Source organism: Ochotona curzoniae, unplaced genomic scaffold (genome assembly GCF_017591425.1).
Source record: "Ochotona curzoniae isolate NIBS_2020 unplaced genomic scaffold, NIBS_Ocur_1.0 contig_78, whole genome shotgun sequence".
Lineage (NCBI taxonomy): Eukaryota > Metazoa > Chordata > Mammalia > Lagomorpha > Ochotonidae > Ochotona > Ochotona curzoniae.
The window spans coordinates 2,856,850-3,145,207 of NW_024466559.1; positions in this window are offsets into that span (position 1 = coordinate 2,856,850).

The following is a 288,358-nucleotide window of genomic DNA, read 5'->3' on the forward strand; positions in this document are numbered from 1 at the left end:
GACAAGGCAAGTCTGGTGCTGGACTTTGAAAGCAAAAACAAAAACAAAAAAAAAAATCTGTAATGGGCAATCGTATTCATATACATATTCTGTGTATTTAATTATATATAATTGCTTTAAGAATTTATAGGACTTTCTGAAACAGGCCAGACTTGCCCATGTGGAACGGAGGGGAGGGGAAGGGGCAGGATAGATTCTGGTTTGAGACCTGGCTGAGAAGGCCAAGGCTGCTGGGTCTTGGTTTTCTTGACAAGGCTTAGTGGCTCCTTGAACATCTCTGTGCTATGCAGGGCCAGTGTTATGGGCTGAGCCAAGCCCACATGAGTCTCGGCTGCTCCATTTCTGATCCAGTTCTCTGCCAATGCATCTGGGAAGGCAACAGAAGATGGGCCCAAGTGCTTAGATCCCTGCAGGTGTCCTAGAGGAAGATCCTGGCAGCTACATGGGGAGCGAACCAGCGGATTGAAGGTCTGTCTCTCTGTCTTTTCCTCTCTGAGACTTTCTGCCTTTCCAATGAATAAAAATAAACCCTTTAACAATAGGAAAAATACACATCTATAGCCTTGCCGTGTGTGTGGACTTGCCTGGGATGCTCTATCAATGTGAGAGCATGCCTGGTGGTTCAAGTGCTGGTCCCACTCCCAGTGCCAGCTTCCCACAAATGCCTTGGGAGGCAGCAGGTGATGGCTCAGGTACTTGATCCCATGTGAGAGCCCAGAGCTCTGGGCCGTTACAGGAATTCGGGGCGCAATCAAGCAGATGAGTGGTGGAAGGAGTTATCTTTCTCTCTCAAGTAAATAAATGTATTTTTAAAGGGGTGAATTTTTTTAGTTGTAAAACATGTATCCCTGCTACACTATTCAAAATGGTACCCATGAATAAACTGCAGTAAACAGATAAATGATGGCTAAGCCAGTCCCTTGACAGCTCACCTCAGAGTCTACCATTGTGTCATGGGTCCCAGTCCTTATGACCCTGGGCTGGGCTCTGATCAGGAATAATCCTGAAGGCTGAAGACTCACTATGTCCATTACTTCCTTGTTTCTTCTCTTTCCAGGGCAAATACTAGAAATGGTCTGGGATTTGGAGGACCCCTAGAGGGAGTATTTAGTGGGATTCTAAAGAGAGTAGAACAGGGGGCCTGCTGGAAGGGAGGAAAGAGGCCTGAAGGGACTGGCAGAAGTGATGGGAGCTGCTGGACCTGCAAGGCCCATCCTGTGAATGCCTCTATTTTGGGGAGCATGGGTCCTGGCTGTGGAGCTGCACAGACATTAACTGGAGGGCTGAGCCCCAGGGTCTTCCACAGACCAGGTCCCTCACTTCTCAGGGGCAGGACATGGAGGATGCACTCTGATGTGGGCAGACTTCCCAGTCCTGTGGTTCAGTCCCACAGCAGTCATTGCCTGTTGGTGAACTCCCAGAAGGAGGCTTGTGAGGAAAAGCAAGCATGTGGCAGGGGTCCCAGGTCCCTCAAGACACCTCCACAGGTCTGTGTACACTACCCATCAGACACAGCCCTCAGACCTGTTCTCCTGGGGCTTGAAGGCCCACGTGGGAATGTCCAGGACACTCAAGAGCTATAAGCACTTACTGTCCAGCACTTAGGTGACAAAGCCTGAACGGACCAGGGCAGGGAGGCGGACTGTGTGAGATGAGTTCTCATCTTCTCAGCCATGGTAGCACACATGTGATGATCCTGGTGGCACATGCGTGGTGATCATGGTAACACCCACACGATGACCCTAGGGACACATGCACCAATGATCATGGAAAATATTGTGATAACCATAGGGAGCACAAGTCTGTTGACTATGGTGACACTCAGTAAAAATAATAAACATGTGGGATGAACCTGGTAACATACGATGACCACGGCCGTATATGTGATGGCCATGGTGATACACACAAGGCGATCATGGTACATACACACGCTGACCATGGTAGCACATGTGGTGTCCATGGGAACACACGTCTGGTGACAACTGTGACACATGCATGATGACCAGGGTGACACATACAGGATGATAACATGCGTGTGATTATCATAGCAACATATGTGACAAACACACGTTGAAAACTCTGCTGCAGAATGGAAGCTTCTCACACACATACAATGTAGGGAACCTAAAAAATATATGATGATTTTCCTCTTTGCATTGTTCACAGAGCTGCCATATAAATGACTCTCAGTAAGGGTCTGACATTTGCCTCAGGTGTGAATTCATTAGTTTTAAATTAGAATTAATGTTTGACATCAAGCAGTAAGTCACAAATTAATGTCTCAGGAAAATACAAAGTGGTGACATAAACACGTGTGTGCCACACTGTGCGCCCTGGGTGCTGTAGGAAGTAGTGCATGTACGCTTCATGCAGGAACACGTGTGTGCCACACTGTGTGCTCTCCAGAGTAGTGAGCGCATGCGTGCCACACACTGCACACAGATGTTTAAGGCTGTGGTTTCTATGAAAGGCATGAGGCATCCGAGCCATGCTGCTGCTGCCTGCCAGCCTTGCGAGCTACTGACTGTGCTGGACTCATTCAGGCCTGCTCAGGAGACATGTGGTTGCTTACACATTTCTAATTGCTTCCACTTTTTTTAAAAAAATCAAAAACCAAATCAAAGCTATTTGCAATGTAAAAGTCACCTCGGTATTTACACCCACTGGAATCAGCAAAGCAACATTTCATCAGAAAGTCACTTACCCAACTCAGAGCATGGCCTGGAGTAAATCATGGGTGTGGTGGGTGCGTGCATGGGCTGTAAGCATGAATTGGCACTTTGGAAAGAAGCTGAGTTCCAGGATTGCCTTAGCCAGTGTGTTCTCCACCAGGAGAGTGGTCACTTCCTCCACATTACTGCCCGTGTGTATTATCTAAAAGAATAAACGCTACTTTGGAAAACATTCAGGGTCACTTTGCAAGGAAGAGGAGTACCTTCTCAGGGCCCATGGCCACCAATGCCTGCCTGGCTTTATGACTATGGCCCCTGAGCCATTCACTGTGTGCGGTTTGATCAGGTGGTTCAGTGAGCAGAGAACAATCAGGAAGATCCTGGTGAACCTAAAACAGGTACACCTGAGGTCCTTGGGATAAAGGTGGCCTCGTTGTCATGTAGACGTTTACCATTATTACTTACGTCCACCTGAATCCCATTGTTCTATCACCTCTGTGGCCACACCATCATCACTCTAACTAATTTCTCTCTGTGGTCTCCTTGTCTACAGTCCCGCTCAGCACCATGCAACCTATATGTCCTTTCCTGTTGCAGTAGAAAGAAGAAGCAAACCTGAGCTTGGGATAGGCGTCACCCTTATGAGGACAAAACACTGGCCCTTGGCCTGTGCACTCTCAAGCATAGCTGGGAACAGAGCGATGGGGCCCAAGGTTGGCCCAAAGAGGAGTCCGTCACCATCATGCTCAGTGGCCATACACTCAGGGAGCATGTAGGAGGTGTGGCCTCAGCTCTGTGAGGCAGCAGGCTCCAAAACCCAGCCTCAGGGGTCCAGTCTCACACGCCCTGTGGTGGGGAGTCTGCAAGACACATTACCTGACTGCCATGTAGACTCTGCCCATCCAATCAGAATCCCAGCAAGGTCTGATGATTCTTGCAGATGGATAAGTTGAAGATCTGGCACTGTAGCATGGCATCCCAGCTTCTCCACTTTTTTTTTTTAAGATTTATTTTATTATTTTTTATTGGAAAGACGGATATACAGAGAGGAGAGACAGAGAGGAAGATCTTCCATCCGATGATTCACTCCCCAGGCAGCCGCAATGGCCGGAGCTAAGCCAATCTGAAGCCAGGAGCCTCTTCCGGGTCTCCCACGCGGGTGCAGGGTCCCAAAGCTTTGGGCCGTCCTCGACTGCTTTCCTGGGCCACAGGCAGGGAGCTAGATGGGAAGCGGGGCTGCTGGGATTAGAACCGGCGCCCATATGGGATCCCGGGCATGCAAGGCGAGGACCTTAACCACTGCGCCATTGCGCCGGGCCCAGCTTCTCCACTTCTAACCCAGCTCATTGTTGACACACTTGAGAAGCTAAGTGAAAGATGGCCCAAGTCCTTAGGCTTCTGCACCCATGTGGGAGATTCAAAAGAAGCTCCTGGCTTCCAGCTTTGATATGACCGGAAAAAAAAGTCGGAAGGCTCACATAAACTTACTTTAAGGCTACACCAATATCTCTCTCTCTTTCACACACACACACACACGTGCACTAATGAAAGCAATATAGCATGAGAATCCAGAAATAAACCATGTGTATTATGTATTGTGTATTAATTTTTTAAAGGGTATAAGGATTTCTCAATGCAAAGAGGGTATGAATCTGAACAATTGACATGATATGACCAGACAGGGATGTGCAGAAAATAAACTTGACCCTCATGTCACCCCACATACAGAAGATGACTCACAGTAGACCACATACCTAAGTGAGATATTATGAAGCTTGATGTTGTCCTTGGTTTCTGAAAGATCTCTTAGGATGTAGGAATTGTGAACTGGAAGGGCTATTTATCCAGAGCTTAAGAAACTGTGTCACATAATGCAATGTAATTAATAAACAATATCTATATTTTTTAAAAAAAGAAATTACTGGAATGGAGAATCGCCTGAAAATAGGCTTACCATCAATAGCTGTTAGGAAACAGAAATTTGAATCACAACATACTACGTTATGTACACCAGAATATCTAAAATGCATAAAGATTGATAAAACCAAGTACTGCCAAGGATAGAATGCTGATATGTTGCTGGGGAATGTAACATGGCACAACCAGTTTGGAAAACAACTGGGTGGCTTCTTATAAAGCTAAACACGTGCCGACCATCTCACCAGCAATCCCACCCCTAGGTATTTACTCAAGGCACGGGAAAATAGATGTTCACACAAAGACTTGTAATGTCTGTAACAGCTTATGGATAGGAGCTACAGATGAAAATCCATCAAAGTCTTGACATACTATAGACTCACACAATGAAATGACTACTGGTCTACCCAACACATAAAAAAGTCTCCAAAGGGTTAGCCCAGGTGGGAGGCCAGGCATAAAACACAGCATGGTTCCATCTCCATAAGTTTCTAGAAAGGCCAGAACTCCTACAGCGGCTCAGTGGTTCCCAGTGGCTCAGTGGTTCCCATCCATGGGAGGAGAGGAGTGGAGACACACAGCATTAAGGAGGGAATCTTCCGCATGTCCTAAGAGTGCAGGGGCAGCACAACTGGACAGATGTGTCAGAACTCACTGAAGATTCTGCTTGAAGCTGGTCGCTTTTCACTGTGCATTGTCAGACCTCAATAGACTGATTCTTAGAAATAACTGAAAATAAAATAGAAAGCGGGACATAAGGCGGGGCCAAGCCAAAATAAATACATTTATAAAAAAAAAAAAACGGGTTTTGGTTTAATGGGTCATGTGTGTGGTGTGCCAGGTAGGCATCACTTCACGTTGGCCTTCATTAGCCACTGGACACTGCTATCAGAGCAGGCTCACCGGAGCCTGTGCCCTGCTCTCCCTCCTGTTGACTCACTCCTAGTTAATTCAGTGAAGCAAATTTGGGGTCAGCCATGAAATGGGACATAAGGAAGCTCATCAGGGGAAAACATGTACCACAGTCCCAGAAGTCCATGGTTAGATCTTAGAACACACGAGGAGGTATCATATAGTTTTCACCTTCAATTCTTTCTTTCCTAGAAACCTCTGGCAATGCAACCCAGTTTGCACTTCTTACTAGTCTGTCATCCAAGATGTTTGGTGGAGCAAAAGACCCCATGCTGGCTGCTTCTAAGGAACACCTTCTTTTCACATTTAGCAGAATATTTTCTGGCCTCTCAGCGATTGGGGGCGGGGCTGGGCCTAGGCTTCCCAGAAGCTCAGTTGGGGGCGGGGCTTAGGCTTCCTGGAAGCTCAGGTAGGGGTGAGACAGGGCCCTATTAAATGCCATGGCTTGTATGGCTCTATTTGCTCCAATTTGACAAAACACAACTGCTCTTGAGTTGCCAATGCAGCTTGCAAAGTGACTGCTCGGTGTTGAGAATGCAGCTGCTAAGTAAATCCTCACACTGTGCATGTCTTGGAAACTTCCAGTTGATTGTATCCTAACCTAAGGGGATGCACAATAGAGCTACAAGTGTTACCCAACTCAGCACAGTGCCAGGGAAGCACATTGAAAATGAACACAGCCACAGGACCTGGCAGGAAGTTTCAATGGCTAAATTCTTGCCTTGTAAGTGCCAGGATCCCGCTGGGTGTTGGTTCATGTCTCTGCTGCTCTATGTCCCATCCAGTTCCCTGCTGAAGGCCTGGGAAAGCAGCTGAGGATGGCCCAAAGTTTTGGGACCCTGCACGTGTGTGGGAGACCCAGGAGAAACTCCTGGCTTTGGATCAGCTCTGCTATGGCTATTGTGGCCATTTGGGGAGTGAACCAGCAGATGGAAGATCTTGCTTTCTGTGCCTCCTTTTCTATATTAATCTGATCTGCCTTTCCAATAAAAATGCCAAAAACAGCCATAATCACTGCTTATGGAGACAGAGTAAAAAAGGCCATACATTACGACATCGGTGATGTAAAATGTGAGCAGAGGGGAAAGCAGGAGGATTTGTGTAATCACCAAGAAATAGGTCACTCTAACAGATTCACCAAAGAGGAAGAGGCAGGAATCAAAGTATGAGAAGTACGAACAATTAAGTCACCCAGAAGGCAAGAAGACAGGAAGAAAGGATGAACACAACATCCAGAAACCAAAAAGAGCAAGGGTTAAGTTCTTCCCTAGCCACAGGTAGAAATCCTGTGTTGGCTAAAGCACACACTCGGAGGAAAAAAAATAAATACCAGCAATTACTCTAAATGTAAGCAGATGAAACGATGCAAGCGAAGGACAGATGGCTGAGTAGATTTGTAACAATCCAACAGCATGCTTCCTACAAGATTCCCTTCAGGTTCATAGACAAGCACAGGAAGTTCCAATAAACTGTACCCAGGAAAGGATGGGCGGCCATGCGTAAGGCAAACAGGATTGGCGTGGAGTCAACAATTCCGGAAAGAGGCAGACTGACAAAGGGGAAGACACCACAGGCACAGCCCAAAAGACTTACGTGTGCTTAACTTCCGGGACCCAGGTCTTCAGAGCAAGTAGCAGCAGAGTTGTGGAGAGGAACAGGACAAAAGCCCAGTCACGGGGACTTCAGCTCCCCTCCTCCCCACTGGGAAATCAGTAAGGAGACAGCAGCCATGGCAGCTCAGGAACCGAACACCCGTAAGGATGCCATGGAAGCTTCTGGTCCACAGTGTCTCTCAAGGGGATCCCTCCCCAGGACAAACCCACCCATGAGCCTCCCAAACAATCCCTCTAAACTTGAAGTACTAGGAATGGCTTGAGTGTTTTCCCCAACTCTGGTGAGAAGAAGCTAAGAATCAGAAGCAGGAGGAAAATCGGGAGATTCACAGATATGTGGAAATTAAATGACACGTGTCTGAATACACAATCTGACACAACATAAACCAACCGGGAAGCCGAAAATATCACCAGGCAAGTAAAAATAGAAATGCAATATAGCAAACCCTGTGGGATGCAGGAAAAGCAGTTTTAAGAGGGGAAATGGTAGCAATAAATGTCTATGTTAAGAGAAAAGAAATAGTTCAAATAAACAGGCTAGCTTTACAAGGAAGTAACAAAAGGAAAAAATAAAAGAGAACAAAACCAGTGATCTAAGCCCAATGTTAACCAAAGAATGAAACAATAAAGATCAGAGCAGAAGCCAATAAAATAGAGGTTACAACAAATACAAAAGAGGAACAAAATTGAGTTTTTTGAATGCAACAAAACTGACAAACTCATAGGTAAGTTTGAAAAAGAAAGACAAATAAAATTATTAATGAAATAGAAGACTGTTGGTACCACCAAAACCCACAAATGATCCCAACAGACCATATGAACAGAAATAAGACAACAAAATGGGTAAAGTAAAAGAAGGTGATAAATTCCTGGAAATATACATGCTACCAAAACTGAATCATGAAGAAATTGCAAAGCTGAACAGCCCGAGAACCAGGAAAATCACTGAGTCAGTACAGCGTTTGGTGTAGTAGTTAAGATGCCGATCGGGACAGCAGCATCCTACCCAGAGTGCCTGGATTCAAATACTGCTGCATGCGCATGCCAGTTTCCTTGCAATGCCCATCCTGGAAGGCAGCAGAAGATGGCTCAGGCAACTGGGTCTCTGTCACTGATGTACCAAACCAAAATCGAGTTCCGAGGTTCTTGGCTACTGACTTCAGGCCGGCCTGTTCCTGGCTATTTGCAGACATTTGGGTAGTAGGCCAACAGAAGGGAGATTTCTTTCTTTCTCTCCGCCTAACAATTAAATATAATTAAATTATTCATTTATAATTAATTCCTTTATATAATTAACAAGGGAAGATTGATTCGGTAGTCAAAAGTCTTGCAACAAAGACCCCAAGGCCAGATGTCTTCCTTGGTGAATTCTAGTCAACATTGAAAGAAGAATTAACATCAATCCTCATAAAACACTTTTAAAAATGAAGACAGGGACAACCCTCTGTAGATTGAAAAGTTACTAAGTAGAACTTGTGTTCAGTGCACACACCACTCACCTACACTCACACAATTAACAGGGATGCATAGGGCATTTGCTCAGCCTTGATGGTGTGAGAGTTAATGGGAAATGCTTATTTTCAGGATTCCTCCAGTTGTACAATGTTCTTGTAATAAATCAACTTCAGTTCCTCAAATATCCCCTTCAGTATATGTTAATCTGTTCTGCCATTTTCTTTAGGATTTTTTGCATCTTGGTGCATGAGGCAAACTGGGCTCTAATCTGTCAGTCATTCTCTCCCTCCCTTCCTCCATGCTTCTTCTCCCCATCAACCACTCTGTTTCTTTTTTGCAAAGTTTCAAATATCAAGATTATTCTAGCCTGCTTCAGCACCCATGAGCTGCAGCACCCAAGAGCAGGAGCTGGAACTGGGGGCAGGTTGGGCCAAGTCAGGTCGAAGTACCCGCTGGTGGTACTTCGAAGGTGAGGCAAGCCATTGCCAGTCTGGGTGTGGTGGGCACTGGGTCCGTGAATCCTGGGAGTGGGGGCTTCGACAAGGCTGAGTTGTCTAGCCTGATCCTTGGGCCCACCTGTACACTGGATGCCAGGTCCCTGAGCCCTGGCCTCGGGTCAGGGGTTTTGGTGGGACCCAGGGTTGCCTGGACCGGGGTTTTGAGCCCACCTGTGAGAACCAGTCTTTCTCTGGAAAAGTCACAGAGAAGATATGGCAGCCTTCTGGGGCCAGCAGAGGACATCTGGTACCATAACAGAGGAAGGAGAACAGAACAAATTGGACAACTACCCCCGCCAAATGATGACAACAAGTAACTGGGTGAATGAAGACTCTGAGATCAACTGTGTCAGCCCATGGACACGGGAAAGCTTTCCTCATGCATGGATCGGTGAGATGGACAGCGTCAGAACTGCCACAACCACCTGGGCAGAACCCTTGGAGCATACGCCACATCGGGACCCTGGGTTGACACTGGGTGGCCGTTCCCCATCCCTAGGTACTGGGGCCTCTGGGAGGCTGGGTATGGTGTCTCCCCTTACCTTCCCCCTCCTCCCAGAAACAGGAAGAAGAAATAAAATAAAGATTTGGAAACAATGATCATATTCACTTCTTCCCACTCTGAGCAACTATCATCTAAAATAAAAAAGATTATTTTCACCTTTTGCTATTGTCTGAAAACGTGTGTTTAAGTTTGGTATTGGAGAAGGGGACATTTGGCAGAGGAGTTAAGCTGCTGGAGGGATGTGCCTGGTTCCATACGCACCCCTGGCTCCCAATTTCAAGTTCTAACATGGGAAACCTGAATGGCTTCCCTGGTCCAGCCCCAGCTATTGCAGCATTTGGGGAGTGAAGAGAAGATGGGAGATCATTTTGCTGTTTTTCTTCTCAAATAAATCAATTTGATGTCTGTTGGTTCTTTCTTTACTATTTGGAAGAACTTCTCAGTTAAACACTTTCACTTTGGAGTTCTGCTTGTGTGAAAGTTTTTGAAACACAGACTCAATTAATATGAGGCTATTCAAGTTTAGAAATTTCTTCTTGCATCACTTTTGATGTGTTTTATCTGCTGTTTAGAGTTTTGCCATGAAACTTATAATCCTCTGTGTTTAATGCCTGTAGAAAATTAATTTTGTCTGTCCTTCCTCCTGTCTGCAGCTTACTAATTTGTATGCTTTTCCTAATATCTTTTAAGTCAATCTTGCCAACAATTTGTCAATTTTAGTAACCCTTTTAAAGAACCATTTGATAACATTTCTGCTCTCATCTGTTATTTTCTCTTATTTAGATATGCCCCTCTCTAGTAGGTTGTCATGGAAATTCCTCAAACTTTCTTCACTCTTAATGACTAATTTTTAAAAAAAAAAATATTTGAAAGAGTTACTCATATACACACACTCACACACATATACGCAGAGGGAGGAAGGGAGATAGGTAGGGAAGAGGGAGAGAGACATATCTTTCATGTGCTGATTCACTCTCCAGCTAGGGCCAGGGCCAGGCTGAAGCAAGGAACCAGAAGCCTCGTTGGGTCTCCCCCATGGGTAGCAGGGACCGAAGCACTTGGACCATCTTCAGCTGCTTTCCCCAGGCCATTAGCAGGGAGATGGATTGCAAGTGGGACTGAGATGCAAACCACCACAAGTATGGGATGTCAACGATGCAGGCAGTAGGGCTTGATCTGCTATGCTACAACACTGACCCCAGGCCTAACAATTTCAAAACCCATGTCTGGTATCCTGGAGTCTCCTTCCAAGGCTTTGTGCTTTCTTGAGAACAGAGTTGTGCTTGCACACCCGTGTGCCTTCAGTACTCTAGCAAGTGTCGGTCATTTACTGGATCGTATCTAAGACACACTCTAAGGGCTGCGGATGGTGTTTTCAGCGGTAACCATTTTGTCTTACTTTTTTTCCATTAAGTAGATGCATTATAACCTCACTGCATCCATAGGTTGGGCTGACACAGGTTGTAAGTAATCTTCAACCCAACTAACTTCCCTTTTTAACCAACGTTTGTGTTTTGGAGGGCAGGATAAGTATCGTTTCTGCTTTTCATTTGAGAAGTTGGCAGACTTCTGCAGGCAGGCAGCTTTCGCACTTTGGAAGCCTTGGGTGCTGTTCTTATGACTCTTACTTCCCCTACAATAACCTCTTCCCTTCCCTATCCTCTTCAGCAGCTGTGAAATACAGTACACTATTAAGTTTATTTTTTTAAAAATTTTTAAAAGTTTATTGTCATCTATCTTTGAAAGGAAAAGAGAAAGATCTCCAATCCCTGAGCTCATTCTTCATATGAGCAGCCATGGCAGCCAGGGCTGGGCCAATCCAGGTCTGCCTCATGGGTGGAACGGGGATCCCAGTCAAATATTTGAGCCACCACTGCTGTTTCCCAGGGTGCACATTAGCAGGGAACTGGATCTACAATTGGAGCAGTGATTGGGACCCAGGCAATCTAATACGGGATGCAGCCACATCCCCAAGTAATGGCGTATCAGCCACACCAAATATATACCCCATGTTTTTAAATTTCTCGAGGAGGAGACAAACTGAGTACCTGAGCACACTATGTCCTCTCAGCAGAACTCTCTCCCCTGAGGCTCCTACGATCATGGACATTCAATCTTCAAGAAGCATTTGGTGTGGATTTTATAGCCACTTTTCTGGCCTAGTCATCTAGTGCTGTCCATTGAGCTTCTGCCAAATGTAGTTGTCCAGAACAACACCATTGGCGTATTTTTATGCTAGCCTGCAGTTTGGGAGGGGTAGATGAGGAATCCAGCTAGGCAAGGCTGGGTGGAGTAGGGAAGGACCCAGTTCTGCGTCCACTCACCGTTATGTGTATAAGGAAGGGCTGACCTTGGCTTCGTGCCAGTTAGCACTGTTGCTGGGGTCTGCTTCTTCATGTCACGGTGGGATGTCCTCACAGCCTCTAAGAGACTGGAAGTGACCAAGCTCCGAAAGCCCGAGTTTAAATTCCCCGTTGTCAGCACTTCGCTAGATTCTATTTTTCCAAAGCAGCCACTGAGCATGCCCAGACCCAAGGGAAAGGAATCTGGACCCCAACTAATGTAGGGGAGATGGCAGGACTTACAATCACCTTCATTTTACCACAAATGTGCCAGCACCAAACTCAGAGTGTGTCCCCACCGTACTGTCAGCCTCTCAGAGACGTGTGGGTTTCACCTGCCCTCATTGCAGAACCTCAAGGAGCCCTGCTCAGCATAGCCCCCTGTGGCACCATCTCCAAGAAACTCAGCACTCACTCTGCGACGCCTCCAGCCCGAGAGTCAGATCTGTCCACACTGCTGTCCGATGGCTGGGCCAGAAGGAATCTCTGCAGGTGAAAGAAACAGACAAAGGGTCAGAGCCAAAGATAAGAGGTCAGGATGTGGGGCAGCTGTGATGCTGGGGAAACCAGGAACACAGAGGGCTCCGAGGGTAGCATGGAGAGCTGCGGAGCAGGTGTGCTCAAGAGTGCCCAGCGTCTGAGAGAGGCTGGGAGACAAGACATGACAGACAGGAAGATGAGGAGCAGGAGGTGAAAGGTTGGCATCAGTGGTGAGGGGGTGGGGAGAGTCAGCAGGCTGCGGACCGCAGGTGCAGACAAGAGTGAACAGTTCCTTCAGCGGACCCTGCTGTGAAGAGAAGGAGAAAAAAAGGACAAAAGGCCTTGAAACCGAAGCAGTCTTTTATTGAACCATGACATAATCTTGAATGTATGTGAGTGCTGATGCCAGTAGGTCAATGGCCCCAACCTGGCCCAAGCTGCAGAAAATCAAGGAATGGATGGAAAACAAGGCCCCTGAGAGGCAGCAAGAGATTTGGTATACAACAAGGAGAAATCAGACCTGGATTGGGATCAGCATGGTGGGGCTGAGGAGCACATGGGTCCAATCCTCTTTACTGTTGAACTTGGAAGTAAGAACAGATGTCGAGATTTCAGTGGCCAAGGTCATGTGGGTTCAGCACAGCCAACTGGGGCCCAAGCAACTCTGGGTGTCAGGAGGCTACAGGGCAGAAAGGAATGCACCTGTCAGCTGCTGGGCTCACTGGGTAGAGGCTTCTCTGTCTGTAACAGAGAATGGCAGGGCTTAGAGGACCTGAGAACACTGGCACCACAACGACAAGGCTTTGGGGTCACAGCAGGGCAGAGGGAGGGGGAAGAAGCACCTGCATCTCCCAAGCATCTTCAGTTTCTCCTCCTGCATCCAAGTACCCTATGTCTGTCCAGATGGTCCTGACATCGAGGAGCTGGAAAACCATCACCTGTGATGTTAATGCAAAGCCTAGCTTTACTTTCTTCCCTGGGGAAGAACAGTGGGTGGCCCAGGGGCTCTGAGGGACACTCTCCTGAGGCTCTGGACACAGACACACAGGGAATCGAAGAGGCCACTCAGGAAACCGGAAAGACATCCCTCATCAGAGCCCTCAGGCCTCACTCATTTGTAGGGACTATGGTTCACAAACCAACCTCTCAATGCAAGAGGTGATCAGAGGAGCCCCCCAGCTCAGCTCAGTGGCTGAACATGTATGTGCAATGTGCAGGCCACAAGCTGTGTTCAGTGACACATGGCAAGCAATGTCTAAAGCCACATGCTCACTACACTCTGTGTTGCAACTCACAAAGCCCAGGTAAAGCTCAGAATGTGGCTGTAATCAGGGGCAGGCCCCATTCCCTGCCACCTGCCCATTCGTGGTTCTCAGCACTGCTATGTGCAGTTGGCCAAACTGACCCAGAAATAAAGAAGAAAGTGAGAGTGAGATCCAGGGTGTGTTGGAAGGATACATGGCACTAAGAGAGGGCTGGGGTACACCTTTGCTTAGGAGGGTCACTGAGCCTCTATTTTGTGGGGACAGGAGCAGAGGGTGCAGCAAGCAGAGGAGGCCTTTATGGGGAGGCTGAATACTGGGGCTTTAACCCATGTCCACCCCAACATCCCCAGGCCGACGCCACTTCCTGTCTCCTCGGAGCTGGCGATGGGATCCCAGCCCACGCTTAGTCAGCAACACTGGGGAGCAGGGCCAGCACTCCGCTGGCCTCTGCACCTCCTTCACCCTCCCTGTGCTGCTTCTCCTCTTTGCTGTTTGTCTTCCCTCAACTCTGACCCCTGGGCGACCGTGACATCTGACAAGTGTGTTGGCAGGAAGGGGAGACGGGATGCCGAGCCGGTCTGGAATGTTTGTACTGCTGAAAAGAGCCTGCTGGGGAGCATAGAGAGCAGTTTGCTGACATGGAGGTTTCAAGAATCCATCAAGGAGACACGGAGGGAGGACGGGTCTACCGCCACCCTCACGGCGGGGCAACCGGCCAACCAGCAGTGCCCGGCCCAGGCTGCCGGGTCATGGGCACTGAATCGATCCAGAAGTTGCTAGTTCTGCTCTGTGGGGAATCGAGACAGAGAGAGAGAGAGAGAGAGAGAGAGAGAGAGAGAGAGAGATGGGGAGATAGTAAAGACCATGAGAGTCCAAATTCACCTTGAGTCACTTTTGTCATTTCATTGCTGTTCTGAGAGAAGCTCTTGTTTTACCAGCTGGCCACTGTGTTTTCACCTTTGGCCATGTGAAGAGTCACTCCAGACCAAGGGGGTTTGCCCGGATGCCCATTCCCTGAGCTGACTGCCATGCTAGGCAGATCTTGCCAGGGCCCTGCTGGTGTTGGTTGGGTGTGTTTCTTGGCTTTGAATTTGCCATGTGCGCTGAAGCCACGTTGTGGCTGGTTGTCGGCTGGCTAGAGAAAGGAGTGACAGGCGATATGGGCTAGGCTGGGCTCCATGGTGGGGCAGGTGCAAGTCCTAGGGCCAGCAAGAGAGGAAAGAAAAAAAAAACCCAATAATAGGAGTCTGGGTTCCTGACACTGTCCAGCTTTGCCAACAATGTTTAGAAGGAAATAAGGAAAGTGGGGGAAAGATCACCGCATGTGATCGCTATCATTTTCATGGAAAAAAAAAAGATTTTAAAACCAAAGTAAGATAACACACCCTAGTTTTTCACATAGCATTGACGTCAGGTTGACCACAAGGTTCTCATTCCTCTTCTCGCTGATATCAATGGCCTGAGACAGGAGACCTCAGTGCCTGCACCTGCAGCAGCAGCAGCATCCCAAGGAGTTTGGCAGCACGCATTGGGGAGATGGAAGATCTTTCTCCTTGCCTCTGTAGAGAAGCCAGGGAGAGAAGCTTCAGGGCGAAGGGGACAACGATTTAGAAAACACAGCTTCTGACTTGGAACAGGAAAGAACTTGGATACACTTGAGGAAGCCTGCTGGCCTCACAGGGAGGGAGGCCGCTTCCTTCCCGGGGCTGTCCTCTGTCTCATCAGCTGACAGCCTTGCTCTCAACGCCACTGCAGCCTCTGGGCCCCATGCCCCAATATGGGCATTCTGTTCATGCTGCACAGAGTGAGAAAGTGGAGTTTCCAGCACTTTCTAAGATTCCTGGAGTCCATTTGGACAGAGGTGCCCTTGGAAACAAAACGTGAGTGCTAGGGGCTTGCCGCTGAGCCTTGCCTAAGCCATGCAGCTTTCTCCTCTGGCCACCAAGTCACGAGAGCAAAGCAACATCCCTGAGTTGGATGGGAGCTTGCCTGTGTCTCTGTAACTCCGCACAGCACACCCAGACCTGTCTCACTCGTCCCCCTTCAGAACAGGGCACCATGGATGTGTGGGCTGAGAAGGACCTAACATATTCCAGAATGATTCTTTTTTGACCAGAACTCGCCTGAGCTCTCTAACCTCTCCAGAGGATGGGGACATGAGACTCAGAACTGGCATGAGGATGCTTGTGCCGGTGTCCCCAGGGTCACCCCCCCGACACAGAGACTGCCTGAGGATGAGGCAGAGAATGCTTGCTATGAACTCCTCCCCCGAAGGAGCTCATCAGCCAGAGGCCATAGACTGTTGCCCCTCTGTCTCCATTCATTACCCCAGTGCTCCAGCAGGAAGAGAATCACAGATCTGACCAAGACATGCCCCGAGTCATGCCATTGCCATGTTCTGTTTCCAGATGTGCAGAGAACACTCACAGCTGGAGGCATGAACTAAAAGTCAAGTTCAGTCCCTGTCCGCTTCGAAAGAAAATAGAGCCAGTCCAGGACCACCTGTGGCTGCATCTCTATCCATGGAGTTTGTTGGGAAGACAGACTGATTGCACCTGTTCAGCCTCCTAGATGCTGACACACTCGGCAAAAGGGGTGCCCTCAGTCAGCCGCTCTCAGGAATGGAGGTACAGAGAGAGGAAGGGACCGCTTGTGCAGCCACAAGAACAGAACTGAAACCTGGCTAGGGAGAGTATGCTTTGGGTTATGAACCACAGGACAGAGATGGACGGAGCTGCCTCCTAAAAGATGCATCTGCCCATTTGCTGCCCAGTGCACCTAGGGAGATCAGGACAAAACAGTGGGATGGTTTTCTCATCAAGGGGTCAACAGGGTCACAGCTCACGTGCTGTAAACAAGGGGGTGGGCAGGGCAAGAGGAGGGCCTGGCACACTCAGGTGACCTGGAGTCTGGAGCGATGAAGGCCCAAGTTTCAAGGGAAGTTCTCCACCTCCATGCCTGCACCGGATGAGAAGGGACAGCCGGCCGCACAGATGGCACTGTGCCACAGCGTGTGCTCCAGTGCTCGGAGACTGGGGCAACAGTGAAGATGCGCCTGAGACACCTGCAGGCCACATCAGAGCAGCTTAGTTCACTTTGTAATTCTACGCTGCAACCCCAGCTGCCTGCTGCTGTGCACACTGGAAGGCAGCAGAAGATGGTCCAAGCACGTGGGCCCCTGTCACCCATGTGGGAAGCCTGTGTAAAACTCCTGGGTCCTGGCTTCAGCTTGGTTTAGTTCTGGCTCTTGTGGGCATTTGGAGAGTGAACCAGAAGATGAAAGATTTATTTCCTCTCTCTGCCTGTTTGTGTCTTTCTGCCTTTCAAATCAAATGAAAAGGATTTTAAAAACATTCCTGTGCAGCGGTCCTTCTCCCAGGTGTAGGGAGCACCCTCTGGGATGAGGGTCTGTGAGCTGTCCATCATGCTGACAGGCTCTTTGCTCTGTGACTGCCCCTGTACAGCCAGGCCAGCAGGGGGAAGAGGATTGGGTGGTCTCCTGTTTCCTTCATTTTCCCTGGGAAGAGACAATTGCAGCTTCCACAAGTCACTCTGGGGGAGAGGCAGGACTAGGGGATGTGGGAGAGTGATTTTCCAAGGTCCCAGAGTAAATTCCTGTTGCGGGAGTGTAGACGCTTGAGCCCCAAGGGGGCCGTGAGTGCCACCACAGTTCGATCCAGTGCACTTGCTGGACAGCTCCCCTGGGGTCAGGGCTCGTGTCCAGGGGCTCCTGGCCTTGGCCTGAGCTGGTTTCTTTCCTGCTGGTTGCATTTCCCTCCATCTCACGGCATGAGATTTGGAGTCTGCCCTGTGGAGGGCACCAACACTGTGGTTCCTCCCTGATTTCCATAAAAAAACAAAAAACTAATAACAAAACCCCAGCATTCTCTGTCCCCATGATGTCAAACTAAGAAATAGGAAACCCAACCACCCCCAGGAATGGATCCAAACAAATGCTTGCATTCCCAGATATATATATATAATTTATATTATAATATATATATATATATATATATATCTGGGAATATATATATATTAAAGATTTATTTATTTATTTATTTATTTATTTATTTATTTATTTATTATTTTTATTGGAAAGTCAGATATACAGAGAAGAGGAGGAACAGAGAGGAAGATCATCTGCTGAATCACTCCCCAAGCGACTGCAACAGCCAGTGCTGAGCCGATCCGAAGCCAGGAGACTAGAGCCTATGCTGGGTCTCCCACGCAGGTGCAGGGTCCCAAGGCTTTGGGCCGTCCTCGACTGCTTTCCCAGGCCACAAGCAGGGAGTTGGATGGGAAGTGGGGCTGCTGGGACACCAACCAACACCCATATGGGATCCTAGCAAGTACAAAGAGAGGGCTTTACCTGCTAGGCTACTGTGCCGGGCCCGATGCATTTTTGATCAGACAAGGGCCCTCATATGCTCTGCTCCTGCTGCTGGTGGCTTGGGATGGGTGGCAGGGATCACGAGCCTGGCTGAGATGGGCCTACAGAGTCACCTGCAGCTGTTTAGCTCAGGAGGACACAGATGCTGGGTTCCAGACATGCAGGTCATAGATGACCATCTGGACAGACCTTTGCTGTCTGCTCACAGCCTCACTGCTATCCAGGAAATTTCACTCTCCCATAGAGTAGGAATCCACCTAGAAGCATTTTTTTCCCTTTCTCTGTTTCTCTGAAGTCAGTGGCATGCTTTAAGCAAGGGAGTGCCACAGTGCTCAGAAGTGGAGCTTTCTAAACAAATTGCTATGTTGCATGTGGAGCAGTCCCAATCTAGGCATCTACTTGAAGCCCCCACAGGGCAGTTATTCCAGCTAGCCAGGACTGGTCTCTTGTGTGGCATCCAGCGTCCAGAACCGGTGAAGCACTTAAATGATGTCAGCGATGAGGGAGGGGCATTCTGATGGAAAGATACCAAATTCAAGTCACCATCAAAATGTGCCTTGTCTTACTGGCCCCTTCCAGGCATGTCCAGGGGCAGGGCCAGGATGCCAGGAGTCCTTTCAACACAAGTGGAGAGAAACTGGGTGTCAAGCCCCCTTGCTGTCGGTCCAGGCTTATATCTGCCAACTCCAACTGGGCACCGAAAGCTGTTATCAGGAAGACAGAGGCAGGGTTGTTCCTCTCCCCATCATGTTGTCAGCTGCTGGTAGCCACAACTGCAGATGTAACCAGAATGACAGCATGCACTCCCCAAGGGGGCAAGGCCTTCCATTACTATCGGGAAGATGGCTTTAATTAAGAAAAATCAATACATTGTTCCCAATCACTAGACTCCCATGTTAGGGGCAAAAAATCAATGCTGTTCTTAGGAAAGTGCCTGCACTCACCCCAGCTGTTGCACTGCAGATGTGTCATCATCATTGAGAGATGAAGGAAAGGGTCTGCCTGGGACACACTGGGCTTTTGGAGGATGCTATCCAGTGGTCATGCCCAGATCCAACAGAGGCTGTCCTCACTTCTCCCAGTCCTCCTTTGAGCAAGACCAGAAAGAAAAGATAAGCTGGGGGACCTGGGATCACAGAGACCCAGGGGCACGTGGGACCTGTACCACATGAGGCTTCTCCATGCACCAGGCCGTAGAGTGCAGAGACCAAGAATCAGGGAATGAAAGAGTTAAAGCAGGACTGCACTTTTTCAGAGGTTGTTTCTTTATTCCTCAGGAGCAAACGCTCTTGATTTGTATCAGAGGTTGAGTGGGTGTCAGGACATAGCCTTGGCAGCAAAGACAGGGCAACTGTGAAACTGGCAAGAGTTTTGCAAAGCGTCCATTCCCAAAGCTGTGTTCAGCAACAGCGGGTTGTCCAAGGGAGTGGTCAAATAACAATGGGTTGAACAATGGCATGCAGTAAGTGTGGTGAGATGTTAGGTAGGTGATGTTAAGAACTGGCCCAAAGATAATGGTTCCAGGCTACGCATGGGGAAACATCAAAGCAGGAGACGACTGACTAGGTAAAACGGAGCAGGTGGCCTGAAAGCTTAGCAGGTGGAGTGTACCTGCAGTGCAACTGAGGGTGACAAACCAAGAGCCAGGAGGACAAATCTGGACTGGGAAGAGGGCTGCTGGCACATGAGAGTTAAGGGGGGACAATGGTTTATCAATGCTGTGGATGAAGACAGAGGAGTGAGGGGTGGACTCTGAAAAACTATATGGGGAGAAGCAGCACAGGGCTGCCACCTGACAATCCAGGCACCAGCCTCAGGCCCCTCATCCTTAGAGATTCTCTCCTGAGACCCCAGAGAGGATTACCCTGGCTAGGACAGGTGGGCTGCTTTGGGGCAGGGAACCTGCTGCTCAGAATACAGAGCCAGGCCAGAGAGCCAGGGGGAGGCCTGGGACGAGGCTGTTCTGAGGAGCGTCGAGGAAGATCCCTGCAGAATGCTGGGACTTCAGCCAGGGGAGGCTCCAAGGCAACCTGCAGGTGACACACATGTGAAACCGATGTTGCGGAGCCCAGGCAAGGCAGGGACTTGCTCCGGCTCCAGTCTGAGCCTCGACGTGGGTGGTGCTGCCACTAGCCCTTCAGGCTGCCCTGGAGATCTCAGAAATCTCTTCACAGCCTCAGTGTGCCTTCCACCCGCAACAAATGCCAAAATGACATCTGCACGACACCTGGGGTGGAATGGGACCGACTCTCCACCCTGAGTTGCAGAGAATTTAATTCAGAGTAGAAGATGCTGCCACTGATGCTCAAGTTTCTTTTTTTCTAGTGAGAGTTTATTGGGGGGGGAAGTAATCAAAACATTTCTTTAATTAGAAGAGCTCCAAATAAAGGGAAGGATCAAGATTTAATTGGTATGTATTTTTTTTTTCATCTTGCAAAATGTGCACTCAATTAAAAGCAGTTGGGCAGTTCTGAAAAGAAATTAATAAACATTGGGAGAGAATGCGAGTGCAGAGGGAGTGCTTCTAGGCTGTAATTTTATTTGCCAAGTTTCCACAGAGAGCAGAGCCAGGCTCAGAAGGAAGAGCACCCGAGAGACGGTTTAGAACAGGGAAGCGAAGCACAGCCCTGCGAGGGCTAAGCTCAGGTGAGTCAATACTGTTTGCCCTGTCACAAGTGCCAGCGACTCCTGCAAAGAGAGACCTCTGGCGATTGCAAGCTTCTTACCCTATAGTCCACATTGCATTACACTGATACACAGGCACAGCCTTCCTTCTCCCCAGAGGTGCAGGAAGACATAATACGCTTTTAAGCTCACTTCTCTGCTCATTGCCTACGATAATTAAAAGTAAAAACAAAACTGCTTCTACCACTGCATATTCCCAAGGCAATGCAGAAAACTCTAGACCTGCAGCTATAGTTGGGGTGACCCGTCAGAAGGAGCCCCAGGAGCCTAGGAGACGTCTGTGGGTTCAAATAAACGGTAAAACTTGTTTTTATTCAGTGTTCTTAAGAGAATGCAAACACCCACATTTATGACATTAGGTCACATTTCCCTTACTCATTCATTGGTTCTACCAAAATGAATACAAATAAGTACTACAGGAGCAACACAGAAGTACAGAAAAACAGACCGTAAGAACTCAAGCAAGGGCCATGTCGCTCAAGTTCTGGGGTCCACGACAAAGGGGGTGGGACCTGGATGGTCTCCTGTATTTGCATCTGCTGCACCTGCCTGACTTTGACTTTCTGCTACTTGTCCACTCATCAACAGCATGGCCCTCAACCGCTAAGCACCAGGAAATACTTAGCATGGACAATGCAGAGAGGAGCTGTCTCTCCTTCCAAGGGGCACAGGAGCTCAGCCTCGCTCCGCACACGCTGTTACAGCCCAGGACAGTGTTGGGGAATGGTTGCAGGCCTGAACTGGCATCAGAAGCAGGCATATACAGTAGAGTAGAGAAGGGAGTCATGGGGCCTGAGGCCCAGCCGCCTGAAGAGATCACCATGTGCTTGGGACATATCTGTCAAGTGACTGGGCCAGGAAATGCAGGAGGATTGCACGTGTTTGGGGTGAAGGAGGTCCCTTCATCACTTTGGGGACATTGGGGATTGTGCAGGGAGGGGCAGCTATTGGAAGTGGGCATGGTGGAAAGTGATAGTCCCAGCCCTTGGAAGGCCTTTCCTCCTGCCCAGCTGTAAGCCTCATCTATTCATGACATCTTAAAGCTTTAGACAATATTGTGGGTTACAGCACCAGGGAAGATCTCAGTGGCAATGGCGAGGCTGGTATTTAAAGCAATTTTATACCTGATTAGTGGGATGTATTGAAACACTTCAATAACTTGCTAAAATAAAGCCCCTAAAGTTATCAACTAGTTAACATTTTTTTTTCTGCAAAATAAATGTTTTTGGGGGTAATTTATCATAAATTTTAAAAAAAATTAATTGCCCAGTAAGTCATGTAGAAAGTGTGAGTTTTTATTTTTTGGAATTTTGTAATAAAGGGTGCCAATCAAAGTAGACACAAGAACAAACTTGAAGAACTGGAAGTAAGTCAAGCATCTCCAGGAGAGACTGTGTGTGTGTGTGTGTGTGTGTGTGTGTGTGTGTGTGTGTGTGTGTGTACGCGCCTGCATAATATTCATATCCTTTAGTTCCTGGGACTGAGTCCTGGCCTCATTCTACCACCCAGCTTTCTGCTAACGTGCACCTGGGAGGCAGCAAGCGGGCTCCTGCCTCTCAGGTGGGAGATGTGGCAGTAGTCCCCTGCTTCTGGTTACAGCTTGACCTGGCCCCGGATGTCGTGGGCATTTGCAGAGTGAACCAGGGCATAGAAGATCTATCCGTCTCTCTGCCTTCCAAATCAATAAAATAAATAAAAACAAAATTTGCAAAGAATAAATTCATACTACTAAAGCTGAGAACACTCAAACTTTTGTCCTACAAGCCCTTGTTGACAACACGAGGGAAGAGGAGCAGAGGTCTCCCCTCCATACTGTGTGTGTGTGTGTGTGTGTGTGTGTGTGTGTGTGAGGAGACACAGCCACATGTCAGTCTGCTGTCACCTGGGCTTGACCTACAAGCACATGTGTCACAGTATGACTGGGAACAACCACTCAGAGTCTCCCGCCATTCCTTTCCTTACGGTTTCCTGTTTGAGTCACCCTAAAGGGAGGCTGGACTCGCCTCACACCAGCACCTGTCACGCGTGGGACACGTACTCCGCCATCACATTGTATGTCTTTGTCAGTGTGTATTCCCTATCTTTGCTCAGATGGCGAGCTCTCAGCGCGGATCCAGTCCTGCATCTCGGGCTCGTGCCTGTCTGTGACCATCGCTGCCCATGAGCTCCACGGCCCCTGACTCCAGGCTGGAAGCAGTGAGCACACAGCATAACTGCGGCAGTGTCTCTACTGAACAGGGCCTGCTACTTGTGGCTGGCTGTCCCTGTGTGGTGAGGAGCTCTCTGCAGTGCAGGATGTGGGGTTAGCTTAGGTGAGCTCTAGACCAGACACCTGAAGGGAAAGGCTCTCCCTGTTCATCAGAGAAGTCAAAAGCTGGAGACAATGCCCTCTAAACTTCCTAAGTTACATCACATCAGTGGCTGTGGGGGTTGGGGGTGCAGGGAAAGGAAAAGAAAAAGAAAATGCAAATCTCCAGCTCCAGTCCTAAGCTGCTGGGAGTGGGGCCCAGGGATCTGGATTAGCGGTTTCCCAGGAGGCTCTGCCTGCACATTGATTTAGGGAGGGCTGACACACACAGGTGCTTCAGAAAGTCTCTAAGGAAAATGACACTTTTATTTTGGTATAAGAAAGTTTTGAAATTCATGCCTAGATTTTTTAAAATTAATAATATGCAGTCACCACAAACTTTTTTTGAAGAACTCCAAGTATGCAGGGGTTTCAGAACTTTTTGCATGAAAATTAATTTATCCTCTAAAAAATACTTGTTTATTGAAGAAACAGACGTAGAGGTAGAAAAATAGGCACAGAGAGAGAGATTTCTAGCTGCTGGTTCATTCTCCACATGTCCATTAATAGCCGGACCTGGGCAGGCTAGAGTTCAGAGCCAGGATGTCTATCCAGGTCATCCACACGGGTGGCAGGAATCCAAGCACTTGGGCCGTCTTCTGCTGCTTTTCCAGGTACATTAGCAGGGAGATAGACCAGACACTGAGTAGCCAGCGAGGACTCAAACCCAGGCACTTTGCTATAAGACGTGGGCATTGCAAGAGTAAATTCAGTATGATGCGACAAGCCCATCCCATAAACTTATCTTCCAACTGCATTTTCCACAAAAGTTTAAACACATGTTGACATGGTCTCCAGAGGATGTTGTTGTTGACTTGTCCTGAGGGTAGGAATAGAGGGTCTCTAGGTCCCACAAAGGTTCCTTCTGACCACTGCACTGGGTCTAAGGCCTCAGATCCATCAGCATTGATCCTTAGAGGAGAATTCACCTGCCTGCTGTGGGGCAGCAGTTTGAGCATCCCTGCTGGCCTCAAAGCCTTACATTTCTGGTTGCAGTAAGGGTTGATGGAACTGGGTGGAGACCTGCTCTAATTATAATACCCAGCAGGTGGTAGTGGGAGGTGCCTGGAATGTTGGGGGCTTCTCTAATAGGTGGCTCTGCCAACTTGTGCTTGTCTCTCCTGAATCCCACCCCAAGCTCTGGCCTCATCGGACAGACACCACACCCATATGGCTGCCTGTTCTTAGGCTGGGAACTTCCTCAACTGTCAGTGGAAAGAAAGTATCTCCACCCCTAAAACCTCCTCTGGTGTTTACATTCAGGTTGCAATGGCTTACACCTGCTTTGCTAAGTGCATTCCACTCAGGGAGTACACCTGCACTTATCAGGGGTTCCTGGTCACCAGGACAATGGTGCTGGACCGGGGAGGCCACTCACCAGGGGCTATGGTCTGTGCTTGTATCCTTCTGGATTCCTGTGTTGCCACCAAAGATGTCAGGAAGTAGGAGGCAAACTACTACTACTGGAGCCCACTGGAGCACAGCTGTGCCTCTCACCTCATGTCCACTCTGCAGGCACCATGAACCTGAACTTCTGAGTTGCCATAGCTGTAGGGCGCAGGTGTTTGGCCCAGTGGATGTCTGTAGGGAGACCCACATTCCGCATCAGAGGGCCCGGCCCAAGTCCCAGATGAGCTCTCTACTTTAGCTCCTGGCTAGTGTGCTCATCTGTACCCAGGAGACAGCAGTGATGGCTCAAGTGCTTGGGTCCCTGCCACCCCAGTGGGAGACTGGGATTGGGGTCAGGGCTCAGCAGGTGTCATGGGTATGTGGCTGACTGAGTTGAAGCAAGCTCATGACTCCAGATCCCAACTCTGAATTTCCTGACTGCAGAGCTGAGTTCTGGCTGGGATTCATTCCTGACAACACCAGGGACAGTGAGCCTGAAGTGTTTTTGAAGAATAATAAAAAATGGATTAAAGGGAAGTGAAATAATTCATCACGAACAGATGTGTAGAGAGAGAAGGTGACGGCTTGCAGCCTACACACGGCGAAGGAGTGAGAGATGGTGGATGTGGGGGCCTCAACATGAACACTCAGGGAAGTTGCCAGGTTAGAGACCAGGCAGGGGCGCCCCTCGCTAATGGAGGTGGGGGGAGGACAGGAGGGCCCTGGGAGGGGTTCAAGGCTTCCAAATGCCTGGAGGTGTGCGAGCCAAGTTCCACTCCAGGGAAGAATGAAGAGGAAAACCTGAGCACACAGGGATGTGACAGCTACACCTAGAGCTCACCATTTCCAGATCTCTCTAAGGAGGGAAATGTGTCTGAATCCTGAGTACTTTCTTTTCATTTGTTTTGAAGACTTACTTATTTTTATTGAAAAGGCAGATATACTGAGAGGAGGACAGAGAGACAGAGAGGAAGATTTCCTATCTGCTGATTCATTCCCCAAGTGGCCACGATGGCTGGAGCTGAGCCTATCTGAAGCTAGGAGTCCAGAGCCTCCTCTGGGTCTTCCGTGTGGGTGCAGGGCCCCAAGGCTTTGGGCCATCGCCAAATTCTTTCCCAGCTGGGTGGGAAAGGAGGCTGCTGGGATTAGAACTAGTTACCATATGGGATTCTTGTGCCTGCAAGGCAAGGACTTTAGCCACTAGGCTACTATGCTGGACTCCTGAGCACTTTCTTGTACGTGAAAAGTAAATGGCTTCCCAATGAGTGCCTGGCAACTTGGACTCAATTGTTTCATCCCGACCTTTACTCTGAGAAGTCCCGGAGGTGTGCTTGGAATTTTTTGGAAGATCTATGGTCAACATCAGGGTCATTTGCTGCCCTTTTGTGACTTGTTCTTCATTTCTGATGGGGTCTAGTTTCTTCTCTTCTTTATAGTTAGTCCTTTGTTGTCCCATTTAACAAATAATTGCCAACTTTGAGGTCATGAAATTAGGTGTTTTCCTGGGTTGTCTGTCCTCTGAAACCTCTGCTGTTTGGAAAGCTACAAGAGGTCACTTCCCTCCCCTTTGGGTTGGCTTCCCCAGGAGGGACCCACGTCTCTCCCTCATCCAGCCAGCTGAGGACGGAGCGGGATCTTTCCTGCCAGCTTAGCAGGGCCACACTGTTCGGGAACACCGCTTGTGCACCTGCACTGACACCACGTGGGTCTTGGCATCTGGTGGAACAGAGATGCACTTCGTCTTTGCATGCACTTCCTCTTTGTCCTCCAGTTCCTGTTCTTTCACCTCTTCCTCTACTTCTTCTGCTTACAGTTCCTCCACTTCTTCTTCCTCTGTTCTTTCCTTCTCTTCCTCCAAGGTCTTGGCCTTTGTCCAATTGCTGTTCCTTGTAAGGTTGACATTGCGTCTGCCCGACTCTATACACACGTATATGGACATGAACACACACACAGACTTAATCGAGAATTGTGCTGCATCTGTGCAACAGTGGAGGGAGGATGGAACCTTGGCAACATTGCTCCTCCAGTATGTGAGCACCCATCTACTTACATGGCCCATTTTTGACTCTTCTTGGTTGTGTGTTGTGATTAAACCTGTATGTGTAAATATCTTGCCTTCCAGCCTCAGAACAGCTCAGCTGCAGCTGTTGTAGCCATTTGGGACGTGAACCTGTGAATGGAAGATCTTTCTGTTTCTCCTCCTCCCCATAAATCTGATCGATCTTTCCAATAAAAAGAAATAAATCTTGAATAAAAAAGAGAAAAGCATACAGGAGATATGGACTATGTATTCAGAGCATGTTGTTAAACACAAAAAATAAAGATGTGGAGAGTGACCCTTGATGGTTACTCAGGAGTCTAAGCACAACAACTGTCACCTCACTTTTGAGATAAACTCTGAACCAAGAGGGTCTTTGGCCAGTGGGGAAGGATGAGCAGACAGACCTGGTGGTCCCCAATCAGGCCACAGACACCTGAGGTGTCGACCCCTGGAGAGCACAGGGCCCCAGCAGACCCCGAACTCAGTGTGAGAAGCTCCACCATCAGCATAACCCTGTAGCGTCCTAAAGCCCAGCTTGTGGAACCTGCCCCAGCAAGGCTCGTGCTTCAGCACCCACATGATGGTCATGTAATACAGCTGTCCCCACAACATTATGTTTTCTGTCCTAGGATCTGGCCAAGAGGTCCTCCCAGTCCCTCTGCATCCTGAAGAAAGCAGGCACAGCTTACCCTGGACACCATGGTCACAAACATTCCCCAAAAGACAGCTGGACAGCCCTAAAACCAGCAAGATATCCTCTTCCTTCCATTGTTGTCCCCAGGGAGCAGCCAGGCAGTCAGAGACTCCAAGGAAACTGATAAGCAGCTTTCAACACTTGGGATGTATCCAGGCTGCAGTTTATCTGAGTGGCCCAGCCCCAGTCAGGGTCCTACGGACAGCTAAGTGGCCTCACCCACCATGCTGTGGCTCTAAAGCAGTCCAGCATCCCATTTTCAGATGCTTGGAGCACACACATAACCCTGCCCACCCAAGACAACTGACCTTTGAAAGACCCAGAAAGCTGCCTTTGCAGGTCCAACACCAACAGGTGCCCTTTAAGTCCTGTGATCCCTTATGTTAACAGGCACCCCACCAGGCAGACCACTTCACACCTGCCCAGCCTGATAGGTGTCCCTGCTATCATCAACACACGGGGATTGATGGACACATGCACCTGCAATGGGGGCTCCCCTGCCCAGAGCTGCCTGCACACCACACCTCAGGAGGCTGCATCTGAGCCAGAGCAGGGGTCCCACAAATCCTGCAGGGCAGACACTGCCAACACTGGAGGCACCTGGAGAAGCTTCATGAACCCTGTGCTAAAGTGCCCTCCTGGACTCAAAGCCCCATCACCCAACAAGCCACACCCTGAGACACATCATCCAAGGAAGCTCTTTGCTACAGAAGCCACCCAACAATACTGAAAGCCACAGCTGCCCATTAGCTACACAGAAACTGATGTGTGGACAGAAGCAGTACAGAAAAGCAGAGGAAAACGACACCTCCAAAGGAACGTGGGAACTGTCCAACAACAGGATGGAAGCTAATGGATTGCCCAATACGGAAGCCAGATGGACACTTTACAGGAAATATAGTGGGACACAAGAGAGTACAGAGGAACTTCTCAACGAATCAGGAAGACGATTCCTGATACGAATGAGAAACAGCAATGAGCCAAAGAGAAATCCTTGAGCTGAAGAACTCAAAAACTGAAACGAAAAATACAGTCGACTCCGCAGCAGATGTGAGCGAGCAGGAGAAATAACAGAAATAACTCAGATCAAAAGAAAAAGAAACCATAAAGGAATGGAAGCAGCTTCCAAGACGCACAGGACACCCCTGAGGGAACACTAACAGCATGGTTTTCCCAGAAGGAGAAGAGACAAAGGGAAATCACAGAAGAGCTATTTGAGAAAGCAGACAAGGACTTCCAGTTACAGGAAGCCTGATGGGATCCAGATCTGTTCAGCTAAAGTAGATCCCCTCCTTGTTGTCCTGTGGTCAAGCACTTGAATACATGACAAAGATAGAAGTCCAAGAACGTCAGAAAAGGGCCCATCGTGTCAGCCTAGCAGCTAAAGACCTAGCCTCAAACGCACCAGAATCTCATATGGGCACTACTTCTAATCCCAGTGATCCTGCTTCCCAATCCAGCTCCCTGCTTGTGTCCTGGGAAAGCAGTCGAAGATGGTCCAAAATCTTGGGACCCTGCACCTGCATGGGAGACCTGGATGATGCTCCTAGCTTCAGATAGGGTCAGCTCCGGCCACTGTGGCCACTTGGAGAGTGAATCAATGGACAGAAGATCTTCTTTGTATATGTAACTTTTCAATAAAAATAAATTTAAAAAATCTAAAAAAAAAAGAATGTCAGAGAAAATTGTCCAGTCGTTTAATAGGAGAACGCCCATTGAATTTGAGACACACTTTACAGGTCAGGAGAAAAGGGAATAAAATGTTTCAAGTCCTGAGAGGAAAAAATTCTTGGATTCCAGCCAAGAATACTATACCCAGCCAAAATATCTTAGACTTTCTGTGACAAGCAAAACTTAAACAAATGCATCCCCACCAGTCCCACAGGAAATGCTTCAAGCGGTCTACATTAGGGGTAGAGGGAGCATGAATTCACACAAAAGTGAAAATATCAACTGTAGATCAAATACATAAAAGAGAAAGGAGAATCAAACCAGAAAACATCCAAGTCACAAGGATGAAAGGCCAAGAGTGGGAGAAAGGAGTAGCGGACACAGGAAGACAGGCTACATTTCTGCTCAATGATCACCTGGGATGTAAATGGATCAGACACTCCAGGTGAAAGACACAGATTGTTCCAATGGAAACTGTTTAGGAACTGTTTAGAAACAAGACTCCCTTCGTATCGACTCAGCTCCAAGCCATTTGGGGAGTGAAACAGCAGATAAAGACCTCTCTCTCTTTCTCCATCGCTATCTGTAAATCTGCCTTAAAAAAATAAACCTTTAAGAAAAAATAAGTTGCCATTGCAAACACTTTAGTACTCAGTACTATAGCATTCAACAGCATAAACAAACACTGCTTGCACTCAGAACAGAGAGACTCCGATATTAAAAGAGCTGGGAACTTCGACATACCACTTTCCTCAATGGAAACACCACCCAGACAGAAAAATCCACAAAGCAACACTAGAGCTAAACCATCCGGCAGAGCGAATGGACTCACAGACATTTCCTTCTTAAAAAAAAAAGGATTTGTTTATTTTTTCCAGGAAAGGCAGATCAGATTTATAGGAAGACAATAAAAAAGGTGAGACAATAAAAAAGATTTTTCCATCAGCTAGTTCACTCCACAAATGGTCACAAGGCTGGAGCTGAGCCAATCCTAAGCCTAAGCCAGGAGCTTCTTCCAGTTTTCCCACACAGGTGTAAGGGCTCAAGGCTTTGAGTCATCCCCTATAGCTTTTCTAGGACATAAACAGGGAACTGGCTGGGACATGGAGTAGCCAGGACATGAACTGACAGTCATGTGAGAGAGACCTGGCTCAAGGTGAGGATCTAGTGACTGAGCCTTTGCATTGGGCCCAGTTTGAGTGCATTTCATCTGACAGCTGCAGGGTGTAAGCTTTCTTCACAAAGCAGCATGTTTTTCAGGGAAGGGTCCAGAAGAAGTTTTAGCAAAGCACGCACGAGAGAGAGAGATAGAGAGAGAGATAGAGAGAAGGCGAGAGGAGAGAAAAGGAGAGAGAGAATGGAAGAAAGAAACATAGCACAGCACACTTCCTCTCTTTGATGGAAGAAAATTAGAACCCAGAAGCAAAATGAGCTTTAAAAGTTGTGCAAACACCTGGGAAAAGATCAGTCTCTCCAAGGACCAATGGACCAAAGAAGAAATCGAAAAGGAACTTTAAGATAAATGAAAGGACAAATACTGCCTGCCAAAGCATGCGCGGTAAAGCGAAGGCTGTTCTACAAGCAAGGTTCATAGCAGGAAGTGTCTACACACACATACACACAAAATAGACTGCAAAGAAACAACCACACAGTGCACTTCCAGAGATGGGCAACAACAAACTGAACCCAAAAATTAGGAGGAGTAAAACTAAAAGATCAAAGTTCACGAGGCAAAGACTGAGGAACAAAACACAGAAGACAGATGAGAGAAGGCTGTATATTTTTTTTAAAAGGATAAACAAAATTGACAAAGCTTTCATAGACCAACCAAGGAAAAGAGAAAAGAGTTAAGCAGATGGGATCAGAGATGCCAGAGGGCATGTCGCAGCATCACTGAAGCAGCATAAAGGATCTGGAGGAATTGTCACAGTTACACACCCACAGACTAGAAAGCCCGAGGCCTGGGTACATTTCTAGGCTCACAAACTCTGCTAAAGCTGAGCCGCGTGTACATGGCAAACCTGAACGCAATAACAAGACCGGGGACTGAATCAGTGCTGAAACCTCTCTGTTCTTCTAATAAGATGCTGGGACCGAGCGGTTTCACTGTTGAAGTTCACCACGCTTTTGAAGAACCAGTGTCACTTGTGCTCATGTTGAAAGCGAGGACAGGGCAGCTGCTTGCGCCTAGTGGTTGAGTGAGTATGTCTGGGCGGTATGCTTTTAGGTGCTCTCTCTTTTTGGAGTCTAGCTCTTAACTGAAGAACCTAAAAATTAAGGTCGATCCTAAAACCAAAGACACACACACACACACACACACACAACCACACAAACACCGCAATTACAGACCAAGCTCATTGATGAGCATGGATGCTGAAGTCCTCAATACAAGATGAGTAACTTAAATCCACCTCAGAAAGACTGAATACAGGACCAAAGGGAGATCTATGCCAAGGACAAATGGAATCGACCACACCAGCAGAACGGACGGTAAGAACGGGATCACCTCAAAACTGAGGGAGCCCGGGACTAAGGGCAGGCCAGGTTAACACCATCCTACAGCTCCTTGCCTGCATGTATGTACTAACCAAAAGAGGATGGAGGCCCCCTGCAGCAGTGGGCAATAGATCACAAAATGTAGGTTTTGACCGAAAAAAATATATATTTTTTTTAAGCTTAGAAAGGACTCCATTAAGACTGCCCTTGTGTTCACAGTAAGCAATGTGTAACCACCACACTTGCTCTTTGCGTGTAATGTGCTGAAGTCGTACAAACACGCTCATCTGTGAAACCCCAGTGGCTTGGTCTTCCTTGCTAAGACCGAGTTTGTTTGGAGTCTCACTTTATCTTTCTTAAATCAAATGTCACTTCTACTCTGCCCAAGTTGCCACTGACACCAGAACATGAATCTGGACTCAACATCACTTTGCTGCACGAAACTTTAAAAATTTAGGTATAGAAGGAATGTAACTTGTGCAGCAGGGGCCACACATGACAAACCCACTGTGAGCAGGGAGGCACAGGAAGTGATACCACCACCTCACCACCTCTCCCTGTAACACAGAAGTAGAAGCTGGATCAGAGAAACACAGCAAGAGAAAGAGTCAAACAGCCCGTAAGCCAGGAAACAGAGCACAGATCACTCTTGTTTGGAGGTGACATGATTTACACTTGGAAAACCATAAGAACTCCATCCAGAAAGCAGAACAGATAAACACATTCGGAGAGTTGTAAAATATGCAGCCAACAGATAAAAAATCAATAGCACTGTAGCATACCAGAGGCAAACGACGGAGAATAAAACCAAGAAAGCGATCACATTCATAATAACTACAGAAAAATAATACTCAGGAGTAAGTGTAATTAAGGGTGTGAAGGGTCCTACAATGAAAACTGGAAAAACACTGGTAAAAGAAGTACACACGCAAAAAAAAAAAAATGGAAAATCCACCTGTGTCCACGGGTTGAAAGAATTCTTATCGCTACATGGTCCATACATACATTCAATGCAATCCCTGTCAAAATTACAACACCATTTGTACAGAACCACAAACATCCCCAAGCCAAAGTAATATTGAGCAAAAACAAGAAGCCTAAAGTCATTGTCATATCTTACTTCAAATAGCACAGCTCTAGTCTCCAAAACAGCATGTTGTTGGCATAGAAACCAACACACACACACACACACACACACACACACACACACACACACACAGAAATCCATGTGTCAAAAGCCCACTGATTTTTCAAATTCTTATATTTTTCAAATTGTAATATTTTATTTATACATTTAGTTGTGAGGCACAGTGGCAGCAGGGAGAGAAAAAGAGGGGCCTCTATCTACTGGTTCACTTCCCAACTGTACTTAACAGTTAGGGTTAGTCCAGGCCAACACCAAGAGCCAACAACTCCATCTGGCCTTCCCCGTGGATGGTAGAGCTCCCAGTGCTTGGGACATCACCTACTGCCTCCCAGGATCCATATCACCATGGGATATAGGCATCCCAAGCAGTGGTTTAACCCACTGGGCTACAACACTGACATATGCCTATATTTATTTGTACTTATTTTGAAAAGCAGAGACACAAAGGAAGAGACAGAGATGCTGGTTCACTCCTGTTATGCTAGCTTGGGCCGTGCTGAAGCCAGACACCAGGAATTCCATCCACGTTTCACACGTGGGTGACAGGGATTCGGCTACTTGAGCCATGAGGGCGTGTGCTAGAGGAACACTGGGTTAGAAGTAGAGCCAGGATTCAAAACCAGGCACTCTGGTGTGAGATATGAGCCTCCCGAGGGGGTGTCTTAACTGCTGTGTTGATGTCCACTTCCAGCCAACTCATTTTTAACGAAGGAAGCAAACACATACATTGGAGAAGGAATGGTACCTTGAATAGTTGGTGCTGGGAAACCTGGTAATCCACGCTCAGAAGAGGAAACTAGAAAACTGAAGCGTAAGATCTCAGACACCGAAACTGATGGAAGAAGACGTGTGGGGAAATGCTTCAGGACTTTTCTCTGAGTAAAGATAATTTTTGGAAACAATCTCAAATTCACAGACAACAAAAGAAAAAGTTGGCAGAATAGATTATATCGAACTAAAAAGACGTGTTCATGAAAAGAAACAGTCCACAGAGGAAAAAGATTGCTTACAGGATGGGAGAGGATACCAGCAGACTGTCCTTCCTACCAGCAGTCAATTTGCAGAATGTTCACGAAACAGAAACAAACAAATGGTCTCATTTAAGAATGGGTGAATAACCGAAAGATATGTCTCCAAAGATGACACACGCCTGGCCGACAGACATATGAAGCGTGTTCAATCCGGGTAGCCGTCAGGGATACACAAATCACAATCACAATGCCACATTACCTCCCCCCAGTTAGAGTGGTTATTATCAAGGAGATAAAAAATAACAGATGACAAGGATTCTGGAAAAAGGCATCCTTCATCCACTGTGAGTGGGAATGTAGATTAGTGTAGCTATTGTGGAAAATACCACGAAGGTTTCCCCCGCCCCAAACCTAGAAATAGATCCCTCATAATATCCAGCAGCCCCAATACTGGGTCTGTAGAGAAGGAATGGAAATTGGTATGCCAAAGTGATGTATGCCTTCCAGGGTGAACTGGAGTATCACTCACAACAGATAACAGGTGAAATCCAACTAGGTGCTCATCAGCAGGAACCGACAAAGACAGCGTGGTGTGGGTACAACAGAGGATTCAACAGAGCCTCGAGAGTCCGTCACTTACGGCAACCCAGACATAACTGGTGAAAACTGCGTTAAAAGAAATAAAGTGAAATAAGGCAGCAAGAGAGAAAATACTGCACGCTCTTGCTTACACGTGCAAGTCAAAAACTGATATCAAAGAAGTGCAGAAGAATAGAGTGGGGTTTCCTAGTGCCTTGGAAGGCTGGGGATTGGGGAGTGGTGGAGAGAGGATGTTTACTGGTTCAAGGCTACCTTGGACAGGAGCAGCGACTACTAGTGAGCCACAGCACAGGGCTTGTCAGCAATCAACTGAATATTGCAAAACCGCTAGCACAGATGATTTTGAATACACCCCGTACAATTTTTTTTTAAAAAAATCCATGATAAATGAGGGGATAAATATGCCAATTACCCTGATTGGATCATTGCACTCTGTACACAGGTATTGAAATGCCACACTGTATTCCATGAATATGCATAACTGCAGTGTGTTAATTTCAGTATATGTGTGTGTGTGTTTTATGAAAGAAAAGCTCTAATCAAATAGTGAATATTGGCAAGGGTATGAAGCCATGGGTTAGCTCTTGTGCTAAGGGTGAGTACAACTTATTTGGAGAAGTTTGGTGCAAGCTGTTGAAACTTTGAACCTATGACCCAGCATCTCCAGGCTACCAGGCAGAAGTGTTCACAGGAATGTCCCTTACAGTGACCAGATTCTGGGAAATTCCAGTACATATAGGAGAAGGGGCATGCACATTGGCTTAAATGCCTACAGAGGAATATCATGTGCTAATTGAAATGAACAACGTAGGCATGTACAGAAAAACCAGATCAATCTCACAAGCATATGCAATCTGAGTTTAGAGGCCGAAAAGAAAGGGCTGGCACGATGGTGCAGCAGACTAATTCTCCACTTTTGGCACTGGTATGCCGTATGGGTGGAGGTTCATGTCCTGGCTGCTCCACTTCCCATCCAGTTTCCTCCTTATGGAATGGGAAAGCAGCAGAGGATATAGTCTATAAGTCCCTGAACCCATTTGGGACACCCAGAAAGAGCTCTCAGCTTTGGATCAACCCCTCTCCAGCCATTGCAGCATCTGTAGAGTGAACCAGCAGATGAAAGACCTTCTTTCTCTTCTCTCTCTGTTAAACCTGCCTATTAAGTAAAAGTAACTAAATCTTGGAGAAGAAGAAGGGGAGGAGAAGGAGAACAGAAGGAAGAGGAGGAGAAACAAAGAAAGGCAGGTAGACCAGTAGGCCACTGTAGCCAGTGTGTGTCTGACAGCAGGAGGGTCCCCGGGTGAAAGGCAGTCTTCTGTAATAGTTGGCTAAGAGGAGAATGGGTTTGTGCTGTCTAGTTTTCTGTGCACATAATAGGGAATGGGTGCACTGCCTAGCAGTTAAGATCCCCACATCCCATAGCAGAGTGCAGGCATTTGGGAAGTGAACAAGAGGTTTTGCAAACTATTTCTCTCTGTCTCTCCAATAAATAGAAAAATTTAAAGCACAAGCAAATTTGGGGCTGGCGCAGTGGCTCAACTGGCTAATCCCCCACCTACAAGCGCCTGCATCCCATTTGCGTACCGGTTCATGTCCTTGCTGTTCCACTTGCTATCCAGCTCCCTGCTTATGGCCTGGTAAAGCAATGGAGGATGACCCAAAGACTTGGGCCCTTGTGCCCATGTGAGAAACCTGGAGGAGGTTCCTGACTCCTGGTTCCTGGCTTCAGATCGGCTGAACTCCCAAGTGGCCATTACTGCCATTTGGGGAGTAAATGTCCCCTGTGTTTTTCCTTTTCTCTATAAATATGACTTTCCAATAAAAAAGAAATCTTTTTTAAAAAGAAAGATGTGCACTGTTTGAATTCCATTTTCCATGAGTTCTAAAAACTCTGTTGCATTACAATGTATTTATGATAGGTTAGATATGTTTACAACCTCCATTTAAAAAGCTTAGGGGATAGCATCATTTCATAGCAGGTAAACCTCCACCTTTGTTATTAGAATCTGTCTCTAGTTCTGGTTGCTGCACTTCTAGATCCAGCTCCCTGTTAATGGCATTGGGAGGCAGCAAAAGATGACCCAACTGCTTGGGTCCCTGCCATCCATATGTGAGAACTGGATGGAGATCCTGGCTCCTGCCTTCAGCCTGGCCTAGCCCTGGGAGGTTATCACATTTATCACTGATTCAAATGAGTCTTCTGGATCCTTCATGGAAAATAGACACCGATTGAACAAAGCGTGTCTCTGTCAGAATATCACAGTGCTACCTGGATGTGGAGTACAATTCCCTGCTACAGGGGAGGGCCACATGGTCTATGCCCCTGCCTGTGACCCCAGAACTGCCCTCTGATTCTCAGGAGGGGTGAGGCAGGGCTCAGAAGGCGTCACCCAATGGCTGCCCCTCGAACTTGGGCTTCTTCGTGTTCTTGGCCTCTCACCTTTCATCCTGCACTGGGGTATGCTTCAGCAGCTCCTGTGGGTCTCCAGGGAAGCTGGCAGAGGCTGTGGGACTGCTTAGCCTCTGGAATCACGGGAGTTAAGGACACCTTACTCATCTCGCTCTGAGAAGGATATCTGAGTGGTCTCCAGGATGTTTGCGGGAAATACGTATTTTGAAAGCGTTATGCATGCATTTCAAATCTGTTCATATACAATACTTAATAGGTGTAGGTAAACATGTAGAGGATGTAGTCACAGACATAGTTATACCTGCAGGTATAAATGTAGATGGTGATACAGATGTAGGTGTGGTTACAGATGTAAGTGAAGATGAACAGTTATAGATAAATGCAGATAGAGACAGGTGCGGTTATAGATGCCGCTGATCTTACACGGCTGTAGTTACAGGTACAGGTGCAGGTGAGGATCATAATGATACAGACAGTAGGTAAGTTACAGGCTGCAGGTGAAGAGGTAGACAGCGCATGGTATAGTTGTAGATGTAGGTATGGTTGTAGATTATACAGTAGTCATAGCTGTGGGTATAGGTGAAGACATGTGCTATGGATACAGACGTAGGTATGATTTAGAGGCGGATGTCAATGTTGATTCTGTACGTTGTGGATGAGGATGCAGTTGATACAGATGAAGATAAAGGCATAGTTACAGATGGAGGTGTAGTTATACACAATATAGAAAGACCATTTGGCAAAGTTATAGGTATGGGTGAATATGTCGATAACATAGACACAGGTATTGGTATAGAGATGTACATACGATAATACAGACGCAGACATTAGGTAAAGTACAGATGTAGGTGTGGGTAATATTCAGATGTATGTACAGCTGGTGGGGTAGCTGCAGGTGGAAAAGGTGTTCCTATGCTGTGTTTCTCTGACAGCTCCAAGCTCACTGACTTGTCCCTCCAGAGCCGCCAAAATCAGATGTGAGATGACCGGGTTATAAGTCACACACTAGAGGCCTCGCTTCCCGTAACTCAAATTGATTTCGTCTAGGAAAGGCTTAGAGGGAAGTGGAAACACCTCGGGGAATGAAAGATGACTCGGCATACATTCCCTCCAGAGACCCCTCCTGCTGTCCTCCCAGCTCACTGTGGTGCCCCTCTGTAGATTCATTGGGGTGGCAGCCGACCAGAATCCCACAGCACCTTCCCATTGCCCTGGCATGCCCAACCAACTCCACAGATTGGCATGCTCACTGCCTTCCACAGCCCTCTCTTGAGATGCCCCTTTGCTCTCTCTGGGCTCAGAGCTTTCCGTTGTTCCTCTGTCTGCAGCATTTTTTCCCTGTCTCCCTCCCCCCACAGTGTGAGCTGCTCATCTCCGGGGAGTGTGCCACACCATGCACCCTGCTGCCCTGGTGCTCAGCCTTCTTGGGGCTACTGTGAGAGATCACCAGGAGAAGCACAGCTTGCAGCAACAGAAACCTTGTCCCTCAAGGACCTGGGAACCTGGAACCAAAGATCTGATGGGCTGACTTCCCCCACGGGCTCCAGGCTTACCAGACTTGACCGTGATCTTGGTTTACGCCCAGGACCGCATCTTGAAGAAGTGTGTTCGGCCATCTGAGCGAGGGTGCGGCTGCTTCCATAATGGCTACAAGATGTAACCTCTGGGCAGAGGAGCCAGGGCCCTCATCCCCTAACACAAACACACATGTCTAAATGTCATTCCATGGAGGTATGGTTAGCAACAAGCCACTGGGAGAGAGGGATAAGATTTAGTAGGGACTGGAAAACACACGGTCAGCCTCTGAATCTGAGGCTAAGGAGAGCGGCTTTTGGCAGGACGTAATTGAAGTCAATGTATTGCAAACATTGATTCATTAATTTGAGAACCAGATAGGGAGAGGGAGTGAGAGATCTCCCACTTGCTGGTTCGCTCCCCAAATGAATTCTGTGATGCTGGGCCTGGCCAAGCTACACTGGAATCTAGGAACTCAGTCCAGGCACCACCCCCCAACAGGTGGTAGGGACACAATGAAATTTTTTTTTAAAGATTTATTTATTTTTATTGGAAAGCCAGATATACAGAGAGGAGGAGAGACAGAGAAGAAGATCTTGCATCCTATGATTCACTCCCAAGTGGTCGCAATGGCTGGAGCTGCGCCAATCTGAAGCCAGGAGCCAGGAACTTCCTCCAGGTCTCCCAGGCAGGTGCAGGGTCCCAAGGCTTTGGGCCATCCTCGACTACTTTCCCAGGCCACAAGCAGGGAGCTGGATGGGAAGTGGGACTGCCGGGATTAGAACCGGCGCCCATATGGGATCCCGGGCGTGCAAGGCAAGGACTTTAGCCACTACGCTATCGCGCCGGGTCCCACAACGACTTTTGAGTCATCAGTTCTGCCTCCTGGTACACACTAGCAGGGAATGGGAGTCAGGATCCAGAGCTGGGAAGAGAACTTACACAATGTGGTGTAGGACTTCAACCTAAACACCAGTCCACAGTATCTGCCCAGAGTCCCCACCGCATTTAAATGACAAAAATCCCTGTCCAGCCCTACATTATTAAAGGGTCACACACAGCTGGGAAGTGGGTACAGAGTGACACCACTCCTTCCTGACTTAGCCTGCACCCCTTATCTTAAAGCACTCCTTGGTCTTCATTCCAATGAAATCAGTTGCCTAAGGACCAGAAAGAGAGAGCAAGGACACTGTCCATCCCTACTCATGACAATGAAGAGATGGAAGTGGAGCTGTGACCTAACATAAGACATCTGCAGAAATGCAGTGCCTGGGTTCAAGTCAGGTTGCAGCTTCCTGCTAACACACACCAGGGGAGGCAACAGGATGGCTCGCATCCTTGGGTCCCTACCATCCAGACCAGATACAGCAGGTAGATCCAGACCAGGTAGATCCAGATGGAGCTCTCAGCTCCTGGTTTCAGCCTGGTCCAATCCCTAGTTTTGGGGGGGTTACATCTGGGGTTCTCTTGCTTTTTTCCTTCTTTCTGTCTCTGTCCCTGCCTCTCAAATTGGAGGAAAAACAAACAAGCAAGCATACAAATAAAAAAATTGAGCAGGCTCAGCAGGCAGGCAGGCTGGGTAGCGCTGGCTGCCACAGCTGCACCATGCAGCTCTCCAGTGCCCTGTGGACTGGGGCCTGCACAGCAGCACTAGCCTTTTATGAGTTGCATTCATCACCTTCGCATGCCCATGCAAATTGCAAAACCACATTTTCCAATTGAGTTAATGAAGCCAGCTGAGTACGGTCTATTTCAGACAATCGGCTCCCGCATTGTTTGTGGAGGGCAGGAGCCGGTGGACAGTTGTCCCGAGGTGAGCTCGGCAATTCCTCCAGGGAGGCCTGCATGAACATGATCTGCCTTGCTCTAGCCAGGTAGGGCACAGTTACATGTTCCCAAAGTGCTTGCTCCTGCACTGGGGAGCTGCAAACCCAGTCTCGAAGTCTCAGCACTGTGAGCGTTGCTGTCCCCTTTGCCACTGGTGTGACCTGCCAATAGCTCTGCTTCCTTGCCCCACTGCAGATGGATGGAGCTCTATGAGGATAAGGCAGCTATCTGTAAAACCCTGGCCTCCACACCCCAGGTATAACCTAGCACTCGCGAGCCTTTCTGGGGTTGCAGGGAGGGCAGCTGCAATTAGCTCTCTAGCCCTGTCCCTGGGAGTGCCTTGTCCTATGTCCCACCTGTCCACTGGAGGCTTGTGGAAGACGTGAGTCCCACTCCTGTGGCCTTTCCCACAGGTCACTAAAGGAAGGGAGATGAAGTTTCCGGGTTCCCTGTACTCTGCTCCATGTCTTTGGGGCCCAAGCTCTGGGTGGACAGAAGCCAACAGAACACTGCCTTTGTCGGAGAGCCATACCCACCACAGCTTCCCTGTGGACAATGGGGCTTCTGGAATGTATGCTCTTGAAGAATCCCTATCCCAGATCAATCACACGCTTCACGGTCGCACTTCCTCCTTCTCAGGGAGTCCATTCATCTTGAAATGGAATGATAACAAATTTCACGGCCCAGCTCCTCTGGGATCTTCTCGCTGGATGTCAGCAGACGGTGACACGTGAGTGTTGAGCAGCACTGAACGAGCCACAAACACCAAGGCACACGTGGAGGGAGGTAGCAACCTGAATGACATCTGGACTCTAGCCATGGTGCCTTTCCTGCGCCTCCCCTACTGTGTAGCTAGCATACAGGAAACAGAGTCCGGCTGGCAGGGTATCCTCACCGCTTTACTGCATCCACAAACAGGACCTGAAGTGGGGCTCTTCCCCGGGGCTACATTTGGTTGATACCTTCATTGTGTTCATTGAATGAAGCTGCCTCTGGCCCAGCTGGGTGCATTTTGATTAACGATCTCTGTAGGAATGTGGGACACTGAGCCGGTTGCACACGCCTGGCAATTTTGCAGGCGTACAAGCTGCACACTCGGCGCAGGGCTGTCAAGAAGCTGGAGGACAGGGGCCCTGTCTTGTGCCTGCCGTGGAAGGTTTACTGCAGTCTCCACTGAGATAAACGTGGTGGGAACAGAAGCAGAAACGAGCACAAGCGAGGAGCTGTTGGGACTCTGTGCCGAAGGAAGGAGTCCGAGATTCTGTTTAGCTGGAGGATCTGTTGCATCTAAAGAGTGTGGCACTCAATCCCCAAAAAGTTGCTGGAAAAGTATCTCCAGAAATGATTAAAAGCAAAGAAAAAAGGGCAAATCCAGCCGGAATTCGCAGTGTGACGCATCCCCTCCCCTGTGTGTGTTTAATAAAGGACTCACTTTAAACACAGGCTGGTCATAAAAACGAAGAATGCGGAGAGATGCCAGAAACATCCCAGACCTCTGCAAAGAGGCCCCACACTGCCGACCCACTACAGTAGAACTCAGTGGGCTATGCTGGTGGCAGGGAGAGGGGAGTCCTCAGAGAGCAAACCCTGGGTCATGGCTGATGTAAAGGCCTGAGAAGCATTGGAAACCGCAGCCTCTTGGGATGGGAAGGAAAGAGACTGGACAGAGGATTCTCCTTCTTGTCTACCAGATGAGCAATAGCAGGTGCTCCTTGCCTAGTGTTGCTTCCACCCTTGCTTCCCTACGGTCTCGACATATTTGAGTGCCTAACACCTTGCCACCTTCCTGCGGTTCTCTCCACCCCTCACCCTGTTTACACCAGGCCAGCCCTGGCCACTGGGCTCCCATTCCACTGCCCCCAGATGCCGTTTCCTCATCCAGGTTGGCCCAGGTATCCCTTCCTGTCTAAACTGGACATACAGTAGCTATCACATACCAGCCCTGCCCTGTGTCACTCAAGCACTGTCATGGCACATGCCATACTTCGTGCATTCACCTCCCTATTCTGTGGTTTTTTTGGCCATATTGCAGGTGCCCAGGTTGTCCCAGCACACTGGAAACGTGTAACAGGTGGATGGAATCTAAACAGCATATCCTGGGCTCATCCCCCTGGCCAGGGCAGTGGGGAGAGACAGAGATGGGGGCACCAGCAAGATGGGAGACAGTCTGGCCCTGTCCTGGAAGGCCTCTGAGGCAGTTGCATCCCATGACTCAGCTCCCACAGTCGGGCACTTAAGCTGGTGATGCAATCGGAGGTTGGAATGGAGAACCCACTGAAAATTCCTGCTTACAACAGTGAGAGATGAAAGGGCATGGAAGAACATTAATACAGTAAGGATGGGTACTGTGGCATAGCAGGGAAAGCCAACACGCCTGAGGAAAGAAATGGAACATTGGCCAAATATTTGGCCCCCTTCCTTCCATGTGGAAAACCAGGATGAAGTTCCTGGCTCCTGGCTTTGATCTTGCTGACCATGGAGATTGAACCAACAGATGGAAGAGCTTTCTCTATCTCCCCCTCCCTCTCTGTAACTTTGACTTTCAAATACATAAATCCTTGAAGAAAAAATGTTAAAAGTAGCAGTTGTTCCTCAAGGTTCAAGAGCAGTTGCTTCTGGGATCCAGGAACCCTACCCTCGTGGATGGTCAAGTCCATTCTACAGAATCTACACACTCTTCCTGTCCCCTTTCAGTCATTATGCAAATGCCGTAGAAGTAGCTGGCTGAGCCGGTGAGGGAGTGAGGACGAGGAATAGCCTGCATATCTGCAGTGCAGATAACACTCTGTGCTCCGGCTAAGGAGTGGCAGCTGCAAGGTGCTAACAGCTACACAGAGGGGCTGATGCTCACTCAGCAGCTACCTAGTGCTGGGTGGAGGCCCAGAACTTCCATGCCTTATGAACTCATTGTTTCTGATTAACAATGAGGACACACCCAAGGCACCATCCATCGTGTGTCAAGACTGGAGGTGCTGGCATAGTAAGGCTAGCTGAATGAATCATAGAGCAATGCCAGGTGGCCATGCTACACAACAGACCCACAGACCCTTGGCCGCCTGCACTACTAAGTGAGTAGCCAACCAGCCGACTTTTGTAAACCAGAGCAGCAGCCATGGTCCTTTCCCCAGCCACACCCTCTCTCTGTGCCCTTGTTGCCAGGCTCCATAGTTTCCTCTTGGATTCCTGAACTATTCTTTGTGCAGTCTCACTCATTTCCTGTCCAGGGAGCTTTGGCCCCATCTCAGGCCAGTGGTGGGGGTGGGAGGGAGCCAGCCGCCCCAGGGTCTGTTTCTCCTCATTGTCTTGGGGGTGGAGAGGAGAAGGAAGGAGGTTGGTAGGGCTGGTCTGCCCCCCCTTCTGCTCCAGGGTCAATGTCCTAAGAACTGAGGCCCTGCTAGGAGGGAGGCCAGCTGGCCCTGCAGCAGCCCTGGCGGGGCTTGCCTCCTCCCCTTCTTCCTGCCCCTGGCTGCTCAGGCTCTGGACTCGCTTCCAAACGCCTCTGCCTCTTCCCCTTATTCCTTGTGGGCTCATCTGCAGACTATGCCATGGCCATGCTTTCCCCTGCTACGCGGTAGATGGCTCTAATTTGAACCTGATGCTGATCAGCTAGTTCACCAAACTTCTGCCAGCCAGATGCAGAGTCTATCCCGTTTGTGTGTGTGTGTGTGTGTGTGTGTGTGTGTGTGTACGCACAGGTATACATGTGCATGTGTGTGCATGTATACATGTAAATGTGGGTGTGCATGTGTGTACGCAAGCACATGCATTGAAAGGAAAATTCCTTTCACATGGCCTCTTGTCCCCAGAAACCCGACCATTTCTTTGTCTTGGCAGCAGTCCCAGCAACACCACCGCATGCCCTTTCCTGTGGCCGACTCTTAGAGTGTTTTGAAAAGAGCCCAAGGGTTCCAGCAGTGCTGACTCTCACAACAGTCACGAGAACCAAGGCCCAGTCAGGAGGTCCAAACCGGCCCCAGGGAGGCCTCACCTGAAGCTAGAATGATCCTTCCCTTGTGTCCCTGGAACTCCTCTCCCTCCGACCCCCCCTCCCTGCCACATCGCTCCTGTGGCAAGCTGCAAAGGTGGCACACATTTCATCTATCGCTGGCCTCCAAGGCCAACTCTTAGGAAACTTTCAGGGGCAGGAGTTGGGGACTGCATGCTGAGTTAGCTCCACAAGCATTCCTGGTGGATGGCAGCCTGGAACCGGTACTCCACAATTTAACCTTGTGTTGTAACACCAACAATTCCTTAACCCAAAGGCATCTTTAACAAGAGTTAGAAGCTGAGATAGCCGAAAATGACTTTGAATTCATCCCTTGACTTCTCTCTCTCTCGGGATGCGAGGTTTCCTGTGGGGTTGGCCAGGACCTGGCCTACTTGGGCAGGACCTGTCCTTGAAGCTGGGGCCATGGCAGACTCAAAGCTGCTGCGTTCAGCCTCAGTCTGGCTCCTACGACACCAGGGTCCGAAGGAGCTGTCTGAAACATCAAATGGGGACCTCAATATGGATTCAATTTCAAGGAGGGAGACTCACACATGAATTTCCTCTCTGCTCTTTGATTTCAATCGGGGTTTTCCTTTTCTCTTTGTTTTTCGCCAAGCAGGATGCAGAGGCAGGGCTCCTCCCAGGACCATTGTTACTGATGGCCTCGCACACTGGGCTGTGTTTTTAAGATTGCGTGTGCTGCACACATTGCCCTGCCTTCTTCTCTAGAAACCAGCTGGGGGACTGAAAACAAAAAGCCAAGTGTTTCCAAGGAGGAAGTCTGGGGGAGGAGTCAAGACGGCTGCATCTTCCCAATTGAGGACAATGATGGTCATGGAGCTACAGAGGCCTTGTGCTGAGTTGCATTTGTGCTCTGTGCTGGAGCAAGCCCTCTCTAAGGAGCGTACCCAGTGAGTGCAAATCCAGGAGGCTGTGTGTGGGCAGAAGGCTCCCAGGGCCGTGTGATTGCTGTGCTGGAACAGCTGTTTCACTGGGCAGAAAACAAGCCAGTGGCACAGCCATCTCCAGGTACCTGGGCTGAGAGCACCTGCTGGTGTACATGGAATCCAAGTTGGGGAGGGAGGAGCTGGGTAGCCTGGATACAAGTTCAGCTCTGCCTCTGGCTGCCTGCAGGTCACTAAGCAGATCTGTGTTTTGTGTGTGTGTGTGTGTGTGTGTGTGTGTGTGTGTGTGTGTGAGAGAGAGAGAGAGAGAGAGAGAGAGAGAGAGAGGGAGAGAGAAGAAGAGGAGAGAAGAGAGAAGACTTCTTTTTTTTTTAAAGATTTATTGATTTTTATTACAAACTCAGATATATAGAGAAGAGAAACAGAGAGGAAGATCTTCCGCCCAATGATTCATGCCCCAAATGAGCACAACGGCTGGTGCTGCGCCTATCCAAAACCAGGAGCCAGGAACTCTTCAAGTCTCCCAGGCAGGTGTAGGGTCCCAAGGGTTTGGACCGTTCTCGACTGCTTTCCCAGGCCACAAGCAGGGAGCTGGATGGGAAGTGGGACTGCCGGGATTAGAACTGGCACCCATATGGGATCCTGGCACGTTCAAGGTGAGGACTTTAGCCACAGTGCCGGGCCACTAGGCCACAGTGTCAGGCCTGATGAGAGAAATTCTAATCAGCTGGTACACCCCTCAAAATCTGCGATCTCCAGTGTTGACCCCACACAGAATTCAGGAGCCAGGAGATTCGTTCTAGTCTCTCATTTGAATGACAGGGTTCCAAGTACTTGGGCCATCTTCCGTGGATTTCCCAGGCATATTAGAAGACAGCTGGATAAGAAGCAGAGTAGCTGGTACTCAAACTGGGGCTCCGCTGGTGTGCTGGCCTGGCAGGTGGTGGCTTCACTAGTGATGTCAGAGAGCTGGCTCCTTGAAGTACATCTGTAAGGACTATAGGCTCAGATCTTTCATTAGTGGAGCAGCACAGGGCTGTCTCACACCAGTGCCATCAACATGGCCAGATCCTGCACAGTGCAGACCTTCACTGTGGGCAGGAAGGACCCAGAACCAGCCCTCTGTGTGGGCCCCAGGGTCATCTTCCCTGACCCCAGTGTCCTGCCTCCAAGAGGGCAGGCATCTTGTGCAATGCTGAGTGGGAGGAATATTGAGATCAACAATCCTACATGACAGAGCTGGGAGGCCCTGTCTAACATGAGGGGAAATCACACATTTCTGCAGGGTTTTCTATACTCTTGGGTCCCGTTCAGGCTGCAGACTTCTCCCAAGCTCTGACTCTGAACATAGGACATGACCTGTAGGCTGGTCCTCCATGGCTGGGAGGAGGAGGGGGATGCCCGTGGTTTATGGCTGGGAGGAGTGTGACTCTTCTGATGGCAAAGCAGGAAAAGCTCTTGGAACTGCCAAGAACCTCAGACACCCTTGACTTAGCTCCTGGGGAGAGCTCGCTCTGCATACACAACCAAGTGGCCCCGGCTACAACCAGCGCCAGACACACCTGGTACATCTGGAGAAAGAGAGCGCCGGTCTTCTGTAGCTGAGTCCTTTGATGTTTTTCTTGCTCCCAAACACTCCTTTGAAACTCAAGGTTTTGATAAATTCTACCCTGCAGGGAAATCAATACAAACTTTAATCACAAAATTAAATAAAATCCAAAGCTGCCGACATTATAACAGCAGCGGTTGCTGGAGCCGCTTGAGCCTGCAGTTTTGTGGTTCTCCTCGACTGACCTATTTGTAGGAAAATCAATATCATCTTTAGAATGATTTGGGATGCACCTTGTCATTACAGGAAACAAGTTCCCGGTGGGCTTTATGACAAAGGTGACCACGGCAGCTCCCAGAAAGTGATAGGCACGGGTGGCAGAAAGGGCGCCTACAGGGGAACTCCGACGAATGTCCTCTACAACTGCATACCTGCTCCTCTGACTCCTCAGCAGTCGGCTGCAGGTAGAAACATTCCCAGAACATACAGGAACAGCCCCCCTTATCATAGGATCCAGGAGCGTCTGGGATCCAGGGGCCCTGCTCCACACTGGGCATGGTTTCTTGGCCTCATCCATCCCTTCCTACTCCTGGAAGCCAAGGAAGAAGCCATGACCCCTCGACGCTCACGCTTTCAGCTCTGGCCCTCCAAACTAGAACCATGTGACTGCCCACAGCCTTCCTGACCACCTGTTCTCCCAGAGTTGCCAGGCTAGCAGCCTGCTCTCCCCGTTGAGAGCAGTATCTAGCTAGGAGGTCACGGGCAGCAGCCGGGCAGCCACAGCGGGAGGAACATGCTTCTGCTGATAGTTGGGAGACTATGAGCTGCTCAGGGCCAAGGAGGTTGCCAGACTAATTCAACCTGCCTTGGTCCCATCTTCCTGTCCTACACCTTCAGGGTGAGTTTTTTCTGGTTGTCCAAGTGCCTCTTGGCAGACACAAGGAATGGGACCTGGGGATCAGGAACCAGCTGGATCAGGAGTGCAAGAAGTGAGAGCAAAAGATTTTATGAGGATGAAGCCACCGAAAATCCCAGCCACGGCCGGGGCCTGGAGCCTGCATCCATAGAGCAGGGTTTAGAACCCAGACTCTGCATCAGAGCCATGCACCTGACACCTTGATGCCAACCTTCCTGACAACGACTCTCTGCTGAACTTGAGGAGCCAAGGTGCTGAGGGCCGACCAAGGCTGCTCCGCCGTGCTAGGTAACTATGGGCCTCTACTCTTAACACGGAGCTGCCATAAGCCCATCTGGGCTCAGCAACTGCCAAGAGCCCAGAGGTTCCTCAACAGGGCTATCTGTACTCCTACAGATGTGTCCATCACAGACATAGAAATATTGGAAGCATGCGTGGTGAGACAGCTAAGGGGCCAGGTAGACTCTGACATGCCACTGCAGTAGAATGCCCGAGAGGCTGCCTGCTGAAAAGGGTCAGATCCTGTGGCTCCAGTTGTGCAGGTTCAGAGTCCAGAGGGTACAGTCCACCAAGGGGCCTCGACAGATAACAGAACCAATGGATTGGGGGCGGAAAGGGACACATGGTGAACAAGGGCTCACTCTCAAGTTCAAGGACGCCGTCTTGGGTGTAGCTCCCCCACAGTGTCCACACCCAGTAATGTAGTGACTGCCCCTTCAGGCCTCATCAGCCACCCCAGGAGCACTGCTCAGGAAGCCAAGGTTAGCCATTCTCTGCTCTGTGCAAGGACAGAGGGTTCCTAGCCTAGTAACTCTGGGAGAGACCAGGCGGTCAGGAAGGCTGTGTGCTGTCACGTGGGTCTGGATTGGAGGCCTGGATGGGGACATTCGACACCTAAACCACAGCAATCGTTTAAATTATATCAAGAAAATAAACTTTCTCTTCTCTACACACACACACAGCGTGACCTGCCCACACACTCTGAGGGGTCACTCCGAGTCCCCGGGACACCAGAGGCAGATGTCAGTGATGTCACGGGCAGAGCAAGGAAAGGCTGTCCCCGCTCAGAATACCCAAGAAACAGAGACAGGGTGAGCGGTGGCATGGGGTTGGGTTCTCAAATGTAGACAACTTATGGTCTTTGATTTCAGTCCTCAGGGAGCGTGTTTTAATGAACAGATAAGAATGATTTGTGAGTCAGGCATTAATTGCTTATATGTAAATAGCTGATTGTGAAATGCTTAAGGGTCCATTTGAAACAAGTTTTTTTTCTCTCTTTAAACCTTGGCCCGCAGATTAATTTGCATTCACAATTTACTCCAAAACCCCTGATCTTGTAGATCATACAAAGGTAAATTTCAACTAATGAGACCCGAGTTTCTGTATTTTTTTTTCCCCCCCGAATTGCTGACGCTGCCTCCTGGCTAGCTGCAGTTTTACAATGATGAATGTTCAATTCTAAGGCACATTTAAAATATACCACTTGCGGTCCTTGCCTCCTGATGCTAATTTTAGCCAAGGCTGCAGTGATAAAAATCTACATAAACAAAAGCATAAATAAATAAAATCTACATGGCTTCCTGGAATTACCAGGAAACAATAGTTTCCAGAAATGCCTCTAATTAGTGAGTGTTCCATGGCTGGCAGCAGACAGTTTTATAGATGGTTCCCATTTGCAGCGACTTGTTCACAACACACATCCGCTTTCGTAAACACACACAGACACACGTGTGCATGCTTTTGGTTAGCATTTTGGCTTCAGGATTTGCCATCCGCATTTGGAATTATCCTGAAGCCACGAAGTAAACGTGGGCTCCTTAAGGTCCAGCTGACATCCGAGGTATTTGACATGATGAAAGCAACAGGACACGTCTCAAGAGATCTGATCCCCAAGAAGTTCATAATCCTTTCTATAACATTTCTTTGCCTTGAGAAATAGAGATCCAAGACCCCAGACATGCTCTTCATGGAAATCCCAATGGCAAGGAAGGGGGATATTTTGCAGGTGGCCCCTTCCGTCTTGGGAAGGAGCCGACTTCCCATGCAGCCTTTCCAAACAGCTGGAGAAATTCGACCCCAGCATCCGCCAGGTCCCAAGGAGAGGACCAGCCCAGCATCTGGCCAGCCCATCCCGCATACTCCACTCCTCCCTGCACGTGCACACTTCAGGAAAAATTCTATGTATTCTACCACCTACCAAACAGTACAGCCCAGGCATGTGACCCACCAGGTAGCAGACAGGTTCATTTTGGGCTCATGGAGTGATCCTTAATGCTCTAAAGTGAGTAAGGAGGTTTCTGAAATCCGGGCTTGTTATCCCGCATGGCCTGAGAGCCATGGCCACCTTCCTCACTTCACCCCAGAACTCTTATCGCTCCTGGAGACTCTAGCATGAGACATCTTCACTTTAACACCAACATTAATGTTTTAGGCATGTGCCATGGGAATTATAAACACGTTCATTCTGGTTGACAGCTTTGCTGAGCCAGGAAAAATAACTCACCTTTGTCTTTCTAATAACAAGACAATCTGATGCCATTTCCCAGTTCAAGACTTTTCCTTCATCGCCTGGCAGAGATGAAGTTCTTCATCAGAGATGGGTTCTTCTTCCCACCGACACCCCAGGGTCTCCCTGTCCAGCCTCTCAGATTGCACAACTGGGAAACTGCCACTTACCTCCAAGAGACCACGGTGGCATCTTCTGGAATTGTGTACAGCTTCCTCACACCTTTCTTTGTGATCACAAAGTCATAGTCATTGCTTTTTTTTTTTTCCTCTGTGTTGTCGCCTCTGAAATATCAGCATTGTTCACATCAAAGTGAGAATGTCAGCCTCTCCTCAACTATGAATCAGGTACGCTACCCTTGCACCTCATTCACAGCACAGGGAAATGCACTTTGCAAAGTGCTACATCCTGCAGTGCTTTGTCCAGTCTGTGTGCTTCAGAAGTACAGATGATGAAAAACGGTAAAGTGAGCATTAAAATTTAAGTTACAGGGGCTGGTGCTGTGGTGCGCAGGTGAAGCCACCACCTGTGCTGTCAACATCTCTTATGGATGCTAGCTCAAATCTCAGCTGCTCCACTTCCAATTCAGTTCCTTGCTGAACTGCCTGGGAAAACAGTTGATGACCCAAGTACTTGGGCCCCTGCACCCATGTCAGCGACCAGTCTGACCAAGGCTAGGCATGGTGGCCATTTGGGGAGCGAGCCAGCAGATGGAATATTTTTCTGTCTCCTCCTCTGCATGCCGGCCTTTTAAATAAGTGAAATAAATCCCAAAGAAAAAAAAATTAAACTTAAATGCAAGGAAAACCAAGTGCTGTACAAATGCAAGCGTAAGCATATTGTGGAAATTTATGTTGAAAACTCTGATGGGCCACTGGGCTCGGCCACACACCTGTCTGATTCTGTCTTTCTGACTCACCCCCAAACCCAAAACTCTCAGAAAGACCCAAAGCTTCTTAAGTAAGCTTCTACATTCCAGCTGCTTCCGCCTTCTACCGCCATACATGCTCCCATTCCTGAGTACCTTGAAGGACACCAAGCATGCATAAATGAAGGCCCACAAAACTCTAAGATTGGGATCCGGGGACCAGACACACGTGGGAAGTGGGAAGCAAGGACACAGGGCATCATGAGCAGTGGGAAGTGAGAAGAGCCTCCGGGACACATGGGGCAGCGTGGAACCTGTGCTTGTCTCGGCTCAGCTCCCAGCTCTGTCAGCAGCTTCACTTCTATGTGCCTCTGAGGTCTGTCTCTCCAGCGGCAGAGCCAGAGCTGCTCTGGAGTTTACTGTGCTTGACTGCAGGAGGAGTCACCACGAACACTGAGCTACCCAATGCTGCACCCCGGCTCCCACGGGGGAGGAGAGACACATTGGCATGCTATGGCTCAGTCAGGCAACACGAAGCCCGTTTTGTGCATTTGTCACTCTTGTTACAGCTGATCTCACCACCCACGAGTTCTCATGCAGTCCTGCCATGAGCTCCGTGAGCAGTACCACTCAAAGTCAGGACTTTGTCACAATGTTGGCGTACCCTCAGATACAATGCACTGAGGACAAGATAGGAGGAGAAGCCACTGTTGAAGCAGAAGGTCACCGGCAACAACGTGGTTAACTTTTACAAACCAACTGCCAGTAAGGCAGGGCCATGGTGGGGCCAGTCCCAGCTTTCCAAGTCCTTGAAGGCAACACAGAGGTTTTCTAGGGAAGAGAACCTACCTCCGGCTGGTTCCTGACCCCAGTCTGCCCAGCCTGTCCACATGCCCTGCAGACTCAGACCCACCAGGCCCCTTGCTCTAGCGGTCAGCTCCATGTAACACATCCCACTGCACGCGCGCGCACACACACACACACACACACACACGCACGCACATGCGCTTGCATTCATATGCATCTCATTCGGAGAGCACTGGCACACTTCCTTTCTATTGCTGCCCCTCTCTTGGAACCATAGCAAGATGGGAAGGACACAAAAGCAGGAAGCAGCAGGGCCCAGCCTCATCTGTTGCTTTATCTGTGTTTTGCCAACCACGTAGTTAGACTGGCCATTTGCTGGACATTGTAATGCCACTATTCACTCTGCAAGGAAGCTATGTGAGCCATAGGGGGTGGGGCAAGTAGGTGCTGCGTGGGACAGATGCCTCCCATCGCAGAGTGCCTGAGTTTGAATTCCAGATCTTCTGTTTCTGATCCAGTTCTGTGCGATGCACCTTGTAAAGCAGCAGGTGTTGACTCAAGCACATGAGCCCATACCACCCTGGTGGGAGACCCAGATGGAGCTCCTGGTTTCCGGCTTTGATCTGGTCCAGCACCAGCTTTTGCAGGAATTTGAGGAGAAAAACCAGAGGATGGAAAAACCTGTCTCTAGCTATCTCTCAGATAAAGTGAACATAAATGAATTGCTTTGATAAATTTCAAATAAGGAATCCTTGAGGGGAAGAGTGGGATAGAACCGCAGGGTTGTAGCTTCCCAGGATTCTGTTTCTTTATTTCTTCAGGTATAGAAGTAAAGTTTCAGCTCCCGGTCCCCCAACCTCCCCAGCTCCGTTCAGAAGTGAATGAGTATGAATACTCAGAAGACACAGCTCATCTGCTGCAGGCTCTGTGCCTTGGGATAGGCAATCTCCATGCACAGCCGAAGAGAGCTGGGCTGGGGGCTGGGAGTGGGCAGATGGGGCCCCTTTGAAGGCCCTGAAGTGCCAGCAGGGAGCAGATCAAAGCCTCCATTAGGATGGTGGCCTTATCAGGACAATTTGTCACATTCGTCCCTGGGTGGACTTCGATACAGTTTCACCACTGTGTCTGCTACATGGTTGCTATGCCCACCATTGAAGACAGCTGTCCTGAGAGTGAGACCATCCCAGGAAAGGAGCCCTTTGTCAACTCACCCCATGCTGAGAGCCCACAGTTTTCCTTCCGTGAGGCCGAGTCCTCCTGGGCAGAGTGATGGCCTGTGACCTGGGCAGGCCCAAGTCCAGCCCCGGGGTGCAAGCCTTACCCAGGGACCCCATCCATCAAATGGGATGCCAGTCCTGACTGAAGTGGCTCTCTCTGGCACACAGTTGTCAGCACAGAGCCTCACAGAGCAGCCATTCTTCCTCCTGACAAAGCATCTGCTATGCCCTAGACTCGAAATCCCAGGAGCAGGGGGCTTTGGGGGCGGACGTCCAGGCTGCGTTAAAGGCCGGGCTTCCCTGGCTGTGTTCTGGAGAGAACAGAAAAGACACCACTTTCCCATGTCTCTCCCTGCTCTGTCAATGGGCCGAGATTATACTGAGCTCTTTTCTAGTGAGACTTCTAACCCATCCCTACGCTTGCGTGTGTGCTCACACACAGCCTGCCACCAGCCGAGGGTTTCCCACAGCATCTCTTTATGTGCCAGACAGTGGCCCCCACTCCAGGATGCTAACCTGGGGGGCCTCTTCAATACCAGCTGGCCAGCCAAACCCACAGCTTATGAGTGAAATTAATGTAGACCTTGACAACTCATACAATGTGGGCATGGCACAGCTTTGTTCATCAGACACTCTCAAAGCCCAGGGTTTCCCATGTTGCTACAGTAATGGTTTCATGAGTGCTAAGAGGGAAGGAACACAGGCCCAGCACAGTAGTATAGTGGCTAAAGCTCTCACCTTGCATAAGCGGGGATCCTGTGTGGGTACCAGTTCTAATACCAGCAGGCCCACTTTCCATCCAGCTCTATGCTTGTGGCCTGGAAAAGCAGTTGAGAATGGCCCAAAGCCTCGGGATACTGCACCCGTGCAGGAGGCCCAGAGGAAGCTCCTAGCTTTGGATCAGCTTGGCTCAAGCTGCTGTAGCCACTTGGGCAGTGGATCAGCAGATGGAGGCTATTCCTCTCTGTCTCTCCTCCTCTTTGTGCGTCTGACTTTCCAATAGAAGTAAATGATAAAAATAAACCTTAAAAAAAAAGGGGGGGGGTGGTGGGGAAGGAACGTGCAATCGGGCAATGCTCAAAAAGTCAGGTTCTCTGGGCTTGAAAATAGAGACTGACCATCAGGAGGGTACAGAAGGTAAGTCCTAGCCAGAGACGGGTCTAGGATTAAGGTAGGGGTAGATGAAACCAAGGAGTTACAGCAGAGAGAAAGGTAAGCCAGGATAGGGGAGGAATGGGCCTGGGAGAGCACCCTTCAGGCAGGAAGCTGCTCTAATATAAACTGCTGATGGGTGCACAGCCTTGATATTGACCTCCTCTCAGTCACCAGTGCAGGCATCATCTGTCCACAAGGGTTTCCTTTGTCTGGGACATGAGGTTGTGCAGGGAGCAGGAGATACCCAGTCACAAAGGGTGAAGAGGAGGTAGGTGCAGGCAAGGAACAAGATACACAAGTCCAGCGTCCTTGTCTGATAACGGTACCTACAGGGAAGCCACAGGTCATGAACAGCAAAGATGCCCACAGTGGCCCTATCCACCACCTGCTGCAGCTCCTCATTCCCCCTCCACTGTCGTCACCCAGGTCCAGGGGCCTTTTCTCACCCTGAACTCCACATAAGCAGGGAAGAGAGAGGTTGCTTTGAGCATCTCCTGCAGCAGACGTGGGAAGGGGTTCCCACCCTGTTCCTTCCAAGGTGTCTCGGATCCACCTTGTGAGATGACTCTGGATGCTGGACATCTGTCAGGGGTCAGGGTTGGAAGAGACCATTTCCCACACCCTGCACTTCCAAGTGACCAGAGGCCTGCAGTGCTCAGGGCTGGACCTTGGCCACTGCAAGTCTCTCGCCTGGTCATCTTCCCCCTACAAGGGTAGCTAGGAAGGGTCTCCTCCTTGCTCCCAGGGCTGGGGGCTGGGTTTTTTCCTGTCTTTGTCAGCCCATACAGGAGCCAGGTTCTCAGCTGCTGAGTAGACTCCAAACTCAGAGCATGGCCCAAGATGCGGCACTCAACAAACGTTGCCTGCTGTAGGAGCCATCACTGCTGCTCTATCTTCATCGTCACCGTCTTCAACCTCCTCTGCCTTCTCCTTATCACCAACAGCATCATTCCCAACATCACCTGCTAGTGGTCTGCCTCCTAAGGCCTCTCCAGAAATAAATGAATATATGAATGAATGGGTGTGTGCTAAGTCCAGTTACAGTCCTTCAAGTACTTCTGGGGTCTCAGTTAAGGAAAGTGAATGATTTCAGGGAGTGGTTTCATGTTTTCCCAGCTCTTTTCTTTTTGTCTATGAGAAAGCTCCCAAAAATCTGTGCAAATGCAATTGAAGGATAAGCTTATTTTGGTGCAAAATCTGTTAAAACATTGCATAGTTCTTTGATGATTTACATTTCCATGAACTGTTTTGAAGCTGTATTTTTCTCTCCCCTTTCCATGTAATTCATCTGACACATTGGAAGTTCCTGAATATTCTAAGTTCACATATTACTACATGGAATCACTCACTATTAATAATATTTATCCTGGTGATACCTATGTTTGAAAAAAATTAATGGCTTATCTTTGCAGATAAGCACTTGTGCGTCCTTTGTCCATTACAACATTGTAATGTCATGCAAGCAAAGCACAGTGCATCGATCACTGCTTTTTCTGTTCCTTTCTTTGGAAAATATCTTTCAGAAGATCTTGGGAATGGTTAAACTTCCCATGCTTCATCCTGAAAATGCGTATTTTTAAATCCCATTCCAAGGATGATAGTTTAGCAAAGTATAGAACTGTAAGTCTTGTGAGTCAGTTCCTGGGTCCAGGTGGTCAAAGCTGACACTGAGGCAGAGTACGAAGCTTATACAACAGAGCCTGACTTTGTGTTACAAGAAGATGAAGGTGGGAAGCCTCAGGGATGAGTTGCTGCTCAGGGAAGCCGTTAAATCCTCCGCCTACCCCTGTAGGATGCAAACCTTACTGTGTGAGCTCAAACCATCACAGAATGGCTCACATTGCAGGCAAAAAGAAAGCCAGATGAGGAAGAGGGGGAGAAAAAATCCAGATCAGCTTTTCCGTTTTTTATTTAGAAACACAGGGTTGGTCTGTGGCCCCTGTTGCTCACTTCCTGTGTGAAGTGCTTGCTGCTTCGACCCACAATGATTTCTTGTTCCTGAGATCACTCTATACATTCGTCTCCAGCACTGAAGATAGGTAGTCTGAGCTGTCCTGTTCTGGTCCTCCTATTAATCCCACCATCCTTGTGCAAGCTTTCCTCCCCTGATGCTGTTCCTTCCTCACCACATGGGCCACCATCTATGTGCGGGGGGTTCCTCCTCTCCTGCCCTAATCTGCAGCTGAGACCCCAGAGCCACCTGCTTCAATGCAAGTGTAACACAAAAAACCTCAGCTTCTGTCCTCCAACGCTGTGGACTCTGTACCTTCTGGGGGCGGGCAGGCAACCCAAGCTCTGTCAATTCTCCTTGTTGAGATTTCACAGTTCCCTCTCTTGCTTCTGTGCAAGAGAACCCTCTTGGGGACCCACCAGCTCTGTGGTTCTTGTTCACGCACTGTTCCTGCTTCTCCCACCTCCAGGCTGGGAATTCACCCAGGGCATCAATGGCCTAGGTTGCTACTTTCTCCTGCACTTGACCTGACCTTCAGCCTCTCTCCCTGGCTGGTGTTCCCTCTGCAGTTTTATGTGTGGTTCCCACTGGCATTTCTCAATTTTTGACTCCTGAAATTCTTTTCTCTCCTTTCCAATCAACATCACATGCATTTACTCCCAGGGACCTGGCGTGAGGAGGGTACATCCGCAATCGAGGTTAGAGGGCCCCTCATCAAAGGTGCACATATGCATCCATTCTTTCTTGGCATTACCTCTGCCCTAGTCTGTTCTGTACCAGGAAAGCCATGCTCACAGACTACACCATCTGTCCTGGGTTCCTTTTCTTTCTTCCAGCTGCACCAGGAAAGCGTGCAGCCTTTGTGCAGGAGCCTGCAGTGCCCGGGATCTCGGTGTGCCCCTGGCATCCTGAACTGCAGAGAAAGAAAGTGGGAACAGAGGTGACATATGTGGCAGAGCACACAACGCTCTCCCAGCTCGCCGCCAAAGTCCTGGCTGTGAGCCATGGATGCCTGCTTGCTTATTTCTTCAGTTGATTCTTTTACAGGGTAGAGAGCAGTGTAGCCAGCTTCCTTTTCTCTGGAGCTTCCTAATGAGTAACCCCACTTTCTCTGTGGGTTCCAGAGAAAAGAGCCTGGGAGAATTAGGGCAATGGTTCCAGGATAATCACTGACAGGGAGTGGCCCTGTCTGGAGCTTACTTAAATTCCATCTCCTTCACACAGATGCCCTTGACTCCTGATGGAAGGCATTTTCCTAGTTCCCTGAGCTCCTCCCACGGTTAGAATATACAGCATGCCCTGGCTTTTGATGCATATCCTTACACACTGTCTTGTGACTAGCCTGTCTTTCTGCCCAAAGGTCAGCTGCAATCCTTGGGTTGGATCCCAGGCCAGGAACAGAGGGGGTAAACAGAGAGCAGGCAGTGGCTTCACAAATGCTGGTTTCCCAGCCCTGACAGAAACACCCTAATTATTGTCCTCATGCCCACAAGAGCCTGTTTGGAAGAAACAGGCAAACAGGGCCACTTCCACATCCTGAAAGTGTCAGGCCAAGGGGATCTGGCATGGAGATTTCCTCAGTTAGACACAGAAAACAGGCCACAGAGTCCTGCATTCCTCGACAGTGTAAGAAGGGACTGTCCGTAGCACAGGAGCTGAGTGCCCGTTGGCCAGGAGTGAGGCTGACTTGGGACTTGGCCTACATCACTGGGTGTGGCTATGAAGCCATTAGTATAACAGTTACAAAACAAACCCAATGCAAGGAAACTTTCAAAGAGGGATTATGAAGTTTGTTTGCCAGAAGGAGGTCACATAGTAAATAAGATGAGTATAATTTAGCACACTTGGACAATACCCATGCGTATAACTCCCCATCTAAGCCCATATAAGCCATTTCCTGTTTACAGCCTGTCTTCAGGTGACCACTGTCATGCTGTCCCATTGATCGGTCACCTTTGAGAAGAAGCCCAGCCACACAGTCATGCCGGGGTGTGTGTAAGTGCTGGGCTCATCTCTTCGCTATAATGTTTCTGGAAATCATCCAGCCTGCTGTGCATTTTTCGTTTTTTAAACGACAGATAGCGTGATCTTCCACTTTCTGATTCACTCTTCAAATGGCTCCTATAGCCAGAGATGGTTCGATTCAGGAGCCTGGAACTCCATCTGGTTCTCCCACATGGGTGGCAGGAAGTCAAGCACTTTCACCGTCACTGCTGCCTCCCAGGGTGTGCACTGATTGGCAAGAAGTTCTGGAATTGGGAGCAAAGCTTGGATTCAGAACCCAAATTATTCAACCATTTTATGCTTAAAAATTTATTTATTTGAGAGCCCAGCATAGTGGCTCAATGTCTAGATCCTTACCTTGCAAGTGTCGGAATCCCATATGGATGCCAGTTTGTGTCCCAATTGTGCCATTTCCCATCCAGCTCCCTGCTTGTAGCCTGGGAAAGCAGTAGAGAATGGCCCAAAGCCTTGGGACCCTGCACCTGCTTGGGAGATGCAGAAGAAACTCCTGGCTCCTGGCTTCAGATTGGCTCAGCTCTGGCTGTTCTGTCAATTTGGGGAGTGAATCAGCAGATGAAAGATGTTTTTGTTTCCCCTTCTTTCTGTAAATCTAATTTGCCCTTCTGATAATACTAAACAAATCTCTAAAGAGAGAGAGAGAGAGAATTTTTTGAAAGGCAAACCAATATACATAGAGACAGAGAGAGATCTTTCATTTCTGATTCACTCCACAAAAGGCCACAATGACTATAGTTGGACTAAGTAGAAATCAGAAGCCCAGGAACTCCATCCGGACCTCCCATGTGGGTGACAAGGGCTCAAGCACTTGGGCCATCAGCTACTGTCTTCCTGAGCAAAATATCAGGAAACTAGACGGAAAGAGGAGCAGAAGGGACTCAAACCAACACCCAGACATGGGATCCTCGCAGGCAAGTTTAACCTACTGTGCATGAAGCCATCCCCTCACCCTCTTAGTTCCCCACCATCAGTGTATGCCCATTCCCACTGCTGCGTATCCCCGACAACATTTGGAACTGTCCATTTTAACTGTAGCTGTCCTGGCAGGTTTGTAGTTCTGTCACACTGTGCTTTTAACTGTCACTCACCGGTGACCCCTTCTGTGATGAATCATGGGCCATTTATCTCTTTCATTTTATGAGTCATGTGTCCAACGTTTTGCCCGTTTTAAAATCTGAGTGTGCATCCTGTTGCTATTGCATTGAACAAGCACCACACATCCTGGGCACAAGCTCTCTTTCACTTTTCCCCAGCCATACCCTTATCTGTTCATTTCTTAAAGGTATCTCTTAAACGACATATTTTTAAAATTCAATGAAATCCAAGAACATATTTGCTTTTTTTTTTCTATTGTCAAGAACCGTTTATGTGCTAAGAAAGTCTTCTATGAGTCCTGGTCAGCAGCCTGTTGTGGTTATGATCTGTGGACACTTCTGCCCTTTTGAGCCATGTGGTCATAATTAAGATACTCAGCTATGTCCTCGGAACATGAAGACATCCTCTCGTGGTTGGTGCCGTGGCTCAACAAGCTAATTCTCTACCTGCAAGTGCTAGCATCCCTTTTGGGTGCCAGTTCATGTCCTGGCTGCTCCACTTGCAATGTAGCTCCCAGGTAGGGCCTGAAAAAGCAGCAGAGAATGGCCCAAGTCCTTGTGGGATACCCAGACGCTCTTGATTCCCAACTTTGGAACAGTTCAACTCCAACCATTGTGGCCATTGTGGCCACTGGGGACTGAATCAGCAGATGGAAGACTTTCCTCTCTGTCTCTCCTTATTTCTGTAAGTCTGCCTTTCCAATAATAATAATAATAATAATAATAATAATAATAATAATAAAAGATGTCCCCTGGAAATACACAAATACGTGGGCCAGAGGGCCCAGTTGGCACTGTGCAGGTGTATTTATGTGTGTCAGTGTGACTCTTACTTTTGATGACTGTCTTCTTAGTACTATTAAATCTTTGAATTCGTGATGTGTATATTTCCATTTATCTAGCTGTTTTTGTTGTTGTTGTTTTTGCTTTATCTTTTCTTTCAGGTCCATTTATGATGTGTAATGTTTACATGTTAAATGTATTTTGTTTCCTTTGTCTCAATGTCGCATGTCTTGGTTATTACTTTAATAGTACTTTGTAATTTCCATTTTGTTATATATAACTGCTACTACATTGAAACAAAAATTTTATTGTAGAATTTGTGTTCTATGAACATGCTTAAAACATCTTCTCATTCTAGGATGTTCTTAGTACATTCTTTAGACTTCAATCCAAGTCCTCCCCATGGTGGTCACAATCAAATTGTTCTAACCATCATCACTCCTTCCAAGGGTCCACATTTTGGGGGGGCCGGAGACAAGAGCTGCAGCTGGGCATGGAATGCAGGCCCTCTGATGTGGAGCACACGTTTCAGCTGGCATCCCAGGCACTAGGTTATAGGGCAACTCCTATTAACAGCTTTCAGGAATGTCTGCATCTACAGTTACGAGGGATACTGACCCACTTTTTTGAGATTTTTCAGAGACGGAGAGGAAGAGGGGAGGGGGAGAGAGAGAGAGAGAGAGAGAGAGAGAGAGAGAGAGAGAGATCTTCCATCCCTGGCTCATATCTCAGATTGCCACAATGGCAAGAGTTAGGCCAAGCTGAACCAGGAGCCAGGAGCTTCTTCTGGGTCTCCTATGTGGGTAGCAAGGGCCCAGGCACTTAAGCTGCCTTCTGCTGTATTGCCCAGGTCATTCACAGGGAGGTGCTTTGGAACCGGAGCATCTGGATCACAAACCTGCATCTGTATGGCGTGCTGGTGGCATAGGTGAAGGCTTTACCCACTGTGCTACAACACTAGCCTCTTGTTCTCTTGTGATTGTGGCTGATATGAAGGGCAATTCTGAACACACACAAATAGTGTTGAAAGGGTCCATTCTCCTCTGGTTTCTGGATGATTTCATGAAAGATTAGTGTTATTTTCTGCTTTAAATATTTCACAAATGCTACCAGCAGAGTCATCGCCGCATGGACTTTATTTTGCGAAACTTTTAAGTATGATTTTAAATCAATTTATTGAGTAGGTATCAGAATATTCACACTTTCCCATTTCTTTTTCATCAGTGTTGGTCATTTGTATTTTTCAAGGAATTTTCTTATTTTATCTTGGTTGTGAGTTGGCAATTTTTCCCTGTAAAGGGACAGCTATTAAGCATTTCAGGGTTCCTGTTGCAATTAATCAAGCCTGATATCATGACACAGAAGCAGGCCAACACAGCAACAGTGGTAACTGCTGTGCTCCAATACAACTTTATGCAAACAGGTGCTACCAGGTTTGGGCTGTTGTCATGGTTTCCCTGACCAGATCAGTATTTGGCCACATTCGTGTGTAAAATCACCTCATTTCTCTTTAAACTCCTGTAATATCTAAAATGACATCTGTTTTTTTTCTCACACAGTACTGTTAATTTTCCTCTTATCTCAATGAGACAAGATAGCAGTTTATCACTCTTATTGATTTTTTTTATAAAGAACTATCTTCGAGTGTCATTTATTTTTTTCATTGGCATCTTCTCTTTATCATCTGATTTCTTCTGTTTGCCTTAGGTTCAATTTACTCTCATTGTCAAGAATCTAATCCTGGAAGCTTCTATCATTGATCTGTGGTCTTCCTTTCTTTCTAGATCAGTATCGAAAGCTTTAAATCTTCTCTAAACACGGACTCAGTTGCATCCATAATTTTCTTATGGTTTGTTTTTATTTCAGTTTAATTTAAAATATGGTCTATCGAGGCTAATGTTGTGGTGCAGCAAATTGGGCTTCCACCTGTGATGCTGGCATCCTCTGAGTAACAATGCAAGACCTAGCTGGTCTGCTTATAACCCAGCTCCTTGATAACATGCCTGGGAAAGTAGCAGATGCCCAGGTCCTTGGGCCCCTGTACCCATGTGGAAGATCTGGAAGAAATTTCCAGCCTCTGGCTCTGTCCTGGCCCAACCCCAGCCGTGGTGGCCACTGAAGAGTAAACCTACAGATGGAAGATTCTCTCTCTCACTCTTTTCCACTTTCCAAATATATATATATACATATATATATATATATTTACAAAATGTCTTATTTCTTGACTCACAATTATGTACAAGCCTGTTGCTTAATTTCTAAACATTTTACATATCCTTGTGATATAGGATCGTGATTGATTTCTATGTGATCAACTGGGATTCATTTCAACACTTCCAAACGGATTGGGATATTTTGTTGTCCAGCATTCAGTCCCTCACATTAAGTGGTGCTGGAGCACTTCGGAAGATATAGATTCTGTCGTCAATGGGTAGAACTTTATATGAATTTCAATTAGGCCAAGTTGGCTGGCAAACCTAGTTAAGTTTTCTATCTTCTATCTGACTTTCTCTGTCTTGTTACCAAACAAAAAATGCTAAAATCCCAAGATGCAGTTGCCAATGTGTCTGCATTCCTATTTAGTTCTGTTGGTATCTGCCTCTCTATCTCACGACCCTGTCATTGGGTACACACAGTCAGGATGCTGTAGTACTCGGAACTGCTGCGCTCTATCCCTGCTTTGGGGCTGGTGTAATAGCACTACAGGTTAACCTGCCTATGACTTGGCAGCTCAGACGTTCTACCTCTGATACAGCTCCCTGCTAATGGCCTGGGCAAGCAACAGAAGAGAAATCAACTACATGGACTGTACAATGGTATACCTGGATGGAGCTCCAAGCTCCTGGCTTCACCCTGGCTCAACCTTGGCCATTGTGGTCATCTGAAGAGTGAGCCAATACATGGTAGATCTCATCATATCTGTGTGTGTGTGTGTGCGCGCGCGTGTCTCTCTCTCTGTAACTCTGCCTTTCAAATAAATAAATCCTTAAAAAGTCACTTCTTAAATACACATCATCTGCATCAATATTTTCATCCCAGCCTTCTATTGATTGCTGTCTGAATGGTCTACCACTTTCTGTGATTTTACACCTATCCAATTTTAATGTGGGTTTCTTGCAGAGAACACATATTTGTGTTTTGCCTAATTTATTCATGTTCAGTTTATTTGAAACGAAGAGTGAGAGCAAGACTGAGAGAAAGAGACAAGAAAGATTCCATCCACTAGTTTATTCTCCAAATACCTGCAGCAGCCAGGGCTGGACCAAAGCAAAGCCAGGATCCTAGAACTCCACATGGACAGGAACCCAACCTCTTAACCCATCACACGCCACCTCCAAGGGTGTGTTGGAATCAGAAGCACAGGGACTCAAACCCAGGCTCTCAGATGGCCCCTTGTTTCCCCTTGCTTGATCAGGAGCCTCAAATCAATTCCTCCAGACTGGAATTCCCAAAGGGAACATTCAGAGCCATGATTAACAGGCAATTTGGAACCTTGAGTGGAGGGGCTGGCTCAACTTGCTAAGCCTAAACCTACAAGTCCCAGCTTCCCACACGAACAGTTTGTGTTCTTGTTGCCTCACTTCCCTTCCAGCTCCCTGCTTATATCCTGGGAAAGCAGCAGAGGATGACCCAAAGCCTTAGAACCCTGTACTCGCATGGCACAACTGCAAGAGGCTCCTGGTTTCAGATCAGATCAGCTCTGGCCATTGTCACCATTTGGGGAGTGAACCAGCAGATCGTCTCGCATTCTCTTTGTAAATTTGCCTTTCCAATAAAAATAAATACATCTTTTTAAAAAGAAAAGAAGGAAGAAAGAAAGAATCAAAGAGAAAGAAAGGGAGAAAGAAACCGTGAGTAAATGCTCCTGGGGTGAGAACAGTTCTTTCCCACCCTGACCTCAAGAGTCCTTGCTTAGGCCCCCCACGCCCTGTTGCCCTCAGAGATGCTCTGCAGTGTAGGCCTGGATGCTGCTCCCGGCCACAGGCTCCCACATTCCTCCGTGGGACCCTGCCCTGCACCCTGGGCAAAGCTGCTCCCCTCAGCTCAGCTGTGAGACTCACTTGTTCAGCCTGGCGTGTCCTTAATTCAGCCACAAGAACAGGATGCTAAAATCAACAGGCCTGGCAAAGACACAGTTACCACCCGCATTTCCTGCTCCAGCGCCCATCCACCAGAGGCTTTCAATTGCTCAACAATTAAGAAGATATTTATTAAAGAGGTCTGCACCGCTGAGATGCAAGAAAGCAGCTGTGCCTGCTTGAATCTGACGGTTCCACACATACTTCCTGTCCTGGTCCTCAGGGGTGAATGGCGGATCCAATGACTACAGCCTACTCTGGCAGGCCCTACTGAGAGGGAAGGAAGCTGACAGCGGCCTTGAGAGGGAGGCCACAGAGAAAGCTCCAGGGCCACACTTCCACCTCCAGTACCTGCTCTGCTTTCCAGTGTTGGTCTCTGTCAGGTGAGCCACACTAGCTGTGTGTGACCTCCAGGTCTGCAGGTCGGTGGGCGGGGGGAGTGAGGACAAGAAAGCCTTCAAGTCCAAGATGCTCTATCCAAAGCCCGCCCCCACCCCCCGGAAAGACAGCTGAAGAGCAGAGTATACTGCCTGACCCGACTCCGTGACTCAGTGGAGGGCAAGTCGGCAACAACCCAGCTTGGACAGAAAAACAGACGCTGACATCAGAACACCCCAAAGAAGCCAAGTCAAGGACACGTCCTCACTGCCCAAAGAGGATGAGGCTAGGCTGCAGGAGGCACCCAGCCTCCGCTTCCCACACAGACCAGGGTCTCCACCGCTGGCCCAGGCTGCCCACTCACTGCCTGCTCAGCAGCCTCTCCTACAGCCAGGCACCAGGCTGCTGCTCAGGCCTGGAGCCCTTCCGGTAGCTCTTGTGCTGTGCACCTGCTGTAGCTCCCAGGGACAGCTGGGAGAAGAGCTCAGTAGAACTTGAAGGGCTTGGCAGAGGTGTCCCTGCGAGGGAGGGGGCCTTTGTTTCCTTTGTACCGACCCAGGCTTTCATCTGCGCCTGTGCTCTGTGCTCAAGAGACAAGGAGAGAGGAGAACAAGCTGGTGGTGTTTTTTTTTTTCCTAATGCATTTTTCCAGCACTTAGAGGAAGTGTCTCTCCAGAGGGGAGCAGGGTGATTGTTAATGGGAAGAAAGAGGTAATGTGGGAGCAAGTCCAGACACGTCCTGCAGGAACCTGGCTCAGTCCCGTCCCTTTTTGCTCCAACGAAAAGAAAATGCCAGAGGTGAGCTCAAGGCCAGCGACAGCATCCCCTTCCTCTTCTCTGAAGGAGATTTTTGCAACTCCTCTAGGATTCTGGATCACAGCAAAAGGAAAGCTAACATATTAAGTTGACATGAAAGGAATAAGGATGTTAGTTTAAGGAATTAAGATATAAACAGCAAGAGGATGCTGTCCAAAAGTAACAACCATGTTTATATGAATAATTATTGTTAAAGAGGCTACTATGTATTAGGTACTCAGCTTTGTCGAATATTTACTCCTCATAAAACCTACTCATGTGAAGGACCCTGCCCGATGGTGTAGTGGCTAAATTCTAGCACTGCACTTGCCAGGATCCCATCCGGGTGCCTGTATGTGTTCCGGCTGTTTTACTTCCCATCCAGCTCCCTGCTTGTGGCCTGGGAAAGCAGAGGAGGACAACCCAAAGCCCTGGGACCCTGCACTCATATGGGAAACTCAGAGGAAGCTTCTGGCTCCTGGCTTCAGGTCATCTCAGCTCTGGCCATTTTGGTTGCTTGGGGAGTGAATCAGCAGATGCAAGATCTTTCTGTTTCTGCTTCTCTCTGTAAATGTCTTTTCAATAAAAATAGATAAATCATTTTTAAAAGTATAGATATGAATATTCCACTCACATATGTGTTCATATACATATATATTATTTGAAAGGTCAAGCAATGGAGACAGGCAGATATCTTTCATCTGCTGGTTCACTCTCCAGATGGCTGCAGCAGTCTGGCTGAGTCAAGCCAAAGCCAGGACCAAGAATTCCATCCTAGTCTCCTGTGAGAGTGGAAGGAATTCAAGTCATGAAGCTGCCATCACCTGTCTGTAGCAAGATGGATACGGAGCAGAGGAAGGACTCTAAACCCAGGCACTCTGAGATGGGATGTGGATGGACCCACGACACCACAGAACCCAACCCAGAGATCCTTTTTTGCAGATTAAAGTCATCAGCTCAGCACAGAAAAATGAGCCGTCTGAGACCAAAGTGTACGTGCATCATAACTGGAGTTGGGGACTAAGTCTATCTGACCCCCCCCCCTCACTTTAGCAGACTAGCTTCCCTTTCCAACCATATTTAAATCACTGTCTTAGGAAGAGTCACTTGAGGTGGAGGTAAGCAGGACTGGGACAAACGTGCCAGGTGAAGCCAAAGTGGTGCATGCTGGAGTTGGGATCATGGGGTCAGAGTCAGAGGACAGACATTGATGTTAACAGCTCTGCAGGTGACCAGTCCACCTGCTGGGCCAGTTGGGTTACCTCCATGGGGGAGAGAAAGAGGAATCAAAAGTCACAGTGAAAAGTGAGTTCCTCTTAGGGGAGACACTGATTACTTTATGAGGTGAGTTTACACTTGAACACAGGGGCTCTGAAGTTCCCTAAGTCCAAAAGCAGGTTTTAATTTAGCACCAACAATTGTAGCATTAATTAGGATGTAAGTATTTGTTTAGAGTTTCCAGCTGTGCTGGAAGTCCACAGGGCAATGGGACATGGGATTTGCCAAGGGCAGCCATCATGACAGCGGTGTTTCTGGCTCCCAAGGAATACCCCATCCGGCTGTGCAGGACCTGTGATCTCATCCCTTGAACTTGAGCTCAGGCATCCTGATCCAGGAGTCAGGCATCCCAACCAGTGTTTTAACCACTACCGCTAAGTGCCACCTCTCAGAAGCCATTGCTTTATCCTTAAGTCTCCCAAGGATACAATAATCTCCCAGATTGTTTTGAATTAAGGGCAATTGTGTGCCCATGTCTGCATCCTCTTTTCCCATCTCAACAACATAGTCAGTTCTTGGCAAATGGACCTTCTGCTCCATCCATCCCTGTCCTAACGTAGCTGACAGCACTCTAGCCACTTGTCTATCCACTTGTCACACAGCAAACAATACAAAGTTTAGTGCCAGATTCTTCTCCAACTTTTAAGTAGGGTGTTGAATAACATAAGAAAAAAAGTATATGAAAATCACCATGATGGATGTTTGATCAGAGCAAAAATATGAATCTCCTAGTAGACATGGCATTGGCAGTGTTAGCATGTGAGTCTGTGGTCCAGGTGAACGTCAACCTACAAACTTTTTTTAAAAACATATACATGGGGCCCGGCGCGGTGGCGCAAGTGGTTAAAGGTCCTCGCCTTGCACGCCCGGGATCCCATATGGGCGCCGGTTCTAATCCCGGCAGCCCCGCTTCCCTTCCAGCTCCCTGCCTGTGGCCTGGGAGGGCGGTCGAGGACGGCCCAAGGCTTTGGGAACCTGCACCCGCGTGGGAGACCCGGGGGAGGCTCCTGGCTTCGGATCGGCATAGCATCGGCTGTTGCGCTCACTTGGGGAGTGAATCATCGGACGGAGGATCTTCCTCTCTGTCTCTCCTCTCTGTATATCTGCCTTTCCAATGAAAAAATAATAAAAATAAATCTTAAAAAAACCAAACATATACATGTATATGTTTTCATATATGTATATGAAAGACAGCATGGTGAAGGGAGATCTTCTATCCACTGGTTCAGGACAGTGCCAGGTTGAAACCAGGAGCCAGAGCTTCTCTGAGTCTTCCATTTGGGTGGCAGGGTCCCCAACGTTTGAGCCATCTTCCATTGTTTTCTTAGGTATGTTAGCAGGGAGTTGGATAGGAATTGGAGCAGTTGGGACTTGAACTGACTCTAATGAGATGCTGTTATTTCAGCCAGTGGCTTAGCCATTGGGCCTCATTACCAGTCCCAACCTACAAACTCTGCCCCCATATCTAGGCAGGCCTTTGCTATGGTGGTCTGGGTTCCCTGTGTAACATGAGTCTTCATCACACTGCCCCCTCTCTGAACACCCCAAGGATGAAAAAGAGAGAGGACAGCAGACAGCAGTCCCCTGGAGGCTGATCCACCAAGAGGCCTGGGCCAGGTTGCCGCCCTTCTGCAGGATGAGCCGTCACAAAGACTCCAGGTCCTGAGCAAGACAAGGATTCAGCAGGAACCTGTCTCATGGTGCCCAGCTCAAAGATGGTAACAATGTGGAATATGGGGACTACCTTCAATGCCAGCTCATGGAGTTCATGGAAAATCAGGTCTGAAGAAATCAAGTTGCTGTACACTAAAACCCTATGTGCCCATGTTGCATTGGGAAAATGTTGGCACTAATGGTCTGATTAAGACTAGTGTCCAAGATGAGCAGGCTCAAAGCCATCACAGACACCACCCACGGAGTCTTACGCACCCTCCCATCACACACCCACCAGCAGCATGCACAAACTGTAAGGCTTCTGGTGGTTGCCAGCAGTTTCAAGGGTGTGTGAGAATTTAAATTAACTGGGACCACTTCACTCAATTTTACTTCTCAATGCTTTTGTGCCACATTCCCTTCAAGCTCTGTTAATTTTCCTGATTGAAAGCTCAAACGTGTACTCATTCACTCATTTCAAAGGAACAGATAATCATTTTGACTTCTTTTTGAGAAAATGATGTCAGAACTTTCTAATTCCTTTGCTTCTCTAGCCCACTCGGTTCCCGTCCTCACAGCCCACCTCTCTTTGTCTCCCTACTGTCTTTGTTCCCCTGCTCCAGCGGGGAGCTCCTGGATGTCCAATCTTTAAAAAGGAACCCCTCTGATCAGGGAGCTTCATGTAGAGAATCAGCTCCTGAAAGTCTGAATGAGATTCCTGGTATAGAACACGATCTCAAACTCCTAGGACACACACTTGGCACAGCTGTTAAGATGCCCCTTGGGATGTTCACGTTCCATGTGGAGGTAAGCAGGACTGGGACAAACGTGCCAGGTGAAGCCAAAATGATGCATGCAGGAGTTGGGATCATGGGGTCGGAGTCAGAGGACAGACACTGATGTTAACAGCTCTGAGTTGAAGTCCTGGCTCTTAATTTTAACTTTCTGTGTACCCTGGGAGGTAGTTGGTAATGGCTCAAGTACTTGGGTTCCTGCCATCACAAGGGAGACCTGGAGAAAAATCCCACCTTCTGGCTTTATTCTGGCCCAGCCCTGGCTGCTGTGGGCTTTTGCAGAGTGAACCAGTAGGTGGGAGGGACCTCCCTTGTTTTTTCTCTCTCCGTTTTCAAATAAATGGAAACCAGTAAATAAAACTTCTTAGAAACCCACAATAGTAGCATGTCATCGGAACTAGTAGCAAACAGGAAATAAATGCAGCTTGCAACTCAGTGAGCCTTGTGTGTATATCTGTGTGCGTACATGTCTCTGTGTGCAACTGTATGTTTCTCTGTGTTTGCGTGTTGTGTATGCATTTATCTGTGTGTATGCTTGAATGCACTAAGAGCTCTCAAACAACAGATTTTGTCATCGTAAGTAAAAGACCGCACTGAAGCCCAGGCAGCCGTATCAGACGCCATGGGGATACACACCTGGGTTCTGTGCTCTGAGTGACAGCACAGGGCCCACCCCACCTGGGGTACGTCAGAAGCACCTAGCTTGGAGGGTCTCCATGCCCCAGAGATGCTGTCCGCTTCCCTTGGAATCCATCTCAAAACCAGAGTCACCAGCACATGCTGCTCCCCAGTCAGCATATAGCTTAGCTGCCATGACATGAACATTCACCTGCTCAGTACACACAGGAGCTGCTGCCTGTAAGCACATTGAGAGCCACTGGGTCTCATGGGTGCATTGCATACCAGTGTGATCTTTTTAATTTCATCTGTCAGTGGCTCAAGCCTTGCTTGTGGGTTAAATACTGGTTGGTTTGCTGAACCCATGCCACGCCAAGCAACCCCCGTGTGGGCTTCCTTTCCCTGCTGGGTACACAGTCGTGTTTCCCAACTCCTGTCTGAAACATGATAATTGAAAATGGTCTGCTGAAGCTTGGCTCTGTGAAGGGAAGCACCTGGAGTGCCAGCCTGCATGCTAGTCACACTGCCTCCCAGAGCACACACCTTCCCAGCAAATGCTGCATCTAGGCCTGGATACAGTGACTTTGCTGAGGGAAATGACCACAGTTTGTCTGTTGGCTGGCTCTTACCACCAGGCAATTATTCAGGCACATTTCTGGAGCCTGCCCAGGGCTCCATTCCCTCTGATCTCAGAGAAGGGGTGAGGAGGCGGCAACACTGTTTGTTCTCTACAGCAAGAGATGGCTCCAGAGGCAGCCGTCCAAGCTTCAGTCAGCCATGGGACATGTTATTCAGCTGCCAGCTCGGACCGTGGAGGGAGAAATTTGGCTATGTCTGTTTCATCAGTCACATCACCTTGCAATGCACATGAGGGTACTGGGTGGACACCTGCCCTCGAGCTTTCAGGATGATGATTTTTTTAAAAAAAATTGAAAGGCTGAATTTACACAGAGAAGGAGAAGCAGAGGAAGAGAGAAAGAAACAGGGAGACCTTTTTGCTGGTTCACTCCCCACCTGGTCACAATGGCCAGAGTTGAGCCCATCTGACACCAGGAACCGGGAGCTTCTTCCGGTTCTCCAATGTGGGAGCAGGGACCCAAGGACTTCAGCCATCTTCCATTGCTTTCCCATGCCGTAAGCAGGAGCTGGACCAGAAGTGGAGCAGTTGGGACACAAATCAACATCCAAATGGAATGCCAGCACTGCCAGGACAGAGAATTAGCTTTGACCACTGTGCTGACCTCATATTTTGTAAGCTGTTGTGCTCACGTCCTGTCTCCCACAGCAGTCCTAAGAGTGGAGGTTCGACAGAGGCCCAGAGAGTAGGAACCCTCAGCTCCTTCCTGCACTTCTCTGCCCTGCACCTGTAGCTTCTTCAGCCTCACCAAGGCCTCAGAGTGAAGAGGAGCTGAGTGACGGTGTTCACCATCAAGGCTTGCATGACACTCAAGAAGGCAGCAATGATAAGGCACAGCAATGCCATATACAGTTGAGAAGGGTGGGCATGTTCACATGGAACCATGATGTACTTAGTGCTGCCCGAGACATTCCACTCTTCTCTGCATACACCTGCAGGTGTGGGGGCTTGGCCTGCTGGATAAGACAGCTCCATCTCTGACCCCTGCTTCCTTCTTGAGAGGCAGCAGGTGATGGGACCACGGAACCCACAGGAGAAATGAGATTGAGTTCCCAGCTTCTGACTTCCATTTGTTGCAGTGCCAGCCATTATAGACATTTAGGGCGTAAGTAGGAGTTCTCACTCAAATAAATACATAATCTTTATTTTAAAAGGTTGTTTAAAAGATTTATTTATTTTTATTGGAAAGGCAGATTTACAGAGAGAAGGAAAGACAGAAAGATCTTCCATCCACTGGTTATTCCCTGAATGGCTGCAATGACCGTAGCTGAGTTGATCTGGAGTCAGAAGCTTCCTGCAGGTCTCCCATGAAGCTGCAAGGAACCATCCTCTACTACTTTCCCAGGTCATAAGCAGGGAGCTTGAAGGGAAGTGGAGCATTAAGAACATGAACTGGTGCCCGTATGGGATTCTGGAGGAGGAGGACTAGACAATTGAGACATTGTGCCAGCCCCCCAACAATTGATTTAAAATATCTTCTCAAAACTGACACTAAAGAATCTCTGTGATCCAGCAGAGGTTCTCTGTGTGTTTACAGTAGCTCACTCCCAAAGAAAATGAGTGAAAATCCTATGTTCTGAGACGGCAAATTTCTGAAAGGTTCCCAGGCACTTGTCAATACAATGTGGCTTCACAAAGATAAGAGGAGCTTAAGCTCTTTCACTCTACCTCCAGTGAGACACAAAGGCTGGGAAGCCCCCTGCTGTGTGTGCCAGCCTGGTGGTCATGTCAACTACAGAATAAAGCAGCATGATGACGCCTTAGGATGGGCCAGGAAAAGCTACAAAACCTTCCTGGCTGCTCTGGGATCACTCTTCATGGGCCTAGTGGATGCTGGGAGAAGCCAGAGGCGTGGGAGATACCATGTTGTCAGTGCTCGGGTGGGCAGCCTTGGAGGGGACCCAGGGCAGCAACAGATGACAAGCTTGTCTTAGCTTTCGAGTCACCCTCAGGGGTTGCTGCCCTTCCAGCTGAGGCTTCAGACAGAGAGGAGCAGAGAGCAGCCACCCTACTGGGCCCTGTCCGAATGCCTGAGCCGTCATCACTGAACGTAAGTGAAGCAGCTGTCATTGCAAGTCATCGAGTTGACATGTAGCTGCAAGATCAGAAATAAAGAAGGAAGAGCACAGCATGCATAACACGAATGAGGATGTGAAATCTTCCAACAGCGCTAAAGTAAAGCCAGTAGCATATTCTGGAAGCACAACACAAGGAAGTACCGCTGAACAAATGACATCTCTGTGATGGCATCAACAAAGAGCAACCAGGGCAAGGCAATAAGGGTGGCACAGATAGTGCTCTCCTGTCTCCAGGGTCTGAGACCAGCCCACATGTGCCTATTGTTGGTACAGTGAGGGTACAAGTGACAATCCATCCTCTAGGTGCTTCTTCAGAGAACCTGGAGAAGAGAAGGCACAGGAGCTTCCTAGTAACCATCTTCCATGTTGTGGTGACAGTTACCGAGGCAGAGGATGTCAGCCCGTCTGGTCTCATGGGCAGGACCCTGAGTGTTTTGAGTGGACAGCTGGGGAGCAGTACTGCACCAACACAAGGCAGAACTCCATTAGCCAAAAGCAAGCCCTGGACTAAGAGCATCCCCAAATCACAAATACTCAGCAGAGATGGCAAAAGGGGAACCGAACATCTCCAACAGTCACTGAATCACTGAGCTCTTTTAGAAAGAGTTTTATACACAGAGAGACAAAGAGAAATGGAGAGAGGGAGAGAGAGAGATCATCCGTCTTGTGGTTCACCACCCAAATGATCCTAAGAGGATCAATGGCCAGGACCGCACACCAGACTCAAGCAAGGAGCTGGAACTCCATCCAGACCTCCTACATGTGTGATAGGGACCCAAACACTTGGGCCATCTTTCATTGCTTTCCCAAGTGCATTAGCCAGGAGCTGGATCAGAAGCAGAGCATCCAGGACTCAACCCACTATTCATAAGGGATGCTGGTGTGACAGGCAGCAGCCTAACTTGCGTGTTACAACATTGGTCTCACTGCTGAGTTCTTGAGATCATTTTTAGTTCAGCAGTTTCAACCAAATTTGATTTATTAAGCCATTTGTCTATTAATTCAACAAAACTATTGAGGGCTTCAAGGTAGTATAGCCCTAGGCTATGTAAGGCCTAGAAGAATGACTAAAATCTCAACCCTAACTTCCAGACTCTTGTAGCAGAGTAAATGGCTTGCAGGCAAATACTAGAATTATAGGTAGAGCAGAGAAGTCTGCCCAGGAAGGAGAGGAGCTTGCTGCTGGTTGCAGGTGGGAACAGATCAGCTATTACAGATTCTCTGCTGCATTTTAATGGGCTGCTAGGCCTGACACATGCTATAAATACCCATCTCACATCACTATCTTATTTGCATCTTCTTCAAGCTCAGTGTTTGGGTTCTGTTTGAGAAAGATATGAAATCTACGTTGACATTTTGTTTGAGAAACTCTCACTCACAATTCCCCAATTCCCGCATTTTCCGACTCTGACACCAGGAATGGGAGATGCTAGCCATGGGAGATGTAATAAGTGTGGAAGCTTCTCCGTGTGGCTAAGGAGAGACAAAGAGAAGTAGGCCAGCCTCTGGAGTTCAAAGGAAACTGCGTGATTATGATCTTTAACATGACGCTATAATAATGTGCCATCAACGTATCTATCCCTTCCATGGTTAATTAGGTGGTTCTGCCCAAGCGAATGCCCAGTGTCCTACAAATCTGGAGAACTTATGTAAGGCTTGCCTACAAACATGCTGTGTGTCTTCCAGCTGCCATGGAATCTCATGACTCCCGGGGAACGGCGAAGACGACCTCAGGCCCTTTCCGGGCCAGCTGTCAGAGTTGTCTCTCGCCCACGGGGCAACATACCACGTAGAAGGGACACAGATGTTTGCTGCTCCCAGCACAGCAGCCGGGGCGGGCTGAGCTGCCAGTCAGCAGTCCTGGCTTCCTCAACCACCAGCTGTGCTCTAAGTGCCCTAGTTCAGTGAGCAAGGAGGCCAACCGCAGAGGAGTCTGGGACCATCATGGCTGCCTTGAGAGAGCTGGGAGAAACAGCTTTCCCAGCACTCACACAGTGGACAGCCCCCACTAGACAGTGCGGGCCAGACAGCTGAGATCAGAGGTAAAGGCCTGTAAGGAGCATGTCATTGTCACCGATGTAGATGCTCTCGGCATCTTGGCACACACAGAACGTGCGTCACTGCTCACTGACGCAGACGCCAAGCCCACCTCAGCACGCAGTGTACCTTACCGATTGCTTGCCTCGGTGCTGCCCGCAGCTCACCTGGTTGCCCACCATCCGGACTTCCACTGGAAGTTCTTCTGGCTCCCTCAGGACACAGGTGGCTCTTTTCTTCCCTGGCTCTCCTTTTTCCAGTCACAGACTCTACTCCAGTAGGATTTTGTAAAAACGCTCAGCGGCAGCCTCCTCTCTGGTTGCCTTTTGTTTAATTCATGCCAAGTGATAAATTCATTCTATGAGTAAGGCAGGAAAAAAAAGAAACAACTGAATCATTCAACAAAAAAGATAAATTAATAGGTCTCTTAGAGCCACAGGGAAAAAAAGTCAATGAAGAGAACAGAATTTCACTTTCAAAAGACTCAGAAAGTAATAGTATCATAGTCTTTTAATGTTTCAATAAGGATATAAAGAAATGTATTAGGTATGACAAGGGTAAGAAAATGTCTTATTGGAGCCACAGCTTTCAAATTTTCACTTCCTGCAGGCACCAGAAACAATTTCAGGCTTTGAAACACAGAAGGAGAATGCCCTGACCTGGGCAGCTGGAAGATTTACATTTTTAACCAGTTCTAGGGAAGCTGTTGCCGCAGTCTGGGGACCACACTTGGAGAACCTCACATTTGGCTGGGAGGAGTGCTGGGAGGACGGTTAACACGTGACCCCAGAGGTCAGGAGCCGCAGGAGGAAACAGAATCTTCGTGAGGCCCCCAAATCATTGAACTGCACACACATAGCGGATCCAGGGCAATTTAGAGTCATCAGCCATCATTTCAAAGAGTTCTTGACTGTAAGCCCTGTGAACGCTACAGTACTGTAACAGCATGGGCTCTTCTGTACGTGGAAAAATGAGTGACCCTTGAAATCCTGGGCTTCTAAGTTTAACTTTAAACAAGAAATCGTGGTAAAGAGGAAGGAGGACACCCTAAAATGCAAGGTCAAGCACCTTGACAGCATAGAGTATTGAGTAATAGCAACCTTAGTTTTCAAAAACCAAGCCCTTTCCTATAGTTTTAGATTTGGGAGGCTCTTGCCATCATGTGGCTCAGCAGTTTATTTTAAAGATAAGGAAACGGATCGACAAAGAGCTCAGTGCCCAAGGTCAGAGTTGATCTGGGCATGATAATAGCATAGATCCCAGTTCCCTGCTGTCACTTTGCTGGGGACCCTGGGTTCTGATGCCCCAGGTCTCAAGGAGACCTGGCCAGGACACACTACAGGGCACACCTGGGCTATGTCATAGCCACATCACCCAAGGCACAGCATCTGCGACCTCTGTCTGAGTCCTGTTCCAATGCCACTGAAACACTCCAAAACCCGGGCCGAACTCTCCTATTGTCCAGGGCAGAGGGACAGAGATCTGGCTGTTCCCAAGAAGTCCTGTAGCTGCTGTGGTGTCAGCATAGCTACTCTGGCAGTCTGTGTGATGGGCTCTGCAGTGGCCTGGGCTTAGCTAGCAACACTGAGTCCAGCTCTGCATGGACTCCGCGGAGCAGGAAGGGGGACAGCCCCAAGACTCCCCTAGCCCTAGGTGTGCAACAAATGATGGCTCGGAGATGACAGTTCCTAAATGGAACACGGTGTTCAGCATAGCATAGGAACTGGGAGTCCTCAGCTCCCAGGGAACAATGCAGAGGAAGCCGGAGCCCTTGACACTTAGGGAGGGTTACTGATGAGGAAATGAAGGTGTGGAGAAGGGCAGAGGCTGCCAGGTGACAGTGGTTTGGTGAAGATATTGCCATAGACTGTGACATCTGGTTCTACATCTCCATCTCTTCCTACTGCACTCCACTGCTCTCAAAACGTAACATCAAGTCCCTCTTGGAATCACCAAGGAGAGAAAGGGGAGAGAGAACTGCAGTTCTGAGCCACCCATCAGGATCCCTGATGCCTGGAATCTTGCCTAGAGATTTGTTCTCAGTCATGTTGGGGTATGATCTGAGCACAGGGTGCTTGAAAAGATTCCAGATGCTTCCGTCATGCAATCGGGAACTGTCGCTTCACAGGTACAAGCCCGTGTCGCTTCACAGAGGTCATGCAAGGAGGTTTCTAACACCCACAACATTTCTAACTTGGATCCTTTGGGCTCTGCTCTAGAACAAGAGCTTCGCTCTCAGGACAGGTGAGGGCGGGTCCTCTATTCCTCCCATCTTACCCCTCTGCCTCTGTGGACATCTCTGATGACACTGTGACTATGACGCTAAACATTCGCATCCAACTGTGGCTCCGAGTCTGTCCCACACTTCCTGCAAGGCCCAGCACAGGCTCTGATTTCCTAACGGGCCTTGAGAGACAGAGGTAGAGCAGGAGAGAGGACATGGTAGGTCCAGTGCAATTTTCTAGTAGCTAAATCCTCACCTTGCATGTGCCAGGAGCCCATGTGGATTACAGTTTGTGTCCCGGCTGCTCTGCTTTCCATCCAGTTCTTTGTTTATGGCCTGGGAAAGCAGTAGAGGATGGCCCATGACCTTGGAACTCTGCATCCACATTGGGAGACCCAGAAGAAGCTCCTGATTTCTGGCTTCAGATCAGTTCAGCTTTGGTTGTGGTGACCACTTGGGGAATGAGCCAGCAAACAGGAGATCTTTCTCTCTGTCTCCTTCTCTCTATAAATCTGCCTTTTCCAACAAAAGTAAATAAATAAATCTTCTAAAAAGAAAGACAAAGAGAGAGAGAGGACATGGTGCTTGTCCCATGTCCCAGAGTATGGTGCCCAGCACTCACCACAGCCACCTGGCTCCCTGGGCTGCACCAAGGCCAAACATTATACGAGTTAGTTCAGATAAGTTACCCTGTCGAGGGAAGACATAGCTCTACCTGCACCCACTATGCAAAAGTTCTTCTAGAGATGGGAAGTTGGTACAGCATATTAAGATGCTGCTTCAGTACCTCCATCATGTAAGAGAATGTTACGTCTTAACACCAGATCAGCTTTCAATGTCAGCTGCTCACTGATGCACCCTTGGAGGAAGCCGATGGTGGCTCATGTGGCCCAGCCCCACCACCCAGGCTGGCTTTGGCTGGCCTCAGTTTTGGCTGTTGCAGGCACTTAGAGATTAAACCAGCAGATGGAAGATCTGTCTCTCTTTCAAATAAAGTACATTTTGATTCTAATATATATTTATAGGGTGCAGTGTGACATTTCAGTACAGAAATACAATGTCTTATGATTAGGTCAGAGTAATTGGTGTGGATTGCTTACACATTCGTCATATTATTTGGAGAATAATAATTAAAAAAAAAAGCCAACCTTCTGAAGTGCATCTTTTAAGATACTGAAGTATTATTGTCAGCCATAATCATTTCACCATTCTACAGAACACCAGAAGTTATTGCTTGTTCACTTGCACCCCTGGACCCAGGAATCATCCTCTCCATCACTCACTTCACAGCTTTCCCAGACTCTGGTCACCATTTTTTTTTTATTCTCTACTACTTTAAAGTCAATTTTAGCTTCCACACAAACTCATGAGTGAGACTGTGCTGTATTTATCTTTCTGTGTCTGACTCATTTGGCTTAACATAACAGCCTCCAGATGAACCCGTGTTGCATGAATGATGGAATTCCCTTCATTTTTTATGGCCAAACCATATTGCATGGCGAATGAATTTCAGGTTTTCTTTTTACATCCATCTAATGATGGGCGTCTAGGTCAATCCCACATCTTGGCTGTCAAAAGCAATTCTTCAGTAAACAAGCAAATGCAGGTGTCTTCTTAGCAAATTAATTCTACTTCCTTTGGCTCTCTACCTAGTGTTGGAATTAAAGGAGTGTATGGTAACACTGCTTCTAGTTTGTGGGGAGGGTGGACTTTCACAGCTTCACACAGTGGCTGCACTAAATAACATCCCCACTAACACCAACAAGATGTGAGAGTCCTTCCTCTGCCTCCTCCCAGCTGGTTGCTTTTTGATAAGAGCCATTTTAACTGGGATGAGATAATATGTCACTGTGGCTTTCATTTACATTTCCCTGACCATTAGTGATGTGGAGCATTTGTTTAAATACCTTATGAATCACTTGTATGCTTGAGAAACATCTCTTCGGGTCATTTGTCCACTAACTGGAATATTTGTGAAGTTTTAGTTTTGTCATTGAGTTGTTCTCATTCCTCATTGTCTCTTCACTCTGTTGACTGCTTGCTTTGGCCCACAAAACATGCTAATTTCCTGTGATGCCATCTTTCACTTCTTCAATGAAACGCTTTTTTCCCAGGCCAATGTCCTGAAGTATTTCTTTTGTTATCTTCTGGGAGTTTCATAGTTTCAGGTCATCCATTGACAATTGGTCTGTCTTCATTTGACTTTTTTTTAAATGTAGATATTCGTTTTTCCCAGAGCCATTTTATTGAAGAGAACTTTATTTTTTCCAATATATGCTCTTGCAGGCTTTGTTCAAAATCAGTTGGCTGCAAAGATGATCTATGGGCACTCTCTCTCCTGTTCCACTGGTCTGCATGTCCTTTCTGTGCCAGAACCACGCTGATGCTGTAGCTTTGTAGATTGCTTTGAAGCAAGGTGTTGTGATGCCTCCAGCTTTGTACTTTTTGCTCAGGGTTTCTGGCTTTGGGGAATCTTGTTGTGCTTTTTGTACACACGTAAGGGCATTTTTTATCTCTTGATGTGAAGAATGTCATTGATGTCTTGATAGGAATTGAATTGAATCTGCGGTCACTTGAAGTAGATGGACATTTTGACAATCTCAGTTCTTCCAATGAATAAACATGAGATACTTTTCCCTTTTTTTTTTTTTCTTGGCAGAGGACATTCACTTCCTTCATTAAATTTATTTCTAACTTTTGAATATGTAAGCATTGTAGATGGGATTTCTCTTTTTTTCTTCTAGGTTTAATTTTGGTATACAAAATGGCTACTGACAAAGATGTTGATTCTGTGTCTTGCAATCTTTATTATTATTATTATTTTACTGGAAAGACTTACAGAGAGAGGTACCCTACACCTGCCAGCTCACTTCCTCAAATGGAATGGCTGTAACAGTTGAAACTGAGATGGTCTTCAGCTGGGAGCCAGGAGCCTCTCTGGGGTCTCCTAGTGGGTGCCCCAAGTGTTGTGATTTTCTCTGCCTTCCTGGGACCTGGATCAGAAGTGGGGCAGCTGGGACATGAATGCCGGCACTGTATGCAGAAGACAGTCTAGCTATGCCACCATACTGAACTTTATTTTGCTATCTGATTGAATGCATTTACCACTTCTAACAGCAGTTTGTTGGAGTTTTTGGTATTTTTCTCCGTATGAAATCAAGTTGTCTGCAGATCTGATGTCCCTCTCTGCTACTGGATGGCCTTTAAGTCTTCCTCATGTCTTATTGCTGTAAGATTTCCAATGCCATACCCAGTAAGAATGGGGAAAGTTGGCATTTTTGTCTTGTTGTTGGCCTTAGAGGAAATAAATTCAGCTTTTCCTCATTCACTGTGATGTAATCTATGCCTTTGTTGTGATAGTCTTTCTCATGCACCTCACTATTTTGGGGAGTGGGAAGAGTTTATCCTGAAACAATCATCTTATGGTGCTATCGCATTCAGTTTGCTTAGGATCTTTTGAGAATTTCTCCTGTGTGTGATCCTCTTGTAATCTTTTTTTTTTTTTGTTATATATTTGCCTAATTCTGGCCTCAGGGTACTATTGATCTTGCAGAGTGAATTTGGGAAGCATTGCTTCTTTTTCTTATGTTGGAATAGTTTGAAAATAATTAGTGTTTGCTCTAATTTAAAAAGGTTAAAAGTAAGCAACAATGTCATTCAGTCCTGGGCTTTCTTTAATGGATTCATGTTTTTATTTCCTATGGTATATTCAAATTTTCTAGGTCATTTTGGTTGAATTCTGGTGCATTTTATGTCTCCAGAAATTCAGTCCCATCTTCCGAGTTTTCTAATTTAACGACAGATAGTTCATTGTGGCAGTTGGGATGATCAGTATTTCTGTGACATTAGCTGTCCTATCTCCTTTTCCATCTCTTATTGCAGGCTTCTGTTTCTTGTTAGCCTTGATAGAGGTTTGTTAGCCTTATCTTGGTAATGAGTCAGCTTTGTTCCACTTATCTTTTGCAGCATTCTAAGTCTCCATGTCATTTACTTCTGCACAGATCTTCATTCTTGGTTCCATTCTACTAATTTGGGGTTGTTTGTTCCTCCTGGTTTTCTACTTCCTTAGATTGCATCATTAGGTTGTTTATTTGACATATTTCTTCTTTTCTAATGTGGGAACTCATTGCCATAAATTTCCCTTTAGCATTTTTGCTGTCTACACGGGGTTTTGCATGCCGTGGTTTTGTTTTCAATTGTTTCGATTTTTATAAATATCTCTTTTGGTGCCTTCCTTGGCCCATTGATCATTCAAGAGAATGTTATTTAACTTCCATGTGTTGTATGGCTCCGAAAGTTCCTCTTCCTGACTTCTAGCTCTGTTCCATTATGATCGGAGAAGACACAGGATATGTTTCCAAGATTTTGAAAAAATTTGTAGCGTCTTGTTTTGTGCACCAGCATATGGTTGCTACTGGAGAATGTTCCATGTGCTGGTAATAAGAATGTATATTCTGCAACTCTTGAATAACATGCTCTGAAAATGTTTATTAGGTCAATTCTGTCTGTAGCGTAATTTAACTTCAGTGTTTTGTTGATATTTTTGGCTGAATGGTCTGTTTATGGACTACAGTGGAGTGTCTGAGTCTCTCACTGTTATTGAAGCAGTGCTTGCCACTGACTGCTTTTAGATCTAGTAAAACTAGCTTTATACAATTAATGTACAGATATATTTATGATTGCAATTTCTCCTTATTGAATTGATTCCTTTAAGTGACCTCTTTCTGTTTCATTTGGTACAAATGTAGCTACTCTTGCTTGCTTTTGGTGTCTGTTTGCGTGGTATATATTTTCCCATTCTTTTGCTCCAAGTCTGTCTGCGCTTTTACTGCTCAAGTGTGTCTCTTTTAAGCAGCGTGTTCCTGGAGCTTGTTTTATCCATTCATCCAGCCTATATCTTCCAACTGATGCATTTAGTCTTTTCCTATCAACTAATAATAAGCGACAACTTATCTCTATCCTTGTGTAGAGTTTCCTCTGATTCTTTATGTCTGTGTTCCTTTTCTTAACTCCTGCGGTTCATCTCTGTAGTTTGATCATTTTCTGTATTGATAAGGTTTAAGGTTCCTGTTTTGTGTGTCTACTCTATTGAGTTTTACGTTTTTGTCTGGCAGGATCAGTCCAGTAGTGACAAATCCCCTCAGATTTGTCCACCTTTGAAAGAGAATCTCCTGTTTACAGGCTCACTGCTTAAATGCCTGCCAAATTCAGGAGCAAAGGACTCCGTCTAGGTCTCCCATAGAAACAGCAAGGCCCAAGCACTTGAGGCAGCATCTACTGCCTTCCAAGATGCATTGCCAGGACTATGGTTTGGAAGCAGTGTAGCTGGGGCTTAACTGGTACTGTAACACAGAATTCAGGCATCACAAGTTGTGGCTTAGCCCACTGCATCACAATGCCCGCCCTATGCTGCATTTCTAACAGTTGGACTTAGGTTTTCCAAGGGATCTTGTTCAGTCAGTTCTACTCAGGGCACTTTAAACTTCCTGGGCCTGGATGCCCACATTTTCCCCCCCAAACTGAACATTTTAACAATCATTTCCTTGAATAGGTTTTTCTCTCTCTTCTCCTTTCTGTTCTCTAGCTGGGATACCCATGTGTTTGTTCACTTAATAGTGTCCCATAAAACATTTCTTCATTATTTTCCATTTTTAAAAAAAAATTGGTTATTTCAAAAGCTCTGTCATCAAGATTCAAATTTTTTTTCTGTTTGATTTATTTATTGGCTCTCCACTGTATTTTTTTTTAATTAAGCCTGATATTTCCAACATTCCTGTTTACTTTTTCTGATCTCTTTGCTGCGTTCATTCATATCAGGAATTATCTCTTTAATGTGGCAAAACTGATTACACTTGATCATATCCCACTAGGTTCCTTTAAAATCATTATTTTGAGTTCTTGGAAGCAATTAATCAGCTTTCCTTCTGTTTGGAGTCTATTGCTAGAGAGTTCTGTGTTCCTTTGATGTGCTGCGTTCTTTGTTCATGCTTCCTGTCTCAACACTGCTAACTGCATCTGATATTTTTGTTGTTGTTACAGACTTTGTAGGGTAGACTGGATGTTGGTTGGATGTAGGGTAGATTCTGTTGGCTTAGGTTCAAGGTGCAGTGCCCATGTCAACTTGATCCAAGTTGGCAACATCTGCAGGTGCCCCATGGTCTAGGCAGTAAAGGGTGTGGGATTGCACTGTCAGCTGACATGTGTGCTCTTAGACGGGGTAGATTTGTTGGCAGCTCTGAGTTGTTGTGCACATGGATACGGATGCGGGGGCACTTGTCATTTTCATTGGTCCATAGAGAGGTAGGGCTACCGCAGGAAGTTCAGCTGGGCATAGCTCAGAATGTTTTGGGATAGTCTGATGCGCTTGCTGGGGTCTGAGGGCCACGCAGGCCTAACCATAACAAGGGCCACCTATCAGTGACCTGCAAGGGCAGGCTGGCAGCTGTTTCCTGGGGGTAGAGGGGGCACGAGGCACTTCCATCTCAGTGCTGCTGTCTCTTTTCCCCACTGAGTCTGGACTCCATACATGGGTCTCTAAGAGAACTTCCTTTGTTGACAGAAATAGCTTACAGCTGCCCAGTCCAATGCAGCGGTCTTTTACCCATGCCAGCCACATGTGGTCTGCTTATCGATTCTTTGAAATGTGACTGGTACAACCAACGAACTGAAGTTTTACTCGATTCCAATTGCATGCAAACAGGCATGTGCAGCTGGTGACCAACGTGTTAGACAGCACAATATGCGCATACTGCATGAGGCCTGTCTCCTAGGAGCTCTTGCACACAAATAAGTTCACACCAAAGGAAAGAGAAATAGCACTTGGCAACAGTGCAGTTTTATCAGATAGAAGAGGAATGGAAGCCCAGCAGTGGCCTCAGCATTAGACAGATCTCTAGCTATAGACCAGACAGAAGTTAAGAGGCAATGCTAGTTTCATCACTGGCAGCACAGGCTCACAAAAACAGCACTTAAATGGGACCAAAGGGAGGGAACGGTCAAGCAGAAGTGTTGCAACAGCCTTCTTTTTTCCAGCAGTTCCCAGGACTTCCTGATGGCTTTTGTATCAGATTACTCTGACCATCACATTCCTGTTATATTAGCACTTCCTGGTTCCATAAATACTAGGAATAGACATTTGGCATCCCCAAAAACAAACAAAGCAAAACAGTGAGGTTTTGTTTTTAGTGACTTCACCTTTTGAACCTCCGGCAGTGTTCACTCCAGTGCTGGTGAAGGAGAAAATAATCTGAGAGACGAGGAAAGCAGGATTTGACACAGTTGAAAAGCAAGAGATAGGATCTGGAGCAATGCCTCAGTAGCTAAATACTTGCCTTGCAAGCACCTAAATCCCATATGGGAGTCAGTTTGTGTCCGAGCTGCTCCACTTCCTGTCTATCTCCCTGCTTGTGACCAGAAAAGCAGTAGAGATCAAAGCCTTGGGACCCTGAGACTGTGTGGGAGAACTGGAAGAAGCTCCTGGGCCCTGGCTTCTGATTGGCTCTGTTCTGGCTGTTGCGGCCAAGAACCAGCCGATGGATGGATCTTTCTCTCTGTATCTCCTTCTCTCTGTATAACTGTCTTTTCAATAAAAATAAATAAATCTGGGAGACAGCAGGTGGTAGGCCAAGTACTTGGATCCCTGTCACCCAGGTGGGAAATGCATATAGGAGTTCTTAGCTCCTGGGTCAAGCCTGACCCAGTCTTGACTGTTGATGAAACCATCCAAGCTGCTAAAATCTTGGTCACACCTTCAAGTGGGCGGCACAAGAATTGCCCAGCCATTTCCTAACTCACTGAGAGTCCACCAATGAGGAAAATCTTCTCCACATGTTCCCACCCAGACAAGGAGGCTTTAGGGAATGTTCAAAATCCTAAGACTCTTCTGAACATCTTTGGTGTCTCTCCCTCTCTGCTTTCAAGAGAGACCCATCTCCCAGCCCTCTCCTGGGAGGTGCTTTCCCTTCCCTCTTCTTTCTACATTCGCTTGGTCACTCTGCAAATAAAACTTCTCTATCTGAATCCAATTGCTGGCTTCTTATTTCTGGACCAAGCTGGGGAAAGAACCCACCAATTTTTTCTGATAAAGGTTGAGGGTGTGTGAGGAGTAAATGGGTGGAGAGAAGAGTCTACATCTCCCCTGTCTGCCCTTTTAAACACCATGAAAGCACATAAGCCGATTTTAAAAGAATATTAAAAAGAATCCTGTTCATAAAGAATACGTGAGTCCATTTTTCTAAGTATTACACTTATTTCTACATCATGTGAGCCACTCCTACTAGTGACATTCAAGTTTGCAGTCCCAGGGAGTCTTCTATACAACCCAGTTGTTCTGTGAGCTCACTCTAGTTCCATAGTCTGTGGCTTATGTCCACTGAAAGAGGAGAAGACAACCACCATTTCCAGAGCAATGCAGACTGGATCCTCCAGAGTATTTTTGGAAATGACACTGCTGTGGTCCCTAACTCTGACAACATTTTGCTCAGCTTCAGGGATGAGAATGTTGTCAGCAAGTCTGAATGACCTGGGTCGTCGGCGTAGGATGTGCAGGCTGCCAGTTCACCCCAAGGACACATCCTTGACCCAGAGTCCCAAGTAGAGTAGCACAGGTGGAGAACCCATATGCAGTGCCCCCAGCATGCCTACGCTCACTTCACAGTGTTTTCATGAATTCCTGATTCATCCTTTTTGAAACTAGAAAGTTCACTGAAGCCCTTCCCTTGCATTTTCCCGTGGAAGAACATACGCCTTGCCCTTTATAAGCCATTGGCTGAAGACATCAGAGAGCACCCCCTGCAGGAGTTCTGCTTCCTTGTGTCCCACTTGGTGGCTTTCAAGGGAGCAGAGGAGGGGCAGGTGACCCGTGGGGGAGCTGGGACATGTGAACATGTGGAGCATGGAGGCAGCAGCATCATGTAGAGCGCAGTGCATTCAGTAATCAGAGCTGTCAGAAGTAACACTCTTCCTGGATATCTTCTCTATACGCATGGCTATTGTGTGTGCACATTTATGTGTACACCACATGCAGATCCATACGAGGGTACTTCCAAGGTGCATGGAAATTAGGAACAGGAAAGAACGCACTTTCCCGGGTACTTTTTGAAGACCCTTCCTGTGTATCTACACGCACCTGTGACAGACTGATGCATGTGATGGCTGCATGTGTAGACATACTTACATCCATCTCCGTTCACACGTGAACTTGGTTCACATTGGCTGAGCTCGCTGTAACCAGTCTTGGTCATAGATTTCTCTTGGCGGATGTTAGAACCTTAACGTTTCAGTGTCTGTGACAGGCACCTTCAGATGGTGAGGGGAGAGGAATAGGACTCATCAAAGCAGTGTTCCTGGTGTTAGTTAACTTAGGAAAGTTAGCAGAGCTGTTTCTTCAACTTGCTCCCAGGGTAAAAAGGATTGAGGACAATGTCAGGAACCAGAAGTTCAGGCAGCACAGCTGGATGTGTGTCCACCAAAGCCATGCCATGTGACTGATTTATTTTAAAATTTCGCATGGAAGAATTTTAATGCATTTATTTGTTATTGAAGATGTCAAAAACGAATATTTTCCCCTTTAATAGTGTTTTGTGTTTGAAGGATGTCAAGTTTAACAGGTCAGCTCTCTGGGCCCAATGTGGTAGCCTAGTGGCTAAAATCCTTGCCTTGCACACATCACAATCCCATATGCAGGTTCTAATCCTGGTGGCCCTGCTTCCCATCCAGTTTCCTGCTTGTTTCCTGGGAAAGCAGTCGAGGACAGGCAAAAGCCTTGGGACCCTGCACAGTGGGAGACCCAGAAAAGGCTCCTGGCTTCTGATCAGCACAGCTCCGGCCATTGAGGCCATTGAGGCCATTTGGGGAGTGAATCAACAGATGGAAGATCATCCTTTCTGTCTCTACTCCTCTCTATATATCTGACTTTCCAACAACAACAACAACAAAAGATGAGATCTCTCTGTATAAGTATGTTCTACTCACAGTCTAGGAGACCAACCAGATCCAGAGCCAACATCGGCCATCAGAGAAGGGAGCCTCTTCTATCTTTCAGCCCCAGGAGTGGGGCAGAAAGATGGCTCCCAACTCAGAGAAGACATCTAGTTCATTGTTCATTAATGGGACATGCAGCTCCTCAGAAAACAGGTAGGGTCAGGGTGGTGCCATGGCTTAAGCCATGCCTGAGACTCCTGCAGTCCATACAGCACATCGATTCAAGCCCTGTTCTACTTCTCAGCCAACTTCCTGCTAATGCACCTGGGAGGCAATAAGTGATGGCTCAAGTCCTTGGTCCCTGCCACCTTCGTGCAAGACCAGGATGGAGTTCCTGGCTCCTGGCTTCTGCTTGGTCCAGCCCTTACCATTGTGACTACTTGAGGAATGTGCTAGCTTATGGAAGCTCTCTTCATGTGGGAACACTCTTTTCCCTATTGCTTTCAAGTAAACAAAATAAAGTTTTTCAAAAGCATTAGAGAAAGACAAGAGGAATTCATCATAAAGGGGGCTGGCCGTCCCTGAGCAGGGGAGTCTGAAGGAACCAAGTTGGACAAAAGCAGCATCTTGGGAGGTCCAGGGAGGCCAGAAGCTGCTTCAGAAGCTGCCAGTATTATTGGACTCTCTCTCCTCTCAATGAGGGTCCCCCCCCCCCTTGTCCCATGACAACAGCTTTCCCTCAAAATCCAAGGCAGGAAATGTGAAGGGCCAAGTTAGGGCCACAAGCCACAGCAAAGCCTTGGTGAGGGGGTTGGGAGAAGACCATGTCTCCAGAGGACGTTCTCACATGGGCAACATGGCTGGAAACAACCAGAACATTGAATCCACTCAATTTCCTCCAGGAAGCACCGTGCTCAGTCTATCCACACCCCACCCCACCCTCGCCCGAGACTTGAGGTGACTTGTGATCTCATCACCCACTCCCACGCTCCAATTTATTCTATGAAGCCAGCATCATGGGTTTCGTGGAGTGCCAAACAGAACAAATGATATTGGGATCAGGGTGGCACACGGGGGCCACCTGAGCTCTTGGGTGTTTGACAGCCTTGTGGAAGTAGCAGCCTGTTCTCGTCAGAGCAGTTTGTAACCTTGGGCATGGATGTCTACCCACTTGCAAGACCACGCTGAAATTAACATGAAAGCACAAAACAAAGTCAGTTGCTGCCTTGTGCAATTGGGATGCAAACGTCAGGTGGCACCTGGAGCCTGAGACCACTGGCAAATCAGACAGGAGGTTGACTCCCTGGGTCCCCAGCTCATGCTGTCAGTTATGTCTCCCACCGAAAACTCCACCCTCTTTTCTCTGTGGGTTGAGGGAAGGCCAGCTCTAGTGACCTTAAAACACTATAAAGAGATGACCTTAAAACTGTGGGGGGCAAGCAAAGACACAAGTAGGGTGTCAGCAAGTAGATGTTTTGCATCCTGGGCTGGCAGTAGAGGACCTCCATGCCTGTGGGTACTTTGGAGCATGAAAATGGAAGCACACATGGCCTGTAGGTTGTACTTGGCCTCACAGATCCCTGACAGGGCCTACACAAGACTGTGTGAACCTCTGTCCATCCTCCCACCACATCCCACCTCCCACCTGCTGACTCTGAGATTTCGGGAGCTCACACGCATCAATGTTAATGTGGGAACTCAAGAACGTTTGCAGATGATGGAACTGAAGCACACATTTATCTTGGGCCAAAGAAGTTTGAACTGTATGCATGGTTTTCTCATAATGTTCACATTCTTCCAACTCGTGGGAGACGGTTCATCTGTGTGGATTTCAGAATATTTTGCACCAAAATAAACCTCTCTTTTCATTCCAGTTTTACATGAACATTTTGCAGGCCCCTTGTACATATTTTCATGTATATTTATTATGCAGCTGCTGGAATGTTCTATGTGCAAGGTATATGGGCAAAGTTCCCCTCTGTTTGAGGAGTTTTCAGACTGAGACTTGGATATGTTAATACACTGAGTTGTCAGGGGCCTGTTCTCTAAGGCCAGCTCCCTGGTACCCATCCACACTGCAGCTGGCATTCTTCTGCACCCCAGGAAGTGTGAGTCAGAAAACAGATTGCTGTGGAGCAAAGGAAATGTATCCTCTGGTACAGGGAAGGCCCTCATGGTGCAGCCTTAGCGTGGTGGCTTACCCTGCACTGCCATGGAGCCAGTGCCTGCTGGAGATGACCCCAGCGTGATGGCCTTGCGCTGTGCACAGAGGCTGCTTCCAGCCCTCATGCTTCGCTGGGCCACTAAGCCCCTCACCCCATAGACCTGTCAGAAATCAGCAAGGATGACTTCTTGTGTTGGTGACCCCACCTTCATCTTCACTTGGGGCTGTTGTTAATCTCGTAAGCCAGTCACCAAGTGCAGTTTCGGCTGCCGATGCTCAACACTCAGTGTTGTCTCTAATGGGTTTCACAGAGCTGAGATCCGATGAGCATCACATGTAACAAAAACACATCCTCCTACCTTTTCTCCCCCCTTAAACACATTTTCCTTGTGCAAGCTGGCAAAAAGATCCTTACAGAGTGAGTTCTTTGGCTGTTTATATTTGTCCTGGCAGAGCTCCAGGGAGTGCTTAGCAAGGGATTCAGCAGCCTGAACATGAGCCCCACAGACTGTGTCTTTTCTGGTTGCACCTGAGAACCGGGACGAATGCTCAGTGGCTTGCCAGCAGCCAGAAATGCATTTCCAATGGGTGTCGAAGCTGTGGCTGCATGAGGTCACGTTCCTTTTCCGGGTGTAGCCTGAGGTTGAAAATAGGATCTCCCGGCCCGAGAGGGTGGCAAACGAGGAGCCACTGTGCCTCTGAAGACACAGGAGAGAAGGCAGGGAGTTGTTTTTCTGTTTTATCTGAAAGGCAGAATTACAGAGAGAGGAGAGACAGAGAGAGGTCTTCCATCTGCTGGTTCACTACCAGATGGCTGCAATGCTAGAATTGGGCCCGTCTGAAGCCAGGAGCCTCTCCTGGGTTTCCCAAGCAATCAGGCAAATCTCCACTGCCTCTGCAGGCACAGTAGCTGAAACTGGATGGAAGGCGGAGCAGCTAGGATTAGAATGGATGCCCATTTGGGATGCAGGCAGTGGCATAACCAGCACCCAGTGAGTTCACTCTTAAGTTGTCAATCAGCACAGCTGATTGATTTGCAAAATGAGTGATGTTGAGGGCACAGGTGATGGTCTCTCACACTTGTGGTAGGGGGGCACACTAGTCTTGAAGGCCTGAGCTGGCAAACTTAATGCAAAAATAGAAGAGGCAGGGATGCCCGCATCCCATATTGGAGTGTTTGTGGTTTGGGGTCCTAGATCTGTTTCTGGTCTCAGCTTCCTGCTTATGTGCACCCAAGGAGAAAATAGATGATGACTCAAGTACTGATGTCCTTGCTACCCCACATGGGAGACCCAGATGGAGTTCTGAAGCCGGGAACTCTCTCTCTCTCTCTCTCTTCCCTCTGCCTCTCTCTGCCAACATGGGATCAAAGAGTGAACGGACTTTGCGTACTTTGTATAAGAAAATTCCATCAACATGCCATCCTCTGGTAGATTCTAAGTGGATGCAGGAGGTTTGTGTCACGCAGCAGCCTCCGGTACCACTGACATGTTACGTCTCACGTCTCCTGAGCTTTGCTTCCCTCGCTACCTCCTACCCCCCACCACCCTCACATTTCTGAGCAGGCAGCTCTCTCAGAGCTAAACTTTGTGCACAGTGAGTGCTCTTCCCTCTGACTCCGTTTACTCCATTTACACTGAGGACATGCTCCAGGACCCAAGCTTCAGGTGAGGATGCCCCGGGTTCACCTGTGGGCCCCAATGCCTCATTCTGAGATGGAGCAGTGTCTGCACTGAACTCACCAGCTGTCACTCATGTTTTCTCAGATCCAAGTCCTTCAGTACAAACACTGGGTCAGTACAGAGCCAGGCTCCTGATCACGGCCAGGGTACACAGACCCCTCCTGGGACCTGCATGTTGGGGGTCTCTGTCCCTGCTGTCCCAATTTGATACTGAGGCCACCAAACTGATGTTCCCATAAATGACTAGAGCAGATCTCGTCTCAGCAGCAGCATCACGGCTTGTGCAGCAATGACACAGCTGGAGACTGGGCTGCTGGAGTTTCACTTTGCTGGACTGGACCCAAAGAATACTCACTCTCCTGGCCTGTGCGATGATTCCTGCTTGGAAGCCAAGGCACACAAACCATCCATCATTCCCACTTTTTTTCCAATTCCCTGGAGCTAATTCACCCAAGGAACTGTAGCACGTTTTGTGTGCTGGATTCTGAGGGGCACAAGGGTGGCTCACCTTCCTGAAGGCTTCATGTTTGCTGAGGGACGCAAGGTCACTGGGCATCCCCCAAACCCCACGACCACCCAAGTGTGCAGTCCTCTTTGAGACAGACTCCATGCCTTGTACCACCTACTTATACGAACACTAACACATGTCTCAGGAGAAAAGGTCATCTATCTGAGGCTGCTAAGTCCAGGCTTGGTGACCAAGCCAATGGGAAAGGCAGCCTCCTTGAAACCTGGAGGTTGGGAGGTCAAAGCTGCCTGCCCAAGTATACGTGGTCATGCAAACTTCTCAGTCTTTTGAATGGCTTTCTGTCAAGGACAGCCTATTTTCCTCTGAGCATGGCAGCTGGGGTGAGATGAGCCTGTTTATCCACGGGAAAAAACACCATGAAAGCACTTGATCTATAGGGTCTCTGGGGGTGCACCTTTCCTGGCTGCAGGTGCAGCACTTGGCTGTGTGTAAGGCAAACCCAGATGGCCTTCCCTTAGAAAATTCGGCAAGTGGGTATTGAATGACAGGTGAGTGAAGGCAACACAGAGATCCCACAGAAGGCAGGAAAAGAATTATTTGTCAACAGGGAGGCTGACGCTGCCTTAAGTCTTGATGGAACACTCCACCTTTTGTTCACAGAGGAAGCGGGGAGAGGCCCCTGCTGGGAATTTCCCAAACATCCTGGTCTCAGAGACAGCCGTGGAACTGGAATTCTTGAGAGAACCTCCAGTGCAATGGTCCTGTGCTGCTGACTCCAGATTTTGGATTGGAAAAAAAAAAAAAGGAAGAAATGAAAATAGTTCATTCAGATTAGCTTTCACGTGCAGCTATCAGAGGGCAGAGGGTGTCTTGTGGAGTGAGTGCAGGAAGGAAGAAGCCAAGCCAGCTGGCTGCACTGGACTGGCCGTGGTCAGGCCCAAGAGTCCTGGGCATTGCCTGCATGTCTGCTGCCACCATGCCTACATCCAACCCCACAAAGCAGTCAAGGTTTGAGTCTGCTCCTGGGTTCCTGTGGTCCTGAGAATTGCAACAAACTAAAAGCATCAGAAACATTGCTGCAAACATTTCATTCTCACTGCTCAGCTCCTTCTATTTCTATTCATTAGCACGCACTTGGGGGGACAGGGTAGAGGTGCGTGGGTGGGGAATAGTGATGGCTATTGAGATAACTTCAGGATGTCATGGGGAGGTGCAACAGCAAAAAAAAAAAAAAAAAAAACCTAGAGAAGAACTCAGAAAAGAGAGGAGTGGGGAGGCTAATTCAACATCAGGGTAGGCTTCAGAGAGTCCACCAAAGATGCAAGTCAGAGAAGGATGAGGACGCCGCAGGGAGGACCAGGAGGAATGTGTTCCAGAGAGAGGAGACGTGAAAAGGGCATGGAAGGAGGTAGTGTTCCTTCATGTTCCTGAAGCTTCTCATGGTTTGAAGCAAGTGGGTATTTCTCTCTTGCGTGCATGAGGTGGGGAGATGAGCCTGTCCAGGACAGATCGAGTGACTTAAATAGGTCTCCAAATAGTAAGGAAGAATCCATGCAAAGTTACTAATAGGGGAGAATTGGAGTCTTCTTTGCCTTCCAGAAAGCACAGTCCAAGCATAGATGCAGGACCAGAGCATGAGTGATGGCCATGTTCCCGATGAGAAAGCCAAGCTCACAATCAACAGGCTACCTGAGGTGTGGACACAGCCAGTAGATACAAAGCTGCTGCTGCCCGGGGTAGGCACTGCCTTGCTTCATGGGCAGAGATGTTACTCTCAGGGCCCCCAAGGTGGAAAGGCAGTGGCCAAATGTGGTCTCAAAAGCTGCTATTGCAAGTGACACATGTAGTCTGAGACAACGGCTTTTACCACATATTCTACAAGGACACGGTCTCAGCAACCCAAGCTCAGGGCTATACACCCAATATTCATGCTTTAGGGCCACAGTAACAAACTCAATGCCTTGAGCATCAGGCTATTTAAATTCTTAATTTATCTAAAAGTGGCACTAAAGAATGTCCTGGAAATTCTCTCAATGTTATTTTACCCAGGTTTCAGAATCTCCCTGCCTGATAACACAAAGTCAGCACCTAAAATGATATCAAAGCTTCCATTTTCTTGATGGTTTAGACAATGTTGTTCCCCTATCACCCCCATCTCTCCTCATCTAGATTCATGACCACCAAGTCAGTTACCACACAGGCATGGCTCCTGGGTCAGTGAAGGTTCAGCTGTAGAGTATGAAGGCCAGATTTAAAAGGGCCCTGCAGGTATCATCTCACGTAAGAAGTCTAGAGATGGGGTGGTTCTGAAGAATCAAGAGCAACTGAATGATGCTGTGACGACACAACTCCACTCCCTCTCACTCAGACATTACCGGAGGATTAGTCGGTACTCTTGAGCTGGTCCTTGTGATACCAGGATGGCGGCACAGAGCCAGACATCACATTGCTGTTTCTGCGAGTGAGGAAAATGCTTGTAAAAACCTAGAATATGCTCATTTCTAAACCAGTCATTGGCAATGAAAGCGGGAAGCCCTAGAGTAGACTCGGAGGAGTTTTGATGTACACACTGGACTATAATGGGGGCTATGGCCGGGCCCAGTCTTCTGAGTTGTGTGGTTAGATACCAGATATAGCCAGGGTGCGTTGGCATGGGTAGTGATCAACAGGTAAGGAATCAGCAATGTCTTCCAGCCCCATTGCTTCAGTCCCAGGGATGCAACAACTCAACAGCCCTCAGAAATGTGGCTCTCACCAAGATGGCATTCTAGTCGTGGGGTACAGAGAACACAGGAGACAGGAACTCAGTCACAGTGCAGTCTGGCTTCCAGAATCCAGTAAGGTTGCGTGCACCTGTCTCTGCAAGTGAGTTCAAGCATCCTCATATGCCTATGGAGTACAATAGAACCAGCTGAATTAACTTGGCAATGCTCTGTGAGAAACAGACATTCTAGAAGGAGGTGTGTGATGACCAGACAGGGTAGGCATGACTCAAGACCCACTCATGCCTGAACATGTACTGTATGGAAAGCATCGTGCACATCTTGGAGGAGGTGCAAGGCACAGACCATGGCCCCAAGGATGTCAACACAGTTGGAGGATGATGTTAACACAATGGACATGAATTAGGGGCCAAGGTAACTGGGGCCAATGCCTGGGATAAATTGACAAACTTCATGTATCAAATAATAATTTAGAAGAGAAGAATATAGATAGTTTAAAAAAAAAAAAGAAGCTATTGCGGTTGGTATTGTAGTGTAGCAGGTAAAGCTGCACCTGACACCAGCATCCCGTATTGGTGTCAGTCTGTGTCCTGGCTGCTGCATTTCCAATGCAGCTCCCTGGTAATGGCCTAGGAAAAAAAGCAGCAGAAATTGGCTCAATTTCTCGGGGCCCTTGTCAGTAATGTGGGAGACTTGGATGAAGCTCCTGACTTTGGCATGGCCCATTACTGGGTATTGTAGCCATCTGGGACGTGAACCTAGCAGATGGAAGACCTCTGTCTGTCTGTCTCTCCATAACTCTTTCAAAACAAATTAGTCAAAAAAAAATTTTAATATAGTGGCAGCTAAGAAGGAAGAAAAGAAAAATAGACTGAGAGGAACAGAACAAACCGAGAACCGATTTCTCTGCAGGCACAATGGATTCATGGGTGACAAAGGCATGAAGGATAACAGTAGAGAAAGTTCAGCCTCTTCAATAAACCCCACAGAAATTGCACATTGGGAGGAAAGCATGCACGGATTCCAATGCTTTGTGCCCAAATGAGCTTAACTTGTCTTTTTATTTCCCCTGACCTTGGGCAGTATTGTCATGTTTGCCCTGTGTTTGTGTGAAGGTTGACCGGATTCAACCTTCAAAAGAGAAGGAAATCCTGTCAAAGGCAAGAACCTGGAGAAACCTTGAAGCTGAAATACCTAGTGAGAGCCGGGCACTGGCAGTGGCAGCTCCACCTAAGTCATTCCTGGAACATGGGCAAGTGGTGCTCACGGAAACGCAGAGGGGAGCTGGCATCACCAAGGGCTGCAGGGCATGGGAGTCGGGAGGTGGCAGACATAGACTGTCAGTGACGCAGAGGGAGTAGGTTCCAGAGAGTCCTTGTGCATCGTGACCACTGCAGTTCATACCAACACACCACAGGCTTGAGCATGAGAGCATGGTGAGTGTTCTTAACACATACACACACAGGTGCCTACACAGACATGAGCAAACACAGACATACACAGGCACACAGGCACACACAAACACACACAGGCACACACAGACATGTACACACACAAACACACAGACACACACAAAACATAAACACAGAGACACATGCATACACAGGTACACACACAGACACACACAGAAACACACAGGCACACACAGACACAGGCACACACAGACACACATAGACAGACAAAACATAAACACACAGACACGTACATACACAGACACACACAGGCATACACACAGATACACAGGCACACAAGCACATTCAGACACATACACACACCTAGACATGTACAAACATGGACACATAAATACACAAATACACAAATACAAATGAGGGAGCTCCCAAAAGTTCATTGAAAATGGAACGAAAAGGTAAAGTTGGGTGCAAGTTTTTCAAAGTCATTGACAAGTTTTGATAATAAGTTTTCCTACAAACTGTAGAAGAAATTTGCTGTCATGTGCGTTTGTTACAAAGCTTGATTTAGTCACTCCACAAAACATGTGTGGAAGATGAGATTAAAAATTACATTTTGGCACAAACCATTTGAAATTCACGCATAACCTTTTTTATAATAATGCATTTCTGTAAACTTTCCAAAGATCTTTGCATGCATAGGTTTGGAAAGTTTTTATAACTATTTTGAACTATTTTGTTTTTTAACTCCATTTTCATGAACTTTTTGAAGCACTTTCATATATATCCAATCACCATATTGTATACCACAAATATTTATGATTTTACCTGTCCATTATAGAAGCAAAAGAAAGAAAAGAACTATCTCTAATGCTTTTTTTTAAACTAGTAACTTCTCAAGGAAAACTGATCATATAAAAACAGTTATACACAGCAGCAAGAATCAACTCTAGGTAAGTGATACTGAGAACAGTTGATACTTAGCATACACCAAGCACCAAGCTCCTTATATCTTAGCTGATGAAACCCTTAAATCAACCCTAGAAGAGACAATACTTTTTCAATAACTTTTTCTAAAATTCACTTTCAATTTTGACTTAAATGACATAGAAATAACGATCTTCTATCTGCTGATTCATTCCCCCGACATGCTCACTACCGCAAGGCTAAAGCCTGGAGTTAGGAAATTCATCCAGGCCTCCCACACAGGTGGCAAAAACACAAGTGCTTGGGATGATACCTGCTGCCTCCCATGATGCATTTCAGCAGGAAGCTGGACCAGAAGCAGAGGAGCTGAAACTCGAACCCAGGATGCAGGCATCACTGGGAAAGTCTGCAATGCTGCATAGAGGCTGCTGCCAAGGGGCAATTTCAACCTGTTGTGCAGATGAGGGAGTTTGGGATGCGGAAGGGAGGGCATGTAACGGTGTTCCCGTTGACAATGGTATGAAGACTTCTGTTGTCAGCTCCTGGCTCTATCACCAGCAACTGGCAAAGGCAGCAGCCAAGTTCCTGAGTCTGTGATCTCAGACACTGCGCAGGGCAGGACGGAAATGGCATGGACAGGCATGATTGTGGAGAGAACCAGCTATCTGGCCATGCATGGGTAAAGCCTCAGGGAACCAGCCAAATCAAGAATGTAGCCAGTTCAGAACCAGGATTCCATGTTCTTTGCAAACCAGGAGGGCCATCAGGGCACCTTTTATCATCTTAAACTCTGTAGTCTGACCAGAGCTGTCAGTACCTGCTGTATGGATACTAAAGCTGCTATATGCACAGCCCTGATAAAGTCCTGGTGTAGGGAAGACTTGAGCCCCACTAATGCTTCAAGGAACGTGACAATCTCCTTGGACCCTTCACCTGTTGGCGCCAACGGGGCTGAGAGCAAGTGGCCGAGAGCGGAGGCCAGAGATAGAGCTCCAGGAGTACGTAGGGCCCTCTCGGCATGGCTCTGTCCCTAGAGCAGGTGCCTGCAGGTGCGGTGGCCTCATTAGCATCTGGCACTGCGGTCAGAGGGCACAGGGAGAGGCCTGCTTGGAAGTCTGACTTGGAGACATGGAAGAAAATCAGCTTCTGAGCTCGTTCGCAGAGAACTGCACCTGATGGAATTCCCAGGGAAAACACTCCAGTGAGATCCACGCCCGCAATCTCTGAACAAGTTCCGCTTTATTTCAACAACACATTTTTTCCCCGAGCCCTGAAATAAGTGTGAACCGAACTGTGAAAAACAAACCTTGACCATATTGCTGTCATTCCAACTCACAGCAACAGTCTTCAGCTTTGAATTTTCACCCTCAGTTTCTCTTTTGCATTGAAGGATTTGAAGTTTTTTTTTTTTCCTTTTAAATTAAAAAAAAAAAAATCTCTAGCCAAGATGACTCAAGATATTTCCACTTTTACAATCTCGAGAGCTCTTGCTCCAGCCTATGGGACTGCAACCCATGGGAGTAGGCTCATGGCTGCACTCAGGGATACACCTCAAGAGGGGGACCGACTGCCCCCAGATTCCTCCAGAGATCTCAGCCTCATCTCAGCCCTGCACTGGGAGAGAGCGTCAGCTGGGGAGTTCAGTCTGTTGCCGATCTGGAGCCCACACCAGGCCTGCTCCCTTCCATCATGTTCTGAGTCAATCTGAGTGCATTAGAAACCACAGAGTCGCAAATTGCACTTCATTATTTATAACCATAGAATAAATGGAATAATGTAGGGCCTGTGAATTTTTTTCAATGACGGATAAAGCAAGGAACAGAAAACTCCCTCGTGGGGCTGAATGATTAATGCGTGTTGAATTCATAACTTTCTTGCATTTGACAGCTCCCCCTTGAAGGAGCTGAAGCCAGTTTCCAGAGCACAATACCTTCAGTTTCCCCAAACTTTCAAGTTCCCTGGTTCTGAGCTCCTATATACACCACTGCAGTTCAGAGAAATGCATATTTTTTTTAAAGAAAAATATGCATTTCTCTCTCTGGGAAGCTCAGCTTCTGCAGGCAAAAGCCGCATGACACCATTCTTTCAGCTGCCTCTAATTTGCTATAAAGGCAAAATAATATGCTGGTATTTACTTCTCAAATCCTGCTGCCACGAGAATACTTTGAGATGAAAGAGCCTCGCGAGTTCCTCTCCAGCACTGGCTCCCCGTGATTAAAGCAAGGACCTGTGCACAGGGCCAACAGCATCAAAGACTTCCTCGGGCCGGCAGGTGCAGTGTGGAGCCTGAGCACAGTGGTTTTCTGAAGTCAATGTGCTCTCATTTGATTCAAGTCCACGCTCCTGACAAAACGGCAGCATGAAAGCAGCCGTGCTGTCCACCATGTCTTTTACTCTGGGCATCTCTCTCCTTGCTCAAGTTTCTGGCCTGGAGAGCTTTTGCTGTGTGCCTGCTTTGGACCTGGCAGAAGGTCTGTGCCTTGAGATGGTTCTGAACCAGGGTGGTGCTGTGGACATCTCCCAGCAAGAATGTGGGCACTCCTCCCTTGAGCCAGGCAGCCGCTGCTCTCTCCTCCTTTTGTGCATGTTAGTAAGGGAGGAAAGCCGTCACACACCAGTTAGGCTCCTGAGTCCACCCAAGTCTACAGCCTGAGAGGCCCCCTTCCCAGCACAGGAAACACACAAGACACGCTGACTTGAGAGAAGCCAGATGGCAGGGGCAAGTCTGAGGCAAAACACGAGTGATTTGCTGCTTTCTGCTTCTGCACCTCCACATCCTTATGGTCCAGTCCACATGAGCACAAGCCCCATTCTGCAACCCCAAAGCATCCATGATCCTACATTATTCCCCCGTAGCTTGTGAAGCAGACATTCAGGCTATAAGCTCGGCCGATACTCACATCCAACAGGTACACGTGTGTCCCTATGAGAGAATGCAGTTCCATCAGCTACCCCAGTATTCCGGGCACCCCTGTATAATTTCTTGCCTCGCAGGTATGGTAGCGACCATCCTCACATGGAAGACAAGAGTTCTAGGGGCAGAATCCTCCCCGACCCTGGGTCCCACCCAGCGGCTGCAGCCTCAACTCTGACAGCAAGGTGACACAGCTGTACTCACTGCAGAGAGCACCGTGTCTGAGTGACAGTGTCACCATCATCTGTCATTTTGGAGTGGCTGGACCTGGGCCGGGGTAGACTGCCTACATCTTGGCCATGATTCCAGGCACTTTGTTTTTTTAGAGCTGAGCAAGCTGAGGTCACTTTCGCCTGACATAAAATGAAATGAGCAGGTACCAAAGCACACGGCACTTCCCCTCAAGGACGTTTCATGCAGCAGAAACAGAGGGGCATGTAAAGGGGCAGTCGGGACCGCCTGCTTGCTGATGTCTCCGAAACTTGGGTGTGTTTTTTTTTTTCCTCCTTTTATTGCTAACTTTCAGGAGTAATTAGGGCACTCATTTCTAAGCGAATGCCTTCTAATGGTCACTTAATTCTGGACAAACTGCAGAGTAGAAGGCTTTTGAAACTGGAATTAATTGTTTAAAAGACATTATTGGGATTAGTCTGGTAAATGTAGAGAGAAAAAAAGATCTTTCCCCAAGACATTAAAAATAATGAAGTCTCCTCCAGTCTCAGACCTAATCCATTTTCTGGGTTTCTGTTCTCTTTGTCTTTCTTTGCTTCTTTTTTTTTTTTTCCCTCCCTGAGGGTAATTGTCCAAGAAAAAAACAACCCCAGAAAACTTCCCTCCTGCTTATGCTGGTCAGCAATGCCAGCGCCTGTTACATAGGCCGCATGTGGCTGAGAAAGGGCGGCACTCCCCACTTCCTCTCGACACCGGCCAGGATGCCCCTGCTGCTTCCTGCTTCTCACTCTCACTTCAGACCACACCCATCCCAGGAAGCTGGCATCTGCGGAACATGTTTCTCTCCTCAGAGGCTCACAGTCTGAGACAGTGGAGGATCAGGAGGTGGCTGTGGGACGCAAGGATGAGGTCATGATGTGATGTGGGGAGACTGAGAATGGGAGAAGTCGGACGCTCCATGCGTCTGGGTGTAAGTGGCCCTCCGTGGTTGAGTAAGGAAGGGGACTGGGGTCAGGTATGTAGAGCCACTGGAGTGGAGGCAAGGAAGACGGGCCCAGGGACTGAGAGATCAGATGGTGGCCACTGCAAGAGACACCTCACACTGAGCCAGTGAGTGTGTAGATGGTTGTGTACTATCAATGGATTTCACTAGAAAACTACCCTGTACAAACTCTTGAGTTCCAGTTGACATATGGAATTGCTTAGTCCATCATGGGACAGAGAAATCAGCCGTAATGGAAGCTGAGTGCAGAGACAGGCTGTACCAGGTTTAGTGCTGGTGATATCTGCATCCTATGTGGAAGTGCCCAGTTCCAGCCTTCATGGTTCCATTTCTGATCCAGCTCCCTGGTGCTATGTCTGGGAAGCAGATCATTCATGGATATCTCACATCCTTGGCTCCCTGCCACTCACAAGGAAGACCAGGATGGAGTTCCAGACTCCAGGAGTGGCTCAACACACACATACTATGTGGAATACCTCCCAAACCTGCGGAGTAGGCAGGAAGCACAGGAAACCAGGTTTTGTCAGAGGCCCCAAGCTCGCGCCACAGGAGATGTACCCCACACTTTCAGGTTTGTCTTAGAGCCCCTGGTTGCACCCTTCTCATCATATGCTTTCACTGCAGCAAAAACACTGTCATTGATTAGGCTAGCACGCTTCTCTGGGGTCCAGAGTCAAAAGCTTAACATTGTGGCAAATGTACATAGCAGTATTACAGTCCCTTCCAAAGAAAGAAAACTATCTGCTGTTCTTTGATCAAAAACCTTTTTTCCCCCCAAACACTTAGTATCCTATATTAAGCATTGGAGATACACTAATTTGCTTCAGTAAGAGATGTCTATCTGAAATAGCAACAAAAGCTGAGTCCTCCACTTGATTAATCTAATGAAAGACCACTCCTGTCCATGAGATATCAACAAATTAGAGTGGAATTGGAAGATTGTAATATCTTCCGAGTCTCTAATGCCCTGAGATCACTTTTAGGATATTCTGTTGGTGAGGAAGGGGAGATCTAGGGGCAGTCACTCAATCCACCCTCTGCACACCAGATCCTGTGTGTGCAGTTAGCTGTTGCCAGCTACTTGAACTCTGAGACTGCAGCCTGGGGGAATGTGATGGGAGAAGGGTAGTGCCTACTGAATCCTAACAGACGTTAGACAAGACTCAACGCATCACTTGACCCGTTGCCTCTGGCCCTAGAATGATGCTGCCTTTCCTTCAGACTTCTGACTTGCTGTGGTGCCGAGGGCTCAGCACCCATCTCATCTTCCTCCATGCTTACGTTCTCTTTGGGTCTCTAGCCAAGACTCTCAATATTATGTGCACAGAGCATGCCCACATGTGTGTGAGTATGTCAGAAAGTCCTTGGGAAATGGATTCAAATGGATGTGGTCATTAAGTACAAAAAGATGACTCAAAACACATGCTTCGTTTCTTCATAGTACACATTCTCCAAGATACCCTGAAAAAGAAAAACCGCCACCAAAAAGACTGCACCGAAATAAACTCATGTTTTAATTCCCATTTGCCATGGCCTTTCTGAAATTACTTCAACATACATGTATGAACGTGGATGGATGGACCAAGAGATACAGTGAGTGCATAGATGGTAGCTAGATGGATGAGAGGATGGAGTTGCAAAGAAGGACAAATGTGCCCAGACGTCCCCATTGAGCTCACGTATTTTCCTGGCTTCTCCTGTGTCCTCAACTAATACAAGAGAATTGTTGGTTCATTTCTGTTCCCCACTCAGCCAACTTGCCCTTTGCCAAGCAAAGTTCCCAACACCTGTCCCTCAGACTATAAATCTTGTTATTTTTTCTGCATTCCCCTCCCAGGTCCACAGCTAACACACCTGTAAATTCCACGGGTGCCACCTACACACATAGCCACCGGGGATTACATTCTGTGGTGCCTACCCCCTTGGCACCGTCCACACCACCATCCTCATCTCTCCTTTGCCTTCTGAACAGCCTTCACGTCACCACCCTTGTCTGTCATAGTCTACCCAGAATCGAGGATGATTTTTCTGAATGTGAGTAAAATCATTCCACACATGCCTGCAATTCTCACAGGACGTGGAACCAAGTTCGCATTCTCAGGGTCCTGCCTTGCGTTCTCCCACCACAGTCAGAGCCGGTCTCCTTTCTGGGAACTGAGCTATGCTTGTCCCATACCTCTGCCTTGCCCTGTCCCAGGCTGATTCCTTTGTCTTGACAACACTTCCCTGTCTCTTCCTCACTACTCAGGCAATTGAGGCCAGACCCTGGCAGCCGCCCCTGAATCACGCTGCATCTCTTCTTTCCTTTATCCTTCTCAGAGTGTCTGTCAGATCCTGAAATCAACTTACGTTTGTGTTTATTTATTTAGTACCTCTTTACACTACTAGCATAAGCTTCAAGAGGCCTCTGCCTCCCCTGTCTTCTGCATCCCATGCATTTACAATGGTGCTTATCAGGAAGTCGTTGGTCAATAAATATTTATTCCACTGAATCCCTGACCCCTCCAATTCCACTCTTCGCTTGATGAACTGCAGTCCTGTCTCAGGCTCCAGAGATCAAAGCTAGCTCAGGCCAGGGCCCAGATGACCTCTCGGAAGGACTGGTGTTTGCTTGGCCTCAGGACATAGTCACCCTGGCTAACAGCCCGCACTTCCTCAAGGAAAGAGGGGAGGATGCCTCATTTCCACCTGCAGTCTCACTGCAGGATTCTCACAGCTCTTTCCCCTTCATTTAAAGGTCTCTAGAACTAGCTCGGCCCTGGCAAAGGGGTGATGAGCATCCAACCTCTCCCTGGAGCTCTACTCAGGCCCATTCTCAGGGACTCTGGGGCTCCATTTCCCACTTCACATAATGTGGAGGGCCTTAAAGGAATCTATTTATGAACTATGACCTTAAAGGAATGTATCTCTATCCATCTGTTGATCCACCCCCAACCCCTGTAGGTTAAATCATCTCTTCCTCTGCGTTCATTCCATTATTCTTTGGTTTCTGTCCTGGCAGATTCCTTCCAACCTTGTTGAAACAGGGGAAGATTTTAGCTGTAGGGCTCAAAAAAAAAAGTCATGCACCTGTATTTCCAAGACGTGGCTGCCCTTCTACCACTAGCTTTCGCCAGGCTTTCTAGATGCTCTCAAAGGAAACGTACGAGACAACTTACACGAAGAAACTTACTGTAATATTTAAATTTGGACAATTTGAATTCCTCACTCGTGACTTCACCAAAGCAAAGCCCGTTGCAACTTGCTTTCACATGGTTGACTGCTGAATGTGTGTTAAGTCAGCTAACCGCGATAGCAGTTAAACCACCACTGGAGTTCAAGATTGACTCATTGGAGAAGGCATAGTCCTGCCTCTCACTAAGACTTGCACGATGTTAACTTCTTTCCCAGATAAAAAAGGGATTCCGAATCTAGGAAGCTAAAAAGTGTCATACAGGAACTGAGCAACTTGAGGATTCTTGTATGATTGAAATGATGACAAGACATTGATGTGTTTGAAGCACGCTCTGTGAGAGATTGAGAGAAAGCAATGAAAACAGGAAGCCAGTTGGGAGTACGGGCAGCAAGGAAGCTAAGGGAGGCTGGCAATTTGGTCTAGGTTATAGGCCTGGGCCATGAAGAGGGTGGACAGAGATGGGCTAGACACATTCTTGGAGCCAATTGAGCGCAAGCACATAATGAAAAGGAAGAAAAGGTTAGGCTTTGACGGGCTGGGTGCAGAAGAGCCCCCAGTACCAGGGAGTACGGGTCCCTGAGGCTGCTGTTGTCCACTGCAAATTGTACAACCCAACCTAAGCCGCATCCAGTCCAGACCTACACTAGCATGGTGCTGGAAGGTGAAGAAACCACACCGAAGTATGGAGCCAAGGTAGGCTGAGGAGAAGGTAGGGAGGCCAAAGACTCCAACTAGCCACTGCTCAACTCATTTCCTATGTGAATCATCTTGACCTAGCAGGCATGGGTAATTCCAGTGGACCTTCCTGGCTTCCTGTGGAGCCCTCCATTGCATGTCCAGTATCAGCAGACCCTGGTGTCAGCAACTGAGGGCCATCAGCTCCTGACGAGAAGCTTCTTTCCAGTCCCTCCAGCCTCTAACTTTGCTGGTCCATCTTCTGAAAAAATGCTGGAACTGTGGAGACCAGATTCAATTTTATCAGTAAGGGAGCTATCAGCATTGATGCATCCTCCCCATTCCCAAGCATAATGCGGCCACGTGGAATCATGTAGGTCCCGTCTTTTCCAAAGGGGACTGTCAGGAGTATCCGCTTGGGCTGTCTCTAGGTTGTCACTGAGTGAAGTCTGCCTACATCATGATGAGTGTCATTCCAGGGCTTTCTCGACCCATTCTCAGAGGCCTTAGACAGTTTTAGATATTTCTCACAGATGATCTCGTTTTTATCAACCCTTCCTTGTAGCTCTGAAAGATGAGCACTTCAAAGAGTGTACAGGAGTTACTTGATTTCAAGGTCAGACGCTGCCTTCCCGGGTACAAGATCCATCAAATGTTGATCAAATATCTGTTTAGCTGCTGAGAGGAAGGAACTCAAGGAGTCGGCATGAAAACAGAGTCTCAAATGTCTTGGGACGAACTCCAGGCTGCTATCCTTGGGAATCAAGATGGTCTGGGGCCCTCATGAGCAGAGGCTGAGGGGGCCCCATGCCAGAGCTACAGGAGAGCCAAGGTACACCAAGGTATCCCTAGAATGATTTGGGGCACAGGGATTGAGTCAAAAGAAAAGGCTGTCATCATACAAAGCACTCTGGGGTGCAGCAACAGCGAGAGGACAGGGACAGGGCAGACGCACACAAGGTGCCCCAGCCTGAACCCAGTTCAGCTTCCCATGCCTCCACCCTACTTCTTGAAAATTAAGGAGAAAATTCTAGGGCTTTCTTCTCCATTCATACTGGTCCTGACACTGGTCCACATGTCTTCAGAACATACCCTGTGTCTGACGAAAACAGTAGGAGGTAGGAGTCCTGGCTGCTCTACTGCCAATCCAGCTCTCTGCTGATGCATCTTGGGAAAACAGTAGCAGATGGTCCAAGTCCCTGAGCCCTTGCCACCTACGTCGGAGACCCAGATGAAATCTGTGGTTCCTGACCCCAGCCTGGCCCATTCCCAGGCATTGATACCATTTGCAGCTGAGGACTAAGCCAGCAAAAGGATGTTATCTTTTTTCCTCTCTCTCTCTCTCTTTCTCTCTCTCTCTCCCTCCTCCTTCCCACCCTCCCCCTCTTCCTCTGCCTTTCAAATAAAACAAAGCAAGCACGAGATGGGAAAGTTGATCTGCCTGTGTCATTTCTGAGTTTCACAAGGTTCCAAGTAGGTTCAGCTATCTCTGTAGGGAGCTGCTCCAGGGTCTCTGACTTGCTTTCTTACAACCAGGCAGCACACATCAAACAGTGTCAGCCATATGACTTTTCCGCCAACTTCAGCTCTGCATCAAGTTTGTATCCACAGATTCATAAGGTCACAGAGACCTTCTGCTTCGGTGGCATAGCTTGGCTGTACAAATTAAAATTCCATTTCCTGTATCCCCCCATTCATAAGACGCAATTAAACTAGGGCATCTGATATACTCCATGGCGCTGGCAAGGGCATCCGTCTGCATTCTCCTCTGTGGGCCGTGCCAAAATACCTCTTTGCTTTATTAAAGCTTTTTGTGATGGCCACCAACCCAGAGCTGAATGGCATCCCAAGGCCAAATTTGTTCATTCATCCACTTGTTTAAAAAAAACTGAATAAAGCAATTGGAGGAGCCATTGATTGATTAACCTGCAGCAGCTCCTTGCATTAAGCATCTTCCCGTGATGCTGCAGTAAAATGCCCCAGGAAGACAGTGCAGAGAACACACCACCGCCACCACAGCACGTACAGAGTTTGACTCCGGGGCCAGGCAACCACCAGAACCATAATACCACATCAAACTCAGTTGTCATTGGAGGACCAGACAGTCATAACATTTCTAAGCAATGGTGAGAGGCAGCCTGGGGAAAAAGGCCCATGAGGCATGACAGCCAGACAGGTCTCCCTGCCACATACATTGCCTGTCTCATGCGTTGCCTCATTTACCTCTCAGGATAACTGTGCAAAATGGATATTCCTGCCTCCTAACTTGTCAAATTCATAGCAAGAAGTTATCCAGCCAGATTTTCACTCAAGCCTAGCGTACCCAATGTCTTCCTGCTGAGTTGTAGAAGTGTGCCTATGCATGAGCACAAACACACACAGCAATGCTAAAACAGCACAGAATAAGCCCAGTCTGCAAAGTGTTTACAAACTGGAAAAGTAGATGCCATTTCCGGAGTCCTCTGAGAACGTTGGGAAGAATCACAACCGTGTGAAGCTCCATGTATTTAGTTGCGAGAAGGAGCCCTGGAGTTGGTACGGTGCTAGCAGCAGTGGCTATCTGGCCTCTTTGGAAATCCCATTTCCTAAGCAGGATGAGAGAGAGAACACATAGCCTCCTTACCAAGCGAGAGCTGAGGAAGAAAGGACACATTCTGAACAAGAAGTAGATGCCAGGGAAATGTGGCTGAGCTCTGCATGCCATGGTCTTCTGACCCACTGAGACGCCTCCTTCATGGATGTCACCATGATACCAACTAGCTCTGTGGCAACTAGAAGTACTCAGCAGGTCTCTTAAGGAGTAGGTGGGCTCCTCGGAGCTGAGGCTCCTCAGGGACTTGTGAGTGGCAAAGCCCTAGAAAGCTCCTCTGCGGTCGTCTCATTGCCAAGGTCGCTGGGTCCTCATTCTTTCTCTTCTTCTGAATTTCTATGTGTTCAGCTCCTCCTGGAGTTCTCTGATGCATCCTACTGACCTCTGAGAAGTTCTCAGTTTCTCTTACATGCAACCAAACTATGTGCAAATGAGTCGCGAGCATGGACAGAATCAGTGCAGCCAGCACCAAGCAAGTGCAACTCGAAGAGGAAGATGTTAAGATGCCAGGTCAGCCAGCAGGCTCCACTGAGCACCTTCTGATTTCTGTCTGGGCTTTAAAATATGACTTTCTATTTATCCAGGTGGTCACTGCTGTGGCTCCTATGAGCCTTTCCCATACTTCACGCCTCCTAGAATTCCCAGACCCTGGAATGGGCTGGGGATGGAACGGGGCAGCAACTGTTTACCCCAAACCTACTCCAAGACAACAGAAGGTGGCAGTCATACAAACAGAACTGAGAACTATCGCTACATTTTTAGTCTTCCTGGAAAAGATGAGGTGCCCTAGGCACTCTGCTTGCCCTGGGTGATGATGGAACCAAGCAGGATGGGAAGTGGCATACACCGCTGTGGGCACTGTGGCTTTGCCACTGTCAGCCTCTTGTTTCAACCGTGGCTGCTGCTTCCAGGTCAGCTCTCTAGAGCTGTCAGTGGGGAGAAGAGCATGAGGACATGATGGATCCTACTGTGAACTGCAGTTGAAGCAACGGCAGACACATATCCTAAGAAACCAGTGAGCATTGTGGAGGAAGTCAGTGCTTGCCACAGACCAGTGGCTCTCACGCTCTTTCTTCTGTTCAATGCAACCTTCCAGTGCCTCCCTGGACCAGCCCTGTCAAACGTCTTCACCCAAGGACCTGGGGTAGGAGGTCACTGTGAATGTGGTGGCTGCATTTGGCCAGGTGGGTATTATGTCACTAAAAGTTGAAGTTACTTTCTGCTAATGTACATGCTAGGAGGCAGCACTGACAGCTCCAGCACTTGGGCCCCACGACCTCAGGGGAGACTTGGATGCAGCTCCTGGCATCAGCCTGGCCTGGCCTGGATGTGGTGATCTTTGGGAAATGGACCAGTTAGATGGGAGTGTTCTTTCTATTCTTTTCTGTCTTTGTCTCATGCACCGTCCTTTCTGTGAATTTCCAGGCTTGTAATTTTTAAAGGAGAGGTTTTAAAGAAAGATTATTTGAAAGGGAGAGAGAGAGAGAGAATCTTTCATCTGCTATTTTCTTTCTAAATGCCCACAAAAGCTAGGTCTCAGCCAGGCCCGGACCAAGGGCCGCACACCCATCCGGATCTCCCATGTGGGTCTCACTAGTACTTAATCCATCACTAGCTGCCTCCCAGGGTGCTTCCTGGCAGGAAGCTGAATGGAAAGTGAAAAAGCTGGAACTCCGTGTGGCACTCTGATGGTAGATGCTGGCACCACAAGAGGTGGCTAACCTGATGTGGCAAAATACCAGTCCCTCATTAAAGGTTTAATTGGTTTCATTTGAAAAAAAAAATCTTTCACCTGATGGTTTTCTCCCCTCTGCCCACCCTAATAAAAAGCTCATGATAATCAGGACTAGATCTGGTCAAATCTGGGAGCTCCTTCTGGGTCTTACACAGGAGCAGCAGGGACCCACGCAGTTAAGCCATCTGTGTTGCCCCCCCTGGGGGTCAGGGGGAGTCAGAGCTGGAATTCAACCCCATCCCTGCAACCTGGGGTGGGATGCCCTCATCCCCACGCAGCGCTTTAACTGATGGTTGCACCAAACACCAACCACTTCCAACGAAGACTGAAGCTCTGTTGTGTGAATCTCAGTGCTGTGGCAAAGACATGCCCCAAATGCAGGTCCAGGAGCTGGCAGACCTTGAGGGGATCTGGTTGACAGCTTCCCAGCTCTGATCCCCTCTCCTTCCTTTTGGTCAGTTGGAATGTGGCACAGGAACAGCCCCAGCAGATCTGGAATCTTGCTGTCTGGAGGTAGCAGGAGGCCAGATCTCACCCCGTCAGGGGTCAGATAAGCCCCGGTGGGAATTTCCAGTGGGATAGTTATCCCAACTCTATTTTGTGGCAAAGATTCGTCTCTTCCTAGTCTCAGTTTCCCACTGGGGCATCTTTGTTGACCACAGAAAGGTGGCAATAACATTGCAGGAGTTTCTGAGAAAGGACCCGCCCTCCTGAGGTGGGATCACAAATGACAGCTTCTTCCCACTTCCACGTTCCCAAACCACTTACAGCCAGAAGTCATGTCTTAGTGCTGCTGCTCTGAGAAGCAACAAGTGTCTGAGTCCCCTTGCAGGATTTATTAGAATGGACTCATTGTGGAAGCGCAGACAAGACCAGAATTCCTCTCCTATAAATGCTTGTCATGACAGCGTCTTCCATAATGTCGCTGTGCCTTCTCTCTATAGTTCTTTAAATATTAAACAAACAAGGGTAAGCATGCTCTTAGCGAGGACACAGACAGTCCAGGTCCATGTCCTACGGCTGACACAATGGATCTCCTTACAGCAGGCAAGGGTAGCCCTGGAAAGAGAAGTCACAGCAGGACTATCAGTGAAACTGATCGATACCAAAGGCCAACATTCTGGAAACCCACGATTGCCAGATCGTGGTGGGTAGAACAAAGGGAGTACTCCATTGAGGGGTAGCTGGGGAACGAGAGCCATGCCATGCAAACACAAGCTCTGAAGCACCTGTCACCTCTTAGGTTTCCTGAGGTGGGAAAGGTAGGAAAGAGCCCAGGGGAGGAGAGAGCCAGAACTTCACACCTGAATTTTATGTGGAAAACTGGTGAGATGAGACCATTCAAGAGGTTGCTTAGCAGGGAGGGAACATAGTGGATTCAGGTTTTCAACCACTGCAGGAACATTCTTCCTTCAGTAGTTGAGCCATGCACACAGAGGTGATGGCCGAGTGGGCATTTGGCACAGCAGTGTGACGTGCCCTATTCCAGATTCCTGACAATGCATACCCTGGAAAGCACCAAGTGACAGTTCAAGTATTTGGGTCCCCACCACCCATGTTGGAAACCAGAATGGAGCTCTGGCTCCTGGCTTCATCCTGGCTTAGCCCTGGCTGTTGCAAACATTTCTTTGTGAACCAGGATGAAAGACCAAATAGCTTATAGAGGCACAGAGACCCAGCCCAGGCTCCAGGAGAGGACAAGAAAGGGGAGGAGGAGGAAGGTTGCCCAGGGTAAGGGACCCATTCCGAGAAGGCACACAGGAGATCAAGGTAGCAGTCAGGTCCCATGGGTCACAACCAGTACCAATGCAAGGGTCAAATGGGAGAAAAGAGCCAGTTCCAATCACAAATGTCTTGTGTCCACACAGAGGACACAGAAGTTTTATTGCAGGCTATGAGAATGATGGAGAAACTATAGGAAAAAAATAGGGTGTGGCTGGTTACAAGGTATGGGTGTGGAGCGTGGTACTAACTGGCTTGAATAGGAAGATAATGAGTTCAGGTTAAGAGAAGGGATGGGGGTAACTGCCACACCTCAGTGGAGTGGACACTTCGGGGTGTCTGGCCTGGAGATGCAAGCAGGGCAGATGGAGGTTTGGGTAATGCACTAAAGCTGTGCCCCTGATCATCCAGGGAGCTGAGGCAGAGGATGGCTGAGAAAGGTACTAGCCAAGAGTAAGGGCCCAGAAGGGATGTGGTGTGTGAGAGACAGGCTGGAGAGAGGAGCTGGAAGCCATGAGAGCTGGAAGAGGACACTGCTACAGAAAGGGCCAGCAACCATGAGGTTCCAAAGGCAAGACATGACCTGGGGTGTGGGGTCTCAGAAACAGCCCCATCTATCTCCTTGTGTGTCTTTCTAAGACAAGGAGAAGGCAAGGTGCTTATAGGTGGTCACAGAGGCTGAGGGCAGATGCACCTTGATAGAAACTAGATGTTGTCACAGAGAACAGCAAGGCTGTGACCTTAGGAAGGAAGCCAGGGCTACTGTGCAGAGATCTTAAACCAGGGCCTGAGCAACATTCTGGAGAAAGGGCTCACCAGCGAATCCTGAGTAGGGCAGGCACCAAAGTCATGGGTGTGTTTGGGGTGTTTGCTCCGAAGTCATGGGTGTGTTTGGGGTGTTTGCTCCGAAGTCATGGGTGTGTTTGCTCTTCCTGTGTCACTGATTAGGCAACATGAGAAACCCCATCCCCAAACATTTGTGATTGATGTATAATAAAAGTTGTTAATAATAGCAGACTTCAATAACCAATACATTCAAGAAATCCCAATTACAAATCAAGATACCCATGGCTTAAGGCCCACCAGATCATCTGCAAATACAACAGAATGTCCTGTGAGATCCAGCCTCTGTGCCAGGCATCCACCTTGCCGGCACCCAAGATTTGATTCATGTAGAGATCGCAGATGAGCTCTGTTAGGAAGACAAATTCATGTGATCTCTTCCTTTTCTTCTTTCTCTTATTATTTTAAAACAGATCTATGTATTTGTTTGCATTTGAAAGACAGAGTTTTAGAGAGATACAGAGAGAGACAGAGTGTGTGCGATCCTTCCAACCTCTGATTCACTCTCCAAATAGCTGCAACAGCCAGGGCTTGGCCGCACCAAAGTCAAGATCCAGGAATTCTATCCAAATCTTCCCCTTTGACTGCAGAAGCACCAGCTTCCACTGTCTGTCAAGTGCATTAGCAGGGAGCTGGATGTGAAGTGGAGCAACCAGGACATGAACCACTGCCCAATGGGATACTAGGGTTACAGGCAGTGTCTTTACCTCATGTGCCACAATTCTGAACTCTCCTCCTTTCTTCACAGATATATCTGTTAGGAAGATGGAGAAAAAGCTACCCCTATACCTTTAGGAGCACACTTTGGAAGACACTCATTACACACAGGCTTCCTAACAGGGACTTGCAGTGGTCTGAGCTAGAGGTTGCCGGGTCCCACTGTAGTCTGGACATGAACCATTCCAGGCCTTGCTCCACAGCACCTCTGGGACTTCATCCTCTCCCCCATTCCCACCAGAGAAGAAGCAGGACTCCCTGGGAGATGATACTAAGCCAGGAGCAGAAACTGACCCGATACAATTGAGACCCCAAGGGCCTGAGGTCCCCAAAGTCATTGGGTGGCACATTGGCACAGCAACAGCAAGTGATGGGACACACTTAAATGCCACCAACAGTACTGGAGGCTGACTATAGGGTTGCAACAGCCTGACCTCTGACCCTGAGTTTGAACCTCCCTACCTCTTCCTTGTCATCTGTGTTGTGACTGCCATTGTGCATACCCAGTGCAGTGCGAGGAACACAGCTCCGCTTCACGCACACCCGGGCAGAATACCACAGCGGGCTGTTGCCAGGCAACCACAGCTAGAACACTTTGTTTGGGGAGCATTTTGAGGATGATTACACTTGCAGGGTTGTTTTTTTTCCCCATGTGCCTATTCCTGGAGGCTGTAAATATTCATTGGAGTTTTGCATAGATGAGGGAAACGCTATTTAAATGAGCAGAGAGGGGATTTGGGGGGCATATCATCACCCTCCGTTCTATCCCGTGAGATTCTTGCTACAGAGGGTGGAGAACAGACGACGTTGCCACGCTGGCTGACTTTGATGACATAGAACAATGGGAGATGATGCGGTTTCCAAAGGCGGTGAGTGGATTGCTGGCAAGTGAGGAGACACGACATGAAGCCCGCCCCCACCCAAGTCACCAGGCACATTCTCCCACCCAGTCCCATTGTCGCTCCTGCAGGCCCACTTTGCTCTGGCTCAGTGGAAGCAAGAGACGGTGAAACCTCTAGAGCTACCTTGCAAAGGCAATGCAAAGGATCAGAAGGCAGGGTGGGCAGGGGGAGGCACCCAAGCTGCAACACACACCCACCCAGGCCCTGGGGACATGGTTAGCCACCACCAACACATGGTGTGGAAGTCTCTTCTGGATTTTTCCTTGGAGACCTAGGGAGCCAGCATGGAATTTACAACTCTTCTAAAAGCTTTCTCTTGTGCCTAAGCGTCCCAGTGAAGTCCCCTTTTAGTCCAGGCGTGCTGTATCTCGGTGACCACCTCTGTAGAGACAACCTCCCCTTAGAGTTGCCACCTCCCGTCATGGTTGTGGACAGGACAGCGCCTTTTGGTGCATGATTCCCTTGAGGTCCTGATTTTACCTGGGGACATGAGTCAGATCCAAGGGTCACCAGAAAGGAGGTGCAGGAGATGACTCACGTGTCTAGGAATGAAGACACATGAAAAGTTGGACAGGGAGTACAGACACAGCAACAGGGGTGCAGAGCGAGATGAGGGGGTAAGGTCAGTGGAGACACAGGGATGGGGTGACGAGGGACCTCGGCCACCAGGCTAGAACAAGACAGTCTAGCCCTTAAGTTTTACCTTCCTGTCACCATAGCTTGGAGGCCCATGGGGTCTGTTTTGCTACAGATCAGCCATGAATCCCTGAGGGACAGACTAGTGGGGCTAGTCAGACAGGACCTGCATGGACTATTGTGAGGACTAATGCAGGTCCTTCCCATCACACTGCAGCACAGGGCTGAGGGGGGGAGGGCACTGGCTTGGACAGCTATGCTTTCACCCATCTCCTCTGGGACAGCAGCCACCGTGAGAGTCCCTGCACTCGGAGAGCTGACCACCTCCTCTGCAAACCCCCAACCCCCTTTACTCCTGGGTCTTCTGATTCAGCATTTGCCTCCAGAGCAGCCCCTTCTTGCTTTGGCTCTCACAAAGGAACACATGCCACCAAAGCCATTGCCATCCTGGGGCGCTGTCTATGGCTCAGCCTCCGTGAGCCTGCTGCCAAGATACCTTTCCAAGGCAATTTCTCAGGAAATCCGGACTCCCCTGCAAGATGGTATATGGGGTTGTTCCACTTACCAGTTAACTGTCCACCTGTTCTGACCAGATTCACACTACTCCCAGGAGCCTTTAGGGAGGTGGAGAAGTGTGCAACTCCTTTTTGTAGAGAGTAATCAGTGGGTGAAACGGTTGACCAGAAGCAACAAGCAAGACAGGCAACTGTGCGTGTAGCCAAAGAAGAGCCAGACGAGGAGGGGGAAAAATTGCACGGTACAAACATTAGACAGACAGGTGGAAGGGTTGGGTAGACCATATGGCCGCCTTCTGTCCCCAAATGTACTGCAAGATTCTGATTTGCAGCATCCTTTCAAGAAACAAGTTGATTTCTAAGCAATAAATTGTGACGAAGAAAATGCTTGTGAAGCCTATGCTGAGTACATGGAGGCAAAAGTGGCTCTGTGTTTCTGACTTGCACACTTGTCAGTGCGATGGCGGAGGGAGCTGGGGGCAGGGAAGAAGACTTCACTCCCATTTTCTTAAAAAGTCACGGATTCATGCCTCCCAAACTCACCGCGGAGGACTCACTGGTACCCAACGCAGCCCCCGGAAACCACGACTGCGATGGAAACCCAGCGCGACGAGTGGGACGCGGAACGCAGCAGATAATGAAAAACAGCGACATTTCTGGAAAGCGTTGGAGAATACTTTGCTCTCCCTCAGGAAGGCCGAGCATATGATTCCCATTCTCACCTCGTGACAAAGACGTTGCCTGTGCGCTCAGTCAGGGAACGGCTGCCTGCGGGCTCCAACAGCCCAGGCTGCCTGGGACTTTGGAACCTGCATCTCCTAGCGGGGCTGAACTGGCACCCTGGGTGACGATATAGCACGCTGTTAACGGCAAGTGCGCACTAAGTTTCCAAGAAGTTAGGAGACAAGACCCTGCAGCACTTCAGGATGCATTGAAGTATGGTCCCTGTCCCAGGACTCCACAGAGCTTGGGAACATGAGATGGGATGCTCTGACAGTGACAAAAACGCATCCTCTGCCTCTGTGCTCTTCTACCCATAGGGGCCAATCCCTGGAAGGTCCCTAGGAGCACCTGAGGTCATTTCCCATAAGTCTATGTGGTCCCTGGCATTGCCCCATGCTGTCCCTTTGATTGAGATGCTGCAGGCTGCCACAGATGCAAAAGTGACCAATGCCATGTTAATGACTCTTCCATCGCTCTTTATGCTGCTTTTGAGCAGGAGGAACCCAGGAGTGGCCAGCAGCGTGCACCTCAACGGAAGCACCTGCTACAGGAGGCAGCAAAGGACTACAAAGGCTCTTAGCTGGCACTGTTCTCACTCCATCGAAATACTCAGAGTGAGGAAGTGCCCACTGCACCATGCTGAGGGTGTGCCCTGAGCCAGCTCTGGGCGCAGCTCCTGGTGTGTGATACAGGGGTCTGATGAAGTGGTTCTCTCTCATGTAACTCCATTCTTCACAATCTTTCTTGTTCTAAGGCTGCTGCTTGGCCTGGGGGGCTCGCTGAGTGACATTACAGTGGTAGATTTCTTTCTTTTTGTTTTTTTCATCTTTTATGAGAGTGGCAGATTTCAGGATGTGCTTTGCCATGCTCCTCTCTGAGGTCAGTGCAAACTTTGAGCTTGCAGGGAGCCTGGCCCTGCCTATGAGGACCTTTAGGAGCTCTTGAAATGTGCTCACCTGGGCCACAGGTAGGATCCCAGATCCCAGCTGTAAGAACTAAACAGAATCATGTTTCTATATCCACTCAAACCCCAGTCTCATGCCAGCCAATTTTGCACAGCTAGCGAGGGACAGGTGTTGTGGCATAGTGCGTTAAGCTGCCATTTGGGACACTTACCCCATGTCCAAGTGCCTGGGCTCCACTCCTCACTCCAATTCTGCTCCTAGCTCCCTGCTAATCTGTACCCTGGAGAGCAGCAGCTGAAGACTCAAGTGCCTGGATCCCTGACATGCTTGTAGGAGTCCTGGATGAAGTTCTGGGCTCCTGACTTCAGGACCAGCTAGTGTAGACATCTGTCAATCCAGAGATGAAAAGCTCCGTGTGTGTGTGTGTGTGTGTGTGTGTGTGTGTGTGTGTGTGTGTCTGTATATCTCTGCTCATCTTTCATTATGAAAAGAAACAATCTTAAAATGAGCAAAAGCATACAGTGAGAAACTTCAGCACCTAGACAACAATACTACAAGCAGACAGACTTCAATGGGTCTACAAAGCAGGGATTTTTCACTCTTTAGGAGTAAATACATTTGTTTACTTTGTGAAGCAGAAGGCGAGAGAGAGTCAGAGACAGGGTTCGAGAGAATTAGAGGTAGAGGTAAAAAGACACAGACAGAAAAGAGAGAAACCGTGCGTCTATCTGCTGGCTCACCTTCCAGATGTCTGAAATGATCAAGGCCGGACTGGGCTGGAGCCAGGAAACGGAAACTCAATCTGGAATCCCAGTGCGGGTGACAGGGACCCTAGTATTTAAACAGTTGTTGCTGCCTCCTGTGCCTGCATTGACAGGAGCAGAACCACAGCCGGAACCCAGGCTCTGCAGGATGGGCTATGGGCACCAAGAGGTACTGCAACCACTGTGTAACATACCCACCTCTCTTTCACTCTTTCTCACTCTCATCCAGATGTGAGTGAGACTGTAGGAGACAGCCAGGGAGGACCTCTAACCCCTGAGGACATCAAGCAAAATCATACCAAAGCTCCAACCAACCAAGGGGCTCATCAGACTTCGCAACCCTCCCCCGGTACTGTCCCCCACACTGTTCTGGACCGTGTTGTGACAACTGTGGGCCAGTGCAAAGTAGATCACTCAACCACTGTCAGTTTGCGAGGGCCAGGCCTGTCCTGCTTTCCCCCACTGATTCCACTGATTGGCGTTTGACAAACACACACCAACACACGGCTCCAGGAGGCACTCATCACTGGTCCAGTTCTGAAACATTCTCTTTCCTCTGTAAGGCAGCGCTAGTTTTGTAGTTACGGCCACATGCTTTCCCAGCTTATTTGATCTTACATCCCACATAGCTCGGGGAATGCTAAGGGTGTTTATAACCTTTCAATGCAACCAAGATCCTGCTAAGCTTATAAACAGTAATGAGTGAAAATCTGGGTGAAATACAGTGCTTTTAAGCCATTTCCCCTTATGAACATGCTAACAGTAGAAACCTCATTTTATTTTATAGCTTCAAGGTCCTGAAGGTACCCAAGATGATGGCAATCAATATTTGTGCAAACACAACATAAGAAATCCATCTTCCCAGCCCTGAGAACTAGAAAAAGGTGTGGTACCTCCCACCCGCAAAGCCAGAAGCCTTGCCCAACTGGGTGGGTCTTGAGGTTGGAACTCCGCCAGACACCAGAGAATCAGCCACTCTTTACAGCAAGTATTTACAGACTTTCCAAAACTCCATTGCATCACTTCACAAAAATACCATGAACTGATACACTCCTGGACGATTACCAACACACAATTCACTTAGCTTCTTGTGAATGTGGGGCCATGAAAGGCATAAATAAGGGATCAGCATTGCAGTCATAGCTGGTTAAGCTGGTGCTTAAGTTGACGGCGTCCCATAGGGGTGCCAGTTTGTGTCCTGGCTATGCCGTTTATAATCCCTCTTCATGCTAATGGCCTGGGAAAGCAGCAGAAGGTGGTCCAAGTACTTGAGGTCCAGTCACCCCTGTAGCAAATCCAGATGCAGCTCCTGGCTCCTGGCTCCTGGCTCCTGGCTCCTGACTCCTGGCTTCAGACTGACCCAGCCCCCAGCCATTGGAGCCATTTGGAGAGTACCCAGCAGATGGGAGATCTTTCTGTTTTTTGTTTTTTTTTTACCCCTTCTTTTTCTTAAAGATTTATTTATTTTTATTGGAAAGTCAGATATATGGAGAGGAGGAGAGTTGGAGAGGAAGATCTTCCATCCAATAAATCACTCCCCAAGAGACCGCAACAGCCAGTGCTATGCCGATCCAGAGCCAGGAGCCAGGAACTTCCTCCAGGTCTCCTACACAGGTACAGGATGCCAAAGCATTTGGACGTCCTCGACTGCTTTCCCAGGCCACAAGCAGGGAGCTGGATGGGAAGTGGAGCTGCCGGGATTAGAACCAGTGCCCATATGGGATCCCGACACATTCAAGGCAAGAACCCCAGCTGCTAGGCCACGCCGCCAGGCCTGTTTTTTCTTCTGCCTGTGTAAGTCTGCCTTTCAAATAATTAAGTAAATCTTAAAAAGAGACACAGAGAGACCCCATGGATGACAACCCAACCTGAGACAGCTTCAGTCTACAGTGGTTACAAGTGCTCTTGTTTCACTCAGTGCATTAAGTGGCCACTGCCTGTTATTGGGGGACCCCATTATGGCGTGGGTACAAGAGGCCCCTGGATAATATAATCCCCCATTTTACAGAGAGGTGGCTCCTCCCCACAAGGCAGAGAGATGACAGATCAATGACACTAGCCTCTAACGGCAGGACACAGAAAACCTGCCCACTCACATAAACAAATCCAAGAGATAACAGTGATTTTAATTCCCTTGACAGTCTAGCGCATGAGCCTAAAACGTAAGCCTTCAGGAGACAAGGAGAGCCGAGACCAGCACAAACCCGGATACAGAATGTGGTGAGAACCAGCCATGATTGGAAACCTCCCAGGGTTAACCCACTCATCAGAAGGTGCCCCAACAGCAACTTCTCACACGGTCCATTATTCCAGATTTCAGTGGAGATGTGAGCTGTGGTAGATCAGGGGATCAAGGCTGGCCATGTTCACCAGGTTTCTGGTAAGGTGCCAAGGTCATGGGAGGTGTTTGTGCTGGGCAGACCCAAGCGTGCCTGGTCATCCTCACCCTCAACACGCCCCAAGTAGCAAGCACGAATGCTCTCTTCATGCTGAAGTGTGTGATCGGCACTCAATTCGAGAAGCCTTTAAATGTGCGTGACAGCACGGCTGGCACGCGTCCATTATTGGTGCAATCTTTCATTTCTCAGCTACTCTCGGATGCCTACGTGTGAAAAAGTCAGTATGCTGGGCTGCCTTTTCTAATCGCTGTACATCAACGCACATTTTGTTTGTTTTCGAAGCCAACACCACAAATGCAATACTAAACACTGTTGGCGGCTCCAGGGCGGGGCCCTGCCCGTGTGCAGGCAGCCGCAGGACTGAGCCAGTGGAGGATGCTCAAGGGAAGGATACCAGGCTTCAGCACCTGCCCTGTAGTTGTTGCCACTGCCCAACAGCCCCTGACTGGGCCTGAACCTATGTGGGCAGACACAGCCCCAGAGCCCAACCTCAGGAAGGCTGGTGCAGAGGCCGCATTTTTCTCTACATCCATGGGGACCAGACCAAACTGCAACCCACTGGCTGGCTCTGATGTTGATATGAAGTGGCAGCTTGTCATGTGCACAGACTGGATAAAAAAGCTCCCATCTTTCTCGGGCGAAAAAAAAAAAAAAAAACACCACTGCAAGGGAGAAGAAGATTGATAGCTTTGAATGCCATAAATGTGATCCTCAGCTAGGTCTCAGGGATACATCTTGGAATTAAACAAAAACCCAAAAGTGCAAATGCATAATTCTGTTAAGGAATACAAAATACTGCATGATTTTCTTCCTTTAAAACAAGTATTGCTTTGAAAGCAAAGAGACAGAAGTCTCTCATTCACTGGCTCGCTTGTAATTGCCCACAACAACTGAGGCCGGGTCAAGCTGACACCCACAAGGAGCCAGGAACTCTAGTCAGGTCTCCAAAAAGAGGACAGTGACCCTGGGGCCAGCACAGTGGCTTAGCAGGCTAATGGCGCTGGCATCTAACATGCGCGCCGGTTCATGTCCCAGCTGCTCCACTTCCCATCCAGCTCCCTGTGTACTGCCTGAGAAAAAAGTGAAAAAGGCTCAAAGCCTCGGAATCCTGCACCCATGTGGGAGATCTAGAAGAAGCTCCTGGCTCCTGGCCATGGATCAGCTCAGTTTCAGCCATTGTGGACACTTGAGGGGTGAACCAGCGGACAGACGATCTTCCTCTCTCCCCCTCTATGTATGTGTATCTCTCTCCTCTGTCCATGTAACTTTTCCTTACAGATAAAAACAAATACATTAGGGCCCGGCGCGGTGGCGCAAGTGGTTAAAGGTCCTCGCCTTGCACGCCCGGGATCCCATATGGGCGCCGGTTCTAATCCCGGCAGCCCCGCTTCCCTTCCAGCTCCCTGCCTGTGGCCTGGGAAAGCAGTCGAGGATGGCCCAAAGCTTTGGGAACCTGCACCCGCGTGGGAGACCCTGAAGAGGCTCCTGGCTTCGGATCGGCATAGTATCGGCCCGTTGCGCTCACTTGGGGAGTGAATCATGGGACGGAAGATCTTCCTCTCTGTCTCTCCTCTCTGTATATCCGCCTTTCCAATGAAAAAATAATAAAAATAAATCTTAAAAAAAAAAAAACCAAAAAACAAATACATTAAAAAGATGTCAGGGGCCAAAGTCCGTGAGTCATCACTTGCTGTCTCCCAGTGTGTGTATCAGAGGAAGCCTGAACAGAAGCAAAGTACGTGGAACTGGACTGGGAACTCCAACACGGGATATGAATATCCCAGGGAAGTTTCACCTGCTATACCACGATGCCCTCTCTACCTCCTGTGACTTCTCAGGAGAATTTCATACTAGTCCAACAAAAAGAAAAAATACACACCTGCTTATCTCCCTAAGACCCCAAGAGCACCACCTGCAAAGTGCCTTCCCTTCCCGACAGGTCCAGAAGTACCACCGAGCCCACGTGGAATCCCGAATGCCTTCACTCACTCATTACCTCCTTCATTCACTCAGCTCTTTGGCTCCATGCCTGGCTGCAGGTGCATCCCAAGCGCTGTTATCTCTACTCAAGTGAGAGGAATCACTTCAGAAAGCTCACAGGGTCTCCTCGAACTGAAGGCAGGCAGAGTTCGAACCTCCACATAGTGGAAGGGAAAAGCTGAACATAGCAAGGGTGACACATTTCAGCTTCCTCTGACTCCATAAAAAGCTGAAGCCTCAACGTCTTGACCATGGACTCCATGAGAGTCCACAGCATCAGAACAATGGGCAGTGTCCCCATGGCCTGGAAGCACAAGGTCCGCTTGATGGTGGGGTAGAGGCTGACTTCTGAAACCAATGACCCCTAACTTGGCCATCTACTGAAGCTGCTGAACCTTGTGGGAAGGTTCACCTATGTGCCCAATGTCTGTGTCATGACCACGAAGGGAGTCCCTGCTCTCCCCGGGTTTTGTTGGCTGCCTCCACTCACACGCCATCACCCCGAGTTCACTGCTGATGGGTTCCTGTCTGACTTGGGTTGGCACAGCTTTTGCGGGACCCTGGAACCTCCACAGTGGACCATAAGCACCATCTTATGTGTGCACCATCTTATGACAGCATTTTGTATTTGAGAGGCAAAAAGGGAGAGACAGATTTTTCCATCCACACAATGAGGACTGGTCTGGGGGTGAGGCCAGAAGCCAGAGGCATAATTTAGGTCTGCCATGCGGATGACAGAAAAACAACCTTCTTGAGCCATCACCATTGCTTTCTAGCATCTGCACTGGCAGGCATGACCTGCAGCAGCACTGTGACGTGGGAGCCAGCCATCTCCATCCCCTGCCCCCACAGTCTCCGCCGTGACTGGCTCACACACCTGTTCCTGTCACCCCTCTTACAGAAAGATTTTGCTCAGTGACTTTTGTTGCTTTGCAGCAACAAAGAGCTATTTGCAGTCATCAAATTATTCCTCTTTCCCATCACCTCCCTGGGTTTGGAATTTACTTTCCCTATCAGGAACGTGGAGTAGAGAAAATTCCTCAGATGTGTCCAGTGAAGATAAACAGGCCAGAGCAGGAGCTTCGCACGCCAGCAGTCATGCTAACACCTCCATCCTGCCAGGGCAAAGGCATGTTCTGACCTTCAGCACCGGGCGCCCGCTCGTCATAAAACAGCCAAGGACGCCCACCTGCAAGGAGCACAGGCGAGAATCAGTAAAAGACCCACTGCCGAAGACGCCCCTGCGTTGATGCAAATAAAGCAAATCAAATGGAATCAAAAAACCAAGCATGTTCCTGCTAAATTAGACTTTTAAATATGCCGCCGATATCAGAGGAGTTTTAGTGCAATTGTCTCCTTAAATTTGTCAGGGAAATCATTAATCATTTGATGTTAAATTTATACAGATTGTTGAATATTTGAGTGGCACGGAGGTTATGTGGCAATGAAGCAGAAGAGAGAGAGAAAGAAAGAAAGAAAGAAAGAAAGAAAGAAAGAAAGAAAGAAAGAAAGAAAGAAAGAAAGAGTGAGAAAGGGTGAGAAAGGTGAGCAGTGGTCCTCAAATCCTTTGCTAGACACTTGTCATAATGCATGAGGTTGTCCTGCTGAGTCTAGCCTGCTTTTGGTACTGTCACCTATCTTGGTCACAGGTAAGAGCTAAAATCATCTTGCCAGGCACCAAGATAGAAAGTGACTCAAGTCTCAGGCAGTGTCCCATGGCCGCCAGCCCTGGGTAGACAACATGGTTATGTGACTGCAGATGTGGCTGATGGTGGAGGCGACCACTTGCCCCACATCATGGGACTCTGGTAAGCATAGTCCCAACACAGCAGAACATTCTGGAAACCAGGAGATCCAGCTCTGAAAAGGCTGCGGGAGTGCCACATGATCACCCCAGGCTATGAGTGCAACCTCTCTTCTGATGTGGCCATGTGATCCAGTACAGTAGCCAAGTTCGGCCCTGTTCTGCCCTGCTGACAGGCCCACCAGAAGCACCAGGCCCAGGAAGCGAGATAAAACAGAAAACTCTAGAGAAAAGCACCCCCTGGGACATGCTCACGTTACTCCCCCTCTTTTGCATTGATCATCCGGTGCTGTCAGATTGATCCTATGTAAACTTCAGGATGAGAAGCTACCTGGCACCCTGGTGACTTGGCTTTGCCATCCCATTGCCCAAGCATCCTGGTGTCAGTCATCCGTACGATTCTCAGCAGGAGTTTGTGGCATACCATGGAAGACACAACATCCCAGGCCTGGTCCCTGCCATCTAGCCCATCTAACCCCATGTCAGGCTTGGTCCCTCTCATCTAACCCCATGCCAGGCCTAGTCCCTCCCATCTAACCCCATGCCAGGCCTGGTCCCTCTCATTTAACCCCATGCCAGGCCTGGTCCCTGCCATCTAGCCCCATCTAACCCCATGCCAGGCCTGGTCCCTCCCATCTAACCCCATGCCAGGCCTGGTCCCTGCCATCTAGCCCCATCTAACCCCATGCCAGGCCTGGTCCCTCCCATCTAACCCCATGCCAGGCCTGGTCCCTGTCATCTAGCCCCATCTAACCCCGTGCCAGGCCTGGTCCCTCCCATCTAACTCCATGCCAGGCCTGGTCCCTGCCGTCTAACCCCGTGCCAGGCCTGGTCCCTCCCATCTAACCCCATGCCAGGCCTGGTCCCTGCCATCTAGCCCCATCTAACCCCGTGCCAGGCCTGGTCCCTCCCATCTAACCCCATGCCAGGCCTGGTCCCTGCCATCTAGCCCCATCTAACCCCATGCCAGGCTTGGTCCCTCCCATCTAACCCCATGCCAGGCCTGGTCCCTGCCATCTAAACCTGTGCCAGGCCTGGTCCCTACCGTCTAACCCCAATGTTCCCCCACATCATCCCCTCTATAACTGGCGCCACTGTGCTCAATCTTTGGTGATGTGAGAGACTGACGGATGTCCCTATGACCTGAATGGAAGCCATCCTGTGAGAGGGGCAAATCCCTACACCCACCCCAACCACACATGGTTCCCCCCCTCACTCCAGCCTTCACTCAACTCCAAAACCACAGGCGCCACCATGACTGCCCCTGTTGCCTGTAGCCCTGAAGTCCACTGATGACTCATTCAGTACAGAACTCATCCCCATAGCACCCAGGGCATCCAATCTGAACCTCTGGGGTAGGCATTTGATGCCAATGTGACTCCTCCCTCCAGCCCCTGACTTCAATTCCCTGCTAATATACACCCTGGGAGGCACCATAACAGAACTAGAGGACTTGGGTCTAGCTACTTGTGTGGGAGACCTGGGTTGAGTCGCTGACTCCTGGCTTTTGCCTGGCCCAGCCCCTGCTATTGTGGACATTTGGAGAGTAAACCAGCAGATAGGAGCTCTGTCTCTCTTACACTTGAGAAAAGGTATCTATGTCATTCCCTGAGCACACAGATTGTGGTGACACCGAGAGTTAAGGCAGTGCTGTATCAATCCAGCCTAGGGAGCTCCCATCAGCTCTGAATCCATTAAGTGGACGGGCCCCACCTGCAGGCTCTGAGTGCCGCCTATCCTTATGCATGCAAATAGGGTAATTACCCTAGAAAATTGGAATCTTTGTGAGCACAATGAACACCTGTGAATAACAGGAGGCCAGAGGGAAGCATGCTAGAGGCTTTGGGCCTGCAGATTTGAAAATAGCACATTGCAGAGAGGCTCGGAAGAAATCTCACAGAAGAGGGGAGGGGAGGAGAAAATCCCAGTGTCATTTTCTATAAAAAGATGAGCATGTAGTACACAAACATTGAAACACAAAAGTTACATTTTTGGTTTTCTCATCCAGGGCTTCCAACAGAGTAAACAATTGTCACAAAATCACCGTCATTTTCCCAAGCTTAATTTGTTAGATGATCCCCAGGCCAGTGTTGTGGCACCCACCAACTGCAATGCTGGCATGCCCTACAGGCACTGGTTTGAGTCCAAGCTGCCCCACTTCTAATCCGGCTCTCTGTTAATGGCCTGGGAAAGCCGTAGAAGATGGCCCAAGGACCTATGCCTCAACCATCCACATGCGAGACCTGTGTTGTGGAGTTCCAGTCTCCCAGCTTCAGCCTAGCTCATCACAGGCCATTACAGTCATTCGAGGAGTAAACCAGCAGAGCAAGATCACTCTGTCTGTGTGTCTCCCTCCCCATCTGTAAATCTGCCTTTCAAATAATTTTTAAAAAGAGAAGAGGGAGAAGAAAGAGGAGGAGAAAGGGCAGGGAAGGCGGAGGAGGAAGAAAAGAAGAAGGAAGAGGAAGGAGAAGAGGAAGAAGAAGGGGAAGGAATAGTGAATGACTGGAAAGCTCCTATCTACCCAGTGCTGGGGAGAGCCTGTCCTAGAGGGATCAGGTCTTCTTTTGGGCAGGTACGTGGATAGCAAATGGACCTTGTCAATGATGAAATCTGCCTTGACATGTGCCGTGTCACCCACACCCAACCTGCATAGTAAGACACACGTGTACTGCCTTGACGTGTAACATGCTATCCACTGTTGCATGGAGGCGGTGGGTGTTCATCTGGACTGAATCACTTGGCCTCCCAGGCCCCATTTCAGCCAATGAGGGGATTGACTGTGTATATAAATCCATGCCCACAAGAACTCCCACCGCTACCACCACTTAGCAACAAAGGGGATTAGACTTCTTAGTCTGAGGGTTATAGATCAGGCAACTGAGAGAGTTTCAGCAATGGGTCCAAACCCTTTGGCGAGGAAGGGCACCCCTGAGACCCAGTGCCGGTTGCTCCAGGCAGGTGCTTCTTGGCACCAAGGGTTGGAGGGGCAGAAGGAAGCTTCTCGTTTCTTCCAGTGGTTCCTTCAGACTGAATGGCTAGATTGGGAAGGGACACACAAGCAGTACCACCTTCCTTGGTGAAATTAACACCCAACCCAGGCCCAGCTTCTATACCCTGGCAGTATTTCACTGTCTCTCAGCATCTCCCTTTTTAAAACTGGACACAGGGTGATTGTCCACATGCAGGGTGCAGTGTGGCATTTCAACACATGTGTGCAATGTGCAGCAGTCGGGGCAGGCTTCACATAGACACCGCTGCAGACACCGGTCACGTGTTTACCTTGGCATCTCCTGGACATCTGTGAGTTCTTTTCCAACGGGCAAATTGCTACTTTTTAAACATTTATTTAGTTTTATTGGAAAGGTAGATATACAGAGAAGAGATACAAAGAGGAAGATCTTCCGTCCACTGGTTCCCTCTCCAGCTGTCCTCACTGACTGGAGCTAGGCCAGTCCGAAGCAAGGAGCTAGGAACTCTTCCAGGTCTTCTACGTGGGTACAGGGTCCCAAGGCTTTAGACGGTCCTCGACTGCCTTCCAGGGCCACAGGCAGGGAGCTGGATGGGAAGTGGGACATCCGGGACACAAACTGGCACCCAAATGGGATCCCAGCACATGCAAGACAATAACTTTAGCAACTAGGCCATTGCACTGGGCCCAATATTGCAAAATTATTTTTTTTAAAAAAAGAAATATTTATTTGAGAGGCAGAAACAGAGAAACAGTTTCTACCCTTGGCCACACCCTCCTCTGACCCTCTGATGAAATGCTAAGATTGACTGGGGCCAGGCTCAGCTGGAGCTGGGAGATAGGAGCTTAACCCAGGTCTTCCACGTGAGCGGCAGGGGTGCCTATGCTTGAGCCATCACCACTGCCTCCCAGAGTGCACAAGAGCAGAGTCAGAACCGGAACTCAGCTGCCCCAGTGTGGGCTGCAGATGTCCCAAGGAGCAACTGAAGCACTAGACCAGACGGGGGTCCCACGTAGAGGCTGTTTAATCGATAGTCGTGAAGATTAAGCCCATCAGGACTTTCAGGCTTGGTGTCTGGAACATTCAGTCTCACATTGATTCCAGCTCCTGCAGGATCTCACCCAGCCACAGGGGCGTCTCAGGACCCAAGAGGTGTACAAGCACAAGCTTGCCCCGCTGGTCCCGACTCTTTCTTTTATGAGAAGGCATTGTGAACATTTGCTAGGACGCAAATTAAATCTGGGAGCGTAACAGGCTTAACCATTCGCTTTCTGCGATTGCTGCCCTTTTATTTCTTTCTCCATTACACACACACACACACACACACACACACACACACACACCATGTCCACAGCAGCTAGATTCTGTTTATCAGATTACCCCTGACAGAGAGCAGACTAGACAGTCAGTTGGTTTCAATGGAAAAATGAGATCAGGGTACATGCTGAGCCCTGGGGACATTTAGGGGGCAGGTGCCAAGCAGTGACCACAAGGGAAGAGATGGGGTTAGGGCCAGGGTCCCTGACCTCTCAGCTAGCCCTAAAGACATACTACCATTCAACCTCTGATGGGACCCTCTGATGCCACAGCCGAAGCAAATGAACTGCTTCTGTAGCCTTTGAGGTCATAACTGGTTTGGGCACATGCTTTTCCACGGAAAGCAGAGGGAGCAGTCCGTCTAGAGCAGTCCTCAATAGTCTAGTGGTGCCACGACAGATGCCATGAGGATAATCGGTGGCCAAGAGATACTGAAATCATTATAGTGGTGGCAATAGGCTTGACCGCAAGTACTTTGCATTGAGTATGTGTTCTCCTGGCTCCTCCCAACACTCACAGCAGATACAAAACATGCTCACCTTACCCCACCTTTCTTTATAAAGATTTATCTTCTTATTTATTTGAAAGGCAGAGTTATAAGCAGAGGAGGTGAGCCACACACAAAGAGAGAAGAGAGAGAGAATCTTTCCTCTATTGATTCGCTCCGTAAATGGACGCAACAGCCAGGGGAGGCCCAAGCTGAAGCCAGGAGCCCAGAGTTTCTTCTGGATCTCTTACATCAGTACACGGGGTCCAAACACTTGAGTCACCTTCTACTGTTTTCCAAGGAGCACTGGCAGGAAGCTGGGGCAGAAGTGGGGCAGCTGAGATTTAAACTGGCACGCACATGGGATGCCAGCAGCACATGCAGAGACTTACCTGGCTTAGCCAGCTATGGCACAATGCAAGCCCCCAACCTTAGCCTATCTTGTGGGTGGAGAGGCTCTGTTTCAGAGGGACCCCTACCCACCTGTGGGGAGTGGGTCTCTGCTCAGCCCTCCTGCTACATCGCGTATTATCCAACTCATTGGAAACAGATACCTGGACCTCACATCAGAAGATAATGCAAGGCCAAGAACTGTGAGATCTCTCTACTGTGCTTCTCAGTGGCTGAGCATGTGACAGTGAAAGACTCTTCAAAAACTGTGGATTTACACATGCTGGAAGATCTGAGCTTCCTAAATAGCTTGAAGAAATAGCAAGATTCCCTCCACCCCCGAAAAGGCAGGCATAAACAAAAGGAATAGCACCAAGACTGTTCTCTGGGAATGAAATGTGATGTGCGCAGGATTCCATATCCTGTGGCAGAGCTTTGTAATGTCACCAGGAGTCTTCTCACTGGAAAGCTACTGAGGACGGGACACACTCAGGGAAGGGCTCTCCTGTCCAGTAGAAACGAACATGCCATCACCACAAAGAAGTCATGCCCTGTCCCTTCCTTGGGTGTGGTCACTTTTTCCAGTGTCCATGATTTACATCAAAAATGGAAGGCAAGACTTGGGGAAGATGGAAGAAAGGCAGCTACTCAGGGCAGCAGAGCAGTGGGCTAAGCTGCCTGAGACACCAGCACCACCTGTGAACACCAGTTATCTCCACTTCCCATCCAGCTCCCTGCTAATGCTCCTGGGAAACAGTGGAAGATGGCCCAATGTGGGAAACCTGGAAGGAGTTCCAGGTTCCTGGCTTCAGTGTGGCCCAGCCTTAAGTGCTACTGATATTTGCAGAGTGAACCAGCAGACAGAAGGTATTTGTGTGTGTGTGTGTGTGTGTGTGTATCTGCCTTTCAAATAAAGAAAATAAATCACAAAAAAAGAAAGCTATATGAAGAGAGAGGCCTCAAGAGATACCTAAAATTTATAACAGTAATAACATCTACCTTTATATCATTATGCGGTACTGTTTCTTTTTTATTAATTAATTAATTTATTTTTATGATACAAACCCATGGGTTCTGGGATCCCTCTCCCCCAAACACACACACACACACACAAATCCCCTCTCTCCACTGTTTCCTTTATATTATTGCAACAGTAGAGTCTTTCAAAAATAGTTAGTTGGGAATCATGAGCTTTTCATGTGATGCCTGCATTTAGAAGTTGGTGCTCAGAAATAACCATAGCATTCAGTTACTCTTTCCACTGAATTGAATACAGTTTTGACAATGGCCATTACCAGTCCAGAAGCCTTTCTGGAAACCATCACACTGCCCTGGGCTTCTGTGATCCCAAAGGGATAGTCTGCTTTTCCAAGTGTGGGAGCGACTGGTGCCATTTCAAATCCTTCCGCAGACACCACACACGCACATGCGTACACACACACACACACACACACACACACACACACACACACACGTCTCTGCCGGTGACAGCTTCCTGCGTCCTCCCCATAGCCCCACATGGATGTGTACGCCATCTTTTCATCTGCGGTCACTTGACCTCCCAGGTAGTGTGAGCTCTTGGGCTCCCATATATGGCTTCCCATTCTTAGGGCTCCGCATGAGCTTTCCAGCCCTCTCAGGGAGAAAGGGCTGCATGCATGCACGTGTGTGCACATGTATGCACATGTGCCTGTATGTTTTACCTAAAGCCTGATTCTCACATCACCCTGGGTCCTTGTATTCCCCAGGCGCCAGCAGCCTTGGGGCGTGTTTCCTATTCAAGATGAGTTTTTTCCTACAAGATGTGATCTTCCTGGCCCCTGAAAGGGATTCTATACCCCATTAAGTGTCTGTGAGAAGCTCCCTAAGGTTGGATAAAGCAGGTGCTCTCCAAACAGAGGTTGTGAAGCACATGGTGCATACAGGAAATCAGACCAAGGCTGAACAAACCCAGCATTTGAGGGAGGTGAGAAACAGTTATATTGTCACTCTCGCTTGACCCTGGGCAATGCACTTTGTGCCTGCAGCGCCCCGGATAACGGGAGTGCACTCACAGCCCTTCTCTCCTCATTAGAGTCTTCTGTGGACAACTGCATGAAGCTCTCAGAGATCTCCTCTGCACTCACCGGGAATGATCAGAGCTTGACACTTTCCGACGGTCATGTGTGAACGGGCGCTGTCTGGCTGATGCACCGGCAACAGCCTGTCCAATTTGCTTCAGTTACGCTGAGTCCCAGCCTGCTCCTACACAGAAACCCAGACTCACCCGCAGGCTGGCCTCAAGCAAGCCGCAGATTCTGCCTCCGGTTTTCACTTGTCCAGTCCTGCTGAAATGTGGTACCAAGTGCCAACCTCGAGTGTTCACTTGCACACCAAAGCTCGGGCTAGGAGGCAGAGCAAGCTGGGCACACTGAACTGGGTTGATTAGTAACGGAGGTGCTATATCCCATAACCATGCACACCCACAAGCCGCTGCTGCTCCTGGGTCTTGGTGGGCCCAGCAGCTGCCAGAAGGAACATCAGAAGGACTGAATTCTCTGTTCCTCCTCAAAATCACCCAGCCCCATCCGCTCAGTAGAGGCTATTCCTGACAATGGCACTTTCTTAGCAAGAGTCTCAGTTTGGCATCTCTTCCTTCCTGCACCGTCCAGCTCCTAGCCTGGGCACTCGGTTGCCATCCCATCCAAGCCCTGCTCCTGAGTTCCAAGGCCTGCTTGCTGATGATTCTGGCTGTGACAACCACAGCCTTAGCAGAGTCTTCAGGTCCCAGGCTCCTGAGCCAGCAGCTCGCCCCTCTCTCCCAGCCCTTCCCACACCTAAGTACTTTCCCTCATGCTCTAGTCGCTTCACCTGTTCTCTGCCTCTCTGTGTCTCTGGCAGCCCCTAGTCGGCAGGACACATCCCTTTGGCCTAGTACACAGCAGCCACGGGTAATTTTAGCACCCTGCAAATGACAAGGCGTCCTGCTAACCACATCAAAGCACCCAGCTCTGTGTGCCTGCCAGGCAGCACAGCAAACAACTTGCAAGGTCCTTATGAGCCGGCTGAAGAGCATCCAGGAATGTGAAATTATGAGGCACGCTCAACTCTGAAGGTAACGAGTCAGGTGAGGTCATGTTCTAAGAGGGGCTGCCTCCTCTCTGACTGCCATCCTGTGCAGCAAGGGGTAGAATTTTCCAGAAAGGCATTTTCAGAGTTCAGTACCATGGAAAATGACATTAACAGGTAAGTTTACTTTGGTGCAAGAAAGAATCTTCAAATCTGTGCATATGGAAGTTCATGAAAATATGTCTTATGACTACATCGCACATGGATTTCAGAATTTTGGGAATCAAAATAAACTCTTTTAATTACACTTTTTTTTTCCCCAGAAGTATTTGAAGTCCAAAGTATCTGGAAAGAGCATCCACACAATGCCATAAGCAGTCCGATAAAATTTCTTCCTCCGAGGGGGTCATCTACACAGTACCCTCATGTACACCCATCCGGGCAAATGTGGCCTTCACAGTATCGGTCAGCTTGAGGTCGCTTTGATAAACAAGCCAGATCCCAGGCGCTGCTAAGTCAGGAATGCCTGGTCGGTCAGTCCTGGCACCTGTTCCAACAACAATTTCCTCCTCAAGTTTTCGATTGAAGAAGAGTCAGTGGCATTTCCCCATGCCCATGGGAACTCAGGGATTTCTCCTCAGTGAGCATGTCCACTGAACCCTGCAGAAGGAAATGACCCTACATTTACATCCTCTCCGTTTTGGCCATTTTGTTGTTGTAGCACAGCAGGCGGCAAGCAAGCCCTCCCTTCCCTTCCCTGCCTCCTCCCAGTGGGCACTGCGCCTCCCTCTCCTCTCCAGGACTCTTCTCTGGCATCCCAGGAATTTAAATGTTAGGGCCGCTGACAGGAGGGCTAACATTTCCCAGCTGCAGCCTGGAAGGAGATCAGTGCTGCAAGGAGGACAAGCCGCTCTTGACACAAAGTCCCTGGGACAGTGAGCACCAGTCAGGGGCTGGCAAGTATCAGGTGGCAGGGGTGACCGGAGGTCCTGCCGTGGACTCTGGAAGAATCCACACAGATCACGCCAGCCCTTTGGTTTCACACACCCTTGCTTGCTGGGAAGAGAAGCAGAAAGATAACCACATCAGCTCCTTCCTTTCTTCTTATCCCTATGCATCTTCCTACCTGTTTTTCTTTTAAGACAAAGATCTTCTGTCTATGGGTTCACACTCCAGATGATTGCAACAACTGGGACAAGGCTGGTCCTAAGGCAGGAGCCAAGCACTCCATCTGAGTCCTAAGCAGGGATCCAAGCAAGTGCATCAACAGAGAACTGGACCACCACAAGAGAAGTTGGAATCAAATCAGGTACTCCAATATGAGCTGTGGGCATGACTCAACTGCTGACCAAACGCCTGGCCCTCATGTCTTCTTGTATATTAATTTTCTTATAGAAATATTTCAATGCTTTAAATTCAATTGAACACATAGGAATGACGAAATATAGAAGGCTGAGAGGTAAAAAAATATATATATATAAGGGCCTTTGAGCTCTCAGCTGCACAATCAAATTCATTCTACTTCCTTTTCCACTTTCTCTATCTCAGGCCACCAGTCTGTTTTCTGAGAGCAAGTAAGGGAAGCCCTGTTCATCACCTCCCCAATCCAGCAACACCCAGGCCAGCAGGCAAGACCCACAACACCCATGAGGAGACTCTGACCTCAAGATCCAAGGTGGCCTCCATGGACCTGCTCTGCATCCTGTGTGGGTAGAGCCAACCCTTGCCTAGCTGGCCATGGCGGATCCTGGGGCCTTCTCTCCTGAGTGTTCTAGACAGAAGCCCAAAGCAGGATCCTGCTGTCGTTAAGCTGAGCAAAAACAATGATTAGGCCCAGATTTCATTATTCTCTTAAAATAGATACATTTATAAAACCTATCTGAGAGTCAGAGGAAAAAAAGATCTTCTACCTAGGAGCTCGTTCTCCAAACGGCTAGGGTGTGGCCAGGCTGAAACCAAGAACAAGGAATTCAAACTGGGTGTCCAACGTAAGTGAGAGGCACCTAACCACTGGAACTGGATTAACAAGAAGCTGGAGTCGGGAGCCAGAGCTGGCAAAGGAACACAGATCTTCCCCATGTGGAGTGCCGGCAGGTGTCTTAATAGCATTTTAGCCACCAGATGAATGCCTGTCTCATCCCATACATTTTATTTTATCTCTACAACAGCATCTTCCTGAGATGTTCCAAGAATTTCAAGGTGTCGTGTCCTAAAGACATGGTAAATTCAGACCCTTTGAGCCCTTCCCGTTTTTAAAAACCCTTAATTTTTAAGGTTTGCACATTAACCTTTAAAAGTGCCAGTGGGTATATGTGCCCTTGCGTATATGTATGTGTGCATGGGTATATATTTCTTTATAGTGTTGCACACGTGTGTACGTGTGATCCATGCACACATGCGTGCAACTTACATGCGTGCATCTGCACTTACACAATCCGTACGTGCAACACGCACATGTATAGTGCGCACACATGTATGTTGTGCAGATTGCGTAAGTGCAGATGTGTGCACGTCTGTGTACAGACACATTTGTGCATGTGTATGTATAGACATGTAAGTGTGCATGTGTGTGTGCGTACAGGCATGCGAGTGTATGAATATTTGTGCATGTCTGTTTGCTTATGCTTACATATACAGGCATGTAAGGATTATATGCCTGTGCATGTGTGTGGTATATACGTGTTGTATGTGTATATGTGCATTTGTGTATATGCACGTGTGTGAACACGCATGGAAGCATATGTGTATATGTGCGTGCATGGGTATCTAAGTATACATGTGTATACATATATATATATATATATATATATGTTCACGTGTGTGTGCTTCATTCCTCATCTGAGGCATTTTATCATCTGATCATCCGTCATGTATGAATGCTATCTGACTGAAGGAAACACATTGAGATCCTTAGAATAGTTCCTACAAAATATTCACTTCATTCAACTAAAATGAGAAGACTAAATGTAAGTTTATTCAAGTCAGTTTGTCAAGCTTTCTGCCCTTTCCAGCTGTTTCTACTCTTTTGCCCAATGGGCTACAAATCCAAGGGTCCCCAAGAACCCCCAGGTTCGATCCTTCACTGGGGTGGCTCTCGGGACCCAGAACCACACAGCAGGTGTAATTACAGTTTCATTATGAGATCTGAGTCAGGGAAAGCGGGATAAACAGACACAAATGATGGGGGACATGGCAGAGACCTTCAAGTCCTCTCACCGTTCTCTTCGGCTGTATTACCCTCCTGTCCACTGACTGGCTTAACAAACAGAGGTTTAACACAGACATGATTGATAACTCAATGTTCTGCCCCTGCTCCCTCCCTGGAGGTGGGGCAGCCTCCAAACTCCACCCTCTAACCGTGAGCTGTCCTTGTGACAGGGCGGCCCTGAGCCATCTCAGGATTCAGCACGGTGAAGGTTCTCCCTCCCACTGATGGCATTTCCAGGGCATTAGGAGCTCCAGGCCCAGACCCTGGATGAGAAAGTTCTCTACTATGTACATGAGGCTGACAGCATACACACCACAGACATCCAAGACTATCCCGCAGATGGTCAGACTGCCGCTGCCCAGCCAAAGGGTCTGGGTTCAATCGGGGGCTAACATGAGAACGGCATGATGTATTTATTTTTATTGGAAAGGTAGATCAAATTTACAGAGAGAAGGGGAGACAGAGAGAAGGATCTTCTGAGCCAGTCTGAAGCCTCCTGTGGGTCTCTCACGTGGATGCAGTGTCTCAAGGCTTTGGGCCATCTGCTACTGTTTTCCCATGCCACAAGCAGGGCGCTGGATGAGAAGTGGAGCTGCCGGGTCATAAGCCAGCGATCATATGGATTCTCTGCCTATACAAGGTGAAGATTTCGCTATTCAGCCGTTGTGTTGGGTTCAAGATTCTGAACTGTGAATTGTCCCATGAACACCTCTTGAAAGCCGCAGTGAGAAGAGACCTGGCAGTGTTATCATAACCAGGAATCCAAGCTAATCCAAGAATGGAAAAAGAGTCACCAGGATTCACTAGGCATCTTCTTATGTGATGCCCTCCTGAGGACACAGTAGGGTTTTTTTTAAGATTTATTTTATTGTTATTGGAAAGTCATATATACAAAGTGGAGGAGAGACAAAGAGAAAGATCTTCTATCCGCTGATTCACTCCCCAAGCTGCTGCAACAGCCGGAGCTGAGCCAATCTGAAGCCAGAAGCCCAAAGTCTCCTCTGGGTCTCCCACGCAGGTGCAGGGTCCCAAGGCTTTGAGCCGTCCTTGACTGCTTTCCCAGCCCACAAGCAGGGAGCTGCATGGGAAGCGGCACCACTAGGATTAGAACTGGTGCCCATGTGGGTTCCTGGCGCATGCAAGGTGAGTACTTTAGTTGCTAGGCTACCGTGCCGGGACCAAGGACACAGTGTTGTTTTTTGTGTTGTCACTACCTGGATTCACAAAGCTGAGGAATGATGTTAAAAGGCAGCTAGCCTGCAAGGAAACCAAAACGGACTGGAGAAGGAGCAAGCTAAAGAGACTCTACCCTCAGCCGCACCTGGGACAGGAAAAAACAAATCTATAAAGAACTTCACTGAACCAACTGACACAATTAGAACCTGGACCGTGCATCTAAATGCATCATGCTGATGTTATCTTTCCCGACTTGACCACTGCATATGTAAATATGGGGTGGGCAAATGTCAGAGATTTCCTGGTTCTGAGAGATGCACCCTTCTGTATTTAAGGGTGCCTGGGATCCCCCCACCCTTGCAGGAGATGGAAACAATGTGGTATTAACGGGTTAAGACGATTGGCTGAGATCTAAGTGGCATTGTTGGCAAAAGGTCTGCAAAATGTTTTGGAGCCTTGTTCGCAACCTTCTGCTGAGGCTAAATTTAATCCCCAATAAACTGTTGTTAATGAAGGCAGTGAAATGTGTGGAATGGTGGAGAAGCCTCATACCAGCCCAAAAGCACAGAGGCGCTGTGGTTCTCCTCCCCGCCTCTGCGTTGTGGCTCTCATTGACTCTTCCTTTCTGAGGGTTTTTTTCCTCCCAGCTTGATGTTGCCTCCCTGACCGCTGTGAACAGAAGGCTCAACACTGAACAGAGCCGTGATTCTGCAGCTTTGCAGGGTGGACGGGGTCCTCCCCACACTCACCTGTCTGTACAATGAGAAGCATAACTGAACACTTCATATCCTGCTATTTCAACAGCAGAGAAGGCAGAAAACCCAGGTTTTCACGGCCCCATGGACAGGGGTGCCAGCCTTCCCCGCAGGTCACCACCTTGGAACATCCTTCAGAGCCATACGCCGACACAGGAAGCCAGACAGAAGTCTCCCCATCTTTTTCTTCTCCTCTTTTCTCCTTCTCTTCTCCTCCTGTGACTCCTGTCTCTACCTTCAGGGCCTCTGCAGGGTGCATCCAGTCCACATGCAGCAGCCAGGAACCGGGCTTTAGCTTTCAATTCTGATGAATACGGGTTTCAGTTTAGTCACTCACTTTAGTAGACCTTAGCATAAGCAGATGTGGGATGCAATTCATGGCCTTTGGATGGGACTGGAGAGGCTGTTCTTGACTGGTGTACTGGGAGCAATGTGTGCTCACAAAACATGAGCACTGGTTGGTATCCTTCTTGTGAGTCCAAACAGATGCCTCGGGTGAGCTGAGAACTCCATAGTCAGATTGAGTCTTACTGCCTCAGTCTCAATGCTTCCTATTGTATCTGTGCCTCTAATAAAGCCTGGGGTACACGATACTCTTGGAATAACTGCTGATGCATCAGTGACAATGCTAGAAAGATCTGAGCCAAACAGAAACATTGTATTGGTTATACCACCTTTAGGGTTACACATCTATGCCAGTCCAAAGGCTTTTCCCTTGCACAAGTTGCTAACACCTATGACTTCCAGGGACCTCGTTCATCCAGTTCTAGAAACCTGAGGGCTCATTTTTTTAAGTTTATTTATTTTCATTTTTATGAAAGCTAGAGCAACAGAAAATTGAGTGAGGTGGGACAACTTGAGCATTTACATTCACTGGTACACTTCCTGCATGCCTACATAGCCAGGGCTGGGCCAGGCTGCAGGCAGGACCCAAGAGATCCATCCTGGTCTCCCAAGCATGTGGGAGGGACTCAAATGTCTGAACCATCTTCCACTGCCTCCCAGGAAGCGCATGTAAGCAGAGGAACAGGAACAGGGACTCTAGTCAGCACTCCAGGGTGGGATGTGAGCCCACAGTGCTCCAAGGGGCAGCCTGATTTGCCACACCGCAATACTCACTCACATACACTTTCCAGCGGTATCTTGTGTGGCTTTTCCTTACCAACTGAGATAGCTGGGACTACAGTGGTAGATTGCTTCAGACCCAGGAAGAAAGAACCTCTAGCCAAGATGAGTGAGAGCTCCTTCCTACTTTAGAACCATCAGAGCACAATGGGACAAATCTAGCTTTACCACTCAGCAGAATCATCTGTATCTGGGAAGCCTCCTCCCGTCTCTTGGGCAAGGACATTTGGCATTATTAACACAAGCACCACTGCTGGCTCTTTCTTGGCCAGGATTCTTGACTAGGCCATGGGTCTAGCCCAATGCATGAGGAAAAGCAAAACATTTTGGTTTAATATTACATATGTGTGTGTGTGCATGTGTAAGAGAAAGTTTTGTAGCGTAACACATGCATTTTGAATTTTCCATGCCCATCACTAGTCTGCCATTGTTGTCTCAGTAATTTAAGATGGCAATTTCTCATCATGCCCATGTGCTCATCCCCACGTGGCTCAGGGCATGTGTCACCACCAGAAGTTGACCTCAGAGGGCACTCTCCATGGCAGAGTAGTGTTGGCTAAGAGGGAAGGAAGCTGGGTAACCACTAGGAGCAAATTCCCAAGCTCCTTCCAAGATGAGGCAGATTCAATGCCAGATGTTGGAGAGATAAGACCAGCTCATCATATACCGAAAAAGCATTTTGTTTCCGGATGGCTTCAAAGCACATTCATGACCTGCACCCTAGTGGGCTGCCCTTGACTGGTCTTCATGCCATCCCTCCCATTCAAAGTCACACTGAAAAAGCAAGCTAGAGAAAGCAAGACCCAATCTAGAGCATGGGCGCCTCAAGATGAGAAAGAAATTACCAAGCAACACACGGTATTTCCGAAGAAAGCAGGATAGCCAGTGCCAGCTTTCCCCTTGAGAATCCCCACATGGTATCAACTGCCCACCACCTCTAACATTGAAAAACTGCCCGCTGTCTCACTGTGGACACCGTACATCGCAGCCTGGTACAGAGACCCCGTCCCCATCATAGGCATAGCCTGAGGAGCCTTTCTCATTACCCCAGCCATTATCCACTGATTTATTCCGACCATATTTCACCCCTGTGTTAAGTGTTCTCTCTGTCTCCCTTTTTGTTTTTCTCACCTCTTAATGCTTGACCTCTTGGAGACCCCGTTATAAAAAGACATATGAGGATCACCCCTAACACTTGATCTTTGGCCTACTCACCAGCACGTCTCAGCTTTCCTTTCTGGCCCTGTTCACCTGGCTTTGGCTGTAATTAGCTACATAGCTGTCCTTGCTAGGCACCTGCTTCCCATTCCCTTTGTTCTTATCTGTTGTGACTTTTCATTGTGTCATTACCTTGAACTACGTGTAAGTACCTTGGAAACCAGGCTGCATTTGGGAGATATAAGGGACACACAAGGAAAATGCACCCCGCCCCCGCAAGGACTGTGAGTTCTTCAGCTCCTGTTGTTGGCTGCTCCCACTGAGCTTTCTTGGGAGAGTCATCTCATCTTTACCATTTTCCCCCATCAATTCATCTATTGTCAGTTGCAAACCACAGGGTAGGTCAGGACATAACAGAGAGAGAGGAATTGTAGAACTTATTAAAATAGAAAAAGACTTGTACACTTTACAGTTTTCTTTGTTTTTAATTAGAAATTAGTGAAAAGTGTGAATGTGACTATCGTAAGCCTAGGAAAAATAACCTTGAGGGGCCAGTGTTGAGGTGTGGCCCGTAAAGCTACCACCTCCAGCTCCCTGCTCATGGTCTGGGAAAGCAGAAGATAGCCCAAGTGTTTGGATCCCTGAACCCACATGGGAGACCTGGCAGAAGCTCCTGGCTCTGGCCCGGCCCTGGACATTGCAGCCACCTAGAAAGCAAGCCAACTAATGGAAGATCTCTTTCTATGTGTGTGTGTGACCCTTTCAAACATGCAAATACATGTTTGTTTTTAAGTGGCCTTGGTAAATAGGTACACTGGTACTTAATAAAACTGCACATTAAAGTCTAGCCTTCATGGCACTATGATCAGACAAACAGAGAAGAAATTTCTTTTTTCTCACTCAGCCCTAAGATCACATTTTTGTTAGAGGAACTTGTTGCAAGCCACTGCCAAAGGGATAAACTTTTTGGAACTCTGTCATGGTAAATCAACATGTTTGTCATGGGCTCAAGAGCGCCCAAGATACATGAAAACCCAATGCTGATTGCTCAGTTACAAATGACTTGCAGATGTGAAAATGTGTTTCCCAATAAAAAAGTAAGACAGAATGCCAGGCTGCCAACAAGAAGGGGCCAAGCACCTGCCTGCAGACAATAAGACTGAAAACAAGCAGCAACAGCCCAGAGATTCAGGAAACTTCCTTCCTAAAGGCACACAATAGCCTATTCTCTGTCCCTGTTTCACACAAAATGCAAAATCCTAGAGCAAGGACATAAAGGAATCACTTGTAATTTCCTTCCCGGCCTTCACTTCTGCAATGGCTGTGACTTTGTGTTTTCTAAGGACCTGGTTGTAATGTTCTCTCTTCTGGAAGGACCAGAGAGCAGACCTCCAGAGCTACTTTTCAAAGCCAGGAATTGGGTGCCAAATGACTAGCAATTGCCTGCTTGCTCTTCAGGGTTCTTGCAGAGATGCAAGCAAATGTTTACCATGTGACAAGTGGCATTGAAATCGACCTTGCGGTCTGAGATATAACTTTCAACTCACTTTTCTGCAAAACAGACCAAGCAGAGTCCAAGGGGGCCTCTAGCCAGATGAGGAGGAGCTATGGGTCATTTCTTGGGAAAGCAAAATTTATTTCTTAGGTCAGGAGGCAAAGACCCTTCCAGGACAGGGAGGCCTAATTGAGAACCAGAACTTCACTCAAGGATGTGCAGGAAAGAGCCCAGATGATGAAACCACACACAGGGACCTGTGGAACATCCTCACTCTTGGGTTCCTGTGGATGTGTTGCATCCATATCGTTGTTGGATGCTGTTAATACTGTATGAACACACTCGTGAAACACTGTGTAGACACCACTGTTGAATGCTATGTAGACATCACTGTTGAGGCTGTGCGGCCATCACTGTCCAATGTTGTGTAGACACCAACGTTGAATGCCGCGTAGACATTGCTGTTGTAGATAATCGCTGTGGGGTACTGTATAGACATCGTGTTCAAGTCATTTAAGGTATACAATAGCTAGACTCTGTGAAGGAATGGTTTTTCTCTCTCAGACTCCAAAACAAGGAATCCCTTTCAAAGTCCTTTTAAAATGAATTCAGGAAAATATCCATGTCAACAAACTCACCAAAGGAGAACCTCATTAGTCATTCCTGTTAAGAGAAGTTAATTCCTCCCAGGAGACGATGAGAAATACTGCTTCCTTATCTGCATGCTTTTGTAGAATTTCTGCTTTAAGAGCAATATGGTCCCCACTAGTGACTCTTCGGGGGGCTTTTGGAGTTTGGGTTCTGTTTATTCTCAAGGTTTGTTTTGGTCACCTGTGAGTTAACTGTTTTTAAGAACATTTCAACAGCATAATTAAAATAGCTAGGATGTAGAGACCCGGCATGATCAGTCTACTGCAACAGTAATTTAATTTCAGGTACAAAGCATTTTTGAAAGCCTATACTGAGTCTATGTGATTGAACACCTGCCTAAAGAATAGCTGTGCTGAAGACATCAGACCTGAGCTCAAACAAGCAGAAGTTACAAAATACGTGATCAAACAGTGTGTCATTATTCCTGGTTCACCTATAATGAAATAATGAATATTTACACAGTGTAATCATGAAACACAATAGAGAGAACTACATGGTCAGTTTAAACTTCCAATTTCAGTAAATCATAATCATTCATTCCTACTAAAGCAAATTCAGGTGAAAATAGCCAATGGACACAAAAACCAGGAAAATGAAGCTTTTCATATAGATTCATAAAAATGTACTAATGCATTCCTGTTTTCACAGGATGCACAACACACAACACCAGTACACATACAGAAGTCAAATCAGCAACTTAAAAATTTCCAGATGTTTCCCTCGTTTAAATAATGATCATTTACAATCTTCTGTAAGTTCAGTTGAAGGGTAGGCTATCAACTTTTTGTAACTAGTTCCTGGGGAATTTTGTAAATGTTATTTGTAAATTCAAAAATGCAGAACACAGGGACTTCATCTCAATTATTAATCAGATAGAATTCCTCCAATCCCATTCCCTAATAGCTAGCCAATACATTTTGACTATAAGAATACCATATTTTACCTTTTTTTTTTTTGGAACAACACAAAGCTATAAATTGCATTTAAAACATGATTAGATCATACTTCAAACATTTCTCAAAATAGCATCAAATTTCTTTGGGTAAGTTCCATGCATGGAAATTGGTGCTTATTCCATTACAGAAATTCTTTTCTGATGTAAAACATGGAAGCAAACACATTGTTTTGTGGCATTTGACTCTTCTGTTTTCAATTATTAGTAGAAGACCCTTTGACTGGCATCGGACATGAGAACATCCACCTTCGTCACATGGAAACCCACGAAGCTCTATCAGCAGTGGCGTGGCTGTAGAGTAATCCAGAGAGACTTCAGAAACCTCGTGAAAACCAGAATCCAAAGATTAATGCAGCTGGATGCAAAACATTTTAAAAGTCCTTGCATATGAGCAGTCTTCAAAAAGTGGAGATGTGTATCACGAAAAATTATGCATGGATCTTACTGTTTTTGAAAAATGAACTTATCTTTAATTCCATTTTCCATGACCTTTTTGAAGTCTCCTCGTATGATTAGGAAATGTGCTCTTGGAACACGGCCACTGGCTGCAAAAGCTGGCTCGCCTCCCAAGATGGCCTGTAGACTGTGTGTCCCCATCTCCCAGAAGAGGAAACTTTGATAAGGGCTTTATTTTAGAGGAATAAAGAGCCAAGCAGGCTTTTCCTGTGATTAGAACAATGGAAACATATGACAACCTTATTTTTACTTATTTCACTTTATTAACAAAGACACTGTGTACTTTGATACTCTACTGACCCAAAAGATCGGTTATGAATTTGCATCAGGGTTATAATCACTGAAACAGAAGCTGCATGTGTGAGGGGGTCACTCACACAGGAAGGTTCCCATGAGATAAAATGGTTGCCCCAGCATCTACAGGAACATGCTAAGCTGGTAAGGGCAAGTTGACAGTCACCCCCCAAGGCTATTCGCATCTTTCACACAATCCCTGCTGCACCCAACCAAGGAAGTAGATTCATCAGGAGAAGGGGCTGGGTTCTGCTGAGAAAAAGAAAATAACAAAAAGGATCCAGGGTTGGCCAAGAAAACTCCTTCAGGAGCTGCCTCCTTGTGCCTAAGAATGATGCTCTGCTGAAGCGCAGGTCCCAGCCAGCTTAAACACCAGCTTCTCCCAAGCCCCCTGTGGATCAGCTTGTCGTTGTAGCTCAAGGAACAAATCCCCAAAAACAGTCACAATAGATGTGGAGCTGCTACCGCAAGGATTTCAGGAACTGTCACCATTCCGATCGTCGTCAATCCCCAAAGAATGGTTCTCAAAGGTGACAGAGACCAAGGATCTGTGCACTTATTATACAGACTGCTGGCAAACCAAATCCAAAGCTTACGCCCTTCCTCTGCTCTGCCCAGATGATGATAGTGCTTTCTGTTAGAGGGGGTCCTCTGAGCACAACACAGTCCAACTCGGGGATGGAAGGGGAGCTTCCTCAGGGACAGAAGTCTTGCCAGAGCTTTCCAGCCTGTCTGCATAATGACTACAAAACCACAGATGACCTAGAGCAGGGAAGGCATGGATGATGTCAAAGCAGCCCCAAACTAGGGTGCTGTTTCATACTTGGGGGCTATTTGATGATGGAAAAATTTCTGTTCTCCAGTATCTCTGGCTTGGATTGGGCCCCTATAACAGCTTTACCTTATACAACACAGGATCGCTCGGGGGGGGGGGGTGCATGCTTTCCTAATTCCCCTGCTCCCAGTATGAATTTTTGACCCCTCATCTGCCCAGCAGTCTGCATCTTCTACCCAGAATTTGCTGATCTTGTTCTGTCTCTTGGAGTTAACTGTCCCTGAACATTAATGAATATACCTAACGCATATCTGTCAAATTTCTCCTAAGTGCTAGGCATCACTTTGGACACCAGGGACAAAGAGAGCAAGGAGAAGGACTCGGCTCCTACCCCTTGTTCCTGACTGTGTTGAATGGTCTGGCTCTGATAAGGTCGCATCAGCCACAAGCATCATGGCCAATTATACTCGTCACTGGTAGGGGCATGGGTTTAGATTTTGTATAAGGTGGTCAAGATGTCATGGTGACTTCTCAAGCTGCAGAATGTTACAGGAAGTATTTGGGTCCCTCGTTGAAACAGGTGTCCTATATCTCACAGTGTGTGGTTTCTGCTTGGGATAACTCAAGATCTCCCCTATCCTGACACCTAGATCCCAGGTATTCTTTCCATGGATATAATTGCATCTCTTGGTCAGACTGTGGGCACTTCCCACCCAGTATTCTTCTCTTGGATGTGCCAACATCTCTGGGTCAGTCAGTGGGGATTTTCGGATCCACGATGGCTTCTATGCCTTTGGGGCTAATGTGTTCTAGAAGACAAGGCAGGCCTTTGCCCTAAATGATTGTCCTGGGTCCCATGATTCCCAGGCTTGGGCAGTCTCCTTGGTGGAAAGCAGCTCCTTTCTCCCATGGTCTGTCTCTACAGGGTGACTGCTCTTTCCATCCTCCATCTCGAGTCGGAAAGCCTTGGTAATGAAAAATAAACTCTAGGCTCTTGAACTGGCGGATCCTCTTGGCTTCTTCAGCAGTAAAAGCAATTCTTGAGTGAGATCTGTAGGATGACAGCCTGCATTAACTTTGATCACATCAGAAAACCTAGAATCGGTCATTCACTAAATGAATTATTTCCACATTTTTCTTCCACTCAGTATAGAGGAAAGTGATGCAGTGCGTATCAGAGTTGGGATGAGAAAGATTTAGACTAGATAAGTAATTTTGAAATGTCATCCTTTCCCCCCCTTTGGTGACAGAATGCTTTGTTCCAATAATAGAAATTAACATGCAAAAGAGACAACAGAATTGTTTTTACTGAAATGTGGGACTGAACTTTCTTCCTCATTGTTGCAGCTTTCTGTCACCTGTCTGCATTCCTCCGCCATCATTTGCACACCTAGAAGGACTCATGTGGATGTCGAGAAGTGGCATCTGGAGAAGGCAAAGTGAGAGCATCCACTGCCCCAGTCACTGCCAGCTCTGAAGCTCACAGCACAACTCCTCAGCCAGCCACAGCCTTTTCAAGGCGACATCCGCCCAATGTTGACATTTCAAGACGGAGCTAGAATATGGGCTTCTGTGCAGTGTATGATAGCAATTACACTTCCCATGGCTTTCCCAGGGTGACTACTCCTGTCACATGTAGGCTGCCCTGCCCTTGAGCTTCCTTTGTCAACAAAGCCAAGCATGGAAGTGGATAGCATCTGCATTCTTCAGTTTGGCATACTTGGTCCCTTACTGCGCTGTAATGCCATGGCATAAAATAGGTGTTCAAAGCATAAAATAACTGAATTTACATTGATTTACTAAACATGTTCATTTTCTTCCTAGTTGTTTTTCCAATCTGCACTGCTTTGTGCTTCTGTGTTCTCATCTATAAACAGCCTGCCTCACGGGGTATCTGTGACCAATGCACAGCCTCCCTGTGTTTTGTTTTCCATGACACAAATGGGCCACCTGAGCCATCCAACCTGGTCAAGAGAAAACCTACTTTTAGCTCCCATTAGGGGTTCCAAACCAAGGTCATGAAGTCCTGCTGGCATGGTTTCCACTGATGGTCGTATATGACAATGGTGCAGTATGTGTGTGTTGGGGGGGGGGGGGAGTCCTATGGTGATCCTGGATGGGGAGAGATGCTCAGCCCATAAGCAACCTCTGCAACAATTATCCCATGAAGATCATTTGCCAGGGGCCCCGTCCCAAAGGCCCCACCCTGTGGGCCTGGTGGAGCGGGATCCAGCTTGAGCCACAGCACACAGGCATAAAGCAGGCCCCTGTATACATCTCTCTGTAAGCAAAGAATGTTGCCTGTCTCATCTGGGCCAACCATTTGGATCCACTGAACCTGTCATGTGCTTTCTCTAGATGAGCTAGGCTTGTTTTGGTTTTCTCACCTAGCAACCCAATGAATGAGTAAAGAGCAGTAAAAGTGCCCTTTCTGTGACTCTAAGCATCAGAAACTTTCTGTTGCAGATCACTTTTATCCACTGACTTTGGCCAAGATGAGAAAGCATCTCACAATAGAAACAGCCTTTTTTGATTCCATTCACCGATACCCCAGGAGCAGCTGCACACAATCTTTTACTTATGTTCCCAAAAAGGGGGAGAAATAATAGACAGCTTCAAAAGGCGCAAGAAAAACTTGAACCTGAAGGATAACACTTTGGAAAGTTCCAGTCAAATGAACCACGAGTTGGAATCAAACCTTTCAGGAAGCTAAGTATGGCTCTAGTGGGAACGTATAATGCATATTGTGGTGCTCCTACTAAATTTACACGGTAATTGTACCAGACAGCAAACAGGATACAAACAGAAAGAACAGTGAGGCCTTTGAAAATGGAAAGATGGTGGGAGAATAGTGACAAAGGATGTTTGTCAGCAAAGCAGAGAAGTTGGACTGATCTGTATTTGGCCCTCCTTCCCCAATTCCTTTACAAGGTATTCATTTAAGAGGAACTCACTATTCTCGCGCGTAGTTTCCTTGTCAGATGGTACAATTATAGTTATTTTACAGAGTCAATTTTCTGTTACATAATCACATAGACTTGTGTCTAATGCAACAGAAAATTGCCTGGGGAGAATAACTTTCAGGTGTTGGTTTGACTCTGGGGATTCTGGGTTTGCTTTTTGGCCACAAAGTTGCCCCCACCCCTCCCCAAGTCCTTCCCAAAAGTCTCAATCTCAGCCACACTGGGGAGAAAAATAGCACGGCACTATTAAATGGAAAGGTATTTGGGGGGTGGAGCTTGGTGCAGCAGTTAAGTGTTCACTTGGAGCACCCGCATTCTGTGTTGGAGCACCTGAGTTCAAATACCAGCCCAGCTCCCAACTGGCCTCCTGCTAACACACACCCAGGAAGCATGAGTCTTGGCTCAAAGGCTCCTGCCACTAGTGTTGGAGACCTGGGTGGAATTCCAGACTGTTGGTTTTGGCCTGCCTCAGGCTGAGCTGTTATCTCTGTCTTCCTCTTCCTTTCCTACAGATGGTCAAATAAAATGAAAATACATAAGAAATCATAATAGTTTCCAAAAGGAATGTAGGCAAGAGAGTTAGATAAAGCTGTTATGCACATTGTACTGCCACATATGAGAAGATCTTCACAGCATTCATGGAAATGCACACTACAAAACACTGTGTGTGCACCTCAAGATGTTTTGGAGTCATCTTGTAGCTCTGAATGCGATCTATGCAGTAAAAATGAACTCTTTTTTTAAAAACAAATATTTATTTTATTTATTTGGCAGATTTACATCAAAAGAGGAAGAGAAAGAGACAGTTTTTCATCTGGTGGCTCATTCCCCAAATGTCTGCAACAGCCATGATTGAATAAGACTAAAGCCCAGAATCCAGAACTCTGAATTTCCTATGTGGGCACCAGGACTCACACAGTTGGGCCATCACCGTTGCCTTCTCGGGTGTACTAGCAGGAAGTTGGATGGGAAGTGAAGCAGTCAAGACTAGAACCATCACTCATATTGGGGTGTTGGTTTAAATGACCCCATCACAACACTGTCCTATAAACAAGTTCTTGAGGAAAGAAAGGTGATTTTGCAGCTCACTATGGTAGAGCAGGGGCCATCACGGGGATCTGGATATGGTGGGGACCTTTTGCCAAAGGCCATTGGATATTTATAATAGCATTTGTGGACAGTACAAAATGATCAACTTAAAAATTAGCCTGCTGTAGATGTACTGAGGTTTGAATCCTGTCTGCCACTGCCTTGCCAGTTCTTGGTTAGGTCTTCCTCCTGTGAAATGCTCTCCTAGGAGTAAAAGCAGGCTGGCACACCAGGAGGGGAGGCACTGACAAGTGACCAGCGTTGTTACTTGGTAATGACTGGTGAGGGCACACAGGGGCTTCAGGCAGGTCAGTCAATACACCTGTGGGTGTGCTCGCCTGAGCACCTGGCAAAGGTATTACAGCCAACTCCACACACCCAGAAACTGATGCCTCTGCCCACTCACTGCCCATGCAGCCACGACATGCCTTCTCCACTGGCTTCCCTAGCAAGACTTCAGCATGCCATGGGCTTCTGCCTGGGGCAGCAATTTGACTGTTCATGCTGTGGACTTCCCAAAACACAGGTCAATCTCCCAGAACCAGGGGCAACTGGCCCACCTAACTGTCCACTCCACACCTCCTTTAGCCATTTCCACCAGTTCAAGGCTGTCGCCTCTCCTGACTCACACCTAGTCTTCACATTGCCTCGGCCTGGGAAGGTGCACTTAAACCCAACCTCACACCTCACACAGGCTTGCGTTCCCACAGGACTGATAGAGGCCCCCAGAGCGCTATCCTGTCACTACCACACACAGAAGGCTCTGCTTAGCATTCTGCAGGTTTCTTGGCGATCTGGAGAGTAACAGCTTTTGAGTCAACTTCCAGACTCTAAGCAGACAGCTGCACAGTCGTTGATGCAATGATAACACATGACTCCATCTCCCAGTCACACTTCTACATTTTCCCAGAAACATCGCCCCTCTCTCCAGGACACCCTACATGTTTGTCTGTCTGTGACCCCTATGCCATATTTGCTTGAACCATGGAACGGAAAGTTCCATGCTGGAGACAGACTTCTGTTCAGTCAGCAAGCATGCATGTTTGCAGACAAATGGAGCGAGGGCCAGTCATGCCTAGGAGGGGCTCTGTCTGACATGTGCAACAGGCAGCAAATGTTTACACAGTGTGATAACCATTGTGAGAAAACTACATCTTCATGACACCCCATGCCACAGAAGCTGACTTGAGGCCGGAGCTCCAAGGAACAGCTTGTTGGCCAGAGCCAGGCTTGCCCATCCTGACACTTCCAGACAAGAGGACAAAACCACAGCTTGGGAGGGATTGCTGTTTCCTAGGACACGGAGGGGCTGTATCTGCCTGACATTTAAACAATTAAGTCAAACTCAATCTCTAATCAGATCGGTCCAGATGTATTTAATTGGGAGACAGCGCCTGCGTCTTCTGACCATGTGGTTTTTGGCAAGCTCAGCTCCCAGACTCACTTGCTGGCTTTAGGCCTGGGAAGGGAGCAGAGGGCAGAGCAGGCAGGTCAATGCCAACATGCTTGGGGCGCAAACAGAGGAGTTGGCATCCAGGGCTCTGGGGTGTTGGGAATACCCCAGGGGCTCAAGGGACTCCTAGTTGGTGTCTCCTGACACTGCGCCTTCTCCTGCTCAGCTGCCTCTAGGCTAGGAAGGAGTGTGGGCCAAGTGCAGTTGTCCCTCTATGAAACTCTCAAATGTTCAGGAAAAGAAAAGGTGCCTGTGCACCTTATACTCTCTGGCCCCTCCCTGATTATTTTTTTCCCTCGGCCTCATCCCTTCCCCCAAAGTGTCTTTTGTGTCAGTTGTCGCACACTCACCCAGCCTTCTCCATTCACTTGGTGCTTTAGGAAAAAAAAAAAGAAAAACAAAAACAAAGAAGCTGGATTTTTTGTTTGTTTGTTTGTTCTTGTCATCATCATCATCCTAAAACAGATTTAAGATGGCACCAGCCACCATGCGTGCCCTTGGAAGCACACCCGGTCCTGAGACTTCCTGTAATCAAATCGTGCAGGCTCCACGTCATTCTGGTTTCCAAAAGCACAATGCCCAGCGCCAATCCTCCAAGGAACCTGGGATCGAATCTTACAAGGCCGTAATTTCATCTTCTCTATCTGTATTGTATCATATCTTGCCACATAACTGCTCTTAACATTGTTTGTATTGCCCTTATTACATCTGTAGAAAAAGTTAATGAAACTTTCACCATTTAAGATACCTGGAAGATCCTAAGATCATTTTTTGCAAAATAATGTCAGTGGCCTTGGTTTGAGTCTTCCCAATATGGTTACCCCCATGTCAATCCAGAACATACCTGTAATTCTTTGTGGGATCCTTACTAACGAAGTTTAATTCTTCTACTGTTGTTATTGTTGAAAGTTCTATTTATGTATTTAAGAGGGAGAGGGAAAGAGATCATTCTCTTGGTTTACTGCCCAAATGGCAACAATGGTTGAGGTCGTTCCAGGATGGGGCTAGGAGCCAGGAGCCTAATCTGGGTCTCCTATACTTGGTTCTACTTCCACTACTCCGCTCAGGTGCTTTAGCAGGGAGCTGGATTGGAAATGGAGCAGCCAGAACTTGAGCTAGCATCTATATGGGATGCCAGTAACAGATTAATCCACTGTGTTCAATCAGTTTCATTCTTGGGATCACTTCTGCTGGTTGCCCTCCAGAATCCTACAATTCTGTGTCCACCGCCATGGCCTTTGTGTGTTTCCTGAACAACCACGGGCAGTAAGCTCAAGACATGAAAACTCAGCTTGTTTTCTTCTAGGTAACACATTCCCAGGATGGCAAACTGTCAGCCGTTGTAGTCATACCACTCCTGTGATGGGGACAAAGGCCAAGGTTCTGAAAGCAACCTGCTCATCTTTACTCTGGAGCCATCGCCCTGTGATGTCAGTAGCAGCTGGGCTGTCATTTTACCAGCATCGAAAAGGCAGGAAATGCGCTACAAATGACCATCACAGAATGAGAGGAGCTAGAACTACAACAGCCATGCTCCTTAGCATCTGCTAAGTAGCCACACACCCTGGATGGACTTGCCACCACACTACCACCCACCATCCACAACCAGTAAGTGTTCACAGGGACACCTGATGCAGAGCAGACTTGGTTAAGAGTTCTGTCTTAATAAACTAATCTTCAAAAAAAAAAACCCTCTAATACTGCAACAGCAGAATTAGCAGTCCTTTGCAAACCAAACCCAGCCACTCTCTACCTGGGTGCTTTCCGCCAGGACTTGCACCTCCCAACAATTTTCTTCATTTTGGGGAGAAATCCATGCAAAACACCTCCTGACTGTGAGCAGTGTCTCTGTGATCTCTAGGATACCAAGAAAGAGTCTGCCAAAGAGCAGCCCTTTGCTACACAGGAAGAAATCCTCACACCTCTGGAGCCCCAGCAAGAGGTGCTTTCTGTCCAAGGTTGCCAGGACCATGCTAATGAGCTCCAGTATTGCAGCTCTTATGAGGAGTGGGCACCGCTCCTCCCCACTCCCACAGACTTGGCAGAGCTCAGAGTGGTGGAAGGAAGAATTTGGAGCCAATTGGAGCATGCCTGTTGGGGAGGCAAATTTCTCCATGATCTTGGGTTCCATCATCCTGGGGGCCTGCAAATGCAGTAGAAAGGAGCCAGACTTGCCAGAGAGAAGATGAGCTTTGACTTCGTGTGTGCACTGGTGCACAAACTGTGATTCAGAAGGCTGGTTAGACGAGGGCCTGGGACATTGTTTTAAGAAAGGAAGAAGCGTCACTTAGGGGAATTCTTCAGGGAGACAAATGGGCCCTGAGGAAGGCACATGTGGCAGTTTGTGACACAGCCTGTTGGGGAGATTTCTTATCCCAAGGTCCACTCCTGGTCTCCCGCCCTAGAAGTCAGGGCTAAGGTCCGGGATTTATGATCACTGGCATCTTCCAGGCAGCTCTCGACACATCAAGGCAGTGCAGGTAGGCACCTTCTCACGGGGAGTGTCTTGCATCCTTCTGTCAGGGGCCAAGGAGGGCAATGTGTGGCCAGAGTGCAGCAAGGGTCATGGCGTGGGACTTGGAGTCAGTGGGAAAGAAGAAAGGAGGGACAGCAGGTGGAGGGTGTGATATCAGCATGAACATGATGCTTTCTGCAGGAGAACTGAAAGAGTGTGGTAACCGTCTCCATGATGAGCTACTCCGATGTCCTCCAGGACAAGGGCCTCAGGTAGCCGGAAGAAAACACTGAGCTCATATGGATGTGGACTGGGGGCTGTGCGGGGTCAGCAGTTTCTGTTCTCATCAGCCACAGGCCTCCCGTGAGCTGCGTGCTGGTAGAACAGCAGCTGCCTTTAACAGGACCACTTTTGCATCCCACCCTTCTGCCACTCCCTTCTGACATCCAGCTGGCTGTTGTGGCTTCATTTTCACTTCAACCTTTCACAGTGTTATTGAGACCCCACACCTGCAAAACAGAACACAGCATCCTTGTTCATGTGTGGATGGAGAGCTGTGTGCGCCCTTGCAGGCCCCCCCTCCCCACTCCGGTGATGCCATGCATAGTGTCTCTGACTCTCTATCGAAACACCAAGCCCGTGCTACCGGGCTCCTGGCCTGGGCATGTGAGTGAACAGAATCACCCTTGGCTCCTCAAGAGCCAGCCACCTCTGTGTAGCCATGTGGTCCTCAACAAACTCCTGATGGCTCTACCAGGGTCAGCAGTGTGCTGGTGTCACTCCAGGTGAATGTGAGCCACAGGGAGGCGTCAGCCTCCAGTCACTTATCCAGGACCCGCCCTGAAGGACAGTGTCAAGGACGCCGGCAGGCCTCTCACAGTCTCAGGATCCTGTGGCTGCCTCTCCCAGCCAAGTGACTGCTTTGGCTGCACGCATTTCCAAAGTCCACTCACTTTAGCTTCTGGTTTTGGGACCCACCAGCCTGCACATATCAACATCGCCTCCAGAAAAATGAGTGGAAAGTCGCTGGGAAGAGCAGATTAGGACAAGGGCTAGAAGCCAAGTTCTGAAAGAAGGGTGTAGCATTTCCTCCAAGGGCCCTCACAGTGGCTGCATTTTCTCTTTAGAGGCCCACTGTCCCTCTGCCCTTCTGGGCATGGTTGGAGCTCCTGCAATGGTGAAGTCAATCATTGTTCCTAATCTCAACGGCTCAGGAGTTTGTGCCAAGGTTGTGGTGCACGGGTCACAGAGATGCCAGCCCAGGCAGCACAACAGATGAAGGCAGCCATGCGTGCCCATGAAGCCACCCTGTCGCAAAGGACATCACTGCGCAGAGATGCCCCGCCCATCCCCATCGCATCCTGGGTCCAGCAACCTCCACAAACACAGCTCTGGAATCCTTTCAAATCCAGATAAAAGGGAGAGACAGAGCCAGCCCAGGCTCTGTGTCCTTGACTCCAAACGCCCACCCACATTCAAAGAGAGCCAAAAATCTGGGTGATTTGGCACTGTATAGAAAAGACACCCATTTTTAAATGGAATATTTTACATTTTCATTTGGCTGTTTGACAGCATGTATTTATTTATTTATCTGTGCCCTACTGGCTTTCCCAGTGGGTTCGAGATGCTAACATCATAAAGACAGCCTGAGGTTATAATTTGCTCAGAGAGAGAAAGCAAGAGACACACACACACAGAGAGACACCTTGTGAAAACAGAGAGTTCAAAGAGAAGGAATAGTGGGCCGCAGTAAACATAACGCCATTAATTTAAGTACTGAACTAAAATAACCAATGATATATTAGGCACAAAATCAAATCTGCAATTGTATCTTAAAGCACTGGCATGAAAACATAATCGTTTTAACTAAATGAGAACACTCTTATCATAACAAAATTAATCCCCCCAAACCCATTTGCATTTATCTACTTCTTCCACACAATTTCAGAACAAGCGAGTGTCTCAGGCTGAGGTCATTCCAATGCCACCCGGAGCACATGTGCCCAGGACCAGAACTCTGCTGGTCATGAAAGTGAAATGAGATAAGGCGCTGGGTTCCAGCTGTTCCCATCCTTGTTGTGGTCCAGCCATGGAAGCAGGCATCACCCAAGTAGAAGCAGCAAGTGCAGCCAGAGCAGCTCAGGCCACGAAAAATGCAGGGGCCTGTCTCCAGGGCTGGCTTGGGTCTCTCCCCTCACCCTGTCTCGCGCTCATCATTATCCCTCATTAGGGTAAATTAGAAACAAGTGGGAGGCTGGCGTACAAAGGAGGCCAGCATCACTCTGCAGCCCTCTCCAGCTAATCTACATGAGTATCCTTCAGAGCTGATGTTTACATCTCCCTGGCAAGCACACTGCAAGGCCCCTGGGCTCTGCCAGGCCCTCGGGCTCTGCTGCGGGCTGCCTCTACTGAGCACCTGTCACCCCAGGTGGGGTGCTGGCTGACTGCTCCTTTGGTCAGCACAAGACTAGGAGGGAAGCATTGGTGTTTAACCTACCTGTGGGTTAACTGAGGCTTGGGACACTCAGCTCATGCCTGGCACCACCACCACCTACCAGGCTTCCCTTTTGGCCTGCTTTTATATGGTGTCTTGTGTGCCATCCTGAGAGTGCACTATTGAGTAAAATCAGTGGTCAATGGCTGGCATGGTAGCACACTGCTTTAAGCTACCACCTACATCGCTAGCATCCTGTATGGGCACCAGCTCGAGTCCTGGCTGCTCCACTTTCCATCTAGCTCCCTGTTTATGCACTGGAAAGGCAGTAGAAGAAGACCCCAGTTCTTGGGCCACTGCACTCATGTAGGATACCAGGATGGAGTTCTAGGTTCCCGGTTTTGGCTTGGCTCAGCCCCTGACAGAGGCCATCTGAAGTATGTACTAGTGGACGTGTGTGTGTGTGTGTGTGTGTGTGTGTGTGTGTGTGTGTGTGTGTGTGTGTGTGTGTGTGTAACTCTGCCTTTTAAATAATAAAACAAAATCAACCCCTGCCATAAAAACCCAAAACCAAAAACTCACTGTCAGGTTTTATTAGCTTTGTTCCTTGTCTTCTGATAAAACAGAAACACGAGGACCATGTGCCTGGTGTTCATCCCCTCGTCCTCTCCAGAGGAGTGACTATGCAGGAAGGAGGCCGTGCAGACAGCACCCAAACAATAAACAGCCTTTGCAGGGATCTGAGAGCTGCCAGGCTGGATCGCAGGGGTCCGGTCCCATGGTGTGCGAGGGAGGCTGAGGACGCTTCATTCCCTGTCTGTTCCCACTCAGGGCTCAGCCCCACACAGCCTTTTGCTCGGGCCCACACAGGTGACTACTATTCATATCCAGGAGGCAGCAGCACCCATGCTAAAGATAAACACAACAAGCGCAGGGGCCTAGAGTTCCTGGCGGCCTCCACTCCAGCCCAGGGCACAGCAGTGTGTGGCTGAGTGGACAAGAGCTGCAGGTCGTGTAGTGGCAACTTCAGATCAGCTGCACCCATGCCTGTGAGTGCCTTGGTTAGCATCAGCTTTATCTTTCTGGTCACCCAGAACCGCTTCCATGCCAACTGCTGCCCATCCTCTCTACACTCCTGTTCATCTCATCGTTGCTGTCAGTCATCAGTGCTGCTTCACGTCCACCAGTGCTGTGCAGACAAGGCATGGGAAGGTACCCAAGGACCACGACTTTGCCTACTCTAGGGTCGCAGAGATCAGGAGCTATGGCAGGAATGCAATGAGAGCCCCTTCTCATCTCTTTGTATGTGTATGCTGGGTCAGCCCAGCCATTTGCACCTTCCCACCCTCCCCCTGCTGTGTACAGTCAGCAGAACAGGAGTTGGTCCTGTCCAGGGCTGGAGCATCTCAGTCCCTCCAGTTTCCCAGCAGCAGGCTCTGTTCCTTTAATAGCAGAGAAGAGAAGTCACCGGACACGAATCCCTACATTCCTCATACCTACACTGTAGTCATCATGCTCGTGTTTGCTGCCTTACCTCTGGTGAAGCGGGGGGGAGGGGAGGGTCCCTGCCCTTAGGTGACTCCTCCACTGGGCTTTGGGACGGTGATGGGCCCACCTCATGGATTCACAGCATAGCACTCGGGCACCTGAGCCAGAGATCAACCCTTCTGGGTGCAGCATCACCACTTCAGTTCAGTTGAATTAATCGCTTCATGGAGTGTGTCCCAGACTCCCAGTCACCAGCCACAAGTCGGCCCTTGTGACTCGCATCACTGCATTCCAGGCACTTCCCTTGATTCTAGATGGGCATTCTTGGACCTCTGCCCACCCACCTAGCCTTCCCCCTCCTCATATCATGTTCCCCTTGTTCTCAAGTTCCCCTCTTTCCAACCAAATCCTGTCATTCACCATCTTCTAAGAGCTCTGGCACGTGGCACTTCTCCTGGACAGAAAAAGACATACGTGGACACAGGATCTTCTCCGGGAGAGACCATATGTGAGCTGGGAATGTGTCCCCTGTAGTGCCATGCCAGAGGCTTCTCCTAACAGTGATGCTGGGAATCATGGCCGCACAGGCAGAGGGGCATGGGATGCCCATGTAGGATGGCTCTGTTACCATGGGTGAGCGTGAGACACAGTGGAGGACACTCACCCTTCTGCTTTCTGCAATCCTCAGCTGTGGTGTGGACAGCGTCAGAGAGAGCCCCCGAGTTTCCATGTGGACAGTACACCTGACTGACATTGGGGTACGTTCTTGTGGGGAGTGGTTAGAATGACATGAGGTCACTGGGGAAGAGTTGCACCTGGCTGAATCTACGGGGCTTTATAAAAAGAGGAAGGGAGACCAGAAGAAACACACCTGGGCATTCACCCTCCCTGTCCCTTCATGAGAGGTCCAGTCCTGCCTCAAGACTGAGCCTTTGAGACATCCACCATCCCCATAATCCCTTACCCTTGGCACATCTAGAATCATGAGCCAGATCCGTTTGCTTCACAAAGCCAATAGCCCAGGCCCACCTGCACATGGGCATCCTCTTGACCTCTGTCTTCTGCCATGGGGCTCCAGAAGTGGGACTCAAGGAGCTTACATGACCAGCTCCTAAGGAGTCTGCCAGGCAGCACAGGGATAATGACCACCACCACGAGTTGAGTCCTAACAGCTTCACAGGTCACATCAAGTGACACGACCCAGGCAGTCCATCACAGGAAGAACACCAGAACATCCCCAACAACCAGTGGCTCCAAGACACACAAGAATGGAAACATGGGGAAACTTAAAGCAACACCAAGCAACGCCTGTGTTAAAGAAGAAGAAAGACCTCAAGTAAACAACCTAAGGTTACACCTCAAAAAAACAATGAAAGAACGAACTGAGCTCAGAATTAGTACAAGGAAGGAAATAACAAAGATCAGAGCAGACATAAATGAAACAGAGACAAGAAAAACAGGAGAAGCAGTACATGGAACTGGGCTGCTTTTGTTTGTTTGTTTTTTAAATAAACAAAGTTGATAAATCCTTAGGTACACTGAGAAAACACAGGAAAAAGACTCGAGCAAAATTGTAAATGAAGTAGAAGACTCAGCAACTAATGCCACTGCATCAACAGGGCTGTGAGAGACCCAGGAGAAGCAGCTCAGCTCCCTACCCAGCGGCCACAGCTTAAGATAGGGGCAGCAGACTACTGGGGAAAAGCAGTGGCCATAAAGAGACTCCACCAGATGTGAAAAGCTCCTGCAAAGGGAAAGCCACGTCCTGAACCCAGTGGGGCTGGATTCTTCTTCACTTTGACAGAGGATTCAACACCCCAGAGCTCCAGAGACTAGAGAAGAGGAGGGGAGCCAGTGCAGTGGCCGGCAGTGGACAGGACACCTTGGTAGAAGATACACTGGTGGTGGGCTGGTCGCACAAATGGGAGACTGATGATGAAACAAAATCACAACGATTGTTGTTGGGATCCTTGGAAACCCAGCAGGAAGAGATGAGGAAAGCTCTCAGCATGAACATGGCAAGTATACAAGGTGACTGATCCACTCAGTGGGTTGATTTCATCCGTTGATAACACAACGCGTTCATCAAAACACCCTGATGTGCCCCATAAATCTATTCTGATGTGTTCATCAGTTACATCTGGATTCAGCCAAAGAGATGCCACCACCACCACCCTAGACTACAGTGACTACTTCCTGCTGCCTCGCCTCCCTGCAGAGCACCTGCTCCGTGCATGTTTAGGGTCCTCCTGCAGGTTGGTTGGTAGTGGGGCTCGAGAGTCAAGGACATCATGCAAATGTGAAGCTGGTGGACATGTTCCTTTTAGTGCTCCCCTTCCACTTTCCACAAAACTCCCTGAATTCCATAAGTTTTATTTTCCATGGCCATTCTGAAGCTTCATGCGTGTGACTGAGTGACATCTTGCACAGCTGCATGTGTGCAGTGTGACAACAGCATTGCTACAGTGTGGATGTGGGGCCCATGCTGACTCTGTTCCCAAAAAGAGAAATGTGCACTTGTTCCACATGAGGCAGCTGAGTGCCTCTCTCTCTGCAGCATGTATGTGTCAGGTCACAGGTCTAAGACACAGAGTGAGGCAGGCCTGTGACATTGAGAGACAGGCCTGTGACATGGAAAGGAAGGCCTGTGACGTGGAGAGTGGTGTTTTCTAGGGTTCCTCCTTGTGCTTTGCAACTGGCTGTCCCCCGGCAACCAGGAGACCTCGCTGGACCCACTTGGTGTCAGCTGAGTCACATTGCCCTGCCTGGGGAGTGTGCATCCCCTTGACATGTGTGACTAGAGTCTTTCTTGTCTTATTTTTCCGGGGATTTTTCTGCAGAATCTTCTAAGACAATGTAAGGTGGGTGCTGCACTGTGGGAACAGGCCCTTGTGCTGCACAAACCATGCCCCCTTCCTTCCTGCCATTCATATTCCTCCTGCACTCAACAGCCATTTCTTCTGTGCTACTTCTGAGCTCAGGCTAAAGGCTTACCCCGAAACAACCACACACAAGGCAGGCTCCCAGCTGTGAGCTCATTCAGACCATGTCTCATCCAGGCCACATCCTGTCATTGATTTTTGCCAAGAAGTCCCCATTGATTTCAACAGGGAGTTTTTCCCCCTCGGATCGATGGCAGGATATAGCCGGCGACATTCAGCACAGAAAAGGACCCTGGAGTCCACATTGACGGTGTTGAAATGCGGGTGTAAAGTCACGTAACAATTGGCTTTCAGAAGTTCATCAGACAAGAAAGTGTTTCAAAATGCCACACTTCTCCCTGACGTTGACTTATATAAGATTTCTCTTCCCCATGTGGTTTCTGTAACTCTTTTTGGGGTTTTGTGTTGATCAAAATCATACTCTCGGTAGGACTTCAAACTGACTTAAGAATGCTTTTTTTAATGCTTTATTTCTTTGAAATTCAGAGTTACGAGCTAGTGGGGGGAAAAGAGAGAGCCAGTGAGAGAGATCTTCCATCTGCTGATTCACCCTCCAATTAGCCACAACAGCCAGAGCCGGGCTGGTCTGAAGCCAGCAGCCAGCAGCTTCTACCAAATCTTTCACATGAAGATCCTACCAAATGTCTCACAAACACTTGGGCCATCCTTGCCTGCTTTCCCAGGCACATTAGCAGGGAGCTGGATTTGAAGGGGAGCAGCCAGAACTCGAACACACACCCACATGGAATTCCTGTGTTTAAGCAGCATGGTTTTTACTCTTAAGCAATGCAGCTTCTGGTAAGGAGGACAGAAAAGCAAATTCAAAAGGATGGAATAGAGGACAGAGTTATGTCCCCTGGGATTAAGAAGAAAAATCTCTCCAGAATACATATATAGGGTGATGAGTTCATGCACATAAAATTAGAACTGCAACGAGCTGAATCTTTCAATGTCATGGGACCCACACACTCATTGGCCCCATGCACACCTTGGGACAAAGTGGGAGCTCACCTGCCTGCAAAGGTGCTAATAGGCCACTGACTGGCCTGGGCTTCCGGCAGACCCCAAACCCAAGGTCCCATGGCCCTCACCGAAATCGCTCCTGATTCTCTTAGAGTGAGCCTGTCTCACGGATGACGTCCACAGCTATTGACACCGTGGGTGGCTTAGCTGTGGCAAGTTGGTAAGACAGGGAACCATGTGTGTGATCTTACTGATTCCTTTTGGTTCCCTGGAACTGCAGGGGGAAGCTGGCCAGGCCACATCCAGAGCACATTGCCATGGGCACTCTGCTGTCTTCCAAAATCCTGGGTCACTCCACTCTGCTGGCTCACTCTTTTCTGCTCTCTCTCTCTCTCTCTCTCTCTCTCTCTCGATTGCTGAGAGAATATTTTGTAAGCTAGCTGCTCCCCTGGCAGGCGCAAGAGCAACTTCCTGTCTGTGGCAAAGCCATCCAATGCCACTTGCCTGCTGGACAGCTGCTGGGTGCCGACCAAGAATGATGAGGAGTCAGAAAAGGGCTGTGATCGCTTCCGTAGCTGGGGTATTTACCCACGGTCTACCTGGCAGGACACATGCTTTCAAATCTGCTGACACACCGGGAGTATGACCACGCATGGCTGCCCCCAAGGAGCCACGAGTCTGAGCAATGGAGGGGAGGTCACAGCCTGTAACTCTGAGACATTTTTCTAATTAGGGGTGTTCATTTAGGGTTGATTCATGTATGTTTGAAATTGGCATTAGTTACATTCAAACACATTTAATGAGCGATCATTAAAGTTTGATGTAAGTCGGCTTCACAAATACGTGCCTTTTAAACCAAGGAATTGTGGACAGCAAGAAGAACGTGGTAGATAGGAGGACTTTGCCCTTGCGATGTGAAAACATCTGATGGTTGCATGAAAACAGCTTACAGCAGCCTATCTAGATACATTTATTTATTTTCACTTTTTCCCCATTTAAACACACACATACACACACACACACACCTGAAAGGCAGAGAGAGACAATCTTTCATCTGCTGGTTCATTCCCCCAAATGCTCCCCGTAGCTGGGGCTGAGATAGGCTGAAGCCAGGAGCCTATAATTCAATCCAGGTCAGGGACCCAAATTCCTGAACCATCACATGTTGCTTTCAGGATGTGAAATCAGCAGGATGCTGGAATGGGTCCTGAACCGGGCACTCGGATGTGGGATACAGGCACTCGAAACTGTGTGCTCACCACTGGTCCAGATGTGCACCATCCCCACCCCCCCACTTTGCCCATCCTTAGATAGCCAATGAATCAATCTGTGGTTTTTGCACAGGGAGTGCTGTGTGTTGCCAGCTGGGTGTAAACTTGTGCAATGCCACAAACTTGTAACAATGGAGGCATGCACAGCAATACTGGCAGCTGATACAGGCTTTCTGAGCCTACAGCCAACAGAGAAGAGGCTGCAGAGCCATGGTGCTCCCTGCCCACTGACTCTCTCCACCTTGCTGCCAGCGAGCAGGAGGGGGTCTGGGTATGAGCCTGACGTGCCAGGTGCCCTTTAGATACAGCCTCGGTTGTAGACAGTGTGATTCACAAAGGCCCATGGGTATGGCGAGAGGAGGAGGAAGACAGTGCAAAGCGGGGTTTTGACTGACACAAAATTAGCCCCAACATGTGTACATTGTCAATTTTCTCCTGTGCCGTTTGAGGCCGTGGGGCTGGTTGGGAGCCTGAGTCTAAACAGCCTATATGGGTTGGCACTGTGGCGCAGTGGGTTAGGTCACCGTCTATGGAGTCAGAATCCCACATGGGAGCGGGGAGAGACCTGTACCATCCATTTACTGTTCTCAGAGTTCTCCCTACCCATGTCATCACAAGAAATGGAAAAAATCTGCTTGAAGCTCTGCCATGCCCTCAGCTGGACATCCCAAAAGTTGTTGGCCCCTGTGAAAGTCTTCAGTGCTATCTTTAATGTTAAGATTTATTTTACTCATTTGAAAAGGCAAAATTACAGAGAAACAGAGAGAGAGAGAGAGAGAAAGAGAGAGAGAGAGAGAGAGAGAGCAGGTGGGGAGAGAGAAAAAGAAATCATGCATCCACTGGTTCACTCCCCAAATGGTGGCAGTGGCAAGAGCTGGGCCAGGCACTTCATCTGGGTCCTCCGTGTGGGTATAGGAACCCAGGAACTCGGGTCATCTTCTGTCATTTTCCCAGGGACACTTGCAAGGAGCTGGATCAGAAGTGGAGCAGCTGGAACTCAGCTCTGTGACAGAGGATGCTGGTGTCTTAGGCAGTGGTTCGACCTCTGCACCACAGTGCCAGCTCTTCATCATCTTCGCTGCCCCACGAATCATCTCCACCCTGAAGAAAGCCCAGGTCCTCTTCAAGTCATATTCGTCGTGTGATGCATTCTTGCCAGTGACAATGGAGTGGTGCCGATCACAGATCCTGTGGCAAAGGCTGTCAGAGTCAGCACATACTTAGCACATTTTCAACTTTCCTGTTCCAAGGAAGCAGATGATGATTCCATCAGACCAAACCCTTAGAGATGCAGTAGGTGAGAACATAGCCAAGAAATGCACCGTGGCTTCCAGCTTGCAAAGATGCAGGAGCTGCTGGCCGGAGCTATTCAACCCCGGCTCTGCATCCCACAGCATCTATGAAATTCTTGTGTTTGCCACCTGTCTCTGAACATGGCTCTGTAGATTAGCCCTTTTTCCATTGTCCTGCTCTGGCCAGGACCGTTATTGGCTTCCGCACTCCTCAAAGCTTGGCCAAAGCTCATGACAGCACATCTGTGCTGTGCACATTTGGGGAGGGAAATGGTGCTTTTTTAGTTTTGAGACCAGCTCTCTCCTTCACCCACTTACTATCACAGCCCTTCCTCTCTCAAACCCTGACAAGCCAGCATATCTTTCATGTGGTAACTGGGAAGGTGGCTGTCGATTTGTCTGAGAAACACGTACTTGATCACTCATGCCCTGCCACCTTATTTATCTGCCTTCCAAGAGTTACACCTGCTGTAAATAGCAGCTAGCCCTTTCTCATAGCAGGAAATTGGGGATACACCCTTGCTGGGGACCAGCCTTGGAATCCAGACTACTGGTTTGGGAGCTGGGCACTCACTCCTGGGAACGGCATCCAGAAACGCTGCTCTCTGCAAAGCCTCCAGTAACTAACACATAGTTAACAAAATGGAGCAGTTTGGTGGGGTGCAGATGGCAGAAGGCACTCTTTCCCCAGGGCTGAGAGAATCACAGCTCAGGGACAAAGCACAGTGGGCACTGAGCTATCCAACAGCAGTCCCTCATGGTCATGGGGCGCAGAGCACAAGGAGTGGTGCCCTGTGGTTACACAGAGGTGTCCACATGGGCACTTCAGAAGCAAACTTCCCACTCGTTCACAAAGCCAAGGCACCAACAGAGAGCAGAACACGCCCTGGACAACTTCCAGCCCCTCGGTTCCCATCCAAGACCCCTATGTGAAGATGGACATCAAGGGGCAGGAAAGGGAGACCTCCCAGTAGCTCCCCACGTGTCCTGCCTGCATCCATGCCCCTTGGCGGTTTCTCAGACAGGTTCTGTAAGACGTGACAGCCAGTAGACTCTCAACATTCACCAAACACCTTAAGGCTTTTCAGGGATGCTCTGTTGAAGTGTCCCCACACGCTCCTCCCAGCCAGGATGGGAGTCCCCCAGTCAACTCTCCCTGTAGGAAGGAACCCTGTGTGGACAGAAGCAGTCACTCTTGGGCTCCTCGTGCTGCACCCCACAGGGGAAAGGAAAGCCTTATTCTCTGTCCCATGAGGCGGGGGCTGGCAGCTCCCCAGCTGAGCCTCTCTGTGGGCATGGCCCTACGCTCCTGAGAGGAGGTGGGCACTGGGGTTGAATCTCCTTGGGCAATCACTGGCTTAGCTAGGGACCATTTGAAAGACTCTTATTAATTCATGATGATCACAATCTTTCACATCTCAAGAGTTTGGATAAGAAGAATTGAATATGATGCGATACCCTACCCCCCTCAAAAAAATGTGGGAAATGGCATTTTGTATTGTTGCACAAGTAGGTGTGTCCCCCGGCCAGGCCAGACCTCCCGTGAGCAGGGACTTTTTGACATGATGAAACGTGCTCTGGGTCCAGCTCCCTGAAGAGATCCACACCCTCCCGGCCCCTGAGAAAAACGCAACATCTGCTCCTCATCTCTGGGAAAGCAGATTTAATTACTGGACGTTTCCCTTTTCAAAATGGTGCTGGCTGCATGGGGTTTTTTTCCTTTTGAGCCTCCAGGGCACAAACCAAATAAAATCATCCCTTCGACGTTGGAATCAGAGCATGGCATCTGCATCAACAAAGAGCAGTGTGTAGCATACACACACATCTTCTGTGTTCACCGAGACACCAGTGTCAGCGCTGGGCATTGGGGGCCCAGCTCCCTTAAAATGAATTTACCTCTGGAGAGTTCTGGAAGCCGAGGCAGGCCACAAATGGGGAAGCAAGGAACTTGAGAGAGTCCACAGTGACCTGCTACTGTTATCTGATGCTGTCAGAACTCTATGGAAAGTGTGGTGTGTGTGTGTGTGTGTGTGTGTGTGTGTGTGTGTGTGTGTGTGTGTGTGTGTGTGTGTGTGTGACAGACAAGCTACACCAGGGAGATGTGAAAACCAGCCAACTGTGCCGAAAACAATGCCTTCCACAGACTCAACCAAAAATATGACTAAGTAAATCTTTATCCAAGAGCATAGCAATAAGAGAGCTGCAGCCAGCAGGGGCCCAGCGCCCCGTACACTGGACACCATCCTGAGACCCCCAGGACTCCTCGGCACTGTGGGAAGGAAGTGTTCTTTGGCAGTGCTGTGATTGTTCTGCCATCCTACCTCTTTTAAATCCTGTTTCTCTAAAAGGAAGCAAAAAAAAAACAGCTGAAAAGAAACGTCCTTTTGTTTTGAGCAATAGTGCGAGAGGAAAACAAGACAGGATATGCCACCTCCTGCCTGCCCAGCATCAGTTCACTGTAATCTGATGACCGTCAGCAAGTCCCTTGTTACCCAGTCGTGGTCCCTGGGCCAGTGAGACTTCAGCCAGCCAGTTTAGGGGAGAGTCAGGGATAGGACAGCTTCTGCACAGCCATGGACAAACCCTGGAGACCACAGCCCCAAGGCTCCAGGGGCTCAGGGAATTTGCAGACAGAATCTGTAGGACAGCACTCCACCTGTTCACATATCACCAGGTGATGCTGAGGCCGCCCTCGCACACTCCAGGTTCTGGAAGCAGAGAACAGTGAGGCGTTGTACAGAGCTCCAGGCGAGGCTGTGGGCCAGAAGAGCTGCACCTGGAGGCTGGTGATGCTGCCAGTTGAAGCAGAGAGGGGCCTCAGGACAGGAGGATGTGGGAGCCCTGTCCTTTCCCAGGGTTCTCAGCCCCCTGCCCTGGCTCCATGTGTCCTTTCTCACTGGGAAAGGTGGTGAGGGAGAAGAGGAGTCAGCCAGCAAGGCCCTCCTTTCCGTCCCACAAGCACAACTGTGCCCAGTCAGCAGGCAGGTGTTTGGTCGACAGTTGAGACAAGGGTCTGGGTTGCAGCCGCAACTCTACTCTTGCTTCCAGCTCCCTGCTAAGGCACAACACTGGAGATATCAGATGGTAAATCAGATAGTTTGGGGCCCTGGATGAAATTTCCAGCTCCTGACTTCCACCTGGTTCAACTCTAGTTACTGTGGGTCTTTGGAGAATTAACAAAAGAATGGAAAATCTCTGCCTGTCTTGATTTCTGTCTCTCAAAATCAACTTGAAAAGAAAGAGATGTACATAATCTCATTAGAATTTCTAGCTGTGCCCCAGGCCCCCTCAGCTGCCCCCAAGATATTCCTCTCTTGCCCTCTCTGACCCCACAGGACAGTGGGCACCGTGGCTCACTTGAGGCCTCGCCATCACTGCAGAATGTACAAGAGCTGGATAACTTGCACCAAGCACAGAGGTCTGCCCTGTTGATGATGTAAGCAACTGCAGCCTTCTAATAGCAGGAGTCAGGTGATGGCCCCTGGATGCATCAGGAGGTGGGGACGAGCGGGAAGGGCCTGGGCCATCGGGGCACCTAGGAGCGGCCCCCAGGCTCATGGTTTGTGTCACAAAGAGGGCTCTCTTGGAAGCTGTTCCTCTCCTGGCTTCGAGGGATGACTTGATCCTGTCCCTGCTGGTGGAGCCCAACCTGAGCATACCCACCAGGCCCCACCTGTTAAAGGTCCTACCGCCTAGCTGCTCCACTCTGGGGGGCCCAAAGCTTCTGGCACAGGAGTCTTAAGAACATGCCACAGGCAACCCACAGCATCCTTGAATGACATGGTTCAACCCAGTACCCTATGGGAAGCAGGTGCAGAGTAGACAGAGGAAATGCAGTCTCGGGTCCTCTCAGGTCTTCCCCACTTCCCCAGGTACCTTGATGTGAGAAGGAAATCCAGGGCAGACTCCATGCCAGGGCTGAGCACAAACCTCATGAAGAAGATGAACCTCTGGAAACCACAAACACCTTTTTTTCCCGAGCCTGGGCGGAAAGCAGTGCACTTGGCCGAGGAAGAAGTGAGGTCTCCCCAAACACAGGAAGTGGATTACACAAGAGAAAACCAACCTTTGATAACAGAGATTAGGATCTTCACCACTAACCGCATTTCCAATAAGCCTGGCCAGGAACAGCTTGGGGGGCCTCCCCTCGCATCCAAGCTCTCTGACAGCACCTAGCCTACACAGCACTGACACTGCGGCCACAACTCATTGCCTCTCTGCACTGCCTCACGGGCTCCCCTGCCAGGACTGGGCATGTGAGGGCAGAACTTTGTTCACTGCTTCAAGTCAGAGCCAAACTATCTGAAACCCAAGCCCGAACAGAGCCAGGAGTTCCCATTCTCCCACTCAGGAGGCTCGCTCGCTCTCTAAGACTTACTCATTTGAGAGGCACAATTAGAGAGGGTGAGAAGGAGAAATATTTTATCCACTACGTCACTCTTCGTTTGCTGCAAGGGCAGAACTAGGCCAGGCCAAAGGCCTGGAACTCCAACACGGGTGGAATGGGCCCAGGTACTGGGGTCATCGCCTTCTGCTTTCCCAGGCGCATTAGCAGGAAGCTGGATCAGAAGGGAAGCAGCCAGGACTCTAATAGACACCCATAAGGAGTGGTTGAACGTGCTGTGCCCCAACACCGACCTCAGGAGTATTTCTGTACAGGCAAGTAAGTCAGGATTTCAGAATTATTTGCAATGGGAAACCATCTAATAGAAGTCATCACCGAGACCTAGAAATTAATTTTAGTGAAAGAGAATCTTAATACAACAAATGATACAAGGATTGTTAGAAATATCTTTGCAACAAGGTCTGGCTTCAGGGGAAAATCCGTAAGTATGAATTGAGTGACTCTGTTAAGGCTACAGTTTGATTTGCTGAATGAAGCCAATATCCTGATCAAAGGCAGAGCCAGCTATCATAAAAACCTAAAATTCTGAGCTCTCCTGAAAATGAGAACGCTTAGCCCAAGTGAAACCCCAGAGTTCTGAGCAGCTAGCTTGCCCACCTGCACCCTGATCTTGAATAAATGAGTAACGTGGAACCCTGCCCCCAGGGTTGCACCCCATGTGAAAGCTTGCGTGCATAGGCTCATGTGTGCGTGGGATCACAAGCGTGTCATCCAGATCATCTGTCTGTGGTTTGCCTCAGACTCAGGCTGTGGGTGGAACTAAACAGCTGTGCGACAGCACAAGCTGGTGCTTCCTGGGGCAGGCGGTGTGGGATGCAGAAATGAGCCCTGCGGGCAGGGAGCTGACATTGTTCAGTCTCACGGCTTTGCCGGGACCGTGCCACTTCCCAAGAGATGGTGAAAGCCACTAAGGGCTTGCTGGAGGAAAAGTGTTGGCAGGCATGAGAGCCAGACTGCTGCTGGCCACGTCTAAGATTGCAGCCGACCTGAGGCTAACGCTGAGGGGGTCGGAGAAACCCTCGGCCATTGGGAGTCAGTTCTTGTTCGCGGGGTAGCAAATCCAAGCCAGGCAAATAAAAGCCAAGTTTTATAGAGTGAAAGCCTCCAACAGTGTATAAAGTTTTATAATCTGATTTCTGCAACATGATTCTGGCTGAGGAGATTTCCGTCACGTTGAGCCTGCTGGGTGAAGGACACAAAACATTGGTGTTAGTCTAGACCTGTGCACGGCCCCAAGGTTACAAAGTCTATCCTGAGAAATTGCTCAGCCATCAAGTTTGAACGGTTTCATATCAGAATCAGGGCTGCTCTGAAACAGCTAACCCAGACTGTGACATCATAACAGTTGCCAGCATGGCCAACCATACAGTGCAGTAGGTTAAGCTGTTGCTCCTGATGCTGGCATTCCACATCTGAGCGGTGGTTCAAATCCTGGCTGCTCCACTTCTAATCCAGCTCCCAGCCAATGCACCTTGGAGGCAACAGATAATTATCACTCAAGCGTTTGGGCCCCTGCTACTAACACAGGAGACCCAAATGGAGTCTCTGGCTCCTGGTTTTTCAGTCTGGCCCAGTCCAGGTTGTTGTAAGTATTAAGGGAATGAAGCAGTGTACAAAATGTATGTCTGATAGTCTCTCTCTTTCTCTCTCTCTCTGCCTTCCAAATAATTTTTTTTCTTTAAAAAATAGGCTTTCTCCTTCTCCTCCTCCTCTTTCCCCCAGGAAGAGCAATTTACCTGAATGTGACCAAAATCAAGCTTTCTAGCTGCATCACTCCCAAAATAATACACAGCAAATGCTTACGCCAAAGAACAATCCAGCATTATTTCTGAATTTGCAGTTACTTAGAAAATTAATGTGGCATTCTCATTTGTTTTGCCCTTCACTCTCCAAACTCATCCAGAAAGGCACGAAGTGGCTGCAATGGACTTTCCTGGTCCTGGTTTCAGTGAAACTGCATCACTTTCCCAGAGGGTCCCAGCATTCTGATGCTATGGACACATAAGTCTTTGCACTGCCTACGCGCTGTGCTCTGCCTGGGGTAGCTCGAGCACAAGCAGGGCATTCTTTATCACAAGCCATGAGACCCTAAGGGTTCAGCACCATCACTCCCTGGGCCAGCGAACGGGGTTCATCTGAGATGACACACATGCTTGACGAGTGATTTCCACTCCCTCTAACACCCTCGTTCCATCAGGAACCCAAAGCCGATGTTGTCAACATTGCCCACCCACCCACAGCATGAATGTGGCTTCAGAGTGGGAAGTGCAGCTGCCAGCATCAGCCAGAGCCTCCAGAGGAAACTACCTGGGCTCACGGTCCATCCCTGCCGCCCTGGGCGGGCGAGACTCTGCGCAAGTTCTTAACTTCTCCACACTGAGGTTTTACAAAGCACCTGCCTTATGGCTTTCGGTCGGCAGGCGAGGATGTGTATCTTATGCAATAATTACGTGAGGACCGAGAGCAATGATGCATGGAAAGTTATTACAAAAAGTGCCTAATGCACCGAGTAGTGCCAAATGGTCTGTTTTTAGCAAATCAATATTTGTGCATAATTTAAACAGCGAGGCAGTGCTGGGCAGGAGGAAGAGGACCCAGGGCTTCTCTCTGCCCCGCAGACAAATTAGCCAATGTCGGAGGTGTGTTGTCTCCCGGTTCTGGAGCCTGTTGCAGGATCCTTTTTCTCTGCCTTTCTCTGGGAAGCAGGTGGCCCTCAGGTGGGCCTGCATCTAACCCTCCCCTGCCTAAACTTGCCATGTTCCAAAGCGTCTTCCATATCACAGTGCTCCCTGTGCCTGGTCTCCTTGGGTCTGAAACCTTTCACCCCTATGTACTGTCAGGGGATAGGCACCCATACGTATCTGATCACATCACATATTCTGTTGTCCTTATGAGCACACAACGAGCATGCTAGCTTGTTTCATGTAACTAACACAGGATGGTTAAACTAGCGTTACCATGAGCACACTGTGCTACTGCTGTGCTACCAATGCCCAGTGACAGTGCTGGCTGGTTCCTGATCCTAACAGCTGCTGCTGTTTACTCCGAGCAGCCGAGCAGCCCCAGCTTCACCTGGCATCTCCTGGGTCCCTTTCCTATAGGAACCACTCAACAGATTTGCCTACATGGTGACTTCACCCCTCCCCTCCAGCCCCAGTAACCCTCTGTTGCCTTGCACATCTTCCTCATACAAACACCTCCACGGCTCCATGTGTCCCTGGGCTGTGTTTCCAGTTGCACTGGTTGGTCTTCTCCCCTTGGGGGGGTCAGCTGAACCCCAGGGACTGTTTGTGACTCCTGGACCACAGCCCTGTGAGGCCCAGCAGAGCAGCAGATGAAGTGCATCCCACCGAGCTCCTCAGAGAAAAAGTCAGTGTGGGCGTGAAATGACAAAGTCAGCCAGAACAAACAACAGTTTTCCTCCCAACTTGTTTCCAAGCATCCCACAAAAACATCTTATCAACTTAGATGGGTGAGAAACCACAGTTCTCAGACCTGAGCTAGTGAGTGGAGACCTCAGATTCATCCCGACTGGGTAGACGGGGCAGAGAAATGATTGTCCAGCACTCGTGCCCGCACCAGGCTATGTTCACCGGGACAGGAAGCCGTGTTATGCTTTCCCAGACACACATTCAGGTGCCTGGGTCTGCACTGAGTGCCTTTCCACCTCTCTTAAGTGCTGTACGGTCACCGTGCAGGGAGAGCTGGAACTCTGGTCACAGCAGACGCCTCTGCTTTTCAAAGGGAGCTCCTCTAGCTAACTCACGTGGGTGTGTTCTCCCAAGAACACTGCCATGCAAGAAAGCCAACCAGATGTGTGGAGGAGGTCTGAGCTCCACTGAGATGGAGCAGAGAGCAAACAAACGGCATGAAGGGGTGACCACTGACCACCACAGTGAGGAGCCTCCCAGGAGCAAGGGCAGGGGAAACATCATGTGGCCACTTCCTTTCTGACAAAAGACCAAGCCAGGGAACACACACAGCCATCTATGCACTACATGAGTGAGGATACACCATGGGACAACTCGGGTACAGAGACTGTAGTTGACTGGACATTCCTGAGTTGGAATTGTGGGACAAAGAAGACAGTGGCAAAAATCCCAAGCTGGAAGCCCCTGTGGATGGCCCCCTCCCCACCTCCCAGTGAGTGGAGAGGGCTGGCAGGTGCCACAAGATGCTTGGATTCCATAACAGACCGTTCATCTTGGCTGCTGAGTCCACAAGTCCTCCCTTACCTTCTCTTGAGTTGAAAGAAGAGATGTGAAGAAGAGATGAGAAAACATGTCATTTGGAAAACAACAAGTGTATTTTAATGCATCAACTACTTCACAAAGGGAGTAGAGACAGCACTCTTCAGCTGTTCCTCTGCCACCTGTAGCCATCTGCACCTGGGCCCTCCCCAAAACAGGCTCTTGCAAAATGAAAGAAGGGGAGTTCTCAGCTCCAGACTGTTCAAGGCACATAGATTTAGGGGTCTTCATCCACAGACTCACTTCTCCAAGTGCCTGCAAAAGCTGGGGTATAGCCAGGATAAAGCCAGGAACCTGGACCTCCATCCACTTGTCCCTCTTGAAGGGCAGGGTCACAAGCACTTGCCTGTTGCTTCTTACGTACATTGGCATCGAGCTGAAGTTAGCAGCAGGGCCAGGACTCAAGTTCAGACACTGCAATGTAGAATACAGGTATCCCAAATGGCATCTAAACTGCTATGCCAACAGCCACTCCAATTGTTTTGTTCTGTTTCTGATTTTTTTTTCCTTTTAAGGAAGACTCTCTTAGGGCTGATGTGGTGTTCAGCTGACTAAGCCACCTTCTAAAGCTACCACCTCTAACATCAGCATCTCGTGGAGGTACTGGTTTGAGACTTGGTTCCCCCAGCTCTCTGCTAATGCTCCTGGGAAAACAACAGAACAGGCCCAAGTAATTGGAGCCTAGCACGCATGTGGGAGATCCAGATGGAGTCCTAGGCCTGTGGCTCCAGCCTAGTTCAGCCCCAGCCACTGTGGCATTTGCCACTTTAACCAGCACATAGAAGATTTTCTCTTTCTCTCTAATTCTGCCTTTCAAATAAATAAATGTATCTTTTAAAAAGAAAATGAAAGGAAGAATAGCCTCTTTGGCCCAATTACATTGTAATTCCCACCAGTTATCCACACCCAGTTGTAACTGAACCAATGAAATAACAACAGTTCAGAGTAGAGGTAACTTAACATGTTTTTCCCACCCATTCTTTTTCCCCTGATAAATAGGAGATCTTAGTCATTTCTGTAAGAAAACAGTTTATGGGTGAAAATTGGAGAAGTTTACTGAACTGGGGAAAACCACACCAATGGAACAACAACAGAAGCCTGGCTGTTGGCAGGAGACGGATGGTATTGAACTGGGTAGCCCTGATTGAAAATATCAACCTGGCTGAAGTTCTCTGCCTTTCCATCAGCGGCGACTTCCACACAACCCTCAAAAAGAGACAGCTTCACCGTCTGTTGGCCAGCATCAGAGTTCTTTGTAGGTTCTGAACTTCAAGGTGTAGCAAAGCCAAACTATTGGAGGGCTTTCTAATGTCTGGGGTGCAATGATTGTAAAACATGGGGGTAGCACAGTGGTGCAGCATGCTAAGCCTCCACATGCCACATAGACATTCCAAATCCAAGTGCCTGAGTTTGAGGCTCAGTTCCCTGTTAATGTACCTGGAAAGGCAGAGGATGATGGCTTAAATACCTGACCTTCTTTCACCATGTGGAAGACCAGCATGGAGTTCCAGGCTCACGGCTTTGACCTGGCCCATCCCCGGAAGGAGTGAGGCAGAGAATGGATGATCTCCATCTCTGTCTCCTTCTCAGTAATTCTGCCTTTCAAAACAATAAATCATTAAAAGCCAATGATGTGTCACAGCGGGTTAGGCCACCGTCTGCGAAGCTAGCATCTTATTGTGACTGCCAGCTTGACTCCCAGCTGTTCCACTTTTGATTCAGATCTCTGTTAATGTGCCCTGGAAAAACAGTGGAAGATGACTCAAGTACCCAAGTCCCTGAATCCAACTGGCAGATCCAGGTGGAATTCCAAGCTTCCGGCTTTGGTCTGACCCAGAACTTGTCATACGTAGCCATTTAGGGGGTAAACCCAAAAAAGGAAGAGCTCTCCCACACTCCTTCCTTCTCTCTCTCTCTCTTTCTCCCCCCTTCTGTGTAATTCTGCCTTTCCAATAAAAAAAGGTCAGATAAATAAATGTTTTAAAATAAGAGAAAGATTATGTTTAAAACAAGCTTTACTACCGGACTTGGACAAATGTGGCAGCCATCATGTGTTTCTAGAGTGAAAGAGGCAGAGTCACCCACACTATAGTCGTGGGGCAGGAAATGCAGTACAGGCTTGTAGAGCGGGGCATCCACCTTCCCTCGCTGCCCAGGCTGCAGTTCCTGGAGCTTCCAGTGAGAAGGACATGCCCTCACTGCCTTCCTGTGCAGGGCAGGGTAGGGAAGAGCAGCGTGCACCTGAGGTCCCACATCAGCCTCCTGGTGGTGGGTCCCAGCCTCAATTGAGAAAATTTTCTACGGAGAGTAGACCTGGGGTCAAACCGGCTCCCCAGTGCTTCCAAGAGAACTTAGCCTTCTTACACAGCAAAACATAGACTGTCAAGTGTGTGGTTTCCTCACCGAAAGTCTTCCATCTTTTGAGAATCCTCCTTTTCACACCCTTACAAACAAAACTTGAGAAGGGAAGGGAATTTCTGAAGCCAAGCTTGCTGCCTGAGGGATGCAGGAGGCCCCGAATGTCCAGGGGCTGGGCATACCGTCTCCATAGCTGCAGAAGATGCTGAAGTCGGTTCACTGGAGTAGGACGATGGGCTTAAGGAAATTATTCATCCAGAAGCGATTCAGCGTGGCCCTTTGAGAAACACATTATCTGTGACTCTCCACAAGTCATTATTTGCAAACAAAGACTGTTTTGACTGTTTTAATTGTTACTAAAAATGAACCCATACCCTATGCATTTTTCCCACTAGCTCTCATACAGATAAATTCACCACAGAAGGCCAGGTACGCTGTATAAAGCTGCTTCCAAAAGTTCACGAAAAAAGGGAAGTGGAAGTATGAGTGTATTTCAACTCGAAACAATTTGTTGGGAAAGTATGTATTTAATGATACCTGTCAGTATGTAGTAAAAACAAAACAAAACTATGTGTAGATTTCAAAAATCTTCTTTCTCTAAGTAAACTTATTTTCATGCCAATGTTCTGTGAATTTTCTAATAACGTATTTGAAAGGCAGACATAGGCGAGGTCAGGTAAAGGAGCAAGGTGTCATCCAAGAGAGGGCTGTGACCACAGGAAACAGCCAGCAAACCCCCGTAGGAAATGAGGCTCTGGGGCCCATGTGGGAGAAACACGACAAGCATGAACCCAAAGCTTGGGCATGGAGATGACCCAGGCTGAGGGAGGAGAGAACTTCAAGGTTATGCTGAGGCTCCACCCCGTAGTGACCAGGGCTGCTCTGTGATCAAGGGCAAAGAGATGTGTGTCCACATCCAACTGTGGGCAGCTGCAGGACAGGATGGAACCAAGAGCTAAAAGCAGGGATGGTAGTGGGGAAGCGGCAGCCTAAGGCGGGGCCTGAGGTCACAGCATTGCTACTTAGGGAACACCCCTTCAGTGAGGGCCCTCAACGTGATCAACAGCCCCACTTCCAACAGGGACCCTGGACAGTGAGCTCCACCACGGACACACAGGCCTCCATAAGGCAGATGCTCCAGAAAGCTCAGCGGTCAGCCGCTCCTGCTGGCCAGCAGACCTCCTGACATCATCCTGGTAACAGGAGGCCGCCGTGTCCCACAGTGGACTGGGCACTCATGCAGCCCAAGTGTGTTTCTCTCCAGTGCCAAGCCTACTGCTCTGCCCACTAAACTACATCATCCCAATGATCCTAGGGCATTCTTCCAATGCAGTAGAATTTCTGGAAGCAAGAATCCAGGCGCCAAGCTATCCAAGGGCTGTCCAGCAGTGTGGCTCTTGCACTGAATCAGTGTTGGGTCATAAGAAATTGAATTTGCTTTCATCCAGTTTTTTTTTTTTCATTCCTGAAAGCAGCAGCTCAAACAGTCTTAACGTTTTCTTTTCTTCCCCCAACCCCTCACTCCTGAGAGTTTGCATGCCAGTAAAAGATAAGTATGGTTACTCACCCAAGAAATGGTCAATGGCAGAACATAAACCAAGTACAACAAGCATATTACCAGTCCAAATAGGATGGGGCCCCAACAGGACACAATGGGCTAGTCCTCACCTTGCAAATGCCTGGATCCCAAATGCACATCGGTTCATGTCTCAGCTGCTCCACTTCCCTGTTTGTGGCAAGGAAAAGCAGTGGAGAATGACCCAAAGCCTTAGGACCCTGCACCCACATAGGAGACCCAGAAGAAGCTCCTGACTCCTGGTTTTGGATTGACTCAGCTCCAAACACTGCTGCCATTCGGGGAGTGAACCAGCAGATGGAAGATCTTTCTCTCTACATCTCCTTCTCTCTGTACATCCACCTTTTCAATAAAAATAAACAAACCACGCACTTGGAAGGCACAAGTAGGGGTATGTAGGAACCTGAGGGTTCATGTCCAAGTGAGGAATGACTTCCAAGGAACTTCCTTGGACATTAACACTGTTCCGGCAGGTAAGCACGGGTGCTCAGACTGAGTTGTTTAGAGTGGGAAATGAGAGGACCATTAAGGGACGGACATTAAGGGTGGGGTAGTTCGCATTGACCATCAGCAAACACCACTCACAGCACACACTGAGGCTGGGATGGGGCCTTTCTGGCAGGGTTGGATCAAAGTGCCCACCAGTGAGTCAGAACAGGAAACACACAATGTGTGGCTGGGCCATGACACTGAGCAGTACATGAGTGAATCAGAACTGGAGGCAGAATCTGTGGGGGCGTACAGGTACTCACTCTTGTGGAACAACAATCCCCATTGGCATGCGCAGGAGCTGTGGCTTGGAACAGACCTGTTTGGGATACTAAGGGGATGTCCTAGCTGGGATGTGGTTCCCACTGGTGCGCACAGGAGTGAGAATGGGGGCAGTGATCTAGGATGGACATGGCTGCAGTCTCCCTTGGCATGCGTGTAGACTGGGTCTGGGGAGCACCAGACTAGGGTAGACTCCAGCACACATTAGTACGCATGAGCCACCGTGAGTGTAGAATAGGCTGGGTTAGGTCTCAGCTCCCACTAAATCACAAGAGAGCTGTGTCTGGGTGTGGACCAGGTATGGCTGGGCTGTAGCACCTACCAGCATGAGCTGTAACTGGAGGCAGGCTGGACTGATTCAGGCTGCAGCACCTGCTGGTGGATGCTGAGGTGAGGCAAGCCATGAGAATCAGGAGGAAGCGGGTGCTCAGTCTGTGAGCCCAGGGGCTGGGATGGGGAATCTGGCAGGGCTTGGGTTACCTGGCATACCTGTGCTGGGTCCATGAGCTCCTTGGGTGGCAGGAGAGGGCAAGGGTATTCAGCTGAACTCAGGCAGTCTGGCTAAGATCCTTGGCTGACCTGTGAGATGGGTGCTGGATCCGTGAGCTCCAGGGACAGGGGTTCCAGTAGGGTTTGGGTCACCTAGCCTGGGTCCTTGGCCCACCTGAAAGAACTGGGCCTCCTCAGTGGAAAAGACAGAATAGTAGACAGCTGGCCCATATCCACATGGAAGATATGGCAGCCCACTGGGACCTGCAGAGGGCACCTGTACCATCCCAGAGGAAGGAGGACAGAACAAATTGGACAACCACCCCAGCCAAACAATGACGGCAAATACCTGGGTGAATGGAGACTCCGAGGTCAACCACCTATTGAAATCACCTGGGCAGACCTCTCGGGGTGCGTGCCTCATCGGGACCCCGGGTTGATATTGGGTGGCCATTCCTCAGCCCTGAGTGCTGGAGTGGTTGGAGGCTAGATGTGGCTTCTGCCTTCTCCTTGCCCCCTCAAAACAGGCAGGAGGAACAGAAAATTTGGAAACAGTGATCACATCCACTTTTCCCTAACTTTTGAGCCATGCCACTCTGATCAACTATGTTAACATCCGTGAAAATTAAAAATTAATTAATTTTAAAATAATCATAAAAAATAAAACCTCAAGCACAGAAGATTGGAGGTTTTTTTATTGCAGCTAATGAAGATACCAGCCCTGTATCAAGTGATGTAAAACATGTGACAGATTCGTTATGAATAAAAATCTCATCATTAAAAATAAAAAAAAAGAAAACATCAAACCTGGCCTGCACACACAAAAAGAAAAAAAAGAAAGAACGAACAAAAGAAAGAAAGAAAGAGAAAAAGAGAGAAAGAGGAAGAAAGAAAGAGAAAAAGAAAGAGAAAGTAAGAGAAAGAAAGAAAGAAAGAAAGAAAGAAAGAAAGAAAGAAAGAAAGAAAGAAAGAAAGAAAGAAAAGAAAGAAAGAAAAAGAAAGAAAGAAAAAGAGATCCTGCACAGGAGGGATTCTGCACATTACAGCAAAGGTTTCTGTGCCCTTAAAGATACTTTGCATCAAAATAAGCTTATTTTTATAGACCTATGTCGTTCCTGGAACCCATCAAGGACCTGAGCTCTCTTCCTTCACAGAGCTCACATTCAGAAGTTCTCTCCATTGTCACTGTGGACCACTAACTGCTCCAAGTATGTGGACATCAGAGGCTGGGGAAGGTACTCACGGAGAGAGCCTGCCGGGGGTGGCAGCAGTGCCCAAGGCACAGAGAGGGGAGGGAGCTGAGCCATGAGGTCCGCCACTACAGCCCCACTGGAACCCCTGTCCCTGGAGCTCACGGATCTAGCACCCATCTTACAGCCACAGCCCTGGGCACCCTCCATGGTTTAGCTCATGGCCTGCAGAGTGATACTTGGAACATCCCTGCTGTGCCAAAGCCCATGTCCCTAAAACAAGCAGGATCCGCGTTCCTGGGCTATCGTTCCTAGTTAATGCATTCTTGGCCACCAGGCTGGATGGGAACAGGTGCGTGAGGAGAGGCAGGCAGGATCCTCCACTCCTGAGCCATGCGCTCCGGCAATTCCTTCGGGGGGGTTTCCTGTGCGCTGGGCAGCTGAGCTGTTGACTGTCAGATGAGGCTGTGCAAGGTGGCAAGGAGGACGCGACTTTTTCCGGGAGAGGCAAGCACCCAGGTGATACCCTCATGAAGTTCAAGTGCTTCTACAAAGCTGCAGAGTTCAAGATAAAGGCAAGGGGAAGAAAGAGTGCATGTGCGAGTGACTGAGCAGTGAGCAGGAAGTGGAGTTCAAACAGAGGGAGAACCGCCATGAAAGGTGCAGCCAGCGCAAGGGGCGGTTAATTGGATCAGTCTGCGAAGGCGGAGAGCAAGCTGAAGGAAAGACGAAGACGTAATATCCTGACTCCCAACCCGCAGTACAACTGATAATTAAAGACAGCGCTGCAGAATAAGCTCTCTAATTCGTGTGTTCAAAAAGCGTAGCAGAGGAAGCATGCGGTGAGCCTCTGCGGCCCATGCCACACTTCGGGGGCAAATATTCCTCAAAAAAAAAAACCTCCAAAAGCATTCTCCTCCAGAACGTGCTCCATGACATCTCCACAGGGGCACCAAGAAGCAACCCGGACCCCCACATGCCTGGTGGCTGCACCCCACCAAACCCATAAGGCTGCTGGTCCCAGCACACACATCAGGGTGTCACCGAGGACACTGCCAGCTCTTATTGATTGTGTCACCCAACTGTCATGCTGGCAGGGCTACACACACATCAAGTGCCCCAGGGGTTCCATGTAGCAACAGAGTCTGCTCACACAGCAGTGAGCAAAGATGAGGAGCTGGCCCAGTCTCGGAACGAGAAGCAGGAATAGGATGGCAGCCAGTACGCATGGTCAGCTCTCACCTCTGCAATAAGGGTGACCTTACTGCCAAGGCCAACGATCGGAGCTGACCAGTGTTCCTCATGCACCTTTTCAGAGGTTCATAGGCTCACTTGCAGCCCCTGGGAGGCACATTGTTCAGGGTTCATGGCTAAGAACACAGAGGGGAGTTAGACTCTCTGTCTTCAGTAGTCACCATTCATCTCACCCATCACTGTTGGGAGGGAAGGAGGATGCCCTTCTGTGGGGAAGAAGCAACAGCAGGTGTGTGGCAGTGTGAGAAGCTAGGCAGACGACAACGGGCAGGATGGCTCAGGTGCATGGGTCCATGCCACCCAGAGAGAGAACTAGATCACCGATTCCCAGCTCCTGGTTTCTGAATGAGCCCCTGCCATTGCTGGCATTTGGGAAATGAACCAGCCACATAGAAACGCCATGTCTCTGTCTCTCTGCTCCTTAGATAAAACAAAAATATGATTTTTTTTTAAAAAAAATCTATTTACATTTTTTAAAGATTTATTTATTTTTATTGGAAAGTCATATACACGGAGGGGAGGAGAGACAGAGAGGAAGATCTTCCATCCGATGATTCACTCCCCAGGTGGTGACAACAACAGGAGCTGTGCCAATCCAAAGCCAGAAGCCAGGAGCCTCTTCCAGTTCTCCCATGTGGATGCAGGGTTCCAAGACTTTGGAAAGTCATTGACTGCCTTCCAAGGCCATAAGCAGGGAGCTGAATGGGAAGCGGATCCGCCAGCATTAGAAGTGGAGCCGCCAGGATTTGAAGAGACACCCATATGGGACCCCAGCATGTGCAAGGTAGGCATGAGTCACTAGGATACCATGCCTGGCCAAAAAAATATCTATTTACTTTTATTGGAAAGAGAGATTTACAGAGAGAAGGATATACAGAAAGATCTTCCATCCAATGGTTCACTCCCTAGGTGATTTTTTTAAAGTACATTTGGGGCTGGTGCGTGGGTTCAACTGGCTAATCCCCTACCTCCAATCTCCAAGTGTTAACACCCCACGTGGCTGCTGGTTCATGTCCCAGCTAGTCCACTTCCCATCCAGCTTTCTGCTTGTGGCCTGGCAAAGTAGTAGAGAATGGCTCAAGAAGTCCTTGGGACCCTGTAGCCACATGGGAGACCCAGAAGAAGCTCCTGGCTTTGGATTGGTGCAGCTCCGGCCACTGTGGCTCTTTGTGAAGTGAACCAGCAGATGAAAGCTCTTTCTCTCTGTGTCTCCTTCTCTCTGTAAACCCACCTTGCCAATAAAAATAAATAAATCTTTAAAAACAAAGTATGTTTATCCGACAAGCTCATGCTGCTGGAAGTATGAACACAGGACTTGCTCTAGAAAAGCTTGTTTATTATTCCAGAGAATGAAATGTCAGGAGAAGCCTTGTTCACATTTCCTGAGCAGGCCACACTCCAACCGCATCATCTGTTAGTAGGAGGATCTGAACTGTTCCCAGGAACCCGGGGAGATGCTCTTTGCTGATTCGCGGCTCTCCGTGATGGAATTACTGTCATCCAGGGCCATAACGGGAAAGGTTTTAAATACACACGTAACTTTCTGGACCCATCCCTAGGACACAACCTGACACAGTCCTTTCACCAAGGCTTGTTCTCCATCTTTAGGACACAACCTGACTCCTTTCACCAAGGCTCCAGACATTCCACAAGCCATGGCTTCTTCCTGGACCTTGCTGAAGGTTCTCATGGATGCCAAACACCTGCTGAGAGAGCCCCGAGAGAGAGCCGGGCTGTCCAATGTGTTGGCTCCGTGTGGGGTGGAGCTTGCCTTGGCCCGTGGGACCAGACATGTTGAGAGGGAAAGAGCTGGGTGCAAGTGACACTTCCCACTGGAAAAGTCGGTGACTCCCAGGCAGCTGGAGTCTACTTGGCTGCCCGGTGGTCATGTCCCCCAGTGATCTGAGCTAGACAACCGCCGCAGCAATCGCCTGAGAGCCGTACTTCCACTGGAAAGCCATTTCAGCACTCGCTCATTAAACTGAAAACATCAAAGAGGATTTGCAAATCTGGAAGACATTTGTGAAAAAACTTAAATGGGGTGTCACTCTGGCGGTGCAAGTGGGACGCACTGTTTGATTTTCAACTATTTACAGATGTAGCTGATTATGCCGTAAATGCATGTATTTTCCAGGGTATTTTGTTTGCAAAGTGTTGACTCAATTTGCCCAGTGTGGAAAGGGGGGGATTAGGTTAAATCTATGTAGTGCAGAGCAGTTGCCCAGTACTCATTTGTGTGAATGAGAAGAGAGCCGTTTTTTTTTTTTTTTCCAAATCTGTATCATGTTCTATCAGAAATTCTGCATAAGGTTTCAGAACTTCATGTTCTCTTCTCATTTTTGTTTGGAATTCCTGAGGTCCAAGGTTGCCAAAGCCTTTCTTTCCCAGTTTGTATTTGTGTTTGGGGATGGCCTTTAAATAACTCTTTGGAAACGGGTCGCCTCGGACAATGCCAAGAGACAATCAGGATTGGGAACACTGCTGGCCGCGGCAAGGCCTCTCAGGGCTGGTCCTCAGCCACGAATTCCTGTAAATGACTCAGACCCTCTACCCTTGGGAAAAGAGGGGAGAATGTTGAGATTTCTGCCTAGAATATTCTGAAAGACAGATGAAGCTTTTTTCTGTAATCCACATCTTAGTTCTCACGGTGTCACTTCTTCCTCCGATCGTGATTTGATGTGATTTCTGGAAGTCCGTACATCACTTTCAAAGGCAAGCCAAGAACATGGGGAGAAAGACACGTCACTGTCAGTGTGTTTCAACAGGAGTCAGCTGCACATGCAGCCCTGCGTTCTCCAGCCACGGCTCAGAAAGTGAAGCCTCCTTTTTGGAACTATCAGGTGGTAGAACTTGTCAGTGAAGTACAGGATGAGGTACCCTGCCTGCACTGAGATGGGGAAAGGGCTGGTTTGCCCTAAGGTGTCCTCAAGGCTCCTACAAAGTGCACAGGTGACATTTCAGAGCCTTGGTTCCCTGAGTGAAGGCTGAAGAAGGAAGCTGCTGGCAGCACAGAGACAGCCAAGCTGGGAGGACACAGAGGAAAACTCCTGGACAATCCACCGCCCCCGAGATGCGCTGAGCCCAAGAGCGACTTCGTATCCCTCACAGAATGAATAGATGGATGCCCAGCAGTCAGCAAAATCTCTCACATGTTACAGTTTGAGACAAATCTGTGCCAAGGTGGGACAATACCCCATACCCCACAGTCCTCCTGCATACCCCCATCCCTGCCCCTGGAGCTTTTAAATTTTGCAGTTGAAGGGCCGAGACAGAGATCTCCTATCCACCACTTCACTCTCCAAATACAACAGCTGGAGCCAGAGGATTAAAATTCCACTGGGGTCTCCCACGTGAGTGGCAGGTGCTCACAGACTTGCTGCTTCCCGGAATCTGCCTTGGCAGGATGTTGGAACCAGAATGAAGAACCAGGAAGTGTGCCTGGGGACCCCACCATGGGATGTGGGCATCGTGTGTTAAAGAACAGTCCTCAGGCTGCAGCCTTGACCTCGCTCCAGCCTCTCCCAGGGAACCCCCGGTGCCTAAGTCCAGTGGAGCTGCCCTGGCCACCTTGAAGGCACCCACCTCTACCCACATGGCTCCTAAGTCATTGGCTCCATGAATCCTTCGTGATTGTGCCTCCCACCATGCTGCATAGCTTTTCCCTAGAATGCTTCTTAAACGACCAGGACTCTTCCAGCTCCCTCTGCCCATTCAAATCTAAAGACATAGACACCCTGACTCGAAGGTTCTGTCTCCATAATCATCCATCCTTGGCCAGGCCTCCACTGGGGACCTCTGCTCCGTCCTCTGAACCCAGGCCTGACTCCACCGGCCACCTCACATCCTGATGAGCATCTCGGTCAGCAGCCCGGCTGACCACACAACTGAGGCCTCACAGTTGGTGTCTGCTTCTGTGCTCACCCACCACTTCCTGGGGATTGTCAGGCCCTTCTCGTCACCACCCCCATCCCGGTCTCCACTGTCTCCTATGGCAGCTTGCACGGGGTTGTGCCCTATCTGCATCTCGCCAGTGACAACTGGCCTGTGTCAAAATGTTTCAGCATGGAGATTTCGGGAAGATTCGGAACAGCTTGGAAAGGACCAAGGGTTAGATTCCACAGGAGACCTCTGACCTACAAAGTTACTTTTATTTTTAATTTTTTTCCCCCTAAATTGCAATGGTTTCTCTGTAGCTCAACCTACATTCTCAAACATTCTTACCCCCTAGAAATTCTACATCCTCCAGGGTAAGTTTCTCTCTGTCCCAGGCCAAAAGAGTCCCAATTCCTGCACCTGCACCTAAACCCTGCCCTTTCCTGCCCATCGGAAGTCTCTTCCCCGAGCTAGCGTTCTCATTCCACTAAAGGAATAAATGAACAAATCAATACCCCCAAGTGCATCTCACTGCTGTCCTTGGGAACAGAGAACCTGGAGCTTCTAGAAAGAGCACTCTGTGGGCTTCCTACCCCGAAGGGAGAATGTTTTTTGGGGGCCCTAGGTGGGAAGTATGGCGAGATGCCCACACATAGTGGACTCCTTGGAGTTACACCATGAGGACGAGTCTCTGTGTGAGGTAGCCTAGGGGTGAGATCAGGCTCCCGCACGTGGGAGCAGCAGCCAGGTCGGAACAGGCCTGGGGGTCAAGAGAAATGTGTCTTCTGCTTGCACTCGTGGCACAGTAGTGCCATGAAATACTGTGGTTCATCAGGGGTGTGGGACTGGACCTAGGAGCAGGAAAAAAGTGAGCTCTGACATCTTTGTCTTGGGTGAGAGGGACCATGAGGCTGGGGTGGGCGGCGCTTCTACCAAGTGGCCTCTGCCAAGGATCACGCTGACCGGAGATTGACAGCTCATCTGGAGCAACTGCCCCTGGGGAGACACAAGCAAGTCCAAAGGAGACCTCTACTACCCTTCCATGCGATTGCAGTGGAGCTTCATGTCGCATTTCCTCCTGCAGTGACATCAGTCAGCACATCCACAGAAGGAGCGAGGTGTGTTCATTCAACACACTCCCATCAAGTCTGTAGCACAGCATATTGGGGATTACACTCATCCCTAAGCCCTTGCTCCCTCAAAATAAGCATGACATGTTTTCGACATCTGGAAAGCTGTTGCAGGCATGCCCCAGGTCACTTGGCAACCTGCAGGTGTCAGCCACTTCAGTGTCGCTTAGCCTCCTGCCCTGCAGGTGAAGGGGAAGCCTCAGCCTGTGTGTGTCTGGGAACTCGTCCTCCTGCAGGTAGACGTTCCTGGGATGGAACTGCTCTTGGGAAGATAGGAAGCCACCTCCATATGGCCAGGAAGTGACCAGAGCCTTTTGCCCAGTGGTAGGTTTGCTACGGCTCCGTGGTGCTTGGCATTTGCTGACCAGCAGAAGAAAATTGGCTGATCCCCTCTTTCCAACAGAGACATCTTCATTCACATCTTCCATGCCAGTCCTCCAAAGATCCTCCCATCCAGAAGACCATCTCCAGCCATGACCCTCCTTCCCCACCTCCACCCCATTTTCAAGAAAGCCAAGGAGTTCCAGGAGGAAGGAAAGCATTTCCGAACTTTCAGAGGCTACTTCATGGTCAAGGCTAACCCAGGACCCTCACCTTAGATGCCTGGCTGCTTCACAATCATTATGTCCCTTCTGTCTCCTTTTAGTGACCAACCAATTTGGTCACTATTTATTTGAAAGGCAGCAATGCAGAAAAAGATCTTCCATATGGCACTTAATTACCCAAATGGCCATAAAGGCCAGGAGTGGGCCAGGGTAAATCCAGGAGTCCAGAGCCTCATCTGAGCGGGTGTCAGGGAACTAGCACTTGAGCCATGTTCTGCCGCCTTCTGCCTCCTGGGTGCATGATCAGGAGACCGGAGGACACAGAACTGGAACCAATACTCCAGTATGGGATGCTACCATGGCAAGTGGTGGCTGGCTCAACTCTCATGTCCCACCACACCAGCTCCATGGCCAATCATTCTGAAACCGAGAGAGCTATGGAAATGAAATCCATTTGAGGCTCTATTCTGAAAAGAACTAACACACAGTCTGTCTTAATTCTGCACATGGTGGGCACACAACGTCATCGCAGAAGTGCCTGTTGTGGGCATTTCCCCAAGCTGGGATGGGAGGGGACAGACCTTGGAAGCCTTGTTTTGCTAGTCCTGAAGTTTGGGCGCAGACTCTTGCGGCCACAGTGACTTGGCTCTGTGCTATGGGAGGAAGTTGAGCACATAGAACTGCACAGGGCACCCTCATGAGTACTGAGGAACATGACTGGCAGTGACAGCAAAGCAGAGAGATGCCTTTCCAGCCCAGTGCTCACGCCTTTTTCTTCCCAACAGTCAAAGCGAAATCAGAAAACAATGGGCTCCTCTGATTTTAAAATCACTTTTTCTTAAATCACTTTTTAAAGAAGATTTATTTATTTTTATTGGCAAGGCAGATATATATAGTGAGGAGGAGAGCCAGAGAGAAATCCCCAAGTGACTGTAATGGCCAGTGCTGTGCCAATATGAAGCCAGGAGCCAGGAGCTCTTCCGAGTCTGCCACATGGGTGCAGGATCCCAAGACTTTGGGCCATCCTCGACTGCTTTCGCAGGCCACAAGCAGGGAGCTGGATGGGAAGCTGGGCCACTAGGATTAGAACCTGTGCCCATATGGGATCCCAGTGCGTTCAAGGCTAGGACTTCAGCCGCTAGGCCATGGCGCAGGGCCCTAAAATCGCTTTTTTAAATGAACAAATTCTCCCAGCCAGGCCAAGGCCCCACCTCACTGCCCAGGACAGGACAGAACAAGGGTACCATACTGGTCCCCATTTTGATGTCTGGGATGCAAGAGGCACTCCTGGGAACCTTGGAACTCAGTCATCACGACTTCCAAGGGGCAATCCAAAGAACTTTCCCAGTAAGAATAAAAGCAGGGGCCAACACGTTGGTTTAACTGACTGATCCTCCACTTCCAAACAGGCATCTCATATGACCACCAGTTTGTGTCCCAGCTGCTCCACTTCCCATCCAGCTCCCTGCTTGTGGCCTGGGAAAGCAGCAGAGGACGGCCCGAAGCCTTGGGACCCTGCACCCACATGGGAGACCTGGTTCTGACTTCAGATCAGCTCAGTTCCAGCCACTGTGGTCATTTGGGAAGTAAACCAGTAAATGGGAGATCCTTCTCTCTCTCTCTTCTCTCTCTCTCTCTCTCTCTCTTTCTCCTTCCCTCTGTAAATCTGCCTTCCCAATAAAAATAAGTAAATAAATCTCTAAAAAGAAGAAGAAGGAGGAGAAGAAAGCTTTAGTCAAGGTCTCTGAATTGGTCAAAAACTTCATTCATGTGGCAGCGAGTTCAGCTGTTGCTTGTAGCTCAGCTGTTCCATGTCAGAGCTGTGTTTTAAATCCTGGCTGCTGTGCTTCTGGTCCAGCTTTGGACTAACAAGCCTGAAAGCCAGTAGGTGATGGATAGCTGCCGGCCACCCATGTAGGAGTCCCAGATGGAGTTCCTGGTTCACAACTTCAGCTATTTTGCTCATTTCAGGAGTGAACCGTGGGCAAATGAACCAGTGAATGGAAGTTTCTCTCTCTCTCTCTCTGTCTCCACTCTCTCAAATTAATGTCTTTCTAAAACTCAATTGACACTACAGCCACTGTTTACATTCTTTGAAGTAACTCTCTTAAGAGACCCATTTCCTCAACTTTCTTAGGTTCCTCTGGTGAATTTTTTTCAAAGCAACAGAGTTCAAAAATGAGGCGACTCACCTTTCCAGATCTAAAGCCAACATAAACGTGGACGAAGAATGCGGTTAGCCTGGTGGTTAACACATCCCCATCTCACGTCAGAGTGCTTGGCTTGATTCTGTTCCCAATCCTAGCTCCCTGCTGACACCTACCCTGGCATGGCTCGAGCGCTTGGGTCCTGCCACCCACGTGGGAGACCTGGCTGGAGTGTCCAGCCCTTAACTCCAGCCGGGCCCAGCCCACAGCCACCGTGGGCATCTGGGCAATGAAACTTAACAGATGGGAGACCTCTGTTCCCGTCTCTGGGTCTCTCTCTGCCTTTCAAACAAAAAACGAAGGTACATAGCACCGTGAATGACAGAATAAGAGAGGACACTCATGCCTCTGCTGCACACCCCTACCGGGTCATCTGCCAGTCAAGGTGGGGGGGAAAGGTAAACAAGTTATCCCCAAAGCGATGCTATGATAAGAAAACAAACAAACGCAACTCAAAATCACAGCCCTTTAATTTTACTAGGCGAAGTGAACATTTGGTTCTCTCTGTGTGGAGCCTACAGCAGAGAGTTGTTTGCTAATGAATTATATGATAATGGATTAAAAGCGGTTTTGTATGTGATGGGGGGGTGGGATATGAGGACCCCCGTGACAGGAGGGCATCGTGTGGCAGTAACCCAATTCCTCTCACACCACTTTCTCCCCAGTGTGCGCCCTCCCAGTACTCTGTCTTCAGCAGCGGTTTCCATGGCAACCCCTCCTGCACTGCCAGAGCTGAAGGCTAGTGCAGCCAGAAACCTGGCCCAGCCCGGGGCAGGCTGTCCCCATCCACTCGTTCTCATTTCTTTGTTAGATGAATCCATGGGCATCTCAGAGTATCTCAGGACTCTCTCTGCCTTGAGTGTCAGAGACCAGAACACGAGGTCTTTTCAAGGACAAAAGAAGTGATCTAAGTAAGGGGCACCCGGCTTCAGAGAAAGAACCGGAGGAAATACATCACCACCTGGCCTTCCAGGATGCCTCTGAAACTCCACCCATGTGCCCCAGAACCACTGTCAGTACCGACACTGATGTCAGAATCCACACTGACCAAAAGTACCCAACATTGCCTGCTGCCCCCCGGGGATGATCCAAGGCCTACATTACAGTCATTCTAACAAAACGGCCATGGCAGTCCCACCATGCGCCTGAAGCTGGGACCCTCCTGAGACTTGGTTTGCAGGCAGTCTCTGAATTCCTGGAACCCTCCTTCCCTGCCCCTTTCAGGCAAACTCTACCCCAAGTACTCCCCCACTGCCATGGGCCTCAGGATCACAGGACCCCAGTGTTACTGCACACAGCTCACCCTGGAGCCTGCCATACTCCCTCGGTTTGCACATGTAGCCTTGTTCCTGCACTGACCTCTGTCTGAGTCCTGTCCCCGAATTCTCTGGTACACCGAAAACCAAAACTTGCACCCCTCAGTCCCAACACTTGGGTTAGTTTTCTATTTCGTGGATTTTAAGGCACAGACTCTGATACATTCAAATTTGCATTCTCCACACTCCAAAACTCCCAGACTTTCAGAACTGCATCTGTGGACACATGAAGCACTCTTTAAGTTGTCCCCGAGCTCTGCTCCACCCTCAGCTACCGGTTGACTCTAGTTGACCATGTCCCTTGTGGAAAAGGCCCGGGAGGGTCAGCCCGGCCACGTGGAGGCTGTGTGTGTCCTGTTTGCACTATGTCTGCCTGCCTCTAGATAATACCAGCTCCATGCAGTGGGCCCAGGGACCACAAAATCAAATATTATTATTAATCTCCATAATTACTTTTCTTGGCCCGACTGCGGGGCTGGGGAGCAAAGCCAACTCTCACTTGAGCAGACTCAGCTGAGATGTGCTGTTGGGTCCCATGATCTCATTCTTAGTCATCACACACACTAGAAAGATGACCACAACTTCTCTCTGAAATACAACTGAGCTTGTTTATGCTATACACAGTCAACTCCAAGATCAGGAGGGCTAAAGCATTTCTTCCTGAAGCTGGAGAAAATATCTTGTCTGATAAAAATGTCCCCAAACCCTTCCACACGAATGGAATTAACTTAGAAATTACTTCTGCACACTGATTTGGAAAGGATTAAAATTTCAGAACTAATAACGCTCGAGTGCCTTGTTGAAAACAAAGGCAGTTGCATTTCTGATAAAGCAAGGTACCATCCCATTTCCAAGAATGCGCATCTAGGATTTCCATTGCCATGGAACGTGATGGGGTACCAGGCACAGTGAAGTGAGTGCCTCTGCATCCACATCTTCATCCAGACCATTCTCCCAAAAGTGGAATTAAAATGCCTCTCCCAGAAGTGGAATTCAAACAAACCAAAAAATGGCCTTTCTGGACAATTTTTTGAGGGCAGAAAGAAATAAGAAGAGAATCCCTGGGAAGCTATGCCATTTTCTGATTTAAACAGAAGGCAGTCTGAAAGATATGAAAGTCATCAGCAGGAGTGACAAGATATTCCAGGGTTCTGCTGGGGACCTTGGTCATGTAACACTACCAGTCAGTTTGTGCTAATGCTGAACAATCCAAAAGATTGTCGATCAATCTGAGCATTTATGAAAACGTTATTGTGACTTAGCTTTATTAATGGTACAAAGCAAAGCTTCCGCTTTCATGATTGGCTTTCAGACACTGCATTCTGATATGATGTAGGATTACTGATTTACCCACATCTGGTCTAGTTCCTTCACCTTAAAACTCAATGACAGGGCTGCTGCAATGGCTCAGCTGGCTAATCCTCTGCCTGCAAGTGCCAGCTGCTCCACTTTCCATCCAGCTCCCTGCTTATTACCTGAGCAAGCAGTGGAGGAGTTCCAGCCTTGGTAGCCATTTGGGGTAGATGGAAGATCTTTCTCTCTGGGTCTCTCTTTCTCTCTGTAAATCTGACTTTTCAATAAAAAGAAGTAAATCTTTTTTAATTTTATTTTTTCCTTGGAAAGTCAGATTTACAGAAAGAAGGACAGAATGAAAGATCTTCCATCAGTTGGTTCACTCCCCAAATGGCCACAATGACTGAAACTGAGCTTGTCTGAAGTCATGAGCTTCTTCCAGGTCTCCCACATGGATGCAGCGTCCCAAGGCTTTGAGCCAGCCTCCACTGCTGTCCCAGGCCACAAGCAGGGAGCTAGATGGAAAGCAGAGCAGCTGGGGCATGAACCGGTGCCCAAATGGGATCCCGGTACATGCAAGGCGAGGACTTTAGCTATTAGGTTAGTGCACCAGGCCCCAAAATAAGTAAATCTTAAGGAAAAAAAAAAAAGTCTGACAGTCAGTTCTGCTTGGGTTGTAGGATACTTAAAAACAGACAAAAAGACAACACAGCTCCCAAGATTTCTCTGTGTATTACATTATGAATGTGATCAACTGGCAAATACTGGAGAATAATTGTATTGCCACTGAAGACACACATCCTTAAAAATCACTGTCATTTCAAAGTTCAAACGGCAGCCCAGCAGACCAATAATCCAACTCCTACTTTCTGTTTTTGGTGTTGAGCTGTAAGTGACAGTTTGGTAAATTTGGTGCAACTTTATCCTCACTTCTTGCCTCCCTGCCCTTGAGCCCCATTCTGACCCCCAGCAATGGCTGATCTACTTCCTTCCCCACAGATCGGAGTGTACTTTCAAGACTTTCATGTGAGTAGAGTTATACGTGGGAATTCTTGCTTCAGTCAGCCTTCCCTCACTCAGGGCAGCCGAGGCCGTCGGTGCCCACAGTGTGGTGCTCAGCACTGTTTATTCAGGTACCTGCTAATGGACGTGGCATTGGCTCCGGCTCGGCATCACAAAACCTCCACAAACACGCACATGCGTCTTTGTCTGCATATGCATTTTGATTCCTAAGAACAGAGTAGCTGGACCTTAATGTCCGAAGAAACCAACAGATGGTTTCCAAGGGAGCTGTCCCTTCAGCAAGCAGGAGAGTTCTGGTTGCTCTGGGTGTCCACTGGCAGTGGCATCATCCATCTCTTTTATTGTAGACACTGATCAATGAGCATCAATATGACCATGATTTTAATTTTAGACCTTGTAATCCATGTGTCATGGTTGCAGTGTTGTAGTTTCGACTTCACCATGGATGGTCAGCATCTTTCTGTTTGGTGAACATGCATGCATCATCTTCGATGAAATGCCTGTTGAAACTTTTCACCTCGTTTGGTTTTGGCTGTTTGTCCACTTGGAAACTTCCTCCACGTTCTGGTTGTGCATTGCTTAGCTGGTCTGTGATCTGTTACCATGTCCTCCCTAGCAGAGACCATCTTTTCATTCTCTTCACAGAGGTTTTTAAACAAAACAGCCTTTAATTTTGATGACTAATTTGCCGAATGTTTACCTTCATGGATTCTTTTGAAAGTTCTATGTGAGAAATCTCGGCCTAATCAGACATTGCAAAGGCTGCCTTCTTTGCTTTCCTGAAGGTGTGTTCTAGTTTTGCGCCTTACATTTAAATCTGCCATCCATTTAGAGTCAGTTTTTGTGATAAGAAGCAAGGTGCCAACTGACATCCCTGTTAGTATGCATGGCTGCACAATGGTACCGGTGGAATTTACTGGAAAGACAATCCTCTTCCCTCTGAATTGCCTTTTTTATCTTGTCAAAAAGTCACTGAACATGCCAGGGTGGGTGTATATGTGGAAACAGCGCTCTCACTTTGTCTGCTTGCCCTTGCAGTTCTATCAGTTCTTGCCTTCCTTTGTTGTGAAGCCCACTGACTTTGAAAAAGGCTCTGGCTGCATGGAATTACCTTTCCGTCACTTTGTTTCATCTTAATACAGACGTTGTTACTTACTTGTGGTTACTTCAGCCTGAGTTCCCTTTCCCATACTTTATACCTCTCTATGTCTTTATGACTAAACTTTGTTTCTCACAAGCAGCATAAAGTGGTTCTCCGTGAGCTTGGTGTTGCCTGAAAACTTGCCTCTTAACAGAGAATCAGTGTGATTCTAGAAATGACTAAACTGTATCTACCACGTTACAATGTATTTTCCTAGCTGATCCTGTTTTCTTCTCCTCTGCCTTTAGATTTTGTTCTTTAAAATTCATTTCTGTGTTTAAGAAGTGTCTGTTGACACCTGCTTCTGAGCCAGCCATTATTGTAGGGACTAGAAACACAACAATGAATAGAGCAGACACACCTCTGCCTTGGGAGACTTTCCCACATACATGGAGGAAGCAAGGAGCGTGGTGTGGCTGGGCCAGGGCACAGAGACATGGATGCACTTTCCCACCCACACTGAGCTTGATTCTAATGCAGCCCTGTGGAACTGTAAAGAACTTCAAAGGGCAATCCTAGTGGGGGCTAATTAGATCTCAGGGGCTCCACCCACACACACAATGATTCTTGCTGTGTCTCAGGCGTGGGCTGGGTCTTACAGGACTGGATCGCTGAGAGAATGAACCAGCCCGATACCTCCCCTGAAGCTCTGCTCCTCACTCATGGTCCCCCACTCTTGCACTGACCCTCCATAATGATGCCACTCTTGCCTGCTCTCCCGCCACAGCCATGCCATCTTGCATGCCCTCCTGCTTGGCACTGTCACCCATGCAGGCATTCCCACCACCAGAAAGGATGCCAGTGGTCCTGAGGCCCTCCCCACACCTGAGCAGATGCCAGCACCATGCTCCAACACAGAGACAAAGGGGATATCCATCCATTCTGGAATGTCCAGTTCTCTACACCTGAGCGCACTCAGAGACAAGAGGCTGTGCAAGGAGGAGTCAGGCAGGAGTCCCAGCAGAGGTTCAGGTGAGAGACAGATACCCTGGAGCCGGTGGATTCTGTCCTTGATGTGGGGGAGGTCACTGGCAGATCCTGAGCATAGAAGTGACAAGACCTGGTTTGCATTTTAAAGAGTCCCTCTGGCTTCCACGTGCATGGCTGGAGAGGAGGGGGGGAAATGCCATGAAGAGAGGGACTACAGTTTTCCAGGGCGAAGGCTTCTGGGTGGGTCCTGGCTGTTTCTCTAAGCAAGGCTGACCCCACCTACCAACGGGTTGGGAAGAACTGGAGAAAGAACTCTAGAGTAACAACTAATTTATTCATTCACCTTACCAGGTGACTGGTCAAAAGCCGATGCCTTTGATGGAGATTAAGTGTGTTTTGGATGTGAGTTGCTTCAGATGCTTAGCATTCAGGTAAGGAAGTAGGTAGGGGCCTGAAGGGCGAAGGGAAGGTCATGGGGAAAAGCGATAACTCAGCAATAGCCAGAGGACTCGGTCAACTTTTTAGGAAACATCTCAAGGTTGTGAATTAAGGAAGACTGACCCATTTTCTTTTGAACAGGTAAGGTGTGTTTCTTTGTATCCCAAGCCCAGTCCACAGTCTTTATCAGCCTTCTCTGGGAGACCAAAGCAGAGTGAGGAAAGAAATTCTGCACAGAGTTGAAGGGATATTAAAAACCTGACATGGGAAGGGCACCCATCACAACTGACCTAGAGACTCCATGACAAGAGCATGAGGAAATGTCGCTCGTGGGTCATAGCTCCCACAACTGAGGACATTGCAGGGCCTGAATATCTATAGGAGGAATGACCCAAATTTCTCATGTCTTAGGGGAAGGGGATCGGAATGAAGCCCTGCCATTGAGAGCATCTGCTAGCATCTAGGTATTACGTAGGATACAGAGTCCTAGATTTCACTCCAGTCAAGCAGAGTTTGCATTTTAAGGGTTCCCACATGACTAATACACATATTCATGATTGAAAGGCCCCGAACTAGATGATCTCTCAGCTATGATGCTCTCTGGGACATGTGGTTTCAAACTCCAATGGCGTCACAGATGGTTCTTTTAAATTCTTATCCAGGGCCCGGCGTGATAGCGTAGTGGCTAAAGTCCTTGCCTTGCATGCTCGGGATCCCATATGGACGCCGGTTCTAATCCTGGCAGCTCCAATTCCCATCCAGCTCCCTGCTTGTGGCCTGGGAAAGTAGCCGAGGACGGCCCAAAGCTTTGGGACCCTGCACCCGCATGGGAGACCCCGAGGAGGCTCCTGGCTTCAGATCGGCATAGGATCGGTTGTTGCGCTCACTTGGGGAGTGAATCATCAGACGGAAGATCTTCTTCTCTGTCTCTCCTCTCTGTATATCCGCCTTTCCAATAAAAAAAAATAATAAAAATAAATCTTTAAAAAAAAAATTCTTACCCAAATTAACTTCAGGAGTTCATGTTTGTTTGTTTGCTCAACTCCTACACAGAGAAAGACACTTCAGGAAGTTCATAGATAAGGTTAGTTTTTGTGTGTGTGCCAAGATTTCTGAAAATCTATGCACTTTTTTCCTTGATATGCATTTTGCACGAATGTGTTGAAGAGAGCATTCATAACAATGGATAAATGCCTTGTACTTGTCTACTTGTATCAACTCTTCTTTTCACTTATTCGAAAGGCAGAGAGAGAAAGATCTTCCATCTATTCCACTCCTCAAATGCCCATAGCAGGCAGGGCTGAGCCAAGCTGAAGGCAGGATCCTGGAATTCCATCTGGATCTTCCATTTGGGTGGCTGGAACCAAAGCGCTTAGGCCATCACTGTTGCCTCCCAAGTTGCACAGCACTAGAAGCTGCATCAGAGATAGAGTGGCCAGAGAACCAGGCTGTGGGTGTCCAATTGCCATGCCATGCAGCCACCCTTCAGACCAACATTTCATCTTTAGGACTGTAGAGACTTTTCATTTGGGTCCCTTTACTTTCCCTCATTTAAGCATCACAATCTTGAATGTCAGATGAGGTCACAAGTGTGTTGCAGTCAAGCAAACGCAAAACTGGTGGCCAGAATTGCAATAGCACCCCCAAAAGGGTTTCCCTCTCCTGACACACAGCATGCCCATCTCTGACGCCAGGGCGATGGGGAAACCAGAGAAATTCACCGCAAACTGCAGAAACAGGAGCTGGGCAGCTGATGTTCAATTCTCAGACTGCTCAAAGGAGTCAGGGCAGAGAAGCTTAGCGGTCCCAGGTGGGGTGGGGGATATCAGGAGCCACTATCTGTGGGCCTCTGGACGGGCTGCAGAGTGCTTGGTCAATGATGGGGGACCAGCAGGTGTGTGTCCTTCAGAACCTCAGGCAGGCACCGGCGTATCTGGGTGTAAGAGTACTTGGTTGTCACTGGGCCCGGCGCGGTGGCGCAAGTGGTTAAGGTCCTCGCCTTACACGCCCGGGATCCCAAATGGACACCGGTTCTAATTCCGGCGGCCCCACTTCCCATCCAGCTCCCTGCCTGTGGCCTGGGAAAGCAGTTGAGGATGGCCCAAAGCCTTGGGACCCTGCACCCGCGTGGGAGACCCCGAGGAGGTTCCTGGCTTTGGATCGGCATAGGATCGGTCGTTGCGCTCACTTGGGGAGTGAATCATCGGACGGAAGATCTTCCTCTCTGTCTCTCCTCCTCTCTGTATATCTGCCTTTCCAATAAAAATAAAATAAATCTTAAAAAAAAAAAAAGAGTACTTGGTTGTTACTTTGTCCCATGGGACCTGAGCTCCCACACAGCTCTCTAAAGAGAGCCTGGCAGACAAATGTGCACTGTACCAACTCTAGGAACCACTGGGCCACTCCCTTCACTCAGCACATTAACATTTACAGAGGAACTACAGGCGAATGAAAAGACCCCAGGGCCTGATTGAATCTGCCTCAAAGCACTGGCATATGGACTTTCAGCGGGACCTGAGAATTCCCAAGGGAGAAGGGCAGCCTCCTCATGCCCACAATTCATTTCCTTTCTGTTTGAAGAACTGCCTTTAGTCCTCTTCTTTCAGGTTAGGTCTGCAGGCCACAGATTCCTCTCATGTTTGTCCTCTGAGAATGTCATGATGTCTCCTACCACCCACTGACAGATGCTTTCCCCAGACACAGGGGTCCTCACGGGTGATGGCACTTCCTGATTGCATCTCCACCGTGTTCCAGCCACTGAGTCCTGCAGCCGTCCAGCCACTCGGAGGCTGTTCCCAGGCCTCCCTTCAGTTCTTCCCAAGTTTATTCACCACAGATTTTCTGCAGGGGGTTTTCTTGAGTTGCTCAAATGGCAGTTGTCTCTCTATCTCTCTCTCTCGCTCTTTCTCTTTTTCCCCCCCTCTCTTTTTGCCTCTCTCTCCCCTCCAAATTGCTCCATCTTCTGTTACTGTCCTTCACTTCCCTGATGTTCTATTCATTTTCCATTAGCCCAGCTTCCCTCTGTTGCTCAGATCAAATTCTCTTTTCCTTATCTTAACTTTGTCAGTTCCACTCTGTCATACCACTCCCTTACTGAGCTCATCCAGCAAGTGTCTGTTTCGTTCATTTTCGAACAAAATATTATGCTCCTACAATTTCCATTGTGCTCCCTTTGTAATCACTTTTCTTCTTTTGTTGACATTGTCCATTGCTTGTCATTTCTTTCCAAAGAGTTAGCGATCGATATGCACTGAAGCATTTTTTTAAAGATGACCACTTAAAAATGCTGCTTGTTAGTGCGCTGGTGATTGTCGCTACATTCTGGATTTTGGCTTTTGTCTTGGGGAATTCTGAGCCCTACTTAGAAAGTATATGGCAGTAGACAGGAAGCCGGGGAGATCTGGCCCCTACTCAGCAAGTTTATGGTGGCAGTCAGAGAGACTGGGCCCTGTCGAGGGTGGTTTACCCTGGCAGTTTTCTACTTCGGGGGTGCAGCACCAACCAAAGTTCTGCTCTAAATGGGCTGTATTTCCAACAAGAACTCACTTTTCAGAGCCATGGGGTGCAGCTCTGCCCTCTTACTCACCAGGCTCCTGTTAACCCCTGGTTCTGCCTATGCTGGTGTTGCACATGGTACAGTTCCTCAACCAGGGCAGCCAGGTTTAAGAGGGCGAGTTAAATTATTCCCTTCCAGGCTTAAAGCAGCTTCCAAAAGTGGGTTTCCTTTCTCAGCACAGCCACCATGGCCTCTTGATGTCTCTGGGAGAAAAGTGGGGACCAAGATTGGAAGGGGTGGGAGGAACCTGGGCCCTGCTCTTCCCCTGGACAACCCCATTTTATGGATGGGTTGGGAATGGGCACATCCAAGCTGTCCTCCGTTAGAAGATGCCAGCCTGCCAGTAACTGGTTGCCTTCTCCCCTGGGCAGGGAGAGTGTAAGCCACATGCTCCAGTGGTTTTCCTGTGACCCAGAACCCCCGCGTGAACATACCTCTCTCCCCCCTTTGAGTCCTATTTCAGTGCCCTGTGTGATTCCTAGGGTTTGTAGCTGCCCTTAGCAGAAAGTAGCAAGCCTAAAGCCCCTGGATTCTGTACTTTTAATATATGATCCCATTCTACTTTCGTGTTTTCTTATCAGTTCTTCATAACTCTCCATCATGTCACCAAAGCCACTGTCTTAAGTTGATTACCTTCTTGGAATTGACCTTCAGGGACCAGCGTGGTGGCAGAGTGGACATAGCAATCACTCAAAATGCTGACAACCCATAGAGGTGCTGGTTCAAGTCTCAGTTGCTCTACTTCCAATCCACATTCCTGCTAATGTCCCTGGGAAAAGCAGCAAAAAATGGCCCAAGAACATGGGTCCCTGCCTAAATGCTTCATCCTGGCCCAGCACTGGCCATCTGGGAAGTGAAGCAAAACAAAGAAGTTCTCTCTCCCTTTCCCTCTCTCTCCCTCTCTCCCTCCTTCTCTCCAAATAAATGAATAAATATTTTTTTAATCTACTTTCAGATGGCATCACCCCATGTCCCACACAATACACTTGCAATTCCTCCTTAGCCTTCACACTGCTTCTGGCAGGGTTTATCTGTTGCCCTAAGATATGGACTGTCACAGCCAGAGTTTTAAATAAGCAAACACTATGTGGCCATCACCTGCTGGAGACTTGGGTCTCCATGCGGAATCATGGCCCTCAACTCCAAGGCCTTCCTTCAGCATTTGCTGACACACAGGAACACTGCTGATGCATCTTCTTCAGGCTTTGTCTGTCAGACCAATTATTTTTGTGCTGCACCTGTTGTCTGCACCAACAGAGAGCCTAACTGGCTACCTCTGTTTTTGAGACCCTCAGATGATTTTCCCACTGCCCTATGTGTTTACTGTGTTATATCCTGCTTTCATTATGTTTTCCTTCCCGCTGTGTTTAGACCATTTCTTCCTACTGAGACTTATAGCTTCCTTTATGATATTTGTATTTAACTTCTTGGATTTGCTGGCTTACACATTTCATCAAAAATTGGAGATCTTTTCGTCATGCTTTCTTTAAATCGGTTTTTTGTCCCCTCAAAATGATTCATATATGAGGGCTCTCAAGATCCCATGGTTTGCTGATGCGTCCCATCTTTTTCCTTCCATCAGTTTTCTCCCTGAGCCCTTGTGTAATTCCCCCTGCTTTGTCTTCAGAATCACTGATCTTTTCTTCTATAGTGTCTGATCTGCTGGAAGCCACACCTAACATGGTTTCCACCCAGTAGTCTGTACGCTGTATCAAAGGACTGCTGAGCTGGTTCTTTCCATCTTTTCTATGTCCCTACTTAGATTTTCAGATTGCCTCTAGCTTTTAGGTCACACAGATCCAACTTTAAAGCATCCACGTTAACGTCCTTGTCTACCTCTGTCCATTCCTAGACAGTTTCAGAATTGATTTCTGCCCTCTCTGAGTGCTGTGCTTGCCTGATTCTCTGCACACCTGATCATTTTTCTTTGGGATCCAGACACTGAAATTCCCACCTTGTTGGCTGCTGAGTGTGTTTTAAGGTCCATCAACTCCCTTGAGACCTTATTTTCCTGGAATGTGACCAAGCCACTTAGGAACAGTTTGGACCTCTTGGGTCTTGCTTTTACACATTGCTGAGCTGGACCAGTTGGGCATGAAGTCGAGAACAATTTCCTTCTGCTTAGGCAAACTCTACGCTTTTCTTGATAAACCGTAGGTTATGGGGTTTTGTATTGTGACTGCTGGGAGCAGGTTTCATCATAGGCTCAATGAACTTCCCCTCTCATGCTCTTGCAGCCTCAGCTCCTAACATGGGAAGTTTTCTCATAAACCTGTGCTGGTCAGGACACAGCTGAATGTTTAAAAGGACATACATCAAGTGCCCAGCATCTTCTGTCTTTGCAGGTTCCTGCTTTCTGGTGACCACGTCATCCTTCTGACTCCCCAGCTCCCTTTTTTACTGCAGAGAAATGGTTAGGTTCCACGTGCCTCCTTCCCCAGTACAGAGGGAAGCCTGGACTTTCTCCAGGGGAGATGCCAGGCTGCTCATGGGACTGAGCTTGACCGTGTCCTCTCCGTGATCTGTGTTCCTCCTGCCCTGATGGCCTATGGTCTACAACTTTGGAAACTTCTCTGTATTTTTTTGGCAGTGACTTTTCGGGTGAGAGAGTCATCTGGTACTTGTTCCTTTATCTTGGCCTCAAATAAATATTTACTTCCTCCGTGGTTTATGCACAGAAGTGACTTGGAAGGACTAACGGTGAACGACAAGATGCCTGTTGGGGACCTCTGCATTCACCTCCAGTAGGACTAGGATGCAGCTGTGGAGATGGAAAGCGATGGACAGGTCTGAGACACATGGGAGGAGGAGCCTGCCATCTTAGCAGACCCATGGACTGGCCATGAGGGATGGAGCGTGGCCAAGAGGGCAGTGACACATGTTGTGGGTTCCCAGGCTGCTCCTCCCTGAGATCACAGGTGCCCTGGGCTGCTCCTCCCTGAGATACCACAGGTGCCCAGGCTGCTCCTCCCTGAGGTCACAGGTGTCCTGGACTGCTTCTCCCTGAGGTCACAGGTGTCCTGGACTGCTTCTCCCTGAGGTCACAGGTGCCCAGGGCTGCTCCTCCCTGAAGTTATAGGTGCCCAGGGCTGCCCCCTTTAAGGAATGGCACCTACAGAAAGAACAGTCTGGGGTGAAGTTAACTCAGTTCTAGATACACCCAACTTGGTTTTGATGGATTGGGTATTTATGAAGTGAGGCATGATATACTAAAGCATGAGGCTAGGAGAGGAAATAGCAATGAAAGTAGATTGTGTAGAACAGGAACAGAATAAGAGAATGGGCATTTAGCATACTTGGTGATGTTGTTGTTTAGAATGTTCACATTTCACACTACAGTACCTTGGTCCACTCCCAGCTACTCCACTCCTGTTCTCAAATTCCTGTTAACACTTACCTTGGGAGGCACAAGCTATTGCTCAAGAGCTCTGGTCCCCATCTCCCATGTAGGAAACCTATATTGGGTTGCAGTGTCTTGGCTTCAGATTGGCCCAACCTTGGCCACAGCAAGCATGTGGAGAATGAACCAGCGGAGGAACGCTCTATCCCCACATTATTCTCTGTCTTTTAAATAAATATGAAAATAAACACACAAATAATGTTTTTAAATTTAGACAAGAACTACCTGGGGGCATCACAGATCATTTCAACTCTGCTCTGGGAGGGCGATGTATTTGACTCTGAGAAACATAGGTGTTTCACGGACATGTCAAAAAGATGCCTTCAGCTTCTCCTTTTGGAACTAGAAGTGTTGGACCTGGCACAATGGTTCAATGACTAAATCCTCACCTTGCAAGCACCAAGATCCCATATTGGAGCCAGTTCATGTCCCAGCTGCTCCATTTCCTATCCAGCTCCCTGCTAAAAACCTGGGAAAGCAGCAGAAGATGGCCAAAAGCATTGGGACCCTACATTCTCATGGCAGAGCCAGAAGAAGCTCCTGGCTCCCAGCTTCGAATCACCTCTGCTCTGGCCATTGCAGCCACCTGGGGAGTGAACTAGCGGATCAAAGATTTTTCTCTCTGTCTCTCCTTTTCTCTGTAAATAAGATAAGTCTTTCCAATAAAAAAAACTGCAGATTTTTGTTGATTAATATGTTATAATGAAGTTCCTGTGGCTCATTATGTCTATATATTTGAAAATCCCTGATTTGCTCTGCTACAAGCTGTCTCATCCTACCAAGAAAACACTCAGTGTAGACAGATTCCAGAGCCAAATGCAGAGTCCACCTCAGCTTTCAGAGCAGCTGTTGGGTTTGGAAGAGGAAAGAAAACTCTTGTGTTATAAACTGAAGACTTTGCAAATACATAAAAATAATGACTTGTAAGAAATTCATTATAAAATATTTATTAATAATAATGACTTTAGAAGTTCTAAGTCAGTAGTCGAGACCTCATTTATTTTTTATGGATGAGAAAAGCAGACGGAATTGTTTCAGGCTGAGGCTAAAATGTCTGATTACGCGCCAGCATCCAAAGTCGATGCAGTTTTGGGCGGCGACGGCAGCAAACGCCTGCTGGGCGAATCGTGTGTAACACCGTCTGAACGTGACGGGGAAGAAGGCAGCTTACATACGTGTTCCCACAAAGCAGCGTCAGGCTAAAGACACTGGCCTCTATTTGTCTAAAAGGCGACGAACACTGCCTGGCGTCCCAAGCGCAGCTGTGAGGGGGCTCCAGTTGCTAAACACTCGCGAGCCAGGGTATGGGGGTTCCGCCTGCATTTAATCAACTGCGGAGGTGAGATGGTGCACGTGTGGGCTGATTTCCCAGTAATGCTAACACTCTCCTAATTATGTTTGCTGCCTGGTGGGTTCACATACTCGCTGATTGCACGACAGGCTGATAAATACCAAGCAAGTTCACCTCTCCTTAAAGACAATGCATGTTTCCAAAATAAATCCATCCTCTCAAACTGTGCTGGGGGTGGGGGGTGGTAATGAGTTGAAACGACATATTTTGAGGGCAAGATAGCAAAAATCTATGAAAATTAAAACATGGGATTTTTTTTTTACATATTAGATTCCCCTTGACCCAGAAAATCTAAATCTAACACCTTACCCAACAGCAAGTTTCATAAGTAGGCTCAACACTAAGTGGCTGTGGCTAGCATGTGAAGCATCGATGGCCATAGCAAAATACTGGGGACAGCTGAAGGATTCATCAGCACTGATTTGGCTTAATAAATTATGATACTGCCAATGAAAATGTAAGGTAAGCTATGGCAATATGAAAGTGCTTACTACTTAATGGTCTGGAGCGTTTTCTGAGAAGCATAGATAGGTAGAAAACAAAACAAACAAAAACCACCAAAAGAAGGAGCAATGTGTTTTTTTTTTTTCTAAAATTTTTACCTACTTACTTGGAAGGCAGAGAGACAGAGAGAGATCTCCCACCCACTGGTTCCCCCCAAATGCCCACGATAGCCAGGACTACACGATGTTGAAGCAGGACCCAGAACTCAGCGCAGGTCTCACCCACGAGTGGCAAAGACCCAACTACTTGAGCTGTCATCTGTTGCATTGTAGAAGCCACATGAACAGAGAGCTGGAATGCACAGCAGAGCTGGGACTCGAACCCAGGAGCTCTGACGTGGGAAGGGGGAGTTCCTACCAGTCTGAGCCAACAGCCCAAACGCCCATTCAACACACTCTGTCTTGTTGACGGAAGAGTGAGCACCCACAGGATGTGGACTTGAGTGAATACCCAACCACTGACCACATTTGTCCCCAGGAGGACCAGGAATGGGAAAGTAAGGGGCAGAGGATGGCGGAAGACATACTTGTCATAAATATCCTTTATATCTTCTGAATATTTTACTATGTAATATAAAACCTATTCAAAAATTAAAAATTAAAAGTCCATCAAATATTAAAATCATATCAAACTCCATCATAAATTTGGACATGGCTTCAAGAGAAAATACTTGACTGGAAGATGGAAGAGACATACTTAAGAATGTGACGGATCCTGTTAAAATTGCATCTTCAAAGGAAATTAGAAGCTTCTCATAAAACTAATGATAATTAGGATGAGATGGAGTTACAGAAACAAAGAGTCTGAGACACCTGCCTCCCTGGGCACCTTTGCAAGAGATCCTGAACAAAGCCAGCAGGAGGTCACTGCTCCCCACCCTCCCTCCGGGCCCCTTGTTGGCTCCTTCCCTGAAGTTCCCAGCACTTACCAAGGTTTTCAAACAAACAGGTTCATCTGACTATCAGAGAAGGGCATCAGACAACACACAGCAAGAAGGAAGGAGAGACTGCAGGACTGTGAGGGCAGCAAGACATCAGAGACCCCAGCTCGTTGCCCGCGGAGGAGCAAACCCCTGCCTCCTTCCCGAGTCCTCCAGCCCACCCCTCTGGGCAGCCCCTCCACATCCCACCAGCCTAAAGGCTTCTCTCCTCCTTCTGCCTCTGGCTGTGTCCCAGGCACCGTGCCCTTGTGCAGAACACCAATCACACTTGCCTTGTGGTTATTCGTCCAGTGTCTCATGGGACTGCAATGTAGAGGTGAGAATCGCATGATGTATGGGAAGCCCACAGCTGAATAAATGTTTTTGCTTCACCCATAAGCTCAAGCCCTACTGGGTGGGCTGGGCTCTGACACACCCCAGATTCACACGCAGTCCCTCCCCATCCCCATTGGCAGGTACTGCAGTTCCTTCTGAGGTCTGGGACCTTGTCACACCTGCCCTAAGACCTTCGCAGCAGGCTTCAGGTATTGCAGTGCTTTTTGAGAGAGAACTACAACATGACGGTGTTTACAAATGGCCTCACAAAGCTGTATCTCGGTGCTCAATAGGTAAGCAAAAGGCAGAATGGGCTTTGTAAATGCAGCATTGCGTCTGTGACATCTTCTTCCCTATTACCACTTTGTTGCAAAGGATGTTAAGAGAATGCAAAAGGAACAGCCAAATGAAGAGGTGCACTGGGCAAGCCACTGCACCTGAGTGCCTGTAGGGGTGCACTGCTCTCCTAGAGTCACCGTGTACATTCAGAGACCTTGGAGCCTTCCTGGTCCAGTCGCTTTGGGTTTTCATGTAGGCCTCATTCCAAAAGCCTATTTGATTACACCATTGGCCATGACAATCACCACATTCCTCCCCAATCATCCAGCCTGCAATGAGGGATGTGGGACTTTGGGAAGGGGCATTGAGCATCCCAATGGCTCATCACAGGGCTGGTTTCCCTGGCAATGGCTTACTCTCCTGCGACCACCTAGAACACACACACACACACACCTCACGTCATCCTACAAGCATACAAGAGACACTTCCCTAAGGAGTGTCCCGGGGCTTTAGATGGTGGAATTAAACAACGTGAAGAAAAGACTAAGGCCAACTGTCTCATTTCTCATTACAAATCCTTTCACCACAGTCCACACTCCATCTCATCTTCGGACAAGAATCTTTTTCAGCAAAAGGGCAGTGAAACGAAAGACAATGGCTGGCTTGATACTGCAATCAAATTCTGTCACTGACAATCACTGACGATCATGCTCTGTGAGAGCGTCTCTCCCAGGGTGAGTCACTGAGGTCTATTGTCTCCATTTCATCCTGTCAGGTGTCTCCAGACAGGTACAGGTAGCTTCCTGTCAGGTGTCTCCACAGACAGGTACCAGGCAGCTTCCTGTCAGATGCCTCCACAGACAGGTACCAGGTGAGTTCCTGTCAGGTGTCTCCACAGACAGGTACCAGGCAGCTTCCTGTCAGGTATCTCCACAGACAGGTACCAGGCAGCTTCCTGTCAGATGCCTCCACAGACAGGTTCCAGGTGAGTTCCTGTCAGGTGTCTCCACAGACAGGTACCAGGTGAGTTCCTGTCACATATCATCACAGACAGAACTGTGAAGAAACTTCCTGCCATGTGTCTCCAGACAGGTACCAGGCAACTTCCTGTCAGGTGTCTCCACAGACATGTACCAGGTGAGCTTCCTGTCAGGTATCTCCACAGACATGTACCAGGCAGCTTCCTGTCAGATGCCTCCACAGACATGTACCAGGTAGCTTCCTGTCAGGTATCTCCATAGACAGGTACCAGGTAGCTTCCTCTCATGTATCATCACAAACAGATACAAACTTCTTACCAGGTGTCTCCACAGACAACTTCCTCTCAGGTGTCTCCACATATGGGTAACTTCAAAACCCTAACAAAATCATGAAAATAAAAGATGATTCCAGAGCAGGAGAATTTGAAATCCATGCCTAGTTTTTCCATGATATGTACTTTCCACCAACTGTTTGAAGATCCTTTGTATGAATTTCAAAACTTATTATAGCGGAATAAAATTCAACAAGCCACAGCTGGGTCAGGCCAAACCCAGGAGCCACGCACTCCATCTGAAGCTTTCCCACTGAGCTAACTCACAGAGAACTCCCCCAAAATTGATTGGAAGAGATGCTACAAAATACCTACAGCTGAGTCTGTGGGCCAGTGACTGACACAGGGCAGGTGGCTGATGGCCGACATCATTTTCAACATACAGAGTGAGGATCCTGGCAGCTACTGCTCAATTCCCAGACTCCCAGAGGGATTAAAGCAGGGATCCTAGAGTTTAAAGAGGGGCTTGAGGAGTGCATGACCAGCTGATGTGTGTCCTCTTACTGGCTTATAATGCACGTGGCCTTCCTGTGACCAGTCAGTGACAGGCCCCACATGTTTCCTCTGGGGTCTGTCCAGGTCAGTGCGTAGACTGGGTACTGCTTTGTTTGATCAAAGTCTGGGAACAGAGGTCAGTACTGGCTGAGATATTGGCTCCCGAGCATCTACATCTGTGTGATTGAGAGTCTGGGCTGGGTCTCTACCCTGAACTGTGAACTCAGAGAGAGAGATTGGGGTCTGAGAAAGTCAACAGAGACTTGAGTACCTATCTGCTGCCTTCCAGGGTTTGCATGGTCAGGGAACCAGAACTGGCAGCCAGGTTTTATGATGGGGGATGTAGCCATCTTAGCCACTATACCAAACACCTGCCCCCAAACAAACGTAGCTCCACTTTGCACAAACTTCTGGGAGCATGCTTGAGCCCCTGCGCTTTCTGGCATCTGATGCACTCATGCTCTGAGGCCATAGTGTGTCCTTCTCTGAGCTTCTTCTGATGTATTCTAGGTGAAGGAAGATCCCCAGACCAGAGACAATGGCCTGCATGCTGCCTACGCCCAGTACCAGGCTGTGGAGCCCAAGAGCAAGAGCAGTGTAGGTCCAGACACACACTGGCTGAGCAGCACAGAGCTGGTAGCAATGGGCTCACGACATAGCCAGCACCTTTGCCTGAAGGTTGTCAGTCCCAAATGCAACCCTGAGCACCAGCCCGGGAGAAAAAGCCCCAGAACCTTGTTCGCCAGGCCACCTAGAAAGCTGCACAGGTGCGCAGGACACTGAAGGGGCCACTCAGTGGCAGGCACACACTTCACACACAGGGCAAGGACTGAAACAACCTTGTCGGTATTACCCCCTGGGGACTGCGATTTGCAGTTGTGCCACCCCAGCACCTTCCTGCTGTCTGTGCCAGGCGGCACGGAAGGGAGCTGGTCTCACGGCTACACACATATTCTGCCTTTCCTGACTCAGTGTCAGCAACACTAGAAGAACACAATGTACCTACTGGATACTTTTCCCAGTGCTGTGTGACTGCGTATATGAGCCATCTCTTCTAGCCTTCACAACTCTGTGAGGGGCAACTACTATGGTCCCATTTTATAGAAGACATCTGTGAGGGCAGAAAAGTAAGGTCATTCACATGGCAAAGCTGGATTATTTTTATGTTTATTGCTTTAAAGGCAGTAAGACAAAGAGAGATGGATGGAGATCCTCCATCTGCTGACTTACTCTCCAGACACCCACAACAGCCAGGGCTGGGGCCAGGTCAAATCCAGGAGCTAGGAACTTCATCTAGGTTCCCCACATGGGTGCCAAGGGCCCAAGCACTTGAGCCACTATTGCTCAACGGGAGTATGTATTAGTAGAAGTTAGAATTGGGGGCCCGGGAGCCATGACTTGAACTCAACCATGAGCCCACTCACTGAGATCAGATTTGAGTGCAAACAAGATTGACTTTGGAGCCCATTCATTGTTAGGACGATAGTTCTAAAACACTAAAGTATGGTACCATACATGGAAGCCCATGTCCATGGCTCCATCCATTTAAACACATCATGTGCTCTAAATGCCCTCTCCTGTTCTGGCAGTCAAGGTTTGCCACCCAGGCACACGAGACAGGCTGGAGAGATTTGCGGAGGGGATAAAATGATGAGAGCCAAATGAGAGTACAACAGCTCAGTTCAGCATGGCTTCATCTTCTCTCCATTTTAGAACCAAAGTTGACGAAGACTAAATTTGAGAAATTCATTGAGCTTGTCTCCCAAGGAAGGACCTCTGGTCCCAACAATCTAGGCTGTGCAGCTGACAGCCCAGGGTGTGTCCATGAGAGGACAGGGGTTGCTCACAGGACTGTCTATGGAATCATCTGGGATGGGAACAGGTCAGGGATCTCAGAGGGGACGGGGAAGTTAGGGCATGAGCTCTTCTGTGTGATCATCAGGACAGGTGTGTGAGCCAATGACAAACACAGTGCCCCGGGCCTGGCATGTTGGCCTAGCAGTTAAAGTTCTCGCCTTGAACGTGCCAGGATCCCATATGGGTGCCAGTTACAATCCTGGCAGCCCTGCTTCCCATCCAGTTCCCTGTTTGTGGCCTGGGAAAGCAGTCAAGCACAGCCCAACACCTTGGGATCCCACACCTGCCTGGGAGACCTGGAAGAGCTCCTGGCTCTTGGCTTTGGATCAGTGCCACTCCAGCTGTTATGACCACTTGGGGAATGAATCATTGGACGGAAGATCTTTCTCTCTGTCTCTCCTCCTCTCTCTCTCTCTCCCTCTGTCTCTCTCTCTCTCTCTCTCTCTATATATATATATATATATCTGACTTTGCAATAAAAATAAATAAACCCTTAAAAAAAGATAGTGCCCCTGTATGCTGGGCATCTCTCTGAGGGCTGCACAATCTTTGCCCAGTGTGAAAAAACTAGGAACACTCTGCTTGACCCAACAGGAAGACTGCAATGCAACAACACCCACCCAGGTGTGAGCCTGAGGGAAGCAGGCTTTTCCAACACTATGCCTACTTGCCAAGATCTTTGTCTCCATACCCAGCCTGTGTTGTTCAGCAGCATCACTGTGTTGGAGCGGAGCACAGGATGCATGCCCAGCAGCCCACGTGCCCAGGAGTACCTGAAGAGGCTGTGCTTGGTGACAAGGACATCGCCCAGAGGAAGGCGTGGCTTCATGATGACAGGTGCAACTCACACATGGATTTCACGTGTGTGTGTGTATACCTGTTTAGGCTCCGGATGTGGAAGGATCCAAGCAGTCTGAAAGACTGGCCTCCATTTACAGAGCTCACCACGCTCTCTGACCCCTTCTCCATCCCACTGTCACCGCAGAGGGTGGCACGTGTCTGAGTCGGGCTGTTACTGAGATTCTGGGTTCCCAGGTAGAAAACAGGGGCCGCACAGTCCCTTTAGTACTTAAGCAGAAGGCACTGCAGAGTGATGGGCTAAGCCAAACCTTCGAAAGCCTGCATCCCACACTGCAGCATCTGAGATCCTGCTCCCTTCTGATGCACCTGGGAGGCAGCAGGGACTGGCTCAAGTACTTGGCCCCCTGCCGCCTGAGCAGGAGAGCATATGGAGCTCCAGACCTCAAGTGGGAGTTTAGAAAAGGAATAAGCAGATATGAACTCTCCCACCACCTCTCCCCTCTTAAAATAAATAACATTAAATAAACATTTTTAAAGGAGTGGCATTTTAGCACTACCTGGGACAAAGATATAATGTAGAGTCTCAGATATTCAAGAATGTTTTAGCATCTCTTGTTCTTTTACTCTTTACAACACAGGAAATTAGGTTCTTATTTTCAAGCATCCAGGTCCACAATAAAAAATAAGAGGATAAGTGCCAGACCCGGTGCAATAGCCAAGTGGCAAGCATCCTCGCATTGCACATGCGCTGAGATCCCAAATGGGCGCAGGTTCTAATCCCGGAGGCCCCACTTCCCATCCAGCTCCCTGCTTGTGTCCTGGGAAAGCAGTCAAGGACGGCCCAAAGCCTTAGGAGCCTGCACCTGTGTGGGAGACCCAGAAGAGGCTCCTGGCTCCTGACTCCTGGCTTCAGATCAGTGCAGCTCTGGCTGTTGCAGCCGCTTGGGGAGTAAATCAACAGACAGATTTTCCTCTCTGTCTCTCCTCCTCTCTGCATATCTGACTTTCCAATAAAAATAAAATAAATATTTTTAAAAGAGGATTAGTGCCTTTTCCAGCCTATATTTTGACTCAGGGACATTACTTGGTAATACCATAGGGTTAATCATAGTGAATCATACCACTAAGAACCAACAAAAGCTCATGTGAAAACATTATTAATATTTGGGATGCTACTTTTTCAACAACCTATTTCCTCACACATACGTCAGCAAAAACCACATGAGCCAGTAACAGAAGAGAGGATAATCCAGGACAGTGACGGAGGCATAGTCCACATGGGACCACCAGCCTGTGTGTAGCCAGACCACTGCTGCCTACTTCAGGATCTGCTGGGATCCTCTGCTGACTGTGGAATCTACTCAAAACACCTCCCGCTACAGATCCACTGGGAACACTGCTATAGCCAAGGGATCCACTGAGGACACTCCTCTCACCAGGAGATCCACTGGGAACACTCCTCATCAGGGGTCCCATGGTAGCACTCCTCTAACCAGGGGACCTACTGGGAACGCTGCGCTCACCAGGGAAACCACTGGGAACATTCTCCAGAGATCCATGGCAACACCTTCCTCATCAGTAGACCCACCGAGAATAGTCCACTCAGACGCTCGGTTTACTGTGATATCCGCAAGGAACACTCTATGCATTATGTCAAAAAATACTTGGAACACCCTCTCCCAACACCACATTCTACTTAACTAGTTATTTGTCACTTGGCTTAGGAGTTACCAAAAAGAAACTTTCCGTGTTTAATAACGCCTAGAACACCTGTCTCACAATTCTACTCTTCCTATTATTTTTTTAAGGGAAAAATAGCTTAAATTATGGGGGGAGGAAGAAAAGTGGGAAGATGTTAATTACTGTAGCTTCCAAGTCAAATCATTTAATGTGGAGTCTGTGCCATGTTAATTTTGGTTTTCCTACAGAAGAGAATGCTAATTGAGGGTTTGTGTCACACATCTTCTCCCCCACCATTCCTCCCTGGTAAGCTGGCATAGGCTGTTACCTTCAGACAGACAGGAGGCAGTCACACCAGCAAGGCTCTCCCTTGTCAAAAGTTTGTGTTTGTTTTTACTTTACTCAGAAGACAGAGACAGAGACACACAGAGAGAATGAGAGAGATCTCCCCTCTGCTGGTTCACTACTCAAATGCCTGCAACAGTCAGGGCTGGGCCAGAGACCTGAAACCCCATCTATGTCTCCCACGTGGTCTGCAGGTGCCCAAGCCCTTGAACCATCAATCGCTGTCTTTAAGACAGCACATTAGCAAGAATTTTCCAGGACCAGAAGCAGAGGATCCAGGACTGAAACGCAGACCCTCTGATGAGCAGTGAAGGTGTCCCACATGGCTTCTCAAATGCTACAGCAAATGCCTATGCCAGGACCTCATCTTTGCTGAATCCCAAACACTCCACTGGGGGAAACAGCTGTGGCCTGGAGCCCAGGAGAGGGCTCCTGGACGTGACTCTTTTCCTGACCATTGCTGAGAGCCACAAGAAACCATGGCCTCCTTAGGAAAAGGCACCCATGTCAGGGTCAAGAGGTTGTTCAAGGTGACCTCAAGGGTGCCCCCACCGTAAGGTGCTGGTGAGAGATTCAGGCAAGGAAGGCAGCCATAGAGAGAGAAGAGAGAAAGGATGAGACAGGAACCTGGAAGGGAAGCAGCTTAAGGTGAAATCCTGGTGGCCAAGTCACCATCTCGGTGACAGGACCCCACTTGTCGGATTCACAGATGCTGTCTCTTACCCTAGAGAGCCCACAGCTCCGGAGGGTCTTCTCCAAGTGTGGCCACCTCTTAACCCAACAGCAGGAGCCCCTCCGGCCCCACCATCCCCACTTCCTGTCTGCCTTGGCTCTCAGCAGCTAACGTATCAGCAGCATAAGAGAGACTGCACTGAGAAAACACGAAGACAATTGGTGGATAAGCCAAACAAGGAACACTTAGCAGAGGGCAGTACCATGGTGAAGTAAGAGCACCTCGTCCCTTTGCTTCCCCCCAAAGCCCTTGGGAAAACATCGAGATGAGCAGCAGAAAGGCTAAACTGGCAGAGCTCCAACACACCCCAGGAATGACCAAGAGATGTGAACGTGCTGACATCGGGGACAGAAAATATGATCAACCCCAAGGGCAGCAGCTGGGCCCGGCTGCTGGTCGAGTGCCATAGGAAAGCACTGTATGACTGAGCACAGTCTGGCTCCCCCACCTGTTTGGGTGTGAGAGTGAAAGCCACAGCGAGGCCCAAGTACCCAGGGTAACTGCGGTTAGAAGTTTTGAGTGGGCAGTAATGGGAGCTGGGCAGACAGCATAGGACAATGAATCACACAGTTGGCCCAAGGGCACAAGGGGGTCCACAGAAGTCTTCTGGGCTAGTACCCAAGCAGTCCATTATCCTGAAAAGCATGGTCTCTTAACATAGAGCACAAACCTCAGAACAGCTCCAGGGTCCCCGTGGGACTTTCAGGGAGGCCAAGGGAGTATTAGGAAAGGCAGGCATTTTGTACCCATCCACCTGCTTAACTGAAGAGCATGGGCAGTGGGAAAGATGCCCTATCCTGGGACACTCATACTGTCACAGGCAGGGACTACCCACTGTGACATCAGACAGGTGTCCTGAGGACTCTCAGCGCTGAAGCAAACAGTGGCAGGAGAAGCATCAACTGCCGGGGCTTCCTGACACTGCTCCCCACCAAATTCCAAAGTGGTTCTTGAGACAGAAGCTCCTGTTGCTGCATTGAAACAAGTTGGCTTCTGGCACACACATTCTTGCCCAACCGGATCAATCGAAGGAGCCCTGGCTGCCCCTCTGAGTGCAGAGACCACGAAAGAACAGGTCCCCTCCCCACAAGTCCATCATACCTTCTGTCCAATACCCAGATCAGCAGTTCTCAATTCGGCTACTTAGGGGTCATCCCAAGGGCAACTAGGTGTACCTGTTGCTGAGTAATGAATCTTGCAGAATTCATTGAAGGCACCTAGCATCCAGGACACAGGCCTTAAATGTTCATCCTGGGGTTGTTTCTAGACGGAGGCTAAGAGATGAGGCCAGGACAGCCTGCTCCTTTGGAAAGTGATTAAGGGCAAATGTTCCTCTCTCTTTCTCTGAGCTGAATTTTAAAGGTGTGCCCTAAGGACTTGGCTGTCACTGACACCTGTGCTGGGGGACAGGTACACGCATGCTGCCAAATTCCCACATCAACTCCATCCGTGGTGTTCACTTTCTCTTTCAGAACTGATGAGGGTTCTTTAAAGAGTCCATAGGAGCATGGAAATAAAAACAGGCCAATTTTTGGTGGGAAAAAAGTTTGAAATGCATATGAAACTTTTCTCGTTGTATGTACTTGCCAGGAACTTTTGGAGCATCCTTGTGTGAATGCAGGCACCCAAACGATGCTCTATTCCTTACTGAGATGAGATATTAGGGTATACTGATAACTGAGCCCCTTGTGGATCTCCTATCCCTGCAGTTTCCCTGTCTGGAAGTATGTGGTTAAGGATCCACTTCTATAACTCAAGAACTCTGCAGGAACCTCACCTAGACAGCTCATCAGTTCAAGGATGGCAGAAAGTTCCTGGGGGAGAGAAGCAGGGCATGGCTGCCAGACAGGCTTGCTCATCTACATTTCTCTAAATCCTAGGGACCGGCTCTACATGGGTCCCTTAGAAAACAGCTGGAAATGACAACAAAAGGCAACAATCAGCAAAAACTCGGGCTCGGTCACCACTGACCCCTCAGGCTCAGCCATTTGTCTCTCCTCCATGCATGCTCATGGCTGTGGCTTGTGCCAAGGACATGTACCATGTTTCACCCACCGCACCCCCCCCCATATTGTTCCCCAGCATTTCAGCTTTCAGAAGACAGGGAACCTTGCACAGGGCTCAGTAGCAGCAAGCACTTGGTACACAGGTTGAGACACCTACACCCGTCCCTGGGGTCTCGGCTCAGCTCCAGATTCCAGTTTCCTGCTAATGCCCACCCTTGGAGGCAGCAGGTGATGGCTCAAGTGCTTGAGCCGCCACCAACCACGTGGGAGACCCAGATGAAGTCTACAGCTCTTGGCTTCTGCCTCGCCCAGCCCTGGCTTTTACAATCATTTGGGGAGTGAACCAGCAGATGGAAGATCCCCACCACTTCTCTTTCTTTCCCTCATCGTGTGGGGGGGGGGGGCACATGTGTCTTGCTGGATCTGTTCATTACCAAATGAATAACAAACCTTAGGCAAGGTGGTCTCCCTGTAGATGCCTTCCTCATAACCCTAACTCTACCATGAAACAGAAGTATTGATTCTTGGCCATTTCTTGAGATATCCTCCTGGGTTTAGAATGAGCACAGACATAGAGAACCCTGTCCCTCTCCTCTTCTCCTCCCATTTCCCAGCCCCATCACTGACTGTCCCAGGGCCTCCTGCATCCCCGCCTCTCTCCCTTCCTTTGCTTGTTTAATACCTTTTTCTGTTCTTCTCTGTCACACCCCCTCCTGCTCTCATCAATACCGAAACTCAGTGTCACAGAACTGAAGTGGAGACAGAGACACTACTACATCTTTATGGGAAGAGGGGTGGGCACTGAGTTGAGATAAACCTGGCTCACTTTGAAGTGGGAAGCCCCACAAGATAGCTCACAGGGGGTCCAGAGGGCCTCCCCTGAGGCACAGGTCCTTCTATTCTAGCCTGGACTAAGCACCGATAATGTTCGCAACTGTTATCCAGCCTGAGGTCATAGAGTCCCCATGCCCAGCGAACCAGGCACTACACATAGGTGTGGGTGTACCTCAGGCACACCTGTGCCAAAGCACACAGGATTCATCTCTGTGAGCAGCACCCAGTCACAACACAGCATGGGAAGGGTGAGTGTTTTAGTGTGTGTGTTGGGGAAGGAGAACAACTGGTTCTCAGAAAATTAAAATCCCAGCTCTTAGGGTGGCTTGTGGCCACAGCACAGGAGCAGACATGCCACAAGGTGTAACTGGGGCACACAAACTTCAAGGAAAAGCAGAGCCCTAAGAGACAGCATGGGCAGGAAGAATCATAAAAAGGAAGGAGAGAAATCAGGTGTTGGTGGACTAGCTGGATGCAATTGCAACCACATGAGACTGTCCGGATGCTCTGTGAGAGACACTCTTAAAGCAAAGGTGTTAAAATAATCCCGACACCTGCTGGAGGTCCTATGCCCCCACTTTCCCAAATCCCGTCACCCCAGCCATGTCATCCTGCACTGCTACAATGTTAGAATCCCCAACAGGACATGGTTAAATTAAACATTAAACTGGTGCTGAGTAGAGTCACAACTTTATGTGCTCAAACCATGGCCCCATTCCACGAAGCCTCACGCATCACTGGCAACACATCTTCAAAGAGAGAAATCCATTCTGGGTTCCTGAATTAAAAATCATGCCCCGCAAATTCTGCACTGTGACAACGGCCACAATAGAGTGATTGAGATGCCGGCATTCACGCAGTCACACATTCTGCAAGCCCCTTTCAGGCACACGCAGCACAAAAGAGCAGGCCGGGCCCTTCTCGTGCAGGCGTCTGCAAACGGGGAGGCCTGCAGGAAACCCTGGCCACCACGCTGCCCCACCCACTCTTGCATTTCCCCCCAGATGCAGATCACGTGCAGGGAGATCAGCTTTATATCGGTGTATTAAGATGTAGAGTAAAAGCCCTGTGTTCTCAAGAGCAGCATTGATATGCTGGTCAAATCGCCCCTTGATTTGTTCCAAGGGGCAGCAGGAGGCAGCACCACCCCCTCCCTGCTTTTCCATCCATCGAAGTGCACCTTGCTGAAAGATGGCGCCAGCAGGTCCAAATGGGAGGTTGTGATGCCAGGAGAAGATAAAGGGTGTCTTTACAAACCTCACCATCCATTCTGAAAAACCTCATTTTTCCTCCCTTCCATAGCCTCTTGACTATTGTTATCCTCAATTCCAGATACACCTTTGAGCCACTGCAGTGCATCCCACGGAAGAAATGGCCACACACTTAACAGCAAACTGCAATTTCACCATACATTGTGCCCTGTCTCTGTCAGGTTCCAGTCAATACTTTCAGTTATGAATCTGGGGATTTCTACTGTTAACCATCCTCGCTGGACATGCGGGGCTGAGAGCAGGTGCTGACAGAAGTGCTCTCGGCAGCGCCCTGACACTCACGCCTCAGGAAACAGCGGGAATGGAGAGGAAGCATGTGGTGAGTCCAGGGAGAGGAGCTGAGCAGCACATTTCAGCATCAACAGACCTGAAGCCTGGCACGGTGCGTGCTGCTTAGTGTGGGGCCTGAATTCTGCGTGTCCTACATGCACAGGTCTCTGACCCAGGGGGCTATCTTGGGCTCAGGCCGTCAGCAGCAGGTTGGAGCAAGGGTGGCAGAAGGGCTGGTGTGACAGGTGCATCTGTTGGGTCACCCTCAGCGGCTGGCTTCCACAGGCAGCTGTGAACAAGAGGAGGTCCTGGAGCTTCACCTGCCCAGGTACGCGGATGGATGCGGGACTGCAAGCATGAGCTGTGGTCCTCCCCTGTGACAACGCTGCATCCTCAGATGCAAGTGTACTTTACCACATGGGTGTGAACACTTCCTTTTCCCCAGTGGGTTTTCCCAGTGCCATGATGCTTTGCTGGAGGATTAGGGAATGTACTACAGTTTTTGGAGGCATGGTCATCCCCAAACCAGAGAGGTGGCAAGAAATAGCAGAGAAGTGGGAATAGCAGTGATAGGTGCCATCTTATCAGGGATCAGGGACATCACACTCGGGCATCAGAGATGGAATAAGGGTCCAGACTCCGACCCAGCTGCCCACGACGTAGGGAAAGACCAAGGAGGCACAGTCTTCTCTCAGTAGTCCCGGCAGCATTCCATTCCCAAGAGAAATCACTACAGCTCAAGTCAGGTGCCCCACATGTGGAAAGCCTCCTGGATACAGCAGGCAACAGACAGAAGCCCACTTCCGCTGAGTGCTGGGTGGTCACATCACCCTTCCTAGAGGACACCCATGTGGCACATAGCCCTGCAGGAAGAGACCACCAAGGCCCAGTCCCGCATTGCCTGCCCTCTCCCTGGACACGTGTACTTATTGCAATGTTGTGCCTTACACTTTGCACCCTGGAGCAAAGGTGATTTCTGATGAGCAGCCACACTCGTTAGCTGCTATTTCTGCGAACTTGTTACAGATGAAATTCTTGAGAGTTTTTCCTTCTCCTCCTCTTCTTTCCTCCTGGTTTGTTCCTAAATAACAACAGCTGTGCTCCCTATCAGCTTTTTTTTGTTCCTGGTTAAGTGGTTGGGATTGGGGCAGGTTGGGAGGGGGTAGGGTTGAAAGATGCTACTCTGTTCTGATGATCAAAGATCACTCTCCCTAAGCCCAGGTTCACTCCCTGGCTGCCCATTAATCATGTCCTCCCCTCTTCCCAAGCACCAGACATGTTTTTCTTCCCTCCTCTGAGCTTCAGGTCTGACTGCAAGCTGGGAAATTTGATGAAGTAGATCGGGGTAGAGGGAGACCCTAGAGGCCCAGTGCCCAGCATCATAGCTCCTTCCTGTCCAGGAGGGACCTACTAAGCCACCTCTTCACTGACCCTTGGAGCCCCCATCCCAGGGTCACAGCCAGCGCCTGGGAACCAGCCATCATTAGCATCCTGTGTTTGTGCCCAGTGGTCCAGGGACAGCCTCCTGGGGCTCAAGACTACAACACATATCCGGGATCCTTTTCCAAACAGAAGTGTGTCCCTCACCATACAGCTTTGCAGTCTGTCCATCTTTCACAAGACATTTCTATCAGTCATCTCTACTCTCCCAGCTATGAAACTCTCATCAAGAATCCCTTGACCATACAGAGCAGACTCTTGTCTGAAGAACAACCGTCAGGCAACCATGTTCACCCAACACGCAAATGCCCTCTGGCTTCATCTTCATATGCCAGCCAACACATGTGTCTCCCATGGCTCAGACGGTCCGATTCTGAGAACAAGCATCCGAACTCACCATGAATAAATAAGTAAGTAGCCAGTGTTTGCACAACCAGAGCAGTCCCCCACTCATTTCAGACAAGAAAGAGGAGAGCTCAGCTTGGAAATGTGTTGCCTGGCAACACGACATCAACCTCACTTTCTGTTGTCCTAACCAGCTGACAGCATCCCGCCGGCCTGTCAGCATCGCAGGGTACAGACTGCCCCTCCTCAAATCAGGCATGACCCCAGGGTGCAACATCCCCTTTTCAAAGCCAGGAACGAATTCTCCGGATTTCTCACTGACATCCACCACTTTGGCTTTCTACCTACATCCCGCGGTAATCCTGCTTCCCTGTGTTTCCCCCTCTTTCCAGAAACACTTTTATCTCCCAGTTAGGTCCCACCTTTGAGGATGATCTGCATATTCCTCACAAAAGGACTCACTCTTCAAATGGGAGTTTAATTTATTTTAATTAATAATAATAACATGTGCAATTAGATGGCATCTTCCAGTTTGCAACATCCTTTCATGCCCACTTAATTAAAATTCCAGATGCTCATCCAGACTCTTTTTGGTTCTCAACACTGCACTCACAAATTGTCCTGGCGTGGCAGTGCTGTTCAGCACAGGTCAGTTTTAAGTAAGGGGACAAGATCCAGCCTCCATGCCTTCTAAGTAGGCATGTGGACTCCTCAGCTAGGGAACTCAAGATGAAATATCCAGCACAAAGATCTGGGAGTGGAAGTGGGCCGATTAAGGAAACAGTGAGCACCTCCCTCTTGGGTTGCCATTAGGACTGGTGAGCATGTCAGCCAGGACTGGAACAGGCATGGCTAGACAGAGAGTGGCACTTGCCGGCATGTGTGTGGGCTCTGGATAGTAGGGCTGGCCGCAGTGAACTAGGCTTCAATGCCCACTGACATGTATGAGAGCTGAATGGGGTATGGGACAGACTGGACCAGTCTGCTGTACATAGTGGCAAGCATAGGAACCAGTGCAGGAGGTGGGCCTACTGGGGGTTATTCCAGCCGCTCTAAGTAGGCTGCAGCTCCCACTGGTTCACATGAGGGCCAAGTGTGTGGTGGGCAGGATGGGGCTGGGCTGTAACATCCATTGCTTTGTGATCCAGCAATTGCAACTACCAGCATGTGTATAAGCTGATTTGGGTGACGGAATGTGCCAGACCCTGTACTGGCAAGCACACACAATAATCAGGTCTGGGATCACCTCAGATGAAGTTTCTCTGCACATCCTCTCAACTGAATTGCTGAACTCAGAACTCCAACCATGGAGAGAATTCCAGGTCGCATGGTGTGATGGTGGAGTGCATGAGTCACAGCTGGGCCCCTCAGTGGCTTAGATGGAGCAGTGGACAGCATATCCAGGTGCACATGGAGGATATGATAGTACACTGGAGCCTGCAGAGGACACCTGGTACCATAACACAGGACAGAGGACAGTACATAACTGATCAACTACCCCAAGTCAAGTGTTGGCAGTGAGGATCTGGACAAATGGAGATTCTAAGGTAGACTATGTCAGCCAGTGGAGTCTGGGAGAGATTTCATCGTCCTTGGAGTGGTGAGGTCGGCAATAATTCAGAACTGTTGGACTATCAAAACCTCTTGAGCGAGACACTCGGAGCATGCCCCCCATTGGGGACCCTCGAATGACATCGGGTGGCTGCCCTCCATCCCAGTTGGGAGGCTGGTTATGGCGTCTCCCCTTATTTCCCTCCTTCCTCCAGGAAGAAAAGGAAAGAGAATGTGGAAAGAATGGCCTGGTCTCACCCACCTTCCTGTAGCCCTTGACCCTTTGCACCCTAATCAACAATGTAAAAATCATCAAAAATAAAAATTATAAAAAGAAAAAAGAAAGAAAGAAATGCACAGCTCTGAGTTCTGCTGTGTGGGTGGAGCTCTGGCACATGGGTTACAGTGCAGACCCCTCCCTTGCTCCCTCTGCTCCCAGGGCCTGTACCCGGGAGCCTGGCAGAGCCACCCAAGGTCATGAAGACCCAAATTACCAAGAGCTGTGGCAGCCAAGGTCTAAGGGCTCACTGGGTTTAGTCTGGACCCAAACCCTCCCAAACAGCCCTCACCCTGTGCCAGGTCCCATGCTCCCCTGAGCCCTGGGTCACCATCAGGGCTCTGAAAGCATGGGGCTTCCACCACAGAATCCATGCCAGGCTCCTGCAGGCAATGCCCAGGTGAGACAAAATACTTTGCTATGTGGATAAGAACCGTACCACACCCTCAGCAGAAACAGCACAGAAGGCTGGTGTTGGGCACCTGAGACATCTCAGGTCTTGGTTGTTCCTCTTCCTGTCTAGCTCCCTGCTAATGCATCTGGGAAAGCAGCAGAAAATGAATCGAGTACTTGAGTCCCTGCCACCCATGTTGAAGACTTGGATGAGTTCCAGGCTCCTGGGTTCTGCTGCCTGGCCCAACCCTCGCCATTGCAGCCATTTGGAGAATGAACAAAGGGAATGGAAGTTACCTCTGTCTCTGCGTCTCTCTCTCTCTCCTCTCTCTCTGTCCTTCAAATGGATCTTAAAAAAGAAGAAGAAGAAGAAAACCATAACAAACAAAGCAGCACAGGCCAGGCCTTTGCTGGGTTCAGCTCATCATGCAAGTCATGCAGACAGTGGACATGAGGACATGGCTCAGTTAGTGAGAGGAGGGAAATCCCAGTTTAAAGGACTGTGTCGAGACATCATCAAAATGTATGAGAAGCTAATATGCCCTAAAACATCCCAGTCCTTGGGTGGATGTGTTATGGGTTTTGTGTCTAAGGATACATGAATGTGTATCTTTCTAGGCTCCAAACGCAGCCTGAGAAAGAGCCTCCAGCCTCAGTCCGCAACCTGTAGCATGTCCCTAACCATGGACATGGGCAACCACATTCCTCTCAATTTCTCTTCGCGCCAGAGAAAGGATTTCCCAAGCGATTTACATCATGACAAAAGAAACTCATGTGTGTTTGTCAAAATCCACCATACTTCTACAGTTTTGGGGGATGGAGTGACCATCTGTAAGCCATGGCCAGGCCACCCCCAGCACCCATCCCATTGATGGATTTAACCTCAGCATGGAACAAGCTCATGCAATGGGAGGCAGGGGGAAAAAACTTAATAGACACAGGGCCTCTGGGCCTGTCCCAGATCCAGGGAGTTAACCGACTCCAGATGGAAAATATCTAGGGAAAGAATTGCATCTGTAGTGAACCCACAGAGCCTTTTCTTGTCGTTATTTCCTCAGTGATACGATATCACAATACAATACAGTATATCATATACAATACAGTATCACAAGTGTATATACAGCATTTATAATACATGATCCCAACTTTAGACACGGCATTTACGTTGTGTGGATTTTTTTTTAAAGATTTATTTTTTATTATCTTTTTTATTGGAAAGGCGGATATACAGAGAGGAGAGACAGAGAGGAAGATCTTCCGTCCAGTGATTCACTCCCCAAGTGAGCTGCAACGGCCGATGCTATGCCGATCCGAAGCCAGGAGCCTCTTCCGGGTCTCCCACGCTGGTGCAGGGTCCAAAGCTTTGGGCCGTCCTCGACTGCTTTCCCGGGCCACAGGCAGGGAGCTGGAAGGGAAGCGGGGCTGCAGGGATAGAACCGGCACCCATATGGGATCCTGGGCATGCAAGGCGAGGACCTTAACCACTTGCGCCACCGCGCCGGGCCTGTTGTATGGATTTTTATAAGCTCTCCAAAGGTGATTCAAAGAAGCCACAAGAACGAGTGTAGGTTCTATGCAAATACTGTGCTATTTTACAGAAGGAACGAGCATCTATAAGCTTTATTACCCTCAGGGTCACAAAACCAATCCTCCATAGAGACTGAGAGATGACTCCATGTGGATGTCCATGGAACTGGTTCATACATGTCGTTAAAATGCCCATACCATAGTGCTTCAGTTTCATTCCCAGCTCTGCTCCAACCAAGATTCCTGCTAATACACATCCTGGGAGGCAGGAGATGGCAGCCCATTTAGCTGCAGGGAGACCTGGGAGGTTGAGTGCCATGGATTCCCCCAGTCTCCTTTTGTTTCCTGCAAGCAGTCTTCAGGAAGAGCTAATGAAGTCCACCTTTTAGTGAATGCCATCAGGACTGCAGTCTGCCCCAGCGGTTAACTTACTGCCTGGGAAGCCAGCAGCCCATATCAGAATGTGTGTTTGGAGGCTTGGACCCATCCTTAATCCAGCTTCTTACTGATTCAGATCCTGGGAGGCACTAGTTGATGGCTCAGGTACTTGAGGCCCTGCCACCCACATGGGAGACCCAGATGGAGGTCCAGGCTACTGGTTCTGCCTGGCCTACAACTGGCTAGTGCAGGCATTTGAAGAGTGAACCAATAGAAGGATCATTTCTGCCTCTCTGTCTTTGAAATCAAAATGAAGAAAAAAATGCAGTTCAGCATTTATCAAAGATTTGGCTATCTATACTGGGCAGGGTGACAGCTAAAGAAAGAAGATGTGAATCATTGTGGCAGGCAAGGCCAAACTTTAACATATTTCTTGGCTTTTTGTGGGTAGCTAAATAGATACTACTTTTGGAAAGGAGAAAAACTTGGGGTAGAATCCCTAATGGTGTTCACAAGTTTGTTTGCTGAGTTTCTTTATTTGGCTAAATATAAGATAGATAAGTTTCAACCATGAAACAGTCAACAGAAACATTCAGAAAGAGTTGATGCACATTTTGTGCAGGGCTTCACATAGCATCGCAGCCACTGTACGCTGTCTACCAACCACAGTAATCTTTGGTTATCTCCTCAGCTTTGAACACACTGCACCATTCCCACATCCTCTGGCACTGAGAACAGACTAATGGAGAGGGTGTGGATGCATCACAAAGCATGATTTGCCTAAAGAGGAGATTGCCATCCAGCTCATTAACTTTACATTACCACGCTGTACTTCACTGCTGTTAGCCCAATGCATACCACAGCTACTTACTGAGACTGCAGAAATACACAGATTGCTCTGCTATTAAGCAGAGTAAGAAGAAGGGAGACTTTCATGAGTATTTTTGCTGATCATAGGCCACTCCACTATGGGGGCAGTACCTGTTTACGTGGAAACACACAGGGATGTGGTCCAGCCACCACCCTCTGCTGCATTCTTGAATTATTGGCTCCATGACTCATCCCCAGAAGAGGCTCTTAACATTGTTACAAAGGTCTGACTGCATTTCAGTGCTGTCTTTTATTCCTGGCTCATTAAGCAACAAACAAGAAATGAGAGTCTCATGGTAGAACTAGCAGCATTGCTGCCATCAGGTAAGAGTTGGTATATATGTGCCTGTGAGTCCTCTGGAAGACAAAACCACCAGAGAAGCTACTGAAAACAAAAGGAACACTTGGCCTTGGATAACGCATGGGACCGCAATTCAGAAAATGGGTTTCCGGTCCAACTCTGTCACTCATTTGTGGAACATTGTGGACAGGGCAATACAGCTAAGAGCGTGGGTTTTACAAATAAGACAGGCACTGGCCTGACTACCGGTTCCTCAGCTTCAGCATGTGACCAGGGTGGGGTACAACCTGGTGTCTCCTGGTTTCTGTCTCTGGAAGACGGATAGGAGCACCATCCGCTCATGAAGTTGCTGTAGAAGGCGTAAAAGGTGCTTAGCACAGCGTCTACTCAACAAGAACACCCAGTAAATAACAGATTTCATGACTACGATGAACACGTTCCTCTGGACTTCACATTGTTTCCTTCTGTGGCTGGATGACACAGTATCTGAGTCCCATCCAGATGCAACAGTTGGTGATCAAACAAGGGGGTGATTCTATTCCATAGAAAAAGGATTGAAATTTTTAAAAGCCATTGCATTCACACACACACACACACACACACACACACACACACACACACGTTACCTTACATTTCAGGAACATGATGTGAAGTGGGAATGTGGGAATTCAAGTGGTTCTCTGGGTTGCTTAGTATGCACAGCGGCTTCAGAATGTGGGTGAAGAATATGTTTTATGAGAACACATTCAGAAATTTCGGAATCCTTTGCAGTAAAGCACATTCATTTTCTAATTCCATTTTCCACGGGCTTGTTGAAGTTCACCTGCAGTCAGGTGGTAGGCACCTTGAAGAGAAAGTGAAAAACTTAGGGCTGGAGTTTCTGCCTGTTGGAACCATCACAGGAGACTCTGTGTGTGACACTGCATAGATACAGTGACAGAGGGAGCTGCTTTGGCATCAGAGGGCAGGGGCGCAGAAGCTCCACCTTGGAGCCTAACACACGTACTAAAAGGCAGAGGGAAAAACCGGTGCAGCTCAGATGGAGCAAGCCCAGGGCAGGAGGTCAGGAGATGCAGCCACAGAAGAAAGGCAAAGAAAGGTCAGAGTGTGCCTGTTTATATCTGTTTAGTTGTAAGGCAGAGTTACTGACAGCGGGAGGAGCAGAGAAGGAGAGAAGCAACCTTCCATTCACTGGTTCACTACCCAAGCTGGGTACCTGGAACTTGGGCCATCTTCTGTTGCCTTCCCAGATGCGTTAGCAGAGAGCCAGATCAGAAGGGGGGCAGTTGAAACAGGAGTTGACACTCTTACAGCACGCTGGCATCACAGGTGGCAGCTTAAGCACAACAGCAACCCAGTAGGACCTTGTAATATAACAGATTTTGGAGTCTGCAGTCATACAGGATGACACTAGCGGCTGCACTGAGATGGCCAGGGAAGATAGGGCAGACTGAAGGGCATAAGCGTAGAGAGGACCAGAACTAAGGGTGACTTGGCCCATCCTAGTACAATCTGTGCCAACCAGTCACAGCCAGGATCAACCAGGAGGATGAAGCCACAAGACTAGTTTACAGGATAAGATGGAAGCAGAAGAGTCAGTCAAGCAACCGAGCATGTCCACTGGTTGCGATAGGAGGAATGTGGGAAAAACAAGTTTGAAGGCAAACATTAGGAACTTAGGGATGTGGTTATTCAAATTAGAGGGCATGGTGAGCATGCAAACGCGTAAGTAAGGAGGACTTCAGGGATATTTGAGCCTTGAAACTGAATGTGTTTGCAAGGGCCATGTAGACAGCAAAGGAAATAGTCCACAGCCAGCAGTGAGGATTCCCTGGAAGTGGGAACCTAAAGGCAGACCAACCAGCATTGATGAATAAGGAGGGAGAAAAGCCAGGGAAGCACAGTGCATGGAAATCCCACAGTACCATCAGGAGGCGTGGGAGGACAACTGAGTCACACTTAGCTTGGAGGTCAAGTGAGAGAGAGAACCAACAGTCAGCATTGGGGACTGAACACTGGAAGCTGTGTTGGAGTAGACACAGGAGAGAATGGGGGCAGCACATTGGCAAAATTCCTGTATTTATCAAGAAAAGAGGGATCTAGGGGAAAAGAGAGAGGTAACCCATGTTTGTGTACTGGCAGGTGGGACCCACTGGAGAGGGAAGATGACCAGGCAAGTGGGACAGGATATTGGCTACCAAAACAAATCCTGGGCTGGTACAGGCTTGGCAGACAAGTGGGCAGTGCTTCCACGCCAGACCAGGGGCAGCCCCTTCCTCTATAACCTTGGTACTAGAGGCCAAGAAGTAACCAAGTTTCAGCAAGTGGTTCCCAACTTTAATTCTTTTCTCATGAGTCAAGTATACCCATCTCTTTCTTAAAGCCACAGGACTTCACCAATCATCCTAGAGTTATTCCAGCACACAGATGTTTGGGAGACCATGTTAATTCAGCAAACAGCACTTTCCCCTGATTTCCCAGACTGTCTACACTGCCTGAGGGGAACTCCAGTCATGGACTTTGTTCTGGATCTAACTGTGCAGTACCAGCTTAGAGGAACAGACCTGGAAATAGAGACTTACCGTGTGACTGCTCTGTTCATAGTCAAGCCTCTAGCGGCATTCCACATCTCTGCATCTAGTGGCAAGCATGCTTAAAGTTCCACTCTCACAGAACACCTAACATCTTTGGGATTTTTGTGTCCAATTTAATTTTTTTAAAAAAAAAGTATTTATTTGAAAGGCAGAGTAAGTGACAAATAAAGCTTTCTTCTCCTGGTCACAACTGGCTGGGCCAGAGCAAAGCCAGGAACCTGGAATTCCATCCAAGACTCCCATGTAGGGAGCAGGGGCCCAAACACTGAACCCATCTTCTTTTTTTTTTTTTTTAAGATTTATTTCTTTTTATTGGAAAATCAGATATACAGAGAGAAAGAGAGACAGAGAAGAATATCTTCCATCCATCGATTCACTCCCCAAATGGCTACAATGGCTGCAGTTGTGCTGGTCTGAAGCCAAGAGTCCGGAGCCTCTTCCAGGTCTCCCACACTGGTGCAGGGTCTCAAGGCTTTGGGTTGTCCTCGACTGCTTTCCCAGGCCACAAGCAGGGAGCTGGATGGCAAGTGGGGTTGTGGGATTAGAACCAGTGCCCAAATGGGATCCTGGCATGTTCAAGGTGAGGACTTTTGCCTCTAGGCTACCATGCCTGGCCCTGAGCCCATCTTCTATTGCTTCCCCTGTTGCATTAGCAAGGAACTAGAATGGAAGTGAAGCAAGTGGCTATTGGTGTCCACACGGGATGCCAGAGTTGTAGGCGCTGGTCTAACTCTCAGTTTCACAGCATCAGCCTAATTATGTGCCTTCGTTCCACATTTTATCAAGGGGAACCCTGCATGTAGTCTCTTGTCTGTTTGGGTCACATGTATGTGTGCACCTGTGCCATGAACTCACTGTTCACAATCCAGAAGCTATGGTCCACGTTTCTGCATTCCAGGCGGTGGCTGAAACAATGACCTAAATACCTAAGGAAAAACCAGAAAATTTCACCCACTGAGGCTTTTTCAAAAAAAAAGAGAGAGAGAGAGAGAGAGACAGAAAGCAAGCCAGAGAACCCTAAGAAAAGTGAACTTGCTAGACCCCTGCACCGGCAAATAGCCAAGTCCCTGGGTGGTCTTCAAACAACGGCCCCTTCCCACAGCTAAGAGCATCCGGTCATTTTTTTTTAATTTGTTTTTATTATTTTTTTTTATTGGAAAGGCGGATATACAGAGAGGAGAGACAGAGAAGAAGATCTTCTGTCCGATGATTCACTCCCCAAGTGAGCGCAACGGCCGATGCTGTGCCGATCCGAAGCCAGGAGCCTCTTCCGGGTCTCCCACGCGGGTGCAGGTTCCCAAAGCTTTGGGCCGTCCTCAACCGCTTTCCCGGGCCACAGGCAGGGAGCTGGAAGGGAAGCAGGGCTGCCGGGATAGAACCGGTGCCCATATGGGATTCCGGGCGTGCAAAGCGAGGACCTTAACCACTTGCGCCACCGCGCCGGGCCCGCATCCGGTCATTTTAAAAGGGAGACATAAAACCTTGCTGCAGGTGAACACGCAAGAGCGATAGATCGCCCCGTAAGCCTCAGCCAGAGAAGTCGGTGGCCCGACATGCAGACAGTGGAACGTTAAAGCTGTGTCCTACCTGTGCTGCTCACCGAGACTGCACGGTGACCCTCATCACGTGGCAACTTGGCGTTTCTCCTCCAAGGTCATGCAGGACGGTGCCACCTCAACCTCCTTCCTGCTGTCTGCACCTTCTCATGCAGAAATCAGCTGCCTCGGCCTTCCTCACTGTCCCACACATGACGTGGGCAGGACGGTGACATCTCTGCCTCCCTCACGCATGACATTGCTGCCTTTTGCACCCCTTGTTGAGTGAAAGCTGATTGCCATGGGGATCCGTCTTCCCACGCTCAGTTTTTGAGGAACAAGTCCTGAATTTTTAAACAGCTTTATTATGTATTTGCAAGGGAAAGAAGAGAACTATCTTCCATCTTACTGGTTCACTCCTCAAATGGCTACAATGGTGGGAGCTGAAACAGGTTGACACCAGAACCCTAGAATTCCATCCAGGTCTGCCTCGCGTTTGGCAGGGGCCCAGGCATTTAGGCCATCTTCTGTTGCTTTCCCAGATGCACTTGCAGGGCCTGAATAGGAAGTGGAGCCTCTGAGGCAGGAGCTGCCATTCATGGGGGATACCGGCATCGCAGTCAGACCCTAATAACATGCTTTCAGTGACACAAATGCACGTGGAATTTACTTGTAGGAATCTTGCAATGGCAGCTAATATTTTGGAGGATTGCAGTTTTTAATTACTATAATTTAACATGCTAAAACAAAACCAGGGCAAATGCTATTTGTAGGCATAAATTAGAAAGTGTTAATTACTGTGTTAATCAATACCTTCTTAAAACGTACTGGAAGGAATCCCTCTTATTAGATTTATTAAGCTTTTCTCTGTTGGTAAATTGAGATCGTTATAGAGAATTCTTAAGAAACACAAGAAAGCAGAAATGGCAGATGTGTGCAACTGGAGCCCCTCTCACCAAAGAATTCGCTGGCATCCCCACAACCCCGAGTGTTCCATGCCGCTGGCATTCCACAGTGCCTGCTCCGTCAACTCAGTGGACAGTCTGCTAGGGAAGGTTTCCTCGTTATTCCCCTTATACATTTCTCGCAGTGTCGTCAGGATGCAGACACCACAACACAGGGCGCAGATGCCCCACTGCTGGCCGCTGGTGCTCTTTCCAGTTTGTCACTGCAGTAAACGATGCTGAAATCAACATTCCTACGAATCCATTCCTGGAAGCCTACGGTTATTTTGTCAGGCTCAAGGAATCAAAGTGGATTTAGCCAAAGAGCACAAGAATGACTATAACTTTGAATATACAAGTACCCAGCCAAACGTGAGTGGTCCGTGTCCACCCCAGACTGTTACGAGCAGTGTCGTTGCACCTGTGATCTGGTAGTGTTCGTTTTGAAAACTGTGCCAGATAAAAAGCTTTTTTCTTTTTTAATTCGTGTCTCTTTGCTGGAAAATTCTTGTTTTCTGGCGCTTATTGCTTTCTATTGGGTGAACCTCTGATTTAAATCTTTCACTTCTAGTCCCGTCTACATGCCCACATGTGTCTTTACTTTTTATTCGCCTATCTGTATATTAAAAATATTGGTCTTTTGCTCTCAGGTCAAATCGTTTTGTTTTCTGTTAAATTGCACTAGATGACGTTTTGATCTACTTGATTAAATATATATATATATACACACACACACATATATATATATATTCGAAAGAGTTGCAGAGAAGGAACGACAAAGTGAGAGATCTTCCACCTGCTACTTGAAGGCTACAACAGCCAGTGCTGGGTCAGGCTGAAGACAGGCACTTCTACCAGGTCTTCCACATGTGTGTAGGGGCCCACACACTTGGGCCATCTTCTGCTGCCTGTCCCAGGCAGTTAGCAAGAAGTTGGATTAGAAAATAGAGCAGCTGGGACTGGAACTGGCGCTTATATGGGACACCGGTGCTGCATGCAACAGCTTTCTGTGCAATACCACAACAGGTCCCCTGGCCTATTGAAGTTTTGCATGATCAAGTGCACTGGCTTCTAAGCAATAAATATTTGTACTTTTGGCTTCCTGGCATCCACTGCTTCTTTTCAAAATATGATTTCATTTACCTTACTGAAACGCAGAAAGAGACTGCCCATCCACTGGTTCACACTCAAGGTCCCTAACTGTTGAAACTGGGCCAGGCCAAAGTAAAAAAAAAAAATAGGAATTCCATCTGGATTTCTTCCCACAAGAGTGGCAGGGACCCAGGTACGTGAGCTGTCTTTGTTCCCAGGGTGCCCATCAGCAGGAAAATGGAAAGAGAGGTGTTTAATGTTTAATGTGGAATGTCGGCATCCCAAAGAGCCCACCCACCATTTCCTCTTCTAAGAGCGCCTCCCCTCCCACTCCAACCCCCATCTCCTTTCTCCACTCCCATTCAGGTATGTTTAGTTGAGTGAAGTCTTCCCTTACCAACTCCACCACAGATGACTGTGTGATCAAAATTCAGCACTTCCTAGCTGAAGAAGAGACACACCGGAAGATCTGGAGTTCAGTGGTGGCCAGCTGAGAACTGACCTGCTATGAAGTCCTCCATTCTGCTGTTGATGGAGTCTCTAAAGCTACAAGCTGCCACCCCCATCAAGTCTGCCCATTCCCAAGCCTCCCCATCACTCTGTGAGCTCCAGACGGATCTGTGTGAACCAACACCACTGTCCCAAGACACAGAAGCCCAAGCCAGTGCCCAGTGAGGTCCCCGCTGCCTCCAGGCCCCCGCTGCAGGAAGGATTTGCTCCCCAAGGCCACAGGCAACACTAGCAGAACCTGCTGCCTTAACTACAAGAACAGGGCATGGGGTAGCCTGAGTCTCTCAGAGACAATACGTGCTTGCTTTTCACACATCAAGGTTAGTCCCATGGACATTGGAGAGGCTGTGTGGTCCGAGGGGAAGGAGAGGCAGCCAATGGAGTCCGTTGCAGACAATCAGAAAGCACACAGAGTCTGCTACCCTCAGCCAATCAGCCTGCAGAGTTCACTGCACTCACCCAATAGAGAGCAACTCAACTCCACTTCTCTCAATCAGACACCAGAGTCCAACACTCTCAGCCAATCAGACAGCAAATGGAATCTCAGTCTCCTACACTCAACCAATCAGACAGCAAATACAGTCTCAGTCTCCTACACTCAGCCAATCAGAGACATGACTCACTGATGTGGATCACAGGAACCCTGGTGTCACGGTTTTGTTTTTTGAGTTTGGCCTTTATGTTTCTTACATCAAGATAATAAACACTTGAAATTGTTCTGTAGCTTGTTTGGTTTTTAACCTAGATTTCTCCAAATTGTTGTTTTGTTTCTAAAACAAAAGTTACACAGAATAAAATGCTACATTAAAGTGCACCCAATGAATTCACAATCCAAATGTACATCCTTTTTTACAATTTTAGAGTTTAAAAAATTGGTCTAGTTATCTATAAATCTGTTTTTTCCTGTTAATCCTAATAAGAGTTAGGCTAATTAGTGATTCTTTCAACCCATTTAGAAAAAGATATTTTCTCTTAATTGGAATTTATTTTATTTCCCAGGAGGTAGAGTTCTGTTTTTAATCTAATATTTTAGCCAACTGTTGTGGTACCAGATATAGAATAGACCTTACTTCACCTAGCTGTTTTACATCGGCTTACTCAGATGTCACACTTCCGTGCACCCTAGAGACCTTTTCTGACATTTGTGTTCTGTTCACCTGGTCTGTCAGTTCAGGCACAAGCACTCCCCTGGGGCAGTTGTTCCAACTGTCCTTGTTTCTGTGGCTCCAGTTGTGTCAAGGTCTGTCTGTCCATCACCGGATGTCTTCTGCTATTCCTTATCTCCACCCAATATCTCCCACAGACCCGAACATCTGCACAAAGGCCAGGGACTGAAATTTGCGGATCACTTAACAGGCACGTTGTAGGGGGCGGAAATGGGGTAGGGGAAGAGGAGGTATGATGCTCGTCTCTGTAGAGGCGGCTTCCATTCCAGCAGAATTTATAGCTATTAAACAACTAACTGCATAATTAATTGGAATGGGGCCTGGCGGCACGGTCTAGTGGCTAAAGTCCTCGCCTTCAACGCACCAGGATCCCATTTGGACGCCGGTTCTAATCCCGGCAGCTCCACTTCCCATCCAGCTCCTTGCTTGTGGCCTGGGAAAGCAGTCGAGGATGGCCCAAAGCCTTGGGACCCTGCACCCACAGGGTGGACCTGGAAAAAAGTTCCTGGTACCTGGCTTCGGATAGGCACAGTACTGGCCGTTGTGGCCACTTGGGGAGTGAATCATCGGACAGAAGATCTTCCTCTCTGTCTCTCCTCCTCTCTGTATATCTGACTTTGTAATAAAAAATAAATAAATCTTTTAAAAAAATAATTAATTGGAATGTTTCTCCATTCCATAAAGAAGAATCAGGACATGGCAGTAGATGAGAGGGAAGGACTGACAAAGAAAGACATGATGTTGAATGGGTTCCTGAAGGAGAAGGAAGAAGTAACAGGGAGAAGAAGGCAAGACTGCCTCGGGCTGGGAGAAGAGGACAAGGTGTGGCTGTGAGGGCAAGGAAGCCAGGGCACTGGACACTTCAGACACCACGGAGGAATCAGCTTTCATATGTACACATACAGAATAAAGTTTTGTTTATTTGAAAGGGAGAGACAGAGATCTTCTATCCACTGGTTCACTCACCAGATGCTGACATCAGCCAAGGATGGGCCAACAGCTCCATCAGGTCTCCCATGTGGGTGGCACGGAGCCAGCAAAGCCATCACCTGCTGCCTCCCAGACACTTTAGCAGGGAGCTGGATGCAGGGTGAAACGGCCAAGACTCAAGCTGAAGCTCTGATGAGGCATGCGGCCTGGGAGGCAGTGGCACACAGCGGCTGCCCCACTCAGCAGGAAGAGGCCACGAAAGGATTTCAAGCAGGGGAGTTCCAAGATCAGACGGACCCTGTCTTACTACCACTTCTGGACAAATGAAGTCACAGAGGCCACAGCAGGCAAGTGTTGATGATGGGAGCCAGCTAGGGGGACCTGAGAGAGCAAGAGGGAGGGTGGGAAATACTTAAGAAGAGAAAAACAACTGGCCTGCGTGACTTTCGGGGTGTTCCCAGGTGGGTTCAGAATCGTAAATTCATCGGGAGTCACGGAAGCTGCGTGTTGGGTGAGGGGTGACTTCTGGGTACAATAAGGCTTAATGTGGTCAGCACCGGGATGCAGCTCCCCAAGCTTGGCTCAGCGGACAGCTGGTCCTTCCTGCCACAACTCCAGCCAAGAGCTCGGTCTTCTTTGACTTTGTTCCGACGTCCTTATGTGCACCAAAGCCACCTGATATTCCAGGCTCAAGGTCTCTCTTCGGAGCTATGTTTTCTGGTAGCTGAATTTTTTTTTTAACTTATTTTCTCCCGTGCATTCTTTCTTTCCTTTTTTATACGACTGTTTCTTAATCTTGTACATTACCATCCCCATCTCAACCCCATCATCCACAGTTTTGCTTTCCGGGTCATTCATAGTCAATGGTAGTCCAAAAATAGCAAACAGAAAATTCCAGAAACAAACGTTTCATTAGATTTAAATTGTGCACCCTACTAAGGAATGCAATGAAGTTTCACGACTTCCTTTGCTGCCCCACTGGGACGTGACTCATCCCTCCGTCCACGCGGAGACACTGCCCACGCATCAGGCAGTGAGTGGCCCTCGTGCGCAGCAGTGGCTGTCACAGTCCTGCAGTGTGTTTAAACAACCCCCGTTTGCTGAAGAGTGGCCTCACAGGGCGGTGACATGGGCAGCTCAGGTGTGCCAAGGCTTCTGTAAAACTGTGAGCACAGTCTTTGTTAGCACAAAAGGAGAAATTGTAACCTGAAGTTGCCAAGATCTTCAGAGAGAAGACATCCTCTGTAAAACACAGTGAAGGCAGGCTGGTTTGGCGGTTGCAACTCAGACTGCAAGAGTCGTGGCCAAGTGCGTGGCACCTGCTTAGTCGCGATGGCAGAGGCATTCATCTCAGGTGTGTGCCGGGCAGCAATGTGTCGACCACAGACCACAAACCCCTTGGCAGCTCTATCAGAAATGATACAAGGGGCAGCAGGGTGGCACAGTGCTTAACTCACAGCATATGATATCGGCATCCCCTCTGTGCACCAGTTCAAGTCCTGGCTGCTCCAGTTGTGACCCAGCTCCATTTTAATGGACTACAAAAGCAGCAGAAGATGACTCAAGTGCTTGGGCCCCTGCACCCACCTGGAAGACCTGGACGGAGCTCCTGCCTCCTGGTTTTAGCCTGGCCCAGCCCTTGCCACTGAGGCCATTTGGGGAGTGAACCAGCAGATGAAAGGCGGATATTACTCTTTCTACAACTCTGACTCTCCAATAAATAAATCTTTTAAAAAAATTTTTTTAGTTTTATTTCTTTTTATTGGAAAGTCAGATATGCAGAGAGGAGGAGACACAGAGAGGAAGATCTTCCATCCGATGATTCACTCCCCAAGCAGCCACAACAACCGGAGCTGAGCTTATCCAAAACCTGGAGCCTAGAGCCTGTTCTGGATCTCCCACACAGGTGCAGGGTTCCAAGGTTTTGGCCCATACATGACTGCTTTCCCAGGCCACAAGCAGGGAGCTGGATGGGAAACGGGGCTGCCAGTATTAGAACCGGAACCCATATGGGGTCTCAGCATGTGAAAGTGAGGACTTAGCCACTAGGCTACCACGCCAGGCCCTACACAGATCTTTTTTAAAAAGAAGGTACCAAGGCCTGTTTCTGAAGTGACCCATCCTCCGGTGGGGCCTCAGGGGAGTTTGCAGAAGGTATTGCTGTCACAGGAGGTGACAGCTCCATGTGGGCTTCTGGCCTTAGGACCTCCCGGTGGGACAAGATGAGGAGCAAAAGACAGTGGTGCTGGTGACCCTGACACCGTGCAGACTCAGGCTGTGTCTTCATTTCAACGACAAAATTTGCAAAGCCAACATAAACAAGTGCACTGAAAAATACAGAAAAACTTAACAGAATCAGCTTATAAAGAAAGGAAATACTTCTGTACCACTGTGTGATGTGTTCATGGTTTAAGTGAGTGTTACTATCAAGGAGACAAAACTGAAAAATGATGAAGTCTGCCAAGTGGGAAGACTACAACAAGTTAAGGTCAACTGAAGAAATGGAAGGGTTCGTAAAGTCGGTGTTGTCTATGTCTGCTTGAGGTCACAGGACGAGCCCAGGGCCACCCACTGATGCACACATCCACACCCAGAGCTACTTTCACTCCTGCAGGCATGACTCCTGGCCTGTGTCCTGTCGCAGGGACCACTGCATGATGGTCTCTGAAATTGTTGGCTATGCCTTTTCCAAGTGGAGACACACAAACGCACGTGCTCACACACATGCACGCTCACACACGCACACACTCCAACCATGGTGTGACAGCAGCCTGCTGGGTACCCTCTAGGAATGTGCTGCTTGTGTGGGTTTCCATGGAGTGATGGCCTGTGCTAGTTGGCTCAGGCACCAAGCAGACAGTACCTTGTGCATTGCAGTGCTCGTACAGACATGAGGTTGCTTCAGAGCGCATTTCCTCTGTTGCCCAGCCACGCAAGCCCGTTTCCAGCTTAGGATCACCCAGGATTCCCAGTATCCCATGGGTCAGGTGCCCTCATAAACACAAAGGGACTACTATGTGCAGGAAAGCTGTGGCTTTGGTAAGTACGCTGTGACTCACCATGGTAGTAAGGTTCATTTCCATACTTTTTTCCCACAATTTTCCACAATTTTTGCCAGTTGGTTCATTGGGTTTTCTGCAAATCCCAATCACTTAATTTCTTTTCCATGGCGGCACCTCCCTCCATCAATATTCTCCCATGTAACAGTGCTGGCAGCAGGTTGTAGAGGTGCCAGCGAGCCCTCTTGTCTCACTTGTGGTTTTGAAGAGGGGCACCAGGGCCCAGCACTTGCCAAAGAAGGTTCTGTAGCACTCTCATGGAAGGCTTTGCAGGAAAGCACTGCACAATCAAGTACATTTGGGACACACTCAAGTGACCAGATGTTTTGACTGCCTTTTTTGTTGCTCTTGAATGCCCCACAGCTCACTACCCAAGTCGCTCTGAATGCATTCACTCCCATTTCTTGCCTCTGCTCTTCAGGGACTTCAGTTCCCCCCTCCTCTTCATGGAACGCTGGGACACGCAGATGGGAATGCTACCAAGCTACAGCACGTTGGTTTTCTCTTGGTTGTATCCTAGGTGGTTCTCTCGGGATCAGCCCCAGATTTCTGGAAAGAGCCTTCTGCTCCAGCCTGTAATCCACGTCTAGGACTGAAGAATCCATGGACTCACACCCGCTAGAGGACAGCCCCTAGGGTGAGTCTGCACTTGATTTCCCCCACATTCTAGGAAAACCTTGTCTGATCGCCGCTCAAGCACCAATGAAAGCCAATAAGAGAATGACATGTACTGGGTAACTCCAGCAATTAGATTCACTTTAAAACTTGGTCCTGAGTCATCTACCCTCCATCCTGCCCTATGGCCTATGCGTCCAGCATTGTCTATCCACAGGGACTGAGCGAAGTCTGCAGTGATGGCCACCTATGACAACTTGTCTGAAATCGCACCTGCTCCTTAACAATGAAATACAAGCACACCAACAGACTTTCCCTAATACACAGTTTTTAACCTTCAGACCAAAGCAATCCATTTACAGTACAAAATGAAACACAAGGTGAATGGATGTCTTAGGAGAAAGACACCTTAACAAGGGCAGTAAAGTGAGCCCCTGGGCAGTTGCCTGGCCTGGGACCATGAAGCCTCAGAAATGAACCCTTGACAACAAAAGCAGGTACCTATAGGGCCACTGCCAATGTCCCAACAGCAGCCCCTGCCCTTCGACCCTAGTGACATTCCTGTGGTGCACATTACCACAATGACACCCAGAGCTCAAACCGTCTTCCATTGAAGGAGGCACAAATCATCTACACACACACACACACACACACACACGCACACACACACACAAACACACACACACACGTGCACGTGCTTCACCAGTAATGGAAGGCAATGGGGACAAGAACTTGGCTGGGCTGGTCCAGGATCCCACAGCTTCTGAGAGGTAGAGGGAATGGGAAGGATGAGGTAGAACGGACAACAAACCAAGCTGCCCTGCTTGGGATTAGGCATCAGACAGGCAGCTTGCAATAAGGCTTTCCTATGGTGCAAGCCGAACGCAGGGCATTCAGATTAGGGGTTAAGGCACAGTTGAGGGGCTAGAGCTGAAGCATACTGGGTAAACCTGCCACACATAATGCAGGTATCCCATACAGGCACGGTTCAAAGCCCAGCTGCACCATCTCCAATCCAGCTTCCTGCTAACACACCCGGGAAAACCACAGAGGATGGCCCAAGTGCCTGGGCCCCTGCAGCCACATGAGAGACCTGGCAGAAGCTCCTGGCTTCTCTCTGGCCCAGCCCTGACAATTGCAGCCATTTGTGGAATGAACCAGTGGATGGGAGATAATAGATACATACATACATATATAATCTGCCTTTGAAATAAATAAAATGCACCTTTGCTAATGTTTGCATCCAATTTGGGGGTTCATTAGTTCAAGTCTCGGCTCCACTCCTCACTCTAGAGTCCCACCAGTGCGTACCATGACAGGCAGCAGGTGACAGCTCAAGTTCTTAGAGCCCTGCCACCTCATGTAGGAGACCCTGATGGAATTCCTGTGTCCCGGCATCAGTCTGGCCCAGACCTGATTATTGCAGCCATTTGAGGAGTAGACCCGTGGATGGAAGATCTGTCTCTCCCTGCATGACAATGCCTTTCAAATCAATCAGTCAGTCACTCTTACACAAAGATGGCTGTCCCATTTGTGGGGGGCATACTCACAGTCAGGGATCTACAACTCCGAAATCAGGGGATGGGAGCAGGAGTTGTGTTGGCTAAAAGCTCCAGGCAGCTGGTCTGCAGTCCCTGTTAACCAGGCAGGTGAGTGAGATGTACCTTGAGGCTCAGAGCATGGCCATCCAACCTGGGCTATCGCTGCCTCATCATGGGCTTGAGCCCTTGCCTGCATCTCTTACGTCCTGAGGAAAGTTCTCATCCAAGGCCAGGATCACGGCTACTCAGCCTTTGCAGCTCACACTCTCCCCCAGGCTGGGCCACTCCCCACTGCCTCCCAGTTCCCAGAGCAGTGACTGAGACATGGCCCAGCCAGCACTCCATAAATATTTATGAGAGCCAATCTGCTGCAACCTTCCTCGCGTTGGTGCCTGGAGAGCACTAAACCTCCCCATCAGCCAAGGTAGGACCACAGAAGCTGTTTCCCAAGGAGGAAGCGTATTTTCAGATGGCTCACATGCGCTTTCTTTCTGATTACAAAAAGAACACATGTTAATCACAGAAATTTGGAAAACTCTGAAAAGCATAAATAAAGAGTACAATCACTAATAATTCCATCACCTGGAATAAAAAAAAAGAGCCATCGTTAATGTTTTGACACTTAAGTCTCCCAGGCACCTCTATACGGAACACCCCTGCGCATACACGTTGCAGGACCCGCCTCAGACAGATCGCTATTTTTAATCTTCTGAGCATAATGTATTAGCTCTGCCATGCATGTCCTTAACCGTTCTTGACAAACACAATTTCTAATGGTTGCAATGTGTTCTACCATATGGGTGTCCCATAATCCGTAATTTAGCCAATTTCCTTTGTTGGGAATTTTGGTTATTTTCAAATTTCTACAATTATAAAGAGAGCTTCACTGAACATCCCAGAACATAAATCTTTGCACCCGTTTTAATGATTTCCATACATGAAATTTCTAGAAGTAGAATTGCTCGAAGACTAAAACCAGCAAAAATGTCTTGAAAATGAAAAATGATACACTGGCCGGCATCTAACTTTAGCTGTCTGAAGAAAAAAAAAAAAAACACAGCAACTATCTCAAAATTCAAAACAGTCTCTCTTTTAATTGTTTTTAAACTGTATTTTTTTTTCTATTTGAGTAGAAGAGAGATGTAAAGAGAGACAGAGGTTTGGTATCTGCAGCAACACCACGACTAGGCCAGGCTAAAGGGGAAGGGCTGACCCTCCATCCGGGTCTCAGACGGCAGGGATCCAACTGCTGTCACCTGTGACCTCCACACGTGTGCCTCAACAGGAAGCTGGAGGTCAGCAGTTAAGGAAGGACTCAGTCCCAGCCATGCGGGATGCTAACAGGTGTCTTCATGCGGTAAACCCAACACTCACCCCAGGACACAAACTCCCGAGCTTGGCTCTTTCCTTCCAGCCCCTGCTGGCCCCCAGTCCAAGAGAAGACCTTGTTCCACCTGTCAGGAAGGGAGCCCTCCATCCCTCAGCCACAGCCTTAGCTAACACACCAAGCCCTGCTTTCTATGAAGCCAACACACTCCATGAGATTCATGTCTCAATACAACATCAGCAGCTGACTTTTCAAAATGTGCTTCTTCTTTCTCAGCCTCAGAACCATATTTTATTAAAGAGGCACTGTGCCTGATATATGTATGACAAAGTCAGTTTTTCCTGCCAGTCTGTGTAGCTGTATGTATGGCAATTTAGCCAGAAGAAACAGAGGAAGATTGTTATGGAATGTCTGGAGAGACTTGCCAAAACCAAGACAGTAAAAAAAAAAAAAAAAAAAAAAAAAAAAGGCTTTGTGTATTCTCTTCATCCTGAAGTCTATGAATGCTGGCATCCAGGTCATCATCCAGGAACTTGAGCTGTCACAACTGCCCAGGACCAACTCGTCCACAATGAGTGGGCAAACCTATGTGGTTTAAGCCCACACTGTTGCAACAGCTAAACACAGCTAATGAGCCCACCAATTGTGTGCAGTCATTGTGAAGCTGGAGTGATTTATCCAAATGCCTGCCATTGAGCAGGAGGTGTAGATGCTTTGAAATGCTGGCATCCCAGCTTCTCTCCTAGGGAGACTATCTGTAATCAGTTTCTCTCTCTCTCTCTCTCTCTCTCTCTCTCTCTCTCTCTCTCTCTCTCTCTCTCTCCTCTCTCTTTCTCCACTCTCTCTCTCCATGCAGGATCCCCTTTTCTGGCCTCAGGTATGGATCTCCTCCACGTAATCTCTTAACAGTCTATTTCCTGATATAAATTTCTCCTTTCCTCCCCACATCTTGCCTCCTGGAACCCAGGACTTCTGCTGATTTACTGGGAATTCCATGCTCAGGGCCTCTCTCAGGGACACCAGTGCCAGTTCTGATCTCTCCAATAATTAACTCAGAAATGTACTCACAATATTTATCACCAAGATGTACCCATTCGTCACACATCACTCCCAATAGCTCTCACGCACTCAGTGTTTGTGCCTGGGGTTCTGATTTACAGTTTGCACTTGCTCAGAATCAGCTCTGGCAGATTCCTGGCCTGCAGTCAGAAAATTTTCTTCTCAACTTGGGAAAAAGGACAAAAAATGCTCCAAAGTGCTAAGGACACATCGGCCTGCCCATCTGAGTACCACATTCACTGCTTGGGCCAGGGATCTGGAATTGTGCCCAGGGCCCAGCCTTGTTCCTGGCTGCTGGCATTCAGTTCATTGAGCCAGCTGCAGAATGATCAGAGCCCACTTGACCATCGTTAAACAGAAAGTGAAGCAACTGCTTAAGCTGAAGAAGCACCTTCATATTGTGTTGAAATGTGTATGCAAGAAGGAAAGGGACTACATTGTATTGAACAATGAGCATTGGAGAGAATTTCAACACAGCAGAAGAAGCCTAAATTACAAATGTAGACTTAACCACCTGTTTAAACCTATTTATAAGAATCAACAATGAAGAAATAGGTTTACAATAATAAGGTTTTAAAAAATAAGTGTGCCAATGCCATAAGCAACACAACCCCTTCCTCATCCACTTTCTGCTGGTTTTGCTTTTGTTCCCAGTCTTTCCTTGAGCGTTTGAGCACTGGAATCACCAATGTCTTCATCCACGTTCTGTTCGGTCTTCCTGGACAGTAGGATTGTCCTGTACGACACACAGCCTGGTCTGTGAGCTGACAAATTCTGGAACTGCGTGAGCCTTCATTCCTCTGAGAGGTCCTTGCATCAAAATTGCTCTGTCTTCCGCATCTTTAAATCCAGGACCCCACCATCTCTTATCACCACAATTCTTGCTCTCCATGCACCTGCTCTCGAAACTTACTTCTCCCGCTGGCCTCTGAGTCACCTCCACCCCAGTCCCTCTCCATCCTCAGTCTCCTCTGAGGGTATCCCTGCATTCTTCACCCTCCTTTCCCCACCCTGTGAAGTGCCATCCTTGAGAACGCCAATTCTCCTTACCTGCATCTCCTGAGTCTTCCTGAGGCTGCCGTGCGCCTGCTGAGACCTCCCTGGCACACAGGGTTCTCCCAGGCCTTGAAATGCAGCCCTGTCAGCTACCACTGGCCCCTGGGTTATCAGCCTTTTGGTCAGCATCAGAATCTAATCACTAATCACTTTCCCCCCTAAATGGATGCATCCACCTTCTATCTGTCCTCATTCACAGTTCTTCCCAGAATCAAGCTAACAGGGAGAACCAGCACCTGCAATAAGTGCTCCCTCCCAGCTGACCAGGTGCTCGACTGAAAACTTCAGTCCTTGGTTGGCCAACTATTCCACACACAGTAACACTTTTCTGTTTGGGTACAGTCTTCATTGTTAAGCTATCATTCACACATCACTCATTTCACCCATTCAGAATACTCAGCTTGAATTTTTCAATTACACTCAGAGTAGCGTAACCAACGTGACAGTCAAACACAGAGTATTTCAGTGCCTTAGGGAAAACCCTGCCTTCTAATAGACACCCTCAACTCCTGCCTCCTCCTCACCCCACTCCCCACAAGTCCTAGGTGGCCAATCTGCTTTGTATCCCTGTAGATTTGCTTATTCTGGACATCCCACAAGAAAGAAATGATAAATGAAGCTTCTGTGTGTGCCTGGTGTGATAGCTCCATTGGCTAATCATTCCTCTCACCCATAAGGGAGACCCAGAAGAAACTCCTGGCTCCTGGCTTCGCATCAGCTCAGCTCCTACGTTGCAGTCATTTGGGGAGTGACTCAGCGGATGAGAGATCTTTCTTTCTGTCTCTCCTTCTGTCTATAAGTCTGCATTTCCAATAGCAGTAAATAAATCTTTAAAAAAGAAATAAACCTGGTGTTTATTCTCTGATGGTCTGCTTCCACGTTTCACAGTGTTTGCCAAGTCCATCCATGCTGGGCTGTGCACAAGCATGACATTCATTTCCATGCCCAGTTAACACTCTTTTGCAAGCAAGTACCCCCTTCTAGCCATCCACTCGTCTGTCAGTTGGAGGCTGGGGGTCCTCTTACTTCTTGGCAGCTATGCAGAAGGCTGCCATGAAATCTGCTTGTAGACACGCATGTTATTTTCATCCCGTGGGTTAGTGGAGTTGACAGGTCACGTGGTGACTTCACAATAAGCCTTCCAGAGAACAGGCAAACTGCGACTAACGCGGCTGCCCCACCGTGTATTCTGAACCCTCACTCCCACATGCACACCAACATTTGCTAGTGTCTGTCTTTTTATAAGTAGAGAGCTGGTCTGGAAGCTGAGAACCAGCCCTTTGATAGGAGCTGATGGCGGCCTGACCAGTGGCTTAACCCCTTGTGCCAGAATGTTGGCCCTGGAGAACAATTTATTGGAGCTGAACAGAAAGTCACAAAGACATGGGTGAGTGGCCATCTGTTGGGTGGGGACTGATCCCCATTCTAGATGCAGCGTGGTCCTGGAGCATATAATGGCCCCAAGACACACAGCTCTGAGAAGCTGAGCAGAAAGACCCACGGGGTTATGTTCAGTGATGGCTGTGGGAGTTTTGCTGTGGGCATCAGGCAGTACCTTCAAGAAGCTCCTGTTCAAACTGCTCAGACTGGTAGCACGGACAGCAACAGCTTTCCCACGTGGGCATCGGTAAACCCTCCCTCCCACCACCACCTGCTGTCGCTGAAGCTGTACCTGCAGCGAATGCTGGGCTTCTGCAAGTGAGCCTGGTGAGGCTGGGATGGGGGAGTGTTCCATTTACACTGAAAATGTGGGGCAAGACGCACAGGCCTGGAAGGGGATCAGAACCATGTACTGCCACCTCCCACTCCAGCAACCAGCATGGGCCTCATGGTCAGAGAATCCTGCCCAGCTCCCAAGTCCAACTTTCCACTCTTGTGCACCCCGGGAGGCTACAGGTGATAGTCCAGTACCTGGGACCCTGCCACCCACACCAGACACCCAGCTGGAGTTCCAGGCTCCCGGCTTCAGACCGGCCCAGCCCCAGTCCTTGCAGCCATCTGGGGCGTCAGCCAGAAGATGAAAGATTTTCTGTGTGTCCCTCCGTCTGCAGACAGTAAAAGTAAAAGATAAAATTATTTAGTGCAAAAAAAATTTCAGAAATGGGTGCCTAGATTCTTCACAAAGTGCATTTTCCATGGACTCTTTGCTGCCTGGCATGCCATCCTTAGGGGAGGGGAGGCGGGGTTTAAGCTCAGCCTCTGCCCTTCAGCAGATGCTGGGGTTTCTGAAGTCTCCCACACTGGCAGAAGTAGCAGAAACAGACACTCCAACAGAACCCTAGCAATCGGGTCCCCAGAAGAGACTGATCATTAATCAGGAGACTCAGGTGGAGCCTAAATTACACCACCAAGCCAAGAATTGGCCAGCTCCCCTCTTGGCAGGTTGTCCTGCCCAGTCTGTCCAAGGCCAGCACGGCCATTCATTTCCTGAAGTTACCTCATCCTGCGGCTGTGACAAACAGTTATTTATCTCCAAGGGCGGGAGCATGTCACTTTCAGCTGTAGCTGAGATGTGGAAATACAAGATCGTACTGGATGAAGTGTGCAGTTCCAGTCGGACTGAGCCCTTACCCAGGAGCATTTCACATGTGCTCAAAACCAGGATTCCAGCAACAAAACAAACCATCTACGCCGGCATTTCTGCAACATAGTTCTTGCACAGGGCTGCGTTATGTCTAGAGCAAAGAAACAAAATCAAAACAGTTTTCCATCGAGATCAGCAGATAATGTTTGTGCCAAAGCAAGTTCCCAAAATCTTGAGAAGTCAGTCCTTAGGTTGTCAGTCAGATTACTGGAGGTCAGTTTTAACTTCCCTCCAAATTGTAGCAAGCAGTAACAGATTCGATTTCCAGTAAAGACCCAAGGACAAAATGCAGGCTTGAGAAAAAGCCAGCGGGGACCCACAGGGTGCCCACATGGAACATCCTCTTCCATGATGTCAGCGATTTCTGGCAAACGTGCTTCGTTGCCTTCCCCACGACACAGCACAGTAGGTCCACGCACACATGCAAGCACACACAGTGTGGCATACATTCTGCCAGAGATCCACAGTGCGCCAGGGCGGGCCTCACTAACGGAGCAGCAGAGGTGTGAACCCTCCTCCCAGCTCCTCCCACGGGCATCATCCAGTGAGGCCCACACCAACCTGAAGTGGCCTCTGGACACCTGAGCTAACCACAGTCAGACTAACACACAAGGCCAGACTTGGGTATGCACGTGAAGAGGGTGTGAGTGAAACAGTGGGGTGGGTATATGATTTGAAGGTGCTGGGGTCATGTTGTATCTGTTATGATCACTCAAAGCCATGGTCCATGAGCATGAAACAAGCACAGAGAGGCCGGATGAGGACTCTCGACATTCTAGAAGGGTGATGAGAAGCTCCTGAAGGAGATCTGGTTCCATCTGAAGCCAGAGGCTCAGTGTCAGCAGATGGGCTGTGAAGGGAATCCACAACTGTGCCAGGCAGCCCCTGCCTGCTCACTCACTCTTTCTGTCTCTGTCTGTCTCTTTCTCTCTCATACACACACACACAAGAGCATTGGATGAGGGAGACTCCAGCAGCCCAGCATAAACACTTTCCTTCCTAAAGGTGAAAGCACGCTTGGAACAGCCCAAGACACAAATTATATTGAAAACAGAAGAAGACATCCTATTTTTCGCGGATATGATCACACACTGTGTGACTCTTGGCTGCGTGCTACCCTCGCCACTCACGTGTCCGGGTGATGTGTTGCAGGTGGACTACTGCTCCCCTCCTTTTCCATTGAGAATGACGGGACACTGTGTCCCGCGTGAGGCATTGCCACCTGAAGGCACCAGACTAGCCAGTTTCACTTTGAGAGCATGGGACTTTCCAAGCCTTCAAAGAAAAGGAAAGGAGGAGAAGGGAAGAAGCAAAGGCAGGCTCTTTCTCATGTGAAAACACAAAAATGATCGACATTTTGTCAACGTATTTGAGTAAATTCAACAGCAGAGGACTGACAAAAGGCAAGGCAGGAAGATGCGCCAGTACCACCCGCCCATCTCCTCCATGGAGGAGGTCCCTGGCCGAGCCATGAGAGTCAGAGCACATTGGCTTTGGGAGGCAGTCAGCAGACATGACATGATGGGCATCCGAAAGCGGTGCTGTGTTTCCTACGGAGAAACGGAGTCAATCAAATTGGGTTTTAATTAGAATGAGGGTCAATCAGTCAACTGAATCTCAAGGCAGTGTCCCAAAGCAAGACCAAAGGGACTCAATCAGGCATTGTCCTGGCATTCTCAGCTGAGACGGAAGCATCTGGCTAATGAGGAAGACGCCATCCAGCCAACACAGGATGGGGAGGCACCTCTGCAGGGGCTGTGAGCAAACCAGCAAGAACATGAGCAAGTATTCACTGACACCAGCCCTGAGCCACGTCCATAGAGTCATAGCCTGCAGTAAAAGCTCCCTCTCCATGCCCCGCTGTCTCCACGCCTGCATGGGGCCACAGCTGTCCTGGCAGCAACAAGCCCAGGAACAGCCCACCCCACAGCACCGCCTCAGCAGCGCAGGGAAAAGGATGTGATCTTTTGGACTGAATACCCATTTCACTTCTCTTTTTCTCTGCTGATTTGTTACAAAATTCTCCACAAGTCCAGTCAGTAAATTGGCCTGCTTATAACTTCATTGGCTTCTTATAAGGCAAAAATCAGTTTCATGACAGTGGCCCTGAACTTTCCAAACGAACAAGCAAAAAATAGGAAAAGTGAGTGTCCCGAGATGCCCATCCCATGCCACATTGCCACCTCAGTGATGGGAGCCCAGGTGGCACACTTGTCATCCTCAAATGCCCAGAAAACTGTTACTCACATGACTACCTGCTTTGCAGGAAGTGACAATGACCCACATGACGGCTGCATTTTAGAGAAAAGTCTAATCCACAAAGTCACACAAGTAGCAAGCACACCACACTAGGGCCAGAACGGGGCTCACTCACTTCTGCCGAGTCAGAAACGTCAGCTCCCACAGATAATGGGCTGTAAAGACCGTGTTTGATTCACGTGGAATTTAGCTTTCATGTGCAGAATAAATCTTTCATGAAATACTTTTTCTCCACTAAAATATCACTTCCAGAATATTCTTCAGAGACAAAAAAAAGGGGGGGGCATAGAATCTTCAGACTCGAATCCATTTTCCTCAGTTCAAGTTGCACTCGTCGGGTTTTCTATTAATAAAATGACTGCGTCTGCAGGAATGCCTCCGGTTACCCACAATGGAAAAGAAAGCTCTAGTGTTTCTTCATTACAAAAGAGCGCTCCTTGTAGGCAGCCAGTCAGGGAGGCCAGCGTGCGGCACAGTGCCAGCCTGGAGAGGGCCTGGCAGGTGAGGACTAGCTAGAAGAGCCCACCCCCAAAAACTCCGTTTCTCCCAGGTGGAATGCAGCCCTGGGTTCAGAGGCTCTTGAGTGGGGAACGTGTCCTCTGATACTTGCAGGGCAGACAGAAGAAGCACCTTTGCTCCTATGGAGGGTTTCCCGACTCCCAGTCTTCCAGCGCTTCTGAAACTGACGGACTCCTGGTCCCTCGCCTGCTCTCCTTGCTACACCTCTAAAACATACTTCTCATTTCCTAACTGCAGTGGAATCCAACCACTCCACCCAACTGCCTTTGCATCTCAACAGACTCATCGCTTCCTTCCAGAGCCCCCACTGGGCCATGCTATCTGGGCACTTTCTTCTTGGGGTCTCCACTGCATGTCCACGTGGGAAGGAACAATGAGCAGGCCCATCACAGCCGGAGTCTGCCCCTTCCCTGCCCCTTCCTTGCCCCTTACTCTTCTGATCCACAGCATAGCCCTCTTGCTGTCCTTTGTCTGTAGCTAGCTAGTGACAGCAGCTGTAGGAGGGTCCACACAGGGCCCGGCTTCCCATCACAAACAGTCCTGGACAACAGGGTCAGTGGTAAGCAGCATCCCCCAAAGCTGGGGTTTGGCCTGGGCATGCAAACATTGGTTGGTTGGCATTGACAGTGGAATGGAGCAAGGTGAGGGGTCACCTCAGGACAGAGAAAGTGAGATCCTAGGAGAGATGAAGTAGGAATCAAATTGTGACGAATTCCATGCCCATGGCGTCAATGCCAGCCAGTAACTACCCCAAAGTGCTTGTTGCCTAAACATCAAAATCTACTTACACGGGCTTTGAGCTATGTGACTCACCTCCAGAATGACCCCTTCCTCTCGCCCCATTGGCACTGATACCAATGATTTTTCTCCCTCCCATTGCACCAGCTCCTTCCCTGGTGGTAGAGGGGTGCACCGTGAAACTGGGGGTCCTGTACCATCTGTGGTATGAGGAAGACGTGCGGCGAAGACTTCTTAGTGGAAATACAAGGGCTGTGGGTGAGAACAGATGGGACAGCACCATATGGATCACAAAGGGGAGCAGTTTTTAGAGCCTGGATCTGGGAATGCAGAGGCCGCAGGGAGACGTGGACACCCATGAGCTAGCTTAGCCCCATGTCCCCAGGCAGTTACAGCAGACGAGGCAGTCGAGGCAGTCGGAGCTAGATGAGAGCCACCCTGAGGTGGGCCAGGAGGAGGCAGAGCCATGAGCCTCAGAGGGAATGGGGCTGGGGACTGCAGCAGCTCTAAATGATGACAATAAGGTTTTGCTGCCAGATTATTTTTCCTAGCGCTTCACTTTTGTGAAGTTGGTTCCTGGTTTCTAGTTGCTAGCGGTCTGATTCGGAGCAGGGAAATCACCCAGTCTCACAGTGTGGCAAGGGGTGCCCTGCCTTATATTCACGCACCTGTGATGTAGCACCCCAAAGGAGGGCAGGGGGCCATGACCCCACCAGGGCTCACTCCAGCACAAGTTGCTCTTCACCCTCCCTGAACAAAGGGCCTGCGACTGACTCCGAGAGGTCAATGAAACTTGGATTCACTGTAGAGCGAAACACATGCCTTTCTGTCATTTATTTCTTAAGCCAAACAGGCCCTTTCCCAAAACTCACTATATTTGATCTGACTCTGAAAGATCAGCCTGCTTCCTCGCTGCTCCGAAGATGGGGTTTTTATTGCAAAGCTGATGCAGCTTTTCCCTGATCCTCGTGAAAAAACATCCCCGGTTCTGTAGCCACTGCTCTCCCTTCCCCCAGCCACCCTTCACCAGCTACTTCCCAAAGCCCCACAGTCAGCAAAATTCCCGGATGCCAGGAAGACCTCCCAGACTGAAATGCCACTCTCTGAAGAATGCCAGTATTGCAAGCACAAGAGAACCTGGCCGGGTGGGTTTGGCAGAGACATGCCTCGGAGGGAGGAAGGCTGCCTCCTTCTGTTCAGACACTGACTCTATGGTCAAACGACAGCATGACCACCCAGTAGCTTCTTAAAAGGATGGGAGCTAAAGGCAAACACTTTGTCATTCAGGGAATACAAATCACAGGTCCCCCAAAGCACCTGCAAGAAGAGCGTGGAGCACATCGGGAAGCGGAGGATGGCAGGGATGTGAGGATGATGGGTCAGAGGCATGCACACACACGCACACACACTGTAGGCCTGGCCTGTTACTTCCTACAGAGAACCCCTCTCTGCACTCGCTACCCAAGCCACCTCTTTCTTCAGTCTGAGCAGAGCACGAGGCAATGTGAAACAGAGAGAAGAAACTGCATCACACCAGCTGTGCTGGAAGGCTGAAAGCAGTGGCTGGCCAGGGGGAGAGGTCTAGACAGGCTGGGCTCCCAGGGCCCTCGTCAGGAGGCCCAGCTGTCTTCCTGGCCCCTGGACAATCTCTCTGAAATACAGTTGTCCTGGACAATGACAGATCACCCGGCCCAGATGCCACAGCCCGACGCTGCCAAGCTGGCACTGGACGACCACACAGAGGAAAGAAAAGCCATGGTACCTGGCCTGTGACAGAAAGGAGGATCCCCAGGGAGCAAAGAAGCTGCCGATTTCCAGAATTGGGGTCTTGTTGGCAAAGCTGCCCGCCGACGGGCTCTGGGTCATGTTTCCCAGTCTGGCTGAAAAGACAGATGATCAGCCTTTTAACCAGTATCTAGAATGCGGGCTTCTCTGATAAGCACTTGGGCTGTGCACTTGGGAACGTGGTCTCATCACTTCCAGGAATGTGGGGTCCCTGCCCCCTGCTCCCTGCCAGGACAGGCACACTTCATCTGTCCTTCACCTCCATCCCTGAATCTCCAGAGAATAAAAGATTCTCACATCCAAAGTATAATTACGGTGATAGACAGGGATAACAGAGCTCACACTCTGGCACAGGTGCAGGCAGCAGATATAAAATTCATGGACTTTTCCAGCTACAGGGAGACTGCAAGTAAAGATGGAAAACACAGTAACAAGATGTGACCATTTGCACTGCAAAAGGATTCTGAAATCAGTGCCTCACTTGATCTCAATTCCCCATGAACTTCTGGAGGACCTCTTCTATTTTGACGTCAGGGCAACAATTTCTCAGTGGCCAACCTTCCCCAGCCTGGTTGGTCTGGCTGTGGCCCTAGAAGCATCCATATTCCGACTTTCCGCCTGCTAACATCCCAGCTTCACCATAAGTACATACCGTAAGGCTGTATCTTCTCATTGTTGCTGCACCCAGCCAATGCATCCATTCATGCCTTTGCTAAAAATGTCTTCCAACCCGCCCACAGAATCTTTCTACTAGGATTTAAGGGGGTGGGGGGGGGGGAGAAAAGAAAGAAAAGAAAACCCTTGTACCCAAAATGTATTTGGGTTCATTGTCCACCTACCTATTTAATGGTATTGCACCTAAGCCTTAAAATAAATAAATAAAAGCAGTATAAAGAAACAGCTTCCAACACGTTGGCAGACATAACGCATTTTGTTCACACCTTTCCTGGGAACAGGTTTCTCTCAAAGGTAAGGTATATTTTTATACCAGCAATCCTCGTTAAGATGAGGAAGTGCTGATTTAAAGAAAATCTGCAGAGTACCTAATTCACATATGGGCGTTTTCGGAGGGGTGGGCTTGCTGAAGTCCCTCTCCTCAGGAGGAAGTGCAAATGCCGGCTTGCATTTCCCCCTTGCCGTAAACATCACGTATTCATTTTCTGAACATAAAATAATGATTTATAATAGCTTCCCCTCCTGGCCTGGAACCCTCTGGCTGGGATCACGTTACTAATGGAATTTAAGTGATTTTCACTTATTATTCATAGTCATACTCAGGTTCAGCTGCGGGCAAAAATGTTAAATAGGCAAAACTTATCTGTGGCAACTTTGCCCTCAGTAGAGATTTTTCCCTGCTGGGCAAAGCCTAGGCCTATACTTACTCAGGTATACACAGAAAATACGGTGAAATATTCTGTGTTACCCCTTCCAGGAATATCCGTATCTTACTAAGGGGGTGTGGGGTGGAGGAGCAGGGAAGCAATTCCCTTACTTTCAGATTCCAGGTGGTCTCAGTCACCGCAAGTGAGATTTGGTCCAGAGCTGTTCTGTGTGGCCGCCAGCATCATGCACTGAGTGAGGATGCACCTGCTTTTCCCTGAGTATGCACCTGCTTTTGTCAGCTCATGAAAGCCCCGAAGCACTAGACTTCCAACATGAAAGTAACCATTAGCTCTACATAGAGATTACACTAAGAATTGCAATTCAAGATGAAAAAAAAAAAAAAAAAAAACCAGAGCTTTGAGTGTGACCCTGAGCACCCAGTTCCTGTTCCCCATCTTGTCTTTAAGTCTTCCAGGAGTTTCCATGGACTGAGAAAGTCAGGAAACTATGTAAACTCCAGGCAGACTCACTGCTGTCCCTCCCTCCCACCCCTCCCCACCGACCCCATCTACTGCATCAGCATGCGTGTCTTTGCAGGAATCAGAACTAGAGAACTTCCAGAAATCCTTTGCTGGGTTACTTATCCATCTGCAGAGCCTGTCCCTGAGAAAGAGGAAGGCAGAAAGAGACTCAAATTTAGACTCAAATCCATCCAGGGCCTCCAAGTTTTAAGGCAGAGAGTTGTGGAGGTGAGGCTTTGAGAAAATCACTCAGTTTACTCTCTGAATAGCAAAAGTTCCCAGCCGGTCCCTGTAACATCATCTTGCTGAGTGCAACAGAAACCCCAACTTACAGGAATAGAGATGGATCTGAACCACTCGTAATAAGGAATGGTGTTCCTATTTCCTCTTCCACAGCCACATCACACTTGCCCTATTACAACCGCCCTCCAATTATGATTCATTAAGAAGGAAAAGTATTTCTTCCTGATTTAGTGAGAGGCCCAATGTTTAATGTCATTCGGGGGTCAAAGGTGCCTCTTCTGGGTTGGCTGAAATTACGTAACCACCTCCAGAAACAGGATTACGGGCTGGGTAAGATAATCGCATTTCCCATAATTAACAGGTCTGGTTAGTGTGCAGCTCTGGGTTGGTTCTATGGCCTGACACAGGCCCACGTGAGACAGACAGCTCTGGTGTGCACACTCAGCTGGGGGAAGCCCCCATCAGCGCATGGATCAGTCCTGTCTCCATAAATTGCCTAATAACAGTTAAGTGGATTTGGAGAAATTGGATTTTCCCCACTTCTCCTCAGGCAGGAAACAAAAAACAGGAAAAGCTCTAAATATGGTTAACGGGACTGCTTCCTCCAGCCCATTTCCGGATGCCGAAGAGGGGGTGGGGGCGGCATCAGGTCCTTCTTGTTTGTTCGACATCATCGGCAGACGAACGCTGGGTGATAATAGACCACTCCCGGCGTCTCTGAGTTAAGTACTGCCTATTGATTGACTGGTTAGGACTTCCGTGCTCTGCGAATTGTTCTCTGGAGGTGATGAGGAAATCAATGCTCTCATTTGCGTCGGGAGTCCGTCTGCAGAGTGAATTGGATTTTCCAACGGCAGAGACAAAAGGAGATTGTAGAACATCATCAGTTAAGGGATGAGATTAAAAGGGCTAATTATATGAAGGCAAATATTGCTCAAAGTATTCCTAAATATCCTGAATTCCATGGTTCTTTTAAAGGGATCCAACCTCCATCACTGAACGTGGCTCTCTGTGAAAGAGAAATTGCCGCATTCATTGTTGTCTTCTGGCCGTGTGAGATCTGGCTTCTTCCCAGTTGTGCAGCCCTGAGAAGGGGGCTTCTCTTATATGGCTCTTCTCCTATTTTCCAGTAAAATGGGATAATAGCGCTTCTTCCTCCTAAGAGTGTAAGGAAGTTTAAATAAGGAGATGCAAGGCAGGTAGGTGTCTGGCTTAGGGAGAGCAGCGGTCCTGTTACCGGAAGTAGTATTGAACTTGTCATCATGATCCTATCTTTTAAGTATTCATTCAGTAAGTATTGGTGGAGTGATCATTGAAAATGTTTTCAGATGCCTGCCATGCCCTGCCATGCCCTGGTGTCGCCTGCTATGGCCCATCTCCACACACAACACTTTAGCTTCTAGCATCTACAATTTGATCATCCAAGCCAAGATGTCTGCCCCTCCCTTGTGCACCTTGGGTGCTAGCTAAATGCATGTACTCCTCTCCCAGCCAGTTTGGCCTGGCTATACCACTGAGACCTGGAAGATGATAGCCTAAAGTGTGACACATTGAAGGGACTGGGAGAGACGGCCATGACCTCTCCGATCTCTCCCCACTCCATCTCTCTATCCTGTCTGGTCATCTTTCCCTTCTGAAGCCCAGGAACAAGCTTCCTCTGAACCAACCCTGGTTGACCTGAAGACCACAGAGGAATGCACCTGCCTCCAAAACTTTCACTGACATCTCTTTAGCTAAGGAAGACTAAACCCATATCATAGAGGATGCTAAGAGCATCCAACACAGCTCCCAGAGCCCAGGAGAGCTGAGCTCAGGCCACTGTCCCTCCTCTGACCCCACCCACTTCTCTACAGCTGCCTATCACTCTCCATCTTTTTCGTTCCTTCTTTTTGTAAATAGGGCATTCTTTCAAAGAGATGCGTTTATCTGATAGAGTGACAAAAAGAGGGATCAGTTATCTACTGATTCACTCTTCAAACGGCTATAACCAGGAGCACCAAATCCCATCCAGGAATGCTTTGGTGGCAGGTGTGCAAACACTGGGAGGATCCCCTAATACATCCCCATGTTGTTTGCTTGGCGCTGGATTAGAAGTGGACCAGCTGGCACTCAAACCAGCACTCCTATATAGGATGCCAATATCATAGGCAACAGCTTAACCTGTGGTGTGGCAACCTCAGTCCCAAAGAAGGCATTTAAGCTACAGCATTTGTTATACATAAATACTCTCTCCAGTTACTGTTTTTTATATGTTATGACACTTACTGAGTTTTAAAGTATCAGATTCAATGTTTCTGAGCTTTATCTTCATTGTTCTAATGATACTTTTATATATTTGAGGAATTAATTTAAAAAGTTGTTGAAAATGAAATATAAAGATAAATGTATTGTGGTCTAAGAATTTCAAAATCATATGGTATTTTCTCATAATATAAACTTTCCATTAACTTTTTCCAAGGACCCCTTATATATGTCATTCTAAATATTTTATCCCAACTTAAAAATCATCTTTTGATTCCATTATCTGTGGACATTTTCCATTTTTATTTCTAAAACTCCTATTAAATGTCTGTGCAAATAAAAACTTTATTGTGATTGATTATACATAAAATTTTACTTTCACAACACTTTTGTGTGAAAAAAATAACTAAATAAACTTCAGTCATCCTTTTCTTTCTGGAAGCTCCAAACCTTCGCTTTTAACCACAGGGCATATTCAGGTAAGTATTGCAGTGCCTATTTATGCCCAGCATATCAGGTAGATTTGCTCATGCAAAGCTTATCATCTCTCTACCTATCACAACCTATAGTTATTTATTATCTATCGTTTGTCTACCTATCATAATAGCATCTATCTCTGTGTCTACCTACTCACCTGCCTATCATCTGTGTGTTATCTCTAACTCCACCTTGTATGTGTATCATCTGTGCTTCTCTATCTCTGTCCTCTGTCATTCTATCCACTTGTCTGTCACCTACCAGTGTTTCTATCTCTCGCCTAGCTTCATGTCTGCAATCTATCATCTCTCCTCTGTAATCTATCATCTCTCCTCTGTGTTCTGCCACTTATATGTATTACCCATCTGACTATTGTCTCTGTGTTTCTATTACCTATCTTCCTCTCTCATCTATCTTTCCATCTGTTACATCAGCAGATAGAAAAGCCCAGGTTTCCCTTTGGTCCCGCTTGGATATCCACTCCATACATTAAGCCTTTTCTCCTGCTCACTCCACAGCCTTCACAGACACTCCTGTGTTCTGCACCTGTTCTTCTCAGGGACTTCCATACTTTGCCAGAAGCTCCCTGTTTTATCAGAAACCTTGATTATGTGAGAGAACACCTTTGCTGAGTGTGTGTGTGTGTGTGTGTGTGTGCACACGCAGTCATTATCCTCACCTTCCAAACTCAGTGTTGGCTGAGCTGCACCCGGTCCTGCTGCGGGATCACAATGCCCACCCTATTAACTTCCTATGCCCTGTGACAACTCTGGACACTCCTGGTGTGCCGAGATTGAGAAATTGTTCTTCACAAATTCTCACAACAGCTGGGCTAGACCAGTCTGAAGCCGGGAGCCAGGAGCCAGGAACTCCATCCAGGGCTCCCTCAGGGGTGGAGCAGCCCAGGCACTTGGGTTATGCTCTGCTGCCTCCCCGGGAACATTTGTAGGGATCTGGATCAGAAGTGGACTTGAACTGAAGTCAGACTTGAACTGATGCTCACGTGGGATGCCAGTGTCTCAGGCAGGGGCTTAACATACTGTGCCACGAGACCAGCCCCCTAAAATGACTTTCACAGCTGGTAAAAAAACAGATGCTGACTGTTTTGGAAACACTGGGGAATAGAAGTCTCCTCTCGCCAGTGCTGGTCCTATTTCTTAGTGCAGCCAGCTTTACAGAATTCCATTCCATTAAAAATAATCTCATCTTACAAGCAAAAGTGACAGCTCTGAGCGAAATAGACAATTTCTTGAGTTGAAGTAGTAATTATTTCCATTTTTCATTAAAGCAACTCATTCAGTGGTAAAGATCAGAGAAAATGAAAATTGTGAAACCAAATTGCCACGGAGGCAGAAATGAGCTAATGGAAGACAACAGGTCAACAAGACGGCTGCGGATGCTTTGAAAATGAACAAAACAAGTGTGTGACGGCGAACGCTGGTAACAGACGCTGTGCCTTCTCCAAAGCACCATACATCCAAAACCCCTGAGGATCAAAGGCAAATACATGAATAATTATTCCACATGGCAGAACGGTGAGGAGCACCCCCACCCACCCCTGCAGCCCTGAGTACAGGGAAAGGAAAATAAAGCTTCAAGAACCTCTCGCTTACCCTTTAATTCACTGCACAGAAAACAAGGGCTTTCTCTCAAGATCCTTTCCCACTCGATGCATTTCCTCTGCTAGCTGGGATTTGGGGGAGAAGGGTACAGTGTGGGGAGCCCCCCAATGCATATGTGTGTTTGTATGTGTTTGGGGGAGGAGTCACCCCCTCTCCCGCTCCAAGACATTTCCCTGCTGCCCTGGTGTTTCTGAGTGCAGTCAAAGGCAGAATGGGAAGGCAAGAATGAAACTCCCTAGACTCCAGCAGAGAGCTTGGCAAGAAATCTCCCAGGACAAGCCTCCTCCAAGCTCCTCTGAGCGCAGACAGATACCACCCGACTCTAGGAACTGCCACACCCATGAAGGTTTCCACGCATAGGCAAAATGTACCCTGATGACTGCATTTTTCCCCCTACAAACTAGGAATTCTTTAGGCTTAATTCCAGCTTTCTTGGAGGAAATAGGAAGCTACGGATTTTTTTTTTTAGTGTCTCAGTTTGCAAGTATAAGATTATAATATCTTTGTTTTTCTGGATGCGCACACCTTCATAGAGCAAGGTGAACCTGGCAGAGGGTGGAACACAGCCCCATGCTGCCTCACAGCAGCCATGGCACGCTGCTGCACCTGCACGCCCACTGTACGTTCCCCCGTCGCCCGGACAAGCCCAGCGGGGCAGGGCTGTCAGACTTCAGAGTTGGGCACAGTCCTTTCCAGGGACCCCGATTGCCTCTCTACAAATCAGGCATGTAACTAAGTAAGACGGCAGGTGCACGGGTTGTTCTCAATAACAATCTCTACTAATGACCAGCAATTAATAATCCTGGAATCTACGTATTACTTTAAATAGTTGTTTATTTATTGAAAGGCAGTGTTGAGGGGAGAAAGAGATAGAGATCTTCTGTCTGCTGGTTCACTCTCCAGTGACCTTAGTAACCGAAGCTGGTCCAGTCAGGAGCTGGGGTCCCATCCCCTCTGCCGACCCCGTGGCTGGTTTGCTGGCGAGGTGTGGATGCTGCCTTTGGAAGGAGGTGCAGCCCTCTGCCAACTCTGCTATCTGGCAACTGACCGAATGCAAAGGCGCAATCCTTGCAAGCCAGCCAGGGGATGGAAAATTCAGGAGGGATCATCATGTGAGTCAGGTACAGCTTCTGTCTTATCAGTCCCAGCAGATGTAAACCTGCCTGGGCAAATAGGACACCGGAGGGGAGGATCAACCTGTGGAATTAAGAAAAAGAAACACGCTACCTTGGGGAGAGGCTGGCTTCCAGATCCGCTGTGCAATTGTATTAGAGATAACATGGGGAGACAGATAATGAATACAGCTTTCAGCTTAAATGCAACCTTCAAGTAAACACAAATGAGAAGGGCCCAGGTGCCTGCAGGCACCTGCCCCGGTCCCCACGCTCCACACACAGGGCATGGCCCAGACCATCACTTTCTCCACGTCCCCCCTCCCTGACTTTGACTCCTGTGTCCCCCTTGGTGCCACCTGTCTGGGTCCCATGGTAACACATGTACATGTGCTAGCCTAGCAAGTGCACGTTTTTAATTATGGACGTCCACTCTGATCCCCAGGGTGGCTGGAAAGAACAGCCGGGCTGAGGGGGTGGGAGTGTGTCAGGGTCACCCATGCTGTGGCAGAGAATGACTCATCCCCAGGTACAGGGACTCCCTCGCCCAGGTCACCAGGAAGTGCACCTCTGTCCCTCACCCTTGAAAGGCAGGTGGGCCTGGGTCTCTAACGCCGGGTTGGACACGTGCTGAATCTCAGAAGAGTGGGAGGGCTCTTTGCTGTCACCCTTGGAGACCCCTGGAGGCTGAGACCCCCTCCCACTTCCTCCCAGCCTCCTCCGTTCCCCCTTCCTGCCCCCCTGTCTGTGCTTCCCATACAGAGCTTTGTGTCTGCCACAAGCCTCTGGTAGGAAACACTAGGATTGAGAGACCCGTTTAGTTTGATGTAAAAAACAAATCGTAAACACAGGCCTTGTGCTTGGTTTGTCTGTTTTTCACGAAATCATTTTACAAACTTTCAGGAATCTGAATTAATTTCAAAAATTTTTGCACTAAAACAAATGTAACCTTTTAATTCCACCTTCCATCCGTGTTTTAAAAAGTTGATCTATTCAGTTGGAAGCTACAGTTATAGAGAAGAATTAGGAGAAACTGAGACAGAAACCTTCCATCTACTGGTTCACGCCTCAAATGCCCAAAACAGCCAGAGTGGGCCCAGGTTGAAGTCAGAAAGAGAGCTGAATGGGAAGCAGAACTTCTTGGCAGGCATCGCAAGCAGCAGCTTAATGCCCTATGCCACCACACCAGCCCTTCCAGGAACTTGTTCAGGTTTCTTGGTGTGGAAAGCCCTCCATAGATCAAGAACTTAAATGCAGCCCTGCCTCACATAAGCATTGCCACATCCCACTGCCGTACTAATTTCCAATGATGCCATATAAATGTCAACGAAAATTACTTGAACAATCTGATTAAGAAAGAAAGCTCCGTGGAAGAATTAAATTACACCAATACAACAAGACACACTCACACTCTCATTTCTGAGGTCAGATTCCAGAAGTCTTCTCTAACTGTTAAGATGGAAGGCACAGTCCACCCACAGAGAGGAACAGAAAGATAATGAGTACCTAAGCTGTCAGGAAGAAGCGGATAAGTGGTACTGTCCAGAACACTCCCTGATGTGGTCAGCCAGCTGCCAGGCCAGCCCCAAAGACTGGACACTGCAAGTGACCTGCAGGTGGGTCAGCGACCCTAACAGACTCCACAGTTCCGTTTTCTGCACTGAGGAGCTACCCTTGGGAACAACTGAGTGGAAATAATTTCCTCCCTGGGACATAGGCAGAGTGGTCAGCATGGTGACAGAGCTGGCCTGTGGCTCTGCCAACAATGCTAATAGTGTTAGGGTCACAAGGGGTCAAGTGTGTGGGCCCCTTGTCCCAAAAGAGAAGGGGAAAGGGCATTGCATAAGCCAAGTGGCTGCCACGGTGAAACTCCAATCAAAGGGACATCCAGAGGCAAGATGTTCCCAGAGCCCGTCAGCCTTTCTGGAGACACTGTCCCAAGGTTATCTACCAGGGAAGACACTGATTCATGGAAAAACTCCCATAAGCCCAGGGTGAAAAAGGACTAGTACACATGCTGGTTTTCACTTTGTTGCCAAAGAAAGTAGAGGGGAGTTGGTAGGTTAACTGGGACCCACAGCAACCCTAGGCAGCAGGTGTTTGCAGTGCTTGGGACACCCACATCCCATGTGGGAGCGCCTGGGCTGCAGACTCAGTTCTGCTCCAGATGCACGACCTGTGACACAGCGGTGATAATTCAAGCACACCACGCACACTCGTGGGAGACCTGGACTGAGTCCCAGCCTCGACCCCGCTCAGCCCTGGCTGGTGAGGGCATCTGGGGAGTGAAGCAGCTGATGGAGGATCTCAATGGCCCGTCTTGTATCTTTCTAATCAGTCAATAAACTGACAACCCAACCAACCATGACCCCACCCACAGGAAGCACACAGAGAATGAACTAGCAAAGGCCAATGTGGATCCAAGGCGTCCACAGACAGGAGAGGCCACAGGGGCTAAGCGGCTGCTCCCAGCACTCGCTCAAGGCCTAAGGAGCCTCCTGCCAGTCAGAATCTTCTCTCAGTCTCCCCACTACACTCCCAACCATGCTGCCTCTTGGTGACGGAAAGAGCTTTGCCAGCCACGAGTCTCTCATTCAACATACACAAGCAGATGTCCACAAGTCAGTCCCAGCTTTCAAAGAAGCTCGGTTACCAAGTCCTCCTCATTTTGCATTTTGATCATCACTAATTAAAAACCAATCACCACTTCTCAGCAGGAGCTGGGTGAATCTGGCACCTGGCACACAAAGCATTTCAGGGCAGCAGCTTCAAGAAGCTGATAGAGAAGAGTCACTGAGCCATGGGACGTGAGCCCTTTTCCATCAACAGGGCCGATCCTGCCTTCCTTGACACTCACTTCCACTTAAAAATGACAAGAGACAGAGGGGCACGCCGGCCAACCAAAGACTGATGACCAATCATTGGTTAGACTAGGATTGGATGTGGGCTGTGACCAGCATTCCTAGAATCCAACATCTCCACCAAAAAGCATCCCCACCACGCGTGGAAGCTGTTGGCAAGGAGGCCAGCAGGTGTCGGGGCTTTCCTAGTTAAGCCTCAGAAATCCATTCACCAGGCCTATGAGGAAGACAGTTGTTGAAACCTGCCCTTCCCCTAAGGATCACCTGCTGTTCAGACCTGTGATTAAACTTGCTGATGTTTTTCAGAGCTGGTGCCACCCATCTGGATAACCTAAGGAAACACACACAGCTGCCTCACTCAGTCCTGGGACGTTTCACAGCATCCCAGCTGCAGGGTGGGGGACCCAGTTCCCAAGTCATTCAGATCCACAGGACGTGGTGCTGCAGGATGGTACAAGGTGTGCCCCTAGCCCTATAAGCTGTAGCTTGTGGCAGACTGCGGAGCCTGCACGATCCCTGCTCCTGAAAAGCCATCCCCAGCTCTGGCTATTGAGGAGAGCACGGGAAAGGAGACAAGAGAAAGTCGGATACGCCAGCAGGTTCAAAAACTCAACAGCAGCAGCCACAACAGAGACCCGGGTTAACATGGAAAATGAGAAAGGTATTGGAGCCTGTCATATAGTCACAAACAGAAGGGCTTCCTCTCCTGGCCTCTTAATGACTGCCTGCTGGGTACACCTTGCAAGAATGCAGGGAGTGGGCCACGCAGGACTCTGCCCCAGGGGTCTTCTAGGGGCACATCCCGGCCACCTACCTGTCCATTAAGTCCATTGCACTATTGTGAGCATCCAATCCGAATGCCATGTCCTCTCCTGCAGTCACCCTGGAAGGATGTTCAGGGAAAACAGCAACCATGAGAGGTGGCTGATGGCAGCCTGACCCCCTGCCCAATAGAGCCTTGAGATAATTCCCCAGTTCTGTTTCCTTACAGCACAGCCCAAGCCCTGGTTCTCTGCCTGCCTCCCACCAGTTCTTACCTTCAGAGTTTCATTGTTTCTCGCCCTCCCTGGTCCAGTCTCATCCGTGTGTCTCTCCAAATGTTTCAGGTTTGCAGAGTGGATGCTGACATGATGGACACAGCAGCCACAAAATGGCAGCACATTTGTGACAGGCACCATAGATTTCTACTAACACCTCTCCCACACTTAGAACAAAACCTTTAATGACGCCTAGGGATATTTGTGGATGAAACACACGCACGTTTTCAGGGCATTTTGCTAAGTAGGCTAAACTTCACCATTCAACTACGGAGTGAGAGATTCAGACTAGATGGTCTTTCAATTCCTTCTGAGCCTTCCTGGTCCATTATCCTGAGTTATTGATTTGCAATTAAATGTTACATTAACATTTGTGTTCGCACAATCTGTAAGAAAAGAAAACGTGTTTGCCGACAGGCAGAGCCAGGCAAACAAATTCCCAGGAAAAGCTTGAGTGGAGACTCCTGGCTTGTATACTTCTGCACTTCAGCTCACATGGATTTAATTGAAATTGATAAATTCGTTAGAAATCATGACTACTTAAACACTTTGATAATGCTGGGCTTTGGATGCTGCACCAGAGCAGAACTCTGTCTTATGCAGTTTACCTGTGATTCTGTCTTGATTTGCTGAACAATCAATTGGTGGCAGTGAGGTTTCATTCGTTCAGTGATTTCTGCAGCATCCACAACCTTTCAGAAAAAAAAAAAAAAACCTCCCAAGCAGCCAGCTTCATGGCCCAGGGAGTCAAGCCACTGTTTGCACTTCCAGCATCCCACATTGCAGTGCCACTTCCTGTCCCAGCTACTCTGCTTCCTATAAAGCTCAAGTCTAATGCACCAGGAGAAGTACTCAAGCCCCTGCCATCCCCATAAGAGACCAGGGAGGAGTGCTGGGCCCCTGGCTTCAGCCTTAGCTCTTGTGGCCATCTGGAGAATGAACCAGAGGAAGTGTGTGTGTGTGTGTGTGCGTGTGTGTGTGTGTGTGTGTGTGTGTCCTTCTCTTTCTGTCTCTTCCTCTATCTATGATGTTCTGCCTTTCAAATAAGCAAGTAAAATACACACACACACACACACACACACACACACGTCTTTTGAGTTGCAAACTGCCCAATCAGTTCTATCGTATTAGCTGTTCAAATCACCATCTACCTATTTTAGCGAAGTCTGTCTCACTCACTCAATTCCATCACTATTTACCAAGAGCTTCTCGTGTTCCAGGCAGATTTAAAAATTGCAAACCAAATCACAGCTCCAGGAGACGCAGGCAGAATGATATAAGCCACCGTGGCTTGAAGGCCACAGGGTAGGAAAAAAACAGAGTCTGTGCTGGACTCTGGCAAGCGTCCCAGGAGAAAAGCTGTCCCATCTGAAAACCGAAGGAAGGGAAACCGCGGGGAAAAGCAGGGGCTCTGTCCAGGGCTCACTTGAGGTTGCAGGAACTGGATGTAAAACAGAAGGGAGATGAGAGAAGTGTGTGGTTAGAGAAACAAGTGAGTCTCATCTGGTCCAGACAGAGCCCAGAGGCATGGTGTCAGGGTAAAGAGCGGTGGAGATCGGGGATGGGGGGCGGTAAGGAGAGAGGAGGAGGAGAAAGAACCAGAAAAGGGAGAAGGAAGAAGAAAAAGGAAGCAATGAGGTAGAAGGAGGGAGTTCCTGGCTCCTGCTTCCAACTGTATCCCCCAAAGTGGGTGCTGGGAGAGTGAACCAGCAGATGAGAACACCCCTCCCCGTATTCTCTCACTCTTCCATCCTCCCTCCCTCCTCTCTGCAAACCGCCACCCCTGCCCCCACTCCTCCTACCCTTCTGAGGCTACGTAGATCTGTAATAGTCCTTTTACACCCAGTCCATGAACATCTCCCTCCTGTGTGGCAAGATCAGCACCTCCCCCGCCCACCACCACCCACAACTCCCCATCAGAGGCCCCTCCCATCCCACCATTTCTGTTCCCTCTCTGTGCCCACTACTACATTCCAAGCGGACCAGACTACTAGCACTATAGGGTAGTAACACACTACAGCCGCATTTCCCAGCTGGCTTCTATCCACTGTATCTCCTCTCCTCCTCATCCCTCCCCTCCTCATTGCCAACTACCAGCCCTCTGCTGTGGCTGCCACCACTTCCATCTTATGCACAGTGACACTCTTGTCTTGGAATGCTCACTGCCACCTCCCATGTCCCTGCCCGCTCCCCTGGGCTGTGGCTGAGCAGCAATGGTCTCCTGGCCTGATGAACAAGAGACTCCTTGCACACATGCAAGTCTTTGTTACTAACAGTTAATTTTTCCTTACTTGTTTTTTTTTTTTTAAGTGACATCTAGAACAGAAGTCCTAAATTGGCAGCTGGAGGCTGAATCTGGCCCACAGATGTGTTTTGTTGAATCCACAGCTATTTTTTTAATTGAGTCAACATTTTTTCAATAGAATTTTTTTTTCATACCAAATGCCAGATTTTTAACTTCTCTATAAAAGGAATATGTTATGACAACACAGAGCATATTCACTTCGGCAGAAAATGACTGGGACAGACCTGTCCACCCCACCTCTGGGGCAACTCCCAACTTCAGTCAGCCTACAGCAAAGTCCCCATATGGCCCGTAGCACCAGTCTACATCAGTGATGTCATCCACGGGTCCCTGGGTGCTTCAGGGTCTCCAAGCCCTTGGTCTCAGTCTTTGCAGGGAAGGGCTTATCTTAGCACTGACTGTGTTTCTAGCCTAGGACTGCTACTGAAGTCAAGTGTGAGTGGTTCCTGAACTAGGTAATAGCTGTTCACCCTTCTCTCCTCCCAATATCACAGCCTTGGGACTGTGCCTGAAAAACCCAAGTCCTCATCTCCCATCCCAGGGTGCCTTCTCTCAGGTAACTTGGCATGGTGAAAATGTATTGCAAAGCAAAGAATCAATACTGATGCTATTTCTTGGTGGGAGCTGGAGAAGCATGGCCACGCTGCACCAGGCATGGTGTGGTGACAGTCACACACCACGGCAGGTCTCACAAGTCCATCACACTTCCCCTTCTGGGACAATGCAGACACAGCCTCAGAGAGGGAATCGGTGCAGAGCCTCAGGTGCAGGGCTGGCTCTCCGGCAGGCACCTGCACCCCTTCCAGCATGTGTCACCTGTGCGCTCAGCAGCAGGCGTGGGCGTTGGGCAGAAGCTACGGTCATTATCATTTGGGAGAGAGGACTCTGAGCCATCTGGCACTCGCCCAGCATCTCTGAAGATGGAAGCATTGAGATGAATTTAAAATCTAAGACTGTTTCTCTCCAGGAGGATAAGGAAGGGACTGAAAGAACAGCTCCCTAGGAAGAGCCACGGCTGCACCTGCTGGTTTTAACTAGGAATGAAAGCACCATGGGTGCGCTTCTGTGTGCCAGATGGGTGAGGAGCAAATGGCAGGCCCCACTGCGGATGTCTCCATGGGGAAAGAGGTAGCTGGGATTCCACCAAAAAGATATCCCAAAAGGCAGACAAGGACGGAATGCCTCACCTTACCCATTGTTGCCCAGACCCAGAAGTCTGAAAGAGTCGACCAGGCCTTGTTTCCCAGAAAGGTCAGTTAGACAGGGCTGGAGCCAAGTCCACTGCTCTCTGACCCTACACACTGACCAGCATGCCCCACATGACGCACCCTTCCACAAGGTACAACCAGGCATTCACAGAGAGTATGTGGAATATGATAGATCCAGTGCTGTTGTATGAAGTTAGGTTCATCCTGTCCATGATGCTGTGGTCACATCCTGCCTCCCAGCATCTCCCACCTCACCCACCTGTCAGCTGCACCCAACTCAGATATCACCAAGAATTAGGCTCAATCTCCGACCAGAAGTCAGCATGCACCGTCACCTGTGCCACGTGGAGACGCATGCTAAGCTTCCTAACAGCAAATGACCGAGCCCCAGGAGATGCATGAGCCTCCGTGGAGCCTGAGGTTTGGGTTAGGACCAGAAACAGGACAAGCAGGACAGGAGTGGTGATAATCGGGGAACAAAACAGACAGTGATGAGGCAGAACCAGGGCTGACCCCCTCAGTACAGCTCTCCTGGGTCTCAGAGCCAGGGGGCAGAATGCAAGCAAAGAGTCAGAGGCCGGCAGCACCCACAAAAGTGTAGAGTATTGAGTTTGGGCAGCAGGAGCACCTAACCATCACCCCGGGCGCCACCTGGACCATGCTTAGTGGCGAGTGAGGTCTCATGCTGGGTCCCATGGGAACCCCTACCATCATTCCGATGGGCCAGGAAGCAGTACCTCTCCCCAGCCCAGCCCCGACAATCATGGCCCTGTGTGTGGAGGGGGCAGTGAGAGATCCTGCCGAGCACTGAGGACGAGACCTCTCAAAGACAAGTGTGATGTCACCATGGAAACCACCTCAGACTCCGGGGACTTCTTTGCACATTCCCAGTCCCACGCTGTGTTGTCTAAGATCTCCAGACACTGGGAGAAGGGAGCAAGACTGCTTGGTGTCTCCCCAGAGCTGAGAAGTCATCATCTTACAGATGGTGATAATGCCATGCACACACTCCCCATCCACGTGCACATAGTCACATTCATGCGTACATATGCACAAATACACATACACACTGAAACACACACATACAGGCTCATATGCACACACTCATACCGGCATACACTCGTTTATGCATAGACACATTCAAACATACACTCACACACACTCCTACATGTGCCTTGTCATGCATACATACATACAGACATGCCACACGTGCTCACACAATTCACACATGCACTCATTTATACACACTCATGCATGCTCACGCACTCAGCCTCGCCTTCACCCGCTCGTACACACACATTCAGTCATACACTCAATGCATCCTCACCCCCCGTGCTAACTTTCACACACTCTGACTCACTGGACTCCTAAGCCAATGCCTGACTCAAGCGAACAGCTTGCCAAGAGCACCAAGAGGACCGCAGACAGAGTCCCACCCCTGACCCGGCCAGGGAATGCTCCTCCTCAGTCCCCAATCCTCCCCGCTGGAGAGGAAACCCTTCGCTTCTGCTACTTGTCCAATATGGTCAAACAGGGTGCCCAGCCCCCAGCGGAAAGCCCTTTGCTTCCCAGGTGGCCATGGTGTGCAAAGCCCTATGTGCAAGGGGCTGCCTACCACATGCCCCTTAATTACCAAGAGTGAGTCAATGCAGAGTCGATGGCTTCCCGGCCTGCGTTCTGAGGCAGGCTGAGCTTGTTTCTTTTAGCTCTCCGGAGCTCAGCCAAGGAGAGCAAGCATTCACATAAACAGTTAACCAAGGCACACTGTTCAAAAGCAACCTATAACTGGAAAATAAAGGGAAAAAATATTGCTTGCAAAAAAAAAAAGTTCTAAAAGTCGTGATTAATGGATATACTTAATGGGGTATTGTGCACATCCGTCTCTGTCATAAAGTTGCCTTGATAGCTTTTGGAGACCTTTATCAGTGTTAATTTGGAAAGAGATTATCACGAGAAGAGGGTTTCAAGATATTGCCTTTCCTTGCTTAGGGCTGGACTCCCCAGCAGTGCAGCCAGGAGCTCAACTCTCATGGGGACTGCTCCCTGTGCCATCGAGGCACACATGACTGGAAAACATTGCAGGCTCCCCTCGGAAAAAACCATTGCTTCTTCCAAGTGCCACGCTCAGGGGTAGGATCGATGGCTATTTCTGAGAGTCAGGCTTGGGTAATAACTCAATATTAAATGCTTGACTGAATGGGGTTCTTTCCAATCAGTAGAGGGATCCTATTTAAGTTCCATTTCTAGGGGTGCAGAAAGAGTATGAGCAGAGTCCCCTATAATGATGCTCTGTGTGAGGAAGGGGCACACCACGTGCTGGGGATAACTACAGCTGGAATAGCTCTGCATGGGTAAGCCCAGAATCTGGTCACTGCAAGGTCAGGGGAATGGCCACATGGCAGCAGGACTCTCAAGGGTGGAAGCTGGAAATCTTGATTTTCCTCCAAGTGTCTTTTCAACTGAAAATTTTGGTAAACCACAATTCAATTTTTCATACACAAGTAATTGTATTAAATGAAACATTCTTTTGAGACTAATTGGCCAGTTGCAGCAAACAAGACACAATTCTAAAGAAGGAACTGAAAGAAACCAGAGGGTGATTGATTCCTTCCTGGCTGTTGGCCTCAGCATAGGAGCTTCCACTTTGTTCTGCAGCCCGATGATCGAACTCACGGGCCTTGAACAGTGATTCCTTGCAGCTTAACCACACTTACCATATCCATCACCATGTGCACAGCCACCATGTAGCTCCATCCAAGTCCTTGGGTTATAAGCGTCCATTCATCTGTCCACCCACCTGCCCATCCATCCATCTCTCCATCCATCCACCTGCTCATCAAACCATCTGCCCATCTATCCATCTCTCCATCCATCTACCTGCTCATCAAACCATCTGCCCATCTATGCACCTGCCCATCTATCCATCTCTCCATCAATCCATACATCCATTTACTTGTTTATCCACCTACCCAGCCTCTCCCCATCTATTCATCTTTCCATCAATCTGTCTATCCCTTCACTCATCAATTCATTCATCTATCTAACCATCTATCCACCCACCTTTCCAATCTCTATTCATTTACCCATCCATCTGTCCATCTCTCCATTCACCTATTCATCTAATTACCTAACCATCTACCTATCCATCCAGCCATCTAACTATTAACCTATCTAATCCATCCAGTCGTCTGATTGTCAACTTATCTAATTCTCCATCTGTCCATCCTGGTTTTGTGGGAAGTGAATCAGATACTTTCCCTAAGACACTAAGAAAGTGGCAGTGTTTTCCATCCAAGCAACTAACAGGTACTGAATAAATCTCAATTCTATTTGTCCGATTTCTTAGTAATCTTCGCATAAGGTTCAGACCCCTTGTGTGTTTGTATTCATTGTTGGTCCGATTTTCTTTTGAGCACTAACCATGTGTTAGCTTAGCTGAGTCATGAGGAACTACACCACTGTCTCTCCTGACTTTCAGGTCTTCCTTTTACTGGTCTTAGGGTTTCTTGGTCTCCAGATTGCATGAGTAAATTCCTTATAATAAATCTGTATTTATCTATCCACCTGTCTACCATCCATCTGATATCCACCATCTATCTGCCTAGGATTTACATATCGTATCTGTCTACCTATCCTCTACCTACATATCCATCCATCCATCTTTATTTCTGACATCTATCCATTGACCTGTTACTATTGTTTGTCTAGCTACCTTCTGCCTATATGTCTGTCATCCATCTATCCATAATCTATCTGTCTATATCCCATCAGTCTGTTTCTCAGCAGAACTCTCACATACCCCTGATGGTCACCCATGGTTGCTGGTTGCTCAGGTCGCTTTACTCACCACAAGCGTGGAGCACCTGTGATAGAATGTTGTGGCTTTCTTTGTAAATGAGGGCTTGGGGCGGAGACATGTAGTGTCTAATATCCCAGCATGCCTAAGTGTCATATTAGGATTCAAAATCAAGTCCACACCAGTACAAAGACTGAGGCTCTTCCCATACAATTCTCACAGCTGCATTCCAACTGGTTTGCTCCCAGTTGCAGAGGTAAAGGGCTCAAAAAAAAAAAAAAAAAAAGACGTGGCAGGAGAACCAGGCAGCAATGGGTTCAGTGACCGAGCCAGCAAGCAGCATTAATCTTGGCAGTTACAAAACTCAAGTCAAGGCAAGGCACTCTGAGTTCAGACAACGGTTGTCAGTGCTTGCAGCAGCAAAGCAAGACAGCCCACGGGGGCTCAGACCCAGCATCCACAGCCTTCAGCTCTGGGAGGCAGACAAGGACAGAGCCAGCTGGAAAATGGGCAGGCAGCACAAGGCAGTGATGTCATCTAGTGCTGGGGCAACGGACTTCCCCAAGACCAGATGCTTCTGTTCTCTTCTCGCCTTGGTCGTGCCAGTGCTCGAAGAGTCTGGCCTGAAGCCCTGCAGGTGAGGCAAATGGGGAATAGCTGATGGGCCAGTGCACAGGAGGGGAGCTGGGAACAGACCATCTTCCCTGGCAATGGCCTTCCCCTGACAGATGGCAAGAGGAGAGGCTGTTCCCAATCCAACAGCGCTGGGTTGAAACTGCACAAATGAAAAACCAACTCCATGCCATCTCTCCATGTTCTCTACAGGCACTGGGAAAGTGGCTGTGGCTCTGGAGCTCAGTGCAGAGAGGCAAGCCTTCCCAGCCACAGGCTCACGCAGGTCTGTCTGCGTCAGCTCCCCGAAGGTAGCAGATCCTGGATCCAGATGTGACTCTGACTCATGGTCACCGTCGCGGCAGTAATAATGCCAGCTTGCTGAATAGGAACTCCTCAAGGTCCACAGTACACAAGAGGCTTGCAGAGAGCTCACAGCACATGATCCATTTGGCCTAGCAGTTAGGATGCCCACAATCCACCCTGAAGCACTTTGGTTCTGAGACCAAACTGCAGCTCCCAATTCCAGGTTCCCACAAATGTGGACATTGGGAGGAAGCAGGTAATAGAGTAAGTAATTGGGTTCGTGCTACCCATGCAAGAGACCTGGTGTCTGGTATCTGAAACAATCCAACCCAGCCCCAGTCATTGTGGGCATTCGGGGAGTGAATCAGTGCATTATAGATAAAAGCTCTCTCCATCTCGCTCTCTCTTTCTCTCTCGCTCACTCACTGCATCTAAAATAATAGCAAAGAAAAAATATTAAAGTTTATAGAAATTGTATATCATTAAAAACCTGTACACCTATGCTCATTTTTTGCATACCAAGAAGCTTTTCTTCCAACTCCATTTTTCCATAGACTTTTTGAAACACCTTCATGTCTGTTCCTTTTTAGAGGCAAATAAAGCACTTTTCTCACACCCCTCTTCGGAGCAGCCTGCTTTATGATCATTTCCCAGAAGTGAACATTTTTCCATTTGAGTTATAGAAGTCCATTATTTGGAACTTTCCAAAGACCTGGCATACCATCCCTTGTACCAAACTGTAATGCTGATCTAATATTCTTAATGACTCCAGCCGAGTCCTTTACTAGCTAAGGGAGTTGGGTGACATTCCTAGAAAAAAAAAGTCCCAGCTAGCATGTGGAATCCCCTGATTCTATGCCAGGACTGTGGGCAGAGTGGGCTGAAGTGTGTTGCTTCTGTGCAAGGGAACATTTTAAAAGACCTTTTCCCTGTACCATTAACTAAAGTGTAGACTACTTAGTACTCTAAGCCCATCGGTGGTGAAAAAAGCAAGAGGTCTGTGTGAAAGATCGCAGTGCGTTAACTCATCTCAAAGCTTTGGGTCTAATTTTAAACGCTCTCCATGCCTGGAAGAGTGGCTTAGTAGAAGTCTATGAGCGCACACATTAGAAGTCAAGGGTTGTCCCACAGAAGTTGACTACTCACTCCAGACAGGCTCATCCAAGAGGCTCCCAGGGGCTCTGCTGTATCTAAAAGAAGTTCATCATAGCCCACTGCCCTGCCCTGGCTCCCAGTGGTGGGCTGAACACAACGCCCGAAAAAGACACTGGGACATGCCCCTCTGCAGCCTGATGGTTTCAGCTGGGCTGGGAACATCCTGCCACTCCCCATGGCTCACCAGCTTCCTTTTCTCACTCTGGGCTTTCTTGACCTGCTTCTCTTGCTAGTCTCCTGGAGGCCTGAATCACCTCCTTACAGCATCTTCCCTCCAGTCCTATGACTGGGCTGCACCTCCACAGGCTCGTATAGGGAAGGTGGACGGGTCAGCCCAACCCGGTGAGATGGCTAGGCAACGGGGCATTGCTGTGAACTCAGGGAAGTCCCTGTAGCAAATGTGGACCCTGTTCAGTTTTTTTATTTTAAGATTTTTATTGGAAAGGCAGATTTACAAAGGGGAGATAAAGAGAAAGAGGGAGAGGGAGAGGGAGAGAGAGAGAGAGAGAGAGAGAGAGAGAGAGAGACCCTCCATCTGCTGACTCATTCCTCTAATGACCACAAAGATCAGAGCTGAGTTGACCCAAAGCCAGGAGCCAGAAGCTTCCTCCGAGTCTTCCACATGTGTACAAGGTCCCAAGGCTTTGGGTCAAAATCCACTGCTTTCCCAGGCCATAAATAGGGAGCTGGATTGGAAGTGGAACATCTGGGACACGAACTGGTGCCCATATGGAATGCTGATGTTTGCAGGTAAAGGATTAGTCATTGAGCCATCATGCTGGCCCCATGTTTTTGCTTTTGTTAAAGTCCCCAAAGATAGAGTGTTGTCATAGGCGAGAGCATGTGGTCTGGGAATGGTCAGTGTGGTAATTGCTCCATTAGTGTGGTAACTGGCTCACAACACCAAGAAAGATTGTCACCGTGCTCTTGCACATCATCATTTAACTTGACAAGTGGCAGCTCAACCCCAGCCACAATTAACCACATGAGATATCACAATTTGAGACACACACACACAAAAGAAACAAACAAATCAACCAAGCTAAACAACAGAGGAAAGAGATCGTGAGAAGCATATCAGATCAAGAAACAACCAGCTTGAACTGGGTCCTTGTGGCCAGATCCTTGAGAGAAACCCACTTCCTGTGGCCCTCATCCTCCCCTGCCTTTTCTGGCAACCCACCTCCCTGCCCATGACTCAGGCGGCCAATCAGAGCTCTGCCCTGAGAATTTCTGATGATGAACAACCATGCTGTGTAATGGAGTGTGGAAGCCACTAGGGCTGTGCTCCCTGCCATGCAGAAGAAGCAGGTGGTAGCCTGAGACTAGGATACTGGCTTGCAGGGATTGGCAGAGACCTGGGGTCTGAATGGAGGAAAATGCCATGAGTTCATCTCTCTAGGTCTCATTGAAATAGATATTTGAAAGCATCATGTCATGTGTCACCACAGCCCCTTGCTCTCAGCTAAAATTTCAAAGTGGAGGCTGTGACCTTGGACACAGGTTGCCCTCACATTCCACATACTGTACAACTGACCCCAGTGTGATGGGACTGATAGGTGTGGGTCCTTTAAAAGCTGAGGTCTTGTGGGTAATGGCAAAGGGTATCACCCTCAGAGAGAATTAATGCCTGTGCCAGGGCAATGAGCTAGGCCAAGGAGGACTGGTTTGCTACTGCAGATGTCACTGCTGCAAAGTGAGGCCATTGTGTATGTGTGGACCCTTCTCCTCTGCATTCATTCACTTCTCTCTCTCTCCCACCCCATTTTTAATTTAAGAGGAAGAAAGAGTACACTCCCACCTGCTCATTCACTCCAAACTGTGCACAGTAGTCGGGACCCAGGAACACCAACCAGGTCTCCCAGGTGGGTAGCAGAAACCCAGTCACTGGGGCCGTCACTGCGGCCCAGGGTCCGCATTAGCAGGGGGTTGAAGCAGGAGTTGGAGCAGGGAATGGAGCCCCCCCACTATGATGTGGGATATGGGCATCTTAGCTGCTGCACCCCACACATTAGTCTTCATGCTCCGAGGCAGCCCAAGGTCTTCACTCAGTGTGCTCAGCCCAGCTTTGAAATCCTGATCTACAAAACCAGGAGCATAACTACGATGCATGCACTCTCAGCTATCGTGTTACAGGAAACAGACCTAAGACATCTGGTTTGTCCTCTCATCCCAGAGATGAGATTTCTCAAAGGCCAGGCTCTGTCTTGGGGGTATTCAGGGGTGCTGTGGAGTCCAGTGGGGATCTGATGCAATCCCCCCACCTCCCCTGACGCAGATCGGAGACCCCTCCTTGCTTCCCACTCCTCCACTATATGGATGGGAGTTTCCGCTTAGTAACGTGGGCTATGCACTTCCACCGCAGGCTCGCACGAAAGAGGAGACAGGTGCACAGGGGCTCTCATCTGGGTGTGGCAGACATGGCTGTCTCACCCAGGGAGAGATCTCACACCTGAAGCCAGGACTTAGTGGCTCTATGAAGGTGCTCCTTGGGGGGAATGGGTGGAGCACAAGGTCCACAAGGAAGGAAAAATGAAGGTGGCCTGAGGGCTGGTCTCAGGTGCTCTAATGAGACCACTCATTGCCCTCAATATTCCTTTCTCTTCTTAGCAGAATGCCCAGTTTCTTGCTGGGTACCAGGATGAAGGACAAGTGCATTCTCAGGACCCTTGCTGTGAGAAGTGGCCCTGTGACCAAGTCCAGTTGCAGGGCACATGGTAGATGTGACACTTTCACGGACTCTGCTTCCTAAAGCCATCGTTTGTAGCAGTGGGTGCCACCCGGAGCCAAGTGCCCATAGCTTCACCTTCAAAACCTAGAGAATCATGCTTACCATGCTGAACTGCTCTGAGACTCTGCAAAGTATCCAGGAAATACCAGCTGAGCCGTGCCTTTCGGCTGGGCCCCCTCCACCTGGCTGTCATTTACCAGTCCCCAAGCCACCTCCCAGTGGTCAGCCTCCACAGCTGACATCCTCCTGCACCCATCTGCTGCTGGCTCCTATCCTGTTCTACCTGCCAGAGCATGCTGTCCCGAGCGAAGTGCCTGGATCTTATTGTATCCAAGTTGACTCAATCAGCGCTGAGTGTCTCGATGAAGGACGGCTCAGGCGGCTATGAATCCACACTGGCTTCTCCCCCAAGCACAAGCTCAATCCGGCTGCTGTGGGGAGACATGGTGTCGACTTGCCAGAAGGGGCTTGCCATCCCCGGTGGTCCTGGTGACACCCCAGAACTCATCCCCAGAGAAGGACATCTGTGTTTCCCAGGCCCTGGGGTTAAGCCAGCCCCTCACACCTGGTGGGCTCTGTGGGCACCATGAGTCAGCGGAGGCAATCTGTGGAGGCCTGCCTGGCAGAGGGCCTGGTCAGCAGGACAGGAAGGGATGCGGGAAGACCACAGTGGAGTTTTGAGTTGTCTCCTGCCAAAGAGGAATTCCCAGGGCCTGGCACACAGCTCAGCAGCAGCTGCTTCTATCCTGGGGACCAGAGACCTATCGTTGGCTTCTGAGATCAGATAAAACTGGGGGGAAAATCACATAAGGGGGAACATACCCGTCTCTTAGCCCCCACATACCTGGCACCTGGACTGGGACAGGTCCTCTCTGGGTCCTCTCAGAGCCTTCCCCACTGCCAGCACTGCCCTGGAGCTTACAACCAAGAACAGGTTCTCCAACGTCTGTGCTTTAACCATCAGTTCAACCTTGCCCTGGGGAGCCATAGAATAGAAAGAAATCTCTTTCCTCTTTGTTGTTCTCTGTTTTCCTTGTTGTTTTAGAAAGGAGAGGGAATGAAAAATCATTAGGGAGGGCAGGAAAAACCTGCCCTAGCCTGAGATGCAGGCTAGGGAGGGCTCTGCAAAAACCTGCGAGTTTTGCATCACCACGCATGCACATGCCTCCACTGGGAGTTTGCAGGTACAGGAACTTACCTACCTGTCCACCTGCCCTGGGCAGGGACATGCATGTTGAATAATTTTACAATTGGGGTCTGAGATCATCATGGCAGTATCAGAAACATTACCCAAATCGGTGACAGCATCCCTCCCATGGAGCTTCCCACTACGCCTACCCCTGCGAGCCACAGTGGTGCCCACTAGAAGACCCAGACATGCAGGCTGAAGGTGCTCCCAGAGGACACCCTTCTTCCTGTCCCCTCTCACACAGTCCATGGATCCCTGCTTCTGTCCCCTCTCACATGGCCTCTGTCCCTTGGGTCTTGTCCCTAGCTCAGGGATGTTCTTGAAGGACCATGCTGGGAAGAAGACAGCCCTGACCCAGACCTGACCTGACCTCAACAGCAGACTGGGCAGCCAGGCAGGTAGACGATGAGTGTGGCTAAAGAATTGGGCTCTCTCTCAGGTTCAGCGCAGCTTGGGCCCAGGCCTGCATCTCAGGCTAGTTCACCAGCCAATCAGGCAGCAGAGTGGGATGGGATGGCAGTCATGCTGGCACTTAGTGCTTACCCACTGTCACCATTGATTGATTACTGTTACTTCAGTGGCACAGACTCTAAGGAAAGGGACTGTAGAAAGTTCCCTCGTGGCACTGCCCAGGGCGCCAGGGCATGGAGCAGGATGTGGAGGGCATGAATGTGGGCTCACAGGCATGGCATCCAGTCCATCACCATAGGTGTCCTCCAGCTCCAGCAATGTGACTTCCACCCATGGCAGAGGAGCGTAGAAGTTGCCAGAATCTTCCCTGCTGCAGAGCTCCTTGCTGGCCAACTATGACTCAATCGGGTCTCAAGCACAGCCCGGAAACGTCTGTCACTCCTGGAGGCTGCAGGCCAAGCATGGGGGCGATGCAGACACTGGGTCCTCACCTCCGCTGCCCACACCAAACGCTCCTCCCCTCTTCCACCCTCTCCCACGACCTTCCTCCCGGATAGCACAGAGGCTCTAGCTGGCTCGGGGTGCTGCTGTGCCAGCAGCCACAGATTTCTGCACCATGGGTCCCTTCCCTTTCCCTGGAGAGCTTCCCAACCGCCTCTCACCCTGTACCAGATGTGAGTGGCAAAAAGGGGATGCTTCCTTCTACATTCTAGCCACCACCTAGCCTTATTTGGGCACAATTGAGACAGGGGCAGGGCCACCGAGGCCACCGTCTGGTGCCCACACGATGCAGTTCACCAGAGCCCTGGGCACACTGACACAGGATGCACTTCCGTGCAAGAATGGACATCCCTCCCCGACCCCTGACCCCTGACAACATCCCTTCTGGAACATTCTCCATGAGCTTATTCTCCAGCCACATGCAAACACAGAAGTGCCATCTTCTTCGGAAATGTAGCCTGCAGCGTGTCTGAAAACAAACCTCTTAGTGGGCATAATGCTGGTGGAGGAAAGCTGACGGCAGACAGACACAGCCCCGGGTTGTGAGGCATTCCTGTTGGAAGTCAACGTGTGACATTGGTCACAGCGGTCAGATTCCTCCACCACCCCCTTGGGTTGGAGAACATGCTGGGCATGCGCAGAAGGAACCTGATTTGGGCACTGCCTTCCCCCACCCTCCACCCAGAGGAAAGAAGTTCGCAATGGCACCTCAGACACTCTCAGAAGCAAGGCATCCCTCAAATACAGAGACCCCCAAATGCCAGCCTGGCACAGCTTTCTCTCTCTTTACCTGCCAACTTAGAATCCATTTCTCCCACCTGCCTACTTGTGAGTAGTAATTAGCAAAGAAGCCTTTTCCTTGCTTTATAGAATGAGACAGTGACAAGCGGGTCCTTTCCTCAGAAAGTACTGGAAGGTCCAGTTTGTGTTCTGCAGGATGACAGGGACCATGATGATCAGGATCACTCCAACATGAGGTCAATCCAGCAATTCCCAGCACATCCATGGGACTCCTGGTGTGCTCCACGCGTCACTGTGTGCACTTCCATGGGACCCCTGCTGTGCTCCACGCGTCACTGTGTGCATGTCCATGGGACCCCTGCTGTGCCCCACGTGTCACTGTGTGCACTTCCATGGGACCCCTGGTGTGCTCCATGCGTCACTGTGTGCATGTCCATGGGACTCCTGGTGTGCTCCATGCGTCACTGTGTGCACTTCCATGGGACCCCTGGTGTGCTCCATGCGTCACTGTGTGCATGTCCATGGGACTCCTGGTGTGCTCCATGCGTCACTGTGTGCACTTCCATGGGACCCCTGCTGTGCTCCACGCGTCACTGTGTGCATGTCCATGGGACCCCTGGTGTGCTCCACGTGTCACTGTGTGCATGTCCATGGGACTCCTGTTGTGCTCCACGCGTCACTGTGTACATGTCGATGGGACCCCGGGTGTGCCCCACGCGTCTCTGTGTGCATGTTCATGGGACCCCTGGTGTGCTCCACGCGTCTCTGTGTGCATGTCCATGGGACCCCTGGTGTGCTCCACGCGTCACTGTGTGCACTTCCATGGGACCCCTGCTGTGCTCCACGCGTCACTGTGTGCATGTCCATGGGACCGCTGGTGTGCCCCACGCGTCACTGTGTGCATGTCCATGGGACCGCTGGTGTGCTCCACGCGTCACTGTGTGCATGTCCATGGGACCGCTGGTGTGCCCCACGTGTCGCTGTGTGCATGTCCATGGGACCGCTGGTGTGCCCCACGCGTCACTGTGTGCATGTCCATGGGACCCCTGGTGTGCCCTATGCGTCACTGTGTGCATGTCCATCGGACCCCTAGTGTGCTCCACGCGTCACTGTGTGCATTTCCACGAACTTTCTGAGGTTCTCTCACATGTGTTTTTTCAGGCACATGTGTCCCTAATATGGGACGTCCCCTGCCCTGTCCTCAGAGAACACCACAAATCAAGAACACGGAGCCTTCCTAGCACAGGTGTACCCCTCGTTCCTCCCTCTGCAGGGAGGAGTCGGGGCTCTGGGCAGGAATGGGCAGGACCATGGTCACAGCAAGGAAGAGTCCCCATGTATCAGGGACATCTATGTAACTTAGAGGAGAAGGAAGTGTTCCAGGAATGACTTGGGGTGCACAGAAGCCAACACAGAGAAACAATCGTCCAAGTTGAAATAAATTGGGATAGGAGAGACACTTTTAGAATAACAGGATCCTCATATAGTGTCCAGTTGTGCTGCCTAAAGAGCCCATCAATTACTGAAGTTGAAAAAAAAATGGATTTAGTGCAGCGAGGGCTGGCAGAAGCCACCATCGGGTCCCCAAGTAAACCTTATCACACAGCACAGACAGAAGTTGTGCACCTGCTCCAGGACGTGCCGAGAACACGGTACCACCTCTGGGATCGCCTTGCCAGGAACACACATCCAAAGGCATCAGACACACCTGGCAGAAAGACAGCTTTCATTTCATGTCTGTGATCTTCAAACATGCGTCAGGCCTGGAAGGTAGGCAAGGGTGAGAGTGTCCTCCATGTGGAGACTGACAGGACATGAGAGCCAATCACACATGCCTCTGGGGGCCCAAACTGGAACAGTGGTTTGAGGCTGGCAGGCAAAAAGACAAAAATACATCATTTTTTAGAAAAGAAAGAAAGGCTTTTTTAAAAATTTGTTTGAAAATTTGTTACACAGAAAGAGAGACAAAGCGTGCGCGCGAGAGAGATCTTTCCTCTACTGATTCATTCCCCAGATGGCCGCAAGGGCCAGAGCTGTGCCTGGCCAAAGCCAGGAGCCTGAGTGGTGAAGGCCCACCCACCGGAGTGACAGTCATCTGAGTGGGGAAGGCCCTGGTACCCAAGGCTCAGAGGGACACGCGTTAGCACTGCTGAAACTTGGCCGCCCACTTGCCTCCCTGGTGCCTTCATTCACTGCACAGTCTCCCAGCAAACTATGGGTAAGAGACAGCGTTTGCAGAGTCCAGGGCAGACCTGGTCGCCAGGCAGAGCTAGACTGGTGGCCCAATTAGCCAGCCGGCAGTGTTCTGTTTGTGCACAATGTCAACTCCCGGATCTCAGCAGCAACAACAGGTTCCTCTCAAGCCCTTGTGGCCACGGGGCAAGTAAAGCCTGCCTATTTGCGAAGGCCACCACATGTGGCTGCCCCCCTGCTGCCTGCCAACTGGCCAGGCTAGGACAAGACTCTGAATTGGAAACACCAGCAAGCATTCCACGTGGACCAGAAACTTGTACTCCAAGAAGTTTTCTTCTTGTGCTCACTTAAGGCTCTTTCTGAAACATTCCAAGGAAGACAGGACAAACTCACCAGCTTGCCTCCCTACAGCAGATGCAAGCGGCCACGGGTTAAGAATGAATCCCTCCAAGCACCAGGGGCCCCCGGAGCCTGTATTTTCCTGGGGAGAGTGGGAGTGGCTTTCCCGGCCGAGCTCATTCCAGGGTGGAGAGGCAGTGTCCATCAGAGCTGGTGTCTCTGCTTTCTCAGGTCCATGCCTCTGAAGCATCCACAGACACTCGGACCCCCGGGCATCTTGTGAACATTCCAACTTGGATTCTGCGGGCTGAGGTGGGGCCTGAGAAGCAGCATTCTTGCTAAGACCCCAGGTTCCTGCTGCTGCTCTGGGGACCACACGTTGAGTGGCCAGAGTGGGAGATGGGTCCAGAGGTAACTTCCACAGCAGCAGAGGTCGGGAGGAGGACATGGATGCAAGATGACACAGGAGCTGGATTATTCAGCCAGATCACACCTGAGAGATGAGTTCCAGCCAGTGGCCATCCAGCGGCCATCCAGCAGCCATCCAGCTCCCAGCAGCGCCCTTTTGCCCACCTGGGGCTACTCAGATCATGGAAACTTCAGGTGCACTTGGAGGCACCAGGACCACAGTCATGGTCAGAGGCTGGGTTGACGGCATCCCCTGCCCAGCTGACTGCCAAGGACATGAAGCACATGTTCCTATCCCAGTTGCAGGGCCTACTGGGAAAATACCCCCTCCTCAGATGGGAGTGCTGGGCCCAGGGGTTCTGAGGGGAATTCTGGAGTGGGGTGCTCCCTGTCCCCCTAGGACTGACTTCACACAGGAATGGAATCCTCCACACTCCTCCCCGACCATCCATGTGCGTCCACAAAACTAGATCGTGAGACTCGTCAGAACAAGGATTAAGGTGGGGAAAGGAAGGACTGAATAAAAGAAAAATAAAACTATCAAGCTGGAGAAAAAAGCAAGAAGAAGGAAATTGTACAATCCCCCATGCTGCGTCTGGAGAAAGAGTGAAACGAGACCCGTGTGCAGCTTGGGCTTCTGCTGCTCAATGAGACCGTGAGGTCTCTGCTTCACGCCCTGGGCTGAGCCCCAAAGAGGTGCTTCCAGTGGCAAGGGTCAGCCTTCCTGTGCAGCCACACAGTGGGTAGCCTCCTTGCTCTTTTCTTTAAGATTCAATGGTTGGAAAGACAGCACAACAGAGAGAGAGAGAGAGAGAGAGAGAGAGAGAGAGAGGGAGGGAGAGAGAGATCTTTCACCCAGTGCTTCACTCCCCAAATGCCTGTAACAGCAAGAGCTGCCTGGGCCAGACTGAAGCCAGGAGCCAGGAGCCAGGAGCCAGGAGCCAGGGCTCCTTCCTCGTCTCCCCAACAGATAGCAGAGACCCAAGCATTCAAGCCATCCTCTCCTGCTTTCCCAGGCATATCAACAGGGAGCTGGATCAGAAGTGAATCAACTGGAACCCAACCCAGCACTCTCATATGGGATGCCGGTCGGGTGGTTGGCTTGCCTTCTCACAACACACTGCTGGCTCTGATTTTCCAGTTCTTATTAAAACTTCAAAAAGGTTTTTCAATGGGCAGGGAATGAACAGGCATCTGGAAGAGGTAGGCTCTAGGGATAATCGAGTCCTCTAAAGTTCTGCCTCCATGAGCATTTTGCCTCAAGTCTCACACTGGATTTAAGGTTCTGAGGCTGATCGTGTCTCCCAAGCGATTGGTAGAAGCAAACTTAAATCCCCTCTGTGGGGGATGGCTTATTTGTGCTAGAGATGAACCACTCCAAAGATAACTAAGTGGACAGAAGCAAGACACCAAAAGCAGGAACCAAGAGAAGAAAAAGGCCCACCCGGGGACACTGTGAGGGGGTCACTTAACAGGGATTCGTAGGAGTCAGCCAGATGCGTCCACTTACCCCATCTCAGGGAATGCCACATGAGTGTCTGCTCTGGCCTCGGAGCACGTGTTGTGAGACCGGATTGCCTCTGTTGCTGACTCCACTTAAGGAGAGATAACATACTGGAAGGCACAAGAAAGACAGGACAGCAGGCCTTCTGATTCAATGGAGAACTGTGGGTGCCTCATCACCAGGTGGAAAGAAGAGCAGGTGGAACAGCAGTATGGGTGAAATTTTCCAGCAAGCAGCTAAGGCTATGCACATACTGAAACGTAGACAACTTGCAAGTATGGGAAGTGGTATCGCATGCCTGGTGCAAGGAAGCCAGCACCATGTCAGAACCATCAAGACTATTAAAACAACAGCCTCAGGACGTTCTTTCCCCCATCGGGGTCCCTGGAATGAAGCCCGAGAGCCATCTTTGTTTCCTGGCACTGATGTGGAGCAAGGAGGGCACGATGTCTTCCCCTCCAGCCCCCTAAGCCTCATGGTCACGAGAGAGATTAGAGTCTTGTAACACTCACTCACCTGCCCCTAAATCCCTCCCTACCCCACCCAGAGACTACATGGGTCTGCAATCCCCTCACCTAGGTAAAAGAAAAATGTAATAAATAAATTTAAATTTAAAGATACAAAAAAGGAAGAAATTGCAAGTCGACAAACACGATGTGAAAATCACACACCAAGTAAAGGGGCAGGGCTCAGGCAGATTGACAGCCGACTTCTCCAAAGTAACAATGAAGCTGAAAAACAACGCGATGTTGCAGTAAAATCAAAGGGACGATGAGATAGTAGCATCCAACATGGGCATAAGTCTGTGTCCAGGCTGTTCCATTTCCAGTCCATCTCCCTGCTGATGGTCTGAGAAAAGTAGCAGAAAACAGCTCAAGTGCTTCTTCCCCTTAAACACACACACAAGACCCAGAAGATGCTCCTGGCTCCTGGCTCCTGGCTCCTGGCTTCAGCCTGGATCAGCCCCCAGATGATGTGGCTGCTTGGAGAGTTGACCAGTGGATACAGGATCTTTGCCCCTCTCTGTTTCTCTGACTTGTATAGATTTTTTTTTAATCCAGGATGTAAGCCATACACCATCTTTTGGGGGATTATCTGTAATTATGGGAAACCACTTGTGAAAATTGCCTTGGAAAGCTGACTAAGGCACAGGTAAGAATCAGCTGCCTCGTGTCTCCAGCAGGATCATGGCGAGCTAGCCAAAAAACCTGGCCAGAGTGTGAACGCCGAAACTGCTGCAGGCTCAGGAGGAGCAGGGGCTTGACATGCACCCTGACAGCCTTGCTAAGGAACAGTGTCACGGGACAGATCAGAGAAAGCCACAACCCCGACTTCGCCGTCTTCAAAGTAATGAGAGCTCAAGAGACTCTCCGTGGCTGCCTGCTCAAGAGCGGATCCCACGGGACACAGCACATGCCAGGACGCTCCAAGCCAGGTCCACATCTCAGCCCTCTCACCACCCCAAGGCACTCCCAGCTCCCGATGCCCTCACAACGCATCCTGTGGGCGTGGTCCCACAGCACACGAGCTGTGACCTTACACAGAAGCATCCTCATGGCCTGAGAACAGACTTACACACACGGTGGCCCTTTGTGTCATTATCCTGATGGCACCTTCCCGTCCCCACTGCAGTCTCACCAGGGCCCAGACACCCACCTGGTTCCCTGGACCGATCTGGGCGGACTGAATCCTTCAAGTTCTGCTGGCTTCACCCTGGCTGCTTGGCTCCCCGCTCGGTCCCTTGGCAGCCCCCGCCACCTTGAGCGTGACCGCCTCTGCCCACATTGGGTGCCATTTCTATCCTGGGTCCACAAGGAGAGACTCCATGGAGGCCAGCCTGGGACCACAGCTACTGTGAAGACAGAAGCAACAAGAGCCAGCCTGGAGTGAATATTAGGGATATTAAAACATTAGGGAGCCAAGACATGATAGCCTTGCATCTGCTGGGATCCCATACGGGTGCCGGCTTGTGTCCCAGCCCCTCCGCTTCCATTAAAGCTCCCTGTCTGTGACCTGGGAAAGCAGGAGAGGATGGTTCAAAGCCATGGGACCCTGCATCTATGTGGGAGACCCAGAAGAAAAAGCTTCCGGCTCCTGGCTTCAGATTGGCTCAGCTCTGGCCATCACAGCCATTTAGGGAGAGCAACAAGCAAATACAAAATCTTTTTTTTTTTTAGATTTATTTTTATTGGAGAGTCAGATATACAGAGAAGAGGAGAGACAGAGAGGAAGATCTTCCATCTGCTGATTCACTACCCAAGCAGCTGCAACAGCTGGAGCTGAGCCAATCCAAAGCAGGAGCCAGGAGCCTCTTCCGGGTCTCCCACACGGGCTGCAGTGTCCCATGGCTTTGGGCTGTCCTCGACTGCTTTCCCAGGCCACAAGCAGGGAGCTGGATGGGAAACGGGGCTGCCGGGATTAGAACCAACACCCATGTGAGATCCCGGCAGTTGTAAGGTGAGGATTTCAGCTGCTAGGCTACCACGCTGGGCCCTAGATACAAGATCTTTTTCTCTTTCCTTCCCTCTGTAAATCTACCTTTCCAATAAAAATAAATAAATCTTAAAAAATAAGTTGCCTATGGAATTGTATGACAAAATTTAAAAATTGAATTTTAAAAATTGGAAGAAATAAAAACAGATGTTAAGATAATGACATTATGTTTGAGATTCCAGATTTGGCATATAATAGATTTTACCATGTATTCACAAGTATCAGACATTTACATAATCATGTAAGTAACTGAAGAGACACAAGACCCTTAATTAAAATAAAACAAGATGGGAGGAATCTGCATATGAGGCAGTCAGTAAGCTTGCTTATAGCATTTGTGATAAAGACCGGAGCACGGGGTCAAGCCAGAGGGCCAGTGCTGGCCGGGGCACCCCCGAGCCATCCGGGCAGGGGCTGTGCTGTCTCTGCCACCAGCACCTGCCTGGCACCAGAGCTGGCAACCAAGATAAGGAGGAATCGGGCTGCCACGGCAGGCGACACTCTCTAACCCTCCCTCGGTTTCCACTTGCTTCCTTCTTGTGGAGTTCGTAGAAGACAGGAAGTGGCCCCTGCCTCTCCGGCTGAGATGAGGTGCTCAGGTGAGAGTCTCGAGGGGTGGAGGAAAGTCACCATGTCCCCCGTTCAGGCAGCTGCACCTGTCCCAGGGCAAAGATGGGCAAAGCCCAGGCCCACAGCCCCAGCTGTCCCAGAGAGTAGCTTATGCCACCACTGCAGAAGGGACGCTGGCTCTGTGCAGCCGTGTGGCCTGTGCCTGCCTTGAGTTTGTGGCCACACGCACAAGGTGTCAGTGACTACAGGAAGCTGTGGCTGCAAAGTCACCTGCTGCTTTCCACTTTGCTTCCCGCGGGAGGCTGCTCCTCCTCACACCGCCCTCTCCAGAGGCTAAGCAGGGGGGTGTACCCTCTGCCCCTTCTGCTAAAGTCCCAAGTTCACGAGCACGCCCTGAAGGACCTTCTATCATCTTGTCTCTGCTACCACAGGTGCTGCTACAGGCAAAGGCGTGCGAGCTCTGTCTCAGCCATGCAGCCCAACTGGCGACAGAGAGATGGACCCCGGTGCCAGGTCTCTCTGCACAGGGGGCCAGCTCCAAGAGCAGCTGACCACCTGTGAGGTGGAGACAGAGGGAAGGGGGCTTCCTGGTCCCAGGAGGGCATGGGAAGGAGGCAGAGGTGCCTGCCAGGCAGCATTCCTCCTCTCTACCAACAGGGGAGCTGGGGGCAGAAGCTGGGGGCTCCCCTGGCACCAGCCCTGAGCCTTGACTGCATGAGAGGGCGACCATGGGGAAAGCGCACACCTGTCCACCATGCTCGCTGCCAGCAGTGGGCACAGTGGGCACAGGGAGGCCTTTACACACGATCAACAGGTGAGAGATGAAACGAGAAGTGAGCCCAACAGAAAGGCAAGAGTGCTAAGAAGACACAACCCCTGTGAAGGGGGATCAAGGAGCCCCCCCACATCTGTAGCCAAGCAGCACCCACGGCCCCTGTCGCTCTGCCATCCTCACCCTCCTGGCCTTCCGGAACCTGAGAAGTAAATGTCTGTCTGCTCCCTGAGCCCCAGGCCGAGGGGTTCGAGGATTAATAGCCAAGACGGAGAGGAGATGAAGATGGATGGCTTCAACGGGAGGGCATTCTTTATTCCACTTAGCAGCAGGGCCTCGGACATGTCAGCCAATCCATTGTGGACGGCCTGCAACTGCCATGCGGAAAGGACTGTCGGTCTCCCGCCTCAGCCTCGTCCCCACAGCCCAACAGAGAAAGAGGCAGAGAAAGAGAGGGATTTTCCACCTGCCAGTCTCATTCCTTTAATAGATAGGCCAAGCCAGGAGCCTGGAGCTTCTTCCAGGTCTTCCACACGGGTGCAGGGACTCAAGGCCCCGGGCCATCCTCTACTGCTTTCTTAGGCACATTAGCAGGAAGCTGGATCAGAAGTGTGGAAACAAAGACTCCAACCGGTGCCCGGATGGGATGCTGGCATTGCAGGCAGCAGCTTTACTTGCTACGACACAGTGCCAGCTCCAGTCCCGGCTTTGTAAGCGGTGTCAGACACTATCTCCAACGAGATCTCCAATCAGGTGATTACTGTTGACCACAAGAGAAGTCGAGGACACCACTGTCCAGCTGGGATGGAAGGGCAGAGTGTTGAGTGCAATGATAACTGTGCCCATGGCGATGAGTGGGCCCTCAGGACAGAGGCCCAAGCAGGGCAGACATCAGCCTCACAGTGACACAAGGAGGACCCTGTAGGGGCCATACCTGGCCTGGGCGCCCACTTGTCAAGGCCCGTGTGTGAGAATCAGCCATGTGCCATGTGATCGGACCACAGCCACCGGACCCAAGGCCAGACTGAGAAGTTCCTTAGCAACCAAGACAATATTATTGTGCAGCCTGAAAGAAAGTGCCAGATGTGCAGAAATGCTGGAGTCCAGAAAGCTCTGACTCAGGGCTTCCAGCCAAACACAGGCTGTGGACGCGTCTGGAAGATGTTTCCTGTGCTGTGGATGGCCTGCTTGGGGCTTCCTGCCCAACAATGGGTAGGTGCCTGGTCAGGCGCCAGCCCCAGGGCAGGGGCAGTGAATGCACTCAGGTCCCACCTTGCTGGACCAGGTGGGGGCAGAGGAGGCCCTAATCGCAGTCCTGATTGTCCCCACCCAATTCCCTGCCTGCTCTTCCTCCCTCCCAGGTTCCCTGACCCCAGCTCGGTATGGGGAGCAGGTGACTTTCAGATCTGCGCATCAAACTCCTCCGTTGCAAATCGGCAGCCTCCTTCACCCTGTGGGACTCACAAGGACTGACTACCTGGGACAGGACTGGGTGTAGCACGGTGGCCGCCGTGTCCCACCCTGTGTCCCTCTACCCCTTGATGGCTCCGTGAGATCCCCTACACAGTTATGTTTGGGGTAGCTATGCCAACCATGCTTCTGCAACCTGGAGCTAAGAATCCATGCCATGCAGCTACACACCCGCAGGGAACACACGGCCACTCAGGTCACCACACATGGTGCAGGGATGCTGAGAACTTGGGACCTGGGGCTGACCTCACAGAGGGACTCTGGAGAAGCAGGGTCATCTGCCTGGACTCACAGCATGAAAGGGAGAGGTGGAAGCTTCCAGAACACTGCACACACCCAGCAAGATGTGGTGTCAGGTGCCAAAGAGAAGCTCTGTCAACAGCAGTCGTTTAAGTTTCATCTTTGCTGTCTCATGTATCATTGATAGCCCAATGCCACCTGGATTAGGAAGTAAGGACTTTTGTCCCTGCTCTCAACTGGGAGGAGAGCCGCACAGGCAGCTCTACACTTTGCTTACTGAGCCTCTACTATGAATTGTGTTCAACTCATCCTCGGATTGGTGCAAAATGGCTGCAGCAATGCTGGCCATCACATCCAACATTTTGATACAGACTGAACTCTGTATTTCCTCTAAACTTCTGTGTTGAAATCGTAACTCATAGCGCCTCAGAAAGCGGAGCTATTTGGAAGTAAGTTCTTCTGAGGATTAAGGTAAAAACATGAGTCCTTGGAGTTGGGGCTGGTCTGAAAGAATGGAGAAGATACAGACATAGAATGGAGAGGACACAGACATGGAATGGAGGCAAGGCAGCTGTGCGTGAGCCAACACGGCTTTGGAAGAGCTGTGGGCTGAACCTGTTGACTCCAGGAGTTAAGCAGCCAAGTCCTCCTGCTGAGCCACTTGCTGTAGAATGCATGGGACATTGTTTAGAAACACAAGGCTCCCTCCTGGTCCTCCGTGCCCTTGGCCATGAGCCAGTGGCCAGCCTGGGTCTCTGTACACAGGACCTGCCAGCCCCGGTCTTCCTTCCTGACCTCCATCACAGTCATTCCAGAGAGATGGATGGGGTGGCCTTGCTCAGGCCATTGTCCTTGCCTGGGATGGAATGAAGGTGGGGAAGAAAAGCCCGCCAGCCAGGATACAGCCCCAGGCAGAACAATACTTCTGTGCTTCTCTGCCCTCTGCCACTCACAGCAGGAGACTCCACCCATGTGTGGAAAACAGATCAAAGGTGCAACTTCTCCAGAATAGAGTCATCTCATTTTGAGGTCGCATGGCCAAGTGCTCCAAGTCCCCTGTGTAGGATTCCCCCAGCAGTACCCAGGGCCTCCCAGCTAACTGGTGCTCAGCTATCGGGTAGAGTTTACCTGCTACTCAGAGAGCCTATAGGAGAAAAGAGAGATGTCTGGAAGGAAGACCTGAGCAGGCAAGTCTTACGCACAGGCTGGGTGCTCCAGGGAGACAGAACCAGCAAAATACATGACAGGTTAGATACATGGATGGATACGGATAGACGGTAACAGATAAAGAGATCAGCTCACCACAGCTAAATCCGGCAAGTGTATGCAGTGGAGCAATGCCCAACCTGGAATGGGACAGGCTATGAGAACACACAAGCAGGAGTACACCCCACCATGAGGCTGCACCTCAAGTCAAAGATTGTCTCTCTCAGGCTGGGGAGAAAGAGCCAAGAGAAACAAGCTGATGCTGTGAGCATTTGCCTCTCTGTACAGCTCTGGGAAATGAAGGCTTGCCTCTGCTGACACATAGCGAGCATCTCAGGGGACACCTTGGGCAGGGTGGACAGGGACAGGGATCTCCAAGGAACATAATGAAGCCTTGAGGGTGGAGGGTGCTGGTGAGCTTCGGGATGATGGTGGATGGAAGAATGGGAAATGTATGGTAGATGGATAGATGGAAGAATGGGAAATGAATAATTAGTGAGTGGATGGATGGATGGATGGATGGATGGATGGATGGATGGATGGATGTTCTCCTGGCCTGTCCATCTCTGAGCCTGGAATTTTTGACATTACACTATCCCATGACCTAGGCTTAGCCCATCCCAGTAGCCATAATGTCCCCAAGCCAGCAGCCCAGACACCCCACTGGTCCCTACCACCCATGCCCAGGTCAAGCCTAGCCCAGAGCCAGCTCAACTTGCTGGGAACAACAGGACACTTTCCAGGCCTTCCCATATCGATACTTCACCTGTTCTCCTTTGTCACGGTGCTGGTGTAGTAACGCAAGGGGAACAGGATGAAATAAACTATTCCAGTCTGACACCTTCTCCTCTCTCTAATAAACCCCAATTTCCCAAAACATAATTAAAAGGAAAATATTAGCTCACAAACAGCCTTACAAAGTCAAATTGCTGTATTTGGTGGACTTTTCCTCTCTAAATCCACATCAATAGGCAATTTAACAATAGGAGAACTCTCAATGGGAGTTCAACAGATGAAATTAACACAGCACAGAGCTCTGGACGGCAGCATTTCTCTATCCGTGGAATTGCTTGCAGTCACCCTTGCGTAAAAGTCCCCATCAGATTACAGGATTTTGCTGTACGTAAATTGAAGACTAAATGGTTGGTAGCACCTTTCAGCTCTGCCATGCTGGAAATGAGTTTTTTAATAGGAAATTAGATTAGTAATATTTTAGTCAACAAAAATGGAGGAGAAATTCTGCATAAAGATTAGAAAGTTATTCAAGCAAAAAAGAGAGACTTTTGTATCAAGAGGAAACATTGGCTGAAATCTATGAATGGTTTTTCTTCTCCTGGGCTGAAGCCCATGGCAGAAAAAAGAAGTGGTTTTCCTTGGACCCTTGGGTCTCACCACAAGGGATGCTCTAGATAATGACAGTGCAAGAGCAAGTGCCTTCCTCCATAACTCCCCGTGGGGCACGTGCATGCAAGTTGGGCGTTGAGCTGCCTGGGGTGGCCAGCTGCTTCTGAAGAATCTCAATACATGGCTCCTGGGAAGGGTGGGCCCTGGGCTCCCTGCCTCTACACTTCAGCATGTGCACCTGTCAGCCCCCCTCCCATGATGACAGTCACCCTCCTGAGGCAGGAGTCCCTTGGCCATTCCACCTGCCAATGCTGCTGCACCAGGGACTGGATGTCCATGACATGCCAGGACCAGGGCAGCTTGGGGAACAGAGTGCCCAGATCCAGGAGGTAGGAACACAGGTGAACGTCTCCTCACTCCATTTTCCCATCTGTAGGATGGGCACCATGACACAGCTATTTCTGCGTGTGTGCATGAAGCACTAAGAGCAGTGTGGTAGTAAAGTAAGCCCCGGGCACGCCCGCCTCCACCTTTGCCACCATGTCACTCAGACAGCCGGCTCTCCCATGCCGTGCCCCTACCCCAGCTGGTCACACTCTATAAGGATACCTTTCAGTGACCAGCTCCCCAGGAAAAGCACGTGTCACAAAAGAGTCCTGGCCACAGCGTCCCCTGCTGAACCTGTCACCTGCCATCACTCAAGTCCAAAAATATCCACGTATGGTCTGAAAATGCTTCTTTTTTATTATTTGAAGGAGAGGCAGCTGGAACAAGAACTTCCTCCTGATTTGCTCCCCAAAGGTCCCCCAAACAGCTGGGGCTGGTCCAGGCAGAATCCAGGAGTCTCTAACTCCATCTGGGTCTCCCACATGGGTGATTAGGACCCAATGCCAGAGCGATCATCATCTACTGCTCTCCCATGAGGTAAACTGGCAACAAATTGGATCAAAAGCAGAGCTGGGACACAAACTCAGGTGCTCTGAAATGGGATCCATCCAATGGTTCGCTCCCAAATGCCTGAAAGAGCCAGAGCTGGGCCAGGCTGCAGCCACAAGCCACGAGCTTCATGTGGCGTGAACCCAAGCAGTTAGCCCATCACCTGCTGCTTTCCCAGCTGCATCAGCAGGGAGTCACATGGGAAGTGGAGCAGCTGGGACTCGAACTGGAGCTCCAGTGTCGGCTGCCGGCATGGCAGTAGGTTTGACCCACTGTGCCAGAACATTGCTTTCCACCGACATCCAATCAATGAACTGAGAGTAATCCAGAGAGACACTCCCATCCCCAGGGAGCCAGGCCTCACCCAGCTGCGGAGTCAGGACAAGTCAGAGACCCTGTGCCCACCCAAGGGTACAGATGCTCCCAACCCCCACCTGCCCTGCCTTGCCAGGTGACCAAGAACTACCTGGTGAGATGCTGAAGTCTCAACTTCAGACTCACCACAATAGGGTGTAGCCCCATACGTCATCGATTCTTGGATTGGGTGTGTCGAGGGGTGGCGGTTCTGCATGTTGTTCTCATGTGCACACCCGAGGCAGCTCTTGGTCAAGAAAAACTTACAGCGGGACAAGCGCTGTGGTGCAGAGGCTAGGTAAGCCGCTGCTGGAGCACCCACATCCCGTACTGGAGACCTGGCTCCTCTTTTTCCCATGCAGCTTCCTGCTGATGCGCTCTGGGGAGGGCAGCAGATGCGATGGCAGGGCCTCTACCCTCTCCACACACACACAGGAGCCGTGGATGGAGTTACAAGCCCCGCGCCTTGGCAGTGCTGGTTATGCCGCAGCTTGTGGAGCGAATCAAGTAAGTGGAAGATCTCTCTGTGTCACTCTGCCTTTCAAGAGGATGACGGTAAATAACTAAATGCAGTTGCTTTCAAAGCCCCCAGAGAGCACAGGCACAAAGGAGTGGGCCGAACCCAGCGGCCGGTGTCTGAGGACAGAGCAGGGAAGGATCCATTAGCATCTCACCGAGGCTTCTCCAGCCGCTGCTCTCTTTAATGCAGGCTATTAACCACGCCGCTCCAGGCCTTCATTCTTCTTTGTCGGAGACTTTTAATTAGGCAGGAAGCAGCATCTCCCACACCCCTCACGACAGGATCGATACTCAACACCTCTGGCAAAGCCAGCATCTCTGCCAGTCTGCCGGTGACGCCCAGGCCAGGCAGCCAACAAGCACCCTGGGCATGCAGCATGCCACTCCAGGGGCCAGCACTGGTCAGCCATCCTCATGCGACTCCCACCAGCTGCCCACCCCGCTGACCTCATGGCCCACAGCATGGCCCTCAGCCCAGGCTCCCGGGGCTGGCGCTGTCAACCTCACGCCCTTGCGTGTGAGCTGGCAAGCACATCTCCAGAACCCAAGTATCTTCTGCACATTTTCTGGGTGCCTGAGCTCACCTGGGACTTCACAGCCACTGAAATGGTCACCTTGAGAATGCCAGTGGCAGGGTGCCAGGCAGGAGCCATGGGGGCTTGGGTCACATGGGCACCTATGTCATGAGTCTGCTCTCCTCCTCAAGGCTGGCAGCAGGTCTTTGCAAGAACTCTCAGTCCTGGAACTTAAGGAGGCTTTTAAGCAACTAGAATTTTAAGCAATTTTCTCCCCTCCCCCCCCCAAGATTAATTTATTGGAAAGGCAGACTTACAGACGGAGGGAGAGACAAGAGATCTTTCATTGACTGGTTCCCTCTCCAAACAGCCACAACAGCCGGGGCTGAGCCAAGGTGAAGCTAGGAGCTTAGAACTCCATCTAGGTATCCCATGTGGATCGATGGGCGCAAGCGCCTAGGACACCTTCTGCTGCTTTCCCAGATGTATCCGCAGGGGGCTTGATGGGAAGCAGAGCAGCCAGGGCTTGAATTAGTGCCCACATGGGACGCTGGCACTTCACACAGTGGCTTAACCCACTGTACTGTAACACTGGCCTCTAAGTCATTCTTTTTCTAATGAGAACTTGAATCTTTCCATAAAGGCCAGTCAGCAAAAGATTAAAGCAGGAACTTATTATTACAAAGAAGCCATTGATGACATAATAAAGGTAAGCTTTTGTTCCTACCTCATCTCTTCTTCATTGCATCTAATATTTTTTGAAGGGGGTAGGGGAGAGACAACTGTCCCAAATCCGCCTTGCTCAACGGCTGGTGACACCTCCCTCACCTTCACTGCCCGCATGTGTGCCAACCTCTCTCGCCAGCAGAGCCTACTGGCCCTGCCCCTGCCAGCTGGGATTTCTCTCTCTTTCCTCTCCATAAGTCTGATCCGTCTTTCCAATGAAAATAAATAAATCTTAAAAAAAAAAACTGAAGGGAGAAACAGACAACAGAAGCGTAAAACTGCAGGGGCTGTTGCATCCCACGTTCAGCGACGGATAGTGCGTTCATATGGGCAGGTGACAAGAACAGCCTTAGACACACACCTGACAGTTTGTGCAGCACCTTCTATCCACCGCCACCTAAACACACGCTCTTCTCGGGCTACCCGGACACTCTGTGGGTCAGAGCAAGGGATGGGTCCAAAGGGAAACCGTCCAACGTTTTAACAGACTAAAATCTTATCAAGAATTTTGTTCTGACCATAAGGATAAAACAATACAATGAAAGAAAAAGAGAAAACACACAAAGCGATGGAAATTCAATCACATGCCCCTGAACAACCAATGGATCAAGGAAAAAAATCAAAATGGAGATGAGAAAATCATCTTGAAACAAACGAAAATGAAAATACCATTTACCCAAACATGCAGGATGGAACCAAAAAGTTCTGAGAACATTTTAGGAACAAATTAAGGGAAAAAAAAACATGAAGGGTAAAAGAAAAAAAAATTTTTTAATGAACAATACACATCTCAAGAAACTAAAAAAAAAAAAAAAAAGGACACATGAAGGACATCAGAAAGAACAAAACAAAATATTGGAACAAAGCCAGACGAAATTCAGACCAAGAGAGATCAGCAAACCTGGAGCTGGGTTTCCTGAAGGTAAGGTTAACAGATCTTTAGATGCACAAGTCAAGAAAAAAAATGCAAATTAATAAGATTCTAAATAAAGAAGGAGACATTGCAAAAGATGGCACAAAAGCAGAAAGGGTGATAACACACTTCTGTGCGTTAGATGCCAATGTGATTCATAATAAACCTAGAAGTGGGTGCATTTCTAGAAACACACAGCTTCCCCAGACTGAATTCTATGAAGAGACAGAGTCTCTGAGCTGATCCCTAACCTGGAAGGAGACTGAGAGCAGTAATCCCCAAATCCCCCAACTAAGCAAAGCATGGGTAGTGAAGTTAACCAGGAATTTAAAGAGGAGTCCACGCCAAGCCCTCTCAGACTCTTCCAAAGAAACAGAAGAGGAAGCAACTACATCCAAACTCACGTGATGAGGCCAGCCTTACCCTCATGCCAAAGCCAGAGAAGAAAGCTACGAGAAAGGAAAATCACAGGCCAATAACCCTGCTGGATATCAACATTAAAAAAAAAATCCCAAATAAATGATAGCATACTGAATCCAACAGCACATTCAAAGCATCAGCTGCCATGATGGTATAGGATTTATCCCAGGGTGTAAGGATGCTACAACCTGCACAAACCATGACTGCAAGACACCATGCCAACATGCTGAAAGACACAGCTCATGGGACCATCTTCAT